Here is a 241,886-nt window from a genome sequence, read left to right on the forward strand (position 1 = left end):
TTGTTTGTTTGTTTGTTTACGGAATCTCAAGTATCTCGTGCTGGCTTGAAACTTGCGAGCTAGTTGAGGATGACCTTTGACCTTCTTATCCCTCTCTTCCTTCCCCCTCCCAAGTGCTGAGATTACAGCTGTGTACCGCCACAGCTGATGGTTTGTTTGCTTAGGATTTATTTCTATCCTTCTGTATATTTGTCTGTGTCTCTGTACACTCCGTATGTACACTGTGTGTGTGCAGATACTTGAAGTGGTCAGAGGAGGATGTTGCATCTGTGGTTGTGAGCCTTCTGATGTAGGTGCTGCAAGCTGAACTTAGATCCTCTGGAAGAACAGCAAGGGCTCTTAACCGCAGGGCCATCTGTCCATCTGTCCACCTGTCCATCTGTCCAGCCCCCCCCCCACCATACTGTGCTTTACATACTGCTGGGGATGGAACCAGGGCAATGTGCATGGGGGGCAGACGCTGTATTAACTGAGCTACCACTTCAGCTTCCCTTAAGATTTTTTTTTTGGGGGGTAGGGGGTGGGGGTGGGGTGCATGGGCGGAGAGATGGATGAGGAGCTGACAGCAACTTGTTCTTGCAGAGGACCCAAGTTCAATTCCTAGCACTAACACGGTGGTTCACAACGATCTGTAACCCCAGTTCTAGGGGAGCTGATCTCTTCTGACCTCCAGAGGCACAAGGCACATCCGTTGTACACATACACACATGCAGGTAACACCCCCCCCCACACACACACACACATCAATGAATGAATCTTTTTTGGGGGGGGGTGTTTCAAGACAGGGTTTCTCTGTGTAGCCTTGGCTATCCTGGACTCTCTTTGTAGACCAGGCTGGCCTCGAACTCACAGCAAGCCACCTGCCTCTGCCTCCCGAGTGCTGGGAGTAAAGGAGTGCGCCACCACCTCCTGGCCAATGAATGAATCTTTAATTTTGTTTGTTTGTTTTTCGAGACAGGGTTTCTCTGTGTGGCCTTGGCTGCCCTAGTCTCGCTTTGTAGACCAGGCTGCCTCTGCCTCCCAAGTGCTGGGATTATAGGTGTGCGCACCATGTGCGGCTAATCTTTAATTTTTTTTTAAAATAAAATTCTTTTTTTGGCTTTTGAAAATAGGGTCTTGTTATTAGTTTGGACTGTCTACGAATTTTCTTTAATATACCTTGCCTAGTGAGATTTATTACAGGCTTATTCAATATCTGAATATCAATTATATCATTATCTCCTTTCAACAAACAAAGAGAGAAAAATCTTAATATATACTTATAATAATGTAGTATGTGTAACATAAAAATATAATTCAGTGTAGCCAAATAGATTTTTGTTGTTGTTGTTCTGAAACAGGATTTCTCTGTGTAGCTGGCCCTAGCTGTCCTAGAAGTCACTCTGTAGACTAGGATTTTGTTTTCAATTTTTTAAAAAAGATTTATTTATTTATTATATATACAGCATTCTGCCTGCAGGCTAGAAGAGGGCACCAGATTTCATTATAGATGGTTGTGAGCCACCATGTGGTTGCTGGGACTTGAACTCATGACCTTTGGAAGGGCAGTCAGTGTTCTTAACCTCTGAGCCATCTCGCCAGCCCTTTGTTTTTCACTTTAAGACTGTGATTTTATTGCAACATTTCTCCTTTCCACTTCCTCCCTCCAAGCCCTCCCATGTACCCTTCCCCACTCTCTTCAAATTCATGGCCTCTTTTTTCATCAGTTGTGTATATGAATTCTTGATCCTCCTGCCTCAGCCTCACTAGAGATTGTTACCACACCTACCCCGCCCTACATTTAGGTTATTTTTTTTTTCCCTACCTCGAAAGACTCCTCGAAAGACTGTCCTGGGTGAACTCTCTTTACATCCTCTAAATTTTGTCAAACCGCTATGTTTTTTTTTCTTTCTCTTGTCATGAGTGCAATAAGCTAAAAACATATAGTTGATCATGTTTTTGTGTTATTGCGCAATGTCAGAAGTTACTGAGTAACAGTAAATTTACAAGGTTTAGAAGGTTTTATGACAACGATTTGTCATAAAAATCCGTCTTCCTTAGTTATTGACATTAACTCTCTTATCACAGAGCAAATATACCTATATAGCTTTATACATATATGTAAAAAAAAGAGACTGGAGCGGATCCAGAGGTTACGGAAGTGGGTGTTGATAAGCTAATGAATGAGCCAGACCAGTGCAAGGAGAAGCTGTTACTGAAACTGCTAGAATCCAGTTTGAAAGTGAAGCCGCGGGGGGTTCAGCTTCAAGGTAAAAGGCCAGATGGGACTGAGTCCAGAGCAGGAAATGGCAGGTCAGAGCCAGGTCCAGACAGAGTCAGCGAGCCCTCCGGCTTTGACACTCACACCGGATATCAGGCGATAGGCTGGCGCAGGACCGTACCATTGTGCCGTTGGGTTGCCCATCACTGTGCGGGGCAGAGGAAAGGGGGTCACGTGTACCTTTGCTTTGCTCGTGTATGCCCCATAAGCTCTTGGGTCTAGCTCACCAAGTACGATTTTAATAGGCCATGTGTCTCGATAGACTTACAGGGTGGTCCCTTTCCAGTCCCAGAAATAAGTCACTAGTCAGTCATTCTGGATGGGTGGTACCTGGCAGGCAGTGCAGGTTCTGGGTCCACTTGAGGGAGATGCATTCAACCTCTTCCCTCAAAACAGAGTCTCCTTGAGCAGAGCAGAGCCAAAAGCAAACAACCAACAAAACAAGCAAAGCACTGTTCTATACAATATGTAGCAACGTAGCGCGGAGCACAGCCTGAGCCCAGCGCTGTACTCTGTTGCTGGCTGCTAAAAGGAATCCATTGGAACTTGGACATCCTCCGTGGAGTCGGTGAAATCTGTCCAGGTAACTCTCTGGCTGAGGTCTGTTGTCAGTGGGCGATGTAGGCGAATAGCCACTAGGAGCAGTTCGCTCACTGGGCTTGGGTTATCCTCACTGCTCGGAGCTCTGCAAAATTCCCGGGCCCAAAGTCAAAGGTCGCTTTTCGGTTTTGAGGATGGAAGCATCCCATTCCGGCTGCGATGTCTGGAGGGCTTGGCAAGTCAGGTTCCATGCACTGAACTTGGCGTAGCTTTTTGTGGTTTTGATTTTGTTTTGTAGATGATAATGCTTTAGAATTTAGCTGTGGGCCCGGCATGGTGGCGCACCCTTGTAATCCCAGCACTCGGGAGGCAGAGGCAGAGGCAGAGGCAGAGGCAGAGGCAGAGGCAGAGGCAGCAGCAGCGGCAGGCCAGCCTGGTCTACAAAGTGAGTCCAGGACAGCCAAGGCTAACACAGAGAGACCCTGTCTTGAAAAACAAAAAACAAAAACAAACACATAAAAGAATTTAGCTGTGTACTTTTGTTTATATCTTGTCTATGGTGACTTCTGAGCTACAACTGCAGAACTGGGGAGTTGTAACAGAGACCATATGCCTATAAAGCCAAAAATGTGTGTTGTATTATCTCATCTTTTCACAGAAAAGGGGCTTTGCCAACCTCTGATTTATTGCTATGTAAAACAAAGCTAAACAAAGAAAAATTCTGACCCAAATGATCCCCACCCACACCCTTAATGCTTGTTGGCTTTGACTTCTCTATTTGAGGCCAAGACTGGCTCAAAACCCTTGATCTTCCTGCCTCAACCCCATAAGTGTTGCCACCAAAAATGGTTCCAAAGTGAGTTTCTTTCTTTCCTTTCATTTAGTTTTTCTAGACAGACTTTCTCTGAGCTGTCCTAGAACTCACTCTGTATATCAGTTGACCTCAGAGACCCTCCTGCCTCTGCCTTATGAGTGCTAAATTAGAGGCATGTGCCACTACACCTGACTCCAAAAGTGAGTTTCTTTTCTTTTCTTTTTTAAAGGGTTCATTTGTTTGTTTGTTTATTATGTATACAGTGTTCTGCTAGTGTGTACACCTACACACCAGAAGAGGACACCAGATCTCATGGATGACTGTAAGCCATCATGTGATTCCTGGGAATTGAAACCAGGACCTTTGGAAGAACAGCCAGTGTTCTTAACCTCTGAGCCATCTCTCCAGTCCCCAAAAGTGAGTTTCTTAAAACAATAGCACTATATATCTGTAATAAACATGTCAGGGCTTGTTTCAAAGCCCAGTGTAGGAAGCAGCTACATGCCTGGGCTTGTTTCAAAGCCCAGCGTAGAAAATAGCTGACAGCCCAAAAAGCTGACGTCTGACCAGATGTGTGAGTGATAGATAAAACCTTAGTAGTAAGTTCTGACCTAGGAGCAGCCAGGACTGCAAGTTGGTGATAAGAGTGCCGCAGAAAGCTAGATGTGTGAATTAGAGAGGGTAAGGTAAAAGTAAGTATAAAAACCCTGAGAAGAAGCAGCCAGCTCTCTTCGCTCGCTAGCTCTCTCTCTCGCTGCCACCATGATCACTTGAAATGCTGCCAGCCAACGGGGCGCTTCCCCCCCGGACGGAGCGGACAGACATGCTGTCAGATAACAACCCGAGAACTGTTTCAAGTCGCAGCAGCGAACCTGTTCGACAGAACTTCGCGATATCAGGTCGTATACCCTAATGGCATAAGCTCCCAGAACATTGATATTATAAGATGCTAAATGCTACTCCTATTAGAATTAAGATAGTTTTAAGAGTGTAATGAAATGGTATTGGTGGCTTGGCCTTGGAGCCTTAGCCGCTGCCTTTTGTTGTAGTTGCCTTTGTATTGCTAATAAACCTCTCTTGCTAAATCGTACCACTTGCTCTTGGCCTGACTCTTTTGTTCCGGATTCTGAGTGTAAACTCTCTGCTCGCGACAATATCTCTTATGAGTCTGTGTGTTAACCAGGTGTTCTTCAAGATGGGCATAGTGGTACAAGGCACTCAGGGAGGCAGAGGCAGGTGGGCGGCTGTGAGTTCGAGGCCAGCCTACTCTACACAGTGAGTCCAGGACAGCAAAGGCTACCCAGAAAATCCTGTCTTGAAAAACCAAAAAAACCCAAAAACAAACAAACAAACAAACAAAAACCAGGTGTTACTCTGTTTCATATAGTGTTTTCTGGAATTATTGAGTGCGTGGAAGGTACAAATTGCTTTATTCCCATGGCTGAAAACTGCTATTGGTTGGTAGCTGGTAGCTCACCTAGAGCTATTAGCCTGCTGTCTTTCCCTGCCACCTCAGCCACTGCCCATACCCCATGTGGGTCTTCATGTGGCTGCTTGAGCTTCTTTACAGAAAGGCAACAAGGGGCCCGGATGGCTCAATGGGTAAAACGCTTGCTGTGCCTAAGTTCAGGTGCCCGGCACCCATATAAAAGGCAGTTGTTCCTGTAACCCCAGCACTGAGAAGGTGGAGACAGGTGGATTCCAAGGTCTGGCTGAGCCATACAGTCTAAGCAACTTGTGAGTTTCAGGCTCAGTGAGAGACCCTGTCTCAAAAAGAAAAAAAAAATATGAACAGCCCTACATTCAACACACACACACACACACACACACACACACACAGTGTACCCAAACATGGTTGCAGGGTTCTAAGAAGGAACATTCTAGGCCTGGGGAGGCAATCCAGGCAGGAGACTGCAGGCAGGCCTGGTATGCTGGGAACCCTGACGCGTTTGGCTCACAGTTCTGGGTCTCCAAGCTAGAACCTCTCTTGTGCTTCCCTACCAAGGAGGGGCCTCCTCAGCTTTAATACCCCATACTAAAAATAGTCACTTCTTTTGGTTGCTGTTTTTTTTTTTTTTTTAAACAGCAACAACAAAAGCAGGGTCCTATCATGTAACCCAGGATCTAGCCCAAAATTATTCCCTTGAGGTTTGTTTTGTTTAATTTCCTTTGTGGGGTTTGATTTGACTTTTTGCTTTATTTTCGGTTGGCTAGTTGGTTTTGGATTGGTTTGATTTGGTTTGATTTTTCAAGATAGGGTTTCTCTGTGTAGCTTTGGCTATGCTGGACTCACTTTGTAGACAAGGCTGGCCTCGAACTCACAGCAATCACCTCCCTGAGTGTTGGGATTACAGGTGTGCACCACCACCACCACTGAGCTTGGGTTTGTGTGTGTGTGTGTGTGTGTGTGTGTGTGTGTGTGTGTGTGTGTGTGTGTTTTGTTTTGTCGCCACAGGTCTTACACTATAGCTTAGGTTAGCCTATTACTCGCTATACAGACTAAATTCAGCATCTTCTTGCTTCAGTTTACAGTGTGCTGGGAGCCAATGTACTTGGATAATATCCACCTTTTTAAAAAATGCACTTTTATTTAGTGGGGGCACTGCATTCATATATAAGTCAGAGGACAACTTGTGGGAGTCAGTTTTCTCCTTCCATCATGAGGGTCCCGGGAATCAAACTCAGGTCTTCAGGCTTGACAGCGAGCACCTTTATCCACTGAGCCACACTGCCAGCCCATATTCGCTTCTCGGTGTTCATGTTAAACTAAAAACTGAGGATGGAAGTCCGAGTCTCAGGAGTCCCGGTGCTCTGCAAACACTCCTGTAAGAGAGCAAGATCACTGAGCCAGAAAGGCTTTAGACTGCGTAACGGTCTGGCCTGGCCTGGCTGCTGTTGAGAGTGAACACACTCAACATCGCTACCTCAGGACTGCTGCTGCCGCCACTGTAGCATCACTGCCTAAGAATTCAAGTCCCAGTCACACGCTTGGACCCTTCTGTCAGACACAAAACAATCTTCCCCTTTCTGCTTTCATGGTAGGATCTGGGGCTCTGCAGCTCTCCTTTACTGTGTACACTGGAATATTCTTCCAAATAAGAAAGAGAATTACATGTTGATGGGAAAATATAGTGACAAAGATTCACTTAAGATTTAGCATCCCTCTCTCTCTCTCTCTCTCTCTCTCTCTCTCTCTCTCTCTCTTTCTCTCTCTCTCTGTTGAGACAAGGTTTCTCTGTGTAGCCCTGGCTGTTTTGGAACTTGCTCTGTAGACCAGGTTGGCCTCAAACTCAGAGATATGCCTGACTTTGCCTCTTAAGTGCTGGGATTATAGGCGTGCCCTGAGCAATCTCTTGAGCCCAATCTCAGTTGGTTTTTTGAGATAGGGCCTCATATAGGCCAGGCTGTGTAACAAGGCTGGCCTTGAACTCCTAAGATACCAGAAGAACTAAAATTGGATTTCAGGGTAACTGGGGCAAAGGTTAAGAAATAAGCCTACAGGAGATAATCTGGCCAGCTGCAAAGAGCAGCCCCACTAGAGATAGCATTGCCTAGGGACTGACCTGAAGGGTCCCACTGGAGATAGAGTTGATAAGAGACCCAGTTTTACGGCCACATTCCTTTCTGCCCACTGGGTACAGGGTTAATAAGAAACCAGATACTTCCCTGGACAAGGTAGTGAACAAAGAAAGCTAAGCCATGGGTGGTCTTGGAGCCTTTTTCTATAGCCTATCACTTTAGACATTAGACCTCTTTATGTTACTCAACCAATAGATGCTTGCCAAGTTGGAACTCCCCTGCTTTGGGGTTCTGGGAGGGATAGGAACCTATAAATTTACCCTCAGCCCAGAGCTCAGGGCTCTTTCTGGGTACCACTGTGCTGGTGACTGGTCAGAGCCCAGCTCTGAGTCTGTTAAAAATCCTCATGTATATTGCATCGGTATTGAGTCCTGGTAGTTTTTTTGGGGGGGTCTCGAGATCTGGGTACAGCACCTCTGATCCTCCTACCTTTACCTCCTCAGTTCTGGGACTGCAGGCATTCACCACCATGACCACTTTCCCCCTTGATTATAGTAGTATCCACGTCTTCTGTTTTGCTTATAAGAACACCGTGCCTGAGACTGAGAGCCCTGCCAAGGAGCCAGTGTGCAAACAGATGAACACGTAGATCTCTACAGTCTGTCCATTCAGGGTCAAATAGGAAATGTGACTATGTTTGTCCTGGCTGATTCTGAGACCTCACCACTCCTTTATGTCTTTCAAAACCCACCTTCATATAAGACTACAGTTTGCAGAATCAGTTTTTTTCCCCTCCCTATTATAATGCGGATCCAGAGTGTCCCCAAAAGGTCCATTGTGTGAATCATCTTAGGCCCTAGCTCAGTGCTACTGGAAGGTTGTTCGAGCATTAGAAGTATGTGTGTGTGTGTGTGGGGGGGGGCGGTCTACTAAGAAGTCTCCAGATAATCAGGAGCAGTCCTTGAAGATTTACCCTGGTCCCCTCATGGTTCTCTTCCCACTCCCCGTGACGAGGTGCGTGGCTTTGTCCTTCCATCATCTGCTGCTGTGCCACGCACCTAAAGGAACAGGCCCAGTCAGTTATGGATTGAGAGCTGGGTGCCAAGGTTTACCCCTGTAACCTCTGCTGGTGGAGGGTCAGGAGTTCAGTGTCACCCACAGCAACATAGCAAATCCAAGGGCAGCGCAGGCCGCACGAGACCTTGTCTCAACAAAGCTATAGGCTGAAATCTCCCAAGAGTATAGGCCTGAATGAATTTGTGTTTATAAGTTGATTATCTTTGGTGTTTGTTATCGTAACCCAAAGTTGACTGACTTATTCTCCAGAATGGGCAGGCATTGTTTTGGTCTGACTTCTATGCATTATTTCTTCCAATGAGACACCCACCTCTGCAGAATGGAAAGATGGCTCAACATTAACTTCTCTTCCAGAGGACCTAGGTTCTAGTCCCAGCATCCACAAGGTGGCTCACAACTATCTTTAGATCCAGTCCCAGGGGATCCAACATGCTCTTCTGCTTTCTATAGGCACCAGGCACACACTGGTACGCAGACATACATGCAGGGGAGACCAGCCATGCACATAAAAAAAATTTTTTTTTTCTAGAGAGAGTCTCTCTGTGTTAGCCTTGGCTGTCCTGGGCTTGCTTTGTAGACCAGGCCTTGAACTCACAGTGATCCACCTGTCTCTGCCTCCTGAGTGCTGGGGTTAAAGTCATGCACCACCATACCCTGCAATATATATATATATATATATATATATATATATATATATATATATATGTATATTAAAGGTTTATTTATTTATTATATATATGATGTTTGCCAGCTTGTACAACTGTAGGCGGGAAGAGGGCATCAGATCTCATTATAGATGGTTGTGAGCCACCATATGGCTGCTGGGAATTGAACTCAGGACCTTTGGAAGAGCAGGCAGTGCTCTTAACCACTGAGCCATCTCTCCAGCCCTATTTTTTTTTTTAAAGAGGGACCCCTTTTTCTTTGCCATGTGATTAGGCCAGGCTAACCATGGGTTTCTGAATGGATCAGGCAGCAGACTTTAGACAGCACTAAATCCTCAGACAACAGTGGCTAATTCAGGGACCCACATGCGCCCAAGGATGACTGCCGAGCAATGTCCACTCTTTCCTTAGATTTTCTGCTATAAGTGCTGAGAAAGGGCCTTTCCTTTCCTCTGCAGCTGCCATTCTGTATCACTACATTATTACATTATCTCTCTGGGATTCCTGGAGCAAACTGCTACAGACATGATGGTTTAAAACAACAGGAATTCCGTGGTGGCGCACGCCTTCAGTCCCAGCACTCAGGAGGCAAGGCAGGTGGGTCTGGGAGTTCCAGGCCAGCCAGGGCTACACAAGAAGACCCTGTCTCACAAGCAAAACCCAGAAACAATTCTTCCATGGTTCTGGAGGTCAGTTCTGAAAATCCAGGTGACAATAGGGCCATAGTCCTTTTAAATGTGCTAAAGAATCCTTTGGACTGGAGAGGTGGCTCGATGGTTAAGAGTACTCGTTACGAGCCGGGCGTGGTGGTTCACGCCTTTAATCCCAGTACTTGGGAGGCAGAGGCAGGTGGATCTTTGTGATTTCGAAGCCAGCCTGGTCTACAAGTGAGTCCAGGACAGCCAAGGCTACACAGAGAAACCCTGTGTAACCAACAAAACAAAACAAAAAATAGTGCTTGCTGCTCTTTCAGAGGAACCTGAGTTGGGTTCCTAGAATTCACATGCTGGCCTCACAGCCATCCATAACCCCAGGTCAGAGGATCCAGGGTTCTCCTCAGAGCTCCTGGGTAACTAGGTGTGCACATGGCGTATATATGTGTGTGTGTATATATATATATGTATACATATGTGTGCATATATGTGTGCATATATATGTATACACGAATACATGTGCATGCACGCAAAACATTTCTACAGGCAAATATATCTAAAATAATAATAATTTAAAAAAAACAACAACCCTCCCATGCAATCGTCCAGTGGCTCTCAGGAATCCTTGGCACCCTGTGATCTGTAGCTTCGTACTTCTAGTCTTCACGTAGACGTCTTCCTGTTTATGGTTCTTGAATTGGTGGCTTTTCTCACTGCTGCCACAAATGCCTGACAAAAGCAACGTCTGGCTTGCAGTTTGAGGACCCACAGTCTGCCATGGCCAGGAAGGCAAGGCAGCAAGACTGTGAGACTAGTCACAGGCGTCTACAGGCAGGAAGTCGAGAGGGGGAGTTTGGAGGTCTTCAGCCTGATGTTTCTTTTTTTATTCAGTCTGGGCACTGTTGCCCATAGTCAGAATGAGTGTTTTCTCTGTAAACATTTCTGGAAGCACTCTCATAGGCACACCCAGATCGGCAGCTCCACGGGCATTTTTGACAAGAGTAGTCCCCACATTGAGTTCCTTGTCAACTTCACACCCAACTGCGTCACTTTGAGTCATGAGCAATTCTCCGTATGTAGCCCAGCTGTCCTCCAGCCCAAATCCTCCTGACTCAGTCTCCTGAGTTCTGGGGTTAAAGATGTCCACAGTGCACCCTGCTTCACCTTTCGTTATAAGGATAGTTGAGGTCTACCTTAATCCAGTATGACGTCATCTTCAGTTAGCACGTGCATTTGCAAAGATGGCATTTCCAAATAAATACAATTCTGAAAGCTTTGAATAAGGTGAGATTTGGAAGTCCACTGTTCAACCAAGCGCAGTCTGTGTGTAGAAGAAACTGACAAGGGTGAGGCCAACAAGGAAGAAGGAAGGAAAAAAGGGGGTGGGGGCTGGAGAGATGGCTTAGCGGTTAAGAGCACTGACTGTTCTTCCAGAGGTCATGAGTTCAATTCCCAGCAACCACATGGTGGCTCACAACCATCTACAATGGGATCTGGCGCCCTCTTCAGGCCTGCAGGTGTACATGCAGGCAGAGCACTGTACACATAATAATAAATAATAAATCTTAAAAAAAAAAAAGGAAGAAGAAAGAATATGCTCTCCTATGCCATGCCAGACTCCCTGAGCTCCACTTACTATAAGCACTGCCTCCCCCTCTTCCTTCCTTCCTTCCTTTCTTCCTTCCTTCCTTCCTTCCTTTCTTCTTTTTGGTTTTTTGAGACAGGGTTTCTCTGTGTAGCCCTGGCTGTCCTGGAACTCACTTTGTAGACCAGGCTGGCCTCGAACTCACAGAGATGCGCCTGTCTCTGCCCTCCTGAGGGTTGGGATTACAGGCTCTCCCTGTTTTTCTTGAAGTTGGTAGAATTAGAAAGGCTTTTGTGGTGATCAGGGCCCCAGACTTCCTGTGCTGTCCTCACTTCCCAAATCCTCCGTCAGGGCTCAGCAATTTCATCTGCAAGTTGGCTTAGTGCCTTGACTTGCTTCATTTGGCAGTGAAACAAATTTATTTTGAGCAGCTAGAAGATGGAGGGAGCCCTGACAGTGTCTTTGCCCGTTGTTCTTTTCTTTCCGTTTTTGTTTGTTTGTCTGTTTGTTTGATTTTCTTTTGTTTTTTTGTTCTTTGAGGCAGGGTCTCTCTGTGTAGCCCTGGCTGTCCTATACTCGCTTTGTAGACCAGGCTGGTCTCAAACTCACAGAGATCCACCTGCCTCTGCCTCCCGAATGCTGGGACTATGTTTTCGTTTTTGTTATGGAAAACGTGAAATGCATACCAAGCTGAGAGAAGAGCATGCTTCTGTCACTTTATTTAAAACAGAACATCTAGGGCCAGCGAGGTGGCTCAGCAGGTCACAACACCTGCCTCCACATCTGACTATCTGCCTTCAACCTTCAGGTCCCACACAGCGGGAGGAGGGGACCTTCAGGTCCCACACAGCGGGAGGAGGGGACCTTCAGGTCACACACAGCGGGAGGAGGGGACCTTCAGGTCACACACAGCGGGAGGAGGGGACCTTCAGGTCACACACAGCGGGAGGAGGGGACCTCTTGAAAGTTGTTTCCTGACCACCACACAATCGCAAATAAGTGAAACACGTAAGACGGATTCTTCAGCATCTTTTGTTCATTTGTTTGTTTTGCTTTGATTTTCTTTGCTTTACATTTTGTTTTTGGATTTACTTATTTTTATTATACGCACATGAGTGCCTTACCTGTACATGTGTATGTAAGTCATGTGCACTCCTGGTGCCCAGGGAGGTCAGAAGGGGCACTGACTCCCCTGAAACTGCAGTCGTATATGTATGGGTTGTACATGTGTATGGGTGCTGGGAACCGAACTCACGTCCTCTGCAAGAACAAGTGCTCGTGACTGCTGAGCCATCTCTCCAGCCCTATTTATTCGCTTTGTGGGGTCAGGATCTCATTGTATAGCCCAGGCTACTCTGGGACTTACCGGGTAGCCCAGGTTACCCTTCAGCTTGAAATTGCCCTGCCTTAGCCTCACAAGTGCTGAGGTTACAGGCTGGGATTCTGCACAACTAGCAACTCTCAGGAGATGCAAACTCTGTGTGTCTGTGGATTACAAAGTTGTAAGGCCCTAAACCATAACACGGAGAAGAAAATCACGCTGCTGGAGAGGTAATGGGCCACAGAGCTTAAGAACCGGTTTGTTGGGGAGCTTATAGTGACCCAAACTAACGTATAAAATATTCCAGAGTGAGGCTGACCCTGGACCAAGCACTGAAGGAGACGCAGGGAAGTCCTGCAGTTTCTGGGAAGAAGCTGGCACGGCAGCTGCGTGGCAGGCTACTTCCTTGGCTGTGCACAGGCCCCTGCTGGATTCAGTCAATGACACCCAGGAGAAAATAGAGAAATTCTAAGAAGTGAAGGCACAGTTATGTGATGTTCTAGGAAATGTGGCAGAGTAAGCATGTCCAGTAACTCAAAATGCCTGGTTTCTCTTTTTTTTTTTTTTGTTTTTTGTTTTTTTTCAAGACAAGGTTTCTCTGTGTAGCCTTGGCTGTCCTGGACCCACTTTGTAGACCAGGCTGGCCTCGAACTCACAGCAATCCACCTGCTTCTGCCTCCCGAGTGCTGGGATTATATGCGTGTGCCACCACGCCCAGCTTGCCTGGTTTCTCTTAAAACTTGCTCTTCTTCAGCCGGGCGGTGGTGGCGCACGCCTTTAGTCCCAATACTTGGGAGGCAGAGGCAGGTGATCTCTGTGGGTTCGAGGCCAGCCTGGTCTACAGAGTGAGTCCAGGACAGCCAAGGCTACACAGAGAAATCCTGTCTCAAAAAACAAAAAAAAAAAACAAAAAACAAAAAAAAAAAACCAAAAACTTGCTCTTTTTCAAGAATGGACCTTGGTAGTTTTCTGTCTGTTTCTTTGTCTCTGACTCTCTCTCCCTCCCTCCCTCTCTGTCTCTGTCTCTGTCTCTCTCTCTCTTTCTCCTCCCCTCTCTCCCTTTTCACCTCACCTACCAACTGCAGCTGATTAGACTAGGGGAGAGTGTCTGATCCAAGCTAGGCCAGTCAGATAGATTATACTTCCATTCAGAGTATTTGGATTTGAAATTCAGGATAACCAGTAAGTCCAGTAAGTCCGAGGTGGTGGGGTTGGCTGGCATTACCTCTCCTGCCAGTGTGCAGAGAAGCCAAGAACACTGAGAGAAGGAAACACCACAGAGTGAAGCGGGCATGGGCAGGAAGAGAGGACTTCGCCTGTGTTCCTGAGTTTCCTTGTCTCTTTCCCTCATTCCCTCTTGAAGCCTAGCAACCTTTCTGCCCATGGACGTGTGCTTCAGAACCCAGTCTCCTGGGTTACTATAGAGCGCAGGGATAGAGCTCTTGCCCAGTGTGGACAAGAGCCTGGATTTGATTCCTAGCAGCGCACACATATATCACTTCCTTGTATTAAAGTCTTCCAGGTATCAGTGAGCTTCAAGTCCTCAAAGCCACAGGAAACGAATGATACATGGTTACAATCTCAAAAATGAGAGCAAAATCTGAGGAGAAATGGATCGGCCTACAAGCACACATCAAAATGGGTCCCCCGGCTGAGAAGGTGGGAGCAATTCCTAACAGGAATAAAGTTTCCGAAACCAGGGAAGAGACTTGCCGGGCCACGCTCCTTTCTGCAGACTGAGAGGGCCACGCCCTGTTTCTAGGCTGGCTTTATAGTGCAGCCAGCTTTATTATAACCTCCGGGACCTTCTATCAGCCTCTCTGGCTTTGTTAACACCAAGCACATAGAAAGTCCCCTTTCTTCCATCAAGCTCTGGGGACGAGTGTCCTCGCCTTATTGCCACACGCAGCTGCTCAGAGCCCGGCTCTCCCAAGTATCTAGGAAGAGCTCTTCCCAAGGGGTTGATTCTCTGCCTAGCATCCTGTAATCAACATATCGCCTCTGAGTCCCTAGACTGAGGGAGGTGGAGGAGGGACGAGGCTTCACTGAGCTGCAGAGCTCAAGACTTTTTCCTTACAGATCGATGACCAATTGGTGGTTCTGGTTTGTCCAGAACTGCCCTACTTTTAAGGGTGAAAGTCCAAAACAATCCCATTTCCCTCTCAGAACCAGGAAAACTAAGATGATTACAACAGCTTGAGGGTCTCAGTTAAAAACCTGCCTGAATACTATTCCTTAAAGGGGTTGTTCCAAATGCAAGCCCGCTAAAATCCCCAAACCTGCTCTAAGGATTGTCATACAACTGGGAATTTCCGTAGCACTAGGGGCTGAATGTAGAACCCTACATGTTCTATGCCCAGCCTCTCTGAATAGTTTTAAACTGATTCCTGACTCCATTACATCTCTTCAGAAGTTTCTAGCAATAGAGTAGGTCAGACTAGAAGCAGCATAGAGTCCTTCATGCTAGGTTATGTAGAGAGTTTGAGACCCACCTGGACTATATAAGATCATGTTTCCCGGGGCAGTGGTGGCACACACCTTTAATCCCAGCACTTAGTGGGTAGAGGCCAGTGGATCTCTGTGAGTTCGAGGCCAGCCTGGTCTATACAGAGTAAGCTTCAGGACAGCCAAGGTTACAGAGAGAAACCTTGTCTCCAAAAACCAGAAAGAAAACAAAAGGAGAGAGAGAGACAGAGAGACAGGGAGACAGAAAGACAGAGACAGAGACAGAGACAGACAGAGACAAAGAAAGGGAGGCAGGGAGAGAAGGAGGGAGGGAGGGAAGGAGGGAGAGACAGAAACAGAAACAGAGAGAGAAGGAGGGAGGGAGGGAGAGAGAGAAAGCACATGGGTTCCAGAAGCCTCACACTCAGAACTCGCCTGACCTTGGCTGGATAAATGACCTCGATTGTCAGAGCCTTATTTGGACGTATTTCTGTTTTCTTTTACAGGCTTGAAGACCAAACCCTGGGAGTCACACGTGCTGGCTAAGTCCTGTGCCAGACTGAATCATCCCACCCTCAGCCTTCTCAGAACCTGTGGAGGTCTGGATAAAAATGCTCCCAGAGGCTTGAATACTTAGTCACCAAGAATTGCTACTACTTGAAAGGGTAGAGAGAGGTGGCCTTGTTAGAGGAAGTGTGTCACCAAAGGTGGGCTTTAAGGTTTCAAAAGCCTGTGCCAAGCCTAGTATCACTCTTGGTTTATAGACCAGGGTGTGGCTCTCAGCTCCTACTCCAGCACCCTGCTCCCCTAGATGCTAATGGACTAAGCCTTTGAAGTTGTCAGCAAGCCCCCAGTTCAATGCTTTCTTGATAAGAGTTGCCCTGGCCACGGTATCGCCTCACAGCAATAGAACAGTGACTAAAACAGCATTTTCACCTGAGAAAGTCGTAAGATCAGCACACCCACACCTGTCTTGTTGGGAATCACCACCACCCCAGCCTTCCTGATAGGGTTTGAACCAGCTGCACCAGGAGCCCCCTTCCCTCATCCTGACTTGGAGGCCACGGTGCCCTTGCTTTTTATTGCTGCCGAAGGTTAGAGATACTCCAACGGCATCAAAGTCAGCGACTACCCTTTTGTAGTGGTCATCAGATTCTGTTGCAGTTTCTTTGTTGTTGCTGTTGTTTAAAGATTTATTTATTTATTATGTACACAGTGTTTTGCCTGAATGTAACAGGCCAGAAGAAGGCACCAGATCTCATTGTAGATGGTTGTGAGCCACCATGTGGTTGCTGGGAATTGAACTCAGGACTCCTGGAAGAGCAGGCAGTGCTCTTAACCTCTGAGCCATCTCTCTAGCCCTGTTGTTGTTGTTGTTGTTTGTTTGTTTGTTTTTTGGTTTTTCGAGACAGGGTCTCTCTGTGTAGCCTTGGCTGTCCTGGACTCGCTTTGTAGTCCAGGCTGGCCTCGAACTCACAGTGATCCACCTGCCTCTGCCTCCCGAGTGCTGGATTAAAGGCATGCGCCACCACGCCCGGCTTTTTGTTGTTGTTTTAAAACAGGTCTCATGATGCAGTTTTGGCTGTCCTGGAACTTTCTATATAGACAGGGTTGGCTCCAAATTCCCCGAGTTCTGTCTGCCTCTGCTTCCAGAGTGCTGGGATTAAACGAATACACCACAGGTCTAGCCAGGCAATCGTTTTTCATTCGCTTCCCTTGCTCTAATCACTGCCTCCTCCCTCTAGGGGACAGCCCCCCCCCCCCCCCCCGCAAGTACATGACAAGATGTCAGTAGTGAGGCAGACCCTGTTGCAAGGCCGCGAGAGGACACAGGCTGTCTCCAGAGGCCTCGTCTGATCTTGCTCTCTCTGGCTGCAGATGTTGGGTCTGAGAAGAGGGCCTGGTTTCTCTCATTTCTGGGCTGAGTCCCTGGAGGGAAGAGCTCCCAGAGCTGCTAGTTAGAAGGACTCAGCAAAAAAAAAAAAAAAAAAAAAAAAAGCTGGCCAGAGCTGAGAGCTGTGTGACCAGTCCTCGGGCATGAACAGGACACCGCATGTCTCTGCCCTTTGCCATTGTGTAGGCCCGGCCCCGTAACCTGCTTTCCCAGCTGCCGTCCTCACACCTGCCAGGCAGAGCTAGAGAGACTGGGAATCCTGAGAAGACACAAAAGGCAGAAGCGCGGCTCGTGTTTGGTGGTGGTAGCTCGCGAAGTCCTTGCAGCCAGCTATTCTGCCTGGCCATGGTTACCTGGGGTGAGGCCTGTCCTCCTACAAGGACAGCCTGGTCCCGAGTGGCTTCTCCATTGCTGTTCGCCACTGGGGCGTGCATACACCAGTGTAGGCTTTCTATGACGTGATGACAGCAGGTTCCAAAGCCCAGGTAGTAAATGTCTGGCGGCTCTGTGGAATAAAAGGCCAGGAATACAGAAGGCTCACACCCTCTCCCCTCAGGCCAACCTCACCAGGCCAGGTCTTGAAGGCCTGTTGCTGGAAGTCTTTCAACTTTGATAAATGTCCTGGGATTCACCCTTCTGTGTTTATTGGACGAGCAATTTGTGTGTGTCTGACAAAGCTACATCTGAATAATGTTTGGCACAAGCTGGGGAAATGTGATCCGCTCACTACACTTCTCTCCAGCCTGCTCTCTGGAGCCAACCGGGGGGGGGGGGGGGGGGGGGCTCCTGCCAAAAAGGCTGTAAGATTCTCCTGCTGAGCCTGGCAGCCTAGACCTGTCTGTAGGCGGAGAATGGAGGAGGGGGAGGGGCCTAGGGCGGGGCCAGGGGCAGAGAGGCCCAGCCTTAGTGAACTGGCCAGGGATTCTATAGCCCCTTAATAATTTAAGGTCACCACAGGTGACCATAGTGGCCACTCAGTCCTGGAGACAGGAAATGGGGGTGGGGGGTCAGGGTGAGGGGGTGAGGGGCTGTGGGGGGAGAGCAGGGGTCAGGGTGAGGGGGTGAGGGGCTGTGGGGGGATTGGGGGGGTCAGGGTGAGGGGTGAGGGGCTGTGGGGGGGCGGGGGTCAGGGTGAGGGAGTGAGGGACTGTGGGGGGTGGGCGATCAAGGTGAGGGGGTGAGGGGCTGTGGGGGGGCGGGGGTCAGGGTGAGGGAGTGAGGGACTGTGGGGGGTGGGCGATCAAGGTGAGGGGGTGAGGGGCTGTGGGGGGGCGGGGGTCAGGGTGAGGGGGTCAGGGGCTGTGGGGGGGTCAGGGGTAAGGGTGAGGGGGTGAGGGGCTGTGGGGGGGTCAGGGGTCAGGGTGAGGGGGTGAGGGGCTGTGGGGGGGTGGGGGGTCAGGGTGAAGGGGTGAGGGGCTGTGGGAGGTCAGGGGTCAGGGTGAGGGGGTGAGGGGCTGTGGGGGGGTCAGGGGTCAGGGTGAAGGGGTGAGGGGCTGTGGGGGGGTCAGGGGTCAGGGTGAAGGGGTGAGGGGCTGTGGGGGGGTCAGGGTGAAGGGGTGAGGGGCTGTGGGGAGGTCAGGGGTCAGGGTGAGGGGGTGAGGGGCTGTGGGGGGGTCAGGGGTCAGGGTGAAGGAGTGAGGGGCTGTGGGGGGGTCAGGGGTCAGGGTGAGGGGGTGAGGGGCTGTGGGGGGACCGGGGGTCAGGGTGAGGGGGTGAGGGACTCTGGGGGGGAGGGGGAGAGGGAGATGCAGCTCAAGGGTCTGGCTGGTTCCTAGGAATGAGTGCAGTCAAGGAAATTAAAGGGAGTCCAGCGTCCAGATCCCAGATGCTGGAGGACAGTAAGTGCTGAGTGTGTGTGTGTTTGTGTGTGTGCGCGCGCGCATGTGTGTATGTGTGTGTACATATGTGTGTGCATGTGTGTATGTGTGTGCATATGTGTGTATGTGTGTGCATATGTGTGTATGTATGTGTATGTGTGTACGTGTGTGTGCATGTGTGTATATGTGTGTGTGCGCGTGTGTGTATGTGTGCATGTGTGTATGTGTGTATGTGTATGTGTGTGTGTGTGTGTGTGTGTGTGTGTGTGTTAGGGTGAGATGCATGGAGGCTGTTTAAATGCTTCCTATTAGTGTAGGTCCTGAACCGAGGAGCACAGAGCTTGCAACCACTGGGAGGGAACTTAGCATGTGGATGTGCGTGCGTCAGTGAACCCCACCACAGCACATCCCCCTGGGCCTTCCAGCATGCCCCCTTAGCAGTCTCTGCTCTTTCTGAGGGCCCACACATCATGTCTTCCTATCTACTACTTATGTCTGAAGAGCAGTAGCTCACCTTATTCTCTGTAAGTCAGAGACTGGCTGCAAGGCCAGACACTCTCCTGTGTCCCTAACAGTGAGCACAGAGCTGACCGCTAAGGGACGTGGACAATGGTTTCCTGAAGAAAGGGGTGGGTGAAGGAGGCTGGGAGCTCAGTGATCAGTTACGGACCACAAGAATATAGTGAGTAACCTGCCAGGGAGTAGATGATTTCAGGTGTGAAAAGAGGGCTGGGCATCGTGGTGCTGGTCAGTAATCCCAACACTTGGGAGGCTGAAGGCAGAGGTCATAAACTACAGGGCAGATTGGGCTACTTAGTGAGAATCTATCAAAACACACATTCAGCTGGCCCTGGGTGTGTGGCACATATTTATTTAGTTCTCAAGACAGGGTTTCTCTATGTAGCCCTGACTGTCCTGGAACTCACTCAGAGAATCCACCTGCCTCTCCCTCCCAAGTGCTGGGGGCAGAGGTGTGCACCATCACTCCAGGCCAATGGAGGCCAATGGTGGCAAATATTTTTAATCCCAGCCCATGGAAGGCAAAGGCAGGCTGCTTTCTGGCAGTTCAAGGCTAGCCTGATCTATGTTTTTGAGATCTAGGCCAGCCAGGGCTGCATAGTGAAAATCCATCTTAAAGCTGGGCTTGGTGGAGCACGCCTTTAATCCCAGCACTCGGGAGGCAGAGGCAGGGGGATCGCTGTGAGTTCGAGGCCAGCCTGGTCTACAAAGGGAGTCCAGGTCAGCCAAGACTACACAGAGAAACCCTGTCTCAAAAAAAAAAAAAAAGAAGAAGAAGAAAGAAAATCCATCTTAGGAAGGAAGAGAGAGGGCTGAAGAGATGGCACAAGAGGTAAAAACACTTGCTGTTGCATGAGTGGTGCCCTGATTTCTCATCTCCAACAGCTGTGTAAAGCCGGGCAGGGGCGTGTCTCTAACCACAGAGCTGGAAAAGGGAGATGGAGGCCAGAGGACACTTAGGGCTTCCTAGTCAGCCGGTGTAGCCCAAAGGCAAGCTCCAGGTTCAATGAGGGACTTTGTCTCAAAAAATAAGGTGGAGGACAGAAGACATCTGACATGGACCTTTGTCCTACACACACACACACACACACACACACACACACACACACACACACAGGTGCACGTGCACACACACATACACACAGGTGCTCACATATACACACATACACACACACACACGCATACACACATGTGCGTGCACACACACACTCATGGCTACAGTAACACCATCCTCAGAGTCTGCTGGACAAACGCAGAGTGTGACGTGTAAAGCCAGTTCTTTATGACAAAACTTGAAGCACCTGTGCATCGTCCTGTGGAGGAACAAGTGAGGTTTCACACAGTTCCAACTCGTCAGTAAACAGATTGTTTCATACACCACAGGAAGCCATCTGTCTTTCACACACAGAAAACCACAAGCACCCATAAGGAGGTAGGAGCCATCTGTGTCAGGGCACAGGACCTGAACTATAGATTGCATTATGAAAGTTTAGAAGCGGATGAGGTCAATTTCACTTGGAGGAATAAGGAAGTTTTCATGGGGACAAGTGACACTGGGCTGACTGTAGAATAAGGATGTGCTGTTCCCCTTAGGCACACACTGCTCTTTTTCCTCCCCTGCCTTTTCATTTTTATTTATTTACTAGGGTTTTTTTTTTAATGGTCACATTTACTTATTTATATGCACATGTGTATGAGCCTAGGCCCGCATACCACACTGCAAATGCAGAGGTCAGACGACGACTCCTGGGAATCAGTTCTGTCCTTCCAGCATCTGAGTTCTAGAGTCGGAACTCAAGTTGCCCAGCTTGGCATCCAGTACGTCCCTTTACCCTTGCACTCATTTTACGGCCCTGATCCCTAGCTTTTTTTTTTTTTTTTCTTTTTTAATCTGCTTATTTTGCTATGCTGGTAGTAGAACCCGGGGCGTCACGAACGCTAGCCAGTGTTCTTAGAGCTACCTCAGTGCACTCCCAACCTCAGATCCGTGGCAAACTACCTATCTTCTCTTCCGTTTGACTCTGGGCGCACCCATGGGATTCTTTCCCACACAACTCTCCAGCCAGACTACCAAAGACATCCTACGAGAAGAAAACCCACCCGCCATCCTAACACCTTGGGAGGAGGTGTGTGCAGCTGAGACACGCGCGGGGGAGAAGAGAGACACAGTGGTTGGGGGAAGCGTGGGAAGGGCTGGTCACACTGGAAGGTTTGTGAACGGGAGCGGTGGGTAACGTGGCTAAGAGAGGAGGCTGAGGCATTATCAGGATTTGCTAATTAAAATCTTATTTTCTATCATTTCTAATTTCACTAACCCCTTACACTCCTGTTGTTCCTGCCTAATTATCTCGAGTAATCTTAATAATAATAAAAACTCCAATAAATAAAGACCACCCAGCTGCAACCATCAATCAAGTAGCACAACTATACATAGCTGCAACTCCAGCCCCTCTTTCCCTATAATACCCAAATCGGCTGTCTCATAAACAGCTCAGCTATCTATACCTTAAACCTCAGCCTCTAACTCAATATCATTTTTGTTTTGTTGGTTAGGCTGAGGAATTTGCTCTCAGCCTGCAGGGAGAGAGGAGAGAGAGGGGCGGGGGGCTAGCACAGCTGTGTTCAGGAAACCACCGTGGCACTGGCATGCAGGGCAGGCCCGTAAACCAGCCAGACAACTGTCTCAGGCAACAAGTGACAAAGCCTATGAGCAACTGCAGAACTTGGCAAAAACATCTGCGCAGCCCTCACGCCTCCGCTCTGTCAGAGCTGTCTTTTGACAGCCCTGGGCCTCGAGCTTCCTGACAGCACAGACTGTTGGTTGTCTCTCTTGTGGCCTCTGGAGTGACACGGTTTTTGATAGGCGTTTATTAGATGCCTGTGACGCTACTGACAACAGGTGTACAGAGAGCGGCGTGGATTTCCGGGGATGGTGTCCTGCTTAGCCGGGTGCATCCTCAGGCCCGAGTATTGGTGTGACCTGTGCAGTGCATGCAGAGAAATCGATGAGTGTGTGTGTGTGTGTGTGTGTGTGTGTGTGTGTGTGTGTGTCCTGGTCTGGTTGCGTTCCAATAGCCATCATTTCTGTGTGGGTTAGGGGAATACACGCAAGAGCTTTTCAAGTGTTTGGAGAGGTGCCTATCTGACGGAGACCTTGCAATCTGTATCATCCTTAGGTGCCTGAGGAAGTATACTAAAGGCTCTTTTTGGGTGGCAACTGACAAAAACTCAAAGTGAGCTTGTTGGGGGTGGGGGGCTATGTATTGGTTCCGTGAGACACTTTTCTGAGCAGCCACAACCGGAGATTGCAGCAGTGTCAAGTTCTCTTCTGGCCCTGCCATGTCTGCTCCTCTCCGCACACCAGCCTTGTGCTTGCACCTGGCTTCCTTGACCGGACGGAAACGTGGCTAGCAGCAGCCTGGGTTCCCATCAGAGAAAAAGGTATCCCGTGGAAAGGAAGGGACTGAGATAACTTCTCCCAGGAAAATCCAAAGGCAAGGTCGAGGAGCCTCTAGGAAGAAGTTGATCTTGTGTCTCCGTGACAATCAGGAGTGAAAAAAACCTCAGCATCAAGCATGAAGCTGTAGCCAGGCACGATGGCGCACGATGGCGCACGCCTGTACTCCCAGAACTCAGGGAGGCAGAGGCAGGCGGATCTCCATGAGTTCAAGGCCAGCCTGCTCTACAGAGTGAGTCCAGGACAGCCAAGGCTACACAGAGAAACCCTGTCTAGAAAAACAAAACCAAAAACAAAAAACAAAAAAAACAATACTCATCCTGGCAGTGATGGAGAAATGGTTAGCTTCTAAGCAGCTGGTGAGAAGATAGTGTGTATGCTTGTAATCCATGAACAACAATTTATCTGGTCACAGATGTCAAAGGGAAAAGCTTTCTTTACCTTTGACCCCATAATCTCGGCCTTGAGAAACAGTGGAGACTCCCACAGTAAAGCCTCATGTGACACATGAGGTGACACACGTAAGGCAGCGCTCCTCGGGTATCACATGTAAGGCAGCGCTCCTCGGGTATCACATGTAAGGCAGCGCTTCTCGGGTGTCACACGTAAGGCAGCACTCCGAGGGTGACACATGTAAGGCAGCACTCCGAGGGTGACACATGTAAGGCAGCGCTCCTCAGGCGAGAACTAGAACACAAAACAGAAGCCACACTGGAAACAGAAGCAACAAGAAAGCAGCAGTTGCAATATTGTTATCAGACCAGGCTAACATCACACACACACACACACACACACACACAGAGGAAAGAAAAAGGAACTCTCAATTAATTATTTTTGAATTGTATTTATTATGTATACAGTGTTCTGCCTGCATGTACTGCCTGCAGAACAGAAAATGGAACCAGACCTCATTGTAGATGCTTGGTTTTTTGTTTTTGTTTTGTTGTTTGGTTTTTCAAATCAGGGTTTCTCTGTGTAGCCTTCGCTGTTCTAGACTCATTTTGTTGACCAGGCTGACCTTGAACTCACAGTGATCCACCTGCCTCTATGGTTGTGAACCACCATGTAGTTGCTGGGAATTGAACTCAGGACCTCTGGGAGAGCAGCCAGTGCTCTTAACCTCTGAGCCATCTCTCCAGCCCCTCTCAATTAATTCTTAAAGTGCAAAATGAGTTTTGGAAACAAGATACACTTCCCAAGGCAAGTCAGAGGGTTTCAGGCCTTTAAAAGTTGCGATTATTATTTTACATACCTGTATGCCTGTGTGCATGTGGGCATAAGTATGGCAAACACAGGGCTCAGAGAACAACTTTGTAAAGTTGGCACTCTCCTTCCGCTGTGTGGTTCCTGGGGGATCAAAGAACTCAATACTTCTGCCTTGGCTGCTGCAAGAGCTTTTCCCTGATCGGCCATCTTTCTGGGCCGATCATTATTATGTTTCTACATCGGACCTTATCTTAAGGTGAAGAGTCACAGTGACAGAGTAATAGATACTAAACATTGCAAGATCCAAGACTAACATTGTCAACCACACACACACACGGGCGTGCACACACAATTGTTTTCCTTTTCTTTTTGTTTTGTTTGTCTTTTTGTATTTATTTTATTTTATTTTATTTTTTGAGACAGGGTTTCTCTGTGTAGCCTTGGTTCTCCTGGACTCACTTTGTAGACCAGGCTGGCCTCGAACTCACAGCGATCCACCTGCCTCTGCCTCCCGAGTGCTGGGATTACAGGTGTGTGTCACCACGCCCGGCTGGTTCAGTCCCACTTCTAGTGTGACTGTAATGAGGCTGCAGAACCTGGAGCAGATGGGGCTTGGTAGGACCTGATTAAGTCTGGCTGCAGGGAGCAGATGACCTTTTTGGGGCTGAATCCATCAGTGGTGGGACTACATCAGTTCCCCCTGAGAATAGAGCTGTGCACCCGACACCTTGCATTCGGCCTGGGGATGGACCCCAGAGTCTTGTGTGTGCTAGAGCAGTGTCCTGCCACTAACGCATCTACAGCCGCTGCTTTGTTTATGACAAGGTCTTACTATGTAGCCAAGGCTGAACTTGAACTTACATTACTCCTGTGACAGCTTCCTGGTGCTTGGATGCAGGCTGTGGGCCACCATGCCACGACAGGAGTGAGCAAGGCTGATTCCTCTTCCCTGACAACTTGCTTCTTTCTTAGGGAGGGGGAGGCTACCGGGGCTGGAGCCTAGGGCCATGTGCATGCTAGCTCCATCCGGTTCCCACTGCTGCGGCACTTCAGCCATGAGGATCTCCCCAGAGCCAAGCAGATGCTGGTGGTGCCATGCTCTTTTTTTTTTTTTTAAGATTTATTATTTATTATTATGTATACAGAGCTCTGCCTGCATGTACATCTGCAGGCCAGAGGAGGGTATCAGATCACATTATAGACGGTTGTGAGCCACCATGTGGTTGCTGGGAATTGAACTCATGACCTCTGGAAGAACAGTCAGTGCTCTTAACCGCTGAGCCATCTCTCCAGCCCCTGGTGCCATGCTCTTGAACCTCAGGAATTAAACAAACCTTCTTGGTTAGCATCAACCTTTGAGTAGTGCAACGTACACTAAGACAGACAAGCATGCATGACAGGCCCTGCACCGGGCTCCAGAAATTAAAAAAAAATTTTTTTTAATTAATTAAGGAAGGTAGGAGGGGGTCGTGTTCATCTCTCCCTTCAGGAAGCAACAGGACCCTGGAGGTGTCCTCAGAGCAGGACAAGGCAAGGGTTAGGGAGGTGGGCGTTAGAGGTTGCCTTTAAGGAAAACAATTGCACTCGAGCCAAAGGGTTGTGACAGGCGTTGCAAGCAGAGGAAACTACACCAAAAGATGGGAGAACTAACTCTGCAATGCCCAGCTGTCAGCCGCCACACCTGCGTGAGCAAACTCAGGTGTTCTGGAAGAGCAGTAGGCACTCTTAACAGTGGAGCTGCACCGAGTGTGCACACGCCACACACAGCCACACACGTGTTCATAATCTAAAATAAATCTTAAAAAAAAAAAAGCAAGCAAACAGTTTAAAACTGAAAACCCTGCTCCTCCCCACTAACTAGCTTCAAGAAGCAGCAAAGTTAATCCTTTGATTAACTTCTGAACGTGGCTTCCTCTTTGTGACCTTAAGTAAATCAGTTCCCCTCTCTGAACCGCAGTTTCATCATTTGAGTAAATGGAACCAATAAGGCCACCTGCGTGTTTCCGTTGTTTTTAAACCAAACGAAATGTGTGTTAAGAGTTTAAAGTTTAGAGCCCTAGGGTAGTGTGAAGGCTGCGCCTGTCATCTCAGCGCTTGGGAAGTGGAGGCAGAGGATCAAGGAGTCAAAGCCGGGGCTGGAGAGATGGGTCAGCGGTAAGATCACTGGCTGCTCCTCCAGATGACCCAGCTTAGGTTCCATTACCCACACGGGGGGCTTGCAACCTTCAGTAACTGTAGTTCCGGGGACGCGGGCTCCCTCTTCTGGCCTCTACAGGCACTGCATGCATTTGGTGCGCAGACATCTGGTGTGTGTCTACACAAATCCGTGCAAACACTTATATACATAAAATTAAAATAAAATGCCAAAAAAAAAATTGAGAGAGAGTTCAAAGCCAGTGTCAGCTACTTAACAAGTTCTAAGCTGTGGGCGACATGAGACTTGATCTCCAAAAATAAAGTAAAGCCGGTGGGGGGATGGGGGTGGGGTGGGGTGGAGGTGGCGCATGCCTTTAATCCCAGCACTTAGGAGCCAGAGAGTTCGAGGCCAGCATGGTCTACAGAGTGAGTTCCAGGACAGCCAAAGCTACACAGAGAAACCCTGTCTAGAAAAAGGAAAAACAGAAAAGGGAAAAGGAAAAAAGTAAAACAAACTACTCTAGAGTTACGTGTGTATCTAAGGGCTGGAGAGATAGATAGCTCAGAGGTTAAGAGCACTGGCTGCACGCACGCACACACACACACACACACACACACACACACACACACACACACACACACAACACTGGCTGTTCTTCCAAAGGTCCTGACTTCAATTCCCAGCAACCACATGGTGCCTCATAACCATCTGTAATGAGATCTGGTGCTCTCTCCTGGCTTGCTGGCTCACACGCAGGCAGAACACTGTATACATAATAAATGAATGAATACATAAAAAAGGAAAAAGAGTATCTAAGCAGTAACAATTTGGGTGGCCAGTGGAGAAGGGGCGTGGGGAGCAAGAAAGTGAGTTATGGAGTAGCTCTGGGGGCCAGTGCTGCCTCTTGCAGGGCTGGGTGCTGTTTCCCAAGGGGCGGTGCCTGCTGGCAGGAACACAGCAAATGTTTGGCTTCTCCAGAGAGTTCTCTGTAAGTGTCCTCTCCGCCTCAGCTCTCCCACTCTGCGATCGGTGTTTGGAGCTTCTCCCCTGAGGAGCCCTGGGGGTGCCTGAGCCTCTGAGTGAGCGGTAATGGAACAGAAATTAGGAGCTGGCACAGTTATAGTTTAGCATCTAAGTTCTTGACTTTGAAGCTTTTATGGAGCTCTGAGAATTGAGCCATACTTTAAAAAAGCCCACACGTGAAAAACTCACCATTAGGAACAAAATTAATTTGGAGCCCAGTCATGGCGAGCGTTAAAATAAATTCCAGATGGCATAAAGCTGTGTATGTAAAACATGAAATTATAAAAATATTAAAAGAACATAGGTGGATATTTATAGTTCTGGAAGGAAAGAAGAGTATAAAAAAGTATACGAAAGAGGAGTGTTCTAAGTTTAGCACCCAAAAAAAAAATGGTACCAGTTGAGAAAAAGAAGACTGTGGCAAAGTAGAAGACTACGGCAGACCTCTGAAGTCAGAGTTGATGGGCACAAGGAAGACAGCCCTGGGCCACGCCCTGGAGCAGTTTATTGGCCAACTGTACTTGGAGTAGCTGAGGCAACCACCACCCTCCTCCTCCTCCTCCTCTACCTCCTTTTCCTCTTCCTCTTCCTCTTCCTCTTCTTCCTCCTTCCCCTCCCCCTCCCCCTTCCCTCCTCCCCCTCCCCTTCCTCCCCTTCCTCCTCCCCTCCCCCTCCTCCCCTCCCCCTCCTTCCCCTCCCCCTCCTCCCCTTCCCCCTCCCCCTCCCCCTCCTCCCCTTCCCCCTCCCCCTCCTCCCCTCCCCCTCCTCCCCCTCCCCTCCCCCTCCTCCCCTGCTCAGGCAGCTGTCACAGGGTGTCTCTCCAGTATATATATCTGAGCACATTCCACTCCTCTTGAAAGCTTACTATATGTAGGTTCAGTAAACAGAATAATCAAGAACAAGAACGCACAACTAAAAGCTGAAGGAAGTGAGTGGGCTGGAGAGATGGCTCAGTGCATAAATGCACCGGCTGCTCCTCCAGAGGGCCTGGATCCAACAATTCCTGGCACCAAATGCAACCATTTGTAACTTCAGTTGCAGGGAATCTGACCCATTTAGGCCCAAGTCGCAGTAGTGGTGGACAGACAGACATATAGCCCAGGCAAAACACCTGCAGACACAAAATTTAAAAAAAAAAATTTTTTTTTAAAGGTGTAGGAAGCAGAGGCAGACAGATCTCTCTGAGTTCAAGACCAGCCTGGTCTACACAGGAAGTGGCAGGCCAGCTAAGGCTGCATAGGAGACCTTGCCTTAAAAAAGGTTAAGCCAGGCGTGGTGATGCACACCTGTAATCCCAGAAGTCAGGGAGGCAGAGGCAGGCGGATCGCTGTGAGTTCGAGGCCAGCCTGGTCTACAAAGTGAATCCAGGACAGCCAATGCTACACTGAGAACCCCTGTCTCGAAAAACCAAAAAATAATTAATTAATTGACTGATTGATTGGTTAAAAGATGAACAGAGGCTGAGTGTCGCTCAGCAGGAGATACTAGCCTACCTGTAACAGGGTTGACTGCCCAGCACCCCACCACCTCCCAAATTTTTTTGTATAGAATTACTAAATAAATTACTGAGTCAAATCAACACTATAAAGCAAGGCCATGAAACACATCTTCCCAAGATATGTCACTTTACCACAGTGGTCATTGTGACCTAAAGTGAACTGAGAGGGAACAAACTTGAATTTCTGCCCTCCCATTTGCCTAAAGGCAGGCCACAGGTTCACAAAGACAAAAAGATTGTCCTCCCTCTCAGCCGGAAATGACCAAAATTATCCCCGAAGGCAGCTTTGGAGCTGGCTTAACAACCTAGAGGTAGACGCAGAGGAGTCATAGGAATCAATGTCACTGTCGATGACTGTAGACAAGCCTGGCCTCGAACTCACAGAGATCCGCCTGCCTCTGCCTCCCTGAGTGCTGGGATTACAGGCGTGCAGGCTTTTCTTTCTTTCTTTCTTTCTTTCTTTTGGGGGGGGTGTTGTCACTGACTAGCTTCCCTCTCACCCTCCTCCCCAGCCCCCCTCAGGGCTTACCTGAGAGAGAACCGTTAGTCAGCTTGACAGCCAGACATTCGCAGAGTAGACAACACACTGTGCCTTCTTCTCTCTGGAGGAAGCATCTGCAAAGGTTTCCCTTTGTGGGAACGTGCCTGCTTTAGAGCTTTCGGCCTCAAGAATTCTCATGTTTCAACTACACTGGAGAAAAGGAGAGAGTGTTTTAACTCCCTGGGAAAAGCACGGGGAAGCACGGGGAGTCTGTTAGCCCTGCTGACATGGTGTCAGCACTGCTAGACACAGGGTGGAGGCCTGGCCCCACTGCTCTCAACTTTTTCTTGTTTGTTTTTCTCTTCCCCTTTAGTGTGATCCTGTTTTCTGGTCAGTGAAATGGGAGCCTACTTGCCTGGTCCTCAACATAGTTTTGGGGCTAAGAATAAAACGATGAAGCAGTTTTCAGAGGCTATTAGTTCCAACCAAAATGTCGTGAATGCAAATTCCTTCCAGCGCCAGAAAGACAATGCGGTTTTGTAAAGTGCCTAGCACACAACACAGGATGGAGAGGACGCTAGCTTGACAAACATGCTTGGGAGACAAATTCATTTCTGATTCACCAGCTTGCGTCTCCTTCTCTAAGCAAAAAATAAGGCTAATTAGATCAATGCGGCTCTTGAGACTGATGTAAAATCAGATTATTCTCTGCCTGTTGTGGTTTGAATTTTGTCTGCATACGCCAAAAAGAATCTTTTTAAATAAAAGACATGCTGCGCTCTTACCTCACAAAATTTCACAGCCAGTGGCCTTCCTTTGGAAATGGGGTCATTACAGATGTCATTACTTTTAAGTTGAAATGAGATCCTACCAGAGCGTCCTGGCCATGACACACAAGGAAAAGCCACAGCACCATGGACACAGAAGTTGGAGTGACATAAAAGCCAAGGACTGAGTGTCCAGGCGCTAGAAAGGGCCATGGAATAGATTTCCCTTACAGCCACTGGAAGGGGCCAAGCCTGCTGAGACTGGCTCCTTTCTGTTTTGTGTCTCACATTAGCTTATCCCATAATACTGCTTAATAAGTTAATCTGCATGTAAATGTATGTCAGAGTGTGCGTGAAGTTACACCAGCGGTGTTCATTTACTCATCAGCACTGCAAACGGCTGCATCACTGACCACAGCTCATCTTCAGCATCGTTTCCCCCTACGAGCGACTTCATCTTTTCTTCGCCACTTCACCCCCCACCCCCCTGCCCCCCAGATAGGGTTTCTCTGCACAGCCTTGGCTTACATGGACTCATTTTGTAGACCAGGCTGGCCTCGAACTCACAGCGATCCTCCTGCCTCTGCCTCCTGAGTGCTGGGATTGCAGGCTTGTGCCGCAGCACCCGTCTTTCTTCTGTGCCGCCTGTCTCCATGGTGTCTTCCTCACGCGCCCTGCACACTGAGCGCCCATGGCTTTGGCTGCTGCTTCTGTTGCTCTATATTTCCCTTCTCAGAGACTGGAAAGGGGTGTCCATTTATTAAAAACGACTTTAGCCTCCGCATCAGTTTGCCTTCCTTTAACAGCTGTGTGTCCATGGAAAGCTTTGTTTTGTTTTGTTTTGTGTTCTGGTCCAGTTTTAGTCTGGAAGCAGGGAGCTCAGATAGTTGCCAGCACTCAGCCTGTGTCCCCTTCTTATGGAGCAGGACATAACCCTCCCATGAAAAGGTCCCTGATGACAATTTTTTTGTTGTTGTTTTTTGTTTTTTGAGACAGGGTTTCTCTGTGTAGCCTTGGCTGTCCTGGACTCACTTTGTAGACCAGGCTGGCCTTGAACTCACAGCAATCCGCCTGCCTCTGCCTCCCGAGTGCTGGGATTAAAGGCATGTGCCACCATGCCTGGCATGACAAATATTTTTATTATTTAATTAATTTATTCAGATTATAACTCAATTGTTATCCCATCCCTTGTATCCTCCCATTCCTCCCTCCCTTCTACTTTCACTCTATTCTCCTCCCCTAGGTCTAAGACCGAGGGGGACCTCCTCCCCCACTATATGGTCATAGGCTATCAAGTCTCATCTTGATAGCCTAAATATGGAGCACCAGAATTCATGTCAGAGTCAGTCCGCGCCCTCCACATAACTGTGGAGAATTTCCTGTCCATTGGGTAGATCAGAGTAGGGGTTCTATGTTTACTATTGTATTGTCCTTAGTGCAATAGTTTGAGCAGACCCCCAGGACCCCAGTCCACCCATCACGATGTTCTTCTTGTAGGTTTCTAGGACCCTCTGGGTCCTTCTATTTCCCCATCTCCTATATTTCTCTTACCTAGAGTCCTGGTAGGATGTCCTCACAACTATCCCAATTTCCTGGTAAGTGAAGACCCCGATGACAATTTTTTTTTTTAAGATTTATTTATGTATTATACATACAGTGTTCTGCCTACATGTACATCTGCCCAGAAGAGGGCACCAGATCTCACTGTAGATGGTTCTGAGCCACCATGTGGTTGCTGGGAATTGAACTCAGGACCTCTGGAAGAACAAACAGTGCTCTTAACCTCTGAGCCATCTCTCCAGCCCCCCGATGACAATTTTTAAAGGTCATTTTTATTTTTATTTTATGTGTGTGAATGTTTCGCCTGCATGAATGTTTGTGTTCCTGATATATTCCTGGTGACTGTGAAGACCAGTCATGGGAATTAAATTCTCTGGAACTGGAGTTACAGATAGTTGTAAGTCATCACATGGGTACGGGAATAGAACCCAGGTCCTCTGGAAGAGCAGCCAGTGTTCTTAACCGATGGACCATTTCTCTACCCCCCACACACACACCCCTACCCCCACCCCCACCCCCGCCCCAATATCTGGTTTCAGGCTACTAGCTCCAAAGATGAGAAATTTGTTTTTGTTTTTGTTTTTTGAGACAGGGTTTCTCTGTGTACCCCTAGCTGTCCTGGAACTTGCTCTGTAGATCAGACTAGATTAGAACTCACAGGAATCTGATTGCCTCTACCTCTGACATGCTGGGATTAAAGTGTGTGCCACCACTGCCCAACCTATTTGTTTATCATTTGAGGCAGGGTCTCACTCTATAACCCAGGCTGGTCTGGAACTCACTATATAGAGCAGGCTAGCTTGAAACTCATGGCAATTCTCCTGCCCCGGCTTCTTAAATGCTGAGGTTCCAGGTATGAGCCACCACGCCCAGCTAGTACACTTCCTCTTTAACAATGGATAATTGTTAGTCAGTCAGGTGAGAAGGAGAGGAAGGGTGGCAGGTTAGATGAAAGGAGAAAGATGACAAGAATGAGCCCTAGAAACTGGATGTGGTGACAGCACTTGCGCTTGAGGCAGGAAGAAATCAAAGTCACCCCCGGCTACGTACGTAGTAAGTTCAAGGCCAGCTTGGGTTAACGTGAGACCCTAGGCTTGAGACACTCAGGTGCAAAGTGATGGAGCTGCACTAATCCCAGCATTCAGAAGGCAGAGGCAGGGGGACCACTATAAGTTCAAGACTAGCTTGATTTACAATATGGAGTTCCAAGAATATGTATCAATACCTCAAAGACATTGTCTCAGAAGACGTCCGGATTGCTTAGGTGGTAGGCAGATGCGATCCTAGTCAGTAAGCCGGGGAAGGCCAGAAACGGAAGAAAGAGAAAGAAAAAAAATGAAACGGCTAATTCAGTCTTGGACATGGAGAGTCTGAGGGACTGACAGGCAAGTGTGACTAACACAGCATTTCCAAGAACCTTAGTTGCAGGAGGAACACCTGTTTCAAGAAAAGAGAAGCTCTTGGCCAGTCTCTAGGGCAAGGACTACGAGGGCAGTCAAGCTCTCAGGGAAGTGGACCCTGGGCACAGGAAGCAATGCAAAATGCCCCAAGGAGCCAAACGCAGTTGGCAGCAGCTAGCTGGCCTCTGAGCTCGATACGAGGAAGTCGTGCGTTCGCATATAACTGACTGTTCTGAGAGCTCCTCGCCATCTGGACCTGAGGCTGGGCCATTTATAAAGGGTACAGATGGCTATCTCACAGTCCTAGAGTGTGAAAAGGCCAAGGCCGAGAGAGACTTAAGTCTGGTGGGGCCCTCCCTCTTTGTTGACGCCCTAGGTGCCAGAGGGCGGAAAGGGCAAGAGATCTGTGGGAAAGCAAGGGCTCAACCTCCAGCCTCCGGGCCTGTGGCACGCATTGCCCCCTGACCTGAGCACTCCCTGCTGGGCTCAGCACTCTTCCTTGTAATCACTTGGCTAGAACTGGTCTAGCACAGCCTGCCAAGCCAGCCCCAAAGATAGCCAAGGCTTCCTCCTTCAGGAGGCTTTTCCTGATGTCTCCCTGACCCCCTCAGGAACAGAGTCAAGGAGAGGATGGTCTGGGTTAGTCAGCACTATCCAGTGTTGCAGTAAATCTGGTGATCTTGGCCCTCACTGTCCTGAAATGCTGCTGTTGACTCAGAAATAAGGAGTGTGGGAGAACAGGAAAATGCAGGCTGCAGTTATGATTCAAGCTTAGCCGGTATGGGTAATGACTGCGGCTAAATACCTCCAGCTGGGAATCTTCGTCCTCTCTCTGTCTCTCTGTCTCTGTCTGTCTCTCTGTCTGTCTCTGTCTCTGTCTCTCTCTCTGTCTCTGTCTCTCTCTCTCTCTGTCTCTCTCTCTCTCTCTCTCTCTCTCTCTCTCTCTCTCTCTGGGAAGGGAGATGGTACACATGTGGAAGTCAGAGGATGGCTCCCAAGTCTGTTTTCTTCTTCTACCTAACATGAGTTCTGGGAAGCAAACTCGGGCGCTCGGGCCTGTCTCTACCTGCTAACCATCCACCTCAGGCCCCCCTCTCAGGACACCACATGCAGCATCTAGGTGGTCTCTGCCCCCTCCCTCCCACCTCTGCTCTCAGTTACAGCTGAATCCCAGGTCTGGAACCAATGCACTGAGCAGCCTCAGCACATCTGTGGTACCAACGTCAAAGCAGACCACACAGTGCGTCCTCTGGAGAGGAGACAAGCCCGCACCATGTGTCCTGCTTCTCTTTTAATCTGGAAACCCTTTTGCCTGCTGCTGGTACTCACTCTTGGAGCTTACCTTCCTAACCAGTCTCTGTTTTCCTCTGCCCTGACGTTTCCTCAGTCCGACTCTTGAGAAAACTGTTGTTCCGGTCAAAGCTTGTGCCAGGAACCCATGCCAGCTCCTCACAGTGCGAAATTAGGCAAAGGCCAGTCACCTGTGGGGATCCAGAGACGGCGATGCCTCAGCTGTACACCATAGCTGTGGAAACAGAACGGCAGTGTGAGCCTGTTGAGGAGGACCTGCCCTGAGTGGCTGTCCCCTAGTGGGGACACAAATGTGTGTATGATTACTGACATCCACCTACAAACTTGGGAGGATGGGTCCTCACTGGAGCCTGGGATTTGCCAGTCACTGTCAGGTTTGAGTGGCTAGCCCCTCAGAACCCTGGTCCTCTGAGGAGAGTGAGGGTCACAGGTCAGAGGGCCTGAGCAGGGTTTACCTTAACCTCAGCTGTTCCTCCCTGACATTTCAATACTCTGGAATATGGCAGCTTCCGTAGAGGACTGAGCCACAAAAAGGAACATTTCGGGCTCGGAGCTAGACTCATTAATAGGGACTTGCCTATTGTCCACCAGGCCCTGGGTTCCATCACCAGCACAACCAGGAAGTTAAAATAAATAAACTCTACCTGTGGGACAAGTTCACACGTTATCATTATTCCCACCCTATCTCCCAATACTAGGAGCCCCATCCAAACCCAACTCTCAACCCTTGCTTTTGTTTTTGTTTTGTTTTGTTTTTTTGAGACAAGGTCTCACTGTCACTCTGGCTAGCCAGGAGTGCGTAAATCAAGCTGGCTTCCCAGCTCTGCCTCTGCCTCCTGAGTGCTGGGATCAAAGGTGTGTGCCACCACAAAGGGTCCACCGCTCAATCTTTAAAACAAGGTTCAGGGTCATGGGCAGCCCTTAGGTAGACAAAAGCTGAGCCATGCAGAGTCACATCAAATACTGATGAATGTGGCTCTCTTATGGCCTCCTTTTCCTCGTTCTTAAAAAAAATAATAATATTTTTAAAAATTTGTGTGTATGTGTTGGGAGGCACCAGGTGGTTGAGAGAAGCCTGTCATCTGATGTTACTTCCTCCTAGAGAGGGAAGTCTCCGAGGGAACTGTGCCTCTGAAGCCCTGGAAGTTCCAAATCAACCAAAAAGCGGGTGTCCTGGCAAAGATCCCTGGGAGAACCCCAGCATCCTGGCTTTTCCCCAGTGTCCCGGTGGCCCTGACAAGCTTCAAAGCTGCAAACCAGGCATGCCAGGCAGAGCAGACATCAACGGGGCCCACCAGACGAAGGCAGAGAGTGGCTGGTAGCAGCTAGGCTGTCTCGCCAACAAAGAAAGAGAGGAGAAGAAAAAAAAAGAGGGCGGGTCCAGAGGGATGTCATCAGGAATGGAGCAAGGCTTGGACGGCACCCAGGGAAGCCTGGCTTAGGAGAGGTGGAGCAGAAGTTTGGGGGGGGTGGGGGGGGTGGGGGGTGGGATGCATGTGCCCTACCTGTGTGACACCTGGCATTGAGGCCACACCTTCACCTCCCTCTCATCTCATACCATGCGGCTTAACTAACCGCAGGACTTCCTACAGACAGATCCACTCAATACCCAGACTAACGTGTTGCTATGTGCTCTGGGGTGTGTAGTTTTCTGTCTGAACTGCTCTTCTGTTTATGTAGCTGCAATGATATAATGTGATACAATATGGTATTCCTGAGAAACAGCACCTTCTCCATGAAGTATTCTGCAAATCAGGCAGAACTGCACTTGCCTCTGTGCTAAAATCCATAGTCTCAGACAGATACGTTGGCATACATTTTAAATCCCAGCACTCAGGAGGCAGAGGCAGGCCTGGTCTACAGAGTGAAGACAGCCAGGGCTATACAGACCGAAAAAAACAAAAACAAAGCAAAAATCCATAGATGTCTAAGGCTCGGTAAAATGGTCATTTATTAGTTCACGACAGTCTTCTCAAACAGCGTGTATCAAAATCATCCAGAAGGCTGGTTAAAACTCAGATTTCTGACAGTGACTCTAAGTTTCAGTTCTGACTAGGTGTGGTAGCACACACCTTTAATCCTCTTTCTTGGGGGGGGGGGGCAGATCTCTGTGAGTCCGAGGTCAGCCTGCTCGACATAAAAAGTTTCAAGCCAGGCAATACTATATAGTGAGACCCTGTTTAAAACAAAACAAAACAAAACAAAACAGGTTTCTGAGTCTGATTCTGCTCTAAGCAGAGCAAAGATTTCCCACTTGTTGAATCTGCTACTGATCCAAGAAAAACACATGGGGAGTCATTAACTTACCACGAGGTCCTATGATTCATGTATATGGTGGGTGTTTATGTTAACTCTCTCATCTCCTGTCTCCTGAGGACAGACCTTGGGCTGGACCTAGCCCAGGTTTTGAGTGTTCACTAATGAGCAAATTGGGCAGCGACTTCACCTATCCAGAGCTTCCAGGCAACTGGGAAGAGACAAAATCATCAAGTAAACAGAGCATGAAAAAACCATAATGACAAGGGCCAGATGGACGGAACCCATGTAAAGGCAGGAGGAGAGGATAACGCCCACAGATCGTCCTATGACCTCCACATGTGCACTGTGGCACATGTGCACATACGTACGCACATACTAGATAAATGTAAGAGAAGCCAGTAAGACTATGATGACAAACCGTGATAAGCGCTCTGATCCGAAGTTGAAAGTATATGAGGAAGGATAAGACAAAATTGATTTTGGCTGGTTGGTCAGGTAAGACCTTTTGCTGGAAGGGGCGTTTATTTAAGATTTATTTTTTGAAACACTATGCCGCTGTGCCATTCCTGGGTTCATGTAGGCATGTAAGATTATTATATAATTCAAATACTGATTTCTGTACACTGCCTCCCCCACCCCTCCCCATATCTAGTTGCAATCCTTGTTCTGAGAATCTCCTGTCTCAATGTTGTGTTAACACTGCTCCCCAGTTGTCCCCTGATATGCCAATAAAGCAATTTACAGCCAACCACTGAGCAGGGGAGAGAATAGGGCTGGACTTCCTGCCAGCCGGGGGGGGGGGGGGCAGGGGGGGTAGTTGAAGGAGGAAGCAGGGGATTGAGCCATCACAGGAGAGGTCCAGGAGACACCAGGAGAGATTCTTGAACTTTGTATCTCGAGGATGTAATCTGGGAGGAAACCAGACTCGTTTAGATGATTAAGAATAAAGTAATAACTGCTCAGTTATTGTGTTGTGGAGCTTATTATTAAACAAACATAAAAGAGTCTCAATTATTTGTGTTATAGCCGGGTTAAGAGGGAAACTGAGAAGCAAACACAATTTTGTACAAAAAGCATTAACAGGCTCAAGCATGCCTCTTTCCTCAGTATCGTATTAGCCAGCCCTGCCATCCCTACCTCATGCAGGTGTACTTTCTGAAAACAGAGCTACACTTACTGAGTTGTCTTGCTTTTTAATTTTAACTTTCCTCAAAAAAAAATATTGGAAATTGAATTTAGATCCCTGTAGATACCAAACAAGGCCTTCCTGGGTTCAATCCTCACCACCACATAAACAAAGCTTTGTTATATAAACCTATAAACTGGGTATGGTGGCACACGACTTTAATGCCAGCACTTGGGAGGCAGAGGCAGCTCTGTGAGTTCAGGGCCAGCCTGGTCTACAGAGCAAGTTCTAGGACAGTTATGAGCCAAATGTGTACAGAGAAACCCTGTCTCCAAACGCCAAAACAAAAACAAACAAACGAACAAAAAGATGGTAGCTCTTACAAAAAACAAATGAAATATAGGAAATCAGACATGCATACATGCATACATGGGTAAGTGGATGGATGGATGGGTGGATGGATAGATGGATGGATGGATAGGTGGATGGATGGATGGGTGGATGGATGGATGGATGGATGGATGGATGATGGATGGATAGGTGGGTGGGTGGATGGATGGATGGATGGATGATGGATGGGTGGATGGATGGATGGATGGATGGATGGATAGGTGGGTGGGTGGATGGATGGATGGATGGATGGATGGATGATGGATGGGTGGATGGATGGATGGATGGATGGATAGGTGGGTGGGTGGATGGATGGATGGATGATGGATGGATGGATGGATAGGTGGATGGGTGGATGGATGGATGGATAGGTGGATGGATGGATGGATAGGTGGGTGGGTGGATGGATGGGTGGATGGATGGATAGATAGGTGGATGGATAGGTGGATAGGTGGGTGGGTGGATGGATGGATGGATAAGTGGATGGATGTTGACCTTCTATTAAGGTCAAAGTCTGTTGTTACCAGAAAGCACCTGAGCTTCTTGTGAAAATGACAGACTCCATCCTCAGCTGGGTTCCTCCTCTCTGCCTGATCTGGGGAAACCACAGATCCTCTAAGGAGTGTCTCGCAGCCCTCAGGTAGGTTACAGGCTCAACCTTTCCCTGATGAGAAATCCATTCATTGTGCACGTGAGAATTCTTGGAAATACCATCTTCCCCCATCCTCCCATGGTCACGAGACGTCTTAGTACCTTAGCTTTCAGCCAAGTGACCCTTTCCCATACCTCTAACCAAACCTAGAGTTCTTCCTTCACCTCCACTCCCCCAGCACCCCCATCCCCCCACCCTCCTGCCCCCAACCCCCCACCTGTGCTGTGTTTCCCTTCTTAGGACAGGACTGAGCTGCGGCATGTAAACAAAATATCCCCGGCACTCCTAGCCCCATGGAAACTAACACAGTCCCGCACACCCCGAAACCCCTCCCACTGCCCACGGCGTCTGTGTCCCTGTTGTACATGAAATAATGGGGGCCATCACCATCTATTTCACTAGAGATCACCTGTCATTTACTCTGGACAAGGAAGGGCTCCCCTCCTCAAGGATTAGCCTCAGTTCCAGCCGTGAACTTACCAGGCACCGGCATTTGTCTGAACCTGTTAGACTCAGGTCCTCAGAGTCTACTCCTGGAAGCCATTGAGAGTCAGAGTCCAGAGTCAATGCAGAAGCAAAGGAATTTTTAATTAAGCTGACGCGTCAGGGTCCACCAAGCTCAGAAGAGTTGAGGACCTCGGGTAGCCAAAGCAGTGGGTTTAAATACCCTTTACAGAAGCATGATTCAGCAACAGTAATTAGTACAAACCTAACTGGCTAACAAAATTAACCTCTAAGGGGATTGGGTAAATTGCTTGGAGCGCGGGAAGGAGCGAGGGAGCAGCCCGGAGGGGAGCGGGGACAGCCTGGAGGCCGTTGGCTTAGCATATGTCAAGGTGAGACAGGGGTGGGCATGAAGGTTTGGTTGTTCTAGGAACTATCTTGAGCTAGTGGGTTCCGAGTAGGGTGCGGTAGAAGCAATAGGGTGCAGCAGTGGAAATTTTTCTTAACTCGTCCTATTTGGCTACTTTCAGAAGCAAACACATAAGTAATAAGGCTGAGCTATAGCTAACGTAAGCTAACTTGGATTCTTCCAACCCTCTGCTGTTGGCTCAGCGGCTTAACTGAAGGGCCGAAGGACTGTAACACTGCGGTATCACCGGAGGCTTCGGAACTCTGGGGTTTTGGTCGTTCCCCAGCGTGTCGGCGGGGATTGCTGCCACCACCTTTCTCGAAACACGAAGCAGCCATTCTGGCTGCTCAAACCAAACTGGGCTCCCGCCACCGCTCTTGGTTTCGGAGCCCCGAGCTCCTGGCAGGCAGGCAGCTGGCCTGGTGCTGGCAGCGCCCCTAAAAGAGCAGTAATGTAGCCGGGCATGGTGGCGCACGCCTATAATCCCAGCACTCGGGAGGCAGAGGCAGGTGGATCGCTGTGAGTTCGAGGCCAGCCTGGTCTACAAAGTGAGTCCAGGACAGCCAAGGCTACACAGAGAAACCCTGTCTCGGGGGAAAAAAATAAGAGCAGTAATGCTTATTATGAGAAATATTTTCTCCTGAACTTCCAGCTGAACTAGACATCTCCTGGTGTGGATCTTGGTTCCGTGTTCCACCCTTCTCCACCCGGAGACCTGCGTTCCTGGGGAGAGGCAGAACCTTTGACCCAGCGTTTCACCCTTTTCTGCCTGGAAGGCCCAAAGTGCTTGGACTTTCCCTGGGGGAAAATTGATCATTTCCAGAATGACAGATGGGTGATACCAGAAGCAGCAGGGCTAAAAGCCCAACTCCACCCCTAATGGCTCTTTGGGGGGGGGGGTTGTGTTTTTTGTTTGTTTGTTTGTTTTGTTTTGTTTTTGCGTGGGAGGGGTTGCTTGTTTGTTTTCTTTTTGTGGTTTTTCTTTTTTCTTTTTTCTTTTTTTTTTTTAGTTTTTCAAGACAGAGTCTCTCTGTGTAACCTTGGCTGTCCTGGACTCACTTTATAGACCAGGCTGGCCTCGAACTCACAGGGATCCACCTGCCTCTGCCTCCCGAGTGCTGGGATTAAAGGCGTGAGCCACCACGCCCGGCTCTTTTTGTGGTTTTTCAAGACATATTTTTTCTGTGTAGCCTTAGCTGTCCTGGAATTCGCTCTGTAGACCAGACTGGCCTGGAGCTCAGAGATCCGCCTGCCTCTGCCTCTGCCTCTGCCTCTGCCTCTGCCTCTGCCTCTGCCTCTGCCTCTGCCTCTGCCTCTGCCTCTGCCTCTGCCTCCGGAGTGCGCTGAGGTTAAAGGCATATGCCACCTCGTCTGGCTCTCCTCTTTGTCAATGAATACAATTTTAGAGTTCCTCAGGAGGCGCTCTGAATGGAATTACAATTTGATAAGATAAAACCAAGAACGAGTAGGGCTGCTTGGGAACATTAGGGTGTGTCTTCTGCTGTAATGGGATTCCTAAGACACAACAGGACTCTAAACAGAAGAGGGGGAAAGATTTATTTATTTATTTATTTATGTATACAACGTTCTGCCTGCATGTACACGTGCAGGCCAGAAGAGGGCACCAGATCTCATTATAGATGGTTGTGAGCCACCATGTGGTTGCTGGGAATTTTTGTCTTTGTTGTTGTTGTTTGTTTTTGTTTTTGTTTTGTTTTTTTGGTTTTTTGAGACAAGGTTTCTCTGTGTAGCCTTGGCTGTCCTGGACTGGCTTTGTAGACGAGGCTGGCCTCGAACTTGTAGCAATCAGCCTGCCTCTGCCTCATGAGTGCTGGGATTAAAGGCGTGGGCCACCATGTCCAGCTGTATGCTGGGAACTGAACTCAGGACCTTTGAAAGAACAGATGGTACTCTTAACCTCTGAGCCATCTCTCCAGCCCCGCAACATTCTTGCTTGAAATGTCAATTTGTTCTCACCGCTGGCAGAAAAATGTTATCCATTGTGCTAGAATGCTGGCAAAAGGCTCGACAGATTCTCAGTGAGCTTTTTTTGTTATGGTTTATTTGTTTTTTTTTTTGTTTGTTTTTGTTTTTGTTTTTTTTTGAGACAGGGTTTCTCTGTGCAGTTTTGGCTGTCCTGAAACTCACTCTGTAGACCAGGCTGGCCTCGAACTCACAAAGATCTGCCTGCCTCTGCTTCTCAAGTGCTGGGATTAAAGATGTGCACCACCACTGCCTGGCAGTGAAGCATTTTTCTCCCTATGTCTCCATACTTTTCCTTGTGTATCCTGTCTCCTAAGGTTTCTGGTGGCACCAATGAGACAAAAGTAGAAACTTAGCTGACATTGTAAGATCTGGAGACCTTACACCACCGATACCTCCACTGAGAGGGACATTTTTGAAGGCTGGGAGGAACCATCCTGGGTTTGGAATTCAGGAAACACACCAGAAACTCCAGCCAGGCGATTGTGTTTTTGATGGGACATTGATGGGAGGAGGGACCTGGGGATTGTGACCCGCCACTGTGCCCTAGAGAGATATAGGCAGAGAGGAGAGAGAAGGCTGCAGGTTCGGAGCACGAGCGCACGTGAACCAGCGAGATGACGAGTGTACAGGCTGCACCAGCGTGCAGGATCCTGGGAATCCGTCCCGTGGAACAGATTCTGGAAGGTTTATTCTTGTTTCCCTTTAACCTTTTTCCCTCCTATATAGGGTAGTTGGGTTGTATAATAAAGTCTAGTTGTTAAGAAACAGAGCCAAGAGCCCGGCGTGGTGGCACACGCCTTTAATCACGCCTGGAGGCAGAGGCAGGTGGATTACTGTGAGTTCAAGGCCAGCCTGGTCTACAAAGCGAGTCCAAAACAAAAAACTGAAAGAAAGAAAGAAAGAAAGAAAGAAAGAAAGAAAGAAAGAAACAGAGCCAACAGAAATACACTAAAGATGTTGAAAAGATAGAAAAGTTGTTTTTTAACCATGGCCACTCGGTACTTTCCGAGATGACCTCAGGGCTGTTCTATACTTTCTGAGAAAAACCACACCCTCATACCTGTCCCCAACACCTGACAGAACATGATGTCCTGAGCTGAGCTCTTGCTCCCTCAGGGATACAATAACTAGTAACCAATCATTTTAAAGGGTGTTCTTAAGAATCAATTATGGTCCAACAACTCTACTTAACAGCCAATTCAGCTTCTGTAAGGGTATAAAAGACCCCAGCTTTGCCTATTCGGGGTATCCAGCTCAACAGAGCTTGGTAGACCCCGCTGCGACGGATCAATAAAGCATCCCCTGCTGTTTGCATCGGACTGGACTCCATGACTCACTGGACTCACTGGGCTCCAGGAAGTAGGCCCTAGCCTCCAGGTCTTACACTACCCAGGGCACACGTGCTCTCAGGGACAGCCAGAGACACCCTGGGGCTCTGTGTGGATGGTGAGATTCGTACTCTGATAATTTATTACACAACTTCAAAACAAAACAAAGGAAAAACCTTTTTAAGCGAATATGTTCTATAAAGATGTAGCTTGGCCTAGTAAGTAGCAGAGTTTAGAGACTAAAATTGAGTCACAGTAAAGATAAGAAAATCCCAAACTTCTCTGGACTGTTCGGAAACAGAAAAGAGGTCTGATCAAGGCTTTTCTCTTCCCGTGAAGGAAATGCCAGCAAGATCGAGCTCGCCTGGCTCGGCATGCTTCAGACTTGCGTGCACTTGCTTTCAGTCTCATCTAAGCTGTTAGACTCCCAAGTCCTCCTACTGTGTCAGAGAAACTGGGACTTAGTGGGGGAAATTCCAAAGGCTCTAGAAATAGAAAGACAGAGTCCATCTCCATTTGAAAGAGACAGAAATACAGAATCTGGGTCATGAACTTCCCTAGAGATGGAAATGTCTTTTTTTTTTTTTTTTTTTTTGGTTTTTCGATACAGGGTTTCTCTGTGTAGACTTGGCTGTCCTGGACTTGCTTTGTAGACCAGGCTGGCCTCCAACTCACAGTGATCCTCCTGCCTCTGCCTCCCAAGTGCTGGGATTAAAGGCCTGCGCCACCACCGCCCAGCGATGGAAACTTCTTAAACATGAAGGACCTCAAGAGAGGGCAAGAGATCAACAAATTGGGTGTGATTACCTAACCCCTATATCAGCTAAAGAAATGCAAAAGGAAACTTCATGAGTTTGCGTTTGCATAGAAGACAACACACACTTGAATGTCCGTGTGTATGCACACACACTTTCTTTGTGTGTATCAGGAAGTCCTGAAATGATTTAAACTGGCCCAACAGGATGAAATTTGGCACAGTTCTTCTGAAGTCACTGGTTACTAGATTTTTTTTTTAAAGATTTATTTATTTATTATGGATACAGATCTTGTTATAGATGGTTGTGAGCCAACATGTAGTTGTTGGGAATTGAGCTCATGACCTTTGGAAGAGCAGTCAGTGCTCTTAACCTCTGAGCCATCTCTCCAGCCCCATGGATACTAGATCTTAAAGGTCCATAAAATCTCATGTCATACTTTTTCCCAAGAAGAGAGCAGGTTGGAATCCGGGGCTGTTAAGTCAGTCGGCAGTCCTTGCGTGTCATGCACAAAGCCCTGGTTTCCAGTCCAGTACCCCATAAACCTGGGGTGGTAAAACAGGTCTGTACTGCCTGAATTTGGGAGGAGGAAGCAAGTGGATACAGAATTCAAAATCTTCCTCAGCTGCGTAATGGGTTTGAGATTAGCGTGGGATACAGAAGAACCTGTTGAGAGAAAGAGTAGGGGTGAGGTGGGCCGTGGGGAGGGAGCTGCTATTTGCTATTACTTTCTTTTTAACCCTGATCTGCCCTCAGGCAATCACTTGAAATACAAAAACAAAGGTAAACGTGAGTCACCAGCTGGATGCTGCTCACAAAATTGTGGCCAGGGCTCTGGGCAAAAGTGAAGATTGGAACCAGTCCAACAGTTTGTCAATCAGGGGACTCACGCTAGCAGAACTTGTGGTGGCCGTGTCCAATTCTGTGTCCTGCAGGCTTCTTTTCTGGGGACTATGTCAGCAGCCTTGTCTAGGGTGTAGGCTCCAGAGCTGGTAAGGAAATCCCCTGATGGAGTGCTTGACACCCACGCCCAGTGCTTGGCTCTCCTAGGACACTAGTTAAGAGTGGTCACTGGGCCGGGCGTGGTGGCGCACGCCTTTAATCCCAGCACTCGGAGGCAGAGGCAGGCGGATCACTGTGAGTTCGAGGCCAGACTAGTCTACAAAGTGAGTCCAGGATGGCCAAGGCTACACAGAGAAACCCTGTCTCGAAAAAACAAAAACAAAAACAAAACAAAAAAAAAGAGTGGTCACTGGGGAAGGCTTCTTCAGCTGTTATCTTAGTTCACAGAGGATGGCGTCCCTTTCTAAACAGCACAGCATCATAGAGCTACTGGGCCTAAGTTGTCCAGATGGTATCGGGACTAGGGGAAGAAAAATCAGGTATATTACTAAGCATCATGGGTGAATAAAAACAAATGAAGAGGAGAACTGTACTGATTTTCTTCTCTTTTCTTTTTCTTTTTTCTTTCTTTCTTTCTTTTGTTGTTGTTGTGTTGTTCTTGGTTTTTTGAGTCTGTGTAGCCTTGCCTGTCCCGGACTCTCTTTGCAGACCTGGCTGGCCTAGAACTCACAGTGATCCACCTGCCTCTGCCTCCCAAGTGCTGGGATTAAAGGCGTGCGCCACCACTGCCCAGCTTCCTTACTGATTTGTGAAGACCATGGTTTTGGTGGTTTGAATAGGTTTGGCCCCCATAGACTCATGTGTTTGAGTGTTTCACCCACAAGCACAATTAGGAGGTGTTTTCCTTGTTGGAGAAAGTATGTCATTGTCCAGGTGGGCTTTGAGGCTCCTCCCTGTGCGGAAGAGAGTCTCCTCCTGGCTGCCTTTGGATCTGGATGTAGAACTCTCAACTCCTTCTCCAGCACCATGTCTGCCTGTGAGCCGCCATGCTTCCTGCCATGACGATAGTGGACTAAACCTCTGACACTGTAAGCCAGCCCCAGTTAAATGCTTTCCTTTGTAACAATTGCCTCAGTCATGGTGTCTTGTCACAGCAATAAAACCCTAAGGAAGACAGTGGTGAAACCTAGTGAGCTACAAGAGACAGTAGTTTGTTTGTTTCTTTTTTTTTTTTAAGATTTATTTATTTATTATTATGTACACAGTGCTCTGGCTGCATGTACACCTGCAGGCCAGAAGAGGGCATCAGATCTCATTATAGATGGTTATGAGCCACCATGTGGTTGCTGGGAATTGAACTCAGGACCTCTAAAGGAGTAGTCAGTGCCCTTAACCTCTGAGCCATCTCTCCTGCCCAGTAGTTTGTTTCTTTCTTCAGTGTTTCTCCCCAAGTGGGGCCCACTGGCTAGTTTGTTTTTTTCCACACTCTCTGTCCCGCGCTCACTGATTCTTTTATTAATGCAGTTTTGTTCTTAGCACATGTGAGCGAGTACTCCAGGACGGAAGGTGATAAACCAGCTAGCACTCCTTCTCTGGGCATCCGACTCCAGGACTGTGCTAATTTTCAAGATATTGCCTCACACGTCCAAATTCAGTGTGTACGGCTTGCTCTAGAGTCTGTGGCTCAGGGTCAAAAGACTGTTTCACAAGGGTCAAATATCAGATATTTACATTAGGATTCATAACAGTAGCAAAATAACAGTGAAGAAATAGCAACAAAGCACTTTTTACGGTTGGGAGACACCACAGCATGAGGAACTATATTTTAAAGGTTAGTGTTAGGAAGGTTGAGAACCACTGTTCTAAAGAAATACTGTGGAAAAAAATGATTTTTCCCCCTGAGGCAGAGTTTCTCAGTGTAGCCTTGCCTGTCCTAGACTCGATTTGTAGACCAGGCTGGCCTTGAACTCAGAGATCTGCCTGCCTCTGCCTCCTGAGTGCTGGGATTAAAGGTGTGCGCCACCACTGCCCAGATTAGTAATTCTTTAGATTAAACCTTCTCCATTCTGATTACTGTGTGGCTTCTCTCTCCTGATTGAAACCCAACTGGTAGAAGAACTAAGATATACAATTTAGTCTTTCTTTCTTTCTTTTTTTTTTTTTAAGATTTATTTAATATAGCCGGGCATGGTGGCGCACACCTTTAATCCCAGCACTTGGGAGGCAGAGGCAGTCGGATCGCTGTGAGTTCAAGGCCAGCCTGGTCTACAAAGTGAGTCCAGGACAGTCAAGGCTACACAGAGAAACTCTGTCTCGAAAAACCAAAAAAAAAAAAAAAAAGATTTATTTATTATTATGTATACAGTGTTCTGCCTGCATGTACACCTGCAGGCCAGAAGAGGGCATCAGATTACATTGTAGATGGTTGTGAGCCACCATGTGGTTGCTGGGAATTGAACTCAGGACCTTTGGAAGAGCAGGTGGCGCTCTTAACCACTGAGCCATCTCTCCAGCGCCCCCAATTTAGTCTTTCTATGTGAGTGATTGAATTTTATAGTGTAAGTAGCAGGTGGCCACCATTTCGGTGTGTACACCAAAAAGTGTAGAAGCAGCCATTGGGTGGAGCAAAAGAAAAGAAGGAAACAGGCTCTGAGTTGGGCATGAAGGGACATGACTATAATCCTAGCACTCGGGAGGTAGAGGCAAGAAGACCAGGACTTCAAGACTAGTCCAGGTTACACAGGAAGTTCAGGTTAGCCTGGGCTACAAAGGAGCCTGTCTCAAAAAGCAAAACGAAATATAATAATAATAGCAGAGCCTGGAGAGATGGTTTAGCAGTTAAGAGCACTAGCAGCTGCTTTTGCAGAGGACCTGGGGATCTGATGCCCTCTTCTGGTCAATATCTGCAGGCACATGGTTCGCATACACACAAGCCGGCCAATATTCAACCGCCCAAGGCTGGTGTGCTGGGGGGGTTGGGGGGGGTTGGGGGTGTGGGGCTCTCTTGCTTGCCACTCCTCTACCATGATCACCTGAGATTCCATTTATTCCAGGGAGAACCGCCACTGGATGCCCAGTGATCAGACAGCAATGGCTGCGGAACTGCCACCAGCAGAACTCCATCGCTGCCCCTGGCTGAGCGCCAGCCTCTGGTGAAGGGCTGCTGGGCCTGCGTCTCACTGGACCTGCCTGCCAGTGGGTTCTGAACATCTGCCTGTTTCCTGTGCTCTCAAACAAGGAGCTGCAGCACTTTGGTCCCACCGTGAGCTTGTGGGGCTCCCGAGCTTCCACTGCTATCTGACACCAGCCACCTCATTCTAAAAGAGCTAAACGGTAACGCTTGGTGGAAAACTCACAGGAAAAAAAAAAAACATGGGAACCCGGTGCCTGGGCCTCACCCTGAGCACTTGATGCTGACCCTGAGCAAGAAACGGGACCTTCGGACCTTTGACCCTGCGGTGTGCCCATTCTCATCCAGAAGCAAGCAAGCAACTGGACTGACCCCACAGGAGGTGGGACCCAGGCCACACTGCTGGACACTGAACGATGCTCCTAAGTCCGCTTCTGATCCCCAGGGGCACCGGGCATGCATGTGGTGCACACACACACACATAGGCAAACACTCATACATATAAAATAAAATAAATAAGTCTAAAAGTACATTTTTTAAAGACAAAATAAGGACGTTCAAATAGCAATGAACCCCACTTAAGTCTTAAGAGTATATTGCCTGAGAATGGTCTTTCTCCAGCTATAAATCCGTAACTTTCTAGGAACCTCACTAGGTCCATGTACACAGCAAAAAACATGCCAAGCCCCTTGTTCAGCTTCTTGTGACCAGTGGTTTTGTTTTAACAGATTATAATCCTGTCTAGGCAAGGTACCTCAGAAATCACCTATGAAAAAGAAAAGGAAGCCGGGCGGTGGTGGTGCACGCCTTTAATCCCAGCACTCGGGAGGCAAAGGCAGGCGGATCGCTGTGAGTTCGAGGCCAGCCTGGTCTACAAAGTGAGTCCAGGACAGTCAAGTCTACACAGAGAAACGCTGACTCGAAAAACCACCACCAACAACCACAAAAAAAGAAGAAGAAGAAGAAGAAGAAGAAGAAGAAGAAGAAGAAGAAGAAGAAGAAAAAAGAAAAGAATGAAACTGAGGTGTGATTCAAAAGCCACAAGCCATATCCATGGCTGCTGAAAAGACTGCTGTTGGAGCTGCAGAGACACTCAGAAGTTACAAGCACTGGCTGCTCTTGCAGAGGACAGTGCGTTCAGTTCCCAGAACCTATAAGGCAGCTCACAGATGTCTATGGTTCCAATCACAGTGGATCTGATGCCTTCTTCTGGCCTCTCCAAGAGCGACATGAAAGTGGTACACACCACGCAGCCAGACGTACGCACATATAAAATAAAAATATTTAAAATCAAAAGAGAAATGGCTGGAAGTATACACACACAAAATACTTATGATTTCCCCCCCTTACTTAAAAGAAAGATATTTGCCAGACATGGTAGCACACACTTGTAATCCCAGCACTCAGGGAGGCAGAGGCAAGTGGATCACTGTGCGTTAAAGGCCAGCCTGGTGAACAAATCGAGTTCAGGATAGCCAAGACTAACACAGAGAGATCCTGTATCAAAACCCAACCAAAGAAACAAAACTGTGTTTAAAACTTCCAGGTTGGCCAGGTGTGGTGGCGCACACCTTTAGTCCCAGCACTCGGGAGGCAGAGGCAGGTAGATCTCTGTGAGTTCGAGGCCAACCTAGCCTACAAAGGGAGTCCAGGATAGTCAAGGCTACACAGAGAAACTGTCTTGAAAAAACCGAAATCCAACCAACCAAGGGACAACTTTATTCCACAAACCAGAAGTTGACTCGATTCATGAATCACGAATAAAGCCGGTCAGATCTACAACTAAATGTGTGATACACTCTGACATATTCCCCCCATTAGGATTTTATGCAATGTTAGGCAAGCCTTTGCCACTGAGCTACACACACCTCCAGCCCATAATTTTGTCTTAGAAGCACAAATCGTTAAGATGGGTATTTTCCACTTGTCCCTTCAGAGCCGCCTTCACTGTCTTCTGCTCTTCCTTATGTACTGGGAGGCTGGCTAGAGAACTCTTAATTCTCTGCCTTCGGGTTCAGTTCTGCCCATTAGTGACGCTGGAAGGAGATGTAAGCTCCTTAGAGAGAGGTCAAGGTGTTTACTGCCGCAGCTTTCCCTCTACTCCACTCTGCTCCACGCTGCTGCTGCCCCGCCCCCCACCTCCCAAACCCACGCCCCTACGCCCCGTACCCCATTCCCCCTACCCCGCCCCCCCCCCACGCCCTCACCCTTCCCTCCGGACTGCCTGGCAGACCTCAGTGCCTTCCATCTCCTAAAATCCCTCTGCAGCCCCCTCTCCCAGAACAGCCTCTGATGCTGTTGTCCCTGCGTGCCTCTTGGGAGGACATCTCCATCCTAGGACGCTGGTCTAAGTGCAGCACAGACTCTCATTTGTTTGATACTTGAACCTCACTGGCCCCTCTGTAAACAGATCCTCACCAGACTCCTCCATGACATGGTAGGAGCCTCATCTGACATCCCAGCAGAACAGGGGTGTTAAGGTTTAGGATGCCAGCCGGGAGTGGTGGTGCACGCCTTTAATCCCAGCACTCGGGAGGCAGAGGCAGGTGGATCACTGTGATTTTGAGGCCAGCGAGTCCAGGACAGCCAAGGCTACACAGAGAACCCCTGTCTCGAAAAACCAAAATAAATAAATAAATAAATAAATAAATAAAAATAAAAAATTTAGGATGCCTTATAGAGAGGGAGGAGAAGACAAAGATGGAACAGAAGTAGCCCCGCCCCCCAAAGCCTTTAGAGCTGGGCTGTTTAAAGTATTGCTTCATATTATTGGGAAAGGAACTTCAGCAGTCAGAATGAGGAATTTGGAAATCTCAGGGCTGGGGAGATGGCTCGGCAGCTAGGAACGCTTGCTGCCAAGCCAACAACCTGAGTTCAGGCTCCCCAGGACCGCAGACTCTTTAGTGTCTAGGATTCTGTGCCCCAGCTAATTCTTTCTTTGTTCTTATTTATGCATGGGTGTTTTGCCTCCATGTCTGTCTCTACACTAGGTGCGTGCCTGGTACTCACAAAGGCCAGAAAAGAGCAATGGACCCCCTGGAACGTAGGGCCACAGATAATAGTGAGCAGCCCTGTGGGTGCTGGGTTCTCACCGCAGAGCCATCTCCACAAAGCCACGCCTCTTATGAACTGTACAGAGACCCGAGGAGAGTTACAGGACACCCGATCACTAGAGGCACAGAGGAGCCTACAGGTATACCTGGCTTCCCCAGGGGCCTGGCTCCCAGAGGGCAAGAAAGGAGAGAAAGCCTGTGGTCCTCTTTTATGGCTCATTAACATAGTTCCCACCTCCTCCAAGAAAACGTCTCTATTTCTCAGTCGTGCTTGGAAGGAAGGCAGCTGGGCTCTGGGCTGCTGGTCTTTTCTTTCTTGCTGCCTTTCCTATGTTAACTTCTAGAACCTTCTTCTCCCTTTCTTCTTGTTCTCCTGCCTCAGAAGGTGAGAATCAACTCCTGCAAGTGGCCCTCTGACCTCCATACAAGCACTGTGGCATGTGTCACACACACTCGCACGGAATAAATGAATAACATAAGTTTTTTTTAAGTTTCAAAGGCAGGGGATGGGGGTGGGGACCCTTAGCAATCTCAAGTTCTCTACACAGCCCAGTCACAGAGAGATGTACATCTGTCCCCGCAACAGGGACATGGCTAATTAACTCAGAACCATAGGACAGCATGTTAATTATGTTTACAGCGATTCTAACAACGAAGAATTTATAGTGTATTAGGTGAAAAAGTAGAGTGTGCAATGCAATCTCAGTTGTTACAATCTCAGTTATGTGAAATGTGTACAAACATACTTGGGGCAAAGAACATGTAAAAATAATTATTTTTTTCCACTAAAAGGCATAGCAATTGTCACTAGGGAGTGAGTTTAGGAGCAAAACTATTTTTCTTCTTTAAAAAAAAGTATTTGTTTGTTTGTTTGTTTGTGTGTGTGTGTGCTTGAGTGCTATGGTATGCACGTGCATGCCAGAGAACAACTTGAGGGAATTAATTTTTCTCCTTCTATCATGTGGAGGCCTGGCTGCAAGTTCCTTTAACCCAACAAACCATCTCACTGTCCCAAGAATGTTTTCCTTTTTAGGCAGAGCTTTGTTTCTGAAGTGAACACTCACCCTGTGCTGCTTCCTTCGCCAGGAACAGCCTGACCCTGGCAACTCCCAGCCAGGGAGCCGGCCTCCTCTGATACACAGTTGGCAGGTCTAGGGGCGGCACCCTGAGTGACCAGTCAGGGTGAACTCTCTCCGGAAAGGCGTAGGGAGAGGTGTGGTAGGGCACACTTGGAGTCACAGCACTCTGCAGCTTTAGGAGTTTGCTGGGAGCAAGCACACACTGGACGGGCAAAAGCAAACAGGCGGCGAGCTTCCTGCAGGCAGCCCACTCGGTCCTGCAGGGCTGACGAATGGGTGAGTCCCTGGTTTTGGCCGAGCCCGAGAGATTTGTTTGCCTCAAGACTGCTAATTGTTGCCGCACTGCTTTTCCATGCGTGTCTCATATGCCTGGCATGACGCAGTTGGTCATGAAAAGACCCTCACTGCCTACAGCACAATAGTATTCCTCCATAGGCGCTGCTTCTCTCTGTTGGGCAGATGTCCCACAGATCGTTTTTATAATTCTTGATAATGGTTCCTGAATTGATCCAGGTGATTTAAAAAACCCTCCCTGCAATATAACAAAAGCTGTTAGGAGCTCTGTGAACCTCCATAAGAATTACACCAAGAAGGAAAACAAGATGGAGACAAATTAATAGTCAAGGAGACGCACTCATTCTAGGTTTAGTCCAGGCTAATGCCCAGGCATACACTACAATAAGGAAGACCATATGGATATGGAAACAAAGACTAAACGGTTATCTATACAAGACAAGACAGACACCTGCTTCTTAGAAAAACTTGACATAAAAAAACTCTTGCTTTGAACAGGTAATAACTCATAATGAGCACATAGATAAAACCACTGCTTTAAACTCATAATAAACAAAAGTAGCAGCCGGGCATGGTGGCGCACGCCTTTAATCCCAGCACTCGGGAGGCAGAGGCAGGTGGATCGATGTGAGTTCAAGGCCAGCCTGGTCTACATAGTGAGTCCAGGACAGCCAAGGCTACACAGAGAAACCCTGTCTAAAAAACCAAAACAAAACAAAAAAACAACCCCCCCCCAAAATCTAGTTAGATATAGTTCTAATGAAAGAACTTAGAGTCAATAGTCCTACTGTAACTCCCTTTTTTTTTTTTCAAGACCGGGTTTCTCTGTGTAGCCCTGGCTATCCTAGACTCGCTTTGTAGACCAGGCTGGTCTCGAACTCACAGAGATCTGCCTGCCTCTGCCTCCCGAGTGCTTGGATTACACGCACGTGCCACCCACGCCCAGTTTGTAACTCCCTTTTTATGCGACGATTGTATCTATTTTTGAACGAGGTGATTTTTTTTTCATAGATGTTACAAAAACCCAGGACAGAAATCAAGATATTGTTGGTTGATTGGAGTTTTCACTCACCATCCACGAAATATGCTTTTGTCTGTCTGATTGTCTATGTCTTTATGTATTGATCTTTGGGAGCTCCCTGTGTTTGTGTGGGTATATGGTTTTTTCTTTCTTTCTTTTCAATGCAACCAGTGGCTCCCAAATAGGAAGGCTACCAGCCTGAGAGTTTAAGAGTTAAGGCATAGATAAGAGAGAGTTTCTGGCCGTGATCAGCGAGTGGCCCCAAGAAAGAAAGAAAGGAAGGAAGGAAGAAAGAAAGAAAGAAAGAAAGAAAGAAAGAAAAAGAAAAAGAGTTAAAGTACAGAGAGGAACACTAGAGGCCGCCAGCTCCTAACCCTGATAGGCCTACAGCAAAAGCCGCTGGACCTTTATTCTCCCTTTTTGTTTTGTTTTGTTTGTTGTTTTTACAAGAGTTCAAGCTTAGCCTGGTCTATTTAGTCAGAAGCTGTCCTAAGAAAAGAAGGAAGAAGGTAGGGGAAGGAAGGGGGTTAGGGAAAGAAGGAAGGGAGGAGGGAGGGAAAGGAAGGAAGAAAAGAAAGCGCAACCTAGCTTAACTAGAGTAAATTGATATCCCGCTTCCTCTCCGTGTAAATATAGTTATGCTTTCCAGCCATCTGCAAGAGATGCCGCCTCCCCATCCCCCCTCTGTCTGTTGCATTCCTGCCTGCCTCTCTCTGAGTTGTTGGGTCCTGCAATCCCAGCAGTCTAGAAGGCAGAAGCAGGCAGATCTCTGTGAGTCTGAGGCTAGTCTGGTCTACAAAGAGAGTCCAGGACAGCCAGGGCCACAGAGAGAGAAACCCTGTCTCAAACAAACAAACAAACAAACAAGAGGTCTTCTTCCTCATGACAACTAGACATTAAAGGTTTCATATCTGTTCTAGTTCTATGAAGAAGGTGGGTAGGTTCCCCCTGCTGGGAAAAACTAGACCTCTCCCTAGGGCCAAGGGCAGGCAAAGTGCTGTGTTGGTGTGTCTGTGTTATTTTGTTGTCATGGTTTTCTGTTTCCTTTCCAGTTATTTACTTCTCTCCCGGGCTGGGCAGCTATGGTGTTCAAATGAAAATAGTTCCCCTGTAGGCTCATATGTTTGAATCTTTGGTTCCCAGTGGGCAGAACTGTTTGGGAAGGATTGGGAGGAGGCGGGGCTATGTCGGAGGAAGTGTGCCACTGAGGATGGGCTGTTCTCGGTTAGCTCTCTCTGCCTTGACAAGCTGTGGATCGGATGTAAGCTCTCTGTCTGCCTACCTGCCTGCTGCCGTACTCCCCACCATGACAGGCATGGACTCCATCCTCTGCAGCCATAAGCACCCACGACACACTCTTCTATAAATTACCTTGGTCAAGGTGTCCTTCACAGCAATAGAAAAGTAGCTAAGACAGCAGCCTTCACCCAGCACAGGCCTCAAGGATCTGGCAAAACCTCCAGGACCCAGCTTAGCCTCAGTCTTATGACAGCCTCAGAGCTTGCCCCGGCTGTGTCCAGGACCAGGAAGGAGCAGCTCGCTCAGCTTCCAGTACGCACACCATGAACGTCCCTGTGTTCTGGCAGGTCAGGCTGCCCCAGAACCTCTCTCCAACTCCTCAAGTGCCCAGACCTGAAGATCCTGAAAAAGAGGCTAGAAAAACTCTTCAGCTTTGGGCTCTGTGACCCTGTGGGTGGCCACAGGCCTGGTTCTGACCAAGGACGGTATCTCTGAGAAGGCACCATGGTTCTAATGTTAAATAGTCTTTGTGTGGGGCTCACATGTTTAAAATACTTGGCTGTGGGAAAGATTAAGCTTTGTCGCAGGTGGAAGCAGTCTTGGCGGGCTTTACCCTTGGGGCACACCATGAATACCTTGTGAGAGACTGTTTGGAGTCTTCCTGGGCTTGGAATTCAGGAAGCCTACCTAGGAACCCCACCGTGGCTATTGTTTTCCTAATTGACCCTCGAAGGGAGAAGGGACCGCCCTTTGCATATGACTGGGAAGGTGGGGGAGAGAAAAACAAGAGGTAGAAGGAGAGAAGAAGAAGGCGCGGAGAGAGAGGAAGGGATCGGACCAGCTCGTGGGATTGAGACACCTAAGGACCCGTCCTGCCGAACGGATTCCAGGAGGTTTTAATCTTCTGTCCCTTTAACCTTTTTTTCCTTCTTGTATATGCTAGTTGGGTTGTATAATAAAGTTTAATTGTTAATAAACTGAGCCAACACTTGGCCTTGTGAGTCGGGATATTTTAGAAAGTTATGGAACCTTCGGGGCATGTGGCCTAATTAATCAAAAGCGCACTGCTAAGAGACTGTCTTGAACGGGGTATGTACCAGTGGTTCCCAGTTCCCTACCTTCTGGTCTTTCAGACCGTGAGCAGTTATGCTGTAAAGCTCCGGACACCACACGCTGAGCTCTTTCCTCACTATGATGGGCTGGACTGTTTGTGATGAAACTGTGGTTCAAAGCAAATCCCTCCTTCCTCAAGTTGTTTCTCTTGGGCGTTCTGTCACAGCAATGAGTGTAGGGGAGCAACTCTTTCCACCTGAACTCTCCTCCTCCCCTTCCCCACAACCATTGTAGGCAGCCTGGCAGGAAGGACCACAGGCTGTCCTTGCTTCTTGCATGCTGCAGCTGCGGAGCTCCCTGTTCCCTAGCTTGCTACATCAGTCAGTGCTTGGGTAGAACCAGGACAGACCGATGCTCACGGTCTCTGCTTTTCTTCTTTTGCGTTTCCTTCCTGTTCTACCTGCCTGGCCTAGTGAAGAGCCTTTAGCCAGGAAACTACCTAGGGTCTCCTTGATGCTCGGGCTCTCGCTTGGTAGTTATAGGGAGAGCCTCGGAGTCTGCATTTCTAGCAAGTGCCCAATACTGAAGTGGCACCAGGGATCCAGATAGGACATCTGTGTTTCAGGAAAGATTATCGGAGCCCCTGGTACAGCAATTAAGCACTCCACCCCATTATTTCTTAAGTGCCTGTCTCCACCTGTATTGTGTCTCGTCATAGCCTTGGTCCCAAGTCTGCCTATGCCCGCCTTGCTGGTATTTGGGCCCCGGGGATAAGGACTCATTAAAGCCTTAATACGTACCATGGTAGATGCTCGACAGCTTGTTGACTAAATAGACAGATAGCCCTTAAAGGCAATTCACAAAAGGCGTAGACGGTTAACAACTGAGGCAATGTCTTAGTTTGGGTTTTATTGCTGTGAAGAGATGCCATGACCAAAGCATCATTTAACTGGGGCTGGCTTACAGTGTCAGAGGTTCCTTCCGTTATCAGCTGCGGCAGGAAACATGGTGGAGTGCAGACAGACATGGTGCTGGAGAAGGGGCTGGGAGAGTTCCACATCTTGATCCGAAGGCAGTGGAAGGAGACTGCCCCACTGGGCATGGCTCGAGCGTATTTAAGACCTCAAGGCCCGCCTCCAACAAGACCACACCTACTCCAACAGTTGTGCCCCTGCCTAAGGGCCTATGGGAGCCAATTGCATTCAAACTACCAGAGGGTATTCATTCTGAGGATTGTTAATAGATAGATATTTGTTTGGGAGGGTGGGAAGGGAGAAAATTTTCCAGTCACTTAAACTGGAAACTACTGGATAGAAAATGAATACCCAAAGAACTCCCAATGAGGGCTGGAGAGATGGCTCAGCGGTTAAGAGCACCGTCTGCTCTTCCAAAGGTCCCGAGTTCAATTCCCAGGAACCACATGGTGGCTCACAACCATCTGTAATGAGATCTGGTGTCTTCTTGTGGTGGGCAGGACATGAGTGGGCAGAATGCTGTATAAATAATAAAATAAATCTCTTTATAAAAAACTCCCAATGAACTACTGGTTGTGGCCAGTGTCTGAGAGAGTGAGAGAGAGAGAGAGAGAGAGAGAGAGAGAGAGTGAGAGAGAGAGAGAGAGAGTGAGAGAGAGAGAGAGAGAGTGAGAGAGAAAGAGAGAGAGAGAGAGAGGGAGAAAGCCAGTGCACAGCACAGCACCTGCCTGTTTCTTGACCACACTGCGCATCTCTGGAGAAACATCTAGTGGGGTGAGTGTGCTGAGGGGCATACAAGAAACGATTGCAACCTAGTGTCCATAAAAGGATGTGGTCTACCCAAATAGACAGGCTTCTGGTTCAACAAAGAGACCCTGTCTCAAAAAGAAGGAATCAAGGGCCAGAGAGATGGTTCAGCAGTTATGAGCACTTGCTCTTTCAGGGGGCCTGGGTTTGGTTCCTAGCGCCCACATTTGGTTCACAATCATCAGTAACTCCAGTTCCAGAGGCCCTTGTGCCCTCTTCTGACCTCCACAGGCACCCAACAGGTACATGGCACACATATGTGCATGTGTGCAGGCAAAAAACAAAAACAAAAACAAAAAAACTCACACATTGCCAGGCCCAGCACTTGGGAGGCAGAGGCAGGCGGATCTCTGAGTTTGAGGCCAGCCTGGTCTACAAAGCCAGTCCAGCACAGCCAAGGCTATGCAGAGAAACCCTGTCTCAAAAAGCCAAAACAAACTCACACATAAAAGAAATAAATCTAAAAAAATAATTAAGGAGCAAATGAGACCTAAGCACAGACCTACCCTAGAAACCTGGGGCAAAAGCTGCCGCGGCTTCTGCTGGGGACCAGCGGGCACATCTACGATGAGCAAATACGTGATGGAGAGATAGGAAAGACAGGAAAACGGAGTAGTGTATGCACCGTGGAGAGAGGCAGAATCTGAGACTTGATGGCAGTGATGCGTGAGAGAGAGGGCTGTGGGCGCCTAGTAGGGTCCGCAGGGTGCTGTGCAGCACCCTGGAGCTTATGCCCATCCAGACTCGGGCCCTGAACCTGCCACTCAGTTGCGGGATAACCGTGGTTCAGGGCAACCTTAGAAGCCCAAGATGAGGAAAGTTTCACTTTCTGGATTGGACCCCCTCAAAGGACTACCATGGTCCTCGATGCCATGGGAGGCCATGCTTGTGTCTGTGGCAATGCTGTGGCCCCAGGTCTCGATAAAGCCTCAGATCCTTGTAGACGTATTTCATCTGTACCTGGTGTCTTCAGACTCTGCTGCCTGGGAGGTTGGAGGGCGGGCATCCTGATGTGAGTGGCATGTGTAGCCACCTGAGGGCCATGTTGAGGCCCACGGCCGCGTTCAGCCGGTGGTCTAGATACGACAAAGGGTCGTGTGGACGATGTCTGTGGTCTGTGCTACCACTGAAGCGCATGCGCATGTCTGTGGTCTGGGCTGCCGCCTGAATCCACGTTAATGACCTTGGTTGCCGGGAATGCTGGCCCCAATCCTCCCCAGCCCACAGCACAGCTCTCCACAGCTGACGGCTTCTGGCAAGGATGCAGGCACAGAGAAACTCATCCTCCTTTTTGGGAGGAGGGGCTGACCACTAGGAATGTGACCATGTTCCAGTGTGTATATGGCAACACAAAATAGACCTTTTTTTTTTCTTGTTTTCCCCTTTCTTTTTTGGGGTGGGGTGGGATGGAGTGTGGAGGGCGGGAATAGGAGGCCATGGGGGATGAGGAGGACATAGGAAGACTGGGAGGGGAATGTGGTTGGGGTGCGTGATGTAAGATTCCCAAATTATAAAAAAAAATATTTTTTTCAAGGTGCAAACAATAGAGGAGTCTTACTCAATGCTGACTTCTGTTCTCCATATGCACTCCTAAACACACACACACAGAGGCCCCCCAAAACACACACACACACACACACACACACACACACACACACACACACAGGAACAAAAAGTAAATAAATAAAACTTTAGGACATTTATTGAATTCAGCTGTGATTAGCACCAAAAGAAATTTGGAGGCTTGCTTTTCTTTTCTTTTTTTCTTTCTGGGGACAGAGTTTTTCTGTGTAGCCTTGGTTGTCCTGGACTCACTCACTTGGTAGACCAGGCTGGCCTCGAACTCACATCAATCCGACTGCCTCTGCCTCCTGAGTGCTGGTATTACAGTCATGTGCCACTGTGCCCTGCAAAAATGGATTCTTAAAGCCTGGTGCCAAATAGAGGAGAAAGAAGAAGAAACAGAGAGACCTCCAACACAATATTAATGATTTGAGTAAAAAATAAAAAAATAAAAGCATATGACTACAAAACAATGCCTCCTGCTTTCAAAAAAACCATGCACACCTTTAATCCCAGCCCCTAGAAGACAGAGGCAGAGGCCAGGAGATATCTGTGAGTTCAAAGCCAACCTGGTCTGCACGGTGAGTTTCAGGCCAGACAGGGCTATCCAGTGAGGCTGTTAGGAAAAAAAAAAGGAAAAAAGAAAAAAAAAAAGGAAAGAAAACAGGAAGTAAAGCACTTCCTAGCCACCGGTGGATGTGTGAGCATGTGAGCAGAAGGATTAAGAGTTCAAGGTCAGCTTCAGCTATATACGGAGTTCAAGGCAATCTGGGTTAGTCCCAGAAATAAAATGAGATTAAAAAATAAAACAACAACAGCCAGGGCGGGGTGAGGGGGGGCAGGGGGCACAGTGGTGGCACAAGCCTTTAATCCCAGCACTCAGGAGGCAGAGGAAGGTGGATCTCTGTGAGTTTGAGGCCAGCCTGGTCTACAAAGTGAGTCCAGGACAGTCAAGGCTACACAGAGAAACACTGTCTCAAAAAACCTAAACAACAACAACAACAAATCTCTCGCAATAGAGCGACATAAAAATCTTCGTCACTCAACAGTTAAAACTTTTGTGAACTAGGTATCATTGCCACCTTGTGGTAGTAACTCCAAATTGAGCCAGAATTCCAATGTATTCATTTATTTTTAAAAGAATTTGGTTGCCTGCTTGGTTGGAGAAAATGAGTATTGTGTGGGTGTGCACATGCCACGGTAATATGGGGGAGGTTGTAGGACAATTTGCAGGAGTCGGTACTCTCTTTCCACTATATGTGTTCCAGGGGTCACACTTAGGTCCCAGGTTTAGCGACAAGTCTCTTTACTTGCTGAGCCATTTTACCAGCCCTCTCTCCACCACCCTTCCCCCCACCCCCACCCCCACCCCCCCATCCCCCTGTGGTGGAGCTCACTGTGTATTCCTGGCTGACTTTGGACTTGCATGTAGACCAAGCTAGCCTTGAACCCACGAAAATCGACATGCCTTTGTGTCTTAAGTGCTGAGACTAAAGATGTATGCCACTTTGCTAGGCTCCCTTTAAAAACAAACAAGCAATCAAACAAAGCAAACAAAAATTTACATACAGTATATATACATATATAGCTCAGGTCAGCTGTCCGTGTTTTGAACGTGTCTCCGGAGGCTATTGTGGGAATAGATTTACATATTTACATATATTTACAAGTTAATCACACACAACGGCCTTGGAGGCAACTAAAAGAGACAGTAAAGCAGACAAGGTGGCTGCAGCTAACAAAAGGCATATCATGATAAAACATACACTGATAACATGGTAAATTATCGTTTGTTTGTTTGTTTGCTTTCAGGCAGAATTTGTCTTTGTAAGCAAGGGTGGCCCGGAACTCAGTTCTCTCTTTTTACCCCTCCTGCTCGGAATATAAGCATGCACGCAACCTCAAGCCAGGCCACCTGCCCACTTACTGACAGTACCAAGCATCCTGTACTGTATATAATTTTATGAGTCCAGCACTCGGGAGGCAGAGGCAGGTGGATCCCTGTGAATTTGAGGCCAGCCTGGTCTACAATGTGGGTCTAGAACAGCCAAGGCTACACAGAGAAACCTTGTCTCGAAAAACCAAAAAGCAAATTAAAAAAAAAATTTTTTTAAATGAGGTATACTTTTATTATGTTTGTTTAATCTGCATATGTGTGGAGGTCAGATGACAATTTGCAAGAGACTGTTTTCTCCTTCTACCGTGTGGGTCCCTGGGATTGAATTTCAGTTGTCAGGGTTAGCAGCTGACCTTTGCCCGCTGAGCCATTTGGCAGGCCCTAAGCCACGTTTCTATACAATTGGCGCTGCGGTGGGTTTGTCTGCTAGCACTCCCACAATCGTGGGAGTTGCATTGCACTACGTTACCATGGCTCAGACCGCTAGACGACAAGAATTTCCCAGCTTCCTCACAATCCTACAGATTGTGGTTAGATGTGTTGTCTGGTGTCTGCCCTTGCCTGTCTTTAATTGTAAAGGGGTCATGTTTATTTGCTTCATTTTTCTCAGTGCTGGGCCTGGAGCCAACAGCCTTGAACATGCTCTACCACGGAGCAATGTCCCCAGCAGCAACGTGATGTACGCACCTTTGTAACTAATGTTCTAAACAATATATAAAAAGTATGAACCGGGCACTGTGGCGCATGCCTGTAATCCCAGCATTCAGGAGGCGGACCTCTGTGAGTCTGAGGCCAGCCTGGTTTACAAAGTGAATTCTAGGACAGCCAGGACTACACTGTGAGAATCTGTCTTGCAAAAAATTGTATATATATATATACAATCTCTTATATATATATAAAATAGTCTAAGAGAACACATTAGCAGTATGGGGACTTTATTCTAAGTGTCTAGTTAGGGTATTATTCTCTCTATTTAAACTTCTTTTTCTTAAATTTATATATTTTGGGGCTGGAAAGATGGCTCAGCTGTTAAGAGTAGTCTGCTCTTCCAGAGGTCCTGAGTTCAGTTCCCAGCAGCCACATGGTGGCTCACTTCTAGTGCCCTCCTCTGAGATGCAGGTGTACATGCAGATAGAGCACTCACATACATCAAATAAATAAAATCTTTTTTTTAATTATATATTTTAGGATGTTTCTACTGTACCAAGTTCTCATACGGCTTCTCAAAAGCCCTTTAGGTTTAATTTTCTCTCACCATGTTCCCCTCTACCCTGACTTCCCGTTTCCACCACTTTATTTCATCTTTGTTCCATTGCCGCCGCCCCCCGCCCCCCGCTTTATCCCTTTATAACGCTATTCTCTATTTCCTCGCCCACGAAAGATCCCTTCTCCTTCCCTGAATGCTCAGCGAAGAGAGAAGAAGAGACTTTGGAGTGTTTAGCCCTGAGTGAGGTGTCCATATCACACTCGAGCCGCAGGGATCTATGGGGAAGAGAGCGGGGGGGGGGGGGGGGGGAGGACGGGGGAGGACGGGGGAGGGGGTGGGGATCCATGGAAACAGTATTTCCAGAGGCAAAGGAGACGCACGATTGAACCCTCGGGGCTGCGATCGACATAGCATACAAGACCTGCGCAGGTTCTGGCCAGACAAAATCCCAACAGGGAAGATGGGAGGTGGGCGCGAAGGCGCAGGCCTTTGATTGCTCCTGGGAGACGGAAAGGCTGATGAGAGGTGGTCTTCTGGGGGTTGGGGTACGTCTGGAGCCTCTCTGAGAGGGGTTCGTCCTCACCATCCAGGTCTATAAAATCAGGGAGCTGAGATAGTCACCGTGAAGAGACACCGTCAACGTGCAGCGAGCTTGGCTACAGCACTTAACCCGCCCCATCCATCCAGTCTAGCAGTAGCTGAGAGATCCTCCCTTCAGAAAAAGGAAGCCAGGACACAAGGCCGCACAGCAGGAAAGCCACAGGGCTGCTATGAAAGTCAGGTTCTCTAGCTCCCAGCTGGCCTTCGTGGCAATCCTGGAAGGAAGAACTTGGAGCTGCCCGACAAGTTACAAGGAAGAGCTGCGTGGCAGGGTTCCAGAACCCCTTGCGCCAGGCGGAAAGGATAAAGAGAGCAGAGACCACACCCTGCCCACACCCACCACAGAGTGTGGCAGCGCGAGTTTTGGTTAGCTTTCAGGCTGGGCAAATCATCGGGGAGGGACTGAGCAGCTCTGTTGCCTCACCTATCAGCTCACTAGCATAGTAAATATTTAGCGAGTGCAGTCGGAGCAGAAGAAATCTCTTCCTCACCTGTCTCAGGACCAATGCCCATGAGCTACTGAAAGGACCACCGGAAGTTAGTGGCTTTCTCTAAGAGGAGGTGGAACAGGTCCGGCACCTCCGTCAAGTGATGGAATTTCCCAGACTCCCAGGAACAGCACAAAGGACGTTAGCTTTTAGGATCCTTGGGTTAAAAACTTCTGCTAATTATTTCACTCTGCTCCTATGGCAACAACGCCGCACACGTTATTTTAGCCAATGCTATGGCACACTGATCGGCCGAGGGAGAAGCATATGGGTCACACAAATCCAATCTCAGCCTTCAGTTGGCTTTGGGGTTTTTGTTGTTGCTTGCTTGCTTGTGTTAATGCTTGTCGTTTGGGTTTGGTTTAGGTTTGGGCTTTTTGAGGCAGGGTCTGTCTATGTGGCTGTCCTGGGACTCTCTATGCAGACCTGGCTGTCCTGGCACTCACTGGTGAGGCGTTCTTACACCAAGTCATCTCCCCAGCCTGGCCTGGGATTGCAGTTTGCAGCCATATTTGTCCGTGTCCTCCACCCCACCCCACCTTCGTGGTGTGCATTACACCTGTCTACAGCAGGTGAGCAAGATTACAGCCCCAAGCCATCCCCTCTTTGGGTCTCCTCTCCTGCATAGGCATGAGCATAACACATGCACACACAGTCACACTCACACACACACTCACACACACACACTCAAATAATAAATACCTTTAAAGATTGATTTTATATATTTATTTATTAAGATAAGTTCTTACTGTGTATCCCTGGCTGTCCTAGATTCTGTAGACCAGACTATACTCAAAGTCACAAAGATGTGCCCACCTCTGTCCCTGGAGCACTGTGATTAAAGGTATAAACTACCATGTCTAGCCTTTTTTTCTTCCCATATGAGTGTTTTGCCTGCATGTGTGTCTATGTATGACGCACATGCCTGGTGCTCATGGAAGCCAGAGAGGGTGTTAGGTTTCCTGCAGCTGGAGTTACAGTGTGAGTCACCGTGGTGTTGGTAAGGATGCGCAAGTCCTCTAAGAACAACCCATGCCCCTACCCACCATCCCTCCAGCCCTGCCCAGCTTATCCTGTTTTTATCCACGTGTGCATGCGTGTGTATGTATGTGAGGTATATGTGTGTGTGGTATGGGTGTGTGTGTGATGTGTGTGTGTGGTGTGTGTGGTGTGTGTGTGTGGTGTGTGTGTAGTATGTGGTGTGTGTGTAGTATGTGGTGTGTGTGTGTGTGTGTAGTATGTGGTGTGTGTGTGTAGTATGTGGTGTGTGTGTGTGGTGTGTGTGTGGTGTGTGGTGTGTGTGTGTAGTATGTGGTGTGTGTGTGTGGTGTGTGGTATGTGTGTAGTATGTGGTGTGTGTGTAGTATGTGGTGTGTGTGTGTGTGTGTGTGTGTGTGTGTGTGTGTGTGTGCAGGTGAGGGAAGTGCTTGAGAAGGCCAGGAGAGGAAGTGGGGCTCCTGAATTAGGAGTTACAGGCCACTGTAAACCACTGAATGTGGGGGCTGGGCATTGAACTTGGGTCCTGATCAAAAGCAGCATGCGCCTAACTGCTGAGCTGTCTCTCCAGCCCCAAATAAGTCCTTAAAAAAGTACACACACACACACACACACACACACACACACACACACACACACACACACACGAGCAGGCCCATCTGCCGTCTCTCAATGAAGGCAATGGGAGACGCCCAGATGCGATGTGGTGGAGAGATGGGACAGGAGGTGGAGAGGAACAGCCTGATGAGCAGCCTGCCTTGCCGCCTGCCGCCATGATGAAATCCTGACCCATGGCCAAGTCTGCACCCGCGGCCATGGCACAGCAGGGGTCTGTGTCAATGTCCACGGTCCATATTGCCACCAAAGGCCATGACAACGCCCCTGGGCTGGGCTGCTGCCTGGGACCATGTTAATGTTCAAGGGCTGCACAGAGCTGACCCAGCCCCTCACTAGCTGCAGCTCTCAGGAGAGTGGCCTCGTACTTCATACTTTGCCTGGACAGCACAGTCTTCTCATCACCTGTGGTGGCTGGGAGAGCTAGCCCCTCCCATGCCGACTGCAGCACTGGAGAGAATGGGCCTTGCAGCAGGCCTGGGTAGCACAGTAGAGCTGGCCCGGGGTGGCAGAGGCATAGGTGAGCTGGTCCCACTCACTTGCCAGCTGTGGTACTGGGTGAGCTAGCCAGGGCAGTGCTGGAGAGCTGGCCCTGGTGTTGTGGGTTCAGGAGAGTGAGTGGGCTGACCACCTCAGCAATCACCCAGGCCCAGATGCAGGGCTTTGATGTTGGTCCACCGCAACATCCTCCGCATCTGTGAACTGCTGCATCAGGTAAAGCAGCTGGTCCAGCAGAACCTAAGCTGCAAGATCTCCGTGACACAGGACAACAACAGGGCATCCCAGAGGAGCCCCACTGAGGACCCAGTACTGAAGCCAGGTCTCAAACCAGACCAGTGACTCATTGCAATGAACATCTGTGAGTAAAGATGTGTGGACAAAAGGGCTCACTGTGGGACACACGGTGACACACCGCAGCTTTCACAACGAGATGGGTTTTCTTTATGTTTTAATTTTCAATTTTCTCTTGGGGGGTTGAGGTTACAAGGACAGAGGGCGGATATGAAAGGACAGGAAGATAGGTGGGACAGCGGTGCATGATGTGAAATTCACAGAGAACCAATCAAAACCCCTGAAGCCCTTGGACCAGAAGACCAAGACTCTAGACCTGGGTCCCTACTGTCTTGGGGTTTTCCCCCAATGCCAGACATATTCACAGAGTTAACAAGAACACACCAGAGAGTGTACTGAACCACCACTGGGGATATGAGGTGATCTGGGTATCTCTGTCCCTCTCTCTCTTGGGAATTATGCCAACCACACATGTCACATATGACAAGACAGGGTCAGGGGCATTGCAGGAAGCCTAGGGGTCGACATCTGGTCTATGTATGGTACCCAGACGTGGGTGGGCTGGAAAGAAAACCAGGAAAGGTGATTTCCAGTACAGCAGAGGGAGAAGCACAAAGAAAGATGTGTCCACATGGAAGCCTGGAGGTTGCCTGTCTGCTGGCTGGGTGTCCAGCGTCTGAGAGGAGCCACCAGCTGTCCACTTACGGAAGAACTGGTTGGTCATGCTGAAGAATCCAGTTCTCATTTTTGAGTCAGTGGTGCTTAATTCTCTTTAGATTGGCTAATTGTAATGGAACAGTATTAAACACATAGATGACATGGCCTCCAACCCTGACTTTAACCCTGAGTTTTAGAGAGATCACTCTGGGTTTAAGAGTGTAGCTAAGCAGGAAAGTGCATATTCAGCATGTGTGAGGTCCTGGATTCAACCCACTGGAGGAGGAGGAGGAGGAGGAGGAGGAGGAGGTGGAGGAAGTGGAGGAAGTGCAAGAGGAGGTGGAGGAGGAGGAAGTGGAGGAGGAGATGGAGAAGGTGGAAGAGGTGGAGGAGGAGGAGGAAGAGGGAGGGAGAAGAAAGAGGAAGAGGAGCGAGGAGGAGGAAGACAAGGAGACCACTGCTCTAGAAGCAAAATCATTGTAAAATAAATGAACTGAACCTGGAGGTAGAGAAATAAGCTAAGCAATGGAGGTGGAGGGTCGCAGAGGCTTCCTCACTACACATAACGTAACATAGAGGATGTGGTCGAAATAAGAGAGCCCTAAGAGAAAGAAGTTCAGGGTGGTGCTCAGCTCTGCCTTGAGGGCCAGGGTCATGGTGGTGCTGTCTACCTGTAAGTTTGAGTAGTTCTGGGTAGATATTTGCACATATTGAATAATGAAGTCTATAGGATACCAAGGAAGAAGAAGAAGTATTCCATACGAGAACTGCAATTTCCAGAAAAAGAAATGGCGTAGCTATGTTTAAGGACTCTGCACGGCTGGCTGACTGATTAGAACTTGGTGGTCGTGTAGAGTTGGAATGTTTTGGGTACAGAGCCGAATTACCCTGGACTATCTTTAGTTCCCCAAGTAGCTATTTATCACTCACATGCTCCTGGCCTAATGTTCTTGTGTCTATCAGGTAGAATCTTCTGGAATGTTATTTAACAGACCACTAGTTTTCACCAACTCCAAAGCTAAGAATGTCATCAGGTAATATCTGAGACTTCCCTTTTCCCTGTAGCCCACCCACCTGATGCTTGCACCAATGCATTCTTTTTAATATTTATTACATATACAGTGCTCTGCCTGCAGGTACATCTGCAGGCCAGAGGCGGGCATCAGATCACATTATAGAAGGTTGTGAGCCACCATGTGGTTGCTGGGAATTGAACTCAGGACCTCTGGAAGAGCAGCCAGTGCTCTTAACCTCTGAGCCATCTCTCCAGCCCCACCAAAGTCCCTTCATTCATTTGTGACTTTCTTTTGTTCTGTAACCATAACAACTCATATGAAACCTCCACCTCGCAACACGTAATTTAGGCCAACGTGCGCTCACGTTCCAGGGCTGTTGTCCTTTACACTGGACTCAACGCTAAACACGTGTTGCCTTTGTGCTGGGAGCTGTTTTTGCAACACCTGTCACCGTTGCTGCTACTGTCCTGTCCACAGCTTAGCTGTCACCATCCCAACTGTGCGCCGCTGAGAGTGCCAGCTCCTTAAGCCTAGGCTCTGAGCCTTATTGGTCGCTGTAGTTCCAAGGCAGCAGTTCTCAACCTGTGGGTCACCGGAGACCATTGGAAAACATAGATTGTCTGCATTGTGACTCATAACAGTAGCAACATTACAGTTACGAAGTAACAACGAAAATAATTTCATGGCTGGGGCGCCAGCACAACACGAGGAACTGTTATTAAAGGGCCGCAGTGTTAGGAAGGTTGAGAACCCCTGCTCTAGGAGCTGGCACGTGATTGGTGTGCCACACAGTTCTATGTGCTCCGTCCTGTGTGCTGCGGGGTAAGATCGGATGTACCTATGGAAGGATGGCGTGACCTGCGAAGTCCTCCTTGAATGACAAAAGAGGTAAAGAGAAGCTAGCATTCCCTACTGGGGAGCATGAGGGAGGGCCACGAGGACCCAGCCACCACCGCCACCCTGCCCCAGTCAGAAATGCAGAAGCGTGTCACTAACAGGGGGTGGCACTTTGTGGGAGTCCTGTAAAGAACTCCAATTCATTCCTTAATTTGCCAAGCTAGACCTGGTGGAATCTCTTTTAAAAAACAAAACAAAACAAAAAAGCTCCTCCTTCAGCTGGGGCTTCAGATCAGCCAGTAGACTGTTCCCCTTGCTTGCTCCAAGTCCCGGGTTCTGTCCCCTAACTGCACACAAACCAGACACAGTGGCACCTGCTTGCAATCCCTGCTGATGGCAAGCTAAGAAAGAAACCCTCCTTGCACTCAAAGCTCAAACAAGTGAATGGCATCCATCTACCTAACAGAGGCCCCGCGGGGGATGATGAGTTTCAGAGTTGGGTGTCTGAGGAGCCAAGGTCAGCTCAGGCTATGCAGCTGCATGGGTTCAGACCAGGCCTGTCTGGTTAAGAGTGGGAGCCATCACCTCTGCCAAACACGGCAGGTGTGTGGGCAGGTCAGAGCACTTTAGATTCAGGAAGGGTGGAGCAGGATATGGCCTGGGGCCAGGGAAAGTGGTCCAGTGACAAGCTGGCCTTGTTGACCACGCCATCTGGCATGCTGGAGCCATCAATGCCTGCTTGAACGTCAGTTAATCCATCCGATGACAAAGAAGATCCTGCTCCCTCTCCACGTATAAGCTGGCATTGTGACTCAGACCTCACAGCTGAGCGGGTGCTGTCATTCATGGGTGGCAGTGCTCCCAGGAGACCTAGCTTTGTCCTAAGCCGAGCAGATGGCATGAAGGGTTCTACCTGTACAGAACCCAGCACCTGCGTAGGCTCTACCATGCTCCTTCCCTGCTCACTTCCCTTCCCGGGTGATGAGCTGCCCCTAGCTCATCTCACATTCTTCTCTCCAGAGCCCTCATAGCCTTTTTATTCATTTATTTGCTTATTCTCTATATAGCCCTGACTGTTCTGGACTCACTTTGTAGACCAGGCTGGCCTCGAACTCATAGAGATCCACCTCCTTCTGCCTCCTGAGGGCTGGGATTAAAGGTGTGCGCGGCCACACACGGCCATCCTCATAGCCTTTTCAGGGCTGTCCATTTATTTGTAAGATTTTGTTTTGTTTTGTTTTGTTTTTACCGAGACAGAGTTTCTCTGTGTAGCCTTGGTTGTCCTGGACTCACTTTGTAGACCAGGCTGGCCTCGAACTCACAGAGATTCACCTGCCTCTGTCTGGGATTAAAGGCGTGCGCCACCATGCCTGGCGTCTTATTTTTATGTTTAATTATGTGTATGTGTTGGGGTGATATTTGAGTGTGAGTGTGGAGCCTTCAGGGGCCAGAAGATGCCCTGGAGCCAGAGTTGCAGGCAGTTGTACAAAAGCATCGCCTGCCCTTACTTAAGCACTGAGCATCTCCCCAGCTCAAGCCCATTTCTTGAATGGATGAAGATGTGCAAGTCCAAAGAGGAGGAGAGGGAGGAGGAGGAGGAGGAGGAGAGGGAGGAGGAGGAGGAGGAGGAGGGGTGGGAGGAGGAGTTGGTGGCTGTCTGGGACTTGAGTGTGGTCTGGCTTCACCTTCTACAGGTTATAAGCGATCTTCTTTAGTAATCTCATCTCACCCTAGCTGTAAGGAATCCCTGGTGTTTACTGGTTGTGCCTGCTGAGCTTTCTCTCCCCCCCCCCCCAGGGCTTTTGCACTCACATCCCTCTGCTTGGAAAGCTCTTCCCTCAGATCTGCAAGGCTCGCTCGTTCCCTGTCCACAGGTCCCATCTAAAAGAACAGCCTTCACCCCTGTATCACTCTGCCTTGAAGCACTTGGCTTTTCCCCTCCAAGGCATGCTGTATGTTTATTGTGGTCTTTGATGTCTGTCTACCCAGTGGATCCAAGCACCTCTTAACAGCGACTTAATCCTATTTATAGCTGGATCCCTGTGCCTCAAAAATCCCATAGAACATGAGGGATACTTAACAAACATTCGTTGAACAAAGGAACAAACCCAGTCTGCCTCAGTCCTGCTTCAGGCTTGTCTGCTTGTCCCTCTGTGCATCCCAGAGCTGCCAGGGGAGGAGTGGGGTTAGGAGCACTTCCCTCAGGCTCCAGAAAAGCAACCTTGTTTCTTGCTAAAGTCACAGAAGACCCTCTGACTCAGATCATGGCCCTGGGTCTGGTGGTCCCAGGGCGTCTTATCTTCTATGGTTTCTCTGCCCTCTGCTTTTGTTTATTGAGCACCTATTGTGTACCAGACGTACAACAGAGAGATGAAGTATGACCCCCCCCCCCTCTCAGGGGTCTCAGAGATATCAGCAAAGCTGACAGCATCAGAGCAGGAGAGGCTGCAAGGCTGAGGAGGTGGAGTCATGGGAGCAGAGCATTGTGGGTAACCGACAGCAACGTCATGGTGACAAGGGGCTGTTAGGGAAGGTTTCAGAAGAGCATCTAAAGCTTGCTCCAAAGGGACGGGACTGCAGTGGGGAGTCGGGCTGAGAGGGGAGATTTAGCATACCAGGCACGCATTGTGCAGGGATAGGGGAGTAGCCCAAGGGTGGGGCACTCACGCTGTGTTCCAAGACCTGAGTCTGATCCTCAGCATGTGTGTGTACACACACATACACACACACACACACACACACACACACACACACACACGATAGAGGATACATTCCATAGAAGATGCAGTTGACCTAAAAAAAAAAAGATGTAATTCCAAGGGACAGCGAGGCAGGGTGGAATTAGACGTTGAAGAGCCTTGAACGCCTGGCTCAGGAGCTTAAGCAAAATGCTATTGGTAGTGGGGCATCACTGCAGCGTCTGGGGCGCAGGTGACCTGGTTGGTTTTGCACTATTTTAGTGGTTTATTCGGGTCGCTTTATTCAGGGGAGTTTGGAGTGGTAGATGGTGAGCAAAGGAAAGGACTTGAAGGCATCGTCAAAATGGCCAGGGTGGAGATGGTGGTGGTGAGACTGGGGCAACTCCAGTAGATTTGGAGGTGTAGAGCTGGGTACAAGAGTTATTCAGGGTCTGGCAGTAGTGGCTCACGCCTGCAACCCCAGCACTCAGGAGGCAGAGGCAGGTGGATCTCTGTGACTTTAAGGCCAGCCTGGTCTACAGAGTGAGTTCCAGGACAGCCAAGGCTACACAGAGAAACCACCCTGTCTCAAAAAACACCAGGATCGTTGGTCATGGTGGCCCACATCTGTAATCCCAGCACGTGGGAGGTAGAGGAAGAAAGATCAGTAGTTCAAAGGTCATCTTTGCCTATATAGTGAGTTTGAGGCGAGCCTGTGCTAGAGGAGACCCTGTGTGAAAACAAGCAAGAACTGTTTAGGAGGCATATGTGCGCACTCAGTGGTAAGACAAGCAAGGCTGAGGGTGAGTTTCTGAGATTCCCACTGCGAGAAGTTGCTGGAGCATAGGGTGGGCAGCGGAGATCAAGGCAGACTTGGCTCCTGGGCTATCCCAGGCTTATCTTGCGCGCCTGTCCAGCCCACTGACCTTACCTCTCCCATGACTCTTCTGTTCTTTGGATATGACAAGCCTGCCTCGGGTCTCGAACATTGCTTCCTCTGTCTCCAGCACCATGCCGGTAAGTTACAGCCTGACTTATTAACCCCAGGCTTTCTTGGGTCCATTATGACTTCTTGCATATGACACCAAGGATGTCTCATTTAGAGGGTTTATTGCGATGACGACCATACAGTTTCACTGACTGTCACTCCAGGGCGCCACAAGCTTCCTGCCATGGTTATCCCCTAATGTAGTGACACTTTCAGCACTGAGCTTGGTGTTTAGCTGCTCTTAAACACGCACGTATTAATGGGTGGCGGTGCATTCATGAGTGAGGTTCATTCAGACAGACTGGCTGTCATGGGGTGCTGTGCAGTGGCTGGTGGACACAGCAGTGAGGCCCATACTTGGTTGGGATGACAGGTTAAGAAGTTACTAGGACTAGCCAGGCATGATGGCGCATGACTTTAATCCCAGCACTCGGAGGCAGAGGCAGCTGGGATCACCGTGAGTTCGAGGCCAGCCTGGTCTGCAAAGCGAATCCAGGACAGCCAAGGCTAACATAGAGAAACCCTATCTCGAGGGGGGGGGGGGGAAACCAAAAAAATTTTAAAAAGGAATTACTAGGAATGAATCTAGGAAGCCCCCAGAGACAGAGATCTTTGTCAGGGAGGAACGGTGGACTTGCATGATGTGGGCTGCTCTCTGCGCTTTGAAGGATGCACGGTTCAAGCCTCCTGCAGCAAGTAGAGACACTCGTAGGTATTCCTGTCATACCGAGAGAGAAGTCTGAAGTTCAAAATGAGGGACGAGACAAGTCCCTGTGTCCCCTCCGTTCCTTTCTTGCTCTGATGTGGGACACTGACAGACATGGCAAGAGATCATATAAGCATCGAGGAGCTTTCCAGAAACCTCACTGCGTGCAGTGAGAGGGGGGCAGGCAAGGGGCCAGTCTGTTCACTGGTATTACTGCAGCTCAGGGGGCTGGGTCAAAGCTGGCTCCCCCACCATGAGCCTCGGGACAGCAGATCTCTTGGATGAAGAATTCTGTTCAAAGCCATCCAGTGATAAAAGTGGTCGCTGACGTACTCCATCCCGCTCACTGCTCGGGAGGGGGCGGGGAGAGCAGGGGCGGGGGATGTCCCTGTCTGGAGCTGCTGGGAGAGGACCTGAGTGGAAGATGGTGATGGGACTTTGACAGCCATTTTGAGTTCCCCTCTACCTTGCTTCGTGCCAGGAAACCATCATTAAGTATTTGCTCAGCTCAGCAGTGGGAAGGTGTCTGCTACCTCCCTCAGAGGCATCCATACACCTGTGCGGGTTCCCAAAGAGGTGACTTGAACCTGTGTCAAGGACCAGAGGGACTTCAGGCAGGGCTCTACCACAGTCTGGGCTGTAGAGGTGTCTGCCTCAATGCCTGAGGACGCCCAAAGAATCTTCCTTTTGATTCATTATACTATTCCTTTTGTTTGTTTGTTTGGCTGGTTGGTTTTATTTATTTATTGTTTATATAGTACTCTGCCTGCATGTAGGCCTACAGGCCAGAAGAGGGTATTAGATCACATTGTAGATGGTTGTGAGCCATCATGTGGTTGCTGGGAATTGAACTCAAGACCTCTGGAGGAGCAATCAGTGCTCTTAACCTCTGAGCCATTTATCCAGGCCCTGGCTTGGTTTTTTGAGACAGGCTCACACTCTCTAGGTAGCTGATGACGATGCTGACTTTCGGATTCTCCCGCCTTCGACTTCCAAGTCCTGGGGTTACATGTGGCCCTCAGCACACCTGTGTGACAGGGTGCTGCCACCCGAAGCCAGGCCTTCATGAGTACTAGGCAAGCACCAACTGAGGCACATCACCAGCCCCAGTCTGAAGTCCTTAGACAAAGCCTTAGTAAATTGCCAGGCTGACCTCAAACTTGCCGCACACTTATTGCAGAGTTACAAAGTAGCTATGGTTACAGTCTTGCACTGCCACTCCTGGCTAGCATCTGTCTTTTAAAATTCTCTTCCCTGGGAAAATTAATCTGCAGGTAGAGCTTATAAATCCTGATCAAACTATGGAGAAAATAGTTTGTAAGTATAATTGCTATTTTTTAGCACATTAGGAATTTCAAAGCAGACAACCAAATTGCTCATTTCTATAAATTATATAGGCATGGGGGCTTATAGGTACTGCTGTTCTTCCTTTCCTTCTTTTGAGATAGGGTTTCTCTGTGTAGCCTTGGCGTCCTGGACTCACTTTGTAGACCAGGCTGGCCTTGAACTCACAGAGATCCTCCTGCCTCTGCCTCCCTGAGTGCTGGGATTAAAGGTGTATGCCACCATGCTCAGCTAGCTACTACCTGTAGTTTTTTGTTTTTAAGATTTATTTATTATATACAGTGTTCTGCATGCATATACACCTGCATACCAGAAGAGGGCATCATATCTCATTATAGATGGTTGTGAGCCACCATGTGGTTGCTGGGAATTGAACTCAGAACCTTTGGAAGAGCAAGCAGTATTCTTAACGTCTGAGCCATCTCTCCAGCCTGCTACCCATGTTTTTACCTGTTGAGCCACCTCAACAGTATTTTTGTTTCTCTGAGACAGAATCTCAATTATATTCTAGGCTGGGCTATGAGGCAATCCTCCTGCCTCAGTCTCTGATGGCCAGTTCAGCACGCCTTTCTTACTATGTTTTACTGAGAGGAGATTACAGGGTATGGGGCTAAGCCATAAAGTATGCGAAGTATGCTGTAACATACTTTTTAGATTTTATTCATGCGTATGTTTTGCCTGCAAATGCTCATGTGCACCATGTTCACCACACACGCTGTGTGTGGGTGTGCACAGGCATGAGTGCAGGTGCCTGTGGAGCTCAGAAGCGGGCATCGGATCCTCTGGAGCTAGAGTTACAGATGACGGAGCCATCTGATGTGGGTGCTTGCAATCGAACCTGGGGCCTCTGCAAGAGCAGTAAATACTCTTAACCACGAAGCCATCTCTCCAGCCCCTCTATGATGTGTGTGTGTGTGTGTGTGTGTGTGTGTGTGTGTGTGTGTGTGTGTGTTTAGTCAGTTAGTTGCACCCACTTTATGGCATCAGAAATGGGGGTGGAGGTAAAGGGCTCATCAGGTAAGAGCACGCACTGCTCTTGCAGAGGACCCGAGCACAGTCCCCAGCACCCACGTCAGATGGCTCGGTCATCTGTAACTCCAGCTATTCTGAGCTCCACAGGCTCCCATACCTGTGCGTACCCACACACAGGCACACACGCACACATGTGTAGAAGAAAAACCATTAAAAAAAACAAAATAAAAATTAAGTTTTAGGGGCTGGAAAGATGGACCAGGGGTTAAGAGCACTTATTGCTCTCCCAGGGGACCAGTGTTTGGTTTCCAGCACCCACCCAGTGTTCAGTTTCCAGCACCCACACAGTGTTCGGTTTCCTGCACCCACACAGTGTTCGGTTTCCTGCACCCACACAGTGTTCGGTTTCCAGCACCCACACAGTGTTCGGTTTCCTGCACCCACACAGTGTTCGGTTTCCTGCACCCACACAGTGTTCGGTTTCCTGCACCCACACAGTGTTCGGTTTCCAGCACCCGCACAGTGTTTGGTTTCCTGCACCCACCCAGTGTTTCACAACCACTCATAACTCCAGGGGACCCAACACCCTCTTCTGACCTCTGAAGGCACCAAACATACACTTGGTGCACATACATACATGCAGGCAGAACACACTCACACACACACAAAATAAAAATAAGCCCCTGCCTCCAAAAGAGACGGACATGGTGGCACATGCCTTTAATCCCAGCACTTGGGAGGCAGAGGCAGGAGCATCTTTGTGGGTTTGAGGCCAGCCTGGTCTACAGAGTGAGTTCCAGAACAGCCAGGACTACAAGAGAAACGGTCTCAGAAAAAAAAAAAAGTAAATCTGGAAAATCCCTTTAAAAGTTTTACACTTTTTAGGCCGGGTGTGGTGGTGCACACCTTTAATCCCAGCACTCAGGAGCCAGAGGCAGGTGGATCACTGAGTTCCAGGCCAGCCTGGTCTACAAAGGGAGTCCAGGACAGCCAAGGCTACACAGAGAAACCCTGTCTCAAAAAAAAAAAAGTTTTACACTTTAAAAAAAATTATTTAATTTATTTAGATTACATCTCAATTGTTTTCCTCTTTTTGTTTTTGTTTTTGTTTTTGTTTTCCTCTTTAAAAGTTTTAAAAATCAGTTCTAGGGGCTAGAGAGATGGCTCAGAGGTTAAGAGCACTGGTTGGTCTTCCAGAGGTCCCAAGTTCAATTCCCAGCAGCCACATGGTGGCTCACAACCATCTGTAATGAAATCTGGCGCCTTTTTCTGACATGCAGGCAGAACACTGTATACATAATAAATAAGCCTTTTGTTTAAAAAAAATCAGTTTTACTTACCTTATTTCGCACCTGGCAAAATGTTTTCCTGCCCACTGTCACCACCACTGTCCTCTATGCAGTCCTAGGACAGAGGTAGAGTCTGAACTGTCATCTTTATTTTGTGTATGGGTAAACTGAGGCCAGGTTGGGCAGGACTGTTTGTACTTCTTGGAAGGATGAGGCAGAACATTCAAGTTCAAGGCTTGCCTGGTCTACAGAGTAAGTTCGAGACCAGACTAAGCAGCTAAGTGTCAAGGAGTAAAAGTGGGCTGTGGATGTATCAGCAGAAAAGCCTCTGCCCAGCCCTCAGGAGACACACACTTCAACTCTCAGCACCCAAACCCAATAAACACCCCACTGAGGTCTGAGTAAGGCACATAAGGAACGTGGCTTTTCTGACGTGCCAGACTGGCAGAGGCGGTACTGACAAAGGCACCGATGACTCCCTACCCCTATCTCTGCCTCCTGCCTAACCCCCCCACCCCCGCCCCCACTGTCATCTCTGCTCTATTCTGTGTTTCTACTTCCACTCCCTCTCGCTTCTTGCTTTGATCGACAAACAGAGTCAGCTTTGCCACCCATCCAAACCTTTGCTCACTCTGGACACCTGCCAGCTCCTAGCTCTGTCCCTGGCCCGGGGCCCCAGCACCAAGTCAGCATCATGCCTTCAGCAAGCCTTTTCCAGGTGCCAGGATGAAGGGATTAACTTGGGGTGACACTCTGGCTGCCAACTGGCTCCAGATAAGATAAGGGTGGAGATCGGCACAATAAAAATAGGTCCCAGTCTCACGCTGGGCCCAGGTCGCAGTCGGTCAAGGTCACCTCAGCTCACAAGCAGCATGGCTGTGCATCTGTGGTTGGTCACCCTGACCTTGGTTTCCTTCCTTGCCACGGACAGGGGTGAGTGGGCAGAACTTGGTCTCTCTGAAGCTTGATCTTAAGTAGGTGTATTTCTGTGTAGTTCTTCCTTCTGTGACATTCTACTATGGTAGGCAAAACTGTGACTGGGAGAACAAAAACGGGCTTAGTCTTGACTCTGGACCAGAGAGCTGCCAAGGCCTCATCGCTCGGAACTGTGGAGTAGGGTGCCGGTTCAGTTTGAGGCTGCCTCGAGCAATTACAGACTGGCAGCTGAGGCGTCACAAAGAGCAGTCAGGCCTCAGGTGGACTGTGCGGTGGCAAGTGCTAAGAGAGACTTGGCCTGGGCCCTCGGGGTCCTGTTCTGCTTTGACAAGGGGTAGTATGGAACTCAGGACAACCGTTTAAGCATATGGTGGGGGGGGGGGTCCTTGGGTGGCTAGACACATACCTCAGAGGTGGGCTTCCCTCAGGCTGGCCTGGGGCCCCTCAGCGACCTCACAGCTACTGTCATGTACTTTCCTGGCCCTTAAACATAAGAAGAGCCCAAACAACAACAACAACAACAACAACGGAATTGAATCCTCCCAGCAGATCTTAAATTTAGTGTGTAGAGGAAGGAAACAGGTAACGAGTCGTAAGAGCGCGAGAAAGGCTGAGAAGACCTGGAACTGGGAGATGGGGCTGAGAGAGAGAGCTTCAGTTTTAAATCAAGGGCAGTCTCTTAGAGAGGTTTGGGTTTGAGGAAAGCGTGAAGAAGGTGAGAGCATGAAAGTATTTTGGCCAAGAAAGTTCTGATGGAGGGGACCAGCCAATACAAGGGCCCTGAGGTAGAAGCATGTCGGGAGTGTTTGTGGTACTGTGTGAATAGAGGGAGGGAGTGAAGGGCCTGGTACAGAGGGAGGGGAGGGGGCAGGGGAGGAGAGGGGAAGGAAGGGGAGAGGAGGGGAGGGGAAAGGAGAGGAGAGGCAGCTGGGAACTATGTTTAATGTTGAGAACCTTTTTCCTCTAAGTGGGAGCCAGTGTCAAATTTGGAGTGTAGTTAGACCTTTAAAGAATGTTCTAGCAGCTGGTCGTGGTGGCACATGCCTTTAATCCCAGCACTCAGGAGGCAGAGACAGGCAGATCTCTGTGTTTGAGGCCAGCCTGGTCTACAAAGCGAGTCCAGGACAGCCAGGGCTATAAGAGAAACCCCGTCTTAAACACACACACACACACACACACACACACACACACACACACTAAAAGAATGTTCTAGCAAGCCGGGCACTTGGGAGGCAGTGGCAGGTGAATCTCTATGAGTTCGAGGCGAGCCTGGTCTACAAAGCGAGAGTCCAGGACAGCCAGGCTACACAGAGAAACCGTGTTCTGGCTTATACATTGAAAATAAACAGAATAGAGAAGCAGAGAGGCCCGCCGGGACCCACTAGACAAGAGTCATGACATTATAAAGCAAGCCTGGCAGGACCTCAGGGCCACTGACTCAGTGCTCACTACCTCGTTAGCCACAGCCCTGGCAGCTGGGCTGATGAGGAACCGGCCTGCAGGCTGCAGTCAGACACAGGCTGCATGCCCCGCACCCCGCTCCTGTTCCCTACTCCCCCAGCACCTCCTGCTCCTCCACTGGGAACACTAGGAACCTGCCTTGAAGATCCCTGCATTCATTTCAGGTTCCGGCCTTGGCTGAATGAAGAAAGCAGCCTTGGGGTCGAGCAGAACCTTTTCACATCCTAGGAGGAGATTTTGACCCTGTCTACGGTTCTGTGCTCTCCTTTCCCGCAACACACTTCTGTGCTCAAGTCCTGAGCTGGGTGGGAGATTAATGAGGTGCCACAGGGAGCCCCAAGAAGCTTGGGTTCATAGGGAGGGGGGCGACCCAGTGACCCAGTGAGTGGGGCAGCACTTGGCTTTGTGACAAAGCTTCAACCCAGGTCTTCTCTGAGAACTGTGGAGACAGTAGGGAAAGCTTCTGAGCCTTGGGAGGATTTTGTGACTTCATAGGAGGAAAGTGGGGGTGGGGCATCTCTGGCAGCAGATCTCTGTGAGTCAAAGAAGCCCCTGGTCTAGGGTGGCGAGCAGCGAGAAACCCCTGAGTCCTCAGGGCGCGGAGGATTATATTAGGGAGCAAGGCTGGTGTTCAATTCGCACGGTCCCTAAACCTGTGACGGTGGAGTGCTGGTGCAGACGGAGACTCAGAGCCAGAGAAGGGGCATCCTGCCCTTTGTTTTGTTTTTTTCCAGACAGGGTTTCTCTGTGTAGCCTTGGCTGTCCTGGTGTTCTCACTATGGCAGTTTGAATGAGCGTGTCCCCCACAGGCTCGGGCACTTGAGCCCTTGCCCCCCAGTTCGATTGCTGTTTGAGAAGGTTGTTGAACCTCTGTGAGGTGAAGGGAGTCCATGACTGGGCTGGGCCCTGAGAGTTTACAGTCTTGTTTGTGGTTGAGGATGTGAGCTCTCAGCTTCTGCTCCGGCCACTATGCTTACTGCCTGCTGCCATGATTCCTTGCCGTGACAGACTCTTACCTCAGTGGAACCAAAAGACAAATTCCTTGTTTTGGAAGTTGTTTTTGAGCCAGGAGTGGTGGCCCACACCTTTAATTCCAGCAAAAAACAAAACAAAACAAAACACAAAACAAAACAAAACAAAAGCCACACAAATAAACATCAAAAAAGCAACTAGTGGCTGTGGGTGTGTTATTTTTCATTGCTGTGATGAAACATCATGACCAAAAACATTTATTTTTTTTTTTTTTAGTTTTTCGAGGCAGGGTTTCTCTGTGTAACAGCCCTGCTTGTCCTAGACTCACTTTGTAGCCCAGGCTGGCCCTAGACTTGTGGTAATCCTCCTTATCTGCCTCTTGGGTGCATCTGTTTTCCTTGCTGTGTAGTATTCCACTGTATACACATTTCACGCTTTATCAGGTCTCCTGTGAGAGGGCATTTAGGTCATTTCTAGTTATGGCAGTTATGATAGAAAAGTTCAAGCAGCGTGGTGACAAGCTCAGATTTACATTCTTATCTCCCATTGCCAAGATGACAGCGCATACTGGAGGTGACAGTTTAAGTCCCCTTTTCCTCTCTGGGGAAACCTCAAGCAAAGGACACATAAGCTAAGCTTGCAGTAGATGTGGCGCACCAGTGCCGGAGATAGCTTCCTTTATGACAACACAGCTTTCTGCTCCACACAGAAACATAGTCCACCCCCTGCAGCGTCTTTTTTTCAAAAATTCATTTATGTATGTATGAGCACTCTCTGCATATTACACCAGAAGAGGGCATCAGATCTTTTTTTTTTTTCAAGTTTTTCAAGGCAGGGTTTCTTTGTGTTATCTTGGCTGTTCTGGACTCGCTTTGTAGACCAGGCTGGCTTTGAACTCACAGTGATCCACCTGCCTCTGCCTCCCAAGTGTTGGGATTGCAGGCGTGTGCCACTACCTCCCGGGCTATCAGATCTCCCTCCCCCCCCCCCGCCTTTTTTAAGATTTATATATTTATTATGTATACAATGTTCTGCCTGCATGTGTCTCTGCCCGCCAGAAGAAGGCTTTAGATCACATTGAGTCACCATGTGGTTGCTGGGAACTGAACTCAGAACCTTTGGAAGAGCAGCCAGTGCTCTTAACCTCTGAGCCATCTCTCCAGCCCCAGATCCCTTTGTTATAGGTGCTCACGAGCCACCGTGTGGTTGCTGGGAATTGAACTCAGGCACTCTGGAAGAGCACACAGTGCTCTTAACCTCTGAGCCATCTCTCCAGCCCCCCTGCAACTTCTTGCACAGACAGAATCCTCTACATGTTGCCATCAGGCTCTGGACAGCCCCTCAGAGGCATCTGGAAGGATCTATCCCTTCTCTAACCTTCAGAGCCATCCCTCCTTCCACCTGGACCTTAGCCTCGGTTCAAGTTCTCTTACCTATGCGCCAGGCCCATGGTCACACGGCTTTGCTCATGTCTTATAAGCAGCTCAGGCAAACCTTGAGGGCCACACCTGTGTGTGTAGGGAGCCAGGCTTGGGTGGCATCTGCGTGTAAATCCTAGCTCTGCCTTACCCGACTGTGTCTTTCGAGCTCTCGAGCCTTTCCTAGGTCAGTCAGGTGTTGCAGCAGACAGACCTGAGACTGCATGCAGTACCGGGAACTGTGGGAGTGCTACACACCCAGGACGAGGAAGTTGGCTGAGTGTAACCACGGGTCAGGCAGGCCCTGCAGGAAAGCTTTGGAGCTGGGTGTCACCTCCAGCAGGCTCCAGAGACGCGAGGGCTGGGTCTTGCAGCCACACCATTGTGAGGGGATGTCCACAACATGGGAGGCAAGGCTGGGCGAAGCAGCTCCATTCCCCAAGGAAAGGTGGGGAGCGACTGGTCGAGGACGACCAGCACTCCTGGCAGCTGGGGCTGGTACCTCAGGCCTGTGCTGGACTCTGGGTTGCAGATACAGCATTTCCCATGTCCACTCTTTCTTGATACAGTGGTGAGGGATGTGGAGAATACCAAAGATATGTATTCACAGTGTCCGCCACACAGCTAACTACTGATTCTATTTTTTTTTTTTTTTTTGGTTTTTCGAGACAGGGTTTCTCTGTGTAGCCTTGGCTGTCCTGGACCCGCTTTGTAGACCAGGCTGGCCTCGAACTCACAGCGATCCGCCTGCCTCTGCCTCCCGAGTGCTGGGATTATAGGCCTGCGCCACCATATTATTATTATTAATTATTATACGGGACACAAAAATTCCACTGGGATCTGGGTAATTAGAAGCAGGCTGGGTCATCACTCCCTAATTCCAGACCTTTTGCCCTTATTTATGTAACCCAACAAGACCGCAGCTCTCTGGCAGTGCTGCCATGCGTGTCTCACTACCTTTCCTTGAGAAGTCCCGATGGGCAGCGCCAGGGCGATCAGGAGGTGCCGCCCTCACACGCCGACTGCCCTCACCGACTGCCTGAGCTGACAGCACCCTCTTTTGCTCTTTTTGTCTTTCAGAGCTGCAGGTGTCAGCGGGGAAACTTCTTTTCTCGCGCATGGTAAGCCATCACTCCGCAGGTCCTCATGCACTCTAGGACACGCATCCCTCTGCTGGCATCATCCATGGTCCCAGGGTGGGCAAGGTGGCCTGCTGGACTTCCACTTCCCTCGGAACACTTCCTGAGGAGGCCCAAGCTCGGAGGCCTCAGCCCTCAGGCTCTGGCCCAACTCGGTCTCCAAGGTCTTTTCCTCTGTGCCAACTCCACCCAGCTCAGCAGGAGACCTCACCTACCGGACTTTGTGTGGTGCAAGACAGGTCACAGGTTTCAGGCCAAAGAGGTCACACTGAATGCCCCCCCCCCCGCCCCTCCCCCCTTCCCATAGAACACATCGGCCTTTGCCAAGTGCTATCTCAGGGTTCATCCCTTCACTCTAAGAGGGCAAATACAGAGCTGCCTGACCCCACCTTGGGTCTCACGCCCTCAGTGACAAGGCCTGGGTAGCACCTCAGATTGCCCCAGGCCCAGGCAGCACCTCAGATTGGCCCTGTTCATTAGCCCTTCAGAAGCCAGGGTCACTCGTTTGGTTCCTTGGACTTTAGTTGTGTTTTGTTTGAAGCAGGGCCTTATGTGACAGAGGCTGAATTTTTCACTAGCTAAGTTAATGATAAGCTTGAACTGCGAACCTCCTGCCTCCAGCTTCCAACTGCTGGGGTGACAGGTGCGCAGCCCCTCACCCAGCTGTGGAGCACGTGGGTCGCTACCGCTACCCTGCACTGCCTCCCTCCGCCTCTCCTTGCCCCAGGCTGCAATGCTGGACTTGACTCGGTTTCCCCCTCAAGCCTGAGAAGCTTCCAGTCTGAGCTGTGAGCTCTGCACCATTTCTCCCGCCTTCTCACAAGGACCTAAGAGGGGCTGGGAGGGCTCAGTCAGTAACTGCTTGCCTTGCAAGAGTGGAGACCTCAGTCTAACCTCCAGCACCGACACAGCCCTAGTGCTTGTAAGCAGAGATAAGAACACCCCTAGGGCTTGCTGGACACCTGGCCTAGCCTGCTCGGTGAGTTCCAGGCCAAGAGAGGACTTGTCCTGACCCCCAAAGAAAAAACAACCACCATCACCACCACCAACAAAAACAAAAATAATGTTAATGGTTCCTAAGGAACAATATCCAATATGCAATGACCTCTGCTTGTACACACACACACACACACACACACACACACACACACACACACACACACACGACCACAGGCGGGATGTCACACACCACGGCTCAGCAGACATAGGCTCCAACTCATATACGTACATCCAGCCACACGAACACACATAAGCAGACACACCATGGAGTCCTGAGTAGTTGGTTTCCTGTTCCAAGCAGCGTCCCTGGCACCATGACCACTGCCTCTGAATGGCCCCCGACTTCTTCTGTTTTTCCACAGCCCATCTGTGAGCACATGGCAGAGTCTCCACGCTGTCCCCAGACACCTCACCTCATCTGTGGCACGGATGGCCTCACGTATAAAAACGAATGCCATCTTTGCGTGGCCCGGATGTAAGTTCCTTCCCCCTGCCCAGCTTGTTCGGATGGCCCCTCTCTCTGGGACATGCAAGTCTGACAGGAGCAGGGCCCGACTTCTTCCTTCACACACGCTGACTTGACAGAGAAGAGACCTCGGACATTTGTCTAACAGAATGAGCTAAATGCACTTCAAAGGAAGCACAGGGACCCAGGCCCAAAGCCAGAAACTGACTGGGGATGGGGCTGGGGGCCAGAAACCGGCAGGCATTTGCCCTGTTCTGTCCCTGACTGACTAGCCGATCTGATCTGAACTTTCTTTTCTTTTCTTTCTTTTTTTTTTTAATTTATAGTTTTTTGAGACAGTGTTTCTCTGTATTAGCCTTGGCTGTCCTAGACTCACTTTGTAGACCAACTGGCCTCGAACTCACAGCGACTCTCCGGCCTCTGCCTCCCAAGTGCTGGGATTAAAGCTTATCTGATCTTTCAATCCTCTGGCCAACTATTATTTACTGAGCACTTACTATGGCTACTCCCTGAGAGCCCCTCTTGTCAGGCTAATGAGGAGAGCAGCCAAGGCAACAGTCAGCCAGGTTCAGATGCAGGTGGGGGGTGGAGGTAAAACCAAGCTCACCCCAGTTCTAAGTAAAAACCAGCTAGAAAAAAGAAGGGCACATAACCTGTCTTCAGGAAGGTTAGTTTATGCTTGAGGAAATACAGGAAGCTGGACATAGGCGGCTGTGAAATGGGGAGAGGCGGGGCTAGATCCGGACCTCAGTACATTACATCACCTACTCCACCTCAGTTTCCTCACCAGCAAAATGATCAGATCGAGAACCTAGCGAGATCGGGGTGGGGGGTGGGGTGACTACAAAGCTGCCCAGGCAGATGTGAAAGTCTGTACCAGAAGAAATGTAAGAAGATAGACAGGGGCCCAGCTCTGGGAAAAGGTCATGGTCAAAATTCATGGAGGTAGAACTGACAGGCTCAGTCTACAATTAGGTGTGACAGGTGGGAGGAGGAAGGGGGGTTGTCCTTAGCTGAGAACAACCCCCCTTCCTCCCTTCCCTCTTTCTGAAGCAGGGCCTTGCTATAGTGCCCAGGTTGATCCCGAACTCCTGGTTTGGTTTCAGTGCTAGGGATTTGAACACAGGAACATGCTAGGCGGGCCCTCTACCATTGAGCTACACCCGTTTTACTCCTGATCTTTAAACAGGGCCTTGTTAAGTTGCATAGGCCTTGAAGTTAGAATCCTTTGCCCAGCCTCCTTAGTAAGGGGTCCCAGCCCTAGTAGGTTACTTGTGGCCTTGGGTGGGTAGTGGTGCCACTTGCTAAGGGCAGCCTCTGGCATGTCTTGGTGGGGCCATGCTATAGGTGCCAGGGCAGGCAGGGCAGAGGCTCGGTGACCATCAGCAAACACTGTGAGCTGGAAGCCCAGGAAGCTGGGAGTTCTCAGAGTGTGTGTAAGAGGGTCATTCCAAGGAGGGGCTCAGCAGGGAGTCCAGTTGGGTGGGGTTTGGTTCTTCGATCATCCCTTATAGTGCCTACAGTTAATGATGTCATCCTTGTCTTCTCTGGTTCTAGGAAAACCAGGAAGGACATCCAGATCATGAAGGATGGCGAATGCTGAGCCCATAAGACTTCAAGCCGGAGAACAGGGATGCTCCAGAGGCTATGATGTGAAATAAAAAGATGCAGCCCAGGCCAGTGACATGGACCAGTCTTTGGGAACTCTTGGGGGGTGGCAGCAAGGGATGGGATCAGCCTCGACAGCCCTCCCAGCTGAATGGTGGTCCTCAGCTTTGTCACATGTCCCCATTAGAGGTCAGACTCTGACTCCAGGGTACTGCCCAGTGCTCTACCTACCTCAGGCCAAGAACCAGAGATGAGCAACCTGAGACGGGGTGAGTGGTCCAGTGGCACCTGAATCCAGGCCTGGATTTCTCCTGGGCTGACCAGCACTTGCAGGCAGACACATGCACACAAGTTTGACAGGGCACAGCTGGCATTCAGGCAGTATGCACTGTACAACTGAACTATTCTCCCTCCCCCCACCCCGCCCCCAAGACAGGGTTTCTCTGTGTAGCCTTGGCTCTCCTGGCCTTGCTTTGTAGACCAGGCTGGCCTCGAACTCACCACCTGCCCCTGCCTCCCCGAGTGCTGAGATTAAAGGTGTGTGTCACCACATCCAGCCTTGAAGAACTTCTTCTTTTCTTCTTTCCTTCCTTTTTTTTTGGTTTTGTTTTTTTTTTTCAAGCCAGGGTTTCTCTGTGTAACCTTGGCTGTCCTGGAACTCATTCTGTAGACCAGGCTGGTCTTGAACTCAGGGAGATCCACCTGCCTCTGCCTCTCCAAGTGCTGGGATTAAAGATGTGCCCCACCATCACCCAGCTTTGAACCTTTTTTTTTTAACATTTATTTATTTATTTATGCATACAGTGCTCTGCCTGCATGTACACCTGCAGGCCAGAAGAGGGCATCAGATCACATTATAGATGGGTGTGAGCCACTATGTGGTTGCTGGGAATTGAACTCATGACCTCTGGAAGAGCAGTCAGTGCTCTTAACTGCTGAGCCATCTCTCCAGCCCCGAACTACTTCTTATAATATCAAACTATTTTGTTTTTTGGATTAAGACACAATCACAACTGTGCAGCCCAAGCTGGCTTTAAGCTCTCAAGCCTCCAGAGTGCTGCAAACTAGGTGTTTATTAGTAAGCATTCAAAACCGGACAACGTTGCATGCCCTGTGAGTCACCCGGAGAGGCCTGGGTCTCAGGTCCAGTCTCAGGCCAGCTCCTAGCACGGCAGGATGACTGGCCGACAGCAGCTGGGTCTGAACTGTCAGTCTCTGGGAGGTGGTATCTCCCCACGGAGGAAAGATGATGGGAGGCGGTCCACAGAGGTAACAGCAGATGCAAAGACACCAGGGCAGTAGGAGAGTCCGTGAATCTGGGGACCTGAGAGAACAGAGTGGCTGACAAGAGAGGGCCAGGGTGAGGTGAGGGGAGGCAGAGAAAGGGACTCCTGTCTTTTCTCCTGAAGCGTATGACGGGTGTTGAGACGGGGTCTCACAGTGGGGTGCAGGCCTTGAACTTATGGCCAGCCTCCTGCCGTCAGCTTCTCTGGTGCTAGGATTATAAGTGTAAGTAAGCTAGCATCACTTAAGTCTGCTCTGAAATGAGCTGGAGAGGGGCAGAGACCAGTTGTCTTGGTTTTGTATCCTGGTGCTATAAATACCCCCAACAAGAGCAACTTAAAGACAAAGGGGTTTATATGGCTCGTAATCCCAGGTCAGTCCATGACGGCACAAAGTCACAGGAGCTGAGAGGGTCACATTGCACACGCAAGGATGAATGCATGCATGCTAGTGCTCAGCTTGCTTTTCCTACTCACACAGTTCAGAATTCTCAGCCTAGGGCATGGTGGCGCCCACAGTGGATGTGTCTTCCCAGCTCAGTTACCATGCTCAAGATAATCCCCTCCAAGTCTTGTTCACAGCCAACCTACTCCAGATAATCCTTCACTGAGACTCCTTCCCAGGTGACTATATTGTCAGGTTGACAAAACTAACCACCAAGGGGCTGGAGATGCTTGTTCTGCAGGTAAGAGCACACACTGCTCTTGTACAAGAAGTTGGGTTCCCAGCACCCACGTCAGGCAGATCACAACCAACCACCTGTAACGCCAGCTCCAGGGGAATCCAGCACTAGCTAGCTGACCTCTATGGGTATCTGCATAAACGAGACACACAGACACACAGACACGCACACCCCAAATGCAGATGACCCCATGCCAATGAGGAGGAAGAAGAGCAGAGTATGGAGGATGTTAACAAGCTTGCCTAGCATGCACAAGGCCCTTGGTTTGATTGCCAGCACTACTGAAGAATCAGAGAAAGAGGGAAAAAGAGGGGGGGGGGAGGAAGGAGGGAAGGAGGGAGGAAGGGAGGGAGAACACAAACGGGAGTGCTAGCTAGCTGGAGATGGCCTGGCAGTTAAGTGCCCTAGCTGCTCATGCAGAGGACCTGGGTTCAGTTCCCAGGACTCACACAGCAGCTCACAACTGTCTGTCACTCCAGTCCCAGGGGATCTATGCCCCCTTCTGGCCTCTGCAGCCACCAACCACACACATGGAGCGCAGCTATGAATGCAGTCAAAGTTTCCACACACATACTACAAACGAATCACACACACACACACACACACACACACACACAGCTTTGACACCCTTCCCATGTCCTCTACCTTGTCATTCTGTGAGGATTAGGTAAGTGTAATCACTGATATATACGCAAGCCAGTGCCTGGCGCTGAGTAACCTTGTGTGCTCTGTGTTCAGGTGCCAGAGGACAGCCTCAGGCTTTGTTCCTCGGGAGCCATCCACCGTCTTTATTACTTTTTTTCAATAGGGTCTTAGTAGCTAGACTGGCTGGCCAGTGAGCCCCAGATCCTCTGGTCTACTTTCCCAGTGCTAGGACTACAAATATGTGCCACTATTCTCAGCTTTAAAAAACAAAACAAGGGGACTGGAGAGATGGCTCAGTGGTTAAGAACACTGTCTGCTCTTCCAAAGGACCCGGGTTCAATTCCCAGCAACCACATGGTGGCCCACAACTGTCTGTAATTCCAGTTCTAGGGATTCTGACACCCTCTCACCAAGCACATGAAATTAAAAAACAAACAAACTAACAAACAAAACACTTTACCAATTAAGCTATCTCCCCAAATCCCACAGTAACTTATTAAATGTGACACAGGGCCAAACAGCTGCCATATAACAGACAGTGACTGGCAAAGTTGGGAGTGGGCTGGGTTGGACTCTGAAGCCTGTCTACCTGTTTGCCTCTACTACCACCATCTGATGTCTTACCAACTACTCAGTCCTAAGCCCCTGCGACTTCAGTGATTCCCTCTTGGTTACAGGATAAGTCTCAGAGTGGCCTGTTGCGAGGCTATCTCCTGAGTACTAGGCTGAAAAAATGAGCTGACAGCAACTGGCTAGCTTAAAAGGGTTCTAACACACAATTACTCTCAGCTTCATCAGGCGTAAATGCTGGCAAGCATTTCTTTCTCATACAAACAACAACAACAACAAAAGCAAGCACTACATACAGGAAGCAAGGACTACAAGTTCACTACCAGTCTAGACTATATAGCAAGACTCTATCAAAGGAGGGACACACACACACACACACACACACACACACACACACACACACACGGTTCTAAGAAGATCTGATGTCCTCTTCAGGCCTCTATGAACACTGCATGCACATGGTACACAGACATACATGCAGGCAAAACAGTCATATACACAAGATAAAAATAATTAATAAAAAAAAAATCTAAAAACAAGTAAACAAAACAATAAAGTAGAAGCCCAAAACCCAACAGACACAGCCTCAAAGGACACCCAGAGCTGAGAGGGTACGGTTAGCAGAGGCTGCCAGCTGGCTTCACCCTTACTTTACACACTCAGACTACCAGCTTTGCCTTCCTAAGCCCTGGTTCCGAACTGGTTTCAGACAGACTCAGCTGATCCTGGGTTCTTGACAGGCTGGAGATTTATTTGAAGGCATGGTCATATACTAACCACAGGACCCATCTCAGAACAGAACCTTTAATCCCAGCACCCAGGAAGCAGAGGCAGGTAGATCTCTGAGTTTGGTCAGCCTAGTCTACAGAGTGAGTTCCAGGACAGCCAGGGCTACCCAGAGAAACCCTGTCACAAACAGCAAACAAAACAAAATAAACCCCTTGAAGCAAGACATGGTGGTGCTTGCCCTTAATCCCAGCACTTGGGCAGCACAGGCAGGTGGATCTTGGGTCTTCATAGTGAATTTCAGGACAGCCAGAGCTACACAGGGGGGAAAATGTTACCTTGAAACGAAGGCCTGTGGCTTGGGAAAAGCGGTGGAAGATGAGAGGAGCAAAGCCTTTAAGCAAACAATCCAGCCAGATGTTCTGGAATCAGGCCACAGCAAGGTACTCAGTGGACTGTCCAGACTGTGCCAAACTTCTATCCCACATTTCCTCCTGGTCTTACATCTACAAACTGAGACCACGAGGTCATGACTCTGAAGGCCAGGGTGCCCTACAAACCTGGAACTAACTCCAGATAAACTCAGGCTCTCCACAGCCTAGAAGGCCCCTGAATGTCAAGAGCTGGTAACACAGGGCCAGGGAGGCCTCTCCTACCAAGGCAGCTGGTGCACAGCACAGCGACACAGAGCCAGAATGAGAAAACAGCAGGTCTACTTCAAGTTGCAAAGACAGTGCTTCTTCATTGAGAACCGATGGAGGAGTAGGGAAATTGACATTTGGCCAGCCGCCTCTGGCAGCCTGGGAGAAACAACCAACTTCTGTTCTACACAGGGCTGGGAAGCCGCTCTTCAGGCCAGGCCAGCCGCGCTCTACCACACTTCATTCAGCAAACGCCAAGTGTGTAGACTGCAGCTGCTCTGTCTCTTGGCAGATGTACTGCTCCACCCTGTCGCACTCTGCCAGGAGCACCTACAAGACAGACACAGGCAGTGAAATCCAGGGCCGCCCAGGGCAAGCCAGCCACTGGTCGTACAAGGCTCTTTATTTAGCCATTCTGGGTAATTGTAGACTAGGCCCTACACAGGCTGTGCATGGGAGGGCGTGGGCTTGCAGGCTGGACTCCAGGCTGAAGGGGAGGAAGGGACAAAGCAATGGCCCTGTCTACTCTCCAGTGAACGTGTCCAAATGGATTAAATCAGTTACACAGGGCCAAGAATCTCCTTCTTGGGCTCATACTAATAAATAAACACTAACAACAGACTATCCTGTTACTCCACACTGCCCTCTTCTGGACAGACAGACAAACACACGTACCAATGCACTACTATAGTATAGCTTGTGCATTACCACAGAACTCACCTGGACCTTTTTCACCAAATTCTTCCTTTTTAGCCTGCTGTCTTTAAAATTTTCTGGTAGGACCTATGGAAGAAACATAACACTGAACAAGTGACACCAGTAGTGACAAAGACACAAGGCACTGGAAATGCACACGATACACGCAACAGGTCAGCAGTGAGTAGGATGTGCATTTGCAGGCACATTTCTCTAGGTCTGCATCCTATGTGGCTCCTTTCAAGGCCCCCCCTCCCCCTCTTCCCCTCTCTCCCTCTCTCTCCCTGACACACTCTCTCTCTCTCTCTCTCTCTCTCTCTCTCTCTCTCTGTCTCTCTCTCTCTCTCACTCACACACACACACACACACCTCATATATATTACAAAATCCCTGTGCTGGTGGGCTGTAAATGCCTACAGATCAGAAAGCCCACATATCCATCTAGAACCTAGCATGCTGCCCTTGTTCCCTCCCTGATGCTGTGATAAAACTCTGATCGATTAGGGAGGAAAGGGTTTATTTGGCTTATACTTCCGGGTCACCGTCTATTGTCAATAAAGTCAGAGCAGAAACGTGAGGCAGAAGCCACACAGGAACATGGCTTGCTGGCTCGCGCTGGCTTTCCTTCTTACAGTTTCTTTTATGGGTGTTTTGCCTGCGTGTATGTCTATGCCACCTGTATGCCCGGTCCCTGAGGCTAGGACACTGGACCTCCTGGAACTACAGTGACAGATGGTTGAGAACCGCTATACACGTTCTGGGACTCAAACCCAGGTTCTCTGGAAACACAAGCAGTACTCTTAACCACTGAGCCACCTCTCCAGCTCACAGCTGGCTTTCCTGTACAGCCCAGGAACACCTGCCTAGGGAGGGTGCAGGCCATGTAACTAGTAAAACAAGCTTGCCCCCGTGCACCCATGGGCCAAGCTGAGCCGGGAAACCCCTCAATTAAAACACACTTCTTAGCAACCGCTAGGCTGTGCTCAGCTGACAGTGAGAGCTAACCAGGACATAGTACCTGGACACAAGGCGATGCCTGACACCCCCTGGGGAACACAAGTGTGGTCTGACAGGGAGAGCGGACGGAAAGACTGTCACTGGTGACTAGGACCTCAGAGCTGAAGAGTTACTCACCATTGTGTCAATTTCCTCTAAGATCTTCATGAACTGCTCAATGATGGCCTTTACTTTCCTATCAAGTTTGCAGAGGGCCTCCGCTTGCAATTCCTTAGCCAGAAAGCCCTGCGGAGGAATAAGGGACCATTGCAAGTGTTTCTTTTTTTTTAACCACTTAAAAAAAAAAAAAGATGTATTTACTTATTATTATGTATACAGTGCTCTGCTTGCATGTACTCCTGCAAGACAGAAGGGGGCGCTCTATCACATTACAGATGGTTATGAGCCACCATGTGGTTGCTGGGAATTGAACTCAGGACCTTTGGAAGAGCAGGCGGCACTCTTAACCACTGAGCCATCTCTCCAGCCCCCACATTTTCCTTTTTAAGAGTAGCTGTGGTCATGGTGCCTCTTCACAGCAATAAGACACTAAGACACTGCCTTTTTTTTGAGACAGGATTTCTCTGTGTGGCCTTGGCTATCCTGGACTCACTTTGTAGAACCAGCTGGTCTCAAACCCAGAGATCTGCCTGCCTTTGCCTCCCAAGGGCTGGAATTAAAGGTGTGCACTACCACTGCCTGGCTCTGCCTTATTTTTTGAGACAGAATCTTTTACTGAATCTGGAGCTTGCCCAATCTGGCCAGTGAGTGGTAGGTTATTCTCTTGCATTGGAGTTACAGAACATGCCATCATGTCAAATGTCAACATGGATGCTGGGAATCTGAACTTTACCAGCTGAGCGACTTACTTAAACTTTCCACGTCTCATGGGATGCTCAAGGGGAAGACCGCAAATGCTCACATAACTCATGGGACAGACAGATACAGATGAGAACAGGATTTTTAGTTTTGTTTTGAGACGGGATCTCATGTAGTGTAGGCTGGTCTCCAGCTCACGGCATAGTCAATGCTGCCCTTGAACTCCTGGTCCTCTCCATCTCAGAAGAGCTGGAGTGTGCAAACCACACCCAGCTCAAGCGGCAGTTATTTTCACTAAGCCACCTTGCTGTTTATTCACATCTCTTTACCTACTGATCGGTTAGCTGGTAGCTGAGTTGAAACACAGGCATTTCTGAAGGGGGCCTATCAAACCAGAGAGACAAATGCGTATTTGACAACACACAGCAAGAAGTTCAAACATTGCTCAGATATCCAAACTAAAACAATCACAACTGCTCAAAAGAGACTGATGTCTAAGGGCACTCAAAGAAGTATACACATAACAGAAAAAATAACTAGGTAAAAACCACAGAGAAGAAAGAGCAGGCCAGATAAACCATGAATTACTCATGTGCAATATGACGCAACCATTTCCTTTTTCTGTTTGTGCACATTGGTGTTTTGCTCGCATGTGTGTCTGTGTGAGGGTATTGGATCCTGGAGTTACAGATAGTAGTGAGCTGCTATGTGGGTGCTGGGAATTGAACCAGGGTCCTCTGGAAGAACAGTCAGTGCTCTTAACTACTGAGCCATCTCTCCAGCCCTCAAATATGGCCATTTTCAACAACATAGGAAAATATTAATTTTAGTCTATTAAAAACATTTTTTTTAACCAACATGGTGGTACACGTCTGTAATCTCAGCACTTGGGGAAGCAGAGGCAGGCAGATCTCTGTGGTATACAGAGTGAGTCCAGGACAGCCAAGGCTACACAAAGAAGCCCTGTCTCGAAAAACCAACGTTCCCTCCGCCCCCCGCAAAAAACAAAAACAATTTGCCAAATGTACATCATATTAAAATTTAATATGATAATAAAAGGAAAAATATTTTCAGAATAACGTTATCTCTGGATCACAAGTAATACCCACACACAAGAAGCAACAGTAAGAGCACAGAGCTCAGGAGGGGAGAGGCCTCCATTTTCAGCTAGCTATGTGGACATTTAAAACTTCTGTGTAAGCATCACACGCAAAACAGGGCTGGAGAGACGGCTCAGTGATAAAGACTGTACTGCTCTTCTAGACGACCTATGTTCTGTTCCCAGCATCCACATGGAGGCTCACAACCCCGTGTAACTCCTGCTCCGGGGGAATCTGAGACCTCAGGTCTCCCCCCTGTGGTCCCTCTAGCACTCACATGCATGTACTTCCACACAGGCACAGACAGACAGACAGACACACACACTACATACATGGTTTTTAAATGTTTTTTTTTTAAGCCAACCAGGCAACAATACCATACCCCTCAATCCACAGAACAGAGAAGTCACCTGCTGGACGCCAGAGAATTCCTTATTCAACTCTTCCAGGTGGCTAGCTGTCTTCTCTACAGATATCTCCAAGTCTTTCAGCTTCTTTAACTCAACCTCTTCCTCTGGATTGTTCTGACATGAAGAATAAAAATGGGGTCAGTAATCACAAAGACCAGCAGCCTCTGTCAGAAGAGAATCGGAGGCCAGCTGGGCTAAACCCTCACCCAGAGGACTGAACCAACCTCTGGAAAGCAAAGGGTTAGACAAGGTTTCCTCCCCACACAGCCTAGTGCAGAGAGGGGGGCTGTGAGGCAAGCGCTCTGGTGGGAATCCTGATAAATGTGCAGAGAATGGAGCCAGTCCAAGGGTCAGCCTCAGCCTCGGGCCAACGGCAACCCCAACAGCTGGATTAGAGCATAAGCCAAGGACTGCATTGAGCCCATGCTCTTCCAGAGAGGGTGGGTTCGGTTCCCAGCACCCACATGGTGGCCTACGATCTTCTATAACTTCAGTTCCAGAGAGTCCAGCCCCTCTTATGGCCTCCATGGGCAACAGGCATGCACATAAAGTGCACACACACAAATGCAGGCAAAATACTCATCCAAGGGGCTGGAGAGATGGTTTAGCAGTTAAAAGCACTGATGGCTCTTCCAGAGGTCATGAGCTCAATTCCCAGCAACCACATGGTGGCTCACAACCATCTATAATGTGATCTGATGCCCTCCTCTGGCCTGCAGGGGTACATGCAGGCAGAGCTCTGTATACATAATAATAAATAAACAAATCTTTAAAAAATACTCATACAAAAAATTGGATAAATAAATCATTTTTTAAAAAAGAAAAAAAAAGTGTTAACAAGTTCAAGTGAATGTCACTAAGGAGACAGAATGGAAAGACAGACAGAATTCAAGTAGTCCTTTGTTTTGAGACAAGACCTCACTATGCAGTCTTCAATTCCCACCCCCCACCCCTCAGCTTCCTAAACGCTGGGGTTACACACAGTGTGCTACCATGCCCAGCAGTAAACAAAGCAGTGTGTCAATAGCCCAGGGTGGCCTCCAGCTTACTATGTAAGGGGAGGATGGTCTCGAACTTCTGATCCTGCCTCTACCTTCCCCATGACAGAAGCACAGGCATGTGCCACCATGTTTGGTTTATGATTACATTGTTTTAAGTGGGATGTCACCTCCAGTTGAACTCTACTATTTAATATGATCCTGACAATAATACTTTTACTGAATGTCCCTTAAATGCCAGGTACTATGCTTAGCATGTTACCTGTGCTATTTTTTTTAAAGCCTTACCACAACCCTAAGGGGTAAAAACTATTTTACCAATAATGAAACTGGTGTGTAATGTAGTAATGTGACCGAAGGTTCTAATGCCCAAAGAGGGGGAACGGACTACAATTTAAATGTGTCTCCCCAATCCTAACCAGTGAGAACTGTGGGAAAGATTAAGCTTTGTCACAGGTGGAAGCAGTCTTGGCGGGCTTTACCCTTGGGGCACACCATGAATACCTTGTGAGAGACTGTTTGGAGCCTTCCTGGGCTTGGAATTCAGGAAGCCTACCTGGGAACCCCACCGTGGCTATTGTTTTCCTAACTGACCCTCGAAGGGAGAAGGAGACCGCCCTTTGCATGTGACTGGGAAGGTGGTGGGAAGAAAAACAAGAGGTTGAGAGAAGGAGAGCGTGGAGAGGAGCGAGCAGCCGGACCAGCAGGCGGGACAGAGAAACACCTAAGGACCCGTCCTGTGGAACGGATACCGGAAGGTTCATTTTTCTGTCCCTTTAACCTTTTTTTTCCTTCTTGTGTATGCTAGTTGGGTTGTACAATAAAGTTTAATTGTTAATAAACAGAGCCAACATCTGGCGCCCAACGTGGGGCCCGATGGGTTCCACAGTCCTTAATGATATGAGGGAAGATTCAGTATTCCAAGGGATAGAAATGTTGTTTCAGGGTATTGGCAAAATTGCAACTGCTGTTGCAAAACTCTTTCCTGCATTTCACTTAGAGGGAATTCTTTGTTTTCTCATTGTCCTTTTATTACAATATTTCATGCTTAGAAGGATTAGAAGACAGGCTAATGACGTAGAAAAGCCGGAAGGGTAAGTTCTATCCTTTTGAAAAAGATTGCAGATTTGACTGGACAGATGGAAAGGCTGAAGAATAAAAACGAAGGGATGGGAAAGCGGATAGAATTTTTGGCATTTGGTAGTGGTGAAGGACAGAAAATAGAGAGACCAGAAAGCCAGAAAAACCAGGAAGAGTCAATAAGCTCTATCCTTTTGGAAAAAATTACTGACTTGACTGAACAAATGGGCAAAATGCAGAGAAAACTGGAAGGGCTGGAAAAGCAGAAGGCACCTTTGGTTAAAAAGGGTGGAGAAGGTCAGAAACCAGAGGCAAAGGAAGCCAGACCGACCAAAAGGTCTTTGGAAGTAAATGTACCAGTGGAAGATACCTCCACAGTCACCCAGGCACCTTCAAATTTTCCAGTCACTGTAAGACATGTACTCGAGCAAAATGGTACTGAGGGTCATGACGAAATAGCCTGGTGTCCTGTAGACATGATGGATTTAAAACATTTTAAGGAATCCGTCATCAAATATGGTATGCACTCTAACTTCGTTAAATAAATGTTAAACAGCTGGGCCTATCAGAATAGACTTGCTCCCCAAGATTGGAAAAATTTAGTTTCAGCGGTATTGGAAGCAGCACAACAGTTACAATGGTTATCATGGTGGCGAACAGAGGCTATAAAAATAAAACAAAAAAAATATGGCACAGGGAATAAATATTAATAGAAATCAATTACTTGGTGATGGACCATATACTAACATGAGAGAACAAGTTCAATCTGACGATAGAGTGATTGAACAATGTCGTAAGGCAGCCTTAAGAGCTTGGGAGCTGATAGAGGAACCTGGGAAAACAACTATTCCCTTTACTAAGGTGTTCCAAGGACCTCTGGAGCCCTTTACAGAATTTTTACAGAGATTAGGATCTGCTATGGATAAGGTGATGCCAGATTCTGACAACAAAAAGGCATTAAAACTTATCATGGCTTATGAGAATGCAAATACTGAATGTAAGAAGGTGCTTAGACCGTTAAAGGAAAGAGGCACTCCACTAGATGACTGGGTAAAGGAGACAGTTAATATCAACTCTCAGGAATATCAGAATAATATTGTGGGACAAGCTTTAGTCAGAGAGCCCAGATATCATAATACTCGGTGCTTCAATTGCGGTCAAATTGGGCATGTGCAAAAAAACTGTAGAGATAGAAGGCGCAATAACCCAGGAGAAAACGTAACTCGTAGAAGAGAAAAAGGAGGTTCTGGTTATGATGGTAATGAGGTACCAAGACTCCCAGGGTACTGTAGTCGCTGTGAAAAAGGGAAACATTGGGCGCGGGATTGTCAGTCTAAGTGAGATGTGCAAGGCAATATCTTGCCGACGGGAAACGGCAGGAGGGGGCCATCGGCTAGGGCCCCCGTAAACAATGTTAGCCGAATTCCTTTGGCCAGTCAGGAAGTGACAAACCCGCAGGAAAACGGAAACTGAGTGTTAGTGATCTAATGCATTCTACTGAAGGCAGTGCAGCCTTGGATCTGGCTTCAAATATGTCTCTTACCCTAACTCCTCAGGTTGAATGTTACAAATTAAATACTGGTGTTTTCAGACCTTTGCCTTCAGGCACAGTAGGATTGGTTCTGGGAAGAAGCAGGCTGACTTCTCAGGGTTTTATTGTGCATCCCGGTATTATAGATGGAGATTCTAAAGGGGAAATAAAAATCTTGGTATGTGTGAAAAAGGAGATAAAAATCGATGCCGGGGATAGGATTGCTCAACTCCTACTGTTTCCTTACATTAAGGGCAAAACCGCTCCAGTAGAAAGGACTGGTGCGTTCAAAAGCACCGGGACACATGTGTTCTGGCAAACAGTAATTAATGATCAGAGACTTAAGTTAATTATACAATTGAATGGTATTAAAATAGAAGGCTTGGTAGACAGTGGAGCCGACGTCTCCATCATTTGCCAGAAGTCTTGGAACCAAACTTGGCCACTTAAAAAGGTTTATACAAAAATTGTAAGAATTGGTAAGTTATCTCAAATAAAACACAGTGTACAGTGGCTTGAGTGTGTGGGACCAGACGGGCAGTTAGGGAGGCTGAAACCCTATGTGGCTGACATTCCTATAAATCTATGGGGAAGAGACCTTTTACAGCAATGGGGTACTCAGATTACTATTCCTGCAAATACTGAGATAAACAAGGTTGAAACAATGGGTGAATTGGTATGGCTTCTAGGGAAGAGATTAACGTAAGTGATCAGAGGCTACCACAAGCTATGCCCATTGTCCAACATCAGAATTCTTCAGGTTTAGAATGTCAAAATTTATAAGAGGGGCCACTGCTGACATACCAACCGCCTTGCCCCTAAAATGGATTTCAAACAGACCTGTATGACAGGAGCAGTGGCCCTTAACAAAAAAAAAGTTACAGGCACTTCAAGGTTTAGTGAAAGAGCAGCTGGAGGCTCAACACATCAAAGAATCTTCCAGTCCCTGGAATTGCCCTGTGTTTGTGGTAAGAAAGAAATCAGGGGGATAGAGAATGATAACAGATTTGAGGGCCATAAACAAGGTGATTCAACCCATGGGTTCGATTCAACCTGGAATTCCTTTGCCTTCCTTATTACCTCGGTCTTGGCATATAATTACAATTGATTTAAAAGATTGTTTTTTTTTTTTACCATCCTCTACATGAAAAGGACAGGGAAAGGTTTGCTTTCTCAGTACCTACTCTGAACAGTAATTCTCCAATGAAGAGATATCATTGGAAGGTACTTCCACAAGAAATGTTGAATAGCCCAACTTTATGCCAGTATTTTGTACAACAACCTTTAGAAATACTTCGTAAGCTGTTTCCTCAATCTATCATATACCATTACGTGGATGATATTCTGCTAGCTGATTCTGATCCTAGAGTTGTAAAAAAATGTTTCAGGAAGCACAAAGAATTCTACCATGCTGGGGATTACAGATTGCTGTGGAAAAAATACAAAGAAGAGATTCAATTACCTATTTAGGCTATAAAATAACTGAACAAAAAATTCGACCACAAAAGGTACAAATCCGTAGAGATCAATTACAATCTCTTAATGACTTTCAAAGATTATTGGGCGATATTAACTGGTTAAGGCCTACAATTGGGTTAGCTACCTATGAGTTAAGTAACTTGTTTCAGACTTTACAAGGGGATTCGGATTTAAACAGTCCTAGGTGTTTAACCGCTAAAGCAGAAAAGGAGTTAATTCTGGTGAAACAAAAACTTCAAAAGGCTTATGTGGATAGAATTGATCCTGAACTTGGTTACATTTTCGTTATTTTGCCTTCAAAACATTCTCCTACTGGGCTTCTCATACAAAGGGAAGACAGGATCATAAAATGGATATTCCTGACAAATAAACAAAACAAAAAATTAAAAACATACATAGAAAAAATTTCTGAATTGATTACAAAGAGAAAAATAAGGTTGCGCCAACTGTCAGGGACGGACTCGGCGGAAATTGTAGTGCCTCTTACTGATTCTGAGATTATGTCATTATGGGTAATTAATGAAGATTGGCAAAAAGCTTGTAGTAACTATTTGGGAGACATTAACAATAGATACCCAAAAAACAAACGTATACAGTTTATAAAAAAAACTAGTTGGATCCTTCCAAGTATTGTAAAGAGGTCACCAATCTCAGGGGCACCCACCTTTTTCACTGATACAAATAAATCAGGTATGGCTGGTTATAAGTCTGAAAAAATGACCAAGGTGATTAAAAGCCCATTTACATCAGTTCAAAAATCAGAATTATATACTATCCTTATGGTATTGTTAGATTTTCCTGAACCTCTTAATATAATTACTGACTCTCAATATGCTAAAAAGGTTGCTTTACATATAGAAACTGCTGAATTTACTCCTGATAACACAGAATTGGCTACTTTATTTATAAAACTGCAACAGGTCATCAGAAACAGAAATTATCCCTTGTATATTACTCATATTCGATCCCATACAGGTTTACCAGGTCCATTGACACAAAAAAAATGAAGAGATCGACAAATTATTGATAGGTAATGTATTTGAAGCCTCCAAATTTCACAAAAAACATCATGTCAATGGTAAGGGGTTAAAGAAAAGATTTTCTATCACTTGACAACAAGCCAGAAAAATAATTAATAAGTGTCCTACATGTTCCTTATATAGTCAACTACCATTACCTGCTAAAATTAACCCTAGAGGTAACAAAAGAAATAAAATTTGACAGATGGATGTGTTTCATTTTACAAAATTAAAAAAAATGAGATATGTGCATCATACCATTGATACCTATTCAGGTTTTCAATGGACAACTGCCTTAAGTTCTAAAAGGGCTGACTGTGTGATTACTCATTTGCTAAAAATAATGACATTTATGGGAATACCTACACAAATTAAGATTGACAATGCTCCTACATATGTGTCCCTTAAGATAAAAAACTTCTTTATGTATTATAATATAAAACATGTTACTGGGTATACCTCACAACCCCACAGGACAAGCAGTTGTGGAAAGAGCTAATCGTACCTTTAAAAAAAATGCTTATTAATCAAAAGGAAAGGGTAAAGACACCCAGGGACCGATTAAATAATGCTTTGTTGACTCTAAATTTTCTTAATGTGAATGATAAAGGGACGTCAGCTGCGGAGAGACATTGGGTGTCTCTCCTAAGGAATTGGGACAACCAATATTATTCAAGGACTTGGCCAGTATAAAATGAAAACCTACAGTAGTTTTGAGATGGGGTTGTGGGTATGCGTATGTTTCCACAGGAAGTAAAAATATATGGTTACCAACTAAACTTATAAAGATTAGATCTGACCATATAACAAGTAAATCTTAAGAGCTACCTGGTTCTTAACAGCTTGACATTGTTCCTTACAGCTTGGAGAACTAATGCCCTCTTCTGTCCTGTTGGTGTATATGCAGGTAGAGCCCTGTATTTACAAAAAAAACAGGACAATGCTAAAGACAACAGACAACATGGGTGATTTAACCCCAAAAACATGCCTCTGGCACCTTGAGCAAGATGCCTCCACTGATGTTCCCTTGAAAAATTATATATGTACTAACATACCTGTACTAATGATTTCAAAAGTCTGCTTACTTTCAAAACAAAAAACAGGACAATTATAAAGATCGAACTTCTGCCTCTGGCACTACTGCTTCTTCCAAAAATTGCATGCATATTAACAATAAATCGGCTAGCCAAAAGGATCGATCCCAAAAGGACTGGACAAAAACAGCTAGCTTTTCCAGCGCTTGGCCAATATATTATTTTTCTTGGGTACCCAAAAAAAGATTTTTCTCCTAAACAGCATAAAGTAATTTTGAGAACACGACGCCCCCATTCCCAGTAGGTGGGATGTGTGTTTTTGGTGGGTTACCAATGCTCATCTTTGCCTAACGGGGTAATTTACAATTAATAAAAGTTCATTTAGAGATTTCTTTCTTCTATCTTTTTCTCTCTTACTTTCTATCCCTTTTAATATTAAGGAAAAGGGGGGAAGGAAGGGAGGATACAGGGTTGTAGAATAAAAGGTAGATTATTGAATCTACTAACTTCAAAAATTCTACATTGGTATTGTAGATTGATGGAAATTTAAGACTTTTGATTGATGGAAATTTAAGACTTCAACTTTTGCTTCACACTGATATGAACTTAAATTGTATATTCCATTCATTTTTGCCTTATGAATTGTATGTTATATGTTGACAAAATATTGTATATTGTATGTTAGAAATTTAAGTTCTTTTTGTTCAATGTTTGTTTAATGTATTATACATGTACCACTAATGTCTTATAAAGAACTGTTCTGGATCATCGGGGATAAAAGTTGGTATTTAGTTACGTAGAAATCCTACTAGATACTCACTTTGTTATAGAACAGGTTTGTTTAATAGCTCGTATATGTCTTCAAAGGAATAGACTGATAACTGTAAGAATAGATAGATTCGCTCTTCAAACTCTTCAGAGATCCACAGAATATGGCATTTAATGATGAGGGCTTTCCTGACAGAGAGAGACATCCGCTCCTGGCCGCCTCTCCATTTGCATCATTGAAGATGGGGACTTCAAGAGACGCTGGTGACAGAATGGTCACTAGCCGGAAAAACTGCTCTACTACTGCTCTTATCTCTACTGCTGATGACAGGCTGACTGTCTGCAATGATCAACAATGATGCTGGAAAGATGACTGTCTAGCTTTAAAGAGAATAGATGGACCAGATCATCGGATTTCCTGCTTCAAAAAGCAGTTCGTTGGATGTTTTGGGCTGATAAGGCTGAAGACTGATTGCCCCAATGAAGGAGAGAATTCGGTGACTATCCAGGCAGTCTACTCTCTCTGTACTCTGCAACTTGGAAGTTGCCTGCCAGCACTTCCTTTATTAGATAGATTTTCCTTCTTGGGTCTCTGATGGGATTGAAGACTAGATAGCCACAGTGTTACTAAAAGCTTTAGTCTAAGAATTAAAAACACATTTATAGATTAATAATTGCAATTTCTCATGAAAAAAAAAAGGACTCTCTTTGGTAGGATAGTGGAATACTTTCCCTTAGGTTAACAAGTATAAAAGGACTTTGTTATGTTCTTGATACCTGATGAGTATGTATATATGTATATGTGTGTATATAGTTTTTAATTTTTTAAAAGAGAAGGGGGATGTGTGGGAAAGATTAAGCTTTGTCACAGGTAGAAGCAGTCCTGGCAGGCTTAACCCTTGGGGCACACCATGAATACCTTGTGAGAGGCTGTTTGGAGCCTTCCTGGGCTTGGAATTCAGGAAGCCTACCTGGGAACCCCACCGTGGCTATTGTTTTCCTAACTGACCCTCGAAGGGAGAAGGAGACCGCCCTTTGCATGTGACTGGGAAGGTGGTGGGAAGAAAAACAAGAGGTTGAGAGAAGGAGAGCGCGGAGAGGAGCGAGCGGCCGGACCAGCACTTGGGACGGAGAAACACCTAAGGACCCGTCCTGTGGAACGGATACCGGAAGGTTCATTTTTCTGTCCCTTTAACCTTTTTTTTCCTTCTTGTGTATGCTAGTTGGGTTGTACAATAAAGTTTAATTGTTAATAAACAGAGCCAACAGAGAACAGCTTCTTCAATGGGCCACCTACTGCCCATGCTGTTCTCAGACCCTTCAGCCGGACACCTGGAACATTCTCCCTCCTCTCACCCACAGCTGGCAGCCAGGGCCAGCAGCTCCCTACTTAGCTACACTTCCCTGAACCATCGGCTCTTCCTTTGTAGCCAAATCTCAAGCCTCCTGGAGGCTCCAAGTCAGGGTCAGACTTTGACAGCTCCCACTTAGCTCATCCCTGTCTCCAATCTGCTCCGCCACATCACTAAGTAAGAAGCTCTCCAAAGTTCAGTAATGCCGCTGTGTCATAATGCAGGGCTGGGCAGTGCCCACCACCTCAGGGGCCACAGCCCTCACCTGTCCACAACTAACTCTTTTTCTTGCCCCCCTCAGTTCTTCCGGCTGAATTTTTCCACTCAAAGAGGGTTTGTTGTTTTTTTTTTTCTTGTAGATTTTTAATAGGAAGCGTAGTCACAGGAAGGAAGGCTTCTAATAACTGAACAAGGGTACTTACTTACAGCTTTAACCAAAAGCTGTGTTCAAAATTCTAAGTAAAGCCTGGCTCTGGCACATTTTAACTAGACTGAGGAGTCACCAAATACAAAAGCCACACCATAGAGGCGGCACTGTGGTTCCTAAGTCCTAGAGTAAAAATCTAATCAAAAGAAAGAAACGCACAAATAATGCAAAACCTAAACTGCTAATGAGGTGGGTCACCAATGCTGAACCTGGGTGACCAACTCAGTATTCTATACAAAAAGACTTTAGTCCTTCAGTTCTGAAGAACGCCGATGGAAAATGCAATGAATTTACCTTTTCCCCAATTAACATGACCCGGCAACCATTTTGTATTCCGAGTGCTGACAGCGGTGCTGCCATGTCTTTCAGAGATTTTCCTGAAAAAACAAACACACATCAAATTGTAACATCTGTACAACACTGAAAACGGAGTTTGGCCAACGCACAGGAATAAGAGGCGGGGTTCAAGCCCTACCCCTAGCTGTGGAAAAGAGTCAATCTTCTTAAGGGTGTAACCCTGACAGGCCCACCTCACTCCAGGGCAGGCCCTGCACCCAAGAGTATTTGGGCAACACAAACTGGACTCAAATGGAAGAGGAGGGGAGATGCAAGCAAGGACATGAATCTGATCACGTACATTGTGTAACAGTTTCATAAAACTAATAAAAATATTACTTAAAAACAGAAACACAAATCTAATCTAAAAAAGGGGACTGGAGAGATGGCTCAATTGTTACCAGCAGTGGCTGCTCTCCCACGCAATCCAGACAACTGGACATAGTGATGCCCACCCACTCCAAGCACTCGGGAGGCAGAGGCATGCAGGCCTCTGTGAGCGCAAGCCTAGAACAGTCTGTAGACCAAGACCAAGTTCCAGACCAGCACAAACTACATAAGACGACCCTGTCTCAAACCAACCAACCAACCAACCAACGAACCAATCCATGTCATGGTTGCTAACAAGAAAAGGATAAATTCGATGTTGGTAACACACACCTTGAATCCCAGCACTTGGGAGGCAGAGGCTGGGATTAAAAAGTGTGTTTAAGGCCTGGTCTATAGAACAAGTTCCAGGACAGCCAAGGCTACACAGAGAAACCCTTCCTAGAAAAACCAAACCAAACCAACAAACAAAAAAGGATAAATTGGAACTTTTCTTTTGGAAACTGTCTTTATCTGATGTCATTTCTAGATTTCTATCCTAAACAAATAACTGGGAATGTGCTTATATAATTAATAGTTACTGAAAATAATATTAAGGGACAAACAATAATTCATATAGTAGATAAGTTTCTTTTAAAATACTTTTTTAAATTATTGTTTTATATGTATGAGTATTTTGCCTGGAATTGAAGTTACTGACTGGTTTAGAGCCTCTATGTGGGTGCTGGGAATTGAACCTGGGTCTTTGGAAGAGGAGCCAGCACTCTTAACTGCAGAGCCATCTCTCCAGCCCTAAAGGTTTAATTTTCAGATTTCTTTTGTTGTTGTTGTTGGGGTTTTTGTTTGGTTGTCTGTTTTGTCTTGTTTTTTGAGACAGGGTTTCTCTGTGTATCCTTGGCTGTCCTAGATTCGCTTTGCAGACCAGGCTGGCCTCAAACTCACAGTGATCCACCTACCCCTGCCTCCCAAGTGCTGGGATTAAAGGCATGCGCCAACATGCCCGGCTCAGATTTATTTTATTTTTAATTGTGTGTGTATGCACATGAATACAGATGCCATTTCTCTAGCCCCACCAGATAATTTCTATATATAAAAGATGTTGAGGCTGGAGAGGTGGCTCAGTGGTTAAGAGCACTTTCTGTTCTTCCAGAGGTCCTGAGTTCAATTCCCAGCACCCACATGGTGGCTCACAACCGTCTAAAGTGTCTGATGCCCTCTTCTGGCCTGAGGGTGTACATGGAAATAGAGTGCTCATAAAATGAATAAATAAATCTTAAAAAAAAAAAAGATTTTGTAGTCATGAAAGCTCTTTTTTTTCCTGAGGCTACATCAATGGATGCTGGTAAACTCAATGTTATAAAAATGAAAGCGTAAAATACATGGGTTGAGGGTAGGGCTTAGTGGTTTGGTACTTGCCTAGCATGTTCAATTGATCCAGAGTAACATTTAAAAAACTATTAAGGAGTTTTATCCAAGGAACGTTTTCTTCTTTGGGCTTCTTTGGGCTTTCTATTTTGAAACTGGTTCTTTTTTTCTTTCTTTTTTCCTTCTCCTCCTGGCCTCCCCACTCCCTTCTCTCTGACGGAGTCTGACCATTTTGCCCAGGTTGGCACGGAGCTGGTGTCGGTTTCCAGAGTTACAGGTATGTGCTGCCATACTCAATTTTGACAGGTAAGTTTCTTTTGTCTTTATAATTCAGAAATTAAATTGTTTCAAAAGAAAAAGACCTGGGGCATGGCAGTGACTATTACATAGCCAGTTTCCAAATGGCTTGGGCTATAGGAAACTGTCACTCTCCCTCCCAGGGAGTGGGAAAAGAAGAAGAAGAAGAAAAAAAGGCAAAGATCTATAATATGAAATATAAGTAAAAAAGCTTCCTGTTCCTATAGCCAACAGCGCTACCGCTGTTATACCTTTGCTATAATGTTCATTAAATTCTTAACGGAGACTGAAACCTCATGGGATAAATCTGGCTCTATCTGAGTCCCGATGGGAGTGGGAAGGCCGAGCACAGGGGTGGGGAGGAGGCAGCGCCTCAGAAACCAGCACCGTCAGCATCACCCAGTGCCGCCTGCCCATCCAGGCTCCCACTCAGTTTGCTCAGCGTGGTGTCAGGAACTGGCAACAGCAGTCTCCCTGTTGGCGTACTAACAGAAAGCAGATCTGGGCAGCTTAATAGTATGCTCAATACAAACACGCAGAAGCAGCAGGGGCACTACAGGAACATACAATGGGGAAAGGAGAATACATGTGCATGTGTATCCATAACCCCTAGCCGGAAGCTACATACACACAGAACATACAATGGGGAAAGGAGAATACGTGTGCATGTGTATCCATAACCCCTAGCCGGAAGCTACATACACACAGAACATACAATGGGGAAAGGAGAATACGTGTGCATGTGTATCCATAACCCCTAGCCGGAAGCTACATACACACAGAACATACAATGGGGAAAGGAGAATACGTGTGCATGTGTATCCATAACCCCTAGCCGGAAGCTACATACACACAGAACATACAATGGGGAAAGGAGAATACGTGTGCATGTGTATCCATAACCCCTAGCTGGAAGCTACATACACACAGAACATACAATGGGGAAAGGAGAATACGTGTGCATGTATATCCATAACCCCTAGCCGGAAGCCTGTCTATAGGCTTCCTCAATGAAGCTGACATTTCTGTCGACATGTTACCTCAAATCTGATACTCAGCCAGCTGTTTGCAAAGTCTAGTGTAGAGCGGGTCCTTAATAAATATCTGTTGAACGAATGAATGAATGAATGAAAGACAATGGTTTGGTGTGAAAACTGAAAGATGGGGGCTGAAGAAATGGCTCAGTGGTTAAGAGCATTTATTGCTCTTGCGGAGAAACAGGGTTCAAGTCCCAGCACCCACGCTGTGGCTCAAAACCCTCAGCAACTCCACTTCCAGAGAATATGACATCCCCACCACCCTGCCTTTGTGGGTACTGCGCGCGCGCGCGCGCGCCCATACACACGCATACACACACACACACACACACACACACACACACACACACACAGACACGTAAGCAGGCAGAACACCAACAAACAGAAAACTGAAAGTCGCCATTAGGACTACATTTTAGTATTTAAAATGTTTAAACTAATGTTTAAAATCTGTTCTCGTTGGGCAGCAGTAATGGATACCTTTCTTCCCAGCATTTGGGAGGCAAACGCAGGCTGATCTCTGAGCTCAGGGCCAGCCTGGTCTAGAGGACAGGCAAGGCAACACAGAGAAACTCTGTCTTGAGGAAAAACAAACAAACAAACAAACCAACAACAACAAAACCCTAATAAATAAATAAATAAATACATACATACATAAAATTTGTCCTTTAGCCATAAGTACTCAAAGATGAAAGAAAAACACCTACCCTTAAATATGAGTTTCTGAAAAGGTAGTGGAACCCCGGTGGCCTCTTCAACAAGCAGAGCCAGGTCTTGGACAACTGGTTCACTGTTTCCTTGCTGTGGGGTAACAAGAAGGTCATACCTCTCATTGCCTGGAGAGACAAAAAACATTCCATCAAGATAACCCTTTCACGGAAGCCTAAACATAAGCAGGTGCTTTCGTATGAAGCTGAGGACTGAATTCAGTGCCGTGGGCTTGCTAGGCTAGTGTCCTACTAACTGAGCTCTGTCTAGCTAGGGTCACACTTGTCTCCAAAGCACAGCTCATATGCTACCTACTACAAAGCTTGCCTTTGGTGCCCTTCTCATGGATTTGCCTCCACTAACATGAGACGTACAAGACTTGTTCTATGCTTTATCTTAAAACCCCAGGACAACACCATAAGGCAGCTATTGGTCTAATTAAGACTTGCCTTGGGAAACCTTCAAGTGTCAATTTGATGTTAGACCCAGCTGATTCCAAAGTCCACATTTTCCATCACAACCTGCCTGCCTCCTGTGGCCTGACTGCCCCATGGGCTCTATGGCATTAGTCTTGTACCCCCTGAGGTCACCAGCAAGGGGCTATTTTCCTCCAAATCTTTCTTACTGGGCACACATAAGTAATACCATAGTTAATGCTTAGTGAAGCCAAAGGAATGATTCCAAGCCAACGACCAAGAGGTCGTTGCCAATTCTTTTCTATACAGTCTTTATTAGATTGCTCTCCCAACCCACCCACAGGCTGAAGGAGCCCTAGTTCCTATCTGTGCCTCACAGACCAAGAGTGTGTGTGTGTGTGTGTGTGTGTGTGTGTGTGTGTGTGTGTGTGTGAGAGAGAGAGAGAGAGAGAGAGAGAGAGAGAGAGAGAGAGAGAGATTGAGATTGATTGAGATTTCCATCCTCAAGGTCCCTGACAACTTCCAGACACAGACTCAACTGATTCTAAGGTAATCTCTGGGATTCATTCAGCTTTCTCGTGTACTTCTTCTCAGTGTTTAGTTCTGTGTTAATTCACCAAGTGTCCACTGTGGTTCTATGACATTCAACACAGAGAGTACTCAGTAAGTAACGAGCAGTCCAACCAGGCACCAAGTCCGGAACCACACGAGTTCTACACACAAGAAGGTCAAATACAAGCCTGACACAAAGACCCGCCAACTACTAGCGTCACAACACTCAACTATGCTTCCAAGTAGAGGCGCCAACAATGTCCAGGGACAAAACAGACTGGCCACACGGAAAGATGTCCTGACACCAGCCCCGGGCAAAAAAACATCCCCAGGGATGCAGCCAAGAACCCATGTTTCCTTCCCCCCAGGACTACACGTGGCCAACGCCACAGATCCCAAGCCGACCTGCGGAGCCCACCCTGGCGCTCACTGTGGGTGACGGTCACGCTGAGTCTGGCTGTTTCCATTTCCTCCGTCTGGACCATGTCCTCGGCCTGGGCCATGTCCTCCGTCTGGGTCACCTCTTCGGCCACGGTCACGTCCTCGGTCTGGGTTGCCTGCTCGGTCTTGGTCACCTCCTCCTCCTCTACCTGGGTCTCCTCCTTGGTCTGGGTCACTTTCTTGCTACGGTTTACTCTCTTACCTCTGGACAACTCCCTGCTGCGAGCCACCTTCACGCTCTGAGTAGAGCGGGGCCGGACTTTCTTCTTCACCCGCGGCCTGCAAGCGCCGGCGGCGGCGCCCCTGGTGGATCCGTCATGCCCGCTGGATGCACTGTAGATAGATGAACGCAGAGAGGGAGGCGAACGGTGCTTGGCCCGGGGCTCCGACTGGCGCGGCTCCCGGCCGGGCCGAGGGGCGCGCAGCCGGGGTCCCAGCGGCTCCCGGTCGCCTCGCGATCTCCGCGCGCCTCTGCGATCAGCCAGGCCCGCGTTTCTTCACCGCCCAGCGGTGGCTGCCGCCCTGCGCGCAGTCTTGCAACCCCGCCCTGCTACTCAATGGCCCCATCTATTCGCCACGCCCTCGGAACTGACCCCCTCAACCCCCGCTTCAGGCCCCGCCCCATCCGCCCAGCCGCGGTTAGGCCACACCCACTCAGTTGAGACCCCGCCCTGCCCCTAAGCCCCGCCTCCAGAAGTCTTTCCACCTCTCCCAGAGCTCCGCGCTCCTTCTCCGGAAGGAGGAGCTGAAAACCCGGAAAAAGGATCGGGGAAACTTTAGCGCAGCTGTGCGCTTGCGCATGGCGGGGGGCGGGGCGGGGCCGGAAACTAAAACCGGAGCGATTACGCTTCCGTTTCTGGTTTTCCTCTAGTGTTTAGGTTTCTTCGCCGCCGGCCAAGATGAACCGATTCTTCGGAAAAGCGAAACCCAAGGCTCCGCCACCTAGCCTGACTGACTGCATTGGGACGGTGGGCATTTGACTTTGTATACCTAGACCCAAGGCCTCTGACACTCCGATCCGCCCATCCGGAATTCCTACTCCACCCTATTCCTGGTTCGGGCCCATTAAACCTCGGTCTTCTTCATCCCCACACCTTTCATCCCTGTTTTCCAGGTCATTCCTGACCCCACAAACCAGAGACACCCTATTTTCATCACTCACCCTTACTGCGCTTAACCCTTTCTGATGCCCACTGTGCCCCTATCCATCCCTCTCGCTTTGGTCTTCACGTTCCAGCCTACCGTACTTAGGGTCCCTACACCCCACTTCGTCTAACCTGGCCTTTAAAAAAAAAATCCTATTTTCATTCCTCTTTCCTCGCCCATGTCAGGGTTAACATATCTGTACCTTAGTCCTGGATCGGAATAGCACAGAATTTTGGAGAAATGGCATTAGATCTTAACCGTAGCCTGTGTCCACTGGCCCATCCTGTGCTCCTTCATGCTGAGTCCCCAAACTGACTAGTCTCTCACTTGGGAAATCCCAAGCAGCCAAGTGATTCCCAAATTGTTTGTCTCCTTAGAATCTGGGAGGTGGGCGGTTCTGGGTGGAATCTCCCACCCTTAAGTAAACTCCTGTTTTCGGCCCTTGGCCATATTCTTCTTTCTGTTTTCTTCGTCTGTATTCCTTCTCCCTCCTGCCCCTTCCCGTGTAAATATATTACAGTAACTACCACTGTGTCTGACATTTTCCTCCAAGGTGGATAGCAGGGCAGAATCCATTGACAAAAAGATTTCCCGGTTGGACGCTGAGCTAGTGAAATATAAGGATCAAATCAAGAAGATGAGAGAGGGTCCTGCCAAGGTAAGGCTGGTGGCTACTGTTGTAGGAAGTGCTGTCTAGGGAACGGTGAAGGATACAGAAAAAAAATACACACAATCTGGTGAGGAGAAAATACATGCGGGGATGGATTCTTCTGAGAAGACCCAGTACAGTCAGATACAAGAGGGAATGCTGGGTTTCTTAATGTGGTAGGTAGAAGATGCTGATCGCGTCTCCAAAAGCCGGTAATGAGACTTGTCATGCTTTACTGGAAAACTCTCACTCTGGAGAGGACGGCTTGATTGTTCTCAGAATCCAGATGTGGTCCAGCTGGTTGGATTCAGGTAGATATAATACAGTGCCAGGCTGGGGAAAAGTCTTAAATTAGCATGTAGGACCAGTGTTCTAATACTATCACTACTTAGTAGACTATGGATATATCTATCTATCTTTTCTTCTTCCAACTCCGTAACTTATTAGCAGTGAGAACCAGCCCATCACTCGGCTTCTCGTCTGTTAGGATAATACCTGTCTTCTAGTGTGAGGATGGATAACAAGTCACCTACGTGGCACTATGTCAGGACATCGTAGTGTTTGATAAATTTGCCTGAAGAACCAGCAAGGAGGGGAAACAAAGGTTGATGTAGAGGTTGTCAGATTCTGAAAGGGAGAGATTGTGTGGCGGGGGGGTGGGGGGTGGGGAGGGTGGTTGGGGGGGTGCTGTTGTGAATTGTTTCTAACATGAGGACGTGCTAGAGGTTGGACATGCTGTGTTTAAATTGAGGGCAGCTGGCTATACACAGCGGGCACTTTTGGGGCTGGAAGTGGAAATAAAATTCACCAGGAAAAGCAAGAGTAGTCTAGGGCCCTGAGACATGGAGTGCAAAGGCGTGCTAAGGCGTCTCTGTGCTTGAGAGGGTGGAACAGACCCTAGGAGCCTCTGCGCCTACCATTTTGAAGAAGAAAGCAAGTAGGTGTGTACAAGTTTGAGCACATGGGAGACTTCCTTTGCCATATGTGTTCCCTCTTTTTTTTATTAAGTCTGTTTTTCTCCTCAGAACATGGTCAAACAGAAAGCCCTGAGGGTTTTAAAGCAAAAGCGGATGTAAGTCGTATGCGCCACCTCCTTTCTAAGAACAGTGCAAGCTAAAGTGAAGAGGTCTTCTGCTCTTCCCAGCTCTCATATCAGTTTCTAAGTATTCTCGATTTTCTTAAGAATTTTTTTTTTAAATTCGAATATTTAATGTTACTAACTTAAGTTTAGGTATCCATAGGCACCAGTGGCTCTACATCTGTAGAGTTTGGCTTTCCTATTGTGTAGTTAGTATGGCCTTTTTGGTTTTGTTGGTAAATACGGTCTTTTTGGTTTTGTTTGTAAAGTTAGGGGGGCTAAGTATTCATTCTCTCTCACCAGAGGAAATGTAAAGGCCCACAATTTGTTTTTGATTACTGTGTCCCAGTGTTTGTGCAAACCCCAATTAATATGTGGACTGCTTAGCCTATGAGATGATCCGAGGAGTTATGGAAGCTAGGTATAGTCAGCTTTTAATAAACCAGGAAAATTGTCAGCAGCTTTGCTTCAATTTTAAAATGACTTTGTAACATATCAGATGCTGTCTTCCATTTTTTAAAAATAGTAAATCACACTGGGGGAAAAAAAACTAGTAATGGCTAAAATGACGAAGATATGTTGCATTACAAATGTTACTTTCTTAGTAGTAATCGGTTTTAAAGTGTTTTTTTTCTTATGGAAAGAATACAACTTGGCTTTGATGCTCTAGGCCTGTAATCCCAGCACCTGAGAGCTAGAGGAAGAAAGCCCAGGAGCCTGCGAGCTTTGCCTACATGGAGAAATCAAGGCTAGCCTTGGCTACCTAAGACCCTGTTTGAAATGAAATAAGTAAATAAATATGGTATGTGAAGGCAAGAAGAGCAGGGATTCTTAGCTACCCTTACCTAGTAAATTCTAGACTGTCCTGCGCTATGAGTCCCTGCCTCAAAAAAATAAAAAGCAAAAAAGAAAAGGAATATAGATTTATTGCAGAAACTTGGAAAATATATCAAACAGAAGTAAAGTAAATTTATCTAGATTCTTAGGAAACTAAGATTATAATGTGCCTTCTATATAAGCTATCCTTTTCCCCCCTGCCTATTTCTGTTTATAGAGAGAGGGTTTTGCCCAGGCTAGCCCCCAGCCCCAATCCCCTGGCTCAGCCTCCCAAGTGCGAGGATTATAACTGTGTGCCACCATTTCTAATAGAATGGAATCATCTGCCAATTTCCTGAATCACGAATTGCCTATTTTTCTACTGCTAATTAGGTGGTTTCCAAATATGTGTAAAGACATGGTGACATAAGGGGTTTTTTGGACATACTATTATAAAAATGATAGAAAACTTAATTTTAAAAGTATTTTGAAATTAATAAAATATATTTTTAAAACGTATTTCGAGCATCAGACATTATATTAAGTCCACTGGATAACCTAATTATGCATACAGGGTTATTTTGAGTCTACCTGAAAAACCTTTAGCTATATATATGAAGACCCTTAAAAAAAAACAAAACAGTCTTACCTCCTTCCTCAAGAGTTCCACTTCTGGGAATTCATCTTGGGAAATCGTTAGAGAAATATAAATAAGACGAAATAAGATATGGAGCAAGGCCAGGGGTGGTGAGACACACCTATGTTACCAGCATTTGGGAAGCTGAAACAGAAAGATCACCACAAGTTTGAGGCTGGCCTGGACCATAAGACCCTTTCTCAAAACCAGAAAAAAGGAGCAAACACTGTGTGTTAGGTGAGGATAGTTAAAACTCAAGTGTATGCAAGGGGAAAAGACTGGAGGGATTTTGTAAGCGTGGGTCGTTCTTAAATGGTTTTGGTTTTGCTTATTTGTGTTAAGGGTGCGTCTTCCTAAGGATTTATCTCTGGCTCACATTTCTACTTTTCACTTGACTCCAAAAAGGTATGAGCAGCAGCGAGACAACCTTGCCCAACAGTCCTTTAACATGGAGCAGGCTAATTACACCATCCAGACACTGAAGGACACCAAGACCACGGTATGCCCAAAGCTCCTTTTCCCATCTTAATTTGTTGTTGTTTTTCGAAATAGGGTTTCTCTGTGTAGCCTTGGCCGTCCTGGACTTGCTTTGTAGACCAGGCTGGCCTCGAACTCACAGCGATCTATCCGCCTGCCTCTGCCTCCCGAGTGCTGGGATTAAAGGCGTGCGCCACCACGCCTGGCTCCTGTGGTTTTCAAAAGATGGTTCAGCAGACATGACTTTCTGTGTTTAGATATTTTGCCTGCATGTGTACCTAGTGCCAAAGGAAGTCAGAAGAGAGCATCATGTCCCCTGGATTTAGAGTTACAGATGGTTACGGGCTTGTGGATGCTGGGACTCAAACCCAAGTCCTGGGCAAAAGCAGCAGATGCTCTGCACCACTGAGACATCTCTCCAGCGCAAACATGACTTCTCAAGACAGTGTGTCTTCTGGGCTGGAGACAACACAGTGGCGGGATGGTCGCCTAGCATGCATGAGGGCCTGGCCTCAGCTCCTCAGTACTTGAAAATAAAGCAACAACTACATATGCTTTCTTTTACCTGCTTTTAGGTTGACGCCATGAAATTGGGAGTAAAGGAAATGAAGAAGGCGTACAAGCAAGTGAAAGTTGACCAGATTGAGGTGAGCTGTCCATCTGCTGGCTTTTGGGAGATGTGTCCTTGCCGCAAGGTTGAGAATAAGTGTGTGTAGTGAGACGCACAAGAAAGGGATGAAACCCTGGGCCTGCTGTTTGCTAGTGTTGTGGCTTTAGGAAGGGGCACCAGACTTGTCAGTTTCCTCACTGCTCATGCAAAGACCCCAGCGCCACACACAATTGTCACTCAGGTAAAACAAGCGAACTTTCATCAGTTTGACCCATTAAGAAAAAGGATCTTGCAAGGAAAATCAAAGGCTGGCTTTGAACCTGTGATCTCTTGGTTCAGCCTTCTGAGTGCTTAGTGGTGTGCACCAAGAACGTTACATGAGGATGTGTGTGTAAAGTGGCTAGCACGGTTTCTTGCCAAGTTAGTCCTCTTTTACAGTAATTTTCTTTACATTTTGGTAATAAATTATTAGCTTCTTGAAGTTCGTATTTTTTTTAGGGTTTATATTTTGGTTCAGGAAGGAAAAACCCATGAGCCTGGCTGTCAGGTAAACTTCCCACATGGCAGGCTGGCACACACACACACGTACAGATACCTACAAATAAAAATGTATTCTTGCTGTTGTTGTTGTTGTTTGAGACAGGGTCTCTCTATATAGCCCTGGTTGTCCTGGAACTCACTGGATAGACCAGGCTGGCCTCAAACTCACACAGCTCCTCCATCCTCTGCCTCCTAAGTGCTAGGACTAAAGGTGTACACCATTACAACTGGCCTGAAGTCATTTTTTTTTTAAGGATAAAAACAGATTAAACACACATAAATTTAAAAAGTTGGAGCCATAAAACAATAAAAATGTTTTATAATTATAATAGAAAAATAACCCTAAGAAGATTTCAAAGTTTATAGCTTAGCCAAAAGATACAGATACGGGTCTGTCATGCTGACAGCCATTAGGGGCAGCAAAGGATAATGGGAAGGAGCTAGGGAGACATCCGAAAAGACAATGAAGTTAAATGTGGTGGTACACATGTGTAAGGCTGAGGCAGGAGGATTGCCCCAAGTGCAAGGCTAGCCTAGGGGGTATCGTAAGCTCTGGAAGAGCCTGGGCTACACAACTACATCCTGTCTCAAAGCCAGGCCTGAGCTGAGAAGATAGTTGAGTGGTTAAGCGCGTGTGCTGCTCTTCCAAGGACCCGAGTTTAGTCCCCAGCATCCACGTCAGAGCAGCTCACAGGCACCGGGAACTCTCACTCCAAGGGATCCAACACCCTCTCCTGGCCTCGGAAGAGGCTGCATGCACATGCATCAACCCATATGCAGACATGCATGGACACATAACTACAAACAAAATTAAAATCTTAAAAACCAACCAAGCAAATGAAAGAAAGAAGCCAGAATGAGCAAACTTTCTCTTATGTTCATATTAAATAGGCCTCATAGAAACCACAAGAGAGAAGCTGGGCTTTGCTGGCGCTTCTGGCCCATGAGCTATTTCTGTCTCTCCCATCAACCCCAACTCCCTTTTTAAGCTTTTTTTATCTTTTTATTCCTCAGAACATTAGGGCATCTGTGCTTTTTAGATTAACACTTCTGTTTATGTTTGCTTTTGTTTGTGCAGTATTGAATTTTAAGGTAGATTAATCTGATACTTTGTGTGGTGACTTTTTTTTCCTTTCTGTGTCTATACTAGATTCTGTAAGCTGCATGGTGGTATAGGCCTATAGTATCAGCACTAGGAAGGCAGAGGCAGAAGAACCAGAAGTTCAAGGCCAGCATAGACCACAAAGCTGTCCACAAAAAAGTAAAAAAAAAAAAAAAGAAAGAAAGAAAGAAAAAAGAAAAAGGAAATCTTACTCACCAAATGATTTGAGAAGACCCCTCCCCTTTTTTCTGGAGACAGGGCCTTACCATGTGGGTGTGACTGGTCTAGAACTCATGACAATCCCCCTGCCTCAGCCTTAAAGTATTGGGAGTCCCATGCCTAGCTTGGGAAGCTTCCTCACATGTTACACCATGAACATGGTTGGGATCCTCCCCTGTGACTTCCGGTCCTCTTTGTGTTTACCCGGGCTTCTCCATGGCAGGCCGACTCATGCACCGCGGCGGTTTGACACTCAGCAGTGCAGAAAAGCACTCTACTCCGCATTCTCCACTTTCATAGGGAAGACAAGCTAGGTTGCCAGGAAAGAATTCACAAATGACTTTGTTGCTCTAGAAGTTGTGGTGGGGTAGTTTCTGCAAACACCACAGTCAGTGGTGTTGTTCCAGGGCAGGCAAGAAGGAAATTTGGTTCAGCATGACTCAGTAGCCGGTGTTGGGTCAGACATCAGGATTTGGACACCACAGGCTTTATTGGAGGCATTTTCAAGCACAGTACAATTTGGAAAAAAGATCCCTGCTGATAATTAGCTCCATCCCAAGTGTAAAACAGAGTTTAAGACATGATAGCATTGAAGTTCTTAGAAAGTGTAAGTGTCATTTTATAACGATAGGTTCTATAAATTAACTAAGGAAGCAGGCTTGAAGTCAAATGCTCATGATGAGGGTCTCTGGGAGCCTTGTGGCCTGCCTGTGCAGGGAGTGCAGAGGTCACCAGGCTGTCCGCCACCTCTGCCTCCACCCTGCTGGGCAGAAAACAGGCTATACATCTTTCCCTTTGGAGAGACAACCCTTTGCGGTTAACATTCCTGCCTTCCCAGTGCTTATCCAAGAACACAAGTCCCTACATGCCTCCTACAGGAAATACCAGTTCTTACGGCCTCACGCTCCCTGCCTAGAAAGAACATGCTGATGTTTGGCCTGCTTCTTTTGGTGGTGGTGGTACTGGAGAGTGAACATTGAACATGGGGCCTTGTACATGCTAGGCAAGTGCTATGCCTCCTCTCTCCCACTTTCTAAAATTCATTTAGCTTTTTGGCTTTTTGCTTTGTTTTGTTTTGTCTTGGTTTTGGTTTGTTTGTTTTTGTTGTTGTTGTTGTGTGTTTTGTTTTGTTTTTGAGACACCCTTGACTGTCCTGGACTTGCTTTTGTTGACCAGGCTGGCCTTGAACTCACAGCAATCCGCCTGTCTCTGCCTCCCAGGTGCTGGGATTACAGGCGTGCACCACCACTCCAGGCTTAAAATTCATTTAGTTTTTAGACAAGGTCTCACTAAGTTGCCCAAGCTGGCCTTAAAATAAGTACACACACATATATATATATATATATATATATATATATATATATATATATATAAAATTTCAATAAATTTTGTAGTAGCTATATGAAATATGGCTCTTAATGATCCCATTTTAAAAAAAGGTTTACAGCAGGGTGTGGTGGCGCACTCCTTTAATCCCAGCACTCAGGAGGCAGAGGCAGGCGGATCTCTCTGAGTTCGAGGCCAGCCTGGTCTACAAAGCGAGTTCAGGACAGCCAGGGCTCCACAGAGAAACCCTGTCTCAAAAGAACCGAAAAAAGTTCTAAAAGTTTTAAAAAGCTTACTTATTTTTATCTAACGCATGTGAGTATTTTGTCTGCATGTATGTATGTGCACTCTGTGTGTACCTGGCCAGAGGAGGTATCAGATCCACTGGAACTGGAGTTGTAAGTAGTTAGTGCCCCCCTCTCTTTAAAAGATTGTCTTCATTCATTAACAATAATTTGAAATAAAACCAAAGAGATGAAATTCCTTAAATTCTATGGTAGTGTAAGATTTAAACTATATATATACATGTGTGTCTGAGGAGGAGTGTATACGTGTGAGTCAGTGCAGTTGGCCTTAGAGCCCAGAAGAGGGCGCCAGGCCACCTGTATCTGGAGTTAGTGTCTCCCTCCTGGATGCTGGGAACCATGCTCAAGTCCTTGGAAGAATCGTGTGTGGTCTTAACCAGGAACTATCTCTTAGTCCAATAATCCCATTTTTTAAATGAGAAAAATAGAGCTGAGGGTAGAGCTCAGTGGTTGAGCACCTGCGACCATGATCAAGAGTCTGGCTTCCATCCCAGCACCACCAGAATGGTAGGCGGGACTTAGGGTTTTGGTTGTAGTTGTTAAGATTTTTAAATTTTTGCCGGGCGGTGGTGGCGCACGCCTTTAATCCTAGCACTTGGGAGGCAGAGGCAGAGGCAGAGGCAGGTGGATCACTGTGAGTTCGAGGCCAACCTGGTCTACAAAGTGAGTCCAGGACAGGCAAGGCTAATATAGAGAAACCCTGTCTTGAAAAACCAAAAAAAAAAAAAAAAAAAGATTAAAAAATTTTTTATTTGATGTGTATTAGTGTTTGCCTGTATGTCTGCACCATCTACCTCACAGGGACATCAGATCCTTGGGACTGGAGCTTTGTTTTTGTTTTATTTATTTATTTTTATTTATTTATTTATTTATTTTTTATGTGCATTGTATGTCTACGGGTGTCAGATTTTGGAGTTACAGACAGTTGTAAGCTGCCATGTGGGTGCTGGGAATTGAACCCGGGTCCTCTGGAAGAACAGTCAGTGCTCCCAACCTCTGAGCCATCTTTCCAGCTCAGGACTGGAGTTGCATGTGGGTGCTGGGAATCAAATGCAGGGCATGTGGAAGAGCAGCCGCTGGCTAACCCAGTGCTGTTAACCACTGGGCCGTCTCTCGAGTCCCCACAAGGCTTAGATACTAAGCAGTGCCAAGACTTGTGCTGGGCCTGCAGCTCTGTGATGGAGTTCTTGCTGAGCATGCCTAAGCTGCCCCTGCCCCCCAGTCAGTTTCCAGCACCACCACCATCAAGATTAAGTTCAATTTCAAATACTGAGGAGATAAGAAAAGTGGAAGCCGGAAATTGGGCCTGGTGGCATACACCTTAAACCCAGAATTTGGAAGGTGGAGAGTGAGGAAGTTAAGGTCATCCCTAATTCATTACAAAGTGCATTTGAGGTCAGCCTGGGCCACCATCAGGAGTCCTCTGAGCATCTCCTCAGGTGACTGAAGCCTTTCTAGCGGCTGTCGGGTAGAGAGGTGAACTGATGATTACTGAGAACGGCTTATGTAGTTGGCATTTTCAGTTTCTCACTCCGGGCCAGTGAGATGGCCCAGCAGGTGAGTGCACATGTCGCCAAGGCTGATGGACCTGAGTTCACTCTGCGACCCACACGGTGGAGGGAGAGAGCCAACTCCAACAGGTTGTGCTGACTTCTGCTTGTGCACTAATGGCACATGCTCTGATATCCGTGCACATACACATACAAACACATGCATATAAACAAATAAATAAAATTTAAAAAACAATTTTTAATTCTCATCTCTAAAGGAAACCGTTGAGGCTGAGACTAAGTAGAGGAAGATAGTAGGAAAATGAGGGAAAGCCTCATCATGGAAGCCCATTTGGGGACCCTTACCTGCTGCAGGGACCTACTATCTCCTCTCAAAACCTTGCTTCCTTACATGTCAAACAACAGTAGTAGTAGTAGTAATAGTAATAATGATGAGGAAGAGGAGGAGGAGGCTGGAGGGATGGATCAGCAGTTCAGCACTTACTGCTCTTACAGAGGACCAGAGTCCAGCGTTTGTGTCCCACAACTGCCTATAACTCCAGCTCCAGGGGATCTGTCAACTCTTCGGCCTCCTCAGGCACCTGCAGGCACATGCATATGCACATACACAGATCCACAAATAACTATGTTAACGTAAGAGTCTGGAGCAGGGGCCGCCAGTGTCACATCAGGCTGAGGTTGAGGAGATGAACGAGGAAGATATACGGCTCTCAGGCAGACGGAGGAGGAGCAGAGGAGACTCAGGAGGCGGAAGCCAAAGTGGAGGGGACTCAGGTAGCCGGCAAAAAGGAAGCTGTTCCTTGTATCTGTTAGCACCTGCTGTACGTTATTATAATAAACTACTGCGTAAAAAAAAAATTATACAATGGCTCACTGTCTCTAGTTTTCATTCAGCTCAGCCTACCTCAGCTATGAGTTTAAAGTAAACTGAGTCTGGAATCCTGCTAGAGCCTGCTGTCCCACTTTGTTGTGCTCTGAATTCTGTGTCACCTTAAGTTAAAACCAACTTCTTTTTTTGTTTTGTTTTTGTTTTTTTCCAGACAGGGTTTCTCTGTGTAGCCTTGGCTATCCTAGACTTGCTTTGTTGACCAGGCTAGCCTCGAACTCACAGTGATCCACCTGCCTCTGTCCCCCAAGTGCTAGGATTAAAGGCGTGCGCCACCACGCTCAGCCTAAACCAACTCATTTAAAGGCTAAGGAAGAAAGAAAACCCTGTCATCTGTATTTCTATAGGATTTACAAGACCAGCTGGAAGATATGATGGAAGATGCAAATGAAATCCAGGAAGCACTGGGCCGCAGCTACGGCACCCCAGAGCTGGATGAGGATGACCTGGAAGCAGGTGAGTGTGTGCTGTGCAGTGTGCATCAGCTTCCACCGGAGAGCCCAGCTTTTTGCTGGGCATGGTGGCACATGCCTTTAGTCCCAACACTCAGGTGGCAGAGACAAGCAGATCTCTGTGAGTTCAAGGCCAGCCTGCTCTACAGATTGAGTTCCAGGATAGCCAGGGCTATGTAGAGAGACTCTAGTCTTAAAAAAAAAAAACAGTTCCTGTCAGGATCCTGGAGGTGTTGGTTATGGTACAGGCTGCAGACAAAGTGCCTGTGAGACCCCTGCATCCTCTCTGCTGCCTCTGCAGCAGCACTGGGATGGAGAAACTGCCAAGACTCACTGTGCTTGGTGTCTGTGTCTTCAGCTTAGTCTTTTCCCCTATTGTTCTCCTTGACTTGGGATATTTTATGGTACTAGGGTTTGAACCCTCTGGGATAGATTCAGCATTGAAGAAAACAATGTGAGCCCAGCATTCATTTTGAAAAAATTTTTATTACTTTATTATTTTGGTTTTTTGAGACAGGATTTCTCTATGTAGCCTTGCCTGTCCTGGACTCACTTCGTAGACCAGACTGGCCTCAAACTCACAGTGATCCGCCTGCCTCTGCCTCCCTGAGTGCTGGGATTGCAGGCACTTGGCTTACATTATTTATTTATTGGGGGAGTGCATGTTGGTGTCCTGCCATGCTTGTGGAGGTCAAAGGACACTTTGCAGGAGTCGCTTCTCTCTACCATGCAGGTCCCAGGAATTAACTCAGGTCATGGGGCTTGCCAGATGGTGCCTTTACCTGGTTAGCTGTTTCACCAGCCTGACCCCTGTATTTACAAAACCTCTCCACTAGCAGTGAGAAAAATATACACTGGTTGGATTCCCATCTGTAAGCACACACATGACTGAGAAGAAGGATAAGATGCCATTGAAAGCACAGGGACTCTAACCTGGTAGTGGCAGGGGACAAGCATGGGACCTGTGGCTGAGGAGGGATTGCTGTGAGAAACGGGGAGGGCCATTGAGTGGGCTTAGGGAGAAGAAAAGCTATCGCCGTAGTCACATGACGAGTGGCCTGGACGAGTGTGATGTTAGCAGAGGCAGAGAGAAAGGGACGATTGGTTGGACGGCTGAACCAGCCCATACTGGAGTTTCTTGGCTCTCTTCCCACTCTGCCTTTCCTCTCCTTCCCTCCTTGTTCTCTGCAGGTTTCATTTTTACTTAGAACATTTTTCCATTAGCTTAGTTTTAAGTCTTTCTGTCTTGAGTTTTCCGTGATGCCCCCCGGCCTGCGGCTGCCGTCCCCCACAGCTCTAGTGTTTCCCTCAGTTAGTCCTCCAGCCTGAGGTCATGTACTGTTCAATCGTCCTGTGCGGCCTTGCACTGCTTTGCGTTAAGTCTGTCAGTGAGTGAGATTTGTCTTTTTCTTTTTCCTTTTTTTTTTTTTTTTACACATAAGTGTTACAATTATCTAGTTTGAATTAGCCTAGCTTTGCCATCAAGTCTGGGACCCTGTAAACCTGTAGGGAACCGATTGACTGTTTTGTTTTCTTTTTTCATAAATGTTATGTACTTACTAGTTTCCTTGAAATCTTCTTATAATGGTCACCTTTCACTGTACAGCTGAAAATTAATCCCTTCCCCATGGTGGGTGGGTCTCTGAGTTCCAGGCCAACTGGGGTGACACACTGAAACCCTATGTTAAAAAACAAATGGAAAGATTAAGAATTGAATGAGGGGCTGGAGAGATGGCTCCGTGGTTAAGAGCACTGTCTGCTCTTCCAAAGGACCCGGGTTCAATTCCCAACCACATGGCAGCTCACAGCTGTCTGTAATTCCACTTCCAATGGCTCTGATACCCTCACACTAAAATAAAATTTTAAAAATTTTTTAAAAAATTGAATGAGTCCGCCATATGTACTCATTACAGATCATTTGGCTAGCTCTGCGACACGAGAGGCCAGCTTCTCTTCACTTGTGTCTATAGTGCAGCCTGTTTCTTTTCAGAGTTGGATGCTCTGGGCGACGAGCTGCTGGCCGATGAGGATAGCTCTTACCTGGACGAAGCCGCGTCTGCACCTGCAATTCCAGAAGGCGTTCCCACTGACACGAAAAACAAGGTATTGTCTGCCCTTGCGTTTATACTTAAGTTATTGCCTATAGTGTAAACAGTCTAACAGAACGTTAACTGATGTGTCCACGGGTGGGGCGCTCGCTTTTCAAGGTTTATCTATTTTCTGTGTATGTAACTAAATATTTCTATGCAACATAGTGAAGGTTTTATGTCCACCAATCTGGAAATCTGAAATACAGTCTTAAGTTTCACAGCCCCGATGATTATCTTGGAAACCCTTGGCAGTCCAGTTGTCCTGCACTGGGCAACTAATTACCTGCATTACTAGTGCCACTGAGGCTAAGGAATATTTTGTTTTTCCTGGTAGTGAGGGCCTTGTGCCTGCTGAGCAAGCACTCTTCCATTGGAGCTATGTCTTCTTTTGAGACAGGGGCTCATTAGGTTGTCTAGGCTGGTCGTGAGCTTTCAGGCTCTGCCGCTAGGCCAGCTGTCTTTATATACACAATGGCAGTTTGTACAATATATGTAACCAACTTGTAAGCTAGCACTGGGTACTATTCTACAGGCTTTACCATTTCCTAGGAAAGCATTATGACACATGTATTAGCCTTGCTTAGTGGAAGTAGTAGTTGGGTTTTTTGGGGGGGGAATTTTTTGGTGCTGGAAAATTATCTTAAGGCCTCACATATGTTAGGCAAACACATTATACCGAGTAATATTCCCAGCCTGGTTTGTTTGTTTGTTTGTTTGTTTGTTTGTTTGGTTTGGGTTTTTGAGACAGGGTATCTCTGTTTACCCTTGGCTGACTGGACTTACTTTGTAGACCAGGCTGGCCTCACCGGAAATCCATCTGCCTCTGACTCTGAGTGCTGGGATTAAAGGCATGCACCACCGTGCCAGCTTCCCAGTCTGTTTGTTTGTTTGGTTTTGTTAACTTAATTTAGAGACAGGGTCTCAGGTGTCCTTTACTCCTGAACTCAAGCAGTCATTTGGCTGTATCCTCTCAAGGAGCTGGGCCTGTAGGCAATCCACTTCTCTACTTAGCTTTTGAGTGCTTGTGTTAAAGAGGCAAATTGGCTCAGTAGTTGAGTGTTTGCTGTCTTGCAGAGGACCTGAGTTCAATTCCCAGCACCCACATGTTGCCTCACACCCACCTGCACCTGCAGTCCCAGGGGGTCCGATGCCTTCTGACCTTCGCAGGCACAAGACGTGCACACGGTGCACAGACATACACACAGGCAACTCATACACATAAAACCAATACTGGGGACAGGGAAGGAGAGAGGAGAAAGAGCGCCCCACTCTGGACACACTAGCTAATTATGTATTGGATTGCTCAAACTATGAAGTACAAAATTTAAGTATAAAAATAAGTAAGGCTAGGCTGTAGCTCATTGGACAGAGTGCTTGCCTACCCCTCACAAAGCCCTGGATCCAATCCCCAGTGCCTCATAGAGCAGGTGTGCTGCCATGACCTGTGATCCCAGTAGTGGAGAGGTAGAGGCAGGAGAATTCGAAGTTCAAGACCATCCTTAGCTACACTGTGAGTTGGAAGCCAACCTGAGGTACATGAAGACCCTGTTTGCGCGTGCGAGAGAAGTCTTACTGATAGAAAGATCCTAGTTCGACAAAGGAAGAGAATCAGGGTTCCCCACCCTGAGATCACTGAGCTGTTTGAGCTTTTCTATTCCTTGCATAGATAAAGTATCTCACAAGATTATGGTTTAGAGCAATTTAGGTCTTGTATGCAAAGGTCATAAAACCCTATTTTATACTGGATAATTGTCCTCATAGACAGTACTTCACTGCTTATAAAATCTCACTCCTTCTTAGTTGCCAGTAGAATGTATAATTTGACACTGGGTGTTTACAGCTCTGGTTTCGTCTCCTCATAAGCTTACTGAGTACTCAGTACAGTTAACAGAATGTTTGAGTGGGGTCCATCCTAAACCTGCCTTTACTAACTATGTAATTCTGAGCAAATTAGAAATTCATATGTTAGGGTTACTATGCTATCATAAAACACCATGACCAAAAGCAAACTGGGGAGGAAAGAGTTATTTGACTTATTCTTCCACACTGAAGGGCAAGACCACTAACAGGGCAGGAACCTAGTGACAGGAGCTGACACAGGCCATGGAGGGTGCCGCTCACTGGCTCGTTCTCCATGGTTTGCTCAGCCTGCTTTCTTTCTTTCTTTCTTTCTTTTTTTTTTTTTTTTTTTTTTTTTTGGTTTTTCGAGACAGGGTCTCTCTGTGTAGGCGTGGCTGTCCTAGACTCGCTTTGTAGACCAGGCTGGCCTCCTCACAACGATCCACCTGCCTCTACCTCCTGAGTGCTGGAATTACAGGCATGCGCCACCATACCCTGCTGCAGCCTGCTTTCTTACGGCACCCAGGACCACCTGCCCAGGAATGGCACCGCCTACAGTGGGCTCAGCCATCCCTCATTAGTCATTAATTAAGAAAATGTTCACTAGGCTTGCCTACAGCTTGATCTTATGGGGGCATTTTCTCAACTGAGGTTCCCTCCTTTTGGGTGACTATAGCTTGTATCGACTTAACAAACAAGCCAGCACAGCTCTAAATGTTACTTTCCCTCGCTGTAAAATATGCGGGGCAACAGGTGGTGGGCAGAGTTTCATAGTCTTCATAGGCGGTCTGTGAATGTGTTTCTCCTTGAATGTGCCTCTCCCTTGAGCTCAGAGTAGGTGGTCTCAACTTCAACTTCTACCCACTCCGTTCCATCACCTGACTTCTTAAAGTCCCAGGTGCACAGATTGCTTTAGATAATTATGTAATTATCTACTATTTAGTAATTATGCTGAAGCTATTTTTGTGAACACTAGTGTGACTCGCCTTTGCAGTTTCCTAGTAACAAGTCCCTGAAGCATCTGTGTTGTTTTCACTCAGAGCCTCACACGTACGAGGCAAGTGTTCTTCACTGTGCTGTGTCTCCAGCTCTTTGCATTCTTAGGACACAGGTCACTGTGTGTGGGACTCTTAGCAGTACCGGCTGGTTAGGGGCAAAGCGTGGTGTGAGGCGTGACTGGCCACCTGAGACACTGCCCTCCAAGGGTTTCTCTGGGTTGACTCTTGTATATTTCCTCCTCCTTGTATCCTCACCCTGCAGCAGGCCTCCTCCTCGGATCCTTTTTAGTTCTTTTCCTTTTTCGTCAACCGGCTTTTGCCTTTCATGGAAAGCCCATCGCAGCTTCTGCTTGGGATTTGGTCCTGATTGTTTGAATACTTGAATGTGACTTTTGACCACTAAATGTAATAAGTTGTACATTTTGACGCCCTGATCCTCAATTTCTTCTCACAGGATGGAGTACTGGTGGATGAATTTGGATTGCCACAGATCCCAGCTTCATAGACTTGCAGCATCCAGCACACGATGTGAAAACAACAACATCATCAGTGTGTTCTGGGACTAGGAAATATTTCCCAATTCGCCAAACAGACTTAGGTTTCTTTCCTTTCTTTGAAGGAAAAGCTAATTACACTGCTCCTGTATTTTTATTTTTTCCGTTAGGAACTTCATTGCTTAGGGGAAGCTTTTACTAAAATTTGATTCTTTTTTTTTTTTTTCTCTCTCTCTCTCTCTCTCTTGGGAAAGACTAACTGAAAAGTACCTTTGACTCTGTATGACTTATTTTCATTCATTAACAATAATTTGAAATAAAACCAAGGAGATGAAACTCTCTAAATTCTATGGTAGTGTAAGTGCAGCCTCAGTGTGACTTGATACATTGATAAGGTAAAGATTATTAATGAGACTGAGACTGTTGATAGTATGCTTCAAAATCATTGTCTATTGTGATGTTGTAGGTGGGTTTAAGTGACGGCCTCTCTTGGTAGGTTCTGTTGTGTCACGTGAGTGAGTCATTACTCTGTCTAATGTTGGAATGAACTGTCACTACTGTATCATGAGTTGCTATTTTGATTCCATGGTTCCCTCAGTATTATAGCCTGACTTGTAATGAATAATGAATATTTCTTGATATTTAATGTATAGGACATTTATTTATACTCAATAAATATTTTTCAAAAGGATATAGTTGTAATATCACTTTAGCCTAAAACCTCCACTACAAATCCAAGCTTAACCAGTAGCCTTGAGATACAAAAGAGAGAGCAGCGAGCAGCCTGAGCCTGGGCTCTGGGCGTATCTTTCTTAAAATACTGTTTCCTTTCTTTCTTTTTTTTTTTTTTTTTAGAAAAATATTTATTTATTTATTATGTATACAGTGTTTTGACTGCATCTACCCCTGCATGCCCAAAGAGGACACCAGATCTCATTATAGATGGTTGTGAGCCACCATATGGTTGCTGGGAATTGAACTCAGGACCTTTGGAAGAACTAGCAGTACTCTTAACCACTGAGCCATCTCTCCAGCCCCTAAACTACTATTTCTTATTAGCACAGTTGTGCTGGCCTCACTAAGGCCCTCGTGCATAAGTGAGGAACTAGTCCTAAGTACTTGGTTAACTCTAGTGTGCTCTTCTCCCGTGAGGGACTGACAATAAAAGAAAACCCAGAACACCGTCCTCATGAACTACCTACACTGCTGAACCCAGCGTTTCTGCAGGAGCAGCCAGTGCTCTGAACACTGAGCCAGCTCTCCTGCCCCCAACCTCAGGGTCTTTCCTGATCTCTCTTTGGTGATTACTCTTGACAGTCAGCCTGGTGGGAGTTAGAATCGTCTAGGAGACAAGCCTCTGCACATGACTGTGAGAGCAGGTCATGGAGGTAGAAGGCTCGCCCTAACTGCTGTGGCGGGATTCCCTGGGGTGGGGTCCCTGGGATGGGGTCCGATGGGCACAAGCGTTCATCACTCTTTGCTTCCTGAGTCCTGATGCCGTGTATCAGCTGCCTCCAGCTTCTGCACCGTGACTTCCCCGCCCTAATGGGCTGTGACCTTTCTTTTTAGTCAACTGTTTTGTCACAGCAACCAGGCAAGTAGCTGATATGTTTTCCTTTTTTCTTTTTCTTTTTTTATTTTATTTATTTATTATCTTTTTGGTTTTTTGAGACAGGGTTTCTCTATGTAGCCTTGCCTGTCCTGGACTCGCTTTGTAGACCAGGCTGGCCCGAACTCACAGCAATCCACCTGTCTCTGCCTCCCAAGTGCTGGGATTAAAGGCGTGCGTCACCACGCCCGGCCATTTTCCTTTTTTTTAAAACCAACTTTTAATGAATCCATTCCCTCTCCAGCCTGGCTTGGCAATTCATGTTGTGGTGTCTGTGGAACAAATCAATAAATATACATTGAATATTGGCTGCTTCAAACTCTATAACAGCCCAGGGACTATGAAGTGTAGTCAGCCCTCCCTTCAGAAACTCACTGCCTGGTTTCCAGTGGGGCTAGGGCATACCTGTGACCCACAAACCTCAAGGCTTCCTCAAGAAGCCTTCCTTGGTTTTCCTGACTTGTCTGAATTTTTCTAGTTATCTAGCCTCTTCGTCTCTTGCATGGATTCTTCTTTCTCACTCAGCCCCTGAGGTGTTTCTTCTATTATAGTTATAATGTATACTCAATTAGTACATATTGCTTATGTACTCAAATACGCATTAGTACATATTACTGTATTAGTACATAATATGTCCTAATGACCCAGAATAATTGTCAGTAGCCTTATCTCCCTATTCTTTTATTTTTAAATAAAGATTTTATTTATTTATTATTATGTATATAGTGCTTTGCCTAAGGTACACCTACAGGCTAGAAAGGGGCATCAGATCACATTACAGATGGTTGTGAGCCACCAAGTGGTAGCTGGGAATTGAACTCAGGACCTCTGGAAGGACAGTCAGTGCTCTTAACCTCTGAGCCATCCCTCCAGCCCTATCTCGCCATTCTTATGTTCAGTTCTGGGTGTTCCCATTGTAATGTCTCTGACGGTTGGCTTTAATGTTCAATCCGACACAGCCTGGATTCCCAAGGGAAGAGAGGCTCAGTGAGTTAGTTGGTATGGGAAGCCCCTGCCCCTGTGGGTAACACCGTTCCTAGGCACGAGTCCTGCCATGTGTGAGCTGAGAAGTTGTAGTAGCAGGTAGTGTTGTGTTCCAGGATCCCGGTTCTTACGTGCCATACTTTCTTTGCTTGTTAGTGACCTCATGGCCTTCCTGCTCACCATCAAACCAATGCTTCTAGCTCTGGTCTTTCTCCTGAGCTTCAGAACCCTAGTTGGTTTTTTTTTTTCATGTTTATCCTTTTTGAGAATTTTATGTGAATACATTATATTTATATCACTGTCACCCCCATCTCCTTGCTTCAGTTCCTCCCATACTCCCCCCCCCCCCACTTTCTTGAACTCGTGACTATAAAAGTAATTTTATTTTCCTGTCTCAATTGTCTGGGAGGCTAAATGCCTCCTACTAACCTAGACCTAGTCCTGGAAACTTCTAGCCTAGGTACACTCTAACCTAGGCCTAGAATGTTTCTAGCCTCTGAGACTCACTGCTTAATAAGCTCACCCTTACTTGTTCTTTCTGAGCTCTGGGCTGGCTGGTTCACCTCAACCGTTCTGCCTCAAGCTCCTCTCCCAGCTGATTTATTTAATCTGGCTTCTCTCTTGACCTGAGATTGCTTGAATCTTGTGGTTTCTTTTCATTTTCTGGCTTGTTCCATCTTTACCCGAGCTCTCTGCAATTCATCTATTACTGTCCTGGTTTAAGAAAAAAAAAGCAAAAAACTGCCTCCTCTCCCTATAAAACTGCCTCTTTTAGGTAGTTTCTCTTTTCCTCTCTCTTCTCACGAGAGTTGGGTGCATCCTATTCTGTCAACTCTTCTCTGACTCATCCATCACCTTTTCTGCCACTCAATTAGACATCACTTTCAAACATGGGTGCTTCCTTCTATAAGCTAAGTTTACCTTTGTTTGGGCTTAAGGCATGTATTACCACACACACAAGATCCAAGCTTTTCTTTACCTGATGCTTGCTCTGTACCAGGCTGGCCTTGAACTCAGATCTGTTTGCCTCTGTCTCCTGGATTAAAGGCATGTTTGTATTCCAGCCGGATCACACAGACCTAGAAGACCTTTGGATGTGATCTCTTGCCAGAATAACAGCCACGTTCTGAATTAACATTCTTCTACACATGACTTCTATAACTATTACATGCATATATATATATATAGCCTCCTGAGTCCATCTCATGTTGCTGGCATGTGCCTGTGTTCAGGGCTGAACATTTGAGATTGTGTAACCTGTCAGGGGCTTATCCTTGGAGACAGCTGATGGCTGCCTTCCTCAGCAGCCATTGTGTGCCTACAGCTCCTCATCTAGTGTTGGAGCCTTGTGACACTCCCTCCATTCCTGTTGGCGTGTCAGCTGGAGTTGTCATTATGCAGGTCTTGTATAGGCAACCATATTGTTTCGATTTCATGAGTGAAGCATCTCTGTCCTGTCTGGAAGACACTAAGTCATGGCAGGCATCTGCTTTGGCTCTCTAACTCTTAAATCTTTTATGTCCCCTCTACCGACATGTTCCCTGAGCCTTAGGTATAGATAGGGGGGTTATAGGTGGACCCACTGGAGCTGGGCACACCATGATCACCTACTCTTGACATTTTAGCCAACTGTGGATCTCTAGAGCCTGGATATCTCAGTCAGTAAAGCATCAGACTTCCAGTTGTGGATCCCTGGTAGTCTGTGTTAGCTGCAAATATCCAGCTCTTTGCTTGACCGTTATTTGGATGCCCCAGACTCTCACAAGCATTTCATGGTCACGTGGCAAAGACGGCCCATCACCCTTTTCTACATCCACATCTCTGCTGGTTTCCCCTCCGGCTAGTGAAACATTATCCTATCACCCAAGCAGAATGCTCTAGAATTGTCTTCAGTGCCTACATTTTGCTTTATCCTACACAGCCACTAAATCATTAAACCGTCCTTTTAAAAAGTCATATTATTGAGACGGATGTGACGGTGCACACCTTTAACCCCAGCACTCAGGAGGCAGGGGGATCCCCGTGAGTTCCAGGCCAACCTGGTCTACAAAGAGAGTCCAGGACACTCAGGACTACACCGAGAGACCCTGTCTCAAAAAACCAGAAAAAAAATTAGCCCAATTTTGAATTTTAAAAAATCTTCCAACTCAATAATTTAGAGAAAAGGAAAATAAGATGTAATACCTGCTGTGCACGGCGGCACACATCTTTAATTCCAGCACCTGAGAAGCAGAGACGGATAGATCTGAGTTCAAGGCCAGCCTAGTCTACATAGAAAGTTTCAAGATGGCTCTACTTCATGTTCCTGAAGAAGCCTGAGTTATTTGGCAAATGCAGATTCTTCATGTAGCCCATCTAGTAACGTAGTGTTGTGGTACAGCTCAGGGAAAGTTGGGTTCTACAAAATTGGATTTTTACCTTGTGTTTGCTTTTTTCTGTTTGTTTGGGTTTTTAATTTTTTTTGTTTTTTGTTTTGTTTTGTTTTGTTTTGTTTTTGAGAAAGGGTCTCTCTGTGTAGCCTACACTATCTTATCTCTGAAAGTTATTTCAAGAACTGTGTATGTTGGGCTGGAGAGACGGCTCAGAGGTTAAGAGCACTGACTGTTCTTCCAAAGGTCATGAGTTCAATTCCCAGCAACCACATGGTGGCTCACAACCATCTATAATGAGATCTGTATACATAATAAATAAATAAATCTTTTTAAAAAAAAAAAAGAATTGTGTATGTTGAACCATGAGAATTTTCTCAAAAATTAGAGTGCTGGATGACAGAAAAGAGCATACACAAGGCTTCTCTGAGCCTTGCCCCCCAACAGAGACTAATGTGGTACGTCCTTAGCCAACTTTGAGTGTCCCAGTCTTGGGGACATCCTGTCCATTACTGATTGTTTTGGTTAAGCAATCAAGCCTACATCGTGGATGGCAGTGGATGCTCCCCATCAGTCATTTCTGGAAAGCCTTGGGATGAATAGGAAAGTAGGAAAGAATTTCTTCTAGTCAAAACACAGCTCCTGCTTAAAAGGCATAAATAATACTATATATTCAGGACCAAGTATCAGTGACCGTGATCTAGAGAACACGATTCAAGTTACCCTATAGAGAAAAGAGGTTATGGGGACTTTCATTGCTGCAGAATGAAAGAAGTCCTAAGTCAGTGCTTTGATCAAATACAGTGGTAGGGCTATCAGGTAGGTGAGTGTCAGCAACCTGGGGAAACTGTTACAGTTCAGATGTTTTCTCATTCTTAGCTTTAGGTGGTCTGCTGGGTTTAACAGTACATTCCAAAGGTTTCACCTGGTTTCACCTAACAGTCCCAAAAGTGTTAGTTCAGATACAGAGGCTGGTGGTAAGCCACTCTTAGAGGGACTGAGGATAACACAATGACAAAACTCTAGTGAGTGCAGGACCTTCAGCCTTTACAGAGCTTCAGTTCAGAGTTCGTTGTAGAATTCCGTGAGATGACCATAGTGTGTGCTGCTGCTGCTGCTGAGAATTAAGCCAGAGCTCTGCCACAGAAAGAACTTCTGGTTGTAGAAAGAGGATTGGGCTCTTAGGCCGTCAGTGGTAAACTGCCATCGCCACTTGACTGGAACTGTCAAGCCTTTGTTCAAAGAGTGTTAAGACGTTAAAGCTTGGTCTTTGCTGTGCTCCAGGGACCCGGAGTGAGATGTCATTTGAAAGCAAGGAGTAAGTGGCATACTGAATACCAAAGACGCCAGGTGAGAGTCTGCAGCTCTCCCACAAAATTCCACCCTCTCCCTTCCTCACTCCCTCCCCCTGTCTCTCTGATGGTCTCGCTACTGCAAGTGATACAACACGATCATGCCCCACTTTTCCGAGACAACCTTTTTCAAATATAATTCCTAAAGGATTCCCAAATTTTCTGGGTTAGGGGAAAGCTAAGCTGCCCAGTAGAAAGGGCTTCTTAGCCTATAGGTGTTATAAGGAAGTGCAAAGCCCTGTAACCAGAGGTCATAGACGTCGTGGAGGATGTTTGTTTAAGACAGGGTCATATTATGCGCCCTGGCTAACCTGGGACTCGCATTGTAGCTCAAGATGGCCTCAAACTCACAAGGAAGATCCTACTTTAAGGCCAACGTGCAGTTACATTGTGACACTCTCCCCCGCCCCACAAACAGTAACTTCAAACCTTCACCCTCAATTGGTGTTCATTTTATTTTTGTTATTGTTGTTTTGTTTGTTTTTCGAGACACGGTTTCTCTGTGTGGCCTTGAACTCACAGAGATCCGCCTTCCTCTGCCTCCAGAGTGCTGGGATACAGGACTGTGCCACCCCGACCGGCTTCATTTGTGTCTGTTATTTGCGCATCCATTCTGTGGCTCATTTGCAATAAGCCCCTTTAGATACCGTTTTCGTTTCGTTTTACTTAGAGATAGGTAGCCACCCACAACCACCCCCGAACCTCCATTCAGCCTCCGACGGCCTGGGGTTGTCCGCTACCACCACTGCCAGGTAACCTTTCATCGTTTTTGGCAGGCTTTTCCTCCACACTGCCCTTTGATTACTACAGCGGACCCTCATCGCCGCCGGAGTGGAGCCACTCCAGGCAGACGGATGGCAAGTCAAGAAAAAAAAACAAAAACAAAAACAAAAACAAAAAGGCGTCGCAGCTGAAGAACACCGCACCTCTCAAAACAAACAAAACAAAACAAAACAAAACAATTACGCAAGTGAAGGCCCTAGCTCCCGCGATGCGACCCCCTCCAGCCTCTGGTCCCCTCCCGCCCCTCCGGCCCCCCTCGCCTTCCGCTCAGCCAGTCGCATTGGCCTGACGTCCCAAATGCGCCATTCCACAGCATCCTCCCCCACCCCCCGCCCTCCCCCGGGGCTGTCTTCACGCGCGCTGGAGCTAATAGTCTCCGGGCGCCGGAAATCCGGGGCACGTGACCAGGTGACAGCCCTCGCGCGGCGACGGCGGCGGCGGCGGCGGCAGCAGCGGCGGCTGCGGCACGGGATGGCGGAGGCACCTCCGGTCTCAGGTACCGTCTTGGTTCCCCGCGCGGGACCTTCGAGGGTCCGGGTGGGCGGCCTGGTGGAAGTGTTCGGTGGGGCGAGCGCTGCGCGGGGATCGCGGCTCGCGAGGGCCAAGCCACGGCGCGCTGCGCGTACGGAACCCTCCACCATCTTCCACAGGGGCGGTGAGGCGCGGCCTCTGGGCTTCCGAGGAGATAGATCGGGGCGGGTCCCCGGCGCCCAGCGAGCGGACACGGGTGTCCTGCGCCCCTCGCGGGGCTCCTCTCGGCTTTCCCGGGGCCGCGCGGCGCGGAGTCCGGCCGGCGCGCGTAGGCGAGTCCCCGTAGTGGGCCCTGGAATCCATGGAGGGAGTGTGCGTGCGCGCGGGGCTGGGGGTGTGTGTGCTCCTCACCTCTCCCGAGTGGCGCGCGCGCGAGCGAGCGGATCCAGCCTTCCCGTCTCGCCGTGCGTGGTCCAGCCTTAGTTTCCCCAGCTGTCAGTTCGGAGTTAAGTAAACTTAATTCCCGGGCCCCTCCCTGTTCCCTCCTGGAGCTACCCCGGAGGTCGAGAGAGCCTCTATTTGACTGTTAATACAGACTGTTTCCGTTTTTTGTTTTTTGTTTTTTGTTTTTTTCTTTATGGTGTACTGGTTAGATCCGGGGATGCAAATTTTGTGAAGAGCTATCAAAAAGAAGCATTTTTTGCACTGGGGTGTTCGTGCACACTTACTTAAAGAGTGAACCGTGAAGCTTTGGAGAGTTAGTGCACTACATTAGTTCGCCCACATCCACCTACCTGTAAGCTGTAAGAGGTCTGACGCCCTCCCTGCCTGCCTGAGGGACATCCGCACACAGGGCTTACAGCCCTCCCCACTTCCCTGACGCACACTTACTAACACGCACACACGATTAAACAAACAACCCTTAAAAAAAAAAAAAGTAAACTAATGTTTCAGTGTTTTAAGGCATGGTGGCGCACACCTTTAATCCCAGCACTCAGGAGGCCGAAGCAGGACGATCTGTGAGTTTGAGGCCAGCCTGGTCTACATAGCCAGTTCGAGGCCAGCCAAGGCTACTACATATAGTGAGATTTGTCTCGGAAGAGCAGAATGGGGGTGGCGGTGGTTTCTTTTACAATCAACAGCATACTCTAACGTTATGATTTAATGAAACACTTGTCACAACCCACTACGTAGATTTCATTTAATGGGCTGCTCTTTCTAAAAAATCAGCACAGCAACGTCCAGCATTGCCTTGAATTATAGCTGTGCTTCTGATAATTGATGGGGGCCACTAGTAAGGCTGTGCGTGTACTGAGCAACAGGTGAGATGTACTTATTCCTGCCTGGGTTTAAAGAGTGGAAGAACATACTGCATTGGTGTACCCTGGTCCAGACTTGGATATAAAAGCCAGCTTGGGGAGTGGCAACCTTTAGGCAGATGCATCATCCTTAGTCCCTTCCGCTAGGCTGTCACCGGCCCTCTAAGCTGATCAGATACTTGAGGCAGAGTTGAGCGAGGGCTGTGTGACTCAGAGTCCTGGCCTCTGAGACTGTGCCTTGGGCTTACCACCTCTACTCCCTAAAGTGTTTGCTGAGTCCCAGCAGTCAAGAAGGCCCTACTTCCTTGTTTCTACAGTCTTTGTTCTTGCTTTAACATCTCTAGCTCCCCCACTCCCTAAAGTGGAGCTCCCCAGCCTTCATCCTGTGGTGATCCCCAACCATAAAATTATTTCATTGCTACTTCGTAACCGCAGTCTTGCTGCTGTTGTAAATTGTAATATAAATATCAGTTTTCCAGTAGTCATAGGATTGACTCAGGTTGAGATCCACACTGGCCTGAGATCTTTTTTTTTTGGGGGGGGGTTGGTTTTTTGACACAGGGTTTCTCTGTGTAGCCTTGGCTGTCCTCGACTCACTTTGTAGACCAGGCTGGCCTCGAACTCACAGTGATCCTCTTGCCTCTGCTCCCAAGTGCTAGGATTAAAGGTTTGCACCACAGCACCTGGCACTTGAGGTCTTTAAATAGACTAAGCCAGGATGATTTATTTTATTTTATTTTTTTTAGTGATCAGACTTTCTAATGGCAACTTTGTGGATAACATCACTGGTTGGATTCCTTTCAGGATGCTGTGTTTTGCTGGGTCTCTGGTAACCCTTACTGGTATTACAATGATGCTTTGCTCAGAAGACATCTCACTTGCTGAGGCGCTTCCATTTAAAATAGTAAAAAGGGTCTTACCCGTGCCATGGGACCGTTTCCTGATTCATGTGTCCCTTTCCTAGTGTCTCTTTAAGGATCTTTCATTAAAAAAAAATTTTTTTTCCCCTGCGCAGTGTTGTATCTGTGTGAGAGTATTGGGTCCCCTGGAACTGGAGTTACATCCAGTTAGAAGCTGCCAAATGGGTGCTAGGAATTGAGCCCAGATCCTCTGGAAGAGCAGCCAGTGAGCTGAGCCATCTCTCCAACCCCCTCTACCCGTCTTTCTGAGGGCTTTGGCTTAGGTCTAGTGAAAACGTAACTATGGCTAAGGACAGCGTTGTCTGGATCTGTTCACTACTGTTCAGTGGGCAGCACCTTGTGCCAGGCAGATGGGCAGTACCTGTGCCAGGCGGATGGGCAGTACCTGTGCCAAGCGGATGGGCAGCACCCTGTGCCAGGCTGATGGGCAGCACCCTGTGCCAAGTGGATGGGCAGCTCCCTGTGCCAGGTAGATGGGCAGCTCCCTGTGCCAGGCGGATAGGCAGCACCCTGTGCCAGGCTGATGGGCAGCTCCCTGTGCCAGGCTGATGAGCAGCTTTACTACCCTTCTTTCTAGCCCCACTCTCCATCCTTGCTTCTTCAAGAGGAGAGAACTGTACAGCGCCTCTTGGTACCATTTACCCATTCCCACTTTTAGGTTTATCTCACGTTTCCAGAATACCTGTGCCACTCTGAGTTCGTCTAATCCTCTTGCCATTTTGTAAGGCCCTTCCCTCCAGCCTTAGAACCACTCCCTACGTGTGTTAGGGACAAATCCTGGAGGGAGTGAGGTGTTTCTCCATGGCCTTTATGATCTCACCAATTCTTCACCATGTTTCTATGGTACTGCTGCCTTGCCTCTGTCAGTGTGCCATGTGGGTACAAGCACAAAGCCACCAATGCCACATGTCCTGAGTTAGAATTCTGAGCTTGCCTTGGAGTGCCTGTGGCCTTCGATGCTGCTTTTTTCTTCAGGAATGTGAAGACTGAATGAGTTAATGGGGCCAGAGATGGCTCTACTGTTAAGAGCACTTTCTGCTCTTCCAGAGGTCCCGAGTTTGGTTCTGAGCACCAGGTGACTCACAGTTTCCTGTAACTCCAGCTCCAGGGGATTGGATACCTTCCTTGCCTCAGACTACACAATCATGGTGTACACACACACAGATGTACACATTTAAAACAGAATAAAGAAGTTAACATATGTAGGGCTTAGAGGATTGTGTGGCACCTACCAAGTACCTAGGAAGTGCCAGGCCTTATTTTTAAACTTAAATGCACAGGCTGTGCAGGGTACTATTGGAGTCTGTGTTCAGATCATCAGTAGCTCTAAGAACAATAGTAAGGCACCATTTTAACAGTCAACTTTATGTCTTACAGAATCTGTTGTTGCTGACTGGTTTTGTGTCATTGGGCAGATAGTTTCTCTTCTTTCTCTTTCTGTCCCCTCCCCTCCTCTTGAGACAGGGTTTCTCTGTGTAGCCCTGGCTGACCTGAAACTCACTGTGTAGACCAGCCTCAAACTCGTAGAGCTCTGCCTGCCTCTGCCTCCTGTGAGCTGGGCTTAAAGTATGCACTGCTCTGCCCTGCCCTAGCAGATGATGCCTCTGGGCTTCAGGAACTGAGCGGCCTGTACTCACAGTCACCTTGGGAGGGAAATGAGTGGGCTGAAATGAAAGCAAGGTTAAATGTTAAGGCTTGGAATTTTAAACAGTGTGGGAGTTACATATGAAAAACCCAGACTGTACTCTAGTGGGAAGAGAGAGGCCGAGTGCTCGGTGTTCTGATACTATCTGTGTGGAATTTTTTAGGTGCATAATGATCCTTGGAAATAACATTGTTATCCTTTACTGTAGATTCAGGTGGTCAGGTGACAGCCCTAAGCTCATTCAGACTTTAACCATGTTAGCTGACTTCAAAGCCTGTTTGCTTGCTGTTATGCAACGCTGCTTTAGTGTTCTGAAAGACCACATGGAATGTCTCATCCCTAGATCTGACCTTTATATTTTATTGTGACAGAATCTCACTCTGGAACCTGCCTTGGCCTCTCCAGCACTGGGATTAGAGGCGTGTACCAACATGCTCTGCCCTCTTCCTGGGCTTTGGTTTTGGTTATAAGCGTTCTTTGATTTTGAATCCCAAGTTAGGTCTCCTAAGAGTTTTGGATGAATGTGTGTCCGTAGTGCTGGATGGCCTAGGGCGTCAGGCGCCATCTGTGGTCACTAGACATGAGATACTAACCGTCTTCTACAAGACTGAGAGCCTGACACCTTCACAAGAGACCAGTCTCGTTAAGTCTGTTTTATACAATGTCCTTAGGAAAATATTTTTTAGATGTCCTTTTAGAGTCCTGTGGGCTTCATAAGTGACATTAATTTCTTACTGAATGTCTCTTTCTTGTTTCCTAGGCACTTTTACATTCAATACAGATGCTGCTGAGTTCATTCCTCAGGAGAGAAAAAATTCTGGTCTGAATTGTGGGACCCAAAGACGACCAGACTCTAATAGGATTAGCAGAAGAAATTATAGTTCCTCACCTCCCTGCCACCTTCCCAGACACATCCCTTACGATGACATCTCTGTTCTCCATCAGCACAGTTACGCCTCTGGAAGCAAACCTAAGAGTCAGCAGGGTTTTTTCCAGCCGCCTAGCAAGTCACTCAGGAACCATGGCTTTCAGCATCAGCAGTGGCAGAAGTTACGGAACGAGAAGCACCAAAGCAGAGTCAGGAAAGCACAGGGGCTCGCCGAGCAGACGGCAGATACGTCCAGTTCAGAGAGTGTGACCAGGTCAGAGAGTGGAGCACACCCTAGGGAGCACAGCCCTCCAGAGAGTGAAAAGGAGGTGGTGATTGCAGATCCCAGGGGAGCAAAGCCCAAAAAGGCAGCACAGCTTACATACAGCTATGGCAGGGGACCAAAGGCCAAAGGGAAACTCAAATGCGAGTGGGGTAATAGAGTGAGCCCTAAGTCTGAGGATGAAAATACCAGACCTGTGGGGATTTCCCACACTGACCCTGCAGATGCCTCCTGTAGAAAAGCTGTGGTGGACGGATGTGTGTCCAGACGGAACGAGCAGAGGAGATACCCGCAGAAAAGGCCTCCCTGGGAAGTGGAGGGGGCCAGACCACGGCCAGGCAGGAACCCACCGAAGCAGGAGAGCCAGCGACATGTAAATGCAGGCCCCAAAACCAGCATGTCCCCCATCCCAAAGGATAACCTCAGAGAAAGACCAACAAAGTCACCCTGTGACACTGGGAATTTGGCGGCTGTCAACAAGCCTTCCCGAAGGGCTGACCAAGAGAAAAGTGCTGTAAGGAGACAGGCTCCTCAAGTCCTGTCTCCTTTCTCCAGAGGCAAACAGAGCCATGTGCTGAAGAATGTGGAGACACACACAGGTACGTGTGCTTGGAGGGTAGAAAGATGCTGCTCGACTTTCATCTTTAAGCAGTATGTTAACATAGTAGAAGCCAGAAAGTAAAGATAATACGGTGAAGTCTCTCCCTCAATTCAGCATCTGCTTGGACTCTGCAGTTTCCCATTGCTGCGTTTCCTTTTTCTTTTTTCTTTTCTTTCCTCCCCACCCCCCTTTGTTTATTTGGGACAAGGTTGCAAGTTCTTTACCACTGAGCTATATCCCCAAATCTTTTATTTGAGACATAGTCTTTATAAGTTATCCAGGACGGCCTTGAACTTGGTCATGATCCTCCTCAGCATCCTGAGTAGCTGGTATTACGAGCCTGCATCACCAGGCCCAGCACTTTTTCATTTGCACGTTTTCCTCCAGTAAATTCTGTGTGAGGGCTTTAAATGTAGCCAGAGGCAGCACACATTTCTGCTAGTGCGCTTTTCTGAACTGTGGTAGCAGAAGCAGGCGTGCCTTCGCTGACTATGGCCTGTGCTTCCGCGTCGTTTTTGCCCCACTGCAATGGTCCTGTCTTTTGTCTTAATTCTTTTTTAAGTTCATCTTTTGCTCCACCATCAGCGAACAGTTTTTTCAAAACACACCCTGAACCCATCATTTGTCTGCTTTCTGGTTCTCATCACCAGCAGACTCCATCTTCTGCTCCTTCAGCATCCCCGTCCCCTGCTGCCGTGCTCTGCCGTTCATTCTAAATGCCTTTCTGCTTTGTCTGGCCACGCTTCCCTGTGCATCTCCTGCCCCTCAGCTCACTGGTAAACTTTTTGCTGTTGTTTGAGGTTTTGGTTGGTGTGTGTGTGTGTGTGTGTGTGTGTGTGTGTGTGTGTGTGTGTGTGTGTGTTTTGGTTTCTTGAGAGAAGATTTCTCTGTAGCCTTGGTTATCTGGGAATTTGCTCAGTAGACCAGGCTGTCTTTGAACTAAAAGATCTACCTTCCTCTGCCTCTGCCTCCCAAGTGCTGAGATAAAAACTATGTACACCATTGCCTGGCTTATTCTCAATTTTTATGTTTTTATATGTATCTATGTCTGTGTACTGTGTGTGTGCCTGGTGCACATGAAAGCCAGAAGAGGGAGTCAGTTCCCCCCCCCCCACCCCCCCCCCAGAATTCAAGTTGCAGCTGATTGGAAACCAAACCTGAGGCCTGTGGAAGAAGCAGTGAGTGCTCTTAAGCACTGAGCATCTCTCCAGCTCCTTGTTTTTTGTTTTTAAGACAGGGTCTCACTCTGTAGCTCTGCCTAGTCTGGAACTTGCTATGTAGGCCAGGCTGGCCTTGAACTCACAGGAATCTGACTGCTGGGATTAAAGGCATTCATCCCCAGAACCAGTTATGTGTGCCAAGAAGCCCTCTGAGGCCAGAAGAAGGGTATCAGATCCCCTGGAACTGAAGTTACAGGTGGTCGTGAGCTGGCCTGGGCTGCTGGGAACTGAGCAGCAAGATGCGTACACCACTGGGCCATCTCAACAGAGAACTGCTGTTAGGTGGTCCTCACTGTGGATTCCTGGCTTGCTTGGAAGTCTCTGTGTTGACCGTGCTGGCCTAGAACTCTTGGAGTTCCTCTACCCTTCCAAGTGCCAGGATGGAAGGCTTGTGCTCTAGTTCCATTAGCAAATTTTTTTAAAGGTTTATTTTTTTATTTAGTGTATGAATGCTCTATCTGCATGTACATTGGCATGCGAGAAGAGGGCATCAGATCTCATTATAGATGGTTGTGAGCCACCATGTGGTTGCTGGGAATTGAACTCAGGACCTCTGGAAGAACAGACAGTGCTCTTCACCACTGAGCCACCTCTCCAGCCCCCATTACCAAATTATTATTATTTTTTTTTTTTTGGTTTTTGCGAGACAGGGTCTCTCTGTAGCCTTGGCTGTCCTGGACTCACTTTGTAGACCAGGCTGGCCTCGAACTCACAGCGATCCGCCTGTCTCTGCCTCCCGAGTGCTGGGGTTAAAGGCATGCGCCACCACGCCCGGCTCAAATTATTGATGCTTCAAAAGCTAACTTAGTCACTCTCCAGGGAGCCTTGTCTTAGCCCTGCAGCACTTACCTCTTCCAGTCCTTAACAAACATGTCTTTTTGTGTCATCATATATACTCTGTCTCCAGATTTATCACCTGAAACCATAATTTGTTTACACGACAGTGCCACTCATCTCAGACTAGCTAAGAAGAAGATACTTTGCTTTTTTTGAGACTCCCTATGCAGCCCTGGCCTCTCAGTGGTGGATTAAAGGTATGCACCACCACAACCAGCTTTTTTTGCTTGTTTTTTGAAATAGGGTTCCTTTTGTAGCCCTCGCCAGTCTGCAACTTGTTATCTAGACCAGGCTGGCCTTGAACTAACAAAAGGCTTCCTTTCGCTGCCTCTGAGTGCTGGGATTGGAGGCATGGGCCACTATCCTTGGCCTAGTTACCATATCTATCATGGTTGCTTTCTTTTTTTTTCCTTGCGGTGCTCGTGCCACACAACTCTTGGGATAGTCAGCTCTGACTGTTACACAGAACTTAGGTTGTACTGAAAACCTTGCTGTCAGTACATTCTGTCCTTGGTTCAGATTTCATCTTCCGAAGAAGCACATGTTCTCTCTGCTCACAGTTCCCATCCTGCCCCCTTCTTTGCAAATAAGCCTTTTACAGTGTTCAGAGCCACTCCTCATTTTGTGCTGAGTGTGTATTTTATCAGGCAGAGAGCTGGGAATGGCGGCGGGCATACCTTCAGTCCTAGCCCAAGGGAAGAAGACTGAGTTTGAGAACAACCTGGGGTACTTAGCAAGACCCTCTGCTAAGTGTGTTGGGTGGGGTGGATACCTTCAGGACATGAGATAGTCCTCGTGAATTGTGCCCTATTGGTCTCCTTTTGCTTTAATGTGAGACTTTGACCTAATCAATGAAGCTGCCACCTGCCCAGGGCCTGTTTTTTTCACTAACCTCCTCACACCCCGACCCCACAGTGTTTCTCTGTGTAGCCCAAGCTGGCCTGGAACTCAACGATCAACATGCCTCTGCCCTCCATAGTGCTGGGATTTAAAGTGTGTGCCATCATGCCTGGCTTTCACTGACCTCAAATCCTTTTTGGGACTCAAGCATGGGTGTAAAGAGGTTTGTTTTTTAACACAGGGTTGGGTTTGGCCATATAGCCCAGGTTAGCTACTAATTCTTGACCATCTCACATCATCCTCTTGAGATTATAGGGGAAGTAGCTGACCACATCTTAGGTTATATCATCTTCTTTAAGAACAGCTGCCTACTTGCAGTGCTTTAACCTACTAAAGCCCCTTCCCTCCGCTGGAAGATTATTTCATGTCCGCCCCCAGATGAGACAATTCTTACCTTCTTACCACCTGTTTCTTTGTAGGTTTTTTTCCCCTTGTGCTGGGGATTGAACCCCAGGCCCCATGAATACGGCAAGCACTTTACCACTGAGCTAGATTTATAGCCCTCGCGACAGAATTTTCCCACCTATGGTCCCATCCTGCTAGCCACGCTATCTGTCACATCGTGTGTGCTGTGTGTCCACATTATGTCTACATGCTCTGAGGCCAGCGGAGGATGTCAGGTGTTGAGCTCTGTCGCTGCTGTTTACTCCTTGATTGTTTAGAAATACAGACAGTTTATTAAGAAAAGGAAAGCACTCTTGAGAATGGGCCAATGAGGAGGAAAAAGGCTTTTAAATTACTATTTTTTTTTTTAAAGACAGGGTCTCATGTAGAACTGATGGGCCTTGAATTGACCACACAGTTATAAAGGAGGACGGCCTTGAACTTGCGGTCCTCTAGTCCCCACTCTAGAGTGACAGGATTGCAGGAGTGTGCCACTGCACCTGATTGCATCCTAGCCGCTCATGCAGAGCCTGGTGCAGGCTAGGCAGGCACTGTACCATGCTACTTGTTTAATTAGATGTGGCTTTGCTCACTGTTGTAGTCCTGGTTGGCTGGAATGCTATGTAGACCAGGGTGGCCTCAAACCTTTTCGCCACCCAAGTGTTGGGATTAAAGGTGAGTGCCACCATTCCTGGCTCTATATATTCTATACATATATAATTTTTTTGTTTGTTCTTATATTTTAAAGTAAAATTATGATAATCAAGTTATTTTACCCACATGCAACTATTCTCAGTTTGCATCTATCCAAAAGACAATCCTCCAGTTTTCTTACATGATCACAGTGCTGCCATCACACAAAATTACAATACTTCAGTGATATATCTAGCACATAGTCAATACTCAGATCCCTTGGTTATCTTTAAAAAAAATCTTTGTACACTTGAGACTTGAAAGTTTTAGTTTTTTGTCTTTTTATTTGTTTCTTTTTGAGTACAGGGTTTCCCTGGCTGTCCTGGACTCACTCTGTAGACCAGGCTGGCCTCGAACTCAGAGATTTGCCTGCCTCTGCCTCCCTAATGCTGCGATTACAGGTGTGCGCTACCACTGCCTGGCTAGTTTTCTGCTTTATAAAACAGTGTTCTATTTGCTCCCTATGCTCAAGCATTCTATGCCGTCCAGCCTGGCCTTGAACTGCTGCAGCCTCCTTAGTGCTGAGATGAGCGGTATATGCTGCCAAGTGTTAGCTTTGTGGTTTTGTTCGTGTGCTGGTTACTTTTTTGTCAACTTGAGGCAACCTAGCATTATCTGGGAAGAGGGAATCTCAACTGAGAAAATGCCCCGGTGGGATTGGCCTGTAGGCGTCTGTAGGGGCATTTTCTTGATTAGTAATTGATGTTGGGATCCACCCTGTTGTGGACAGTGCTACCCCTGGGCAGATAGTCTAGGGGATATAGCTGTGGGCTAGAGAGATGGCCCAGTGGTGAGAGCACTGGCTGCTCTTCCAGAGGACTAGGGTTCAATTCCCAGCATACAAATGGCAGCTCACAACGTCTGTAACTGCAGTTCTAGGAGATCTGACACCCTCAGAAAAGTGCATGCAGGCAAAAAAAAAAAAAAAAAAAAAAAAAGTCAGTGCACATGAAATTGGGCTGGTGGCGGTGGCACACGCCTTAATCCCAGCACTTGGGACGCAGACACAGTGGGTCTCTGAGTTCAAGGCCAACTTGGTCCATGGAGTGAGTTATAAGATCAGGTCTGACGATAAAAGCCCAAACCTTCACGGTGGCGCCACCTCCTCCCAGTCCCACTGCTCCTCTTTGTGCCTCATAGAGTGATTCAAGCCCTCACTGGCCTTCCTGTTCCTCATGCTGTCAGGCCTAGGTGAGCCTGAGAGTCTCGGTCCTCCCGTCTCAGCACCCTGTGGGAGTGGTGGGATTGCAGGAGTGTACCATGGCGCCCGGCCCTACCAGAGAGCTGTAGATTGTTGGGGAAACGCAGAGAGGAGGAAGAACAGGTATGTTCACGGAGTGAGCTATAATTTTATAAGTATGGCTGAGGAGTGCTTCATGAAGAAGCCACATTTTGAGTAAGGGGCTGAGCCATGCAGATATTTAAGTTAGGTCTCCTAGGCAGAGTATGGGGCATAAAGGCCCCAGGCAGGGGCATCCCTGGCGGTATGAGAGACAGGAAGGAGGCCAACGAGGGCATTAATAACCGTAACAGGCATGAGGAGCTTCAGTTGTAGCGCCCATGTGCAACGACAGTCTGAAACTGCAGTGCCAGGGTAGCTGAGATTGTCTTCTAACCTCCGAGGGCGCATGCAAGCCAACACTCATACACATGACGGTGGTGGTGACTGTTGTTACCGTTTAATTAACTGGTAAGCTCTGACCGGAAGACTACATCTAGTTTTCTGTACCCAAACTGGGACTTGAATGTGGGGCATCAGTGCCAAGCAAGCACTCTACTGCTGACTTGTATTTCTGCCTCCTTTTCCTTTTTGTTTTGAGACAGTGTCTCACTGAGTAGCCTAGACTAGCCTTGCCATTACTCTGGCAGGAAGCTCATAAACGTGTGATCCTCCTGCCTGAGTGCCAAGTAGCTGGGATTGCTGGCTTACAGCCACCAGGCCAGGCTTAATTTGCAGTTTACTGTTCGTATTACTGGACTGCTAGTAAGGAGGGCACTGTGATAACCCAGGTAAGCAGAAAGCAGCTTAGGCCAGAGTTGGGACAGCAGAAACTGGATCCTAGGCATAGTCTGCTAGTTGCTGACAAAATGTGGAACATGTGAGAGAAAGCGTCTGTAAAGGACTTACACGTAACGTGCGGGTTTCCACAGTTGGCAGCCATCCATCGGCACATCTGTGTGACATGTATCTTGGTACCAACTTCACTGCAGCTGGGTTATAAAACAGCGGTCACCAGACAGGTGTGGCAGTGCCATCTGCAGTTGCAACCCTCTGGAGGTTGACGCAAGAGGACTGAGGTTAGCTTGAGCAGTACAGCAGGACTATCAGCAACGGCAACAGAAAAGTTAGTTATTAATAAACTGTAAGAGTAATGAGTCAGATTAAATCTGGCTGGGTGTGGTAGCACTGGAGAAGCAGAGACAGGAGGAAAGGGTGTTCAAGACCAGCCTGGCTGAACAGAAGCCTGTCTCAGAAATGCTAAACAAGTAATTAACTACAGTGACACACTACTGGGGAAGATCAAAACAACAGGTGGTTGTAGTACTATTAAGTCTGTTCAATGCTTACTATTATTTACTTACTATTTTGTTCATGGCGTTTTGAAACAAAAGTTTCATTATATAGCTCAGGCTGGTCTTGAAATCCTGACCTCAAAGTGAGTCTCCTGGGACCACAGGCCTGAGCTACAGCTCTGAGTGATCTGGGTGGATTTGGGAGTTTCCTCTGCTGTAGGAATCCCTATCGAAGTGTCTCCTTTCTCTGTCAGCAACAGCTGCCCTTGCTTGGTCTCAAAGAATGAGTAGCCAGTTACTCAGAGTAAGGGGTCTCTTTATACGATAGCCTCTCAAATGCCTTGTGTCTCTTCTTTACTAGTGTGGGGGACAGTTTTCTATATTTCAGTTTGTTTGTTTTTCTTTAACAGGTTCCCTAATTGAGCAGCTAACTGCAGAAAAATACGAGTGTATGGTGTGCTGTGAGTTGGTTCAAGTTACAGCGCCCGTGTGGAGCTGTCAGAGCTGTTTTCACGTCTTTCATTTAAACTGCATAAAGAAGTGGGCACGGTCTCCAGCATCTCACGCAGGTCGTTTACTTCTGTTTGCTAAGTTGTTTTCACTCACTGCTTTGATTAATTTGGATTAGAAGCCTAACTTAAAAAAACTATTTACTTAGAGCTGGGAGTGGTGGCGCAGGCCTTTAATCCCAGCACTTGGGAGGCAGAGGCAGGTGAATCGCTGTGAGTTCAAGGCCAGCCTGGTCTACAAAGTAAGTCCAGGACAGCCAGCACTACACAGAGAAACCCTGTCTTGAAAAAACCAAAAATATATTTAAAAAAACAAAAACAAAAAACAACTAATTCTAAGCTGGGTATGGAGGTGCACACCTCTAATCCCAGCACTTTGGATGCAGAGGCAGGTGGATCTCTGAGTTGGAGGGCAGCCAGGTCTATCTCTTTAAAAAAAAATCTTTTAAACATTTAATCTGTAGGTAGACTTACTTATTCACGTGTCTTATGACTAGATTTAAGTTAGTGTAGTGGTATACGCCTTTAATCCTAGCACTTGTGAGGCCACCCTTGTCTACATAGCAGGTTTCAGATAGCCAGAGCTATATACTAAGACCCCCCCCCCCCAAAGCTATGTATATAGTTTGCTTAGACATTTATATAAATATATCCTCTGGCTGCTGTTTCTGCATTTCACAAGTCTCTGTATATTAGAGCCCTTTCTACAGTATGCTCATGTTTATGGGTAATGCACATGCTCCTGATAATATGTTCCCGGCCGGGGCTCTCTAACTCAGGACATGTGGGTGTTCTTGTACACCCAAACAGTCTGTTTTCAGATGTTGATGTTAGAAATGGTTGAATACAGGGATACCTACTTGATTCACCATATTAGTAAGTCTTTATAACCTGAACACAACACTTAATGACACATTCAGCACTGTGTTTTGTTTGTTTGTTTGTTTTTGTTTTTTTAAAGAACTTTATTCAGAAGCAGTAGGACAGAATTCATATGCTACAGGGGAGCAGCTCCTGGTGGAAGCTACTTAAGACCCTGGATCTGTTTAATTGTAACTACTTCATGATGTGAATGCTACTTTTTTTTTTTTTTTTTTTTGAAACAGGATCTCATTAGTCTAGGCTGGCTTCAAAATCACAGATTTCCTGCCTCTGCCTTCTGAGTGCTCAGATTAAGGGCGTATGCCATTATACTTGGCCAGATTTTAATTTTTTAAAAACTGTGCTGCTTTTCAGGAGGTTGCAAAGGATTGAACCTCGGGCCTTGTATATACAAAGTGCACTTCCTACCAGTGAGCTGTATATACTGTTGGGAGGGACTGTACTTAATATTCTCTCTCTCCTTTCCCTTCTCTCTTCTCCCCCACCCCACTCGACAGATGGCCAAAGTGGTTGGAGGTGCCCGGCTTGTCAGAACGTTTCTGCATATGTTCCTAACACCTATACTTGTTTCTGTGGTAAGTTTGTTTGCACACACTGGAGCACTTTTTACTCATACCCTGTACCTCAGTGGTCTGCTGGGCTTGTGTTAGAAGTTACCATTAAGACTTCAGAGTTGGGGCTGGAGAGATGGTTCAGTGGTTAAGAGCACCGGCTGCTCTTCTAAAGGTCCTGAGTTCAATTCCCAGCAACCACATGGTGGCTCACAACCATCTATAATGTCACCTGATGCCCTCTTCTGGCCTGTGCGTGTACATACACATTCATACATTAAATAAATGAATCTTTTTTAAAAAAGACTTCAAAGTTGTAAGACACTATACTACTGTCCTCATGCATCCTGTCACAGGGGAGTCAGAGGCCCTGGTGCTCTTGGCAGACTGTTCTGGAGGTGGGTCTTCACATGGTGCCAACCAGGCCCATATAGATCCGAAGCTGTCATGCCGACCTCTGGGTCTTAGTGTGACACCAGAGCAGTCAGTTGGCAGAGGCAGGTAAGATATGGGTTTCCTCTCAGTGCTGGCTGTAACAGCTTTGACACTCTAGATTTATGTAGCATGAGTAAAGATAGTACTTAAAAAATTAATCATTGTCTTTATAATGGAGAGGATGTTCTGTAAACAGTTTTTTATTTTGTTTTGTTTTTAAAGATTTATTTATTTATTACATAGTGTTTTGCCTGTGTGTAGGCCTGCATGCCAGAAGAGGGCACCAGATCTCATTATAGATGGTTGTGAGCCACCATGTGGTTGCTGGGAATTGAACTCAGGACCTTTGGAAGAATAGACAGTGCTCTTAACCTCTGAGCCATCTTTCCAGCCCCTCTGTAAACTGTATCTTCCCTCTCTATAGAATAGTTTTTCTTGGTTTTGTTTGTTTTGAGACAGGGTCTCACTGTGCAGCCTTTGCTGGCCTGGAACTTACTTTGTAGACCAGGCTGGACTTCAACCCACAGAGCTCCACCTGCCTCTGCCTTCCAAGTGCTGGGATTAAAGGCAGAGGCAGGTGGATCTCTGTGAGCTTGAGGCAAGCCTGGTCTACAAAGAGAGTTCCAGGACAGCCAGGACTATTACTCAGGGAAACCCAGTCTTGAAAAACAAGAAAAGCTGTGCCACCCTGTTCAGCCCCCTTTTCCTGTTTTTTAACAGCAGCAGCCTTCTTTGATACAGATGCCAATCCCCCCTGCTGGCAATCCATCGCTTTTCCTCCTCCTTCCTTTTAGTAACTAATCTCCTTCTAGTTGATGTCATTTCGTGATGGTTTGTTTCTCTCTTTAAGCCGTTAGGTTTGGCAGCTGCCTTTGTTGCCTGTATTCAAAGGTCGTCGATGACAGTGGCCACATGGGTTGTGTACATGGTAGCTTTTTGGCAGAATGGCTCCCTTGACACCTTTGACCATTCCCTTCATAAAAAATTCAGCTTGTTCATTTCTGTTTGTACACTATCTTTATTGTCCTAGCCAATTTGCTCATGGTCCTCTTTTTTCCCCATAATGACAAGGCGTATTCAATCCCTGATTCTTTAACTAGCAAACATGTTCTCTCTTCCACCTTTTCTGTGGTTCTGGGTCCAATCCAGGGCTTCACACATGCCAGGCAAGCGCTCTGCCCCTGAGCTACATCCCCAGACCCCTTTCCATTATAATCTCCACTTAACCGGCTCATTTTGAATGCCTTTTTTGCCCAAAGGAAGCTCCTTTTGTTAATTCCTTCTCTCTTTAGCTTCTCAGTGTGGAATCTGCTGGTTGTAAATGTTTTATTACCAAAATCTGAGTTCTGGACATTAACTGGTATTCGTGACGGGAGCAAATATTCTTCAGCATTACACTAGGAGGGTAATGTGAGGTAGAAATAAGCAATCACTGAGAAGTTAGGCAGACAATAACAACAGCAAGGCTTAGTTACCTTAGAGAACGTGCATTTACACACCTTAATCCCAGCACTTACTGCAACTCCTCAGTGCCCACTGTGATGCTTTGGAGCCAGGCTCCTCCTCCATCTCAGCCTCTCCTGGTTCACTCGAGAGCTGCTGTCCCTCAGCTCCCCTACAGGCTAGCCTAGGTCCCGGGGCATGGACCATGTTACGGAAACGCCCAACCACTGAGCTGAACTGGGGCACTCTTCCTTTATTCCCTAACCACTGAGCTGTACTGTGGCACTCTTCCTTTCTTCCCTAACCACTGAGCTGAATTGGGGCACTCTTCCTTTATTCCCTAACCACTGAGCTGTACTGTGGCACTCTTCCTTTCTTCCCTAACCACTGAGCTGTACTGTGGCACTCTTCCTTTCTTCCCTAACCACTGAGCTGTACTGTGGCACTCTTCCTTTCTTCCCTAACCACTGAGCTGTACTGTGGCACTCTTCCTTTCTTCCCTAACCACTGAGCTGAACTGTGGCACTCTTCCTTTCTTCCCTAACTTCTTTGTCACTATTTAAGAAGATTTATTAATGGTTTATCTAGTCAGTGCCTTAAAAAATAGGTTGTGTTCAGTAGTTAAAAATGTCATCTTTTTTTTCAAAATGCCATTTTTATAGGTAAAAAATTATTTTATGTTTTCAGGTAATCTTGACATTAAGATTTATCACAGTCAGTAGATTGCTTGACAAGCAGCATTATAGCCAGCTCTTTGTTTTAAGATAAGCAATAATATAGTTGTAGTGGTGAAACCACATATATGTTTTACACTGTCTAGTTGTACTGTGTGGTTTTATAAAAGTAGAGACTGTGGTTAAAATTTATAGCATTGACTCTCATCTGACATGTTGTAGGTAAAGTAAAGAATCCTGAATGGAGCAGAAATGAAATTCCACATAGTTGTGGTGAGGTTTGTAGGAAGAAACAGCCTGGCGAGGACTGTCCACACTCCTGTAACCTGTAAGTTGGAAATACAGGCTTCTGGGGGTTCCCTGTGGGGGTGCTTTGCTAGTGACTTTAAGTACACGTCTGTTATCATGTAACAAGCTGGGGTAAAGAGGGTGGGGCCCTTTGCCGAGCACTGCGTCTTTAGCAGGCGCTCTACATGAACAGTGCTTAAACCCTTCCCACAGCCCATGATGTGATGCACACGTGTGATCCCTTCCCCTTATGGAGGACGCTCAGAAAGGCTGTGAGCATCACATACAGGGTCGCAGTGCTAGGATGTGATGGGCCTGGGTATCAGAACCCAATGACCCTTCCATTGTTCCATCCTGCCGGCTCTAGGGAGAAAAGAGCTTCCGATAGGAGCCAGGGGAAGGCATTTGTGCAGGACCTTGAGGGTGTGAGGAATACTTGTTTTTCTTTCTCACAAAATTCCATTACCCACATGATAAATTAGACTTTCCTCTGATTGCCGTTCATTCCCAAAGGATTATATTTGCTGTCATTTAGTATGTTCCTCCCCAGACTACGTACTGCAGACAGTTATGTCCTGGGAATCGAACCCAGGTCCTCTGGAAGAGCAGCAAGTGCTCTAAACTGTCAACTCATCTCTCCAGCATGTAGATTTTAGTTTTTTGTTGTAGTTTTTAGTTTGTTTTTTGCTTTTGTTTTTGTTTTTAAAGACATAGAAGGAGAAGGGGACCAGCTAGAGTGGGGAGGGGACAGGAGAAGGCAGCTGAGGAGAGGTGGGCATCATCAGAACTACATGTACACATGTAAGGAGCTGTCATAAAGAAAGCTGTCATCTTGGGGCTGGAGAGATGGCTCTTCCAGAGGACCTGGGTTCAATTCCCAGCACCCACATGGCAGCTCACAGCTGTCTGTAACTCCAGTTCCAGGGGCTCAGACACCATCACACAGACACATGTGCAGTCAAAACACCAATGTACATAAGATAAAAATAAATTAATTTAAAAAACAAATCAGTTATCTTACTTTTTTGGCTTTATTGTCTGTATGTGTGCATGGCACAGCACACACGTGGAGGCAGTGGAGCATTTCCTGCAGTCAGTGCTGTCCGTCTCTCTTACATGGGTTCTGGGAACGAAATCTAGCAGGCCACCTGGCTCAGAGAAAAGCCCCTTTACTTGCTAAGCCACCTCCACTGCCATGCCTTACTTTATTTTGTGTTTTATTCATTTGGTTTGGTTTTGGTTGGTTGGTTGGTTGGGGTTGGTTTGGTTTGGTTTAGTTTTTCGAGACATGGTTTCATGTGTATCCCTGGCTGTCTGTCCTGGAACTCTCTTTGTAGACCAGGCTGGCTTCATTCACAGAGATCCTCCTGCCTCCGCCTCCCAAATGCTGGGAGCCACAACTGCCTGGGTAAACAGGGAATTTGATTTTTGTTTTGTTTTGTTTTGTTTTCTTTGTGTGAATGTTTTGCCTGTACGTATGTCTGTACACCACAGACATGCCTGGTTTCTTCGAAGGCAGGACCGAGGGCATTAGCTGCCCCCAGAACTGGAGTTACGGATGGCTGTGAGCTGCCATGTGGGTTCTGGGTGTTGAACTCAGGTCCTCTGGAGGAGCAACCAGTGTTTTTAACTGCTGAGCCATCTCTCCAACCCTGTTTTGTGTTTCAAGACAAAGATCTCATGCTATAACCCTGGCTGCCCCCAGCCACTCTTTATACTCACACCTTAGCCTCCTGAGTGCTGGGATTACAGGTGTGAGCCACTGTGCCAAGCACAAACCACTGTTTTATATGATACATACATACATATATATGTATATGCACACATACATGTGTGTATGTATGTATGTATATGCATATATATTCATCTTTAAAAAAAAACAACTCCCCAAGTTGTAGAAATCCCAAAAATAGGTTGAAGTGAGGTAGGTGGCTTGTGGGTAAAAGTTCTTGCTGCCAAGACTGAGACCTGAGTTTGAACCCTAGGAATCAGCATGGTGAAAAAAGAAAACTGACTCCCACAACTTGTCCTGAGACCTCCACATGGGCACTATGGACCATGTGTGTGTGCGCGCATGCACACAAAATGTGATTTTTTTTTTTTAAGTTCCAAAAATATTGTAAGTAGAATTTCTTAAGCAGTCTCTAACTGACACTGCATGAAGACAGCATTTATCTGAATATGCTTTAGTTGCATTGTGTAATGTTTTTCTTGTTCTGGCTTCTGTGCAGGGTCTAGCCTGGAGCACATCACTAAGCTCAGTTCTTCCTACAACCTTATGCCCCTGTCCTGGGTCATGTGCCACCTCATCCACTCACTGGTGCTCACGAGCATGCTGTCCCTTGTGTCACCTTCTTTTCACTGTTACCACTGTCAGCCCAGTGCCAAGCCAGCAGGTCACCATCTGATGAGAACATTTCTGTGCTTCTCATGGTCTTAGCAGATGTTGTTGCTCCCTCCCTCCCTCCCTCCCTCCCTCCCTCCCTCTCTCCTTCCCTCCCTCCCTCCCTCCCTCCCTTCTGAGAATCCAGCCCAGGGTCTCCCACATGCTAGGCTAGTAGTGCTCTAACAGTGGCAAGGTATTTTTATACACACATACTGTTACAATTGGACAAAGAGCCTATATTTTAAACCTAAACAAAACCAATATTTTGAGTTAGGTTTTACTCTTAGTTTGTTTGTTTTTTCTAAAATGATCGTTATTTAGAAATGATAATGCCGCCAACTTTTATACGTAAAAATATTTGTTCTTACTTTTTTTTTTTCCCAGTCAGGGTTTCTCTGTGTCTCCTGCCTGTCCTGGACTCACTTTGTAGACCAGGGTGACCTCGAACTCACAGTGATCCACTTGCCTTTGCCTCCTGAGTGCTGGGATTAAAGGTGTGCGCCACCACTGCCTGGCTTTATTCTTGCTGTTTTTGAAGCAGACTTACTGTGTTACCTTAGCTGGCCTAAAACTCACATGTAGATCAGGCTGGCCTCAAATTTACAGTCATCCTCCTGCAAATTTACTTAAATAGCTTTTGAGAAGCACTAAGACGTTCCATAGTAGACTTACTTGTTGCCTGTCCTAGTTTGTTTTTGTGGCTGTGATAAATTTTTTTTAAAAAACTGACCAAAACAAATTTAGGGAGGAAAAGGCTTGTTAATTTTATGCATCAGAACCTATCACTGATGGAGGCCAGGGAACAAGCTCAGCAGGCACCTGGAGGCAGGACCTGGAGCAGAGGCCAGGAGGAACCCTGCGCATTGCCTCTCTTCTTTTACTTGTACTCAGCCAGCTTTCTTAGAACACCTAGGACCACCCGCCAAGGTGGCACTACCTCGGTGGGCTAGGCCCTTTCCTATCAATGATCAGTCAAGACAGTGTCCCCAGACATGTTCCTCAACTGAAGTTTCATCTTCCCTGTTGTGTCAAGTTGACAACAAAGATTAACGGCCACATTGCCATAATCACAGTAGAACACAGCTACGGCAGCTTTGTTTCAGTTTTAGTACACAGAGATGGTTTATTCATTGAATCTTTTTCCCCCCCCCAGCCTCTGCCATCCTGGACCCTGCCCACCCTGCCCTGCTTTTACAACTAAAACATGTGAATGCGGACGGACAAGGTAAAGTTAGAATTGCACCAAAGAAGAACCTGGTTTCATATGCATGATTTACTTGTGAATGTCTAACGTAAAAGATTAGTAAGCAGGTAAAAGTGAGCGGTGGGTATAAATAAAGTCATCCCTTGGTGTCCCTGGGGACTAAAGGCAATGAACCAGCAAAATCAGGATATTATTAGGACAGGCTAGAATCAGAGTTCTTTCTCATGCCTTGTAGTCTTATGGCTGTGTGCAGTGTAAACATGCTTGATCCCAGGAAAATGCTACTGTGCTTCTGGTCTGAGGGATCAGATCTGGACACACTATCCTCTTTCTGTTTGTAAGAGGAGGAACTGCAGGCAGAGTGAGAAGGGCTCAGGGCTGTCCATCCTTCCGGTTTCCTCAGGTTCTTTGCCCTCCTGTGTGCTGCTTATGGAGTCGGTGCTCTTAACCTCTGAGCCATCTCTCCAGCCCAAAATAATATAAATGTTTAAGAATTAGCTGAGCAGTGGTGGCGCACCCTTTAGTCCCAGCCTTGGGAGGCAGAGGCAGGCGGTCTACAAAGTGAGTCCAGGACAGCCAGGACTACATAGAGAAACCAAAAATAAATAAACAAATACAATAAAAATAGAAGGAAACACTTAGAAAAAGTTGGGAACAGCAAAATCAAGAGAGAGGTTTAATGGGTGTTGAGGGAAGGGCTTGGGCATCACCACTGTTTAGTTCCATGTAGTAGGAACTTGAGGGTGATGTGTTTGTGTCTGTCTCTATAGGCACACAATTCGCTGTGGTCAGGCTGTCTCAGTCCACTGCTCTAATCCGTGTGAGAATATTTTGAACTGTGGACAGCATCACTGTGCTGAGCTATGCCATGGGGGTCAGTGCCAGCCTTGCCGGATCATACTTAACCAGGGTAAGTGGTGTATACACTTGTTAGCAATGCTCATGTGCTTTTCTGGAATTATACGATATGTCAGTTAACAACAAGACTGCTTCACAGAAACCTGCACTAGGGGGAGGGTGCGAGGAAGGGGCATCAACAGCAAGCTCATGGTGAGGCATCTGTCCTTACTAGGTGTCTAGGGTAAAGAGAGACTAAAGCCCAAGTGTTGGCAAGGGCAGAGCTGCTGGCATCTTCATACATGTCAACAGATGTATGAGCTGCTGCAGTCACTTTGGACAACTCTTTGTCCAATTTGAGCATGCTTACAAATTATAAGCAAACGTACACAGTTAAGCACATGTGTATGCTGTGACCCAGACACTCCGCTCCTTGATGTTTGCATAGCTAATATGCAGAGAAAGGCTTGTACAGGAATATGTGTCTCTAGAACCTCAAACTGGAAACAGTCCAAATGTCCATTAACTGGGGAAAGAACAGACATCTTATGTAATTTTCTGTCTTTCTCTTTTTTTGTTTGTTGTGACACTGGCCTTATTTTGTTGCCCAGGTTGTTCTCCAATTCCTGGGGTTCTGCCTTAACTTCCCAAGAAGCTGGGGCTAAGGAGTGTACCAATTATGGTATTATGGTATTATGGCCATATGTCATCAATTTTGTCAGGTGGTGACTTGTCTTTCCTCTTTGAGCCTCATCTAGACACATGATGACCATTGCTTCTGCTGATCACTAACTGCTAATCTAAACATACAGATTACGGCTGAGTCCCCCTTGACGCTGCTGCCACCATCTTGTAGCTTTGTCTCTTGTACTAAGCATACCTGCAGCCTTTTGGTATTGTACTCTGGTCATTTTCTGGTTGATTAGAGAGCTCCATTTTGTTTTTATTATGATTTTACTGCCTTCACCCCACCCCCTCTATATGACTGTGTAGTATATGTGTATAATAAACATGTTGACATGTATGTGGGTACCAGTGTGTTCAGACAGGTGTCATCATTGTGTGCATGAGGCCTGAAATCGGCACTGAGTGCCTTCCTCGATCACTCTCTACTTTATTCTTTTAAGTTTCATGGTATTACTTATTTATTATGCGTGAGAGTATGCATGTATGGGCATACATGCCATAACATGTGGAGGTGAGGGTCCATTCTCTCTCTTTACCTCACGAGTTACAGGGATCAAATTCAGGTTAATCAGGCTTGGCAGTAGGCATCTTAGCTACTGAGCCGTCTCACCAGCTTTATTCTCCACTTTGTTTATTGAGTCAGGTCTCTCAATTTACCTAGAGCTCAATGATTAGCTAGTGTAGGCAGCTAACATGCCCTGGGGCTCCTGTTTCTGTCTCATCTAGCTGGCTTTTTATGAGGGTTTGGGGTATTAGATCTTTGGTTGTCTTGCTTGTTTGTCAAGTTTTTCTCAGTTAAGCTCTCTCCTCAGCCCAGTGTTCTGCTTATTAATTAACTCTTTCTCTCTTTCTTTCTTTTTTTTTTTGTTTTTGTTTTTTTGGGTTTTTTTTGAGACAAGGTTTCTCTGTGTAACTGGCTGTCCTGGACTCACTTTGTAGACCAGGCTGGCCTCGAACTCACAGCGATCTCCCTGCCCTTGCCTCCTTGAGTGCTAGGATTAAAGGTGTGCGCCACCACGCCTGGCTCAGTTAACTCTTTCTCCTAGATAGCTGTATTTCATTACCTCTAACAAACGCCTCTGTGTGTTTGAATAGAAACATAACAGAGAGCCAGGCACGGAGGCCTGTTCCTGTAACCTGTGCCTTTAGAGGCTGAGACAGAAAGAGGGAGAGTTGGAGGCCAGCCTGGGCTACCAACCAGATGCTGCCTCAGAACAGAAGAAAAGTAAAGAAGGAACTAAACTTAGCAAAGAAAAGGCTGCTTGTATAAAGGGCTGCTCACAGAAGCTCCTGGCTGCTGCATCAGTTCACTGATTCTAAAATTATTCATTGTTCCTGCAACTATATTAATTCATCCAACAGCTATTTCTTTGGTGAGATTCAGAGTTGTGGATAGTAATGCACATATTCTTACTAGAAGACAGAATGTGTGTGTGTGTGTGTGTGTGTGTACGTGTACGTGTGTGTACATGCATGCGTTTGCTTTGTCTGCATGTGTGTGGGTATGCTGGTGTCTACACCATACATGCCGTCTCAAAATGCATCAGGACTGACGTGGCCTCTTCCCCTGTGGCTGTTTTAGCAGGCTCTCACTTTATAGCCCTGTCTTGCCTAGAACTTGCTATTAAACCAGGCTGGCCTTGCACTCAATTACATGCTGATTTTCTATGCCAGTAGATAACCTAAATTGTCCTTAGGAAGAAATTACCATTAATTAGTTCTATAGAATTTCATTTTTGTTTCTACTTGTAGTCACCATTTACCATGTGGGCAAGGGATGCGTGCATAGATTAATTTGTGATAAATATTCATTGTGGAAAAAAAGATCCAGTGATACCAGAAAAGTATGTGTCTAATGAGAATTAATCCCTTTCTTCAAATTTAACAGTAGTATCCAAATTATTAAGAATTTCATATTGTAATAAGTTTTTTTCAAAAGCATGGACCATTGGAAGCATTTTATGTGGACCCTAATATTTAAAGTTTCAAATTCCTTTTGCTTGTGTTGAGGTAAAGATGGGGATTTGGAGTGAACCTCTCCACGACTGCTATCAGCTTAGCTCGTGGACACCCTATGACATCCCAGGGAGTCCGCAACCCATGCTGCTCCACTGTGGCCTTAGTTACTGACTTGTGCCCTTTTAACTTGAGGCAGCCTGTCTGCGGGGTGCGCTGCAGCCGCACTGAGAGCTTGGCCGAGGCAGCCTGTCTGCAGGGTGCGCTGCAGCGGCACTGAGAGCTTAGCCGAGGCAGCCTGTCTGCGGGGTGCGCTGCAGCCGCACTGAGAGCTTGGCCGAGGCAGCCTGTCTGCGGGGTGCGCTGCAGCCGCACTGAGAGCTTGGCCGAGGCAGCCTGTCTGCAGGGTGCGCTGCAGCCGCACTGAGAGCTTGGCCGAGGCAGCCTGTCTGCAGGGTGCGCTGCAGCGGCACTGAGAGCTTAGCCGAGGCAGCCTGTCTGCGGGGTGCGCTGCAGCCGCACTGAGAGCTTGGCCGAGGCAGCCTGTCTGCGGGGTGCGCTGCAGCCGCACTGAGAGCTTGGCCGAGGCAGCCTGTCTGCAGGGTGCGCTGCAGCGGCACTGAGAGCTTGGCCAAGGAGGAACACCCTGTATTCCTATATGAAGCTCTTAGGTGGTTGGAGAGCTGCTGTCTGACCTGCGCTAATGAACATTTATAGATTACTGGGAATATTTTTAAAGCATGGAGAGGTTATTAATTTGTTTTAAATTGTGTCCTCAAGTGTGCTACTGTGGCAGCACCTCCCGAGATGTGTTATGTGGAACAGATGTGGGAAAGTCGGATGGATTTGGGGACTTCAGCTGTTTAAAGATATGTGGCAAGTAAGGTTTTCCATTTTTTGCTCTTAAAGTTGCTTTTAGATAAAAGCTTCATTTTATATAACAGTCACACAACTATCTGCTGTTTTTCTTCATAGGGACTTGAAATGTGGCAGCCATACCTGTTCGCAAGTGTGCCACCCCCAGCCCTGCCAGCCTTGCCCACGGCTCCCCCATTTGCTGCGATGCTGCCCTTGTGGCCAAACACCTCTCAGCCAGTTGCTGGAACTGGGAAGTAACGGTCGGAAAACATGCATGGATCCTGTCCCTTCGTGTGGGAAAGTGTGCGGCAAGCCCTTGTCCTGCGGCTCCTCAGGTAACTAGTGGACATAAAGTTGTTTTTAAAATATTTAATTGGGGGATGAAGAGATGGCTCAGTGATTAAGAGCACTGGCTGCTCTTCCAGAGGACCTGGGTTCAGTTTTTAAGCACCCACATGGTGGCTCACAACTGTTTGTAATTCCAGTTCCAAGGGATCTGACGCCCTCTCCTGACCTAAATGGACACAGGTTCCACAGATATACATGAAGGCAAAATATCCATACACATAAAATAAAAATTAAAGAGACTAAAGAAAAAAAGAATGTAAATGTTTAGCAATAATGACACTTTCACTAAGTAGTATTAAATACCACTCATAAGAGCACAGGTTCTGGGCTGGAGAGATGGCTCAGCAGTTAAGAGTTCAATTCCCAGCAACCACATGGTGGCTCACAACCATCTATAATGAGATCTGGTGCCTTCTTCTTGCCTGCAAGTGTACATGCAGGCAAAACATTGTATACATAATAAATAAATAAATCTTTTTTTTTTTTAAAGAGCAGAGGTTCTTATAAATATAATGATCAAATTTGGATAAGTACTTTTTTTTTCTTTTATTGAAACTACACTTGTGAAAATACAGATTCCCCAGTAATCTCTCCAGTTTTATTGCCAACATTATCAGTTCTCTTCTTAGCAGCCTATTCCAGGACAAACACCATAAGTACTTTTATCAATCTGGCATTCCACAAGTGTTTAGATGTCATCGTTTGTAATAGGAACATGCTAAAACAACTATGGTAGGATAGTTAAGAACCGAAATTCACACCTTTCATCCCAGCACTCAGGGAGGCAGAGGCAGAGGCAGGCGAATTTCTGTGTGTTCCAGGCCAGTCTGGTCTACAAAGGTAGTCCAGTGTTGTCATACAGGGATTGCCACACAAACTACTCGAGCACCAACCTCAGTGAGATATTGATGGTTTATTAGAACGCCACATCCCAAGACTGGCCATGGCCAGGGACACAGTGGACTCGGGAGCCTAACTGTGACCTTGACCTCCTTCTAAGGTAGGCTTTTTATAAGAAAAACCATAAGCAGGTAACCAGGTGGGAAGCAAGGGGAGGCCAGCATTACAGCATTTGGACCAGTTAAACATAAGAGGAATCCATTTTGTTCTGAGAACAGTGTATTCAGGCAGCTAGACAAAACAATCTGAGCTGATTGGCTAGGATATAGGCTTGGGCACTTTCCAGTCCCTGCCGTTCCAGGAAAAAGGAACATAGCAGGTACTGTGGTCGTGTTTAAGTAAAACATAGATTATCATTATCAAGCAGGATGTTCAACAAGAATTGAATTGTAAGTATGATCAAAATGGACACATAAAACCAAAATGGTTTCTGTTAAAGACAGAAGCTTTAGAAAAATAACAGTAGGGAACTGAGATGAGGAAGAATTCCATTGATAATCATTCGTCTTCCTAGGAAAAGTAGACTGGCTTGGTTCGGTTCTATTTTAGTAAAAAGCATTTCTCCTGAGTGCCAGCAGGAGTCAGTGACGTACCCGTCTTATCCTTTTCCATGGTCTGATTTTAACCCCATGTTCTGTTTGACTTACTGTCATTTTCAGGGCTTTTCTTTGGTTTGATTTGTTTTGGAGACAGTCTCGTGTAGCCCAGGCTAGCCTTAAACTTGTGTGTGTGTCAAATGAAGACCAAATGACTTCTAAGTCAAGAAAGGCAGCAAAGGCTTCCCTTTTCTGGAAGGGTGTGGCTTTATAACAGTTCTGCAGAGCAGTAACCAGAAGCCCTCCCCTGAGGCTCAGCTGGCAATAAGCAAAACCAACCGAGACATGGGCAGTGAAGGGAACCGAGGGCAGGAGCTGTGGCCCAGATGCAGGGCTTGCAGGGAGCAGCCATGCTGCTGCAGGGATTTACCCAGAGCTCAATGTTGAGCACAGGCTCAGCCATTGCTCTACCGCCAAGCTGTCTCCAGCCCCAGCAGGTTGTTAAGTTAGGTACAGTGGTATATGCTTGTAATTCTAACACTGGAGGCAGAAGGATCAGGATGTCAAGGGCCAGCCTAGGCCACATGAGGCTTGTCTCAAAGAAAGGAAAGGATGTAGCGATACACACCTGTAACCTCAGCACTTGAGAGATGGAGGCCTAAGGGCCCTTAAGAACATAATAGATGGTCTTAATTAAAAGCAATACACTAGACTGGAGGATAGGCCACTGTACTACACTTCACTAGAAAAGAACCAAGGAAAAAGGGATATCTAAAAGGAGCCTTTTTGGAGTCGGACAAATCTCAAAGACTGTCCTCTTGACCACATTTAATAGGATTGGGCTGCTGAGCAGTCTGTGCTCCGAGGTATAGTTAAAAATGCTGCTGCTGGGTTAACAGAGCCTCAGGCCTGAATGTAGTCCAGACAGGGCACAATTTACCCAAACCAGCTGAACTGGAAAGAAGGAAAGAGGTGCTTAGAAAAACACCTGCTAAAACACCTGTCATCCTGGGTAAGTCTGTCCTTCCAAGGCTTTGCTGCCCAAAGAAGATGTAGATGGCTTTAAAGTAGTCTGACCACATCACAAATAAGTAAATCAACAACGAAAGTGCTGGGGTGCTGTCACATGCCTTTAATCCCAGCGGTCACTCAGGAGACAAAGGCAACGAGTCTCTGAGCTAGAGGCCAGTCTACCTGGTCTAGTTAAAGAGGGCCAGCCCAGGCAACATGATTGGGACGATGTCTCAAAAAAGGGGAGGGGGTAGCCAGAGGTCAGAGTTAAGAAAAACTTCAAGATCCCCATTATAAATAAGTATGTTCATTAAACCAAAGGAAACCATGTTAAAGAGGTAAAAGAAAGTATAAGACAGAGTCACACCAAATAGGATATCAGTAAAGAAAAAGACACAGCCGGGCATGGTGCTGTACCCCTGTACTCCTCACACTGGGGGAGCCGAAGCAAGGGAGTCAGGAGTTCAGACCATCCTTAGGCCAGCCTGGGATACTGAAGAAAGAGCCGTTAGAGAAGAAACCACATGTCTGCAAGTAGTGGCACCGGCCAGCATCCAGCATTCAGCATCCAGCATCCAGCATCCGGAGGCTGAGACAGAAGGGGCTTGAGGTGGACGCCATTCTAGCAGGCTGTGTAGTGAGGCTGTTTAAAAACAGCAAGAAGAACCAAATGGAAGTTCTGGAGTTGAAATTTTACCAGCTGCATTCATTAAAGGTGCTCACCAACTGATTTAACCTGACAAGAAATGACCAATAGGACTAGGGAGTGGCTCAGCAGAGTGCTTACCTGGTATTTATATTAGACTCTGCTTTCAATCCCAAGTAGCACAGAGAGGCAGGTGTGGGTGAGAGCTGGAGATCGAGCTCAGTAGAGTGCTTGCCAAACCTGCAGAAAGCACTGGGTTCTATCCCCAGCACTTCATGAAGTCCTATGTGGACTGTGTGGCTGTAATTCCAGCACTCAGGAGATGGAGGGTTGAGAATCTAGGAGTTCGAAACCATCTTTGACTACATAAAAGAGAATCAGTTCAAGGTTAGTCTCAGCTACATAGCAAGTTTTAGGTAATTCTAAGATACACAAAACCCTATCTTAGGAAAAAAAAATAAGTGGAGCCTGGTGGCCATGGTGGTGCACACCCTTAATCTCTGCACTCAGGAGGCAGAGGCAGGCGGATCTCTTAAATTCAAGGCCAGCCTGATTACAGAGCGAGTCCCAAGACACCCAGGGCTACACAGAGAAACCCTGTTTTGAAAAACTGGGAAGGGAGAATATAAAGGAAAGAAAACTGATCGAGCCTCAGGAAAATATTATTAAGCACATTGTTATACATAGAGAGGGACTAAGAAGGTTGGAAGGAAAAGAAAAATACTTAAGTAATGGATGAAAACTTTCACATTTATTGGGAAACATTGTATATCAAGAAAGTTAAAAAACAAAACAAAACTGGGCAATGGTAGCGTGGCCTTTAATCCGAGCAGAGGCAGGAGAATCATGAGTTTGAAAGCCAGCTTGGTCTACAAAGCGAATCCAGCACAGCCAAGGCTACACAGGGAAACCCTGTCTCAAAAAACCAAAAGAAAAAGAAAATGTTATCAATGCAAAGAAATTCACAAGATAGGTAATAAGAATACTGTAATTCAAAGACAAAAAGATAGTTTTAAAAGCAGCAAGATAAAAATAAGTTGTGATACTACAAGAGAGACAACACATTCAAAATGCTGAAAGGAAAAAAGAAAAAAAATAAGACCCTTCTAACCAAAGCTCTTTTATGTAGCAAAACAGTCTTTTAAAAATGATATAAACTATGGATTCATTACTAGCCTTACAGTAAATAAATACTAAATGTAATTTTTAAAAAAATATTTTTATTTAGTTTATGTGTATTAGTGTGAGGGTGTCAGATCTTGGAGTTACAGACAGTTGTGAGCTGCCATGTGGGTGCTGGGAATTGAACCTGGACCTTTGGAAGAGCAGACAGTGCTCTTAACCATTGAGCCATCTCTCCAGCCCCTAAATGTAATTCTTTAGGCTAAAAGCAAATAAACACAGATGGAAATTCAAATCCACTCCAAAAAAACTTAGGGTACTAGAAAGGTCATTCGTTATGAAAGATGGTATAGATTTTTTTCCCCTTGGGCTAAGATTGTAGCTCAGCTAATAGGCCACTTTCCTAGCACGAGTGAAGCTGTGGGTTCAGTCCCAGCACCACACAAACCAGCTATGCGGAACAAATCTGAGTGTCCAGCACTTACAAAGTAGAGGAGAGAATTTTCAGATCAGTGTTATTCTAAGCTACATTGTATTTTTCAGGCCAGCCTGGACTACATGAGACCATGTCTTTAAAAGCAAAAGTTTTTTTTTCCAATTTATTTATTTATTTTTATTTTATTTTTGTTTTGTTTTTCAAGACAGGGTTTCTTTGTATAGCCTTGGCTGTCCTAGATTCACTTTGTAGACCGCAAACTCACAGCCATCCGCCTGTCTCTGCCTCCTGAGTGCTGGGATTAAAGGTGTGCTCCACCACACCCAGCCAAAGATTTGTTTATTTATCGTTACGTATACAGTGCTCTACCTGCAGGCCAGAAGAGGGCATCATATCACATAGATGGCTGTGAGCCACCATGTGGTTGTCGGGAATTGAACTCAGGACCTCTGGAAGAGGAATCAATGCTCTTAACTGCTGAGCCATCTCTCCAGCCCTCCAATTTATTTTTAAAACAAATATTGATAGCAGTAGTGAGATGGCTCAGTGTTTAAACAGGACTGATGACTTGAATTCAGCCACTGAGCCCCACCTGGTGGAGAAAGAGTACCAACTCAGACCTCCACATTGCCCCGTGGCGTGCAGGCATACACACTAAATGAATGGTGGCGCTCACACACCTTCATTCCCAGCACTCAGGAAGCAGAGCCAGGCAGGTCTGAGTTCAAGGCCAGCTCGGTTTATACATATGCTGTGGCACGTGTACACATCATACACAGTAAATAATAAATATAAATTAACTGGCTTGTTTTGAGACAGGATTTCACTATGCAGCTCTGGCTGTTCTAAAACTCACTCTGTAGACCAGGCTGGCCTCGAACTCACAGTGATCCACCTGCCTCTGCCTCCCTGAGGGCTGCGCCACTACACCTGGCCTAAATATAAATAGGATAATTATAAATTGCAATAACAAATTAATGTACGCAATACCGACTTGGACTGGGAGTATAACTCCGTGGTAGAGCAGTCGCTTAGCATGCACCGTTCCCTGGCTCATCCTCAGCACTGCAAAGGTGGAAACAGCTCTGCTTGGCCTCCCATGAGCCTCTGAGAGAGGATTTGTCCTGGGCCTGGAGTGGTGCTGCATCCCTGTGATCCCAGCACACAGGCCAAAAGGCAGGAGGATTATGAGTTTGAGGCCACCTAGGCTACATACTAACACCCTGTCTCAAGAAAGGAAGAAAGGAAAAGTGTTTGCTGTAAATCTAGTTACCTATCAGCTGAATGCACGCTGTCTGTGGCCATGCAGAAAACCCCCAATTGATGGAGTTACCGCTTGTGCCTTCAGAGTCGTCTGTGATCCCCAGCTAACTTTCAGAGCCCAGAGCATTTCATCGAAGTCTTCCATGATTAAATTTTAGGGAGGTCTGAATCTAATAGAAAGCAAAGATCAGAAAGTCTGCTTTGCCAGTACTGAAAAAGAATTTAGTAACAATACACTATTAAGATAATTACAACAGCCTGGTGGTCTACACCTATCAAGTCAGCACTGGAGAGGCTGAGGCAGGAGGATCAGAGGTTCAAGTCTAGTCTGGACCACAGAGCAAGACTATGTCTCAAAAAAAAAAATTTTTTTTTTCTTGTTACCATTAAGTAACCTAGAGTGTTTGTTTTAAAGAAAAGGTAGTTGTTTTAAAGAAAAGGTGAATTTGGGGAGGAGAGCTCAGCAAGTTCTTCCATTTAAATTAGAAGCAACAAAACGTAGAAAAGTTTTTATATTAAAAAAGAAGACCGTGTGCTTTGCCTCAGCAAGCAGCATGTATGCAGCGCATGCTCTGTCCGTGGAAGTGCCCAGCCTTCCGAGGGGAGGGAAGCTGAGGAGGGCTCGCTGGCCACACCTTCTTCCCTCAGCTCCAGTTCTGTGAGCAGAGGTGAAAAACACTGTTGCTGGTGAATTTGGAGTCACTGCAGTTTTCACTCCCGGCTCTTTTCCTTTTTCCTGAAGATTTCATCCATACCTGTGAAAAGCTCTGCCATGAGGGAGACTGTGGGCCGTGCTCCCGCACGTCCGTGATTCCCTGCAGGTGCTCCTTCAGGACAAAGGTGAGTCTCAGCAGTTAGAACCGCTGTCGTCGCCTTCTTAAGTGGTGGCTGGGAGAGGAGGAACCAAGCTAACCCAGTTTTGCTCCAGTGTAGATACCCTGAACCCCGTCACTGTACACATAGATAGGCTGCAGTTGGGGGGCCAGTCACGGGGGTGAGGCAACGCTACCAAATGCACATGCGAAGAAAGAAGCAAAGCACTGCCGCGTGAGAACTGAACACGACCCACAAAACTCCTCCCTTGAGAGCTGAGACAGCTGCTAACGTAGCCAACATTTCTATTCATCTGAGCTGAAGGCCAGTGGGCCCCAGGACCACTTACAGCCTGATAATTTGTTAGACTCTTCAAATGCACTGAAAACTGTCAAAGGCATGGTTGCAGTTTTATTACCAGGAAAGGACACACATTAGAATGAGTCAATAGAAAACATGGAGAAAAGAATCTAGCAAAGGACCAAACGTGATGCCTCATTTGTCTTCCCATGGAGTCAGGGCAGCGTTGCGTCTCTGTATCTCTGTGTGGTAGCATGTGGATACTATTCCACCCAGGGACGCTCACAGCAGCCTATGCGTTTAGAATGTTTACTGTCATACTGGTGTGACTAACCACCTACAAAGCCAGTCTCAGTCTCCCCAGACTTGGTGGCTACTGTGTGACCCTAAGACCATCCAGTGTGGCCGGCCTGCTTCTGTGTCATTGCTTACACTGCCCAGTTGACACAAGCCATAGACAAATACTGGCATTCGACTAAATAGTACCTCTTGGGAGTCCAGTACAGAAGCCAGATTTCAGTTTCTGACTTCAGTCCCGGGTAGTATGGTTGTGCTTGGTGTTATAGCGAGGCAGCTGGCCATTTTGGAACTGGGCTTTAGTGCCCATTTCTTTCTTTAACCAAGCATAAAATCTCCCATGGCTGTCTTGGGATGGAGCCTCCTAAGTAATGAGCTGTCCTGCACTTCTAACAGGAAATTATTTCACTGCCTGTCAGGACTTCCGCTGAAGAGCTGGGGTGGAGACAGACCTCAACAGTTGCTTGTTTTTCTTTTTATAATTTATTTAATTTTATTTCATGTGCATAGGTGTGAGGGTGTCAGATCCCCTGGAACTGGAGTTACAGACAGCTGTGAGCTGCCATGTGGGTGCTGGGAATTGAACATGGGTCCTCTGAAAGTGCAGCCAGTTCTCTTAACCACTGAGCCATCTCTCCAGCCCTGATTGATTGTTTTTCTTTCTTTTTTTTAATTTTATTTTATTAATTTATTCTTATTACATCTCAATGGTTATCCCATCCCTTGTATCCTCCCATTCCTCCCTCCCTCCCATTTTCCCCTTATTCCCCTCCCCTATGACTGTGACTGAGTGGGATTACCTCCCCCTGTATATGCTCATAGGGTATCAAGTCTCTTCTTGGAATTGTTTTTCTTAAAGTAGCCAGGGTCTGAGCAACAACTGATTCCCAAGTTATTTGAAAATAAGCTTCAGAATAAAAGAAAAAAATAAAACACAATATAACCTGTGACAGAAATTGTGTTATCTTCTGAGGCATCTGGTTTTACTTCCTCAGTGTTGGATCAGGGGCTGGGAAGGAGCTGAGTGGCTCACAATGGAGCATGGGCTTCGCACATGAGGCCTGAGTTCACGTCCCAGACCCAAAAAGAGAACAGGGCTGTGAGCTGTTACGATTTAATGATCGCCAATTTTGTGATGCCTTCAGGTGCTCTTAGTGACTTTTGTGAACAAAAGCTACAAACAGTGCCCTTTGCTTGTCCTCCTAACAGTCGGGTCTCTGCTCCCCGTCTCTCCGCAGCAGTCCCCTCTCTGCTCCCCGTCTCTCCGCAGCAGTCCCCTCTCTGCTCCCCGTCTCTCCCCAGCAGTCCCCTCTCTGCTCCCCGTCTCTCCGCAGCAGTCCCCTCTCTGCTCCCCGTCTCTCCCCAGCAGTCCCCTCTCTGCTCCCCGTCTCTCCCCAGCAGTCCCCTCTCTGCTCCCCGTCTCTCCCCAGCAGTCCCCTCTCTGCTCCCCGTCTCTCCGCAGCAGTCCCCTCTCTGCTCCCCGTCTCTCCGCAGCAGTCCCCTCTCTGCTCCCCGTCTCTCCCCAGCAGTCCCCTCTCTGCTCCCCGTCTCTCCGCAGCAGTCCCCTCTCTGCTCCCCGTCTCTCCCCAGCAGTCCCCTCTCTGCTCCCCGTCTCTCCGCAGCAGTCCCCTCTCTGCTCCCCGTCTCTCCCCAGCAGTCCCCTCTCTGCTCCCCGTCTCTCCGCAGCAGTCCCCTCTCTGCTCCCCGTCTCTCCGCAGCAGTCCCCTCTCTGCTCCCCGTCTCTCCGCAGCAGTCCCCTCTCTGCTCCCCGTCTCTCCCCAGCAGTCCCCTCTCTGCTCCCCGTCTCTCCGCAGCAGTCCCCTCTCTGCTCCCCGTCTCTCCGCAGCAGTCCCCTCTCTGCTCCCGTCTCTCCCCAGCAGTCCCCTCTCTGCTCCCCGTCTCTCCGCAGCAGTCCCCTCTCTGCTCCCGTCTCTCCCCAGCAGTCCCCTCTCTGCTCCCCGTCTCTCCGCAGCAGTCCCCTCTCTGCTCCCCGTCTCTCCGCAGCAGTCCCCTCTCTGCTCCCGTCTCTCCCCAGCAGTCCCCTCTCTGCTCCCCGTCTCTCCGCAGCAGTCCCCTCTCTGCTCCCTGTCTCTCCGCAGCAGTCCCGTCTCTGCTCCCCGTCTCTCCGCAGCAGTCCCGTCTCTGCTCCCCGTCTCTCCCCAGCAGTCCCCTCTCTGCTCCCGTCTCTCCGCAGCAGTCCCCTCTCTGCTCCCCGTCTCTCCCCAGCAGTCCCCTCTCTGCTCCCCGTCTCTCCGCAGCAGTCCCCTCTCTGCTCCCCGTCTCTCCGCAGCAGTCCCCTCTCTGCTCCCCGTCTCTCCGCAGCAGTCCCGTCTCTGCTCCCCGTCTCTCCGCAGCAGTCCCGTCTCTGCTCCCCGTCTCTCCCCAGCAGTCCCCTCTCTGCTCCCCGTCTCTCCGCAGCAGTCCCCTCTCTGCTCCCCGTCTCTCCCCAGCAGTCCCCTCTCTGCTCCCCATCTCTCATTCATGCTCTTTCCCATCTGGCACACTTACCACTCATGTTCCACGTTATCATGGCTCAGCAAGTGGCATGTGGTAAACCTTTGAAAGTTTCAAAGGCCTACTACATTTTGGCTGTGCTGCAATTTTTAGGGGCACTAAGTGTTTGCCCTTATGTTAAATGACAGCAGATTATTGCCTATTTTCAATTTGCCAAAAGTAATTTTTTGAGATATTGTCTCGGTGTGTTGCTTGGCTCTCCTTGAATTCATTGCCCTGACCCTGCCTCTTAGCTGCTGGGATTACAGGCGTGTACCTGCACACTCATCTTCGATCTACCATTCTTACGTCTGCTTCTCATGGGTTTTTCTGTCTGTTGCCTGGTCAGGCAATCGTGTTTTAATACCTTTAGCCACCTGTTTCTTTTCAGACTTTATAATTCTGAGTTTCGAGACCAGACCATAAAGAGTGTTGGAATCGTATTGCATGAAGCCTGGGGAAGTCTGGGGCGGTTGTGAGTGGAGCGCTGACGTAGCTGGGCTGGCTCCTGCTGGGGTTGGTGATAGCCATGCTGTACTCGGTATTCTCCTCATTTTTATTACTCCTAAAGTAGCGACTGTTTCTTTTTCTTTTTCTGTAGGAGCTTCCATGTACCAGTCTTAAAAGTGAAGGTATGACTGTAATGGAGAATTTTCTGGAATGAAGATAATGTCCTGTGTATTCATTAAATATTGAGTTGTGAGTTTGTCAAAGTTCAGTGAAGAAACATTTAAGATATATCCATTACATTTATAACTTTTATTACATTTATAAGTTAAGATAAAATGAGAAAAATCATACATTGAATTCGAGTTAGTAGATTTCTTTTAAAATTTTTTTAAATACAGTTATGTCTACAGTTTAATTTGAAATACATTTTAAAAATAGATTTAAGCCAGGTGTAGTAGTGTATACCTCAAGTCCCAGCGTGCTAGAAGTGAAGGTAGGACAATTGAGAATTTGAAGCCTGGCTGAGCCTCTAGCATAGCGATTTCAGGCCCACCTGCATTACTCTATATAGTCAGCGATTTTGAGATAAAAATAAGGCTGAGCTGCCTCAGCTGGTAAAAGCTACACAAGCCTGATGACCGGACTCCAGCCCTAGAGCCCACAGAAGCCGGTGTGGTCTGTCCTAGCACCCCACTGCAAGGTGGGCAGCGGGGACAGGAGAACTGCCTAGACCCTCACGGGCAGCTGGTCTGGAGCATGTTTTGTTATTGTTTGTTTTAGTTTTTCGAAACAGGGTTTCCCTATGTACCCTGGCTGTCCTGGACTCACTTTGTAGACCAGGCTAGCCTCGAACTCAGAGATCCACCTACCTCTGCCTCCCTGAGTGCTGGGGTTATAGGCCTGTGCCACCACACCTGGCTCTGGAGAGTGTCTTAAAGCTACAGAAACAACAAAATATCTGCCAGGTGAAGAGAGAGAACTGGCTCCCAAAAGTCATCCTTTTGATCTTCACTGCACATTTGTTTTCGAAAACAAAATTAATGTCTTAAAGGGGTCTCTCTAGAGAGAAGCCAGTGGTAAGAGTGCTTGCTGTGCCGTCGTGAGAGCCGGAGGTGAGGTAATCCCCAGGCATCGTCTGCACGGTGTACGCGCAGCTCCAGCAGCTACATGCTGCTGGCTCCAAGCCTAGCTTGGCAAGCTGGGGCCCACGTTCAAGGGGAGACCACAAAAGAGTCGGCAGAATTGCAGAGCACATCTGATGCACCTGTACATGTGTTCACACTCCATGCACATGCACACATCTCTTTAAAAAAGAAATACAAAGCAAGGGGCTGGAGAGGCGGCTCAGAGGTTAAGAGAACTAGTTGCTCTTCTAGAGGACCTGCGTGGTTCCCAACACCCCCAGAGGAGCTTAGGGCCATCTGTCACTCCAGTTCCGGGGATCTCATGCACCCTTCTGGCCTCTCCTTGGCCACATACACATAAAATAAAATTTAAAACAAAAACAATTTTTAAATGAAATAAAAGGTAAGTAGAAAAGATAAATGGGAAAAATAGTTATGTTAATGATAGAGAATAGCAGTTAGGTATATTTGGATGTTCAGTACAAAATTTCAAGTTTATTTATATTTATTCGTTTGTTTATTTATTGCTTTGAAAGTTTGTTTTAGACAAGGCCTGGCCTGGTTGCTGGGATTATAGGCTCACACGACCATATCTGGCAGTATGTTTGCAAACCTAACAATAAGTTGTAGCCAGGCGCTGTGTAATCCCAGCACTTGGGAGGCAGAGGCAGGTGGATCGCTGTGAGTTCGAGGCCAGCCTGGTCTACAAAACAAGTCCAAGACAGCCAGGTCTACACAGAGAAACCTTGTCTCCAAAAGAAGAAGAAGTAGGTATGAGTAAGGCTGATTTTATTCTATGCTCTGATGCCTGACCCTTGGTGCTTGCAGGACTGCCTGTAGGGCCTGCCTTAGCCGTGCCCTGGTCTCCCAGTCTACACCTGACAGTGTCTGTCCTGAAAGCCATCAGAGGGTCTTGTCTTAGTCACCCCAATAGCACAAAGTAGACATTCTGTTCAGGAGAGCAGTGTTGATGAGGATGCTTCTGAAAGTAAGTGGTCAGATTCACAGTACAGAATTAGCCACTTTAGAGCTCACAGTTCAGTGAAATTCAGTTCCCTTACCATATTACCATATTGGCACCTATCACACCAAAAATGTCTTCTTTATTTCTTTATCCCTACACTTTCTGGTTTTTGGAGACAGGGCTTCTCCGTGTGTAGCCCTGGCGGCCCCATACTTCTTAAGCATTCATTCTTCTTCCAGCCTTCCCCACATACCACTACCAACCTTCCATCTCTATGGAGTTTATGGATTATTACATACGAATTGTTATGCAATGTATAATCTTGATGGTTTATTTCATTTATTATTTTTTTGAAGGTTGTCATTTTTATGGCTGAATAACAACTTCATTTTGTTAATATACTGCATTTTATTTATCTATTCGTTAGCTGATAGCTACTTAGGTGATTTCTATTTTTTGGCTACTGTGAATATGCTGTTACAAAACTTACACATGATTTTGGTTTCTTCTTTTTTGAGACAGGGTTTCTATACCCAAGCTGGCCTCTAACTCACGTATAGTCAAGGGTGCTAGTGAATTTCTGATCCTCACAACCACCTCCCGAATGCTGAGGTTATAAGCATGCACTAAACAAGCTTTTGTTTCCATTGCTTTTCAGGGAAGGGAGTTGGTTTTTTTTGAGGAAGGGTTTCTCTGTGTAGCCTTAACTGTCCTGGACTCACTTTGTAGACCATCCTGGCCTCAAACTCACAGAGATCTGTCTGCCTCTGCCTCCCGAGTGCTGGGATTACAGGTGTGTGCCACTGTGCCCGGTTATGTTTCAATAAGTTTTTATTTATTTTTGAGGCAAGGTCTCGCTCTGGCCTATAGCTCACTATCTGTACCTCGTGCTGGTCTTGTCTTAGCCTCTTGTTTCAGTGTTGTGATCGTAGGTATAAGCCCCAACACCCAAATACTGTTTTCGTTTTTTGAGCCAGGTTCTCACATATCCAGGGCTGGTCTAGAGTTCACTATGCACCTAAGGATAACTTTGAACTTGTAATCCTCCTCCTATGCCTTCTGAGTCCTGGGATGACAGACATGCACCCCCACCGCTGGCTTATGCAAGGTCCAGCCTGACCCTGGCTGCACAGTGACCAAAAGCCCTCTAACTGTCACAGCTGGGTGTGAATGGGGTTTTGACTTTCATTTCCTTAACGATGTTATTACACCGTACTGTGTTTCTATGGCCGTCTGTGTGTCTTTTGGGGGAAAAGACCTCTAAGTCATTGATATTTTTTTAAAAATTGGGTTGCTGGTCTTTCTGTTGTCACTTTGTAATATGTATTTGGATCTTAGATGCTTATGAGGTATGTAATTTGCAAATGTGTTTGTTTTGTGAGTTATTGCCATTTTTTGATGGTATCCTTCATTCAATTTCATACACAGAAGGTTTTTTTGAGTCCATAAGTTGAGTCCAATATATGGTTCTTTACCTTTTGTGTGCACCGTAGGCGCCCTGCCCTCAGCCTTCTCAGCCTCTGTCTCCCCTCTTCGTCTCTTCCTTCTTCTCTTTCTTTTTTTTTTTTTTAAATGGGGATTGAGCCCAGGGCCTCATACACACTAGAAAAGTGCTGAGCACTACTAGAGTTGTCTAAGGTGTCTCTAGAGCCCACTTAGGTTTTTATTGGATACAGTGTACTCCATCTGCAAAGAATGAGTGTACCTTTTCTCTACACTCTTATCCATAACATGTATTAATCAGCTTTGGGTTTTCTGTTTTGATGGGTGAAAATAAGATTTTAAAAGCAGTTTTAATCAGTAATTTTTTTTGTTGTTTTTTGTTTTTGTTTTTTTTATGGTTTTTCGAGACAAGAGTTTCTCTGTGTAGCCTTGGCTGTCCTGGACTTACTTTGTAGACCAGGCTGGCCTCCAACTCACAGGGATCCACCTGCCTCTGCCTCCCGAGTATTGGGATTAAAGGTGTGTGCCACCACACCTGGCTTAATCAGTAATTTATTTACATTATTACATTTGTTTTTCTTCAGCATATAGTCAATCAAATATGTGTTGAGTGAATATTAACATCTTTTGCATGTTTTTTTCTTTAATTGGCTATAACAGATGCTACATTTATGTGCGACAAGCGATGTAACAAGAAACGATTGTGTGGACGGCATAAATGTAATGAGATCTGCTGTGTGGTAGGTGGACTTGGCATTTGTCGCATTTAATGTAATGAGATCTGCTGTGTGGTAAGTGGACTTGGCGTTTGTCGTATTTGTTGTTATCTGATTCCATTCATCTGGAAGCCTCAGCCCTCTGGAATTCGACCCAGGTTTAAAAATCAGCAGGAGGGGCCTAAACAGAGAGCTCTCCTAGTCTCTGAGCATTCAGCACACACGGCCTCTTAGGCTTCTAGTGGCTGGTGGGTGCCCACTAGCCTAGAGAAAAAAGAGGCTATAGAGAAGGACTCTGACCCCAGTCCTAAGACAACTTCATTTTTCTTTCTAAGATTTCGTTTTGTTTCTTTAGTCTTGTAGGTATGTGTCTACGTTGGCCTGTGTATGTGAGTGCAGAATTAGAGGCGCCAGATTCCCTTGGAACTGGAATTACAGGCAGTTTAGGCCTCCTGACATGGGCTCCGGGAACCAAACTTGTGTCCTCTGCAAAGCAGTAAATATTAACTATGGAGCCATCGCTCCAGCTTCCAAAACAACTTTTAGATAAGATTGGTCCCTTGAGAGAGTGACTTTGTTGCCCCAACACTGGCATGAGCTTAGCAATTTGAGCTTTGCATTTCATGCATTCATTCGGCAGATCAGAGGCCAAAATGAATATGCTAGGGTTTGTTTGTTGGTTGGTTTGTTGATTTGCTTGCTTTGTAAATACAGGTTCTCCATATTTTGCCCTAATGGGTCCAGAATTTGCCCTGTAGAACAGACTGGTCTTGAACTTAGGGCCCATTCTCCTGCCTCTGCCTTCCTAGTGCTGAGATTACTGCCGTGAAGTTGCCGTGCCTAACTGACTATGGGTTTTTTAAAGGCACAAGTTCTGTTTATTTAAAATACTTATTTCTGTAGAATTAATTGTAGGACCATTACCTCACACCGGTATTGTGTTATCTATATGTGCATGGATGGATAGATGCATGGATGGATGAATGGATAGATAGATGGATGGATGCATGCTTTACAATATACATGAATAAGGCAACATGTATGCATATGTATATGAATATGTGTAGGCAAACAAGACAGGATAATATAATAACAAGGTAGTACAAACACACACACACACACACACATACACACACACACATACACACACACACACACACACACTGAAAAAACATTTTCTCTTGTTAAGGTGAAGAATGACAGTGTCGTGTTTTATACCAAGGTTGATAAACAGTGTTTGGGAGCCTAAAAACTTCCTCTAATTTTGAGAAACTTGAGACAGAAGCAGAGCTATGATAGTGAGGCTCATCCGCAGTGTCCACTACAGGAAATGCTCGTTTGTAAAATGGAGAAAATATCCTGAACAAATATCTATCTCTCCTCTTAGGACAAGGAGCACAAGTGTCCTTTGATTTGTGGGAGGAAACTCCGCTGTGGCCTTCATCGCTGTGAAGAACCTTGTCATCGAGGGAACTGTCAGACCTGCTGGCAAGCCAGTGAGTACTTTCACGGTGCACTTAGTTTCTGGAGCCGGCCTAGGGGCGCGTTCTTTGTTTCCAGCACTGGTGGCAGAGGCAGGCAGATCTCTGTCACTCACTGTATAGACCAGGTAACCTCAAACTGACACAGTGAATTCCCGGACTCCATGTAGCCAGAGCTACGTAGACATACCCCCATCTCAAAAACAAAACGAAAGTTTCCTAGAAACTTTTTGAACAATTGGTTTGCTTAGACTGACAAGGGCCAGCGCACTCTTAATCCCAGCACTCTGAGAGGCCAGCCTGGTCTCACAGTCGCAGAGATCCTCCTGGCTCTGCCTCCCCAAGTGCTGGGATCACAGGCGTGCACCACCATGCGCGACTTAGTTATTCTTAACCAAACACAGTAGTGCATTCCTATAATGAAAGCGCAGGGAACAATTATAGGAATTGTGCATATTGTTATATCTATGTACAAACTATGAAGGCTTGTTTTGTTTAATCTATTTCCTCAGGTTTTGATGAGTTAACCTGCCACTGTGGTGCCTCTGTGATCTACCCACCAGTTCCCTGTGGGACCAGGCCTCCTGAGTGTACCCAGACCTGTGCCAGGATCCATGACTGTGACCATCCAGGTGAGTCACTTCGTGTGGCCACACCTCGTGGCCTACTCACACCCTGTCATTTAGAATTGGAATGCTGCTGCTGGTTAGCTGTCCATGCTCCTCTGTTCTGTGAAGATGTGTCTAGGATCTAAGCCACAGCAGGACTCACAGCATGCTCACTTCCTGTTTCTTTGTCCCGTAGCTGTTAAGCACATCCAACAGTTTGGAAGAGACCCTAGTTTGTTGACTTTCAAAGACTCCCTTTCTTTGTTGCCTTTACTTTTGATGCATATTTCAGAACTGAATGTTGTTTTTACAGAACTAAAAATCACTTAGTTAAAGCCAGTGAGCCAGCCCAGCAGGTAACTGTGCTTACTTCTAAGTCTGATGACCTGAGTTTCATTCCCTGGTCCCTTATGGTGGAAAGAGAAAGCTATGCCATGCCATATGTATTCTTACACACGCACACGCACACCCACTCTTACACAGCACACATACTCTTACACACACACATTCATACACACATACATGCACAGCAAATAAGTAAATATTATAAAAAAATTCTTGAACTTGGTTTTGTTAGGAAAGCAATATGTTTATTAAGTAATTATTTTTGAAAAGTAAGCCAAAAGATTGATATTCAGTCATCTATTATGGCACTTTTTAAACAATTTATTTTTAATTATGTGTATGTGTGTGGGTACATACATGAACGCAGAGGCCAGAAGTCAGTGTCAGATCCCCTAGGGTTCTATTGTTGAGCTGCCTATTAGAGTCCTGGGAACTGAACTCTAGTCCACTGAGCTGTTTCTCTAGCTTTCTGTTATGATACATTTTAAGAAATAATTTTCTATGTGCATGTATGTATGTGTGTATATATTATATGTGTGTTTGCCTTTTTTCTTAGACTAAAAGTGAGGTTCTACTGAGTGTAATGATTTTAAAGTTGTTGGTTTTGTTATTATCTTTACTTTTTTACAGTGTAATTTGTTGGGGTGTTTTCTCAGGAGTTGAGACAGTCTTAGTTTGTAGCCAGCCTGATCTCCAGCCATATCTTATCTGGCTGGCCCCAAATTCTTGATCCTTCGACCTCAGCGTCCAGAGTGTTGAGGTTACAAGCATACAGCACCATATATCAACAATATAATACCAATTTATATTTTCTAAATTATGTAATTAGGTTACATTTTATTTCTGGGGGCTGGAGAGATGGCTCAGAGGTTAAGAACACTGTTCTTCCAAAGGTCCTGAGTTCAATTCCCAGCCATTATAGATGGCTCACAACCATCTATGAGATCTGGTGCCCTCTTCTGGCATACAGGCACACAGGCAGGCAGAATACTGTATAAATAATAAATAAATCTTTAAAAATAAAAATAAAAAAATTTTATTTGTGAATGTATTTATTTACTTAAAATTTATTTGTGAATACACACTGGTACACTAAATCAGAGGACAACCAACAAGGGTCAGTTTTTGAGCCAGGTGTTGGTGGCGCACACTTTTAATCCCAGCCAAGAGGCAGAGGCAGGTGGACCTCTGTGAGTTTGAGACCAGCCTGGTCTACAGAGCTAGTTCTAGGTCAGCCAGGTGAAACAAAACAACAAAAAAAGAAGAGGAGGAGGAGTCAGTTCTGTCTGTCTACCATGTAGGCCCTAAGGATAGGACAGATCTCAGGCTGTTAGATTTGGTGACAGGCATCTTCATCCACTGAGCTATCTTTCCCCCCCAGTATAAATTTTTTAAATTTTATTTTTATGTGTATGGGTGTTGACTGTTTGTCTGTCTGACAGTTACATGCAGTGTCCACTAAAGAAGAGGGCTTTGGGTCCTCTGGAGCTGGAGTTACACATGGTTGTAAGCATATAGCGTATAGATGTGTAGAGCCAATCTGGAGTCCTCTACTCTTAGCTGCGGAGCCATCTCTCCCTCTCCCTAACGCTGATGTTTAAATAACAGTGGAGTGACCTGTTACATCAGTGGTTCCCAACCTTCCTAATGCTGCAGCCCTTTAATCCAGCTTCTCATGTGCGGTGACCCCAACCACTACATTGTTCTCATTGCTACTTCCAAACTCTGATTTTGCCGCTGCAACGAATGCTCTTAGGTGACCCCTGTGAAAGGGTCATTTGACACCACCACCCCCTCCCAAAGGGTCCCAACCCACAGGTTGAGAACCACGATGTTACTGGATAGGCCACCATTTTTCTAGTCCTTTTTTTTTTAACATTTTATTTAATTTTAATTTATGTGCGTTTATGTGAGGGTGTCATATCTTGAAGTTACAGACCATTTTGAGTTGCCATGTGGGTGCTAGGAATTGAACTTGGGTCCTTTGGAAGAGCAGGCAGTGCTCTTAACCACTGAGCCATCTTCCCAGCTCCTTCTAGTACATTTTTATGTTGCTGGATATTTAAGTTGTTTTCAGTATTTCTCTGATAAACTGCTACAGGTACCAGGCCAAAACCCACATCACATTTTCTTTGTCTAGAAAGTGTTGCTAACTGTTGTCTGTGATCATATTAGGTGCTGCTGTGTGATAGACTTTTCCTGAGGAGACATCTACTCCCCCAGATAGAGAGCCCACAACACACCAAAGTACAAATACTATAAAACTCCACCTTGGTGAACCAGTGATTTTTTTTATTTTTTTTTTTTTTTTGGTTTTTCGAGACAAAGTTTCTCTGTGTAGCCTTGGCTGTCCTGGACTCGCTTTGTAGACCAGGCTGGCCTCAAACTCACAGTGATCCACCTGCCTCTGCCTCTAACCAGTGAATTTTATTGGTATTATTTACAGGAATGCTGGTGAGGGTTAGTCAAAGGACCCAAAATGACTGAGTAACAGCTGGATTAGCATAGCCCGACCAGCACAGGTGACAGCTCACAAAAGCTGGGAACCTGGAGCACCCTGACAGACTGCAGGCAGCTCAACGTTATAAACAGTGCTTTATCAGGGCCTCACTTGGTCCAAGCCTCCTGCAGGCAGCTGGTCTTGTGTGAGGATGACTCTCTGTTGTCTTTATTGTTTACTCTGGGAGGGAGAGAGGGACCAACCTGGGGACTGGTCAGTTTCAGGGACGTCCTGAAGCTATTTTGAGTGAATTTACTTGTAGCTTACGGAGCTTCCCTGCAGAGTGCAGTGTTTCAGTCTCAGAGGAAACTGGTACGCAACAGGGACATTGTTTCATTTATCAGCCCCTGTGAAATAGTAACTGAAGGCACCAGATCCCATATGTCACCCCTCCAGTGGAGTCTGTGTGACAAATACTACATGGGCCTGAGGCTAAGACCCCCAAAAAGGAGGAGTCTCCTGGACTGGAGTTGATGTTTCTGCCAGGAGAAAACCTGCAATTTCAGTTCTCTCATTGCGGGAAGCTGTTCCCTATGCTTTATTCTTAACTGTGTTTCACTCCCAAAGTAGGACTTCTCAAGCGTAACCATGGTCGCTAGGAGACGCTGACTCCGGACTGCAGCCAGGGACTGTCCGGGTCCGGAGGAGTTCTGCTTCACTTCCACTTATTAAAAGAGACATGACTAGAAATTAATCATTAGTTAATAAGTTATACTATGGCTTACAAAGAAATGGAATATTTCAAAAGACTCCAGGTAGTGGCACTCAGAAACAGACTTGATCTTAAGTTTTGTGTCTGTTTGTCAACGCCTTTTCTCATGTACACTGATGCTCCAAGAACTCCCATTTTTTCTAGTTTTTTTGAGACAGGGTTTCTCTGTAGCCTTGGCTGTCCTGGACTCACTTTGTAGAATAAGCTGGCCTTGAACTCACAGAGATCCACCTGCTTCTGCCTTTCTGAGTGCTGGAATTACAGGCGTGTGCCAGCTGCACTTTCAGTTTGTTTTTTGTTGTTGTTGTGTTCTTTTTTTTTTTTTTTAATAATAAAACAGAACTAAGCAAATGTGTCTTTAAGTGAAACACTCTTTTTGGGAAGCCCTGAATAGTCTTCCCACCATGGTTTGTATATTCCTTTCTTGGCGGTCAAGCTGGCATGCAGCGTGCAGGCCAGTCCCTACCCAGCCCTTCTTTTCCACCAGCTTGCAGGACTTACAGCCGATGTCCAAATCCTGCTCTTGTTCAGCATTTGTGTTCATTTTCTCGAGTGTCTTTTGAATATCCAGCGTGGTTTCAGGCAGAGGGAACTTGAGAGGATGAAAAAAAATCTCCCATTATGAGTGTCTTACGTTGCTGAGAGCTAGAGATTGGTGACCAACGCCTACACGTGTAGATGGGCCAGCTAACAAGGTGGCCAGCCTTGTGTTGGAGCGCTAAAGATCTGGGATGGGGGAGGGGTGGAGCTCCGGATAGAGCACGAATCAGTAAAAGCATTTTAAATAATTAAAAACAATTTACTTTTTTATGAATGGAATTTTTGCCTACATGTGTGCCTGTGCACCACCTGTGTGCCTGCTGAGTGTGGAGGCCAGAAGGTGGCATCCGATGCCCTGGAACTGAACTGACAGATGGTTGTGAGCTACTACATGAGTGCTAAGAATTGAACCTGCATCCTTTGGAAGAGCAGTGAATGCTTTTAAATGTTGAGCCATCTGTGCAACCCACAGAAGAAGCACTTTACACAGACTAAATGACAGATGTCTGGACATCAGTTAGCAGTTGCAGTGTAAAATAAAGCTAACAGTTGGGGCTAGAGAGATGGCTCAGTGGTTAAGAGCACTGTCTGCTCTTCCAAAGGACCAGGGTTCAATTCCCAACACCCACATGGCAGCTCACAACTGCCTGTAACCTCACACAGACATACATGCAAGCAAAACACCAGTGCACATAAAATAAATAAATACATAAATTATTTTTATAAACAAAGCTAGTGATGACACACTCCTGGAATCCTAACACCCAGGGCAGAGGCAGGCAGACCTCTGTGAGTGCGAGGCCAACTTGGTCTACAAAGTGAGTCCAGGACATCAAGGCCACACAGAGAGACCCTGTCTGGAAAAACAAAATTAAAGAGAAATAAAATAAAGCTAACAGTCAAATGCAGAACAGGCAGACCAGATGGCTCTCCGGGGGTGATAGAAGGCTGCCCTGTTCCTGGGATCCTTCCCATCTCCAGCTGGTGCGTGTGCGTGTGTGTGTGTATGTGTACGTGTACGTGTGTTTGTGTGTGCTTCCTGTGTGTGTGAGTGCCAGCAGAGGCAAGAACAGGGCATTTCATCCCCTAGAGTTAGAGTTACACCCAATTGTGAGCCACGGATGTGGGTGCTGGGACCCAAATTTGAGTCCTGGAAGAACAGCAGGTCCTGAATGCCCACTTTTCAGTACTCGGATACAAAGCCAGACACATTTTACTTCCTTGTGACCATTTAGAAAAAGTCCTGACTCTAAAAACTTGAACGTTCCATCTTATGTGCCATTTATAACATGTTTATAGTATTTGTGACCTTATTAGGAAATTATTCCTAAAGTTATTTTCCTGTTTTTGCAGTGTATCATACTTGTCACAGTGAGGAGAAGTGTCCCCCTTGCACTTTCCTGACTCAGAAGTGGTGCATGGGCAAGCACGAGGTAAGTCTCTCTCCTTGGTGTTGTGTTCCCATCAGACGCGTATAATTTAATTGCTTAAGTATTGTTAGTCTCGTTTCTCAAACTATAGCCCAAGAAGCAGATGCTTTCTTTTATCAATTTTCATTTTTATGTTAAAATTTGCATATAATAAAATTTACCAGAGCCTGGCAGAATGGCTGAGCAGGTAAAACACTTTCCATACAAACCTGACAGCCCGAGTTTAACCTACATAAAAGATGGAAGGAGAAAACTGACTCCACAGAGTTGACCTCTGACCTTCACATAGATGCTGTAGCACACTTGTATGCATGCACGCATACATACATACATACACACATACATGCACGCACGCACGCACACACTCAGTAATAATACTTTTTTTGTTTGTTTGTTTTTGTTTTTTTTTTTTTGAGACAGGGTCTCTCTGTGTGACCTTGGCTGTCCTGGACTCGCTTTGTAGACCAGGCTGGCCTCGAACTCACAGCAGTCCGCCTGCCTCTGCCTCCCGAGTGCTGGGATTAAAGGCATGCGCCACCATGGCTGGCTAATAATACATTTTTTAAAATTTATTTTTTTCGTGTGTTTTGCCTACATGTATGACTGCGTTCCTCATGCCCATGGAGGCCAGCGGAGGCCATCAGAATTATAGTCACAGATGGGGCAATAAGCCACCATGTAGGTGCTGGGAATCAAACCTGGGTCCTCTAGAAGAGCAGTCTGTGTTCTTCACTGCTGAACCATCTCTAAGATGGCTGCACTGTTAAGAGCACTGGCTGCCCTTCCACGGGCACCTACATGGCAGCTCACAGCCATCTGTCACTCCAATTCTAGAAGTCCTGTGCCCTCTCTGACTGGAAGAGGCATAAGGCATGCATACATACATATATGCAGGTAAAACACTTACATAAATTTTAAAAAAAATTATAGATCAATATATATTTAGGAGCCAGCAAGATGGTGTAGTGCTTGCCAAGCCTGACACCCTGAGCTCAGTCCTTGAACCACATGGTAGGAGAGACCCCGCTTTCTCCAATTGTCCTCTGATGTCTACACGGACAGCATGGCACATGTGTGGCCACACAAAATCACACACTTGCACATTATTTCTTTTCTTTTTTAAAAGAATTATTTATTTTTTATGTATGTGAGTATTCTATTTACATGTACACCTGCAGGCCAGAAGAGGGCATCAGATCATAGTATAGATGGCTGTGAGCCACCATGTGGTTGCTGGAAATTGAACTCAGAACCTCTGGAAGAGCAGTCAGTACTCTTAACCACTGAGCCATCTCTCCAGCCTTGCATGTTATTTCTTAAATGCATATTTATTATAGAAAACTGAGAAAGTACTGCTCTCATGCAACAAAAAACAAAGCAACAGCACCAAACACTTTTCGTTTGTTTGCTGTGCTGGGCACTAAACCAAGAGCTTTGCACGTGTTAGCTGTACTGGGTAGCTTTAACCAACACAACTTGATATAACCTAGAGTGGCGAGAGAAGAGAGTTTTGAAGAGAAATTACTTAGACCAGGTTGGCCTGTGTTTGTGGAGAATTGTCAGTTGTTAATGTATATGAGAAAACCCAGTCCCCTGTGGAAGGCACAGTGCCCTAGGCACGGGGTCCTGAGCCATGTAGGTGGAGACTTCAAGCTGAGCAGCAAGTGAGCAGACACCCAAGCAAGCAGCATCCCTTCCCTCTCAGCTCCTTAGTCTCCCCTGGCTTCCTGCCATGAAGGGTTAACTGGAAGCGAAAGCCAAACCATTTCCTACCATGTGGCTTTTCCTTAGGCTGTTCTGTTACAGCAACACATTGAACCTAGACCAGAAATTGGTACTGAGGAGTGAGGTTGTTGCTGTGAAAGCTCTGACCATGTTTTTTGGAGGCAGAATATGTAAGACTTTGAGACTGGGCTGCAAAGCCCAGTGTGGAAGCTTGGGCGAAGTATGTGCCCTTTGAGGACTAGTTCTTGAGGTTTCAGAGAGAAGGGAGGACTTTATCAGGAAGTGGGCCTTTTCCTACATGGCTAATAATCTGTATGTGGCGATCAGCCTGGGGCTGAAGAACAGCCATGATTGATAAGAGATCAGCACCACCAAGGCAGAACCTTCTGTGCCTCCTAGAAACAACAGGAAAGTATTTCCTTGCGGTCAGCACAAAGATGCGAACATAGCTGTTGTCCAAGGGCCGGGCTGCACCTCAAGCCTGCAGCAGAACTTGACGTTGTAAGAGCTGCCACATGGTGCTGGGTTTGCAGGCACAGGAGGCTATGGGGAGCCACAGAAGCCAGACACCATGCAGCCAGGGTCCATGTCCCTGCAGAGTCCTGAGAGGCCTTTGGTGAAAGTGAAGTCTCGGCAGCAGTGGAGACCCCATAGTATTGGAGATACCAGAACTGCGCTGTCCACCAGTGAGAGTTGCTGGTATGGAATGGATCAGCCTAAGAGAGGAGCCGTGTGTCCTGGGGATGTCAGAGCTCAGGAGACAAGGCTGCCTAAGCCCTCAGGAGCCTGGCAGATGACGTAATGATTGAGTTCCACGTGTTGGACAGTGAGCTGCAGGATTTTGGGTTTGCTTTAGTGTAGCTGCTTTTATGCCCTAGTTCTTCCCTTTTGGAATAAGAATGTTTAAGTATGTAACCTGTTTTTTATTTTGCAGGAGCTCACAATTAAGAAACTTTGGACTTTTAAAGAGACTTTGGACTTTTGAAGTGTTGGAATTTTTGAAGACTTTGGGGGGCTTTTTGGAGTTGGACTATATTTTATACTAAGATATTACCATGAGATTTGAGGACAAGAAATGAAAAGCTCAAAGTGACATGTTTGTGTGTTAACTTGACAAGGGATGAATTGTGCTGATGTAACTGTCACCTTGACACAACCTAGAACCACATAGAAAGAGGGTCTTACTGAGGAACTACTTAGATCAGATTTGGCCTGTGGGTATGTCCGTGGGGATTTTTCTTGATTGTTAATTGATGTGGGGAGCCACGGCCCACTGTGAGAGGCACCGTTTCCTAGGCAGAAAATCCTAAACTGTGTGAGTGGAGAAATGAAGCTGAGCAGCGAGCAACGTGCATGCGTTCATCCCTCTCTTCCCTGGCTGTGGGGATGATGTGCTAGCTGCTTCAGTTCCTGCCCTTGCTTAGCCGCAATAATGAACTGTAACCTGGAATTGTAAGCCAAATAAACCCTTTCTTCCTCTGTTTCTCTTTGTCAGGCTATTTTATCATAGCAGCAGGAATGGCAAGGGCCCTGTGGCTGACCTGCACCCCTGGGCAGTGAGAGAAATACTCTAACATTTTGTTGTGTAACCAGGGAATGTGTACATGCTCCTCCTACTCCAAGATGATGGAGTGTGTGGCCTGCTCTTGTTCCTTCGTAACTCTTGCTATCTGTAACATGTTTTCAATATTCTTCTATCTTTAATAGACATTTTTTCTGTACTTATATCCTGTGGTAGCTTATTTTGGGGTGGGTTTTTTTGGTTGGTTGGTTGGTTGGTTGGTTTTTTGAGACGGTTTCTCTGTGTGGCCCTGGCTGTCTTGGAACTCACTCTGTAGCACAGACTGGCCTTGAACTCAGAGATCAACCTGCCTCTGCATCCCAAGTGCTGGGATTAAAGGCGTGTGCCACTATGCCCAGTCTCCTGCCGTAGTTCTTAAATCATAGCTCTTTATGTTACTTCTCTGTAATTTGTGTGTGTGTGTGTGTGTGTGTGTGTGTGTGTGTGTGTGTGTATGTGGTGTGTGTGTGTGTGTGCGCGCGCGCGCGCGCTCGCGCATGTGTTTGCTTTGAGGCAGGATTTATATAGCTCCAATTGGCCTTGAGCTCCTGACCCCCTTGTCTCTACCTCTCAGGTACTGGGATTACAAGCATGTCCCACCCTATCTGCATTGTACTTACTGTTAATTTATTTACCACGAAATACTCGTGTGTTACCTTTACTGAATAAATAGTAATTGAATACCTACTTTCTGCCAAGTAACAGAGTAGGTGTGAGGTAACTCAGAAGTTAACAAGGCTGACACACCCCTGCTTTTATGGAACCATCATTTCAGGGGTAGTGGGCAGAGAGAAACTGACCACTGTGAGCAGAGGAAGTGCATGGGCGCAGAGATCCTGCCAAAGAAAGGCATACTAGAGGAAACAACCCCGTAAGGGACACTGAGATAGAATAAGCAAGTCGTGAGGAGTGGTAACAAGAGCTCAGAACTTAACAGAAGGTATCCCTAATTCCAAAGCAATTGGAAGGATGTGTGGTCTAGAGCTGGTGGCCTCTTCAAAGTGAGAAGTTAGATGTCATGGGAGTTGGATGTGATAGCGCATGCTTAATCTCAGTGTTAGAAAGGCTGAGAGTGGAGCTGGAGAGACGGCTCAGTGGTTAAGAACACTGGCTGTTCGAGAGGTCCTAAGTTCAATTCCCAGCAACCACATGGTGGCTCACAACCATCTATAATGTGATCTGATGCCCTCTTCTGGCCTGCAGGTATATGTGCAGGCAGAGCACTGTATACATAATCAAAAAATAAATATTTTAAAAAAAGAAAGGCTGAGAGTTTGAAGCCAGCCTGGGTTACATAGCAAGACTCCATGTCAAAAAGTCATGTATTACTGGAATAAAACTGTCTCCAAGCCAAGTGTGGTATCATATGCCTTTAATACTGGCAGCAGCAGAGGCAGGTGGACCTCTGAATTCAAGGCCAGCCTGGTCTACAAAGTGAGTTCCAGGACAGCCAGGGCTCTGTTACACAGAGAAACCCTGTCTCAAAAAACAGGAAAACAAAACAAAACAGAGAGTCTCCAAATTTCAAGGGCTCTTGAAGGAATTGTAATGATTATATAAAAATAATCTTGAAGCTGAGCATAGTACCACATGCCTATAATCCCAGCATGTAGGGACGTGGAAGCAGGAGATCAAGATAAGACCCTGTCTTTATTTATTTATTATTTATTATTTATTATTATTATTATTATTATTATTATTATTATTATTATTATTATTATTATTTAATAATATTTGATTAGTAATAAATTTCCAGTGTGTTTTTCCAGCAATAGGAGGCCTAGAAGCAGGTAATTTTTCAAGAAATAAAACGAATTGGGAGTTCCTGTTGCCTCCTCATTATGTGTGTGATGGGGGAAAGGTTTGTGTGCCACAGAGTTGTGTGTGGAGGTCAGATGACAGCTCCCAGGAGTTGCTTGTCTCCTCCTGTATGGGTCCTAGGAATTGGATATGAGTTGCTGGGCTTGGCAGCATCTGTTTTTGCCAATTTGCCGGTCCCCACCTCTCCCTTCCTTTACGCCAAGCTTACCTGAAGTTATGAGACCCTCAGCTAGGAGATATGACGGGATAGTTGAGATGTGATATAACCACGTAACACAGCTCTGCAGCAGTGCCAACCCTGCCCCTGTCCACTAGTTTTTCACCTCAGCCTTCGGAGAGTGGGCAATGACACCATCTCATCCCCTTGGTTTGTCAGGTGGTTTTGAGGGGAGGAAGGAAAAGCTGGAAAGGCAAACTTCAGCACCAGTCACCCTGGCCCTGCCTCCTGAGTCCCTGGACAGTAGGCCTGTCTGCCCTAGTGGTTGCAGCATTTTAAAAGGTGTTCCCTAGTTACCTGGTCTCATCTGTGCATGTGGGATCCCCACAGTGTTATCCTTAAACAGCGTCGGCATTTGTTTTTCTCTCCTAACTTTGAAAATGTAATTGTTATCGATTGGTGATGGTACTTAATCCCAGCTCTTAGGAGGCAGGGGCAGTCAGGTCTCTGAGTTCGAGGACACCCTGGCCTACAGAGTGAGTTCCAGGACAGCCAAGGATACACAGAAAAACCCTGGCAGGAGTTGGAGGTGAGGGGGAATCTGCTTTCAGTTAGAAGGAGTTTTTAAGTCTTTATGACTGTGTGGTGGTGTCCAGCTTTAATTCAACACTCAGGAGGCAAACGCAGGTAGATCTCTGTGCTTTGAGACCAGCCCCATCTACATAATAAGACCCTGCCTTAAAAGGGGTGGGGGGCGGCTGGAAAGATGGCTCAGGGGTTAAGAGCACTGACTACTCCAGAGGTCCTGAGTTCAATTCCCAGCAACCACATGGTGGCTTACAACCATCTATAATGAGATCTGGTGCCCTCTTCTGGCGTGCAGGTGTACATGCAGGCAGAGCACTGTATACATAGTAAATAATTTTTTTAAAAAAATGATTATTTAAGCAAGGCATGATGCCTCCTGTGGCTGCATAGTTTGAGGCCAGCCTGGGCTATTGGAGATCCTGTCTCAACAGTTCCTAAGCAGGGCTAGCCTCATGGTTAGCAGGTAAAAGCACCTGCCACCAACCCTCCGACTACCTGAGTTTAGTTCCTGGGAGCTACATGGTGGCAGCAGAGAGCCAACTCCTGTAAACCTTTCTTTGACCTCTACATGGATGCTATAACATACACACTAAGTTTTGGGGTGTTTTGTTGTTGTTGTTGTTGTTTTTGTTTTTTGTTTTTTTCAAGACAGGGTTTCTCTGTGTAGCCTTGGCTGTCTTGAACTTGCTTTGTAGACCAGGCTGGCCTCGAACTCACAACAATCCACCTGCTTCCTGAGTGCTGGGATTAAAGGCGTGCACCACCACACCCAGCTCATACACACTAAGTTTATATGTCAAAACAAAACATACAGCTCATTTTCTTTTTTGGTTTTTTGAGACAGGGTCTCTCTGTGTTAGCCTTGGCTGTCCTGGACTCACTTTGTAGACCAGGCTGGCCTCGAACTCACAGCGATCCGCCCACCTCTGCCTCCCGAGTGCTGGGATTAAAGGCGTGCGCCACCACACCCGGCTACAGCTCATTTTCTAAAGAGCTTACAATCCAGGGACATAACTCAGTGGTACAGTATTTGCAGAGCATGCCTGCCTGAAGCTCCTGGCTCAGTCTCAGAGCTGCAAAACATAAAAGGGGAAAGAATGCATTCTAAGAGTGAAAACTTACCCGGAACCCACACAGAGATGAGAATCTGGCTACTTCTGTCTCTCCTAGCTACGAAGCAACATCCCCTGTCACCTGGTTGATATCTCTTGCGGATTACCCTGCAGTGCCATGCTACCCTGTGGGATGCACAAATGTCAAAGACTTTGTCACAAAGGAGAATGTCTTGCGGATGAGGCCTGCAAGCAGCCCTGTACCACATCCAGAGCTGACTGTGGCCACCCATGTATGGCGCCCTGCCACCCCGGTTTACCCTGTCCTGTGACAGCTTGTAAAGCCAAGGTAAGTGTGGGTCCAGTGTTGACTTCAGTGGCCCCACTATGTGCATCTAGGAACTGCCAGTCATCAAGAGAAATCATACAGTCTGCATGATACCTTGTGAGGTGGTGGCACTGAATCTAGTGAGCACAACACACGTGGTCCCTTAGGATAGGACAGACGACGGGTGAATGATGACTCGTGTAACTAGGACTGTGTTATTGTAGAGGAGTGGTTACAATCTCATAGCAGGGAAGTGGGGGGTTCAGTTTGCTCTGAGGGGTCACAAAAGGCCACCCTGAGGAGATGAACGCAGAGGGATCACCTGAGTCAGCTAGGCTTGTGTCTGCATCCACTCTGTACACTGGGTTCGGTGGCACAAGCTTCCTTCTAGGTTTGCCCTTTGCACTGGGAGTAAGAAGAGAGGTGCTTTCCAGAAAGGAGCGTTCTGATCTGGGCATGCCCGCCCCCAGCATGTCCACAGCCGTGTCATCAGCGTGTGTGTGTGTGTGTGTGTGTGTGTGTGTGTGTGTGTGTGTGTGTGCACGCGCGTGCTTGGTGACTAGCGTCTCCAGCCTCGAGAGATGCTGATCACCAGTTGATCTCTGCTATGATTTGATTTAGGAAAGGCTTTAAAAAGGGAAAAACCTGCCTGGTTCTCATATAGTTCTCTGGCGGGAAGAGTCACTTCGTGCTAATTGATATTTCAGGTAGAGTTACAGTGTGAGTGTGGGAGAAGAAAAGAGATGGTGATTTGCTCCGAGGCATCCGGGACTTATCAAAGGTCAGTGCGATGTACGTGCTCAAGTGGTGGGTGGGTCTGCTTGAAGGGCATTCCTCTACTAGCTGCTCTAAAGCTAGACACACGAGGGCTCTGCCACCGAGCTGCATCTCCAGCCCTACAGAGTTGGTGGGGCTTGTCACTAGTTGCCTTGGGTTTTGTGAAGGTTTGTATTTATTTATTTATTTGTTTCCTGTGCATGTGCATGCACAGGCATGTACACACGTGTGTCACAGTGCATAGGTGAAAGCAAAAGGACATCTTGGGGGAACTGGCTCTCTCCCTCTACTGTGTGGGTGCCAGGGATGAAAGTGAGATTGTCAGGCTTAGCTGCAAGCATCTTTGCCTGTTGAGCCATCTTGCCAGTCCCTAGAAAAATGTTAAAGTAGAATTTTTTACATCTGGGGCTGGAGAGGTGGCACAGCAGTTAAGAGCATTTATTGCTGGTCCAGAGAACCTGAGTCTGGATCCCAGGCGGCTCCTGGTCAGTCATAACTTCAGCTTCAGGAATCCAGTGCCCTCCCTGACACCCACACAGACACATGCACACACAATAAGTAAATAAGTGAAGTACTAAGTCTTTAGAAAAAGGTTATTCTAGTAGGAGCAGTGGCACACACCTGTAATCCTAGCACTCTGGGAGGCAGAGGCAGGTGGATCACTGTGAGTTCGAGGCCAGCCTGGCCTACAAAGCCAGTCCAGGACAGCCAAGGATATACAGAGGAAAACCTGGCTCTAAAAACAAAAAACAAACAGAAGTGCCTTTCCCCTTTAGTTTGTAAAGGAAATGTTTTGCTTCCTCCTTCCCACTCTTTCCTCCCCTTTTCATCTAATTACACCAGAAGAGAGAAGGGAAGATGTCGTGAAGTCAGGTACAGTGCCTTAATGCTCTACCTTTTCTTGTCGGTGGCTCAGCCATCACAAGCATGGGCTTTCCACTTGTTCTGGCACACAGCCTTACAGCTTCCTAAAGTACTGGTACCCATGCCGTTGTACCGAGATCTGAGTATAGAGATGGCTGTTAGTGAGTGGCTGGCTACACACATCTCTAACATACATAGATATGAAGGTGTTGGCCATGGCTGTAGGACTACACGATTACACAGATAGCTGATTGGACATTAAGTTGGTTTTGTTCATTTGTCTTCGGAAACAAGGGTTTATTTGTTTCTTTGGTGGTTGGTTGGTTTTGGTTTTTCAAGACAGGGTTGCTCTGTGTAACAGCCCTGGCTGTCTGGAAACTCACTTTGTAGAGCAGGCTGGCCTCAAACTCACAGCCATCCTCCTCCCTCTGTCTCCCTTGTGCTGGAATTAAAGGCGTGTAGACCAGGCTGACCCCAAACTCACAGAGATCTGCCAGCCTCTGCCTCCCAAGGGCTGGGACTAAAGGCGTGCACCCCGTGTCTTGCTTGATGGTCTGTTTGAATAAAGCATTGGGCGTGGGTGTTCTGGAGACAGAAGGTGTGATAACTCTTCACCTCCTGTGCAGCTGCTTAGAATCTAGCTGAGCTGCGCGCCATAAGCGTGCCAGGAGCTTATGTGTAGTGCTACAGTAAGCATCAACGGTAGGTGAGCTTCCAAGGCCACACAGCTACCCTGTGGTTGCTGGGCTCCGAGGGAGCTTCCGTATCCCCAGCACCGGGAGGTTCTTAGGGCACTGCTGTGCCTCATCATCTTTCTTTCATATATTTCAGGATCGCTGCTATTTCTATGGCCTCTAAACTATCAGACATGCAGCTTGGAGACTCTGTGGAGATCAACAAGTTCATTACCAAGAAGGAAGTCCAGCAAGCCAGGTGATTCTGACTGTGTGTGCTTTCTTCCTCCTCCAGTTGAGCAGTTTGAACAGGGATCTGTGCATCTCAGCCCTTCGCTGTAGCGTCTCACAGTGGGTGTCCAACAGACTAGGATGCTGAGACCATATATATACAACACAACCACCGTGGGTCCTGCTCAGGACGCAGCAGAGACCAAAGGTGGTCTTCCGAGCCTCGCTTCAGCCTGCTGGCAGGGAAAGCAGCAGAGGCCTGAATTTGTGTAGCTCAGCCCACAGGACCGAGATCCAAAGTGGTGACCGTGTCTAGAAAGGGACGCCTGCCAAGGACTGCTAGGCTCCGTAACCAGGAGGCCTCCCACCCCCCACCCCCCACATCCCCCAGGCCACCCCCAGAAGGACCCATCGAGCCATCTCTGAACTTAGGGAAGACAGCAGCAGCCCACTGGCAGGGGTGCTAGTGAAGCCTGGGAAACAGATGGCCTCACACCAAGGGCTGCTGTATTCACGCATCGCCCGCCTGGGGTTTTTTTACTGGGCGGGAGCTGTCGCGCTGTGCCCTGACCACTTGTTCCATCTGTTTGTCAAGGTTGCAGTGTGATGAGGAGTGCTCGGCCTTGGAAAGGAAAAAGTAAGTGGTTTCCGTAGCTTGTCACCAGCTCCTCCAGCCAGGTGTAATGGGACAAGGCAACCCTTCCTTCACTCAGCATCGATCGGTTCTGAGTCTGATCTGCTATGGGCAGAGGAATGTGGCCGTAGGGTTGGATTGGCTAAGATAAACCACTCAGGTAATTTCAGCACGTTCAGAGACATGCACTGCGTGGTTTCGGCGTGGTGTAGATTTCACATGTCCACACATGCTGACATTGTGTCAGGCCACCCTCCTGATCCAACAGAGGCAGGAGGCTATTAAAAAAAAGGTTGAATGGATGTTCTATTGCAGTGTAACATAAGGTAGGTGGGTCTCTGTGACTTTGAGACCAGCATCATCTACATAGTGAGTTCCAGGGCAGCAAGGGATGTGTAGAAAGACTGTCTCAAAAAGTAAAAAAAATAAAATGGAGAGTGACCAAGGAAAACCTCTAGCATCAACCTCCAGCCTAGACATGCACAGTATAAGCCAGGCGTGGTGGCGCACACTGTAAGCCCAGGACCGGGGAGACAGGCTGGGGCATTCCTAGCATCTGAGGCCAGACAGGGATACACGGATGAGTTTGAGGCCAGTCTGGATAACGTTCTCAGACCCTACCTCAAAATAAAAAGTCTGGAGCTATAGCCAAATGGTAGAGGCAACTAACACGCGTGAGGCTCTAGGTTCAGTCCCCAGTGCAACCACCAAAAAACCATTTTTTTTTCTTGTTTGCTTCTCTCACCCTAATCCCCCACCCCATGTCTTTTTCTTTTCATAGTGCTTAGCATCAGAGCCAGGACCTTGCTTATACTAGGCAAACATTAGACCAGACTGGTCTTTAAACTCAGTCACCTACCTCTGCCTCCAGAGTGCTGGGATCCACTTCATCTCTCAAGACAAGGTCTCTCCTCACTGCTGACTTTGCGCTGGCTGGCTGGGAGGTCCCAAGCTTTCTGTCTCTGCACCCCCAGCTCTTGTTTGTTGGCTGGCTGTTTGATTTTTGTCCGACAAGGTCTCACTATGTAACTCATTCTGACCCCGTAGTCCCTGTGTAGGCCACGCCTCCTAAGAGCTGGGATGCTGCCATCCATCATAGGTGTACGGCACCGTGCCCACCTCCTGCTTCACTTGGCAGTGTCTGTTTCTGTCAGATAGGAACTTAGAGTTCATATATCCAGGTTCTGTTCAGTGTCCCAAACTGCATTACCCTGCCTCTGGCAGGGTAGGATTTCCTGTTGCTATACACTTTTTGTCATACTTGGAATCGTCAGTCTTTTTCATCTTGTCATACTTGTTGACTCTCCCACCTCCTCCTCCCAACTTGGAGTAGTACAGAATTGTGCAGCTGTGCTAAGATGTATTTATTTTATATGTATGAGTGCTTTGCCTGTTGGTATGTATGGACACTGTGTGCATGCCTGGTGCCTTCAGGTGTCAGAAGAGGGGGTAAGGTGCCCTGGCGCTGGAGTTACGGATGGTTGGGAGCCACATGTCGGTGCTAAGAACTGAGCCTGGCTCATCTGCAGGAGCAGTGAACACTCTAACCAGTGACACTCCCTTTATTTTTGAAAGCTTTATTAAAAAAAAAAAATCGGCACGCCAGCCTCTCCAGAGACTGAGACGCCCGGGTACCCGACCCCCTGCAATAAAGCCTCTTGCGTGTTGCAACTGAAAAAAAAAAAAAAGCTTATTTATTTATACATGTTCTGCCCACCAGAAGAGGGCACCAGATCTCATTGTAGATGGTTGTGAGCCACCATGTGGTTGCTGGGAATTGAACTCAGGACCTCTGGAAGAGCAGTCAGTGCTCTTAACCACTGAGCCGTCTCTCTAGGCCAAGAGATTTATGTTTATTGTACTCCTGTGTCTGCGTGAATTTGTGTCACATATGTGCAGGTACCTAAGAAGCTAGAGTTACCCAGATGGGACCTAAACTCAGATCTCCTGGAAGAACAGAGACCATGCTCGACCTCAGCATCTCTCCAGCTCCAGTGCCCCTTGTTCTTTCTTGGTTTTCCAAGACAGGGTTTCATATCTATGTAGCCTTGGCTGTCCTGGACTCACTTTGTAGACCAGGCTGGCCTCGAACTCACAGTGGTCCACCTGCCTCTACCTCCTGAGGGCTGGGATGACAGGCGTGCACCACCACGCCCGGCGGGCTAATTTATTTAGACCCATCTTTTTGCATATTTTTTATGAAAACAATTCTGTAACCTTTGCCTAGATGGGCTTTGTTTTTGTTTTATGTCTATAGGTGTTTTGCCTGGATGTATATTTATGCACCACTTGCATGTCCTGCGTCTCTGGCGAAGGGGGTGTCAGACCCTCTGAGTTGGAGTCACAGATGGTTATGAGCCACGATGTGGCTGCGGAGAACCAAGCCCTCTGGAAGAGCAGCAGTGTAGCAGCTGACTGTCTCTCCAGCCCTGGTTCCACACTATTTTAAGTAAAACAATAAAACCTCATGCTATCCACTCCGTCCTGGAAGGATACAACTCACTCCTTTGCACCATGTATCCACACTGAATAAGCTATCCGCACCGTTGTCACCTAGGCTTCTTAGTTACAGTAGCAGAGCGCTTGTGTCCAAGTAACCCTTGTAGTAGTTCAGAGTAATGCCTGGTCCTGGGGTTTGCTTGGTTTGGGTGTTTATTTTCACTGTTTGCTTGCTTACCTAGGGGTGTGTGTGTGTGTGTGTGTGTGTGTGTGTGTGTGTGTGTGTGTGTGTGTGTGTGTGTGTGTGTGTGTGTGTGTGTGTGTGCGTGCATGTGCCTGAGGAGCAGCAGTGAGATTTTGTTGATTGGCTGGTTTTTGAGATATGACAATCCTAGTGCTTGAGAGACCGAGACAGGAGGATTGCTGCTGTTCAGGGCCATCCTGCCAGTGTTTTTCTGTTTCAAAACAAAACCAAAAAAGCCAAAAAGCCAGGCATGGCTGCATATACCTATAGTCCCAGTACTTGGAAGGTGGAGGCAGAATGATCAGGAGTTCAAGCCTTCCTCAGCTCTTTTTTTTCCCCCTTCCTTCCTTAACTCTTAATGAGTTTGAGGCCAGCTTGAAGTACAAGATGTCTCAAAAACAAAATGTAGCCGGGCGCAGTGGAGCATGCCTGTAATCCCAGCACTTGAGGCAGAGGCAGGCGGAGGCCAGCCTGGTCTACAAAGTGAGTCCAGGACAGCCAAGGCTACACAGAAAAACCCTGTCTCAAAAGACCCAAAAATAAAATAAAAAGTGTGTGCCACAGGTGATTTCTGTAGTAAAAGGGAAAGCTGTTGAGTTATGTAAGAACGTGTGCCAAGCTTACTGCAATCTATAGAAAGCTAATGTCCATCACTTACTGCACCAGACTCATAATTTAAACTTCATTGTAGGTTTGCATGTATAGAAAACAATGGGGCCAGGGGTGTGCCTCAGCTGGTAGAGAGCTTGGCTAACTGGCATGCAAGCAGCCCTGGGTCTGATCCCAGCATCACATGACCCTGCTGTGGTGGTAATCTCAGGGAGAGATAGGAGCATCACAGTAGGCACTTCAGCCAGAGTGTTTTGGATCCGGGCGTCAGTAGGGAGTCTTGAGACAAAGCCCCTGTAATAAGAAAGGAATACTACATGACTTCCCTGTCTGTCACTTTCAGGAGGTTGGCAGAGGCATTTGACATCAGTGATGATTCTGATCCTTTCAATGTACGTTCCTCAGCATCAAAATTCAGCGACAATTTGAAAGATGACGCCAGGTATGTGACTGGTTACCCACTTTCTCAGCTGAAGCTTATGAACCCGTCTAATGAGTATTATAAGATGTGGTAATTAATGTGTTTCTCTCCATTATTACGCCAATAAAGTTAACTTACATTGTAAGAAATCCCATGTTGTTTAGCTGCCCCTTGCAGAACTCAACCTGTAGTTGAGGGTGGTCCCTGCAGCAGTTGAGGGTGGTCCCTGCAGCAGTAGTTGAGGGTGGTCCCTGCAGCAGTAGTTGAGGGTGGTCCCTGCAGTCATAGTCCGGGCCTCCCAAGGGCTACCCAGGATGTTCTGAAGAGGGGTAGCTGAGCCGCCTCTCACCCATCTCATAGTCGTAGTGAGGTCCTTATCTGGGGTAGGACCATCTCCTTTTCTGGCTGTCTGGGGGCTGCTTCTCCTCCTCCTTTTCTCCTCTTTCTTTTGTTTGTTGTGCCATGCCTCTCTCGTCCGGCAGTTCCTCAGCTCTGCACTTCTGCTAGCCTTGTCCTCGCTATCCTGTGGTGGCACTAGGGGAGTAGAGGTTCCCAGGACAGCAAGAACAGAAGGAATTAACTGATGCTTTCTCATTTCAGGAAAGACTTAAAGTTTGTCAGTGACATTGAGAAGGAAATGGAAATGCTTGTGGAGGCCGTGAATAAGGTAGAACTAAACGCATCCAACTCGGCATCTCTGAGACCAACTTGATTTTCCCCCCTGAGACAGGATTTCTCTAACAGCCCTGGCCAGGCTCACTTTGTAAACCAGGCTGGCCTTGAACTCACTGAGATCTGCTTGCTTCTGTCTCCCAATTACTGGGACTAAAGGCACATGCCGCCACAGCTGGCTCCAGCTTGTTTTGCTTTTTTGTTTTTTGTTTTTTTTTAATATTAGTAAATAAGTTTCAGAAACAGTGTTAGTCTAGGGGGTTGTAGGAAAAGGATGCAGATTCTCAATGCTCAGCCAATAACATTTATGGAAGCTTGGATCGCTTCTGTCATTATAGAAAAGATGTCTACAATTTAATTGAGTGTACATTAACGATAATCTTTAGCCGGACATGGTGGTGCACACCTTCAATCCCAGAACTCGGGAGGCAGAGGCAGGCGGATGTCTGAGCTCGAGGCCAGCCTGGTCTACAGAGTGAGTTCCAGAACAGCCTAGGCTATAGAGAGACCCTGTCTGTAGGGGAAGAAAAGGTGCTCAACAGTCCTAGGAGAATGACTTCAAGTTAGAAGCCGTTCAAGGCCCTCAGATGACGGCAAGGTTGCCTAGGATAGGGGGGCGCAGGCTGAGGCGTGGGCTCCAGCCTGCCGGGGACAGCAAAGTGAACCTTGCGTGGGAAAGTAATTTAGTGCTCTGGGTATGTGATGAACACCATTTATCCCACCACTCAGGAGGCAGACACAGGTGGATCTCTGTGAGTGGGAGGCTTCCTGATCTACATAGCAAAGTCTAGGATAATCAGTGCTACATAATAAGGTCCTGTATTTAAAAAAAAAAAAAAAAGATAATTTGGTAAGCGGGAGCCAGTCCTGCCTTGGCTCCCTCTCTAGTCACTGGGTGTGAGGTCAAAGTGGCTGTTTGGCTGTTTTGGGGGTTTATCTAACAATAGCTGCCCTTCCCAGTGTTTGTTTCCCTCACCGGCTTCCCACTTCCTTCCTTTTCTGCGTAGGAAGCCTGAGCAAATGCATTTCTGTTCATGTGTCTATATCTGCACACTCAATGGCTTCAGTAGAACAGACTGCTCCAGGAAGTGGGGGGTAGGGGTGTTTCTTGGGACTATCACTCCACAGTTATGGGCTCCCTCAGGAAGAGCCACTACGCCCCACCACGCACTCTTCATTGCTAGCCCTGTCCGTCTGCGTCAGATCCCATCTCACACAGAACCCTTAGGCATTTTGAACCTCTAAAATTCAGTCACAGGCTGACGAGACGGCTCCACGGTCAAAGCCCTCGGCACACAAGCCTGCCAGCCTGAGTTTGAAGGAAGAACCAACTCCCCAAATAATCATCTGGCCTGCACAGTAATGCTAACACTAATAAAGGTTCAAGCAGGAAACATGAAGTGACGCTCAGTCACCGCCGAGTGGCTGCGTTCCTGTGTTTCCAGGGGCGGTGGCCCTAATCGGTCTTCTCTCCTTCCAACCAGGGCAAGAGTAACAGGAAGAGCTACAGCTTCCCTCCCATGAACAGAGACCACCGCCGGGTCATCCACGACCTGGCCCAAGTATATGGGCTGGAGAGCGTGAGCTATGACAGTGAGCCAAAGCGGAACGTCGTGGTCACCGCCATCAGGTGGGTTGACCTTGCTGTCACAGGGAGAGCTCTTCAGCAGGCCAGGCATGACCACGGGAGTCACCGTGTGCTTCCGTTACTTGCTCTTCCTCCGGGAGGAATAGGTACAGCCAAGTGCCCAGGTCTCACAGCTGCCCCCATCCACTGTGGACACTGGAGGTGGCATCTCTGCAGGTGGAGGGAGGTGGAGCAGAGTGCCCACTCATCACTCCTGTGCTCCCGTCCCTCTGTCCCCTGGCTCTCCCCCTGACCTCCCTGGCTCTAATCTTGGTATGACGGGAACAGAAGAGACACTGGACCCTGACTCAGTGTTGCCATCAGAGAAAATGGAGGTGGTCGTGTGACACAGGAAGGGACAAGAAGGACATAGAATCACCGTCTGTGCCTGAGGGTGTTGAGAGAACTTCACAGTGAAAAAGAGTGAAGCGTGGCCAGCAGGGCTGGCAGGGTGGCTGGACGGGACAAGGTTGGCTGCCCGCTGACCACACTGAGGCAGGTGCTGTGTGAGTGTGCTGCCCGGTCAAAGGCCGGGCTCCGGCTCTGCGGTTTCTGCTCGTGACTCACCCTCAGACCTCGCTTTACTCCTCAGAGGGAAGTCCGTCTGTCCTCCTGCCACACTGACCAGCGTGATTGAAAGGGAAACGCAGACACGGCCTCCACCACCAATTCCCCACCACCGACACCAGACAGACAAGTAAGAAAGCCGCTTTGCGTGGAACTGGCGTGGGCAGAGGGCAGGCATGGCCTCCGCCAGCAGTGTCTTCTCTTCACTCCTGAAAGCCAAGCGGCCTCGGTTTGGGTCAGCAGAGTCTATATCCAAACAGGCAGTGGTTTTATTATTTGGGTTTGGGTTTGGGTTTGGTTTTCTTGAGGCAGGGTCTTGCATAGCCCTGGTTGGTTGGTCTCAAAGGATGACTTTGAATTCCTGATCCTCCTGCCTCCACCCTCCCAGTGCTGGGGTGACAGCTAAGGATTGTGAAGCATGAAGCCACAGCTGTATTCAGTTCTGCTTAGACACAGCCGTGGGGCACCGTTAGCCTGCCCGTGCCACAATCTTTCTTTACCCTCCCTGCTTGCTTGATTTTCATACAAAACTTTTTTATGAAATTTTTTTAGAGTAGAAAAAAAATAATATAATGAACACCAGTAGGCTGTTAGCAGAGCCACACATGTTGGCGGTAGGTTCCCGCTGTTACAACAGCAGGGCGCACACATGTTGGCTTATTTCCCCTGATCGTCCTTTGCTTGCTTTGCAGGACCCCTGGGAGTAGTAACTTACAGAAGATAGTGAAGGAGCCAGTGATCGACTACTTTGACGTCCAGGACTGAGAAGATGGAGATACTCAGATAAAAGAGTGATTCTGTGTAGTGGAGACTCATTTGCCAGCAGCACACAAGCCATGCCCGTGCCTCCTGCGTGGCAGAACCCCCTGGTCACTCCTATCCCGAGGATCTCGCTGGGGCGTGTGGCCACAGGATTTCTAGTCGTGGGTTTGAAGAGACGTCACACCGTCACCATGACTAATAAGAGGTTGGGGGTATAGTATCTAATTTGGATAAACCAGAATTTGTATCCCAAGCTGGCCTTGTGGCATCTAGCCGTAGTCTTGGTTGTCCCAGATGTTCCCCTGGGGGATGTCACTCTCCTTATGCAGAAAGACACATGAATTAGTGGCTGTCGGGAAGCCACCCCTGGAGTCACGAGGCTTAAACTTGTGCCGAAAGCTCCTGTACATCTCTCTAGAGTGGTCAGGTTGCTTTGTAGAATGCCCTGGCGTTCTTCTACCATGTCCCCAAGTCTACAGGGACAGTTTGGCTGTCTCCCATAATGGTCAGAACTTGAGGCAAGCTCTTCTTCTGCCACGCTCACACTGTAGGTCTACGGCTGACCCTGTAGCCCTGAGTCCTCTCTCTTTAATAAAGACTCGTACATAGACAACTGCTCTGTGTTGCTTTCTCCTAGGCCTTCAGCAGACACACGGGCTCTCCTTATGTCTAAGCTCTGAGCCGCTGTTTGAATATTTGAAGACACAGTCCAGAGCATTCCTCAGCTTCCATTAAGGCAGCTGTGTGGCCGTCTGCATTGGTCCCTCTTCAGCACAGTCTAGACATCTTTTTTCTTTTTTCCAAGCCAGGGTTGCTCTGTGTAGCCCTGGCTGTGCTGGAGCTCACTCTGTAGACCAGGCTGGCCTTGAACTTAGAGATCTGCCTGCCTCTGCCTCCCAAGTGCTGGGGATCAAAAATACATGTCACCACCACCTGGCTTCTTTTCTGCTTTAAAATAAGCTTAGAGCCCTAGAAAATTGGACTCATAAAACAAAGCACTTAATTTTTATTTTGCTTTTTGAGATTACTTAAACCCATTCAGATCTTAAACTCTCAGCCTCCCGAGCAGAGGAGTGCAGACCTCTACCCTCAAGCCCAGCGGAGAGGTGCTTAATTTTATAGGACAACTGGGCTGCTCTTTGTCCTCACCACAGTCTGCATGGACGGCATGAGGGTGTGGCCGCACAGACAGGTAGCTACAGAGAAGTGATGAAAACAGCCTCCTTCTGGGCCCCACACCCAACAGGAAGCCTGTGTAAGTGGGTGCTCAGGCTGGGTGCTTCTCAGAAAAGCAAGAGAGGCAAATCTGACTTTGGATTCTAGCCCTGCCACTTGACAGGGTGTGTGTTCTCCCTGCCTGGCCTGGGATGTGAGGATTAAGGGAATCACACTGCCTGGTGCATCAGCCACGCACAGAGGGAAGTGCGTGAACACGTTTCGTCTACAACACTAACCAAGTAGAGGATGTGATGCCGCTTGGGCGTCTCCGGGTGAGTGGATGCCCTATGCCAACCTCATTGCCTACATTCAGTCCAGAGGATCATGCCCATGCGGGGGGGAACAATGCTTCTGTGTGCTGTTGTAACTAGCCAACCCCACCATTATGTAAGCATGGCCCTGGCTATAGTCACTGAAATCTGCCTTAGTTTGTCTCCCTGACCTCAGGCAGCAGTGTGTAGAAGGGATTGGAGGCTGCTCTGAGGCAAGCGGCCCGTCCTAGAGGCTGCAGAAGTGACTCCGATGAAAGAGTCGGGGCAGTCCCAGTCAGCCCCACTGACTGGGAAGAAAGTCAAGTCAGGGAAGTGGGATAGTAAGCCAAAGGTCAGCAGGAAGTTCCTTTCTCTCTTGTCCCCAAGGAGCCCCCCAGGCCCCAGTGAAGGCAAGCTATCTCTCATGGGTCTGCTGCACTGCTCACTAAGCAGCGCTGGACACGAAAGGCAAACTGAGAAAGGCAGCCACCACTCTACCGCATTCATGGAGGGAGCCGGCACAGCTGGCTCCTGGCTCCCAGCCCCATGCTCTCAGCAAGAGTTCTTTATGTGGGCCTGGAGAGATGGCTCAGAGGTTTAGAGCACTGGCTGCTCCTCCAGAGGTTCTGAGTTCAATTCCCAGCTACCACATGGTAGCTCACAACCATCTATAATGAGATCTGGCCCTCTTCTGATGTGCAGATGTACATGTTTTGGTTTGGTTTGGTTTTGGTTTTTTTGAGACAGGGTTTCTCTTTGTAGCCTTGGCTGTCCTGGACTTGCTTTGTAGACCAGGCTGGCCTCGAACTCACAGAGATCCACCTGCTCTGCTTCCTGAGTGCTGGGATTACAGGCGTGCGCCACCACAGCCCAGCAGAATGTTGTATACATAGTAAATGCTTTGGGTTTTTGTTTTTGTTCTTGTTTCTGTTTTGAGACAGGGTTTCTCTGTGTAATCTAAATCTGAGAGAGAGACAGAGAGACAGAGACAGAGACAGAGAGTGAGTGTTCTTTATGGGCCAGGGCTTGCCAGAGACTGAGTTCTTGGTGATTCTACCCTGTCTGGCACAGTCGGCTCCTTTCAACTTTAGGGCCATCCGAGTGGCCAGTGGGATGGTATGCATATGGCTGAAGATGAAAAGACAGCTCTATCGCTGGGCGGTGACCCTGTTGTTGCCTCGGCTTGCTCTGACCCAGGCACTTTATCACAGTGGGCATCAGGCTCTGCATCCATCCGTGGACTGATGGTTCCTGCCCATGGCGCTTTCTTCCATCTGCTCAGTGGGACAATGAGTCTGTGTGCTGCACCAAGCCACTGTAAGGGAGCTGGGCGGTGGGGGTGGGGGCGGTTGGCGGCGGTGGGGGTGGGGGCAGTTGGCGGCGGGGAGGGGGGACTCGGAGTGGCGTACTAGGATTAAAGAGGTGGAGAGTCTCCACACGCCACAGACCATCTGAAGAGCTAAGCCTCCAGCCTAACCCTGGACAGTCTCCACAGGTAGCTTGGGGCCGGGGAGAGATGGAGCAGTAGTCAAGTGGCCCTGACGAGGCCAGGAGCTTTCAGTGAAGCCATTTGCTTCTGCTGCTGTGCCAACGCGCACGAGTGGGGGTGGGGATCCAAAGTCCATCTCTCCACCCTTTCCCAGGAATCTCTTCTAACAGTGGATGGCAGTTACCAAGGTAACCACCTCATCCACATCAAACACAGCCACCACGTTCATCTTTGACTCCTCAAAACCCCAGAAAGTATGTTAGGTCACTTTCCTCAAGATCACTCATGAACAACGGGGAATCTGGGATCTTGTCCTCCCCGCGGAGAAGACAGAACTTTTTCTAGATTGGCCACTAGAGGGCAGAATAGAACCCTAAACCAGAGGGCGGGGCCTACCTACCTGGCGTCAGGAAAGCACTATAGTTCAAACTTCTGTTCTGTTTTTCCGAAACAGGGTTTCGTCTGGGTATGTCGCCCTGCCTGTCCTGGAACTCACTCTGCAGACCAGGCTGGCCTCGAACTCAGAGATCCGCTTGCTTCTGCTCCCAAGTGCTTGGATTAAAGGCGTGCATCACCACTGCCCAGCAGTTCAAACTTTTTAGTAACAGTTAGCAAACCATTCTCTCTCTCTCTCTCTCTCTCTCTCTCTCTCTCTCTCTCTCTCTCTCTCTCTCTCTCTCTCTCTCTCTCTCTCTCTCTCTCTCTCTCTCTCTCTCTCCCCAGAGGGAACAGCCGCTTAAGGGCTCTACCATGCCATGAACTATGGAGAAACAGCAAGACCAAAAGGCCATGAGGGAGCCAGAAACAGGGACTAGCAAGTATCCAAAAGGGAGCAGAGGGGACCTGGTGATGTCAGGCCTCAGGCCTTGCTGGCCAATGGGAAACTTTGGGCAGAATAATGTGTAAGCTCTAGCTCACTTTTTACAAAGTCTCCAGGGCCAGAGCAATGGGCTCAGCAATGAAGAGCATCCACTGGCCTTCCAGATGACCCAAATTTAGTTTGCAACACGCAGATCAGGCAACTCACAATCTCCCCCAGCTCAGAGGGACCCTGTGACGCCGGCTCCCGTGGGTATGCATGCCATCCACATACAAAAGGACACTTTAGAGCAATAAAGATAATCCGTAAGGGATCCAGCCCAGCATTAAGGCTGGACTGCAAGGCTGCACACCTTCAAACAAAGAGGCTGTCACACACTGCTGTCCTCCAAGAGAAGCAGCAGTGACAGCGGCTGGGTGGTGAGACGGGGCTAGGTTCTGGGTACATTTTGCAGATACTACCTAAGGGGTTTGTTGACAGCTGGGGTGTGGGATGTGAGAGGAAGAGTCGGGGGTAGTTTCAAAGGTTTTTTGTTTTGGGTTTTGGTTTTTGGCCAGAGCTGTTGAAAGATTGAATTTACCATTTACTTGGGAAAGTGTGGGAGGGGCAGGCACGGGGGCTGGGGGGGGGGCAATCTGTCCAGCAGGTGGCTCTACATGGGAGTCTGAAGTCTGGAGACAGGGTTGGGCCGAGGAGTTAATTTGGGGAACTGTGGTACATAACAGTATTTAGAGAATTTTGAGGTCCAGAAAGTGGATGAAGAAGTGGTGCTGGGACAAGCCCTGAGCACTTCATCTGTCATTCAGGGGACAGGACAGGTCAGGGACCAGGGCAGCGGTGCCTCTAGCCCTCCCTGCCTGGCCGCCTCTGCTCCTCCACACCTTACTTCGCTCCCTTAAGCCGAAGCCTCCACATCTCTGATGAATGGGACTCTTCCTGCAGGCACTACCCAGCCGTGCTCTATCACAGGGAAATGCTGGCAGCAAAGTTAAATTTGAAACTCCTCTGCCTCGGTAAGCCGACTGAAGGCCACAGAGTGCCGACAGCCTGCTGGGATTCCAGAAGTGGACACTTGAATGTCAGCCTTTCTAATACAAGAACTGACTTTGTTTTGTTCTTAAAACAGTGTGTTTCTATGTTGCCCTGCTGCCTTCTAACTTGTGGGCTTAAACAATCCTCCTGATTCAGTCTCTTGAGTATCTGGTACTTACAGGCTCTGCGCCGCTATGCCTAGCTGGCTTATTTTGGTGTGTGAATGCGTGAGGTGTGTGTGTGTGTGTGTGTGTGTGTGTGTGTGTATGTGTGTGTGTGTGTGTGTGTAATTGTTCCAATACGTTATTTACATTTGTTTACTCTTTTTTAAAATGTATTTATGTGCATTGGTCTTTTGACTAAATGTATGTCTATGTGAGGGTGACAGATCCCCCTGAAACTAGACTTATAGACATTTGCGAGCAGCCCTGTGGGTGCGGGGAATTGAACCCAGGTCTTCTGGAAGAATAGCCAGTGCTCTTAACCCCTGAGCCACCTCTCCAGCACCCCCCTTCCCCGTTATTTGCATTCTTGTTACAGAAGATATTTGACAATTTAAAACCCAAAGCTACCCTTGGGTGACAAGACACGTGGACCTCAGTTTCCTTTGAATGTAAGGAGGACTGGATGAGTCGGGTGTGGTGGCACACATCTTTAATCCCCGCACTCAGGGAGGCAGAGGCAGGCGAATTGTGAGTTCGAGGACAGCCTGGTCTATAAAGCAAGTCCAGGACAGCCAAGTCTACACAGAGAAACCCTGTTTGCGGGGGAGGGGCAGGCAGGACTGGATGACTGGACTGGATGTGAGATTGTAAATGCAGCAGGCATAAAGACCCCTGTGCCGTGCACATGCCCTTCACGGCAGCGGCAGCCTGAGGCCGGAGCTCTTTTCCTCTTCCCTCAGGTCCCACAGCTAGTGGACGGCAGAGCAGGGACTCAGATCCAGGCTGGTGGCTTCGCTGTGCTTTTAAGTGTCCCAGGATGCTCCTTATATATATAAGATGACTGAGATCTAAGGCCTGCAAGATCAGGGCAAGGGTGGGTGTGGCATCAAAGGGCACACCAGTAGGGGGCGCCACAGCCTCCCCCACATAGAGGGCATTAGCATGAGGCCTGGGCTGAGGTGGCTCTTCGTCTTCCCAGGCTGCAAGACAGTGAGGCCAGCCAGGCCAGAGTGCAGCTGCGGTCCCTAGCAAGACCTAAACTGAGTGGAAGGACTGGCCAGAGGAGGAGTCGGGGACTCTGGTTCCCAAAGCTGGACCCCTGGGCTGAGCGCCAAGCCTTTACCCCAGAGTCCTAGAGTGACCTGGCATGGCACTAGCTGTTCCCGCCACACCCCTACCCGCTTCTCAACAGCAGATTCCACTGGAGAGGGAGGCCAGGATGGAGAGACCCATGGGTCTTCGAGGTGCTGGAAAAGTCATCTGGGTGGCCACCAAACACCAACAGATCCAAGTCTCATTGTCTAGATGGGAAAACACAGGCCCAAGTCGGGAGGGCACACAGCCAGCATGTGCGGGGACAGGAAGCCAACAGCCCAAAGCCCCGCAGGTGGTGGGACGCCCACCTCACCCATCCTGCTTCCTTCCTTCCTGCACTGAGACCTGCTCTCTCTCCTCCAGAGACGCCCTCAGCTGTCCGGTGGGCCTGGCCTCAGGCTCCCAGGCCTAACTTCTGTGACCTCACCTCGTTCTCACTTCATGGACTCTGTACTGGCTGCACCGTCAGCCTGGCTCCTGGGCATCATCACTCACACACATGGAGTGTGCTTCCTTGTGTCTCTAGCCCTGAAGCGAGGGGGTGTCAGCCATGGTGGTAGGCTTTCAACCAGTGTCTACTGATCTGTGACTGGGGTCAAGGCTCTTGTGACCTGACGCTGAGACCAGAAACTGCAAGGTGTCCCAGGAGCCAACCATGATACCACAGGCCTGGGATCCCAGCAGGAGGGTTCTAAGTTAGAGGCTAGCCTGAGCTACATAAAGAGATCACGTCTCAAAATAACAAAAAGCTTGTTTCCAGTGTGATGACTTAGCGGGTGAAGACACTTGCACAGAGTGGATATGGGAGAACCACCAATAAACAGAGGAGAGTCAGCCCCTCATCCCTGGGGCCTGTATAGTCTGTCATATGTTCCTTTGGAGTGTCAATTCATGAGTTCATTAAGTCGTGGGTTTCCGAGGGCCCCTGGGGAAGAGCTTGGCCTGGGTGGAGAGGCCACTGTACAGCTGGCTGGAGACTTGTAGCTGCCAGCATTTTCCTGGTCACCTGGTCAGTTCTGGAGCATTTGCCTTCCATCCTCCTATCATGGGACACCAGACACATTCAAACCTCTCTCTTCCCTTCCTGGACTCTGTGTCTGAGCCGGCTCCATGCCTCACAACCTTCCTCCACTCACAGGCTGTGGTTACTCCTTCCTCAGAGTTTTCTGTTTATTTCTTTTGTGGTGCTGGAGATTGAACCCAGAGCCTCAGGCTGGGCAAGCACTCTACCACCTAACCACATCCTAATCTCTGTGTGTGTGCTCATGTGTGTGTGTGTGTGTGTGTGTGTGTGTGTGTGTGTGTGTGTGCGCGTGCATGCACACTCACATCATACCTGCCACAGCATCAGTGTGGCGATCAAAGAACACAGCCCAGCCAAGGCTCTTTTTGTTTTAAATACATGACGAGTACACATGCGGGTTTATATCACAATGTTATCAGACAAAAATCACATAACAAGTCCATAAACTTAGTTCTAGAACTAGAGAATCATTAAACTAGCTGGGCGTGGTGGTGGCGCCCACCTGTAGTTCGAAGCAGAGGCAGGTGGATCGCTGTGAGTTCAAGGCCAGCCTGGTCTACAAAGCAAGTCCAGGACAGACAAGGCTACACAGAGAAACCCTATCTCAAAAAACAAACAAACAAAGGTGTTATTACATACATGTGAAAGTCCTAAAAATATACTGCTTATTTTCAACTGTACTGTATGGCTTTTGGATCTGTTGTTTCTTTTGAGACAGAGCCTCACTCTTTAGTCCAGGCTGGTCCAGGAACTCACTCTGTAGGCCATGGCCTCAAGCTCATGGCTGCCCTCTGCCCGAGCCTCCTGAGTCCTGGGTACAGGTGTACACCATCACTTCAGTGTTGTGCTGCGGATCTAGCCGGTGGCTTCACGCGGGCTAGGCAAGCACTCGACCTCCAGCCCCGCCCCACAGTGTCCCCGCCCCCCCCCGCCCCCCCCCCCGCCGGCATCACCTCCTGTGTCGCCCTGCCAGCGGCCCTTTGTGGGCCCATCTGCCCGCGCCCTGCTGGCTCCTCTTAGCATATGCCTCATGACTTGCTCTATAGACTCTGCAGCTCAGGTGAGCTTTTAAAATCTTACCTTGGGCTGGGCGTGGTGGCGCATGCCTTTAATCCCAGCACTCGGGAGGCAGAGGCAGGCGGATCGCTGTGAGTTCGAGGTCAGCCTGGACTACAAAGTGAGTCCAGGACAGTCAAGGCTACGCAGAGAAACCCTGTCTTGAAAAACCAAAAAATAAATAAATAAAATAAAATCTTACCTTGTCGTCCCCTACCCCACCCTCCTCCAATTCCAGGAGGTCCAGGAGGACCTCCCCTGTCCTGTCCTTTTGAGCTATAATATGTGGCTCTCAGCTCCAGTAAAGGACACCTGACAGCCCTCGGCTCTGTCTTCACTGTGGAAGCCAATCTCTGGCCTCATTTGCAAGGCTGTCTGTGAGCTTCACACCAATCCCAGAACCTCTGGGGCGCCCCTCTCCCCATTGCTTAGCTCCTTCCCTGCAAGGATCTATCCAAACACACACACACACACACACACTCTCTCTCTCTCTCTCTCTCTCTCTCTCTCTCTCTCTCTCTCTGTCTCTCTCTCTCTCTCTGACACATTCACAGACACACACGCACATATTCACACAAAGACACACATTCACATAGACACAAACACGCGCGCGCACACACAAACACACACACACACACACACACACACACACACACACATGCATGCACATACACCATAGTCCTCAAAGGTCTGGCCTCTTCCATCATGCCCCAGGGCCAGCTCTTCCTATGGCTCAGCAGCTATGAAAAGTAATGACAGGACCGAGGGTGCAGCCTTGTGAGCTGCAGCTGCCTGACCCCAGCAGCAGCTGGGCCTCTCTGAACCTCCTCGCTCACTCAGGCTTTTTCATGTCTCTTAACCTGTTTCCTTGTCTCCTCCTCCCTGAGCATGGAGTTATTTCCTCTTAGTGAGGGAAGGAGGAAATTAGAGGCCAACAACTCCTTAGAAGCTCTCACTCACTCCCTACCAAGCAATCCTAAAAATAAAAAAATGACTCTGGAGTTGGGTTTAAAATTTTTCAGCCAGGCACAGTAGTACAAAAGGCAGAGGCAGGTCAATCTATGTGAGTTTTAGGTTAGCCTGATTTACATAGCGGAGTTCTAGAACAGCCAGAGTAACAGTGAGAGCCTGTCAAAGGAGGAAGAGGAGGAGGAGGAGAAGGAGAAATAAATACACATACACACATATGTATCACAGATAAAAGACATAAACACACAGTACACATGTGGCACTAAAATTTTTAAAGAAAAAAAAAATGGGCCAGGCGGTGGTGGCGCACGTCTTTAATCCCAGCATGTGAGAGGCAGAGGCAGGTGGTCTACAGAGTGAGTCCAGAACGGCCGGGACTACACAGAGAAACCCTGTCAAGAAAAACAAAAACACAAAAAAGCATTGGCGCTGAGGATGTAAGTTGTTAATAGATGTTACTTAGCATACACAAGGTCGTGGGTTCGGTCCCCAGCACCACATATAAACTGGGTGTGGTATTGCACACTTGTAATCCCAGAGCTCAGGAGGTAGAAGCCAGAAGTTTAAGAGTCCATGGCCAGACTTGCTTACATAGAGTTAAATTCGAGGCCAGCCTGGGCTACATAATACCCTGTCTCCAAAAATAAAAAAACAAAAAAGCTGATGAATTTTGATGTGAATTCTTGGCCTCGCCTTCTCTGACTCAAAACTGGAGGAAAAGAGAATCCAGGAGATGTTGTATTCCCATCCCAAGGCACCCCCAAAGATTTCCCAAATCTGGCTCCCACCAGATACCTTTATATCACCCTAAGGCCCCAAGGAGACGTTCCCCCAGGGACACCTCACCTCCTGGAGCTGGAAAGAGATGGAGTCTTTTGGCCTTATGCCCCAGGATTAGAAAAGATCTCAGGATAAGCCTGGACTATGCAGGCAGGGTGGTACCTGCCTGTATCCCCAACGCTGGGAAGACAGAGGCAGGCTGAGGGCTATGAGTTCAAGGCCAGCCTGCTCTATGTGACAAGTTCCAGGCTGGACACTCAGGAGAGTCACAGGCGAGCTCAGGATGAAGTCCAGCTGCTGGAGGTCTCAGGGAGTGAGGGCCACTGGGTGTGAGGTGCACTTTATTGCAGTAGGATTGTGGTCACAGATGAGCTTGCTCTGTTTAGAAGCGCTCTAGAGGTATAGAGCCACTCAGGGGTGGGACAGATTGGGCGGGAGCTGGGGTAGAAGAGAGGGGGCTTAGGAGTTCGTTGGGTGATACGGTTATCTTCTGTTCCATTACGTAATTCTCCAGTCTCTGAGGAGGCTCCTGTGGTATGCTGAGGTGAATTAAGCTCAGGTACACGACGCCACCTATGTAGGCACCCAAGATGGGTGCCACCACCGGCACCCACCACCAGTTGTTCCCAGCACTGCAGGCAAAGAGAGGGAGGCCTGCTGAGGACGCTGACGTCCAGGGTGCCACTCGTACCCAGCTCCGACCCACATAGGGTGAGCAGAGAAGCTGCCCCCATCAATTGTAAGGGACTTTCTCATCCCTAGCCTGATCCATGGACCGAGCCGACAGTCACACAGCAAGACTTTGCCCCACCCCCCACCCCCGCCTGTCTCCAAGACCATGTGGAGACTTTTGTGAGACTTTTCCCCAAACAAGTTAACAGCTCACGCCTCTACATGCAGGGGCCCCCTGAGAGCTGACAGGATGGGGGCCTGGCAGGGCAGTACCTGAACACTTGTTTGCCCCAGCCAGCAATGAAAGTAAAGAACCGGGGAGGCAGGTCGCGGGATGGGTTGATCGCGTATCCGGAGTTCATGCCTAGGGACACCCCGATAGCAGAAACAAGGATGCCTATCACCATGGCTTCTGTCCCCTTGAGGGCTGGACTGTTGTCCTTATCCGTGATGGCGAAGATACACAGCTGTAGCAGCCCGGTCAAGAACACCTGAGGAGTAAATGCCATGGCCGACAAGTGGGAACACAGCCAGAGTCACAGGCGCTCAGCAGGACCCCAGCTCTGCAGCGGCAGAGACGTGTGTCCTAACGCAATCCCGTCCAGACTCCTTCTGTCCTCTTTATCATGCGGGACTTGAGGTGGGGACACCCCGATTACTGACCTCATCCAGGAAGCCCCGCCACAACGTCATGTGTTCAGGGAGATAGGTAGCAAAAATGTTTGCGGTGGACCTGGGACCGGTCACCAACAGGCGACCGCCTGCAAAGTGGTCAATGGCGCCTGTGGAGACAAAGATAGAGTCATTCCCAATGGGGGTCCCAAGCAGGGCGGTCAGACTACCTCAACAGCTTTACTCTGCTAGGGTTTTGGTTTTGTTTGGTTTGTTTTGTTTGTTGTTGGTTTGTTTCTTCCAGAACAGAATACCAAGACAGAGCCCATCCATATTTCAGAAAAAGTTGCCAGAGGCGGACAACCCAGGAGGAATGCTCACCGTAGAAAAGTAGGTAGGTGGTGGCTGCCGCCAAGAAGGAGCCCAGGAACTGACCCAGCACATAGACAGGGAACTTCATCCAGGGCAGCCGGCCGAGTGCACAGTTGGCGAAGGTCACCGCTGAGTTCATGTGGGCCCCTGTCGGTGCAGTGGGGGGGGAGGGTGTTAAAAGACACAAGCAGCGAAAGGAACAAGACTGGCAGCAACAGCAACAGTAATTCAGAGTTTATGGAGTGTGTTCCCCGTGACAAGAGCTCCCGTTTGACCCTTTTTTTAATTAATTAATTTATTTATTTATTTATTTATTTATTTATTTAGGTTTTTCAAGACAGGGTTTCTCTGTGTAGCCTTGACTGTCCTGGACTCACTTTGTAATCCTGGCTGGCCTCGAACTCACAGCGATCCACCTAGCTCTGCCTCCCGAGTGCTGGGATTAAAGGCGTGCGCCACCGCGCCTGGCTCCGTTTGACCCTTAAAAGACCACACAAGGGCAGGGACCACCATCCCCATTTTCATTTTCACCTTAAGGCAAGTTGAGGGAAGAGAAGGTTTACCCTTTGCTTAAGATAAGCCAGGTAAAGGCTGGAGAGATGGCTCAGTGGTCAAGAGCACTGACTGTTCTTCCAAAAGACCCAGGTTCAATTCCCAGCATCCACATGGCAGCTCACAACTGTCTGTAACTCCAAGATCTGAAGCCCTCTTATAGACATCCATTCAGGCAAAACACCAATGCACATAAAATAAAAATTAAAAATTAAAAAAAAATAAAAAAGATTAAGCCAGGAGCCGGGCGTGGTGGCGCCCAGCTTTAATCCCAGCACTCAGGAGGCAGAGGCAGGTGGATCAATGTGAGTTCGAGGCCAGCCTGGTCTACAAAGCAAGTCCAGGACAGCCAAGGTTAACACAGAGAGACCCTTTCTTGAAAAACCAAAAAAAAAAAAAGATAAGCCAGGTAGTAAAAACAGTGAGTCAAAGCGCCCATACAGAGCTGGGAGAAGACATGCGCAGAGGCCAGGGCCTCTCACGGGCTCTTCTCCCTATAGGTCACCTAAAGCTCCAGCCGTGCCAGAAAAGGAGTTTGGTGAAGGAGGTAGAGATGGCACAGTGAGAAAATTCGGCCTTGACCACACGGCCATATATGGGCTTTACTCACCAGAGATGCCACCTCCCACATGCACTCCCATGGCAACTCCGAAGCCAAACCCCAAGTTGACAGCAAGGAAGCTTCCAAGCTTTTGATCTCCTAGAACCATGTGAGCCACAGATCCAAGGCCAAACACCTGTGAGAAAGGGCTTCTGAGGGAGCAGCCTGCCTGGCACACAACCCCCCCCACCACCATCGGAAGAAGGACCAAAATTCAGTCTCCCGTCCTCAACCACCCCAACCCCGTGCCCCCTTGCCTGGGCCCCCCCAAACTTCACTTATGAAGACCTTGTCTTTTTTCTACTTTCTATAAGAGTCTCGTCTTATAAACTGTCCTCCTTGGCCCCCAGTGAGACCTCTCAGACCCGAGTCAGTGAGAGCTGCGTGATAGGGATTTAAAAAAAAAAAATTCCAGGTAGGGAATCAATCACACAGCCTGAGGCTGGGTCTATGATACAAACCACCTGAAGTGGGGGTGTGAGCAGGACTTCAAGGAGGGGACGGCGGGGGTGGAGAAACTGAATGACCTGAGAACTGATGAGCCAAGCACGACTCGAGGAAGCCGGTGATGCCAGCCCCGACTGCCATGCACATCTTTGTGTTCTTAGAAACCCTAACCCCTCCTGGAACACCTGACCCTACATCATAAAACACTTAAAGGAGCAGAGATGGCTCAGCAGGAAAAGACGTCCTGAGTTTGATCCCAGAACCTACGTACAGAAGGAGAAAACCAACTCCAAAAAGATGTCTTCTGACTCCCACAGGTGTTATGTGGCACACATGTATACACACAAACACACACTAAAATAAATGATGCACAGTAAACTTTTAAAAAGACAAACACGCTGGGCATGGTGGCACACGCCTTTAATCCCAGCACTCAGGAGGCAGAGGCAGGTGGATCACTGTGAGTTCAAGGCCAGCCTGGTCTACAAAGTGAGTCCAGGACAGCCAAGACTACAGAGAAACCTTTATCTCAAAAAAACCAAAAAAAAAAAAAAAAAAAAAAGAAAGAAAGAAAGAGAAAAGAAACAGAAAAAGAAAAAGATACACGCAGACAGTGCTTCCTGTAATGTGTCTATGTGCTGTGAATAGATCTCTAGTGGTCAGGCTGCTGGGAACCAGAGGCTAACATATGTCCTCTAGCATGGCAGGCACTGCCCATGTGTGGCTGTTACGTGCTTAAGGGTGACTACCATAAACTGAGATCTGCCATATGTATAAAGAATACACCATGGCCTGGCATGGTGGCACGCGCCTTTAATCCCAGCACTTGGGAGGCAGAGACAGGCGGATCCCTGTGAGTTTTAGGCCAGCCTGGTCTACAGACAAGTCCAGGACAGCCAAGGCTACACAGAGAAACCCTGTCTTGGGGAAGAGAGAAAGAGAGAGAGAGAGAAAGAGAGAGAGAGAGAGAGAGAGAGAGAGAGAGAGAGAGAGAGTTGCATCCAGCTCCATCAGTGAATAAAGATGCTAAGAGAAGGCCCAGGGCTGAACTGAGCAGGACTGATGTTGGGTGTAAGAAATCTCAGCTGGACCATATGTGGAAATGGAAGAATGGAGAAGTGATGTCATGAACAGCAGGGAGAGATGGCGTCCTGAGGAGGGCATGGTCAGCTCTGCCTTGGCAGGCTGAGTCACATGTATAAAAGTCTAAAGAGCATTCCTTCGGGTGTGACGCTCCAAAAGTCACAGGCCTTGAGTGCTGTGTTGTCAGAGAGTGCGGGATCCCCAAGACTGAGAGGTAAATAAATGGCAGCGAGAAGAGGCGAACTTTTGGTTTCGTTTTGGTTTTCGGATGCAAGGTCTCACTGTATTGCCCAGAATAGCTTCAAGCTCCTTAGCTCAATGCATCCCTTCTATCTCAGGCACAAGTCACTGTGTCCAGCAAAGATAATTTTGAGGGAAGGTGTTGCTGGATTCTTCTGCCTCTGAGCCCCAGCCCCAGGGGATGAGGAGGAACTGGGAGGAGCTTGCGCAGACTGATGGCATGTTTGAGTCTGTCTTGAGTTGTTTGGGGTAGAGAGACTTTGGTATGCTCACAGGCTGAGGGAGAGAAAGAGGGAGCTAAGGATAAGAGAGTAAGATGGACAGTGTGCCTGGGTGGGTGTGGGTGACCGGTGCAGAGGTGGGGAGGAAACGGGAGGGTGGGCAGCTGGGAGGAACGGGAGGGTGGGCTGCTGGGTGTAGGGAGCCTCCTTGACGATTTTCTCTGGTGATCAGGAGATCAAACATATCGGGGTGGGGGTAGGGGAGCACGGTTGGGAAGAACCCGGCCTATCACGGTGATGCACGGAGGCAAAGGATTCTACCCTCAGTTCAAAGCCATCACGGTCTACGCGGTACATTCCAGGCCAACCAGGGGCCAGGCCTACAAATGTAGTGCGGCCTACAAATGTAGTGCGGCCTCGTCTCTAAGGAAGAGGGAGGGAGCTCAGCAGTGAAAGCACGTGCCATCCAAGTGTGGGGACCAGAGTTCACATCTGCAGAGACCCACTTACATCCTGAAGGGTGTGTCGGCCCACCGGTAAGCCCAAGCTCAGAAGGCAAAGACAGGGGATATGCCCAGAGTGATCAGGCCAGGAAGACTAGCCCCATCAGCAAGCGCTGGGCTTGATTAGAGGCCCTGTCTCAGCCAGTAAGGTGGAAAGGGGATGACTCTCAACATTAATTTTGGACCTCCACATGCACACACACACCAAATACACAAAATAGGAAAAAATAAAAAACAAGCCAGCCAGGCATGGTAATATGCGCCTGTAATCCCAGATTCGAGCCTAAATTACATAGTGAGACCTTATCTAAAATAATAATAATAATAATAATAATAATAATAATAATAATAATAGTAATAATAAAGAGCCAAGTGCCAGGCATGGTGGCGCACGTCTTTAATCCCAGCACTAGGGAGGCAGAGGCAAGTGGATTTCTATAAGTTCGAGGCCAACCTGGTTCTACAAAGTGAGTCCAGGACAGCAAGGCTACACAGAGAGACCCTGTCTGGGGAGTGGGGGGGGGGGGCGGGGAAGACTGGAGAGATATTTAGTGGCTAAGAGTACAGACTGCTCTTGAAGAGGACCTAAGTTTAGTTCTAAGTACCCATGTCAGGTGGCTTACAACTGCCTGTAACCGCATCTTCAGGAGAATCTAATGCCTCTGGCCTCCATGGCACCTGAACTCACCTGCACATACACACCAGTACACACTTAAAATATATATATATATATATAATTTGTTTGTTTGTTTGTTTTTTGAGATTGGGTTTCTCTATGTAGCCTTGGCTGCCCTGAACTCACTTTGTGGACCAGGTTGCCCTCGAACTCACAGTGGTTTGCCTGCCTCTGCCCCCTGAGCGCTGGGATTACAGATGTGCACCACCACACCCAACTTCTCACATTTAAAAATAATTCAAAAACAATAACAAACATTAGGAGGAAAAGTGAAACCAACCCAAAAGCAGAGAGAGGCGGTTGAGCAGGGCTCACTGGGCCAAGTAGGAGCCCAGGACAGGTACAGGGGAGCCCAGAGATGGCCTGACTTGCAGTCACAGTGAAAATGCTGGACAAGACAGGAACTGATGGTGTAGAAGGCCAAACCAGCTGACAGGCTGGGGCTTACAGGACGTGACAGGGTGAACAAGCATGGAGGGTTTCAGACAGAGTCCTACTTCCATTCCACTCACATCAAAGCCATTGACTTGGATGTTTGCTGTTGAGACAGGCCCTCTCATGGCAATCCTCCTGCCTCAGCTTCTGAGATTACGTGCGTGTGCCACCGCACCTGGCTTCAAAACCATTTGCTAAGGATGATGAGTGAGTGAACGGACTTCACCTGATGTGACCCTGCCGCCACCAGGGTTTGCCAACCGGCAACGCATCCCCCTGATCCATCCAGCACACGGGATTTGTTTGGATAGTTGATTCTGGAAGTTTCAGCTGCTCTTGAGAAAAGAGACAATCCCGGAGTACCGGCCTTCGTCCCATTCTCCATCCCAACTGACAGCAGGTCCAGCAGCTATATGCGTATACAGACTGGGGCCAGAGCCTTTCACCCCACCCCTCAGCCCGTGGCGGCTCCGAGTACAGCTGGGGTCCCAGGGCCCTGGTGGCTCCGCCCCCCTCCCGGGCCAGAGAATGCAGCCCAGCCCATCAAAGTCCCACCACCACCAGCCAGGAAGCCAGCTCTGGGAACAGCCTACGACATCCCAGCTGCAGTAAATGGGGCCCAAGGTCACATCAGCCTTTTTTTTGGCAGAACCTTTACCCTAGTGATTCCCTGAGCTTCCTATAACCAAAAAAGCCCCCCCCCCCCACTTCTTGGCACGAGACTAGAAACTAAAAATAACAACCACACGCTGCCCTACAGAACTTCAGCCTGAGTTCTGTTTACAGGCGCTGCTTCTCGGCCCGCACGGAAAACCAGTAGAGCAAATTCTTCTGCTCCCGGTCCACAGACGGGACCTGAAGCCCGGAAGGTGCTCTTCCTGCCAGGATTTTAGCAAGCCTGCCGTCTCTCAGCTGGAGGGTAGAGCAAAGCGAGGAAGGGTCAGGACAGACGATAGCCTGGCCTGGATTCCATTTAGGCTTGGGCAATTTGATTGAGCCTCATAGACCTCTTCAATTTCCCAACTGTAAAGCGGGGGAGGGGTGGTGGTGCTAATAATACCTGTTCAGGATGGGCGTGCTAGCGCACACCCTTAATCTCAGCACTGGGGAGACAGAGGTGGGAGGATCTCTGTGAGTTCGAGGCCAGCCTGGTCTACAAAGTGAATTCCAGGACAGCCAGGGCTATGTAGAGAGACCCTGTCCAAAATATTAATAGTAGTGCCTATCTCATAGGCCACTGTAAAGATCTGGGAAGGGCTGCTTGTAAGGGGCTTAGCATCAGAGTGTTTGGTGTGCTATAAGTGCTCAATTATAAGCAATAAATAAGTAAATAAAAAGACGCCTAGCATAGTGGTACACACCCTTAATCCCAGCACTCGGGAGGCTGGGGCAGGAAGAGTTCAAAGTTGAAGTCAATCAAGGCTACAGAAATAATTCTGTTTTAAATAAATAAATAAAAATTCCTAAAGAAAGGAAAGGAAAACTGGGCCTGGTCACACACACCTTTAATCCCAGCACTCAGGAGGCAGAGGCAGGCAGATCTCTGTGGGTTCGAGGCCAGCCTGGTCTACAAAGCGAGTCCAGGACAGTCAACGCTACACAGAGAAACCCTGTCTCAAAAAACCAAAAAACCAAAAATAAGTAAATAAATAAAGTAAAAATAAAAATAAATAAAAGGAAGCTGGTGAGATAACTCAGCAGGTGAAAGCACTTGCTGGCAACTGGAGTCCAGTCTCCAGGACCCACGTCCTCTGGCTTTCCGTCTCACACTGTGGCAAGCTTGTGCCCGCACAAAATACGAAGACACATCTACACCAAAGAAAAAAATAATTGCAAAAATTCCAAAGGAAGGGCTAGGGGTGTAGCCTGTGACTCAGTGATAAAGTGCCAGTCATAGATGCACAAGGCCCTGCGTTTGATCCCCAACACTGCCAAAAGAAAAAGAAAAAGAAAGCAGATGTAGGCATGCATCAAGCCACGTGGGCAGTTCCCGCTTTCCCAGGGAACTCTTTGGGGAGGCACCCTCCAGCCTCCCACATTCCAAGGTTTAACAGCCCTCATAGGACTGGAATGTATTGTCATAAATGAATTACTTTGCTCTGGGTTAAGATCAGGCTGTGCTCCCCACAGCTCAGGAGCCAAAGAAATGAAGGATGGAGGTGAGGGATGCAGAGAAGGAAGAATAGCTAGAGCTCCTGTCAGAATCATATCCAGGGGCACACGCGCATGCACACACACACACACACACACACACACACACACACTTTTTGTTCGTTTGTTTGTCGAGACAGGGTTTCTCTGTGTAGCCTTGGCTGTCCTGGACTCACTTTGTAGACCAGGCTGGCCTGGAACTCACAGCGATCCACCTGCCTCTGCCTTCCGAGTGCTGGGATTATAGGCATACGCCACCACGCCTGGCTACAAACACAATTTTTGTTTTTCGAGACAGAGTTTCTTTGTGTAGCCTTGGCTGTCCTAGACTCGCTTTGTAGACCAGGCTAGCCTGGAACTTACAGATCCACCTGCCTCTGCTTCCTAAGTGCTGGGATTATAGGTGTGCACCACCATGCCTGGCTACAGACACAATTTTTTAAATCATACAATTATAGATAGATAGATAGATAGATAGATAGATAGATGTAGTTAATTAATAGCAAGGAACCATCCACATATATGTACAATTTATGCTGGTGCTGGCACTTGACCGCCTTCATGTAAATCTGCCAGCTCAATCCATGCTACTGTTCACACTTGCCAACAAAAGACTCTAACTCTGTGAGGGGTTAAAATGCCCATGGAACGGTGTAGAGCTGAGCCAGAACTCAGAACCAACTCCCAAACCCAGGAGCTGGGATTCTACACACTAGGAAACTGGGAAGTGAAGCTCGGGGCCAGGAAGAGACGGCTCCGGCCAGCTGTTGATGGCCAGAGTCAGGACAGGAGCCTCGGTGTCCAGAGTCCCTCCCACGTCACTAATGCTGAACAATTTTTACAACCGCCGCCCTCCATAGTGAACTTTACCTCTATCGGTCCAGCCCAAGCCTCCCTTGAGTGCCAGCGCCCCCTACTTCCTGGATCTCTCACTGGCGTCTCATCTGTATCCAAATCAGCTTCATCTCTGGGCCTGCCCTGGGCCTGCACTTCAGAATGGCTCCTCAGAGCTTACCTTCCATCTGTGGCTTGAAAGTCTCCCTGTCACATCCACGTTCTCCTAGCATCCGTCTTCTCCTCCATGCCTGGCTCCATCACCTCCCACTCTCCTATCTCCATAACAACAGCCTGGAGACTGGCTCCGCCCCACAGTTACCTCACGCTCTTCTACTTTTTAAAAATCGTGTGTGTGTGTGTGTGTGTGTGTGTGTGTGTGTGTGTGTGTGTGCACGCGGTGTGTGATGAGAGTAGGATACACATGCTGCCGTGCACGTGTGAACGTCAGGGAACCACGTTACGGAGACGAGGCTCTCCTTCCATCTTTACCTTAGCCCCAGGGACTGAACTCAGGGCATCACTCAGACTTGTGCACCCGGCACCTTTACCTGCTGAGCCATCTCACCTTCCCTGCCGTTTCCCTCAGACCAGTTCTCAAAGGTCTCACCACCTCTCAGTATGAAACTCAAGACTGATATTGAACTTGCCAAGTAGCAACAAGACAAAGGACTCAAACTCCCAGTGGCCCTGCCTCAGCCTCATAGCACAGGCGTGTGCCAGCACGCCCAGATCTTTTGCCATTTTCTCCTTTCGTTTGATTGGTTGATTCGTTGTATTTTGTTTCGTCTTTGAGACAGTTCCTTGAAGCATAACCGTGACTAGCCTACAACTCGCTATGTACCGCAGGCAGCCGGCCTCAACTTTGCTTCAATCCTCCTGCCTCGGTCTCCCAAGTGCTGACGTCACAGCACCACCACCACGCCTTGCTCCTGGATCTCTTCACTATTGGCTTTCCTTTCCGCCTCATCCACCAGCTGCTGCCTCCACTCTCTCCTGGCCTGTCAGGAACCCTTTTCCATCCTAAAAAGACTTGGTGAGCAAGGCCTCTGCTTCTTTCCCAGGCTCCCAGCTCAGAGGCAGGGGAAGAGGTGATATGACCCCTGGGGCCACTGCCCTTGGCGGGGTGGGGGTTAGGGGGTGGGGGCCCCTCCCCCAAGGCCACCCATGCACTCACCATCATGACATAGGTACTCATGAACTCTGACAGGAACTCCCGCACCATCTCCCTCTGCAGCACTCCTTGGACAGCCCTGAGCACAGGCCCAGAGGCCATCTCGGAGTTGTGGGTGGACCTGAAGCAGCAGGCCGGGCCAAGGAAGAGAAAGGAGATTCAAGTCTGCCTCCTGCCCGTCGGCCCTTCAACTCTTGGCTGAGTTAATGGGTAACCCAATGGCCTCTCCCCATGTGCCTTCTCCTGCCCAGGACAGTAGAGAGAGAGAAAGAGAGACAGGAGATGAGAGATGCCTGAGAGACAGAGGGACATGGAAGGGAAAGATGACCCAGCTAGGCCTCTTCCTTCGGCCCCAGACTGAACAGGTAGGAGTGGTGTGACAATGTGGCTACTTTACAGACCCGCAGCTGAAAGTGCCATCTGCTTTGGGGCGAGGGCGGGGCAGAGCTGTCCCAGCAGCACAGGAGCCGAAAACAAATACTAGGTTGTTCTGAAGATGGGGGCTCAGCAATTGCATTGGGCTGTACAAGCAGGCCAGCACAGAGACGCTTGTGACTGAATGAATGAACAAGCAATACAGAGGAAGAAAGGAGAGACAGTCTTAATTCCCAGTGTACCTTCAGCGCCAGGCCGGCAAATGGGCCGTAAACATTGGCTGAATGGATAAGAATCCAGCAAAATACTTCTTGCTTTTAACCAGATTGACACCAAAGCTTCCTAAAGGGCCTGACACTTGATGAGTGTTTGTTCAATAAAAGCTCCGTTTGAGCCGGGCATGGTGGCACACGCCTGTAATCCCAGCCCTCAGGAGGCAGAGGCAGGCGGATCACTGTGAGTTCGAGGCCAGCCTGGTCTACAAAGTGAGTCCAGGACAGTCAAGGCTACACAGAGAAACCCTGTCTCGAAAAACCAAAACAAACAAAAAAGCTCCGTTTTGATGGACAGATGGATGAAGAAAAGTGAAGACTCAGGTGCCAGCGTCTTCTGTGGGGGATGGGGATGGGCTGGCAGCTGGGGAAAGTGCGTGTCTGGAGGAGGAGGAGGAGGAGGAGGAGGAGGAGGAGGAGGAGGAGGAGGAGGAGGAGGAGGAAGACAGGGCAGATGTGGCTAGGTGGTGAGAGACTCCACGGTGGGAGACACAAAGCCTAGGTAGTTTAGGGTTTGGCGACTAGATGAGAGCCTTGAGGGAGAGGGGACATCCAGGGCATGGCTTGACTTCCGGCTGGAGCTGAGGGGAAGGGAACCCCTGCCTGAGCTGATACCACTGGAAGAGGAGTAGGCCTGGGGGCGTGGAGAAGGTTATTTTCACTGCCAGTGAGACCCCAGCAGGTCTTAGGAGGTGAGTCTACAGCCAAGAAAGGATGTCGTCATCAGTGCATCAGTGCAGAAGGGGCCACGGGATCTTTACGTCCAAGAGAAGGCGCTGCAGGCAAACACCTGTACTCTCGTGGCATAAGCGTGCTTCGCTGAGAGGGCAGTAAGTCCTACAGAGACCTGGGAACCAGAGAAGGGGGGACTGGGAATGCAGCAGATGTGCCTCACTGGAAATGAGTGGAGGAGGCGAAGGACTGACCATGTGGGTTAAGTGTGGGGAGTGAAACCTCAGGAAAAGGGAACAACTGCCGAAGGAGTCTGCGCATGCGTACAGAAAGCAAAGGGAGGCAGTGCAGCCGCAGGGCAGGCGGAGGAGGACAACGACGCGGTAAAGGGGACTGGGCTGTGGCCAAGGCAGACGCTGGCTGCACCCAAGAGGCAACCAACAGGTGGTGGAAATAGTTACACAGGGCGGGCAGAACCTGTTCGCCAGTCCTAGACCCTCATCTTGATCTTCACAGCTTCCCCTGACCCCAGGGCCAAACCTATGCTATGCTGTGTGACGTCAGAGGCAGGTAGGCTGGGCCCTGGGCTGCTGGGCGGGTAGAAAAGAAAGGGTCTTCTGGACAGCAGCTACCCTGAGGAAAAGGCTGGCATAGGACTGAAGGGCAACTGGGTTGTTCTAGGCCAAGGATGGGGGTATGAGGGATGCTTACCTCCTCCGCTGGTCTGCTTGGGCCATAATTTTTTCTGACCTTTAGATGCTGTGGAACCAGAGGGGAAACCTAGGGCTGAGAGACACAGAACTTGGCCCCACATTTCCATTAGACCTCGGTTTCCCAGTGGAGAAGCCAACAGGCAGCCCTTGCTAGTGCTATCCCAAACCCAGGCAAGCTGGAGGGAAGAGGGAGGGAGAGAGGGCCTCAAGCAATTGTGAAGGTCCGGTAGCCTCTCCTGCCCCCCTCCCACCCCCCCCCATGCTGCCCCAGGATCCTGGACCTCAAGACCAGGCTCTTCAGAGGTCCTCCTGGCCTCCCCAAAATCTGCCATCTACCCCACTTTGGGCAATACAGTGCCCAGTCTGGCCCTCCCGCCTTTCCTAAACCTTATCTTTTGTCCCATCCTGCTCTCAGAAGGTAAGGGTAACTCCCGAGTGGCCCTCAGGCAGGCTCTACCCAGTTTTCTCTGGATAAAGCTTCCTTGTATATCCTTAGCCCTAAAGGCAGAAACTCTGCATCCTGGCCCAGCCTCTCAGGAAGGCTCCATGGAAGAAGCCAGCAAATGACCCCCCTCAGCCCTGCCTCCCTCTGCCCAGTTGTCAGACCTGATCTCCCTTCCTCGCCCCACCAGGCCTTTCTGCCGGCCCAGCCCAATCCATCCTCCTGATCTCTGCTCCTCCACTCTGCAGTTCTGGCCCCCCCACCCACAGCCAAGTCAGGCCCGATCTGCCCATGTCCACAGAGGGCAGGACAGAGAGTCAATAAGCCTTCTTTCCCAGACAGCCGCCTGGTCACCCCTATATGGCCCCTATATGGCCCCTGCTGGGCTTGCTGCCCCCAAGAAGGCCTACCTGCAGCCCCACACTGGCTCTGCTGAAATGCCCTGGGCTTTACAGCCTCTGTCCGGGCCCCTCCGTTAATGTCAAAGCCGGCCTTGCTTCTGTTCCTCCCGTCACCGTGCCAGGCTCAAGCTGCAACTGAGCTGGAACTCACTCAGAGCCTGCCTCTCAGCCCTCCCCAGGATGGCCGTGAGCCCTGTTGTGTTCCTGCAGGCGAGAGGTCAGTAGGGCAGGGGTTTGGGCTTATGCCACTTAAGCCAGGTCCATACACACTGCCCGAAATAGCACCCCTGTTCTTGCCAGTGGCTCCGTGGAGACCGAGTTCTGGGGCTGTCCTTGTGAGGTCAGAGGTGGAGTTCCAGGTGCGCATTCTGGGCCTCATGGTCCCAGAGGGAAAGGCAAGGCCTGAGAGCCAAGTGTCTGGCTTATTTCTAAGGCCCCAGGCAGAGGTAGGCTGCAGAAGGCCACAGAGGCTCCTGAGACCCAGGCCGTAGAAAAAATTGTGTACATGGGGTTTGCAGGTAGAAGTTTCTAGAAATCAACAGAGAGATGGAAGAGTAGCAACAGCAGTCCTGGGTCAGTCTTCAAAGAGCCCCCAATCTGAAGAAGAGGATTAGACCCTGTCCTCAGGGGAGGTGGTCCCCAATCGGGAGAGGAGGGGAAAAGCCAGAGCTGGTTTCCTGAGTGCCTCACCCCAGGCTGTGTGTCTGGACACCGCCTCTCTTGGGAAAGGCATGCCCAAAGCTCCATAGGAAAACCTAAGCTGGCCGGCACTCAGGACAGTAGTGGGATCTGAGCGAGGTCAGGAGGGGGGGCGTGAGGACCACGGAAGTGTCGGCAGGACGAGGGTGGGCGCCTGCTCCTGGAGAAAGCCCAGAGAGACCCACAGTACCTTGATGGGAGAAGCTGTGCCTGCCCAAAAAAAGTCTTGTGCGGGAATAAAACCATCTTCTAGAGATTGTTGAGCGTGGTGACACGTGTCTGTAGCCAGCACCCAGGAGGCAGAGACTAGAGGAATGCACGTTTAAGCACAGACCGGACTATGTAGTGATTTCCAGCCCATTACTACACAGGAACCGCCCCCCCCCACCCCCCCACCCCGGCGCACGCACATGGAAAGGTGGAGGGGGGAGTGGGGGGAGGACAGGGCAGTGGGAAATGAAGTCAGCAGGCCAATGTAGTGTGTTCAGGCCAGATGATGCTATACCATCTCAATACTGTCTCAAAGGCTAATGAAGAGCCATGTGCTTAAAGTCAAGAGTTCAAGACCATCCTCATCTACATAACTCCAGCTACATGAGACACACACACACATTCCTTTTTTATTTATTATTTATTTATTTATTGTAACTAAAACAGGGTTTCTTTAGGTAGCCGGCCTCTGCCTCTGGAGTGCTGAGCTTAAAGGCCTGCAGCAGCCCTTTCACACACCTCCACTCAGGTGAAGCCAGGAGTCCTGCCCGTGCCACAGAAAGCAATTTCAGGGACTCAGTCAGTCAGCATAAGGTAGAGTTGGAGGTTTCTTTACTTATTTTTTTTTAATTTATTTTTTTTTCGAGACAGGGTCTCTCTATGTAGTCCTGGCTGTCCTGGACTCACTTTGTAGACCAGGCTGGCCTCGAACTCACAGCGATCCACACCTGCCTCTTTTAATTTTTATTTTTTTATTTATTTTTAGTTTTTCAAGACAGAGTTTCTCTGTGTGTAGCCCTGGCTGTCCTGGAATCACTCTGTAGAGCTTATTTTTATTTTTTATTATTATTTTTTTCGAGACAGGGTTTCTCTGTATAGCCCTGGTTGTCCTGGACTCCTTTTGTAGACCAGGTTGGCCTCTAAAGGTGTGTGCCACTACTCCCAGCTAGGGTTTTTGTTGTTGTTGTTGTTGTTGTTGTTGTTGTGTTTTGTTTTGTTGAAACAGATTTCTCTGTGTGACAGTCCTGGCTGTCCTGGACTCCTTTTGTAGACTAGCCTCAAAGTCACAGTGATCCACCTGTCCCTGCCTCCCGAGTGCTGGGACTACAGGCGTGTGCCACCACTCCCTGCTGGCTTTTTTTTTAATGATTTATTTATTTTTATTCCATGTGCATTGGAGTTTTGTCTATATGAAAGTGTCAGCTCCCCTGGAACTGGAGTTACAGACAGTTGTGAGCTGCCATGTGGGTGCTGGGATTTGAACCCTGGTCCTCTGGAAGAGCAGCCAGTGCTCTTAACCACTGAGCCATCTCTCCAGCCCTGAGTTGGAGTTTATTAGGAAGAGATATCCTGTACCTGAGATTGTAGCTCAATTTAGAGAATGTTTGTCCTGTGCGTTAGCACAACGTTAGAAGAATGGGCATGGACGTTGGGGATTTAGCTCAAGGGTACAGCGCTTGCCTAGCAAGCACAAGGCCCTGGGTTCAGTCCTCAGCCCTGGGGTCTGGGGACGAGTGGGCGTACTGGTCCACGCCTGTAAACCCAGCACTTGGACAGTGAAGGCAGGAAGATGGGGAATTCAAAACCATCTTACTTTAAATAGCAAGTTTGATATCAGTCTGGGAAAGTTTTTTTTTTTTTTTAAGATTTGTTTATTTATGTATACAAACTCTCTATCTGCATGATGTACACCTGCAGGCCAGAAGAGGGCACCAGATCTCATTATATAGGTGGTTGTGAGCCACCATGTGGTTGCTGGGAACTGAACTCAGGACCTTTGGAAGAGCAGCCAGTGCTCTTAACCTCTGAGCCATCTCTCCAGCTCCACGGGATACAGTCTTAACCAAACAAAACCTGAAGAGATGTTTAACATAGTATTAATTTTTAGGTGTGTTTCTTTTATGTGTATGAGCATTTTGTATATTGCCTACATGTATGCGTGTGTACCGTATGCATGCCTACAGATGGTTGCGAGCAACCGTGTGGGTGCTGGGAATCGAACCTGGATCCTCTGCAAGAACAAGCACTCTGAACCACGGAGCCATCTCTCCAACCTGGAGATTTTTAAACACTTTTAAGCACAGAGATGAGAGGGAGGAAAGGAGACTGACTTAGAGAAAAGAAAGTACAGCCCAAATGTGAATGTGGGATACTTATAAGAGTCACGCAGCCCAGCGGTGGTGGTGCACACCTTAATCCCAGCACTCGGGAGATAGAGGCAGGCGGATCGCTGTGAGTTTGAGGCCAGCCTGGTCTACAAAGAGAGTCCAGGGCAGCCAAGGCTACACAGAGAAACTGTATGGGGAAAAAAAACTAAATACAATTTTTTTAAAAAGAGAAGAAAAGGAAAAAGTGCTCGCTTTGGCAGCACATATATTAAAACTGGACTGACAGATATATTGGCATGGCCCCGGCACAAGGATGACACGCAAATTCTAGAAGCATTCCAATTTTTTTTTTCAAGACAGGGTTTTCCTGTGCAGCCTTGGCTCTTCTGGACTCACTTTGTAGACCAGGCTGGCCTCGAACTCACAGTGATCCACCTGCCTCTGCCTCCCAAGTGCTGGGATTAAAGGCGTGCGCCACCACACCCAGCTCTTTTTTTTTTTTTTTTTTTTAATTGAGCTTTGGAACAGCTCCTTTTAGTGTTGCAGAGACTGGACCCGAGTTAGAAAAGAAAGCTGAAGCTGGGACAGGGCAGGGTGGGTTTGGTGTACAAAGACAAAGAGAGGAAAGTAGATGTCCTCTAGAGGGCGCCAAAGACCAGGCCATGTCTGGAACCTGCAGGGCTGGTTCATATCCCCACGCCCAAAGCAATTCTCCCAGCAGCTCAGAGCTGTGGCCAGAGAAGCCAAAGGTTCTGCCTCACTCCCCCGTAGCAGATCCTAAGTGGACTCAGAGTGCTGCATTTCTCCCAGGAAAGGAGAGCTGCACCCTGGGAAAGCGGAAACACCTGCCTTCATCTCTGTCTTTCGTGTGCTACCCAGTCAGAGATGAGGTAAGGTTAAGAGTGAGCTATGGCTAGTTGGTGGTGGCATTCGCCTTTAATCCCAGATCTCTGAGGCTGGGACCACCCTGGGTACAGAATGAATTCCAGGACAGCCAGGGGTATACAGAAAAGCATTTTCTTGGGGGTAACAAAGGGAAGGGGGCTATGGAACTGGGTATGGGGGTATACCCCTGCACTTGGAAGGCTTGGGGCAGAGGTACTGAGCTTGAGGGTAGCCTAGGCAACACAGAGAAACTGAGTCAAATAAGTAAAGCTAAGGTTTTTTGTTTGTTTGTTTGTTTGTTTGTTTGTTTCAAGACAGGGTTTCTCTGTGTAGCCTTGGCTGTCCTGGACTCACTTTGTAGACCAGACTCACAGCGATCTATCTGCCTCTGCCTCCCGAGTGCTGGGATTAAAGGCGTGCAGCACCACTGCCTGGCTCAAGCTAAGATCTTATATGAAGCCAGAACTTGGCTGTTAGACTAGCAAGAGAGAGAGCAAGAATCTAGGTTAGAGTCAGGCCATGGACACATTTACATAGCTGGTGTGGGAACCAAGGTGGTTCCCAGAGAGTGTTTGATTTCCCTCAAGTTTGCGGCCTTCCAGGCTCTTCCCCTCGCTTTCTGCTGCCCCTGCCTTGGTGGGCTGGTGGCCAACCCCCGCCCTCCCCCCCCAGGGAAGAGGAGACCCACAACAGGAACAGGCAGGGGGATATCCAGTCTAGAGACACGAGCCTTCCAGAAAAGGCAACATGGAAGCTGAGTCCTCCAAGACTCAGCCACAGAGGAAGAGACTCGCTCTTAAAGCCGCCTAAAGCCCCCAGAGGACCGTGAAAACCTGATCTGGGACGGAGAGCGGTTTACAGAGGCCGTGGAACAGGCTGGGGTTGCGTGAAAGGCTTTGCCTGGGTTTTGCGCTATCCCAAGGGCCAAACAAGCCTGTGAAGGGATCGAAGCAAGCAAGGAACAGAGTGAAGCCTTGACTCCCTACATCCCCAAGGCCCCGGGCTTCCCAAAAAACCTCCAGAGGAGGGCCCGGTCAAGGAATGCGCAGGTGACACTCAGCCAAGGTGGCTCAGAGTCATCCAGGACTCACAGGGAGTCGGGGCCAGGGCCAGGACTGTGGGGGACCAAGAAGGAGTCTAGGCACCGGGCTGCCCAGAGGCTGTGGAGGGGCCAGTGTTTGCAGAGGGTTGCCTGGGATGGCCAAAGGTCTGCCAGCGCTCCTGGCTGAAAACCTGGAAGTCAGGAGGCTCCATGGTGGAGCAAGGAGAGGCAGCCCACGGCACCAGGAGGGAGGGAGGCGCAGCTCAGAGTCACACTAGTCTGGACAGGACCAATGCAGATAATTGGGGACAAAGAAAAAAACACCCAGACTCCTTTCTCCTAAGGGTAGGTAGGTATGCTCTGAGTAGGGTTAGATTGAGTTTCAGAGAAACAGTATTTGCAATGTTTATAATATGTTTATAGGGTTTTTTTTCTTTTTTATCATTTTTTGGGGTACTGTGTGTGTGTTTATCTGTGCAGGAATCAATTCCAGGTCTTCACTTTGGTGTGACAGTGTCACCTTTAATCCCAGCACTGGTAAAGTAGAGGCAGGAAGCACATAAATTGGAAGCCAGGCTGAGCTACATAGCAAGTACCAGGCCAGCCAGATCTGTATAACAAGACTGTCCCAAAACAAAAACAGAGGATAGAAAGATGGTTCAATGGTTTAGAGCACTTGCTGCCCTTCCAGAGGACCCAGGTTCAAGTCCCAGCACCCACGAGACAGGTAAACAACTGCCTGTAGCTTGTTCCAGGGTATTTGGCGCCCTCTTCTGGTTCATGTGAGCATGCAGGTGGTGTACAGACACGCAGGCACAACACCCATATACATTAAAAACTGACATTTCTTTAAAAAAGGAAGGTGAGACAGACGGCTGAGTGTGTAAAGGCATTTTAATACAAGTCTGATGACCTGAGTCCCATTCCATTCCAGGACTCAGGTAGTGGAAAAAGAAGAGCGACTCCCATGGGTTGCCCCCTCTGACCTCCACATATACACACAAAAATCAAATAAAATGCAAATTTTAAAAAAGCACAGAGCCGGGTGCCATGGCACACGCCTGTGATTCCAGCATTCTGAGAGGCGGAGGCAGGAGGATCTCTGTGACTTTAAGGCCAGTCTGGTCCAAAAAGCGAGTCCAGGACAGTCAGAGTTACACAGAGAAACCTTGTCTCTAAAAACCAAAATAAATTTAAAAATTTTAAAAATTGAAACAGGGTTTCTCTGTGTAGCCTTGGCTATCCTGGACTTAACTTTGTAGACCAGGCTGACCTCAAACTCACAGAGATCTGCTTGCCTCTGCCTCCCAGAATGCTGTGATTACAGGTGTGCACCACGTCACCAGGCTAAATTAAATTAAAAAGCACAAATAGCCTGGCAGTGGTGGTTTATGCCTTTAACCCAACACCGCTCCTTGTGACTTTGAGGCCAGCCTGATCTACACAGTGAGTTTCAGGACAGCAAGGGCTATATAGAATGTCTAAAAAAACAAAAAACAAAAAAACAACAAACAAAAACAAACAAATGTTTTATATATATATATATATATATATAACTAAAGTAAAGATAAAAAACACAAACAAGCTTTTCTAAATACCATATCATAGCCAACAAGGTTTTTGAGGCACTGTTGTTGCTAACCAAAACAAAAAACAAAAAAACAAACATACAAATCAGCCAATGTTCTACTACTGAGCTATATGCCTGAAATTCTTTTTTTTTTTTAACTACATTTTATTGTGGGTGGGTGGATGGGAGGGGTGGTGGTGGTTTGGTTTTATTTTTGTTTACTTGGTTGGTGTGTGTGTGTGTGTGTGTGTGTGTGTGTGTGTGTCTAAGTGATTGTTGAAACAAAGTCTCGCTGTGTTGCCCTTGATGGGGTGGAGGTCACTATGTAGACCAGGGTAGTTTTGAACTCACCGAGATCCTCCTGTTTATCCCCAAAGTCGTGTGCTGTTCACCCCAGCTGTGGGAAGTGAGTCAGGGGTGCAGGCAGAGGTCCCGAGGGTAGCCCACAGGCATGGGTCTCCCCCTTCCGCTGCACGGCTCCTGGGGCTTGAACTCAGATGCCGGCCTCAGCCATCTCTTCCACCCGTACCCCTGAAACTCTTACCTAACTGTCTACCCTGTATTTTTATTTGTCAAATCTGGCCACTCTGCTCTGCGGTGAAGAGCTTCTGGCGTCCTGCACACTGATTTAGATTTGAGTCCTAGCCTCAAGCCTCTGCGTCTCCACCTGGAAACCAGGGCCAGAGGATTTGAGCTTTTCTGCTCCGTTACGATAATAGGGTTGTGACCGCAGCAGCAGGCCGTAGTGGAGCGTTGATTACCCTAACAAGCCTAAGGCCCTAGAATCAAGCCCCAGCAATAGTCGGGTATACTACTGCAACACCATGAACCCCAGCACTCCGGAGGCAGAGGAAGGTGGATCTCTGAGTTCTAGGCCAGCCTGGTCTACAGAGACAGCCAGGGCTACACAGAGAAACCTTGTTTCAGAAACAGGGATGGTGGTGGTGGTGGGAGGCCCTGCCTTTAAAAAGGGATGTGTTTGAGCTTGAGGGATGGCTCAGTGGTTAAGAGCACTGGCTGCTCTTCCAGAGGTCCTGGGTTCAAATCCCAGCACCCACATGGCAGCCCACAACTGTTTGTCACTCCAAGATCTGATACCCTCACACAGACACACTAATATACATAAAATAAAAATAAACAGGAGGCAGAGGTAGGCAGATCCACTTGAGTTCAAGGCCATTCTGGTCTACAAAGTGAGTCTAGGACAGCCAAGGCTACACAGAGAAACCCTGTCTCAAAAAACCAGTGTGTGTGTGTGTGTGTGTGTGTGTGTGTGTGTGTGTGTGTGTGTGTTGTATTAAAAGGGTGAGAATGCAGAACATCCTAGAAAGGGGAACTTGAAACTAAAAACTCAAGTTCACCATTAAAAAAATTCTGGAGCCAGGCAGTGGTGGCACACGCCTTTAATCCCAGCACTTGGAGGCAGAGGCAGGTGGGTCTCTGAGTTTGTGGCCAGCCTGGTCTACAGAGTGAGTTTCAGGACATCCAGGGCTACACAGAGAAACCGTGTCTCAAAAAGAAAAAAAAAAAAAAAAAAGAAAGGAGAGAGAGAGAGAAAAGAGAAGAAGAGAAAGTGGGGGCGGAAAGGTGGGGAATCAAGCCCAGCACTTCAAAAACAATACAAAAATCTTGGCTGCCAGGGCAGTGCATGCCTATAATTCTAGCACTTATGTGGCTGAGACAGGGGGATAGCCATGAGTTTGAGACCAACCTGAGCTACACAGTGCGTTCCGGGACAAACTGGGTTACAGAGCAAGACCACATCTCCATAAACATTGTTTCCCCTTTTAGACAGGGCCTCACTGGCTTGAAACTTACTATGGTAGACCAGCCTGCCCTCTGTGGCCCAGGCTGCCCTCTGTGGACCAGGCTGCCCTCTGTGGCCCAGGCTGCCCTCTGTGGACCAGGCTGCCCTCTGTGGCCCAGGCTGCCCTCTGTAGACCAGGCTACCCTCTGTGGCCCAGGCTGCCCTCTGTGGACCAGGCTGCCCTCTGTGGCCCAGGCTGCCCTCTGTGGACCAGGCTGCCCTCTGTGGCCCAGGCTGCCCTCTGTGGCCCAGGCTGCCCTCTGTGGCCCAGGCTGCCCTCTGTGGCCCAGGCTGCCCTCTGTGGACCAGGCTGCCTCTGTAGACCAGGCTGCCCTCAAACACTCAGAGATCTGCCTGCCTCTGCCTTCTGAGTGCTGGGACTAAAGACATGCGCCACCAGAACACAGATATGTTTTTTCCAACAATCTGTTTTGCCGTCCAGCTGTTTGCTAGTGGAAGGTTGGCAGTCATCCACTCACTACCCACTGACCTCTCACTTGGTACCACACTAAGAATCTGACAGTGCAAGCTGGTGCCTGGGAGCATTAATGTTTACCTAACTGAAAATTTTAACTATTGACACATAGCCAAACAAATTCATCAGATATAATAATTGTCCATTGGGCTGGAAAGTTTGAAACGGGTAGTGGGGGGTGGGGGGTGGGGAGCCAGGAATAAAATAACTTTCTTTTACTATTTAGTCACCTAAAATACAAGTAAGCCAAGAGAGCCTTTCCAGACCCTTTATGTTCACTGACAACTACTGTTGACCTTTTAGCAGATCTTCTAGTCCTTTCTCTCTGCACACACATACACACATCCCCCCTGGAAATAGGTCTTACATAAAGGGGGTAGGTAGCCCCAACTGGCCTGGAACTCACTATGTAGATCAGGCTGGCTTCAGACTCACAGAGCTCTGCCTGCCTCTGCCTCCCAAGGGCCGGGGTAACCACCGCCCCCAAAGGCACGAGGTCTTCGGTGTACTTTTTTCATTCAAACAGTCCTGAGATTATTTTGCCTCCAAGTCGGTGCACAAGCTCCTGCAGTGTGTAGCTGGCTGCTCCTCTGTGATGTGAGACCCCCTAGCAGTGAGAGTGTCTCCATTTTCTGAGTGGCTTTGTTTTGCTTTGTGGAGCACTGGAGATTGAACCCAGAGCCTTCCACAAGCTGGAGAGTTTCCCTGCCCCTGAGCTACGTCCTCGCCCTACAGCCACACCCACTTCTCTCTTTCACAAAGGGAAACTGAGTTTCCTTTCCCAAGGTCGCTCAGAATTGGAACATCCAGCCCAGGACCCCGTACCCGCATCCCACAGCAGGAGGATGAGGCCTGGGTGACTAGGCCCGGATGGACTTCCACCCTGACGTTCACCAGCTGCCAGAATTCGTCCATGCCTAGCCCACCTTCCCAAAGGCATGCGTGAGCCTCAGCACGGACACACGGGGTGGAGGCTGGGGTAATAAGGCAGACAGGACCAAGCATAAGGGATCCAGGAAATGAGTGTGTCTCTGTGCACAAATGTGTATACTTTTTCAATTCGACCTAGTGCCTTCCTCATGCGTTAGGCAAGTGTACCCCAGCCCTGAGGAATAAGAATTTAAACCTAACCCTGCTCTACTCCAGGCCAGGTTACATTGTGAGATGTCTAAGAAATAAAAATGGAAATGAAGCTAGGTATGATGTCACACGTGCCTTAAATCTCAGCACTCGGGAGGCAGAGGCAGGCGGGTCTGTAAGAGTAGAGAGTTCCAGACCAACCAGGGCTGCAAAATAGTGAGTCTCTGTCTCAATAAATAAATAAATAAATAAATAAATAAATAAATAAATAAAATAGAAAAGCTGGGCATGGTGGCGCACACCTTTAATCTCAGCACTCAGGAGGCAGAAAGGCAGGCGGATCTCTGTGAGTTCGAGGCCAGCCTGGTCTACAAAGCGAGTCCAGGACAGCCAAGGTTACACAAAGAAACCCTGTCTCAAAACCTTCCCCCAACAAAAAAAAAGAAGGAAGGGAGAGAAAAGCAAATGTCAAGCTGTCGGGCGTAAGGAACCAGCCAGACGACGTGGACCTTTTCTCTCTAGTGCAAGCTTCCAAGGAAGGCTTCCTGAAGCCTAGAAGAGGTGGGTACTCACGGACAGAGGCAGCTGGGGAGATAACACAAAATTTGCATATGTGAGAAGAATAAAAGGGAGGTCTTATGTGTGGGGGTGGGGTGTGAATATCTGGGTCCTTTTGATATATATATAATACATATAATATGTGTATGTGTACATATACATAATTATTTTAAACTGTAGACAGACACACACATATGTATTTAATTATTTCTTCCTTTAAAAAAAATTTTTTTTAACATGGTTAGACAAGCACACACATGTGGAGGTTAGGGGCGAATCCTTAGGACTTGGCTCTCCTTCCACTGTGTGGATCTCTGAGGTCACACTCAGATCACCAGGCTTGGTGGTAAGCACTTTTACACCTTGAGCTATCTCACTGGCCCTGTTCTGGCATTTGATCCAGGGTCTCAAGTAGCCCAAGCCGGGCCAGCCTCGTGTGGCCTGGACCTACTGATCTTGCCTCCACTCTGAGGTGCTGACGTTATAGTTAAGCACCCCCACACCTGGCTTTCTTGTTTTTGTTTTTTGTTTTGTTTTGTTTTTTGAGACAGGATTTCTCTGAGTAGCCTTGGCTGTCCTGGACTCACTTTGTAGACCAGGCTGGTCTCGAACTCACAGCCATCCACCTGCCTCTGCCTACCATGGTCTGGGATTAAAGGCGTGAGCCACCATGCCCAGCAATTTTTTTCCTCTATGACAGGGTTTCTCTGTGTGTCTCCTTGGCTGTCCTGGAACTCTCTGCGATTAAAGGCATGAGCCTTCACCACCCAGCTGATAGACAGGGCCTCAGTGTGTATCCCAGGCTGGCAACAGCACATACACACACACACACACACACACACACACACACACACACACACACACACACACGAGTTGTGTACACGTGAGCGTGCTCCTATTGGGCTGGGTTAATATTTTCCTGCCTGCGTCAGCATGGTCTCAGGCAGCAGGCAGCTTGCTGTGGGAACGTGCCCTATCTGATCTGGTTAGGGGCTGTGGACCTGGAACAGTCAGGGTTAGGGTGGGCAAGGAGCCCATCTCAGCTCCCTCTGGGAAGCCACACTCTTCACTCCCTGCGCAGCCTGAGGAGCAAGGCAGGCCCAGAGGCCACACAGCTCTAACATTGTGACTGCCTGCCTCCCCACATCTACTGGGGGCTCCCAGCCATGATGCCTCCCTGCAAGTGGGCCCCCCTCCCCCGCCACAACCTGTTACAGTCTGACATCTTTGTCATGTACACATCTGTCCCCTTAGGGGCAAATAGAGGCAGAGACCCTAAGAAATGCTCACAAATAACTCTTTAACAGCAGAGCACCTTAGAAATGGCCTTGGGAGCCTTGGGCATTGTGGGACTCTGGAGCCAGCTTGCCAGTAACTGCATGGAGGACCTGCTCAGAGGTCTGTGTGAGCAACGTCTGGGATGCCAACATCTGTGGGCACTGAGCGTTAGCCAGGAAGGCTTAGTAAAACACAAGGACCCCGAGCAGGGTGGGGCCTTCCCTGTTCCTGGGCGTCTCCCTGTGTCATCTGAGGGTCCTCCCACACCTACACTGGTCCCTGCGGTGTAGGCTGGGCCAACCGGGTTGGGCAGGCAAATGCTGTGTCGCCTGCCATAGTCCAAGACGCAGGATGAGTCAAACTCAGGTGTCCAAGCTCCTGGGCCAGCCTGAGGATGCCCCAGTGTATATCTGAGCATGAGCAACAAGGACGCTGCTACAAGGACGGAAAGAGGGAGGGAGGGAGGGAGGGAGGGAGGGAGGGAGGGAGGGAGAGAGGGAGAAAGCTGTCACCACTGGAGTAATTTCTCACAGCACGGACCCTGAACCTTCTCCCTGGACAGCTTTCCCCAACTGCCTAGGGGAACACGCATTCTGAGTCATAAACTTTTAGCTTTTTTTTTTTTCCTCCAGTAAAAAAAAGAATTACGAGCTAAAATTGTCATCTTTTTTTATATAAAAAAATTTATGAGAAGTGGGCTAATGATATTATAAAAAAGCATCAAAGTGTGTGTGTGTGTGTGTGTGTGTGTGTGTGTGTGTGTGTGTGTGTGTGTGTTGAACCTAAGAAGGAAAACAGTGATTATGTGCCTCACAGAAACTCCTGTGAGGTGGGAGTCCTTGAGCTCTTGCTGCCCTACAGCACTTACGGATAAACAACTCATGCGTTCCTTTCCTCGGGGTTTGAAGCAAGCAGTCAGGAAGCCTGGCCTGATGGAGTGACTGGTGTGAGGACTGCCACATGAATGCAGGGCTTGCAGAGGCCAGAGAAGGATGCCAGCTCCTCCAGAGTTGGGGGTCACAGGCACTGGTGAGCTGCCTAGTGTGAGAGCAGGCAGCCAGACTCAGGTCCCCTGTAAGAGCAAAGCTGCTGTACCTGCTGAGCCCACTTTTCTTGCCTTGCTCAGTAGTTTTGTTTTTGTTTTTGTTTTCTTTAAGGTTTATTTTTAACTCTGTGTGTGTGTGTGTGTGTGTGTGTGTGTGTGTGTGTCCGTCTGTCCGTCTGTCCGTCTGTCTGTCTGTATAGGTGCCCTCGGAGGCCAGAGGCATCATCAGTGGCCCCTGGAGCTGGAGTTGCAGGTGGTTCTGAGCCAAGCAGGGTGGATGCTGGGAACTGAACTACATACAGCCCACAGCAAGAGTAGCAAGTGCTGTTAACTGCCGAGCAATCTCTCCAGCCCCTTGTCTCATGTTTTTTAAAAACATAATCTAGTGGGGGCCGGGCATGGTGGCACACGCCTTTAATCCCAGCACTCTGGGAGGCAGAGGCAGGTGGATCGCTGTGAGTTCGAGGCCAGCCTGGTCTACAAAGCAAGTCCAAGACAGCCAAGGATACGCAGAGAAACTCTGTGGCGGGGAGGGGGAAGGAAACTGCTAAAACATGATCTCACTGTATCTTCCTAGCTGGCCTGGCTTCTTTGCTGCCTGGCTCAAGCTGGCCTCGAACTTGAGCTGTTTCTGCTCTTATTCCTAAGTGCTGAGCTGACAGTTGTGCACTAACACACCCAAGCATTTTTTTTTAAACCATTATCTGTCCTTGAACTAACTCCCTCCCTCCCCACCATTCGTAGACAGGGATCCAGGCTTGCAAGCAGACAGCTTCTGGCACGATGTACTGTTGTCGTGCCTTTGCCGCTTTTACAGCTGTGGCACCACCTCTACTTTCCCGGGGGACAGGAAGAACTCTGCCAACTTCCGGGAGCAACCCCAGCATCCTGTCTTCAGTGCTCACCACTCACTGCTTCCTGGTTCCAAGGCTCCTAGCTGCACCTCCGTCACAGCCCTAACTGCCCCCATGAGCGTCCTCCTGGCTGCCCTCTCATCTGGGCTGCTGGGACAAGCACCACCTGCTTTCGCTGGAGCATCGCAGGCCGTGAGCACCCAGCGGCGTTAGCTGAAGGACGTTGCTGGTAGAGGAGGATGGTATCACTGTGGCACAGGGAGGCCTTTGGCGGCCCGAGGATCGGGTGGGATAAGAAGAAAATGAGGGTGTTCCTCAAATCTGGATCAGGGCTTCGGAAAAGACTCTCCTGCGAGAGAATCCAGCTCATCAGTCTTGGCTCTTGGTCTAAGTGTCTCCACTGTCCTGCTTTACACCGAGGAGGGCATTTAAAGAGCTGCTCTCCCCACCATGTCCCTCCTCATCTAGGAGATGGTCTAGGGATTCCTGGCTAGGTGCAAGAGCTCAGCTTTCGTCTTCCTGCCTGCTGTGGGTCTGTCTGATGTCTATAACCTGAATAGCCCGGAACACACTACATAGACTAAACTGGCCCCAAACTCACAGAGATCTGCCAGCCTTTGCCTCCTGTCTACTGGGATTAAAGGCACACATTATTGTGCCTGACTTCTGAGCCCTTAACTCTTTTTGTTTTGTTTTGTTTTGTTTTGTTGGAGACAGGGTTTCTCTGTGTAGCCTTGGCTGTCCTGGACTCACTTTGTAGGCCAGGCTGGCCTCGAACTCACAAGAGATCTGCCTCCCTCTGTCTCCCCAAGTGCTGGGATTACAGGTATGCACAACCAAGCCGAGCTATGAGCCCTCATCTTTTTTGTTTGTCTGTTTTTGTTTTTCAAGACAGGGTTTCTCTGTGTAACAGCTCTGGCTGTCCTGGTACTCACTCTGTAGACCAGGCTGGCCTCGAACTCATGGAGACCGCCTGCCTCTGCCTCCCGAGTGCTGGGATTAAAGGTGTGCGCCACCACCACCTGGCGGCAAGCCATCATCTTGATATCCCTTCAGCCCCAAGACTGGGTATCTCTGTGTAGCCTTGGCTGTCCTGGACTGACTATGTAGACCAGGCTGGCCTCGAACTCACAAAGATCTGCCTGCCTCTGCCTCCCGAGTGCTGGGATTAAAAGTGTGCACCACCAAGCCTGATGCAGCTGAGCCTTTTCATTAATACTGGTGAGTTTTAGTACAAGACCTATCTGGGTATCGTCATCAGTGTTGGCGGCGTGGCTTGAGTTGGTAAGGACTGTGGTAGGTGCCTGGTAACATTTGGTGTTAGGTGAGAGCATTTTCAGCAAGAATCTGCTGCCCAGTGGGGCCAGTGGTGGGACGTTGTACACTCATTTCAGGCAGTGAGATCTAAGCCCATGGATTGCCAGGGTCTTCTAGCCCTTGCCTCTGCAGCCCGGCCTCTCAACATGAACCCCCAGCATAGCCAAGAGGCCCAGCTGCCTCAGGCACACTCCAATCTCCAGGGTAATCAGCAGGCAGCTGCCTCAAACTCACTGAACTGTTGGGGGACCCAGGCGTGACAAGGCCCTAAGCAGGCTGCCTTTTTTAGTTTCTTTTCTTTTTTTTTTTTTTTAATTTTTAATTTTTAAATTTTAATTTTATTAATTTATTCAGATTACAAATCCATTGTTATCCCATCACTTGTATCCTCCCTCCCTCCCACTTTCACCCTATTCCCCTCCCCTAGGTCTAAGACTGAGGGGGACCTCATCCCCCACTATATGGTCATGGACTATCAAGTCTCATCTTGGTAGCCTGCCTATTCTTTCTTTGAGTGCCACCAGGCCTCCCACCAAGGGGAGGTGGTCAAATATGGGGCACCAGAGTTCATGTCAGAGTCAGTCCCTGCACTCCACATAACTGTGGAGAATGTCCTATCCCTTGGGTAGATTAGAGTCGGGGTTTGATGTTTATTGTATTGTCTTTGCTTAGTGCAATAGTTTGAGAAGAGCCCCCTGGGCCCCAATCCACTTATCATGATGTTCTTCTTGTAGATTTCTAGGACCCTCTGGGTCCTTCTATTTCCCCATCTCCTATATTTCTCTTACCTAGAGTCTCAGTAGGATGTCCTCACAACTGTCCCAATCTCCTGGTAAGTGAAGATTTTCTTGGGACATGCCTTTTGGGCTAGTGCCCAACTATAAGTGAGTAGCAGGCTGCCTTTTAAGGACACAGGGGCCTTCTGAGTTCTTTGGGACAGAGATTCCAGGATCCCGCCTTCACAGGTAACACAACAGGTGCGCAATAATTGAATGTTCGAAGATCTGAGTTCCAGCCGGGCGTGGTGGTGCACATCTTTAATCCCAGCACTTGGGAGGCAGAAGCAGGTGGATCCTTGTGAGTTCGAGGCCAGCCTGGTCTACAAAGAGAGTCTAGGACAGCCAAGATAACACAGAGAAACCCTGTCTCAGAAAGAAAGAAAGAAAGAAAGAAAGAAAGAAAGAAAGAAAGAAAGAAAAGATCGATCTTAGTTTTTCTTCCCTCAGTGGAAGAGATATCGTGTGTGAATGGGATGCAGATGATGTCTTGGGCATCAGCGTGAATCTGTGGCTCCAAGATCCTAGGAGAGGTGGGGAGAACAGCAGACCTCCGGACTCTACGCCCAGCTGTTTGTTCCTCCCAACAACCTGGCCCAGTTAGCCTCTGTCTGTCCTTCCTGCAGCAGCCAGCCTGAGCCCTCGATGGGACAACTGAGGTGAGGGTAGGTGTAAAGGGCAACTCTCCACTCTCCTCAGATCCCCAACCACGTCCCCACAAAGGTGGGGCCAGCACCCTTCCTGGTGATCTACACTGATTCCTTTGGTGGGAGATCCCTGCTGGCACCAACCAGCTGGGAACCCCACCTAGCTGGAAACCTCCACCTTGCCTTGAGAGACTAGCTGGCCTGGCCTTAGCCCCAGGGTCCTCCTCTTAGAGAGAAACTTGGCTCCGTTCAGGGCTGCCCACACACCTTCCTGTGGCTTCCCAGTTTTCTTACCCACCACGAATCACCTTTGCGGACTTGGTTTCGTGTGTTGACTTCAGCGCTGTCTCTATTTACTCTGGCTAAGCCTACATCCAGCCTCAGGATGAAACCTCTGAACTTGGAAAAGTGTGAACCTAAAAGGCAACAAACAAGTGTGGAGGTGGGGAAACAGGGAGGGAGAGATAGAAGCTAGTCCAGGCTTCTCAGTTGGAGGGAGCACTATTGTTCTTACACCCCCCCCCCCACACACACACACACTCCTTCTCCACCTCTGGGACAGGGCCTAGGGGCAGGAATGGGTGGAGAGACTTTCCCAGCCTCACTACAGGCAGGTCTTAACCTGCCACATTGCTAATTTGTTTTTGAAGCCCAGACCTAGAATGCTTAAAGGTTCCACATCTCTGAAAAGCTGAACATATTGTTCAGCAGAGTACAAGCCCTCTGATGGCTACCTGCTTGCAGCCTCTAGTCCTTCAGTTAAATTACTCAAGGAATGCCACTGTCCGCCATGGAGGCCCAGGGGTTCCTGTCTTCCGTCTTCCTAATTTCCCATATACTCGTGACACCTATGACAGCCCAACAGGATTGTATGGCGACCCTGAAGGGATCTCTGGCCCTCTAGCTGTTAAGGAAACCTCTGGCAGTCCCTGTGTCATAGCCTGGAGTAGTCCACACTCCCTGGCTCCTGGCCCAGACTCTTTTCCCCACTTCAGACATCTCTCAGATCACAGAGCAAGACAGGAAGGCAGGACCAGGCAGTGGGGCAGGGGCCAGCATGTCCACTTGTGGTGTTTGCACATAGCACAAGCCAGTGCGGAAACCTCTCTCCAAGCAAGAACGTGGGCAACCAGAGGCGCTCTCTGCAGTTCCACAGAACAGACAGTGTCTGCAGAGGGGGTAAGGCGGAGCTCCGGCTCTCTCACCACCTTTTATTCGCACTGCTCTAGGCCTGTGCTTGTGGCTATAGCCGGTGTATATCCTCTAATAGACCGGGTGTGGGAGCCACCATGACCTGCAGCTGGGGCCTTAAGGAATAAAGAGGACAGATGCCATAATCACCACAGACTTAGGGTGTCTGGTTCTGCCAGCTGTGCCAGCCAGGCTTTTTGAAAAAGCAGCTGTCATCAGTCTCCCCTCAACCCTTACACCCTGCCACTGCCACCGCCCAGGCCGCCTCCTCTGGTGGCTCACCAGACTACCCCTCTCTTTCAGTGTGAAATCCTCACACCCCTGCCCACGTACTCTGGGAAGTACTGCTGGTTCATTTACAGTGTAGCGTCTCTGCCTCGAGTACCCTCCCCAGCTGGGGCCACACCAGCTGAGCGCACGGTGATATCCTGTGTTTTTACAGACCCACGTGTGCAACACAACATACATTCTGTAGACCTCAGACACTTCCTGAACAAGGTCATTTTAGGGTACGAGATGAGTCACCTGCCAGTTTTGGGGATCTGCTGAGCCATCAAGGGAGGAAGCCCCAAGTTCATTGTATCACCCTGTACCTCCTCTCCGCCTACAGAAAAGAGGCAATCTTTCCTTTTAAAGCCCTTTTTAAAGTTACTCAATTTCATACATGTAAACAAAGCACCTATGTTCTTTTAAAACTTATATCTGGAGCTGAGTGTGGTGGTTGGTGCATGCCTTTAATCCCAGCACTCTGGAGACAGGCATAGGTCAATCAATGTGAGTTCGAGGCCAGCCTGGTGTACAAAGTGAGTCCAGCCCATCCACAGAGAAACCCTGTCTCAAAACAAAACAAAACAAAACAAAACAAAAAACAAAACAAGGGCTGGAGAGATGGCTCGGGGGTTAAGAGCAACGGCTGTTCTTCCAAAGGTCCTGAGTCCAATTCCCAGCAACCACATGGTGACTTGCAACCATCTATAGTGAGATCTGGTGCCCTCTTCTGGCTTGCAGGTGTACATGCAGGCAGAACACTGTACTCATAACAAATAAATACATCTTTAAAACAAAACAAAAAACATGTATCTGAGAGGTCAGAGGTGCATCTCAGTGGTATAGCACATCACATCCACAGTCAAGAGCAGAGAGAAGCAAACACATCTGTGCTTGCTTGCTTGCTTGTAGCTAGCTTTCTCCTCTTATATAGCCCAAGACGCCAAGCCTAGGGAATTGCACAAGCCACCCTGGACTGTGTCTTCCCACATCGGTTAAGGTCCTCAGATAATTCCCACAGGTCAACCTGGTCTGAAATGATTTCTCAACTAATACTCTTCTTAGAAGAGTCTAGACTGTGTCATGTGGAAATTCACCACCACAGCAGCTGTAGTAAGTACTCTTACACATTTTCTATTACTCTCCCCTCCTTACACTAATTAAGTCTCAGGAGTGGAAGTTTTGGTTTCTTTAAAAACTTAGGCCAGGCGGTGGTGGCACACGCCTGCAATCCCAGAACTCGGGAGGCAGAGGCAAAGGCAGAGGAAGGCAGATCTCTGTGAGTTCAAAGCCAGCCTGGTCCATGAAGTGAGTCCAGGACAGCCAACGCTACACAGAGAAACCCTGTCTCGAAAAAAATAATAAAAACTCAGTTATGTTATGTACACATGCTTTTGTTTTAATCACAGGTGTGGGAGATGGTGCCGCTTCAGTGTGCCCACTAACGAGGACCGTCCCATGCTCTAGCAGGGACATGACATGTGCCAGCTGCAGATGGCTTAATTATGGAAATCGGAGAAGGAATAAATGCCAGGACCCTGAGAGGGAGGCCGGTGGTGGCTGCCGGTTCTCCCTGCTGCTTCATTTCCTGTTGCTGGTTCGCCGGACAGCTGGATATCCTGACTTTGAAGACTGCACTTGCCCCAAGGAGCTACATCCCTAAGCAACCGGAAGTAGCAAAACAGAGCTATTCTCCTCCTCCTCCTCCTCCTGCTCCTCCTCCTCCTCCTCCTCACTAACCTTCTTTCTTTCCTACCTGTGGTTGGCGTGTTAGAAGGAATTGGGATAGACAAGGGGAAGGAAGAAATATAAGAAACCCAAAGTAAAATAGATTTTTAAAAAGCACCAATAAAGCCAGGCGTGGTGGGTGGTACATGCCTGTAATCCCAGAACTTGGAAGGCTAGCCTTAATTTTTTTCTGTGACTTTTTTTTTTTCTCTCCAGACAGGGTTTCTCTGTGTAGCTCTGGCTGTCCTGGACTCACTTTGTAGACCAAGCTGGCCTCGAACTCAGAGAGATTCACTTGCCTCTGCCTCCCTGAGTGCTGGGATTAAAGGCGTGCACCACTGTGCCTGGCTGTGTGACTTTTGTTTTGTTTTGTTTTTTTGTTAATGTGGGCACGAGAGAGAGAGAGAGAGAGAGAGAGAGAGAGAGAGAGAGAGAGAGAGAGAGAGAGAGAATTGTGCCACAGTCTGGGACCTAGGAATCTAACTGAAGTTGTCTGGCTTGACACCAAGCACCTTTTGGCTTTTTTTTGGGGGGGGGGGATTGTTTGGTTGGTTGGTTTTAATTGTTTTGTTTTGTTTCTTTTGAGATTTTGCTACATAATGGTGGCTGGCCTGCAATTTGCTAAGTAGACCAAACTGGGCTTGAACCTGTAGTCAGGTCATCCTAGCTCTGCCTCCTGAATGCTCATCTCTCTCAGGTGTTTTTGTTCATTTGTCTTTGAGTTTTGTGTTTTGTGTTTTGGTTTGTTAGTTTTTTGTTTTTGTTTGGTTTGGTTTGGGTTTTAAGACAGGGTTTATCTGTGTAGCCTTGGCTGTCCTGTACTCACTATGTAGACCAGGCTGGCCTCGAACTCACAGAGATCTTCCTGCCTCTGCCTCCCTGAATGCTGGGATTAAAGGTGTGCGCCACCTTGCTTGAGAAGTGTCTAGAACAGAAGTCTACTCTTGCTACTCGGCCTTTCGCA

The 241,886-nt window shown here is 47.9% G+C and overlaps 5 protein-coding genes and 1 long non-coding RNA gene across 14 annotated transcripts; 4 read left to right on the forward strand and 2 right to left on the reverse strand.

Moving 5' to 3' along the window:
* The first annotated feature begins 70,028 nt into the window (after positions 1-70,028).
* SPINK4 (serine peptidase inhibitor Kazal type 4) lies at positions 70,029-88,521 on the forward strand. 2 transcript variants are annotated; one of them, XM_084775851.1, is made up of 4 exons: positions 70,029-71,154; positions 81,304-81,344; positions 82,724-82,836; positions 84,385-88,521. In XM_084775851.1, exons 1-4 carry the CDS (start codon positions 71,076-71,078, stop codon positions 84,428-84,430), a joined length of 279 nt encoding a protein of 92 aa, XP_084631977.1. In that variant the 5' UTR covers positions 70,029-71,075; the 3' UTR covers positions 84,431-88,521. The 2 variants fall into 2 exon arrangements, with proteins under 2 accessions (XP_084631977.1, XP_084631978.1); XM_084775852.1 differs by lacking the exon at positions 70,029-71,154 and adding an exon at positions 76,125-76,369.
* A 537-nt stretch (positions 88,522-89,058) lies between these two features.
* On the reverse strand, positions 89,059-108,366 carry BAG1 (BAG cochaperone 1). Its single transcript, XM_084775831.1, has 7 exons — positions 108,161-108,366; positions 106,762-106,890; positions 102,987-103,069; positions 93,005-93,118; positions 90,814-90,921; positions 89,704-89,766; positions 89,059-89,313 (listed from the first exon to the last, which is right to left on the reverse strand). The coding sequence occupies exons 1-7, from the start codon at positions 108,231-108,233 to the stop codon at positions 89,224-89,226; spliced, it is 660 nt and encodes a 219-aa protein (XP_084631957.1). The 5' UTR covers positions 108,234-108,366; the 3' UTR covers positions 89,059-89,223.
* A 599-nt stretch (positions 108,367-108,965) lies between these two features.
* CHMP5 (charged multivesicular body protein 5) lies at positions 108,966-126,037 on the forward strand. The gene is made up of 8 exons (XM_084775843.1): positions 108,966-109,139; positions 109,871-109,975; positions 110,992-111,038; positions 112,903-112,996; positions 113,550-113,621; positions 119,821-119,929; positions 121,916-122,028; positions 125,307-126,037. Exons 1-8 carry the CDS (start codon positions 109,071-109,073, stop codon positions 125,355-125,357), a joined length of 660 nt encoding a protein of 219 aa, XP_084631969.1. The 5' UTR covers positions 108,966-109,070; the 3' UTR covers positions 125,358-126,037.
* A 6,792-nt stretch (positions 126,038-132,829) lies between these two features.
* NFX1 (nuclear transcription factor, X-box binding 1) lies at positions 132,830-198,652 on the forward strand. 2 transcript variants are annotated; one of them, XM_084775609.1, is made up of 24 exons: positions 132,830-132,939; positions 137,559-138,548; positions 145,509-145,667; positions 146,987-147,064; positions 149,815-149,920; positions 153,420-153,491; positions 154,241-154,380; positions 157,731-157,830; positions 157,926-158,143; positions 164,813-164,910; positions 168,575-168,605; positions 172,615-172,694; positions 174,058-174,166; positions 174,664-174,783; positions 180,210-180,289; positions 187,309-187,539; positions 188,226-188,299; positions 189,991-190,092; positions 190,660-190,701; positions 194,334-194,432; positions 195,012-195,078; positions 196,568-196,713; positions 197,303-197,407; positions 197,970-198,652. In XM_084775609.1, exons 1-24 carry the CDS (start codon positions 132,915-132,917, stop codon positions 198,040-198,042), a joined length of 3,345 nt encoding a protein of 1,114 aa, XP_084631735.1. In that variant the 5' UTR covers positions 132,830-132,914; the 3' UTR covers positions 198,043-198,652. The 2 variants fall into 2 exon arrangements, with proteins under 2 accessions (XP_084631735.1, XP_084631736.1); XM_084775610.1 differs by lacking the exons at positions 187,309-187,539; positions 188,226-188,299; positions 189,991-190,092; ... (4 more) ...; positions 197,303-197,407; positions 197,970-198,652 and adding an exon at positions 182,946-183,494.
* Positions 198,653-207,454: 8,802 nt separating this feature from the next.
* Positions 207,455-221,671, reverse strand: AQP7 (aquaporin 7). 4 transcript variants are annotated; one of them, XM_084775764.1, is made up of 8 exons: positions 221,395-221,671; positions 220,541-220,588; positions 218,514-218,631; positions 210,756-210,882; positions 209,603-209,740; positions 209,273-209,391; positions 208,883-209,100; positions 207,455-208,569 (listed from the first exon to the last, which is right to left on the reverse strand). In XM_084775764.1, exons 2-8 carry the CDS (start codon positions 220,564-220,566, stop codon positions 208,320-208,322), a joined length of 996 nt encoding a protein of 331 aa, XP_084631890.1. In that variant the 5' UTR covers positions 220,567-220,588; positions 221,395-221,671; the 3' UTR covers positions 207,455-208,319. The 4 variants fall into 4 exon arrangements, with proteins under 4 accessions (XP_084631890.1, XP_084631889.1, XP_084631891.1 ...); XM_084775763.1 differs by having other exon boundaries at positions 220,541-220,615; XM_084775765.1 differs by lacking the exon at positions 221,395-221,671 and having other exon boundaries at positions 218,514-218,753; positions 220,541-220,615.
* LOC311594316 lies at positions 218,761-241,275 on the forward strand. 4 transcript variants are annotated; one of them, XR_014778048.1, is made up of 3 exons: positions 218,761-218,875; positions 237,540-237,754; positions 240,604-241,275. It is a non-coding gene; the product is annotated as an uncharacterized lncRNA (long non-coding RNA). The 4 variants fall into 4 exon arrangements; XR_014778051.1 differs by lacking the exon at positions 218,761-218,875 and adding an exon at positions 234,985-235,188; XR_014778049.1 differs by lacking the exon at positions 237,540-237,754.
* Positions 241,276-241,886: the final 611 nt, after the last annotated feature.

The sequence above is a fragment of the Acomys minous genome, assembly GCF_964271855.1.
Source record: "Acomys minous genome assembly, chromosome: 1".
NCBI lineage: Eukaryota > Metazoa > Chordata > Mammalia > Rodentia > Muridae > Acomys > Acomys minous.

Coding starts and splice junctions, on each gene's coding strand:
- CHMP5 (XM_084775843.1), top strand. CDS start 109,071: ATGAACCGATTCTTCGGAAAAGCGAAACCCAAGGCTCCGCCACCTAGC. Junction 109,976..110,991: donor TGAGAGAGGGTCCTGCCAAG/GTAAGGCTGGTG, acceptor TTTTCTCCTCAG/AACATGGTCAAACAGAAAGC. Junction 119,930..121,915: donor TGAGGATGACCTGGAAGCAG/GTGAGTGTGTGC, acceptor GTTTCTTTTCAG/AGTTGGATGCTCTGGGCGAC.
- AQP7 (XM_084775764.1), bottom strand. CDS start 220,566: ATGGCCCAAGCAGACCAGCGGAGGAG. Junction 218,632..220,540: donor CAAGCAGACCAGCGGAGGAG/GTAAGCATCCCT, acceptor CTGCTGCTTCAG/GTCCACCCACAACTCCGAGA. Junction 208,570..208,882: donor TGGGGCAAACAAGTGTTCAG/GTACTGCCCTGC, acceptor CTTTGCCTGCAG/TGCTGGGAACAACTGGTGGT.
- NFX1 (XM_084775609.1), top strand. CDS start 132,915: ATGGCGGAGGCACCTCCGGTCTCAG. Junction 153,492..154,240: donor TGTGAATGCGGACGGACAAG/GTAAAGTTAGAA, acceptor CTGTCTCTATAG/GCACACAATTCGCTGTGGTC. Junction 180,290..187,308: donor GGTGCATGGGCAAGCACGAG/GTAAGTCTCTCT, acceptor TGTCTCTCCTAG/CTACGAAGCAACATCCCCTG.
- BAG1 (XM_084775831.1), bottom strand. CDS start 108,233: ATGGCCCAGGCCGAGGACATGGTCCAGACGGAGGAAATGGAAACAGCC. Junction 106,891..108,160: donor CAGCGTGACCGTCACCCACA/GTGAGCGCCAGG, acceptor TTGTCTCTCCAG/GCAATGAGAGGTATGACCTT. Junction 90,922..93,004: donor AATTCTCTGGCGTCCAGCAG/GTGACTTCTCTG, acceptor ATTCCTCCGCAG/GGCTTTCTGGCTAAGGAATT.
- SPINK4 (XM_084775851.1), top strand. CDS start 71,076: ATGACTCTTCTGTTCTTTGGATATGACAAGCCTGCCTCGGGTCTCGAA. Junction 81,345..82,723: donor AACTTCTTTTCTCGCGCATG/GTAAGCCATCAC, acceptor GTTTTTCCACAG/CCCATCTGTGAGCACATGGC. Junction 82,837..84,384: donor CATCTTTGCGTGGCCCGGAT/GTAAGTTCCTTC, acceptor CTCTGGTTCTAG/GAAAACCAGGAAGGACATCC.